The following is a 269,543-nucleotide window of genomic DNA, read 5'->3' as shown; positions in this document are numbered from 1 at the left end:
TCACCGGGGGAGCCAGGAACACAGATGCTTCTCGTGGCGGCAGCATGGCAGGCGCAGCAAACTGCCGTGCCAACCCTAAGTATTTTTATTTTGAACCTCTTCACCCTTGAGGTATGAAGTGAGGATTAGAGAATTTGTTGCATATTGGTTTTCAGGATTTATGAGTATGAACAAAAGGGAATTCACACTCTGATCCTTATGCAAAAATAAAAATTAAAAAAAGGCAGACATTCTTTCATTTGGGGGGAACATAAAGGAGTATTCAAAAAAATGTTTGAATAAAGCCCTTTGTAGCTTTCTGTGGCATGCATGAATATTTATAGCATTTAGGAGGTAGACGAGCAATGGATTAGAGGGTAATGTGCTGGCCGGCTGCCACTATCCCAGGCGGCATAAAGCATGCTGATAGCCACAGTTGCTACTGTATTAGGAGGTTGGTTCTATTTCAGACGTACCCATATTTAGGTGTATTTATTTATGAATGTTATTTTAAGGTAGTCATTTTATTTGGAATGAGAGGCATAGGGCAAACTTCTGTACTTCTGGAAACATTAACAGAAGCTAATTCATGAAGGAAGAGAAATGTTTTGAATCCTTTTATTTTTGTATTGTGGGAGAAGGGAAAATGACCCCTTCCCGTCTTGATGCTTATGGCTGGTGGAATAATTAAAATGACATAAGGCAGATTAACAGGAAAAAATCGAATTTAAGATATACATATGGGGAATTCAAATAAGCATGAAGAATTCCAAAGACAGTAAAGCAAAATGAGGTATATATCATCCTGGACTAAGGAGAGGGAGGTAAGGATCTGGGATTTCAAAGGGAAATAAGCAATTCACAGGGAGGTAACAAGAGTTAATGTCTAGTAAACACATGTTTGCTGGGACATCTAGAGACAGTGGGACAGAGAGGACTTTGATCAAATGGACCTTGTGAGGTTCCTCCCTGTATATCATGCCTCGTTCAGATTCAACTGTACAGTTGATGCTTGAACAACATGGGTTTGATCTGCGCTGATCCACTTATATGTGGATGTTTTGTCAATAAACATACAGTCTGCCCTTCATATCCCCAGGTTTCCATCAACGGATTCAACAAACCATGGGTTAAGAAAGTATTTTGGATCCCCAGTTGGGAATCTGTGGCTGTAGAGGGTCCACGGTACACATTGTCCTACATCATTTTATATAAGGGACTTGAGCATCCTCGGATTTTGGTATCGGTGAGGGTCCTGGAACCAAACCCTGTGGATACTACCGGATGACTATAGTTTAGTTTTGGGGGAGTCAAAAGTTATACCCAGATTTTCAACTGCACAGGGGTCAACATCACTAACCCCCACGTGTTCAAGGGTCAGCTATTGTTAACTCTGGTGATAGCTACTTCCTGGAACAGGCTTTCCATCTTAAATTCTTTCAGGCAGTTAGGGAGAAAGTCAGAGGTTCTTCCCGAACCTTCTGGGCCTTAAAAATAACCAGCATAAGCCTGGCTGGGTTTGGTCAGTGGTTGAGCATTGACCCATGAACCACAAGGTCACTGGTTTGATTCCCAGTCAGGGCACATGCCTGGGTTTCGGGCTTTATCCCCAGTAGGGAGGTGCAGGAGGCAGCCTATGGATGATTCTCATCATTGATGTTTCTCTCTATATATCCCTCTGACTTCCTCTCTCTCTCTAAAGATCAGCGAAAACATATTTTTTTTAAATAACCAGCTTAAAATAATTAACATCCTAAAGAATCATATTTTTGGGTGGCAAACTCTGTTCTCCTTCATGCCATTATGTAATTAGCAGCAATCTGTTTTCTGCCACCAATAATGCTATTACAGGTTCCTGGAGAGAGCACTGGGCTAACATCTGAAAGAATCTCCAACTGTAAATGTAGATGTTCAAATCCACCTGATTCCCAGACCTTCCCCGCACACTAGAAATCTATACGAGGACTTTGAAAGTTTACTTCCTATAGCATTTGCAGACGGCTAAGTGCAGATTTTCCAAGGGGCATGTTTCAAAGCAATCAATATGTGTACAGTGTCCAGGCAAAGGATTTTGCTAGGAAGCATAAGAAATCCCAAAAGTAGTCCTCAATCTCTAGGGGATCATATACAGTTGAAATGATAAAACATAAACACATGAAATGTTAAAAGTCACCAAAAAGTATAAAAACTAGTTCACAATAATAACGAAAGATGTCAAAAAAGCAAAATGCAAAGAAATGTAACTTTATGCAGCCGTATCAGAAGAAAACAAAACCATATTAAATACAACAACATAATGTAATCAAATCCAGATTGTTCTTCTGAGCATCCATCCAGCCTCATCTCACACTTCATCTTGACTGTGCTCAGTCCAAGTTGGCACAACCAGCCTTCTTTCTTTACTTTCCTACCCCAGGGCCTTTGCACTAGCTGTTAACCTTTGTCTGAAATTGCCTTCCCTTGGTCTTCACCTGTCTGGCTCCTTCTCATCATTCCAGTCTCAGCTCATGTGTCCCCTCCTCTGAGGGGTCTTCCCTGACCACCCTTCAGGTATTCTTCTATCCTCCACACCTTGTCTTCATAGCTTATTTCACAATCTGAGATTATGTTTACTTGCCTCTTCATTATTTGTCTCCCCACTAGAATGTGAATGACCTAGACCAGGTATCTTATCTGCTCTGTTCACTAATATTCCTCAGCACCCAAAAAGGTGTTTTCACATCATAAGTATGCAAAAAGTATTTGTTGAGTAAAAGAATAACACCAATCATATTCCAGTGTTGGACTTAGTGAGATAGGACCATACACTAAAACATTTTTAAAGGATTTATGTAACAAAGATTTAATCCTAAATTCTCTTCTATTTTATTAGGAAATTTGAACAGAATGCACCAAGCATTTTTGCATTACTGATACTTTAGGCAAGAGGATTCCCTTAGCCATCTGTTCCTAACTGGACGTTATTCTGTCTGCCCTCTTCCCTGTGGTGCTAGGATGTCTGTCCTTCAGTGTCCTTCCCCGAGTGCAGACATGCACAGCCCTCCGCATGTGCCTGCACGGCCATGATCCATGGCCATCATATGTACAATATGCCCTCATGCAAGTTACACATGTGTATCTGTATGTCACACACCTCTTGGACATTAAAGACCCAGAGCTAGGGGACAGGGCGCAGGGCCCTTCCTCAGTGATGCATGTAGTGAAGGCTGGCTCAGCACCGGCCTTATTATCTTTTATCTCTGGTCCTTATAGTGCACTTAATTCTATTGGGTGGCTATCATGGGCACAATCTTTGTAGCTGAGAGACTATATATTTTTAGGTCTTGGTGGGGGGAAAAATTATTGTCCCCAATATATGAGGGTCTGAGTAAAATAATCAGATACATTGGGGCCTTGACTTACGAGTGTCCTGACTAACGAGTTTTTTGAGATACCAGCTGTCTCTTGGCCGACTTTTTGCATTGAGTTGACAGAGTAATTTGAGTTAACGAGCTCCTTAATGAGCTCGGTCTCGGATCGAATTAAACTCATAAGTCAAGGCCCCACTGTAGTGTAAATGTAGAATCATTGACAGATTCTATTTTTGAAGGGCATATAGACCGGGCACATCAGTAGGGGCAGAAATAAGAAAAGAGGGCAGGAGTTAAGAACAAGGATGGCCAAGAACTCAAGGGGCAGAAGGAAAGACAAACTGTGGAGGGCAGGCACTTAGAGAGGTCTGAGCCCGGGGCAGCTCCCTGAGGGACTGCGGGAGGCTGTGCTGGCGGCTGTCTGTGAGGGGGAGGTAGGGAGAGTCACCGTGCAGGTGGCATTGCTTGGAGGGCCTGCCGGTCTGAACTTGAAAAGACTGTGGACTGTTTTCTTGGGGAGAATCCTTCAGGGCAGTGCGATGAGCAGACCCTAAGGTGGTGATTCTGACCGGGAGGGGGTATATCAGAATCGGTTCAGGTGTGGAGAGACGGTCCACCTGCACTGACTCAGAGCGCTTCCTACGGAGCCCGCCAGTTCTCCTCGCAGTTAGCCCTGAGTTACAAATCGCTGTTCTAATAAGCCCGGCGCTACTGGGAGTGCGTCAGAAACCTTGGGTTTGCTGAGAGAGGAAAGCCAGACGAGAAGGCCTGCCTTGGAGCAGTCAGGTACTTTCCCACTGGCCCTACAGGAAAGCTGCCTGGCTGCTCCAGGCCGGCCAGCCTGCCCCGGCAGGACCGGTAAGCCAGGGTCTAATTTTTGGCTCCATCCCTGCTGTGTCAGTTGGATAATGAAGCCTGGGTCTCCTCAACCTCAGTTTCTGCCAAGCTGCACTGGGCGCACCAGTGAATTGCTCGGGGGCGTCAGTCTGCAGAAGGATAGAAAGACTAACTAGATGGCTTTCAGTGGAGATCGATGCAAGATCCTTTACTGTGGCCCAGGAAGTAAACTGCACATCTCCAGAGAAGCTGAGTCCCAACAGCAGCTCAGTGCCACAGGAGGAGAGATTCGATTCACTGTGAGTTCACCAATGTCAGCAATGAGACTCCTTAAAAATTGTGGACTTCGATGTGTAGCTTCGTCTAGAGCAGGGGTGAGGAACCTTTTTTCTGGCAAGCGGCATTTGGGTATTTATAATATCATTTGAGGGTCATACAAAAATTATCAACTTAAAAATCAGCCTGCTATGTTTGGTCAAACATTTAATTAACTCACCCCGAATGCCTTGGCAGGGCCAGACCAGATGACATCGAGGGCCTTCTATGGCCCGTGGGCGGGACGTTCCCCACCCCGGTCTAGATCAAGGAAGGAAATAACTCTTCTGCACTCCGTGATCTGCTCAGTCTGAGGAGACCCACTGACACTGTCCAGGAGAAACCGGAAACTTCCTTATAAAAAGTCGTGGGAGAAATTGAGCCTATTTAGTCTGACCAGAAAAGATGTGAGGGTGGGGAGATGGCGGTGATAGCTGCCTTCAAGTATTTGAACAAGTATCCCGTTCAAAATGAGCTAAACCTGTTGTTGTTTGTTGTGGCTTCGGAGCTCAGAACTAATGGATGGAAAGCAAAGGGAGAAAAACTTTGACTCAATAAAGAAATTTCTAATAGGAAAGTGTAAGACGTAAAAGGGACTTTCCTCAGAGGGCAGTGAGTTCCTCGTTGCTGGTTGCATTTAAACAGTGGGAAGCCCCTAGTAGTGGGCAAGTTATAAACCTCATTGCAAAACCAGATTTAGATTTCCTAATGAAACTGAAGTTACCTTTGAGTGCAATTATAAAGGATGTGTCAAAATTAAAACCATTGTTAAAATTAATCAAAGATTTAGAAAGGTAGAATGAACTCCAGAGCTGGAAATTACTGATTTAAACAATTGTTCTCACATTTTAAACTACATAATAAGCTAAAAATTACGAAGCTTCAGAGTATAGCTATAAAGAGTCGTCTCAAACTAAAGTCAGAATGAAATGTTTTAGCTTTCAAAACGAAAAAGCAGAACAATTACTCCCTACCGAATGGTATAGGAAGAGGTTTCTGACCCCAGCTAATTGTTTTATTTTTCCTCAGAGGGGCACCCTGGCAGCATCTCCCAGGGTTTTCAGTAATTACACTCCATTCAGTATCTGAAGAATTACAATAATTCTACATGGGATATACTGGTGCCCTTCAGATGCAAAGTCTTTAGAGAAGCGAAAAAACAACTTAAAGTAAATTAGCAGGAAAATTATCCGAGTTACTGTTTATTTCAGGGCTCCATATATCAGAGGCTAATTATACATTGTATGCTACAGTTTCTTGGAGGTATCTGTCATGTATTTATCATGCTGATCAACAGACGTGCTGGTTTTTAGGCTCCTTTAGAAAAGTGATGTCTGAACTTTTCCGATCGCCTCTTTATTCAACTCAGATACATGTCACTGAATGCTTGCCAGTCCTTGAAGCTGGAGTGTTCAATGAAGTATAATGATTGTTCACATACGTATTTCTAAAGCTTTGACTCTGCCCTAACCAATTTTGCTCAGTGGGTAGAACATTGGCCCGAGGACGAAGGGTCCAGGGTTCGATTCCAGTCAAGGGCAGGTACCTTGGTTGCAGGTTCCCCAGCCCTGATCGGGGTGCGTGCAAGAGGCAGCCAATTGATGTGTCTCTCTCATAGATGTTTCTCTCTGTCTCTCCCTCTCCCTTCCACTCGCTCTAAAAATCACTGAAAAAAATATCCTCAGGTGAGGATTAACAAAAATAAAATAAAATAAAATAAAATAAAACTTTGACTCTTCTAGGAGTTTTTGTTCTGCCAAATAAGTTGCTTTAAAAACAAACAAACAAACAAAAAACAACACTACATAAGCTTCCTCAAAGTCATTTTCTATACATTGGCAAGCCAAGGGTACATGAGACAAAACAGCAAGGAATGGCATTATACAGCCACTCAGGGATTAGAAAGTTTCATTTCTGGGCTGGAGCCTATCTTTACCCATTTTCTGCTAGTGTTAGAACACACCCGCCATCTCTGCAGGACCCCCGTTGGAGTCTGAGCAGCAAAGATGTTCTGAGACGGCACACAGAAACTGGGGATCCCAGCTGCTATGAAAATACCATGAGCAACAAATGTATAGCCGGGCTCAGAAATGGTGCTTAGGTCTCACTGATGTTTTCCCTCATGTTTCTGTCCCTGCATTCTTTCTTTCTTCTCTTGTTTTTAACTAAGTTTAGTAAAGTACAAGAGATTTCCTACTAAGTCTTTTTTTAAAATATATTTTTATTCATTTCAGAGAGCAAGGGAGAGGGAGAGATAGAAACATCAACGATGAGAGAGAATCAATGATGGGCTGCCTCCTGCACACCCCACACTGGAAACTGAGCCTGCAACTGGGGCATGTGCCCTAATCGGGAATCAAACCATGACCTCCTAGTTCAGTGATGGTGAACCTATGACACGCATGTCAGAGGTGACACGCGAATTCATTTTTTTGGTTGATTTTTCTCTGTTAAATGGCATTTAAATATATAAAATAAATATCAAAAATATAAATCTTTGTTTTACTATGGTTGCAAAGATCAAAAAATTTCTATATGTGACACGGCACCAGAGTTGGGGTTTTTCAAAATGCTGACACGCCGTGCTCAAAAGGTTCACCATCACTGTCCTAGTTCATCGGTTGGTGCTCAACCACTGAGCCATGCCGGCTGGGCCCTAATAAGTCTTTATGGCAACAAAATTTTACAAAGAAATTAAGGTTACTTAATGACAAGATTAACATAGGTTAAATAAATTATGATCCATCCATATGATTGAATACCTACTTATTTTAAAAATGTTTTAAAATGCAACCAGTATCGAAAATAGTCACAGTGCCATGTGAAAAAATTCAAATTAAAAATACGTATGACTTCAATTTTTTTTAAAAAAATATGCTGTTATATATGTAGTTTTAAAGTATTAGAAACAAATATACCAAAATATTAATGAAGTTCCTCTGTGATGTGATCTTCTGAGTGGTTTTTACTTTGCTCTTAACATTTTCTGTATTTTTTTATTCTTTTAAATGTGCATATGTTAGTGTTATAGTCAGAGAGGAAGGAGGGAGGGAGATTAACATTAAAACACACACTTTTGCTGGAAATTAGAAAGGTCAGTAACATATAGGGTATAGAAAACTGTACCGGTAGAACGTTCTGACTATGACTGTTCAGTTAGTATGATCTAATGCCGCATTACTGAGTCCTCTTTACTTTGAGGAACTTGACAGGCTACCCCTTCTCCACATCTAGGACAGTTACAAATTCTCCCACAAATTCAGAGTGACCACCCGAAGGTGAGAGTGAGTCCTCAGGAGTAAGAGTCTCTGGAACCACAGATTGCATTTTGTGTCCTGAGGAACAGGCAAGCGATCGAATGGAATCACACCACTGGTGTCCCTCACTTGAAAAATGCCTTGTACGCATGAGTGTAGGTGCTTAAACAGGTTCTACATCAGCCAGTTGCCGCCAGACGGTCAGCATCTCAGAACAGGCTGTTTCTCATGGGCCCAGGTATTGCTGAAATAAATAATGGTTTGTTTTCCTTTCTGGATTAGACACTAAGCTTACTTGCATTTCAGTCTTTTTTCTTTTTTCTTTTTAGCGCATGATTGCAAATACTGCCCGGACAGTGAGATACTGCAGAAGCCAACCTTTCAGTAAGTCCACTGTTGCGATATGGATCGATGGTGGTTGAGTCCTTTTTCCGTGAGCCTACGGAGACATCCGAGAAAAGTCTGGACAATATCTGATTGTCAGAGACACTTTGGAGCATGAAGTCCACGAGATAGGAGGCTGAGTTTAAGGATTTTCTAGTTGTTAAACCAGAAGATAACCATAGGGATATTATTTTATGAATGAGCTTAAAGAGAATTAACTTGCTCTTTCCAGTGTGGCTGGAGACAACTAAGGCATGATTGCCAGTGAATCCTGCCTCAGACCAACTCTCTTCATGACTCCTCCCTGCTTGATGGTGAGAAACTCCCATCAAGTCCTGATGACTCAGTTCCGTCGTTTCTCAGCTGGGAGAGATAATGTTTATTATTTCTTGCGGTGTTGCAAGAATGCATTCATGCAGATAGCACATTCGTAAAAGGTTCCATTGCAGGAATTCATGTTATATTTCTAGCATTCCCAGGGGAACATAGGGCACTCTTCTTAGGTCTGAAGATGTAGCACAATACCTAGTATAACACAGTGCTTTCCTATAAAGCTATTAGTAATAACAAATAGCCATTTGAAACTGGAGTTAAGTTGCATCATAGCACAGGCTCAGCATGCCAGACCAGTGCTACTGTTTCCTCTGGGCTGGGACTTGGGGTGCGGGGTGGGGCATTGGCTCCCTAAGTGGCTGGGAGTGAGAAGGTGGCCCCTGTCAAGGTTTTGCTAGCTTCATCTATGAGTCACTTGAAGTCACTTGGCTCATTAAGTCAACACGATAACTTGACATAAACTGAGGCTACCAGTACCTTCCCCTCCAATTAACCTATGGCTAAGAGACGAAAACGTCCTTGTTTTATTCCTCAGCGCTATCTTTGCTCTTAGCACAAGACTGGCCAAAGCAAGGGCTTGCTGACATGGGATGCCAGAATTGCTAAATTTTTCAATGTACAGCAGAAATAATCTAGGAAAAATCATCTCGACTTGGAGAGCAAGTAGGCCTTTAAAAAATTGATTCAAATGCTTGTGCCTTCTCATCCTTCCTAAGTGAGAATAGTCTTGCACATCAGTCACTCCTATGTGAATTCTGCGAGTTAGTGTCTCACAGCTCTTCATCTAGTAACTTGCTCTATGTATAAAGACATGGTCATAAAGCAGTTATACAAGTGAATATGAGAATATATATAAGTGATGCCAATCTACAACAATGGTTTATAATCTAGAATCTGTGGCCCTTCTGGGGTCCAGGAAATTCCTGAAATTGTAAATATTCATAAAATTTTGTGTGGCTGAGAAGGCTCATAGCCTTGAAAAGTTCTCAATGTGGTCTAAGAACCAAAGAACCATGATAAAATATGTTTTGTTCCATAAGCCTCTTGGGAAGTAAATCCCCATCTGCCTACATTTTCTCCTAGAGCTCTGGGGGAAATATATATATATATATCTCCAGTGCATTTGTTAAAGTTATCAGTAACTGATGGTAAACAACAGCTGCTCAGCTCTGAAGTCAACAATCTATAGATAAAGTATAGGAATAGATTCATAAACATTATGGGAATATGTACAATGTAATTACAGTATATTGTACATGTGGAGTACACTGCCAATGAGAAGCGAGAAAACGAAACACTGGTATTATTTATATGTGATAATTATACTGATGAGTTTCTTCTTAGAGCGAGTGGGGGCCTTTGTATCTTCTCTCTGCTTTTCTGTTCAGACCTGCAGCACTCCCCTGCGCCCCTCAGGCAGATGGCCTTCTAACTGTCTTTGGGAGTGGCATGAGCATCTGAGAAGAATACATGAACTGCAGAAGGCGGGCACTGTGGCAGAGAGTACACTAGTCTGAAGTCCAGACTCTGACTTGGCCACTTCTGGTGTCCCACTACTAGATAGGAGCCCCACACCAGTGATCTATGGGACAGAGGTGGCCCAAGGACCACAGCAGAACTGTTGGGTCTAAACCAAGCATTTTTTAACCTTTTATTTTAAAACTAGAGGCCCAGTGCATGAAATTCATGCACAGAAGCGGGGGGCGGGGGAAGTCCCTCAGCCCAGCCTGAACCCTCTCACAGTCCGGGACCCCTCAGGGGCTGTCTGACTGCCAGCTTAGGCCTGATCCCCGGCAGTCAGACATCCCTCTCACAGTGCAGGGCTCTCGCAGTCTAGGACCCCTTGCTTCTTACCACCGGCTTGCAGCCAAGGAAGGAGAGGCTCTGGCCACTGCAGCTGCGCTTGCCAGCCATGAGCCCGGCTTCTGGCAGAGCGGCGTTCCCCCTGTGGGAGAGCACTGACCACCAGGGGGCAGCTCCTGTGTTGAGTGTCTGCCCTGTGGTGGTCAGTGCACATCACAGTGATGAGTCGTTCTGCCAGTCATTGCACCATTCGGTCGATTTGCATATTAGGGTTTTATTTTATGGGATAATGTCACAGTTTAATAAGTGGGAGAATTCCCAGGGAAGACATTCAGATTTCTCATGTCTCTAGAAAAATAGGAAGATCTGGCAACTCAGGGTGCAGATGCAGAAGATGGGTCTGGAGGGGCCTGTGTCTCTAGTTCACCACTGTCCAAGTCAGCCTTCCTCACTCGTGTCTATGCCCTGCATAGAGTGGGGAGCATTGGATCCTTCTTTCAGCTGGGTTTAGGGAAACCAGCCAATCACATAGCTCTGTTGCTCACATATTTGGGGAAGTGAATGAGAATAGAACAGTAACTGAGATTTCAGAAGTTGCATCAGAGGATCAAAGGTCTAGCAGAAGGCATGACATCATCCCATGAGTTGTTTTTTCTGGATATGAAGAACTCTAAGAACAGTCAACCTGTGCAGTTATGTTGTATACTAGAGGCCCGGTGCATGAAAATTAGTGCACTCGGGGGGTCCCAGCCTGTGCCCTCTCGCAGTCCGGAACCCCTCGGGGGATGTCCACCTGCTGGTTTAGGCCTGCTCCCTAGGGGATTGGGCCTAAGCTGGCAGTCAGACATCCCTCTGGCAGCCCGGAGCCCTCAGGGGATGTCTGACGGCTTAGGCCTGCACCCCAGGGGGAGCAGGCCTAAGCCACAGTCGGACATCCTTACCACTGCCAAGGAGGTGGGAGAGGCTCCTGCCACTGCCGCTGGGCTTGCAGCCATCAGCACAGTGGGAGCCCACTGACCACCAGGGGGCAGCTCCTGTATTGAGCATCTGCCCCCTGGTGGTCAGTGCTTGTCATAGCAACTGATTGTTCCCTGTCGTTCAGCCATTAGGGTCAATTTGCATATTACCCTTTTATTGTATAGGATTGTATGTAAGTAACAAAGAGAACTGGTGATAGTAATCTCACTTGGCTTGCTTCAGATCAGCCTGAGTTTTAAGTGCTTTTGTTAGAAGCTAATGAAAACTGCCTTTTGTCATTAGTCAGCCTGATTCAGAAGGGCCAGAGATCAGAGTCTGAAACAAAGGCAAGATGGTTTGGAGAAACAATTTTAATAAATAACCAGGGACTCTCAGGTGCTGCTTTCACTTATTTTTTAGTGCCTTTTTTTTTTTTTAACAACATGAGATGCAAAGGAAAATGATCAAAATATGTGATTCCAGGGAAGAAAAGGGTGAGAGGGAGGAGAGGGACCATCCAAATGGAAACATTTCAATGAATATGGCATTGTTGAAAGGTCTTGATGGAACCCAGCAATGTAAGATGAATGTAATAAGTAGCTGGAGAAAATAAAGTGTATCTTACATGCATACATTGTGCAATTCCAATTCTCTTTCCAACAGATCTTGATGCAGCTCAAGCTAATAAGAACCATCAGGATGTCCGGAGTTATGTACGGCAATTAAATGTGATTGACAACCAGAGAACTTTATCACAGATGTCACACCGGTTAGAGCCTCGTCGACCGTAGACATTTAAAGTGCCCAGAACAATGGTTTGCCTCCAGTCCACAGTCTTTCAAAAATGGCATTTATGCTACTACTGACTGTATTGTCACTAGAGAATGCTACAAAGCAAGCAAAAACACATCCTGAGACCTCTCAGGGCTGCATTCAGCTTACCAGCGTCATGACAAGAGAAGAAGTTATTTGCATCAAGCTTGCACTCTCTAGCATAGGGATCCCCAGTTTGTAGTCACCCGATCTCATTTCCAATCATGCCATCTTCTTTGCTGAAGCATAGAATAAGACCTACATGAAGAGTTTGGTAGAAATACTACTGTCAAGAGAAATATCAAGTCTGACATTTTTTCTAAGAATGTTTGCAGGGTGAGATGTGCTACAAATGAGGTTTATTTGGATACATCAGTGATCGTATAGTTTCATATTTTTTAACTCAACTTCTTGATTTGAAGCATGAGGATTTTGGAAGGTGTTGAGCAATTAATATAAATCCAAATTATTGTTTGTATTCTGCCATCTTCATAGTCTTACCTCTGAAGGAATTGAACCTGACCACATTCCTATAAAACATTATGACTCTTTATATAATTTAGGGAGGACCAGTCTGTAATTTCTGAATGATATAGAATAATATTTATGTTTACAATGTAACTTTTTTAAACTTTCAAATCAGGATTACATACATAAAAATTCCACTAAGAAACTCCAAGGTTCTTAAAATTTCCAGTGTTTAGATTTAAAAAAATAATAATACCATTTCAGAAGAGCACAATATGCACAAAAAGTTTTCAAAATTAAAATATTTTCCTGGGCATTAAAAAATCTTTACTATTGGCTAATTATTGTTACTGATAAAAATACATATTTTCTGGATTTAAATGTTATTACAAATACCTTAATTTTCAGCAATTGTTTTGCACTTTCAAATAGATTGTATATAGTTCATTCAATTGATGGTATAGAGTTATTTATTTGCTACATGATAGATATTGTGCCAAATAATTACTTTTTATTTATTTTATTTAGTATGTAATTTTGGGTACATTTCTTCCTGTTTTCACAATTAAGCTACATTTTATGTGTAGGAATTGTATGTATGTATATCTTCTGTAAATAACTGCTAGTGGCTTCATTAAATACAATTGTTGACAAGAAATGGTTCTGTTCTCAATTCCTATAATATGGGAGGGGCAATTATTTGGTATAGTGGGGTCCTGAATATTAAAATTCAAATAAAATTCACATACTATAAAAGTCACTCTTTTAATGAGTACAATTCAGTGGTGTTTGGTATATTCACAGGATTGTTCAACCATCATCCCATTATAACTCCAAAACATTCTCTTTATTCCTAAAAGAAACACATACCCATTAGTGGTCACTCCTTATTCTCCTCTCTTCCCAGTCTCTGGAAACCACTAATTTGTTTTTTGTCTATATGGATTTACCTATTTTGGACATTTTTTTAAATAAATGGAATCATATGTGTAGCGTTTTGTGCCTGATTTCTTTTACTAAGCATAACGTTTTCAAGTTCACACATGTTATTGCATGTATAAGTACTTCATTATTTTTTATGGCTGAATAATATTCTATTGTATTGATATACCACATGCTATTTGTCCATTAGTCAGTGGACACTTGGGCTGTTTCCACTTTGGGGCTATTAGGAATACTGCTGGTATGAAGGGGCACTGAGTTTTAGAAATGCCTCTTAAAGAGCCTCCTACCATTTCTCAGTGGTTTAAGCACTTAATAAATATTTGATTAAGAAATTTTCCAAAATTCTCTAAATTCCAGATGTCTCTATTTTTTAATATCAACATTTGCCAGAGTATGTTCCAAGCTATACTAATTTCACAAGTTCACATGCTTTTTTTTCTTTTTTAAAGAAGAGTGAAAGGGCATGTTTAATTTTTTATTTAGTTTTTTTAAAAATATATATATTTTATTGATTTTTACAGAGAGGAAGGGAGAGGGATAGAGAGTTAGAAACATCGATGAGAGAGAAACATCGATCAGCTACCTCCTATACACCCACCACTGCGGATGTGCCCACAACCAAGGTACGTGCCCTTGACCGGAATCGAACCTGGGACCCTTCAGTCTGCAGGCCAACACTCTATCCCCTGAGCCAAACCAGTTAGGGCTCACATGCTTTTTTTAAATCCAAAACAGACACACAACTGCAAAACAAAAAGCATAACCAAATGGTATCTTCAAATCAACGTGGGAACCACTGTTTAATATACCCCATTCTTAGAAATGATTCTTAATATTCATTAACATAGAAAAGGCTCTGAGAAGTCCTGTTGTAATCCTTTTTACCAGCCCACAGTCAAGCCCACTTTGAGAAATGCTACAACAGGCAAATGCCTTTCTGTGTCAATCACATAGCAGTTCAAGGGAGGTTCTTTGGGGAGGGATTTTGTTGCGTGCAGTGTTATGCATCGTATCAGAGTGGTGCACAATGCTTGGAATTTACTAGAGAAAAAATGAAAGTCATTGAGTAAATTTTCTTGAAGTCATTATTGTTCAGCATTTCACTGTCTCACAGACCTCAAAACCAGCTGTAAGGTTTCCACTTACTTTTTTTTCCCTTTTCTAGATTATTTTTAAAGATGACAAATAATGCCAAAAGCCAATCCCTTGGGCATCCTTACTCTTGTTTTGTTCTCAGTTACTCCTACCATGCTTAAAACTGATATCCAATGTCTGACAACTCCTTTCCTCCAATTCCATGGTGACTGACCCCTTATGGGCTTATTTTAATTTAGTTTCCACATTGTCCAAAATTAATACATATTCTTCCACGTATAGTCCCCTGGGTCTTCAAATGAGAATAACTATTGCCATACTTAAAAAAAGTAGGAGATTTTTAATTATGTCTCACTTCTTTGAAAATGTATTAAACTCTATTATTCAGGGTAATGATGGCTAAGCAAAAGCATTCACATTCTAAAAACAGAGTAGTAGCCAAGCAACCCTTCCGGAAGCAGGAGCTACAGTTAATATTTTCAACCTTGCAAACAAGCCAAAAGAAAATGAGGTGCCCACAGGGTCACCAGAAGGATAATGAGGTTTGCAGAAGACATAGAAAAGAAGAAAGCATGTTTTTACCAAAAGCGCCCATAGGAAATTATACATTTAAGCGTTTAACACACCTGCTTAGCGAGGTCACTGGTACAGAGCACAGGAGTTAAGCTGTTCCAGCAATTTTTGAATACCGTGCAGGTTAAATAGACTTCTTCTGAATTCAATGGCATTTCCTCTGAAATATGAATGCAGATCAATGACTAACAGTGTGAGAAAATTCAAAGAAGTGTCATTCTGGTTTCAAATTGTGCTTATAATTTCCTAAAATCAGCTTAGAATATGCAGTATGTAAAAAATGAACTCTTACCTTCAATAGCTTTTTATTTTTTTTACTACTAATCTAAAAATGTTTTTTCTTTTCAGAATAATCTTAATTTTCTCTATGTGTCCTACACATAGAGTGTGCTGTTAGATGAGCCTGTCACAGCATCCCCTGCCTTATAAAGGAGAAGAACCTTTAACTTAATTATTGTTTGTTATCTTTCTGTTCATTCATTCATTCATTCATTCATTCATTCGCAAACACTGGTTAAGGAGCTTATTGAATGCCAGACCCTCTTTGAGCTCAGGATTCAATGGTGAGAAAAACTAGAGGGTCCCTGTTCTTCTGGAGCTTATCATCCTGTGGAAGAGACAGAAGATGAATCAAATAATCAAACAAAAAAATATAAAACCTTTTCCAAGGAAGGATACGGTGTTGCGACAATATGTAACCAGGGAATTGAACCTGATCTGCGGTGAGGAAATGTTTCCTGTGGAAGTGACATTTGACCTGAACTCTGAAGGATGAAAATGCTAACTCAGCAGAGGGAGGAGGAGAAGGTGTTCTAAGAGGAAATAACCTTGGCGGTGTGAGGTTCACGGTGGCAGGGCAGAGCGAGCTGGGTGAGCGTGCTCCAAGCTGTGCCGGACCGAACGCTGGCTCAGACAGGCAACACCTCGCAGTCCTTTGTAAAGAGCTTCCTCTTTTCCCCAAGAGCTGCGCTGGGGGCAGGGGTTGCATTTATAATGGTGGCCCTTGGAGGGCAAGGTCATTGCTTTATTTTTGTTTTGTTTTTCTGCTTTTTTTAAATGGTGCATTTAAAAAATGTTTACTTTTAATTATAGTTGCCATACAATATTTTATTAGTTTCAGGGCTACACCGTAGTGATTCAGCATTTTTATATACCTGACAAAGTGATCATCACAATAAGTCTAGTAGCCCTCTGTCACCGTCCGTAGTTAATAAGATACAGCTGGCTCTGTTCCCCACGCTGCACCATGCATCCCACGAAGGCCACTGCTTCATGACACCACCCGGCAGATGACTCATGGTGTCATCCCTAACTCCTTAATTCCTTTATTATGCAGGCTAAAAGGTCGGACAGAGAAAACTGTGGATAGTGGCGACTATTAAAAAACATACTAAAATACTCAAAGTGGTGGATCCAGATACATAGAATCAAACACCATCTCTCCTCCCGACTTGGTCCATGCTGTGCCACTTTAAAATGTTTTGTTATAGTAAAATATGCTTGACTTAATAGTGACCATTTTAACCATTCTTTGAGTGTATAATCCAGTGGCATAAAGTGTAATCACACCGTTGTGCAACCGTCACCACTCTCCCTTTCCACAATTTTTCATCTTCAACTTTCTGTTACACAGTGTCTCCCACTTCTGCTTCCCCCAGCCCCGCGGAACCACAATTCCACTTTCTATCTCTAGAATTTAGAGGTTACCTCATATAAGTGATATCTTACAATCTTTGTCCCTTTGTTTCACTTTGTTTGGTGTGTGTTTTTTAATCCTCATCTGAAGATTATTTTCTATTGATTTCTAGAGAGAATGGAAGGGAGGGAGGAAGGGGGATAGAGAGAGGAACATCAACATGAGAGAGACACATCATTGGTTGCCTCCTGCACACGCCCCAACTGGGGCTGAGGAACTTACAATGGAGATAGGTGCCCATGAATGGGAATTGAATCTGTGACCTGTTGGTCCCGGCAGTGATGGCGAACCTTTTGAGCTCGGCGTGTCAGCATTTTCAAAAACCCTAACTTAACTCTGGTGCCGTGTCACATATAGAAATTTTTTGATATTTGCAACCATAGTAAAACAAAGACATATTTTTGATATTTATTTTATATATTTAAATGCCATTTAACAAAGAAAAATCAACCAAAAAAATGAATTCGCGTGTCACCTCTGACACGCATGTCATAGGTTCGCCATCACTGACATAGACCATGCTTACCTATCTCCTTGGAGACAGGGTGCCAATGTATGGCATGGCTGCTGGGGAAGGCAGCAACTAGGGGCCCAGGCTCAGTGAGTAGACGTCCAACCATGGAGCAGAAAGTTTTCTTTTGTCACTGTGCCCTCTTGTAAGTCATGATAGCTCACCAGACAGTCACAGCCCCAGAATCTTGGTCTGTCCTGGCTGCTCTGTGGGTATCAAACTCCTGTTGCCTGCTGCCGGAGACTTACGGATGGGAGCCCCGGAGGAAATGTTACTAATCCCAAGAGAACGGTGGCGTGGGAATGGCAAAGTGCCTGCCTTGCCTTGCTCCGGCTCCTTTGCCTGTGCTTATCCAGCAGTTAGGGAAGGTCAAGGATGATGCAACAGGAAGCCAGAATCTTTTGTTCTTGAGCAATTTAAATTTGGAAAGATTGGGGCCAAAGCTGTGCTATAAAGGGAAGTGAGCACAGGCTCGTGGCTGCTGACCTGGGAGCACCTACAGACTTGAGGACTAAAGAGAGACTGGGGCCAGGATATCTGAGAGGCGCCCAATTCTCAATAGTCTCCTTCCGCCAGCACCTGCAGGAAGGGCTCACACCCTCCCTAGGCAGGGAGAGTCAAGAGGAGTGGGATTCCGCAATAGGAGGACCAACACGAGAGAATAATTGGAGCAAAAGTTGGCATAAAAGCCTTTAAAACAGGTTTGTGCCGCCCCTGAGAATAAAGGTGGCTTGGGAGATCCTCCTGAGGTGCCCATCCACTTACCTGGAGGCATGTGGCAGGTGTCTGGTGTGATAACAGCATGGACCTGGCAGGAATGGAGGAGAATGGATGGTTCCCGCGCGAGTCCTAAACTTCAAAGGCAGAGGGACAGATCCTAATGGTTCTGTCTCCCCAGTGAGGAGAAGGGCTCAAGGTGAGTAGACACAGCAGCGCTGGGGATAGACAGGCCCGGCACCTGCCCAGGAGCAGCAGCTTGAGAAGGATGCAGAAAGATGGTTGGATAAACCATACCAGTGAGCGTGTCGGTGGCTGTGTGTGGTAGACAGCACGATAGAATATATATGTGTTATTTATAGGGGCTGAAAGGCCCCAAATCTGCAGTGGAGACCAGTAGGTTGGAGACACAGGAAAGTGGATGGTGCAGATGACGTCCAAATATGTCTGCTGGAGAAGCCCCTTCTGCTTGAGGAAGTCCGCCTTTTTGTTCTATTCAAGTCCTCAACTGATTTGATGAGGCCCTCCCAATACCTTAGAGCCGTGGTTGGCAAACTGCGGCTCGCAAGCCACATGCGGCTCTTTGGCCCCTTGAGTGTGGCTCTTCCTAAGCCTTAGGAGTACCCTAATTAAATTAATAACAATGTACCTACCTATATAGTTTAAGTTTAAAAAATTTGGCTCTCAAAAGAAATTTCAATCGTTGTACTGTTGATATTTGGCTCTGTTGACTAATGAGTTTGCCTACCACTGACCTAGGGCAATCTGCTCACTCAAACTTCACCAATTTAAATGTTAGTCCCATCCAAAAACACCCTCCAAGTCAGCACAGAAAATGATGCCGATAACGGGGCCAGCCTTGGTGGATCAGGGCTGGGCTCAGCCGTGCATCTGCGATCAGCGGGGAGAGGGTGGAATGGTCCATCTCTGCTCCACATGTCTTTCATCTCCCAGCAGCTAGCATGGGCTTTCTCACTTGTGAGCTGTGAAGGTTTCACAGGGAGCGAGCCCTTGAGGCCCAGGCTCAGAGCAGATGTGCCATCGCTCCGGCAGCACTCTGCTGGCCAAAGTGGGTCAAGAGGCCAGCCAAGATTCAAAGGGTGGAGAAATCATTGTGTCTCTTGATGTGCAGAGCTTCAGCGTCACGTGACCAAGACTATGTATTCAGGGAAAGGAAAAGTACTGCCACGTTTGCAAACAGCCTAGGAGTGACAGTAGCACAGAACGTGAGTGACTGTAAGGTACGCTGCTCTTGTTTGGGGCGAGTTGGGGGTCCCTGGTATTACCAGGTGTTTGAAATGCTTCTCCAGGGTGAATCGAGTAGCACTTGAGGAAGTAACATGGATTGGCAGAAAGATAATGAGCTTTAAGTTCAGACAGATCTAGGTAGGACTTGGTCAGGGACACCCCAGTCTGTGCAGCACCTTCATGTGTGTTAGGAAAAAGGCAACCCTTCCCTCCAGCTGGCACTGCCCCCCTGGAGGGCTCCCCCTCAACCAGGCTTCCTCGTGTGTGTACACAGTGGTTGGTACACAACCTGCACCAATGTGTGGTAGCCCTCAGCTGTCAACACTGGCCAGTGTACTTCACCTCTGAGTTTCCATGAACACTTCTGCTGATGGGAATCACAGTACCTCCGTCCCAAAGGCTGTGTGAGGGTTCAGTAAGTTAAGGTGCCGAGCATACTCAGTGCTTGGTGAGCCAGATATATCAATATCTTCTATGAGAGGCCACAGTGAAGAGTACCTTAGAACATTCAAGGATGCCCGAGAGTCTCCGGCCAAAAAAACTATGAAAGGATGGAGAAGGAAAGAAACATATGGTGGATTTGAATCACTGAAATTTATTTGGAATGAAGGAGCCGTTCAAGAGGCCTGTCCTTTACCCTCATCCTTTCCACCCCAAATTTACACCAATTTTGCAAAGTGTTTGCTGCAATAACTGAAACAGGATACCATTATCTTGTTGAGACCCAATTTAAAAGTTATTTACAGTGAAATAGAAAACATTTCAAGTTACTGAATGAAGAGAGAGGAGAAGTAAAAATAGAATAAAAGAGTCATGCTTCTTACCAACAAATAAAATGTTCACATATGAAAGAGTAGATCAGAAATTAAACCAAAGTGTAACACAAGTCACACATCCACGGGTCTCACTAGAAGTTGAGTTTTCACTTACCCTGGGTGTTCATTTGCACGTGCAGTCGGTAGAGCCTAACAAGTAAGCACTGTTGTGAGATGCCTCTTCGTTACTAGCTCTAATCTCCTCTCACCTGATGCTCACAGGCCATTATAAAATCCATTTTGCTTCTGGCTTCAGAAATTAAAATGAAGGTATGAGTCAAAGTGTCTATTACATTAGGGATTATTGCCGGTGGCACTCCACGTGAACCAGGTGACGCTGGGCCATTTTAATTAAGAATTCGTTTTCAATAACAACACAAGCAAATGAATAACGCTAAGTCAACATTGAAACAGTTGCAGGTGGGGGAGTATGGGAATAACTGAGATATGCAGTTGTACTATAGGCTTAATGTGCGGAGTTCACTTATGCATTAGAAGAAAATCTTTGAAGCAACAGAATAAAGACGTTAACACAGGGCATGGAAATCTTTTGAGCATAAAGAGAAGGTGACTGCTGGTGGTGGGGGAAGAGGAAATGTTGTACTTCTATTTAAAATTGGAAGAAAAGCAAGGTCACTAAAGAATACAGTGTTTTAAATACAAAGTTTTCTGAATGTTGACTTAGGAAGAGAATTTTCTGGGATATTTTGGTTTAATCATCAATGCTTTTCACCTACCATTTATTGAACACCTACTATGTATCCAATACAAATATACAGTATTTATTCTAAATACCTAAGAGATGAATAGTTTCACTATTTACTGATGAGGAAACAACTGGAGAAATTATGTTGCTCAAGGTCACATGCTTAGATTGTAGTAGAGTTGGGGTTCCAACCTGAGTACATCTAATTCTAAAACATGTTGTTAATTATGAGGCTACACTTGTCTGTCTCTCTTTCTGTCCCCAGGAGCACTGATTAATCAAGCTTTTGATGTCACAACTAAACATAACAGAAAAAAGTTCAGGAACCAAAGTTTTAGATTAATTTCACCACAATATTCTAAGTGATGTTTAGATAAGAGATTTGGGTGTATTTTCAAAGTTCTGTTTTTAAAACACAGGTGGAGCGTGTGTGTATCCCTTCATGAATATTCTCTATATCATACATATGCCATGGGAAGTCTTCATTATTACAGGACATAACATTGTTCTGCATTCATCACACAGAAACCACTCATATTCAGGAAGGGTTCCCATTGTATTTAAAATGCTTCATCTCTTAAACTGGGTGGTTGGTTTCATGTTATTCTCTATGCCTTGTTTCATTTAAAATTGATTCCACTAAAATCAGAGCGTTATTGAATTATGTAGATGTACTCAACATTTTGTAGAAATGATGACTAAGGGGTGTTCATTATGGAACCTCACGTACTCCTTTAGAAAACCCTCATTGGACATAACTTGTTTTCCAAATCTCTCTTCTTTGCTGCCAATCATACGGTCTCTTTTTTCTATTCCCAATTCTCCCCATCTCTCCACTTTACAGATCACACTTGAGGGTTTCTTATTTTCTTGTTTATCCAAATCAGCTTAATTTTTTTCATAGCTCTACCTCCCAACTTGAAAATCTCCAGTCTGCCTGTGGCTGAAGATATTGTTTGTCCTGAGCAAACAGAAGACCATCCTGTTACCAGGATCATTCCCTTTAGTAGGGGAGTATAAATGACCAAAAAAATAAAATAAAAATTGTTATGGCAGAACATAGGAAACATAGTCTTATTTGAAACCAAATTTGGCTACAGCTCCTTCTGCCTCCTATGGGTGGGGTGGGTACATAAGTCACATCAGGGAAAGTAAATCTCTCTCTTACTTTTTGCTTCAGAGACTAGTGAGGAAAGAAAGAAGAAAAGACTGACCAGTCAAAGGCTTCCTCAATTCTGCTGTGGCTGAGCACACTTTCAGCATGGGGGTGCATTTGCGGAAATAGGAGCCTAACCCAGCCATCACCTTTCCATGTGCAGATGAATTCCCAGAGCACACACTGACATCACTCTTCCTTTCTCTTAATCCCCACAGTCACAGAAAATTTAGGGGAGAGTCTTTCCCCTGCTATTATGGACAACTCCTCAGAGGCTATAGTGATATTTTTAATGCTCTTCATAATGTCAAAGGACTTCTACCAGTTCCTAATTGGTTCCTGATCTTTACCTTTTTTGCTAACTGGTCTCCCAAGTTGTAGCAAACTTTAACTTAACTATCCCGTGGGCTACTCTTCCTGAGTACATTTTTGGGTCACTTCCTGCATTATCGCTCATATTTCATTAGCCATCTAAGGTTATAACTTCCAAAAAAGAAAAAGTCCAAAGCACAAGGGCACTAATTCTACTGTGATGGCCAAGTCAACCATAAAAATATGTATTTAAGCTAACTGCATCCTAAAGCAAGCCTGCCAGTCAGCTTGTCTCCCATGTACTTAAGGTTCCTATTGGGTCTTCCTATTCAAGGAAGTGTCCTATAGGAGAAAGATCTACTTCCCAACAGCAGAGAAATTCCATGCCAGCCAATCAAAACAGTCAGCATAATTCTTCATTCTTAAATCTAAACAATAACTATTGCTCACCAGAAATATCTGAGAAAACTAGTACCATGAGGAAAATAAGGAGAAAAACTGACTCCAGAGGAAACAGAACTAATTCAGTTAACTGAATAATAATAATAATAGCAAATATTTAGCATATGAAATATGACCAATAATAACAATAATAATATGTAGCAGTACTGAACACTGACTCTGAGCCAGGTCCGGATTTAAACACTATACATTAACTTATTTGATACAAACAAAAATTCTATTATGATCTCCATTTTACAGATGAAGAAACTGAGGCTCAGAGAAGCTGAGTAAAATACCCAAGGTCACACAGCTCATAAGCACCAGGTCTATCTACATCCAAAGCTCATGTTCTTAGTCCCTATGCTATATTGCATTGAAAGCGTTAATCTTTGAGTTTTAGACATTTTAAAGTCTTCATTAGCATTTGACCCTAGGGACCCATCAACTTAACAAGTGACTTGCTTGGGAAAGGGTGAGAGCTTGAGTTGGTTGCCATCTTCATACACATTGGGAGATAAGACTGGTATCTCAGGCCTAAAACTTCAAGAACACCTACAAGCTCCATTCTATAACAGGATAGCAACACTAAAACTTGTTGCATCCAGATCTTTCAAGACCAGAAAAATCTGGAAGACATCTATTTAGAGAAATATCATATGCAGCTTCCTCAGAGGTTGGGGATGTTGGGCATAGATATCAAGCTGTGTAATCTAACCCACTGAAACTTGTTAGAGAGGTTTATGCAATTAACTTGCAGGGCAAAATGATCCAGATAAACTGGTTATCTAGACAGGCCAAGGTTGGCTAAGTAAGGTCGAATTTTTATTATTCAACTGAAATAATTCAGTAGGATTTTGCAAATCTGACTTACAACTATTTTAAAATATAGGCCACAAAAATTTGGCAAGGTTTGCTTTATATTAATGAATTGAAACACTAAGACCATTATCTAGCTATTTCAACTCTTCTACTTTTTCCTGATATCTGGTGGTGAGGGTAATTTTGATAAAGACATTTAAATAATTGAGCAAAAATGAGTTTGTATTGCATGTGTGTCTGGGCGGATGGGATTATAACTCTGGTAGAGCATTTCTTCCTTTGAAGTACTTCTGTATTTGTCAGTTCAGGCTGCCATAACAAAATAGCATAGACCGGTTGGCTTAACAACATAAACGTATTTTCTCACAGTTCCAGAGGCTGGAAGTCTGAGAGAAGGACTAATGCTATAAGAGAAGAACCCCACCCTATGACCTAATTTAATCTTAATTACCTCCTCAAAGCCCTACCTCCACATACAGTCACATTGGGCTTATAGAGCCAATGAATTTAGGGGGCCATGACTCAGTTCATAGCAACTTTCCACAATGTACTATGTGTATATCACTATAATAGTACACTCCTTCCATTGAAATACTTCCTCTCATGCACCTACGAGTGTTTGATTTTTCAGTCTCCAAGGGGAGAAAAACCCCCCACTATATCATTTTTGGAGATTAAGACCATTTCTAAAGAAAAAGGTCAAAGTAGGGGAAGGATATAGAGATGTATCATTAAGCATGATTGGTAATGAAAAGAATGGAATGCCAGGAGGATGAAGTAGTGAGAAGAGGAACCAGTAAAGTGTCCTCTTCAAGAATCAGCTCTCATAGAATTTCCAAAAATTTACATAAGACCAGTTGCCCTGGATGAAAAAATAAATAAATAAATAACCCAATTGATGTTTTTGGGCAAAGTTCAGCTCTTTAAAACTTCAAAAGAAAAAAGAATGAAAAAGAGTTTCCCATAAAAAAATGAATATTACTTGTTTGGTGTGGTTTTTTTTCTTATCTTTTTTAACTCCGAGGTCTACTGTGGAGTTATTTATGAATATAGGATATGAAGTTGTTTGTTGTTTAGTTAGAGAAATTCTAAAATGCAGATATTTTCAAATTTTAGATATAGCACTCAAATGCATTGGAAGCCAATTCTGAAAGGATAGCATGTCTTTTGCCATAAAAATGGACATTTACTGAAAGTTCAACATAGAAAAATATTCTGGAAATACAGGATTTATATCTCAATGAAAACAATATTCTGTATTTGCCTTTACTATGTTTCAATAAAAACAATAAGTTATTTGCTTTTATATCACTTATAAAACACTTTTACACAAATTATCTCACTTGAAGTCGACCACAAACCTCTGAGATTGATAGGTAAGTTATGAGGGACAACTCACAGATTAGGAAACTGAGATTTAGAGGTTAAATTAATTTTTCAATGTGGAAAAGAAAAGATTATCATGGGCTTATCCTCAGTTAACAATTTAGGGGGGAAAGAAGCGAGAGGTATTATTGGTGAGGGGAAAGAAAATAGTTCCAGGAAATGTTACGTAGAAACATGAAGACTAACCTCATGCATAATGATTTAAAATTGCAATATGGGAACATAAGCACTGGAATGAGGCGTGTAAGGAGCCTCATTTCACTAAAACTGACAACTGGCTCAATAGAGGCCCAACAAGTAGGATGATGTGTGACATTAAGTGAAGCAAAGGCTTAATGAGCCTCACTCTCTGACTTGAGGGTGGCATGTACAAGTCTATTATTAAAAACAATGTCACCTCAGATTCTCTAGGAGGCAGGGAGTCCATGAGCAGATTTTTATTAGAGAAGAAAATACATACACACCCCTAAGATATATATATTATATATAATATTTATTTAACATAATATTAAAAAGATCTATTTCTATTTAAAACATTGAGGCCATGCACAGAAAAATAAAATATTTTATTACAAAATAATTTTTAATGTAGAATATTTCTTATGTCAGTGCAAGAATATCCACTGAGAAAAAAGGACTTAATTTCATTTTATAAATAGCTATGGATTAGAATATTACAATAGTTCTAACTCTGCTATTGCTGTGCGTTTAAAGCCAAGATGATGACTGTATTGAAAAAGAGGGAAGGGAAAATCAATAGATTATTGCTTCAATGAAGCTCACAACAGCGCTGATTGGAGAACACAGACAGATGGCATGATAGGAAAGTAACTGTAAACTGGGTACGGATTCAAGCCGAGGTTAAGACCATTCTTACCTGCATTGTATCTTTAGAAAACACGCATTGAACTTACAACAGCAAATTAAATCTATTCGACCACAAAATTTCATACATAAGAAATAGCATTTATTAATGATCTGGAAGAGGGAGTAAATAGCGTGTTAATGAAATTTGCAAATGTTACTAAATTGGAAGGTGTTACAAAAAAAACAGACAGGGGTTTAATACAAAGGAACCTAAAAGTTGGGGAAAAACCAATGGTGGCCCCCCCCCCCCAAAAAAAGAAGCAAATAAAAACTTCTAAAAATATTCGTTGGAAAAAGTTCAACTTGAGAAAAAAATAATACAGGAGAAGTATGGCTGCAAAAGTGACTCTAGCATTTGATCAGGGTTTTCTGATTATAATAGACTAGTTAATTCACACTTGAGAGGGCCCGGGCCCGCTGCTGGGAAGTAGTCATTGCTTTGCTCTGCTATCCTCTCTCCAGGCAGGCCAGAGGAACCACATTGCTTAGTTGTAGACCTTTTGGAGGCAAGCAAAATTAAGAAACACAGAGACCAGGCACATCAGTTAACAGAAGAAAACAAAAAAACTTCATTGAAGCAAAAAGAATGACTAGTGAAGACACAACGATATGTTTGGGTGTTATCTAATGGAGTGTTTACAATGAAGAGCAGCTACGAGTGTAAAACTCTTAGCTCAGTGCACGGCATATGAGAAGTTAGTAAATATTAGCAATCACAATTATTATTCTTATCATTATTATTATTACTACTGCTACTAGTATTAGTACAGCCGTGAGACAATTCCTTCCTGGCAATGTCTTTACTCAGATACTGAAGGAATTTATTCCTTGAACTTGTTCAATGCTCTTGGGCCTTTGTACTGGTTGTTCTTGTTATAGTACCTTTCCCTCCTTTTTGTCCAGCAGATTTTCTTCATTCCTCTTGTAGGGACTTAGCAATTCTTTGTCTTGGAAGCCTTCATGGACCTCCCAAAACGGTCAGGTGCCCTGGTGTGAGCACCCCTTGTTGCCTCTTTAAGAGCACATCGCAGCATAATGGCTTGTGTCTTTTCTGGCTCTTCCATTTCACTCTGAAAACTCTGTGATAATAGGGACCACACCTGAGTCACTGTTATAATCACAAAGCTCAGCCAGCGTGCCTGCCATTCAGTAAATGTTTGTTGAATACAATTCGCCGGAAGTCCCCAATTTCTCTTCTTGCCCTGCTGCTCCTTTCATACCTTAGATCACCTAAGTAAATTTGGTACCCGACATATTCTTGTGCATTCTCTGAGTCCTCAGGTTAGATGTGCAAACTAAGCTCAAACAATGACCTGATCTTCATTTGCGATTTTAAGGAAATGGCTACCTATCATAAAAGACGTTTGAGTGTGTGCCTAATTTCCCAGGGACTCAGACTGTAGCGGGAGATAAAGCACCACACCTTGTATGAACAGTCGTCAATGCTTAGCTATGATCCAGACACAGACTACCCATAATCTAAGGTGGAGAACAGAGATGGCCAGGGAGAACGCCCCTGGGTACCAGCTCTCATCACAGCTCTTATCACGGGAAGGGGAGGAAAGGCCACACAGGACACTTTCCTTTTAAGTTACCTTTCCTTCTTTCCTTAATAGAATTTATGTCTGCACTTCGCTGATCTACTGATAGCTGGTGGCACTTCCAGAATTTCTATTTAAGAGGAACTCATGGACAACAATCTCATTGGATGAAAGGAGGCTAAGAGACTTTCTCTTTAAGGTAAATTTGCATAGCAAATACACTGTTTTTAGTGTCATTGCATGTTTATTTTGGAGGGTGTTCTTGGGTACAAGTGGGTGCTAAGGACTCCCGATCCACCCCACTCCTGAGAGTACATCTATTTTTAGTATAGAGACTAAAATAAAGAAAAAGGAAGGCTTGATAAGAGACTATTTTGCGATTTACGTTTATAAACCTGTAAGGGTGAAAACTAACCATTATGCTTCCAAAAAGATTTGAAAGTTTGAAAAAGTCAGCCATAGGAATAAGCACTAGACTACAGTTATTAGGTTCTTTTGCCTAAAGAGATCAGTATAGTCATAAGGAAACAGGCAACTTGACCAAAGAAGAGTCATACTAGAGGCAATCAGTTCATCACACAATTACGTATATACTCCAGCTATGGACACAAACAATAAAATATAAGTTATGATCTCAAGATGCTGGCAACATAATTGGGAATATAAGAGAATGTCTACCAGATGATCATTTAGGCATGTCTGTGAGACTCCTCCTTACTGTTCACTGTTCCTGCTGGTTATTCTCTTAGCCAGTTATAAGGGGGGGGGGGGGGGTTGCGGGGGGGTGTGTGTGAATAGAATGAAGAAAAAATGGATAGGAGGGAAGGGTCATGTGGCTAAACATATTGACTCCTAAGGCATGTGCTCCGAATTTAAAGCAATACATTATACATTCATAGTTTTAAAGCTGGAACCTGTAGCTAACATCTAATTGGGCCTTCTTGTTGTGCAGAGGAGAAAACTGAGGCCTGCCTAGCAAAGTATCCAGCAGGTAAGTGCCAGGATTAAGACCAAGGAGCCAGGTTCTCTGATCCCCAATCGAATGTCCTCTCCACCGCAATGTAGTTAGTGCCTCTGAAGATCAGGTAAAATGACTGCCTTATGCCTGGGCCTATGCTAAAGAGCCTTAGTTTTCTCTTACTGTTGAGATGGTTTTTAGAATTATTTGATTAGGAATTATTTTTTCGGAATGACAATTTTCATCGAGCCTAATTTCTCAGTTACCGAAGTAGAATCCATCCATGCTATAAATTTCTCGTCAAAGGGGAAATCCACTGAATCTGAATAACAGACTAGGAAGCTGTTTTTTGACCTGTATTTACCCATCCCTCCACTTTCATATCTAACTAAATGAATGATTTACAATATTTCCCTCCTGACCTCTTTTCTGTATCTCAGCTTCCTATTTCAACTGCTGCATCTCTACCTGTTTTTCGTCCCATGACCTCAGCTCAGCAGGGAGTCAGCTTCTCCTCCACCATCCCTATTTCTGTCAATGACACCATCGTGTGCCCATCACCCGGGTCTGAAATCCTGGCTTCATCTCTGACTCTTCCCTTCCCCTCTTCTACATCTAGTCGGTCACCAACTTCTGTGGCCTCTTCCTGAAGCATGTCTCTCGATTCCACTGTTTCTTTTCTAATTCCATTTTGCACACTCTTACTCAAGCCCTCGGAGTCCCATTCCCAGGGAGGGACAATACTTACCGCTCACGCTGCTTCCCATTTTGCCCTGACAACTCATCCTACAACCCCATGGACTGCTCTTTCTCTAAATCACCATGAAAATAAAAAGACAGAGACCTATTCGACCCCTTTGATGCTCCCTTTCCACATCCCCCAGTGTCCATAGATGATAAACTCCAAAACACGCCCGCCCCACCCCCCCAACATGTTGCCATACTTTTGCAACATCGTCTCACTTTTCCTCCACAGAAGCATCCTTCCCAATCCACAGTTACTTTCCCTCCCCGGTATCTATTTCCTCCTGCTGACACCTGGCAGGGGCGCGCATGTCCTCATCTGAACTCAGCTTTGTTCAAGTCACCAACCTGGGCACAGAGCATGCCCCCTCCTCAAACTTCGGCAGGCATCTACTACAGTTCCCCTGAGGCAGCCTGCAGCCCCAACTCCTGTAAATATCTCTGCAGGCCTGTCCCCTTCCTAACTAGATCAGGAAGATCTGCAGGGATGGAAGCAACCCCCCAACTGTGTACTGTTTGTGGATAAGGACTGACTTGACAGGACAGATGGTGGTAACTTGTTAAAAAAGACGTGAAGGTACAAACGGAAGAAGAGGCACCGCCCCGGCGACAGGGCAGGTGGCAGGTGCCCCCGCCGAGCGCCCCCGGGTCCCAGGGCGCTGGGGCGGAGGGCGCCCCTGGGGATGCAGGCGGGCACCCGGAGCGCCGCCCCACGCCCGGGCCCCGGGGGCGAGTCTGAGCTGCCGGCGGGGCGGCCGGGCTGGCGGCGGCGCTGGGAGGCCCGGCCGTTCCGCGCTCGGAGGTAGGTGGTGCTGTTGCCGGGACTGTCCGTCTCATTGGCGCGGGGAGCAGAGGCGGAATGTTCAACTCCTGACTCCGGCGGAAGCGTGGGAGCCGCGCGGGCCGCCGTCCTCTCCACCCCCGGTCGCCGCCCCTGCCCTCGGCTCGCGGGGCCCCGGCGCCCCGGCTGCTGCTCGCGTCCGGCCGGGAGCCAGGTGAGGACCGGGCGGAGGCCAGGGAGGGCGACGGTGCGAGGGAGGCCCGCGCGCTCGCGAGTCGTCCCGACGCTCCGGGCCGCGGCCCAGCCGGGAGCCTGGCCGGCGTGCGGGGTTCCCCCCAACCCCCCCGACCGGGAGCTCGCCCGGGCGGCGGCCGCGGGAGCCAGCGCCCCGGCTCCCGTGGGCTCGGCGCCGGACCCCGGCCGCGGCCCGGTCGGAGCGGCTCGGGAAGTTCGGGCGCGTCCCACGCAGAAGTTGGCGCGGGGGAGAGCGGGGCGCAGCCCGGGCCGTGGCCCTCCGCACCGATCGGGTGGCGCCGGCGCGCAGGCCTCGGGGGGTGCGCCGGGCACCTCTCCTCTCGGGAAGCGAAACTCGAGTCTCCCGAATCCGGGCCGGGTGCCGCCGCGCTCCCGCGGAGCCTGCGCGGGCGCGGGGAGACCGCGAACCGGGGCTTCTCCGCCGGGCGGGGCGCGAGGTCTCCCACTCGGGGCGGCCGCTTCCTTCCCTGCGGGAGCCTGCGCCCACCCGCACCCTCCAGCGCCCTCTTCTCCTTCCAGGGGAGCTGAGGGTCACCCGGTGGCGTCCCGGGTTCGTGGGCTCTGGGCACAGCGCCGAGGCCCCGCCACGCCTGGCTGGCCCCTGACCTGACGGCTTGCAGAGCAACTTTAATACAGAACTGGCCGGGGGACACCGGGCTGCCCAAGGAAAAAGGGCGATCGTTGTCAGAGTGCTGGAAACCTGTGTTTCTCATGCTCCTCGAGATCTTGCTTAAGCACTATTTATGGAGAACTTAATTACTATTTTTGTTAGTTTCTTTAATAATGAAAGCAACACACTTTAGTGGCATATTCAGCGATAATGGTGTGTTAAAATCAACTTACAGGATTAATTCGAAGACACCGGAGCTAAGGTGGCTGTAAAGTATATTCTTATTTTACCCCTAAAACCTTTTTGCTTTTCTGAGCTCAGTTGGGTTGAACAGCCAGGATTCCGTGGATCCAAATCTACCAACCCATTTAAAGACAAAAATAGAAAAAGTGTTTCAAGACAGTTAACGTCTTCTTTGGTAGTAGGACCCTCTCCACAGTGAAATTTCATGGTTTTGATTTTCAAAAAAAATATGTGACGGCTGCATTTTGATTATGGTTTTGGTCATGTGTAGGGCCTTTGTTTTCAATTCCTACTACAATAGGGAGAGATTTGGGAGATTGTAAATGAATATGAATTTGTTTTGTTTGGAAAGAGGGAATTAAGATAAAGAAAAATGGTCTTTTGAGCAATGTGCACTGTTTATTTTAATCTTAAACAATTTAGTTCCTATGATAACTTGTTTTGGAATTGTTTTGGGAGGTGTTTTCTTTTTACTGGAAGATATTGTTTAAATCAAAAGTTTTAGTGCTAATAATTCCAGAGTAAATGACCATAATCTGACACTTTGGGGGTGGCGGTAGGGGGTCCAGAAAAACAAATAGGTGGTTGATCTTTTTTCCTTATCCTTTCAGGGAACACATAAGAGCACATTGGAGGAGAGATAGATAGAGTGAGAGAGGGAGAGAATGAGAGAGAGAGAGACAGGGAAATAACCAAATATTAAGCATGATGATTTGGATCTAAAAATGGATGGTCAAAGATCTTGGGAACTAAGGGACCTTCTTGCCAAATAAGGACACTTGGCAGGCTGCACTGTGTATTTTAAGTTAGCACAAGAGTGAGTGTTATTGGCAATATATTGGCTGAGTGCCTATCTGGATCGAGTAGTGTGAATCTGACTCTGATAGGGCTACGCAATTATAAACAGAGTTATGAGGGGCGTGGAGTGAATAATCTAGTCATCAGAGAAAACACTGGCCAGATCGCAATGGTGTTTTGTGAAAAGAGGTTAGATGTAGAGTGAAGCTATTAGTGTGGAGTGAAAGAGAAAAATGGACAGTTGATTTTAGAAATTGATAGATTCAGAGAAAAGAGAGGAGAAAATCAATAATTTGAAAAAGGTATTTGTGGTGATATAGTACTTCTTAGAATAAGACAGCCTTATGCCTGTATCCAGAGATGTTGGCAATAAAAATCAATTTGGCCCTAAACGGTTTGGCTCAGTGGATAGAGCATCAGCCTGCAGACTGAAAGGTCCCGGGTTCGATTCTAGTCAAGGGCACATGCCTGGATTGCCGGCTCCATCCCCAGTGGGGTGTGTGTAGGAGGCAGCCAATCAATGATCCACTTTCATCATTGATGTTTCTCTCTCTCTCTCGCTCCCCACTTCCTTTCTCTTCCTCTCTGAAATCAATAAAAATATATTTTAAAAAATCACTCTGGATCATTTGTTTTCCATTTTATTTTACCCAGGACAGATTGATAGGGAGGGTGTCGTTTACTACTGCAGGGAAGATTAGGCTGCATCTTTTGTGGCTATTAACCTTGCCCTGCTGCACACAAATAAGCAGAGTTCCAGCTGTGAACAGAGATGTGCACCTGTTAAGGAAGGAGAGCTGTAAATACTAGAGCTTAGATTGGGTTGACTGATACAGGGTGCTTTTGTGTCAGACCCTCCCACAGACAGCTCAAGCATCGATTATGCCCTAATAGCAGTTAAATAATCCCAGCACAGTAGACAATCCTGTGAGGACAAAGCAGCCACACATTTGACACCCTAACCCCAGCATCACAATTGCTAATAGGAAGTGAAAGCCTCAGATTGAACTGTACGTGGATGGTAAGCAATCCAGTAATTACTGTAATAAGAAAAGGATTTGTTTAAAGTGTGTGTGGTGGTGGGGGGCGGGGGGGGAGGGCAAATTAGAAGGAGGAAGAAAAATATAGTGGAAAAAGACATATGGTATGGTGGGGGAAATGGTATTACTTTGGAGTCAGACTTGAGTTTGAATTCCAGTTGTGTCAGCTTTAAGTTAGGTAGTTGGCTGGGGCAACTTTCATACCCTTGACAATCAGTTTCCCCACATGTAAGCTGGGGACAGTGATGCCTTGCTTTATGCGACAGCGCATGGAAATGCTTGGACCAGTGCCTGAAACTTCAGCTGCCATAACTGAATAATAGAGAAGGGTGCTTTTTCACATTCTCAAGTTATACCCAGAGAAAGCGGCCTGTCTCACCCATCCCCAACCAAGGCTTGCCTTGGGAGCCTGCTCTGTTCCCAGATCATGGTTACATGTGTCTTAGGGCTAGATGGTTTTCATAGCTGCTCTCCTGCTTTTAGTATAAGGATTTCTAAAGCAGCTTTGTGCACCTCTGTGTTTATATACAGTTTTGTAATGCTTTCAGGGAGAATTGGAAAATTCATGCATTTAAATATCTATATGAGAAGCTTGAAGAATTTGGGGGGTTGCATGAAGAGGGGAAGGTTATGACCTGGAGACCAAAACCAAAATCATTTTATAGCTGATTTTGAGCACAGTTTATCTCCAGGGACCAACATCCTTCTTCCTGGACTTATCTCCGGACTTCCATCCGGGAAAACCAAAGAGAGGAGGCAAGAATTGCTGTCTAAAGATCATGGAGTAATATTTCTCATTAAAGTGTCCTACTGTGGGGAAGAATGCGTTCCTTCAGGATTTGTAATTGTAGGCATAAATACCCCAATGGAAGCAAGCGCTTTCTTTAAAATCGTGTATTTAATCATGAAAATGCACGTAACTTTTGCTTTCTCCTCTGTGTTGTTTGACTTTATTGTACAAGACAACACAAACAGATACTAAGCATGTTTGTTCCCCCAGATCGTAAAGTAAAATCGATGCTGTCGATGTGTGTTTATTCATACACCGTTTGCTCAGTGCTGGGCACCCACCTGTGGGAATACCCACATTTGAGGAGTGCGGGCCCGGTTCTGATCATTGGTGCTGCGCCACCAAGCTCCACAGCTCAGCCCAATGCCTGGGGTAATGCAAATCCATTTTGCTAAGAAAAGGATAGGGTGGATCATCGTCCAAAGAGTTCCTTTTTCTGTGGCTTTCAAGGAGAAAGAGCTCTTTGCCTTGAGGGTGGAGGGGAGCGGGGAGAGGACAGTTGTAGGATAGAAACCTGGCAGGAGGCTCTCACCTTCCCGGCCAGTTTGGGAGGAGACATGTAGGAGGATAACCCAGTCATCTCCATTGTTTCCATCACTGGCGCTGATCACTGTGGTTCATGACTATCCCTGAGAAGAGGAGGGAGACCACTCATACTGTATAGTAGGTTAATTAGCCATTGCTTACTCTGAGCGTTGGAGTAGGCCTTAAAAAACCATTCATTCTGCTAACTGGCTCAGTGGTTAGAGCGCTGGCCTCCAGACTGAAGGGTCCCAGGTTCGATTCCGGTCAAGGGCATGTACCTTGGTTGCGGGCACATCCCCAGTAGGGGGCGTGCAGGAGGCAGCTGATCGATGTTTCTCGCTTCGATGTTTCTAACTCCCTATCCCTCTCGCTTCTTCTCTGTAAAATCAATAAAATATATATATATTTAAAAAAAAAACACCATTCATCCTGCTCTCGGAGCTGATGTGGGGAGTCTCCTACTGTACATGCCCACCTCCCACTGAACACTGTCAGTGATGGGGAACTCACTACTTAACAGGGGGCATCTTTTCTTGGTAGGCGGCTCTAATAACCAGCAATTCTTTCTGTAACCTTTTCAACATATAACTTTTCCTCTGGATCGGTGATGCATAATTTAGGGTCTTTCTTTGGTCTTCTCTAGTTTTAACACCCCCATTTCCTTTCATTTTATATCAAGGTCACTGGGTTTTAACCCTCATATTGACCCTTCTCATGGAACATTCATTCTAGGCTATTAGTCCAAAAATTATAACTCTGTTAGCAGTAGCCAGGATGGTCAGATGCTTTCTATTTGACAGAAAACCAGGTTCAAGGGTAGAAACAAAAGCTGAGTAGCAGCAGGGAAGTGTGGGCCTGATGACTGAGGAGCAACTGCTTTCACACCCACCCCACCCCCAAACACCCAGAAATTCCTCTTCTAGCCAACCCGTAGGAAAGTGCCCTGTTAGTGCTCCTGTGTTTCATTCAGATTCCGAATTCCTGTTCCTCCTGCCTCCAGCCATTGAACACAGGCAGCCCTGCCGTGCCCACGTCGTGCCTTGTGCCCATTTCTCGTGTCCTTGTTGGGCCCCTTGAGCACAGACACTTTGCCACGCAGCGTTTCTGTGGCACAAGTGCACCTACCCCTCACCTGCCTCTCCCTCCTATATTCTGCCTCTGGTCAACATTTAAGGAAGTGTGTCATGGAAGCCTGTTTTTCATTCATTGAAACAGTCAAGTGTAAATCAGACTGTTTCTTTTAGCTAACTCATTTTTATTTTAACCTTTGCTCTAACTAGAGAGTTATGTTATGTATATAGTAAAACATAGAAGAAAGAAAAGAAACAATAGCTGTTGTATTTTTAAGATTCTGAACGTGGAATTCCCTGAGATATCTATGACTGAAGATCCTATTCACTGCCCGGCCGGCGTGGCTCAGTGGTTGAGCGTCAACCTATGAACCAGGAGGTCAGGGTTCGATTCCCAGTCAGGGCACATGCCCGGGTTGCAGGCTCAATCCTCAGCGTGGGATGTGCAGGAGGCAGCCGATCAATGATTCTCATCATGATGTTTCTAGCTCTATCTTCCTCTCTGATATCAATAAAAATATATTTTAAAAAAGAGATCCTATTCACGGAACCTGACCTATTCTATATAAGATATACTGTTTTTCTCCTGTGGCAGCCAGGGAGGAAGGAAAGAGTATCTGTGGTAGACACAGTACTAGTTAGTACTAGTCACATACCTAGTCTCCTCTTGCTAGTATAGATCTTAACTTTTTTTAGTGACTAAAAAAACAGAAACATAGAACAGCAGTCCTGTTCAGGAATAGAATACTTACATCTTCAACTGTGGTGTTATGAACCCCAGACCAGAGCTTTCCCCATGTTCTGGAAGCTAAGACTCTTAGGAGAAAAGAACAAACACTGCAGAACCATTATCCAAGTGGTGTTGCTTTTATACACATGATGATAAAGCACAGTTTTATTAGCTTATTCATTAATTTATGTTTAGGAGGCTGAAATAATACTAAGTATTAGGGCAACAAACATGGCAAAAGAATTTGTCGAGGGCTGGTTTCCAAAGTCTTTTTTGTCATATTCAGGACATAATAAAATTAGTTTTTTCTATATTGCTTTAAAAATAAACTTGTCACTTTTGTGAAGAAGAGAAAAAGGAAAGTATAAATTAGGGATAGAAGAATACGAAGGATCTGAATTCAGAAATAGGCCCTAAACCTAAAAGATAGAAAACTTCAGAAAAAGTCCAAAGACCTATATTCTAGTAAAGTTGGTCCTTTTATAAAGTGGATTTAATTTTTTGACATTATGCTTTGTAGGTACTTACTGAAGCTGGTTGCCGTTTCCTGGGTCTCTTTGATATGCAGTAGATAAGATCTGAAAGAAAACAGTGGCCACCACTGAAAGCAGGTGCATTCTAGATCCCTACCAAAGCCAGTGCTATAATTGAATGAATAGGCGCTAGAAACTCTAGTATCTTTAAAAAAAAAGTATTGACTTTTAATAACTTAAATATTCTCCTTATGAAAAAAAATTTTAATGAAAATTATAATTACTTACTAATAAGATAGATGTGGCAAAAACGGCCAAACGTTAAAAGCGGCAAACAGAGGAAAGAGAAAAATACACAAAGAACCACAGATAAAAAGGATTTAGGGATCATTAGTACATTCATCTACTAATAATTGCTCAGCAAAACTAATGGAGTTATAATATAAAGCAGCTCTGAACATGAGAGAGGAAAACTGTTGAGGAAAGCATACCGACTACAAAGGCTAAAGAAGTAGATGGCCACGTGTGATATCAAGGCTTATTAAAATAATTAGACAGTCATCATTTCCATTTACTGAGCATGTGTGGGACACTGTGCAAGGTCCTTTCACAGTGTCTCCCTCTTCCCAGCAACTGTACAGAGTGGGCGGTGCTATTGCCAGTGAGAAAACCGAGGTCCGAGAGGCACCGTGCCTGTCCGAGGTCGGCCAGCTGGTGAGGGCAGGCTTGCTCTTCCATCTGGAAGATTTATCGAAGAAATCGAATCATACTGTGCAGACTGGATAACTTTTGGGCGATCAGTGAATGTTGAGGCATTCAATAACAGAATGGAAAAGATTCATAATTTTTTTTACTTATTGGTTCTGGAAATGCCATGATCCGAGAAAAAGTGGTTGTTAAAGGTTACTGAGAGGTACAGAGTTCAAACTCACATCTACCGAATTCTAAACCTTGTTGCTGCCCTGTTAGCACTTAGGCGGGGTCTTTCTGTTCTGTTTTTGTTGTTTTGAATTCAGGGCAGAAGTCCATTTTTTTGGATTAAAGGCTAAAAACTAAAAGGTAAAATAATCCTCCCTTTAAGGGTTTCCACCTTAATATGGTTTCACGTTTGATAATAGCCAATGGTGCTGTGGGTGTGTGCTTTCAGTAATTAATAGTTAAATTTTTTAAAATTTTAATTTAAGAAAATTTTTAAAAATGAAAAAATATTGTCTTACTACAGCACTCAGATGATTGGGTTTACCACCAAGTTAGTGATTTTCACCGTTTTCAGAGTTGTGATGCCCTATTAGGCTTTAATTTTGGTGATATCTCTGCTCTAACTCACCCTTCAGTGCTGTGTGGTAGATACTTATTAATATTTAAAGCAGTTTTGAGCATTTATGAAACAAAAGTTAGAATGCTACAAAATTAGGACCGGGAATTGTTGCATGGAGAAAAGTTGCCTTTTGTGTGTAAAAGCAATTATTTTAACATGGTGGGATGAAAACATAGGACTGGGTATACTGTGTAAATACATTTACATAGATGACACTTATTAAATTCTGGTGTATTCCCTGGAGAATACATCGGAAAAATAAGAACACAATTTGATTAGGTAGCAGTCTTCCCCAAGATGCTGTATGATTAATCAGCAGCTCAGGTTTTTCATTCTTCTGGTCATAAGTTGATCCTCTTAGAATAATGATTTTTAAAATTAAAGGAGAGAAAGTTCAAAGGGAAAAACAAATATATGTGGTCTGACACTCACATAGATGGCAGTGGGAATCTCAGTTGGGCTTCACAGGTAAGTCCATGATGCTTTGCCCAGCTCATGGGAGTGAAAACCTGTACCCGTCCCCTCCAGAATTGTTAGTCTCTTTGTTAATCAGATGGGACTTAATTTTGTATGGTCTCAATAAAACATTCACATAATGACATAGTTCCTTAATACATAGCTGGTTTCCAAATGGCGGGATGTATCACAAAGTGAGTAATAGTGATTCTGGGAAGAACATGACTAGTTGCCTCATCTCCGGGGGTAAAGATTGTGGAGATCTGTGCTGTTCAAAGACCCGCCTTCCTCTGACACCCTTAGGCCAGTTTACAGTGTGCCTGATCTACCAGAGTGCATCCAGCTTCCCTGGGCCTGCTTGCTCTGCACCGGAGGGTGTAGAATTAATCATACTGCTCTCACCTTTGGTTCAGATCTCTGTTTATTTTTTAAAAGGATTTCCCTTCCTCTCTCCCTCTTTTCCAACTTCTCCTTTGGACTCAGAGACATCCAATTCTGGAGGTCCCAAACATACGCTCTTCAGCCTCCCAAGAGGCTAGGCAGCTCTTTCCAAATCAGGATTTGCTTAGAGTCCTCCAGGGTGGATGGGAGAAGAACTTGTGAGGTTTTAGATTGTACTTAGTCCGGTTGGGATCTTTTCAGTTGCAAAAGGCATAATCGAAGAATAGCCAGAAACTGTTTATTTATGTATTTGTTCATGCAACAAATATTTTTGAATGGAGAAGTTACAGTGTGCCTGGCTGTGTACTTGGTGCTGAAGATCCAGCAGTAAATAGAAATGGCTTTTGCCTTTGGGGAACTTACAGCCTGGTGGGAACTAAGTGGGAAAGATGAATGAGTAAAGAAAGGAGTTATGACACAGAAGAAGGAAAATTTAACTCTGTTCATGAGGGTCAAAGGAGGTGGTTGTGGACAGGAGTTTGTTTTAGAAAAACGAGTTTTTTAATATTTAAAGACACAAGCCTGTGCAAAGGTGTGGAGATAGGAGAGAGCAGCCTGATTGGAACTGCATGTGGCTCCTCGTGTGTATGTGGGGAACGGGAAGACAAGGAGTAAATGTGGCTGTCGGGGGTAAAGGAAGAGCACCAGACAATGTCCCGGAGTTAAAAGACATGACGTACAGACAGAGTTCACTCAGTCCCTATCAATGACTGCAAAGACTCAGTCCTAAGCGTACGCGATTAATTTCAGGATTCCAGGGATGAATACAAGATCCTAAAAGCTTTCAGAAAGGAAAAGATATGTAAAGAGGATTAGTAACCAGAGCAGCATCAGACTGCTCTACAGCCACATTAGAAACTAGACTATGAAGTAATGCTTCCGAAATTATTTCCTACCTAAAATTACATACCCAGCTGGGCCTCCAATCAAGACATTTTGAGACACACTGATTCTCAAAAAAATTACATAGGGTACTCTATTCAGGTAGCTAACGGGAGATGTGCACTGTCAACCGAGAAAGTAAACTGAGAAAGAGAAGCCAGGAGAAACAAGGACAGGTGTTCACAGAGGAAAATGTGAAGGAAATTCTTAGGATGATGGTAAAGGGAAGGGAAGTTACAGTTCACGTCAGGCCTCCAGAGCAACCATTCTAGCCAGGTTGAATCAGGGTGAAGGGTAAGGAGGAATGTCTCCAAGGAAAGAACAGAATAAAAAAATTACCTGATGTTTTTACTTTATTGAGAGTAATTTTGCAGTTCTTGGAAGAATTTGATGAGGTTAATAAGTGTTAGGTATATAAGAAGCTAAGCAAACAACAACAAAGCAACTAATAACTCTAGGAGACTCAAAAAGTTATCCAAGAAAGGAAAAGTTATTCAATTCTACATAGCACTCCTGGGAATAATATTTACTTTGTCAGACTACTGTAAACCCTGAATATTGACTAGAGTAGTCACTAGACTAAATGTTACCATATAGTTGGAAGCTGGGAGGATTAGGCAAGTGTGGCATATTGTGTGCAAAGAGATTAAGGGTAGTATATGAGGACTAAAGCCTTATCTTCCACTGACAGAAATTAATAGATAATATCTAAAATGGAACAACCAAGAAATTGCAATATAAACACATTTTTTTAGAAATACAGAGGTAAATACCAGAAGAAAATGCTAAAGGAGTTGAAATTAGTTCCCTCTGGAGAGAGAATCCAGTGAGGAGAGGGGTGGGCATAGGAGTTCTAATTTTATTGTAAGCTTTGTAGTTCTATTTTCTTTTTTGTATTTTTATAAAAATGATCAATAAAAATATAGGACTAGCATCTGTAACACTGAGGGAATCTTGCCATGGTGTTTTGCATTCTGTTGAACAAACTGTTTAGCTTCCGTGTACCTATCTTTACCACATTCCTAAATTTTACCCACATTTATTTCTTTTATCTGATTAACTAAATATGAATTGAAGTGAAAGTTGGTAAGATAAATTATTGGCTCAAATATGTGTATGGACTGCCCCTGGGTGCTCGGTATTTTCTGCCTCTAATTTTTACATAGATGCTAAGTTACCTTTTCAACGTTAGAGGATAAACAGTCTCCCCTCTTACCTTCTCCCCAAAGTAGAACAGAGCTTGACTTCACATAAGAAATCACCATTCTTCAGTGACCTGCTCTCCTAAAATGGGATTGCTAGTCAGCTGCACAGTAAGATCTCTGAGCCGCCTGCTTACATCACTCGGCAAAGCTGCAAGCTGTTTATAAAGAAATGCTGTCAATTTGAGTAGATAGAAACTGCCCCCTCCACCTTTTTATTTTGAAAATAATCAACTCCCACAGAAAGATGACCAGAGTAGTAAAACGCCCATGCACTTTCATCTAGATTTGCTAGTTCTTAACATTTTGCCACGTTTGCTTCCCCTCTCTCTATACCCATTTTTTTGAGGGAGGGGGAGTTGAATAATTTTAAATTAAGCTGTAGGTAGCATGCTTTAATATGTCTACCAGCATATCTCCCAACAAGGACATCCTCAAACTAAACGAAAATACCGTTATTTGCCATAGACAATTTAATATTATCTAATATATAGTACATACTCAGATTTTCCTAAAACCCCAGTGATACTTTCTGTAGATAGTTTTGGTCCCAAATCCAGTGATCACGCAGTGCATTTAGTCATTATGTTTCTTTAAGTCCTCCTTATTCTAGAAGTTTCCCTGCTTAAAAAAAAAAAAGAATCTTTCATGACATTGACAGTTAGGAGGAGGCCAGGCCAGTTGTTTTGTAGAGTGTCCTGTCCACGTGTTGCCTTTTTGCTCCCTCATTATAAGATTCTGGTTTACAGTGTTGGCGAGCGTATGTACACAAGCTTTCTCACCCACCTGCTTTTTATGCACGTTCAGAATTACAGTGTTCTGCTTTCTTGTTTGTATGTTTTTGTTTCGTGTTTCCTGCTAATCTGTGGTTTGGCCTGGGGTGCGGAGGGTGAACACTTACCTGGTGCGTCGCAAAAACACCTGAGGCTGCAGAAAATGTCACTCTAATAATCTCGGGGAGGGGACATCCGTTCCTCTGGAAACAAGCATAATATTTTTGTTCAACATTCTTGGCAGAGGTCGTTGGATGACTTAATATACTGTAATCAGGGCAAGTTTTCTCCTCTTTAATTAAGTTTCTGCTTCAGTGTACAGTCCAGGGAGCCACTTGGAAAAACACTTGGCCAGCTTCCCTGTCATCCCTAACCTGAACGCTTTTGCTTTCGGACCCTAAACGCTGACTGTGTTCAGTGTGCAGCGTTTGGCTCCCCTCGCGCCAGGATGCCCAGTGGCTTAGGTTATGTGTATTTTGCGTGAAGTGAGCACAACGTGGAGAGATGGCGTGCCTCACATGCCAGGGGAGCTAGGCCAGCTCGCTGCGGAGGGCACGCTTCCCGGCCGCCCGGCTTCCTGATAGGAGACCTGGTGACACAGTAGCCTTTAGGCAGAGCTCGGGATGTGCGGGAAGGGCGGCTACACGTTTTGTCGGGGGGGAATCTGAGCCATTTCTCTGCGGACAGCTGTGTGGCAGAGTCTGGGCAAGTTGCTGCTGAATTTTGCACGGGCTGCCAGGGTAAGTGTTCTCCTTTTGATTTGTTTATAGTCCTGGTTTTCCTTCTCCTGAGTCATCAAGCTTCTTTCTGGAAGTTTCACGGGACTTATTGTACGTGACCTGAAGTGGGATTCAGAGGATTCATTCTGATAGACTTGTAATCCAACTTTTCTTTCTCTTTCTCTCTGCAGAGTTTGTGGAAGTATAATACTTTGTCATTATGCGATGTCGTCTCTCGGTACCTCCTTTGTGCAAATTAAATTTGATGACTTGCAGTTTTTTGAAAACTGCGGCGGAGGAAGTTTCGGGAGTGTTTATCGAGCCAAATGGATATCACAGGACAAGGAGGTGGCTGTGAAGAAGCTACTCAAAATAGAGAAAGAGGTAAGGTCCTTTCCTGCTCTCACAAGTGGTCACACTGGCGCTTATGTAAGTTTTTCAAGCTCGAGGCAGAGGTCACAGGCTGCCAGGGACCTAGCGAGGCCGTTTCCCAACCTCCATTCCGGGAGCCCCATAAATAGAAAGTGTTGCCGCGTGTGCTTAGGGCTGATTTCTACTCGGCTCATCTGAACTGAGAGGATTTCTTTCCATGGCATGAAATAGACCGAATGTTCTCTGAGCTCTCCTGGAGAGGAGGTAAGATTTCAGACCTTTTCTTTTCCCTCATCAGCCAAGAGGGGTCAGTAAAGAGTAGTGTGTCCAGCTTTCATCCCCCTTCCATTTTCTGTCCCTGAATTTGTGCTCATCAAGAGTTGTCTTTTCAAAAACAAAAAGCACTTCCTACTGAAGTATAAGCAATGCCAGCTTTTTGGATTTCACCTCTGCTTGAGGCCAAAAGTGATGGACCTTGTTTAATAAAGAATTAACAGGTGCCCGACAGAGCTGCCCTGCTTATAAAACCAGAAACGGCTTTCAGAGTCTGGGATACGTGCTGGTCCTAGTCAGGCTCAAAGCTCATGGGCCCTTCATCTTTCTCAGGAACGTGGTACCGTGTCCCCCAAATTCAGTGTGGTGCCTTGAAGAGTGGGGCTGATGTGGAGCTGACCTGCAGGGGCTCAGTGCCATTGATAATTTTTAGTAGCTACCCTCGGGAGCTTGTCTTGGTCATTTCTATTTTCCTATTTATATTTCTACTAGTCCTGCTTTGGCTAGCAATTGTTCTCTTCAGTATCTTTAAGAGTGAACTTTTCCATAAATATCCTTTAATCTCCCTGAATGGGTTTTTTTTTGTTTTTTTCATTAATTGCTGTCAGTGCAACCGTAGCAACTGATGAAGGAAGGAAACCCAAAAGGCAGCACTGTGCGGCCTTCCCCCAGCCCTGCTGTGTGACTGTGATCACCAGCAGTGTTTCCAGTTGCTGGAGCGGGGTCAGAGGGCTCACCTCTGCCAAGGGGTATCTCGAGGCTGTGGAAAGCTTAGATGTGAAAGCTTTTAGAGCCAAGTACGCGAAACAGAAGGGTACTATGCGGAACAAGTTTCCTCCTCCTCATTTCTTGATCAGCACAGTTTTAAATAGTAGCCAGGTAATAAGACCATTCCTTACTCTGGACTGAACCTAGCTTTTTTAATCTAGTGAAGTCTTTATAGGAAGCATTGTCATGCACCCTTTTTATCGTAGGAAATAGAGCTTTGAGAAATGTGTGGAGCCTCCTCAGAGGGACAAGTGAGATCCAGAAGATCAGATCCCCTATTTTTTTTGTTGTTGTTGTTGTTCTTTTCAACTCTGAAACCTCTAGTTGACCAGGTTAAGGGTAGAAAATAAAACAATTCCATCACATTTTAGTCAAAGAAGTATGGAAGTGTGCTAATATTTTTATACATTAGGTCATGCACCTTCAGTACAACGAACATACTATCTTTATGTGATTGTTGGATGTGAGACTTCATGAGACACAAAACAGATGTTGATAGGAAAACAATAATTGCAACACATTCCCTCCACCCCCCACCCATGCTTAATACCTTTTTCGCTACCTTTGATAGAGCCAGGTAAATGACACAGGAAAGCACAAGGGGTGTGGCAGGAGCTGGAAACTGCCAGGTGCTGCTCTGGTGTAAGCTTTTAACCTGCGTGGTGTCATTTGGAAATTGAGTTGGAGCATCCTATATAATAAAAGGCTAATATGCAAATCAACTGAACTGGAGAACAACCGGTCTCTATGACGCGCACTGACCACCAGGGGGCAGACGCTCAATGCAGGGGCTGCTTCCTGGTGGTCAGTGCACTCCCACAGGGGGAGCGCAGCTCAGCCAGAAGCTGGGCTCATGGCTGGCGAGTGCAGCGGTGGTGACGGGAGCCTCTCCTGCCTCCACGGCAGCACTAAGGATGTCTGACTGACGGCTTAGGCCTGCTCTGGGGGTGGGGGGGAGCCATCAGTCGTACATCCCCCGAGGGCTCCCGCACTGTGAGAGGGCGCAGGCCAGGCTGAGGGACCCCCACCCCCTGAGTGCATGAATTTTGTGCACCAGGCCTCTAGTAACTCATAACTTGTAAGTAGAGAAAACAAATTCTATTTCAGCTTTGGGGCTTGGTTTAGTCAGTGATTATCAGTGATAAAGAGATATGGTAAATTATTGCAGAGCAATATTGCATGCCACACCTACTGAATCAACAAGACTGTAAGATGCAGAAAATTTTTGCTTAGGGGATGGCAGTTATTGGAAAGGAAATATGCATTTCTTATGCAAATATTTGTTATACTTTATGAGGTAGGTATTGGCTTGCTGGCTAGGTGTTTTCTAAGTGGTAAGATAAAGGTAATTAGCTCTGGATTTTCTTTTACAGATTCAGTTTCATGTCACTTGGTCATTTTTGCCAATGAGTTTTAGAAGCAATGGAATATTTAATAATGTGTACTTGGCTCACACATGTAATTCTTTAATTAAATATATGTTATGAACTTAGTAAAAGATGGAGAAAATATAGACCAAACTCTTCAATGTTGCTTATGTGAGAGGATAGAGAAAGACTATTGATTTTCACTTTATTTGTAGACCTCTAGTTTAGTGAGTATATATTGCTCTCCTCTGCTTTAGTGCATACATCTGGATTGCTGCAATCAATGATATGCTCCTGTTAGAAATGTAATTTGGCAAACTTTTAGAGAAGAGTTTAGCAAAATCTATTTAAAAATCTTAAAATATTTCCTTTGAGACAGAAATTTTACTTCTGGGACTTTATCCTTGGAAATAGGAAATAATCAGAGATGTGCAGAAAGATGGATATAACAGGCTGTTGTTCATCCAACATGTAGTAGAATGGTGAAGAATTAGAAACCCAAGTATCCTATAACAAAATATCTTTTAAATTATGGTACATCTCATGTGAAGGGTGTGCCAGTGAACTCAGTATATGTATATTAAATTCATTGTTTTGTTCATTTTAAATATGTTACAATTTTATTCATCAATTATACCTCAGTAAAGCTGAAAAAATGATGCTACATTTGTACAGTGGAATTCCATTGCATTTGGAAGAATATTTAAAGAGTTAGGAAAATGCATATAATACACTGCTAACTGGTTAACAAGTTATAAAACATTTTAATATGATCCCAATTGTCTGCTTGGTGTCTATTTCTTTTTTCTGATACTTTCTTTTGTTTTCCATATTTTTCTGTGATGATCTCATGTCCCCCCCTCCCAACATTTTATTATGAAAATTTTTAAAATAAAGAAAAGTTTAAAAAGTTTTATAGTGTACACCTGTGTATCTACCATCCAGGGCCTGTCATTAACATCAATATTTGCTTTATCTCATATATACCCAGCTATGTATCCTTCCATTCATCAATCCACTTTGATGGCATTTCAAAGTAAGCTACAGGCATCAATACATTTCCCCTTAAGTTCCTGTAAAGCATGGCTATTATTACCAGAGTTCAGTATGTGTTTGCAGTTTTGTTTTCTTTTGAGATAAAATTTACATACAATGAAATGCATGTATCACTCGGTTTTGACAAATGTGAGCCCATGTGACCCATATATTTACTTGTATAATTAAATTAAATATTTAATTATAAAATACTAGGGGCCCGGTGCACGAAATTCGTGCACTGGGTGTGTGGGGGGGGGTGAGTGTCCCTCAGCCCAGCCTGCCCCCTCTCACATACTGGGAGCCCTCAGGCGTTGACCCCCATCACCCTCCAATCGCAGGATCGGCCCCTTGCCCAGGCCTGACGCCTCTGGCCTAGGCGTCCGGCCCAAGCAGCAGGAACCTGCAGGGGGAGCGGGGGGCGCCGCGATCGAGCGGGCTCCGCCCCTGCTCCTTCAGGATGCCTCTGACTGAGGCGTCGGCCTGGGCAGCGGGGACCCACAGCTGCAGCGGCCCCGCGATCGTGGGCTCCGCTTTAGGCCCAGGCAAGGGGCCCCTAACTCCTGGGACTGCCAGCTTCAACCGTGCCCAGCTCCCATCACTGGCTCCACCCCTACTTCCTGCTATCACTGGCCAGGGCGGAAAAGGCACCTGATTCTCCGATCATGGCTGGGGGGCAGGGCAAAGGCGGCCCTGCCCCCCAGCTCTTAGCTCCCCGTGCTGGGTTTCCGATCACTGTCAGTGGCAGGGGGCTTCTTCCTGCTTTCCCTTTCGCCTCCCTGCATTGTGCCTACATATGCAAATTAACCGCCATCTTGTTGGCAGTTAACTGCCAATCTTAGTTGGCAGTTGATTTGCATATAGCCCTGATTAGCCAATGAAAAGGGTATCGCCGTACGCCAATTACCATTTTTCTCTTTTATTAGTGTTGATAATTATATTTTAATATAATTAGAAAAACACAATTTTAAATAGTGTAGCTCTGACAATCTATGGCACTCTCTAAGGTTGTTCCAGGGAATTGAGTTTTATAAACCTCTTTAGTATGTCACAAATTACTGATTTTTCAGTCTCAATATGTTCCTCTAAAATGCTTAATCTGTACTTTTCCAGAACAGTGCTACAGGATCTGCAGTGGTGATTTAGCTTGTTTATGTTAGTTACAGGTTTACCTATAGTGCACTATTTATTTTTGTTTTTTAAAAGTCTACAACAGGAAAAAATGATCTGAAGAATATATACCAAAGGTAAGAGAAGAAACCATTATTGTATCTTTTTGGAAAATTTCAGTTGAGCTGAGATCAAACCAAATTGCTGAGGCTGAAATGGAAGCAAGGAGTGGAGAGGGCAAAGAAGGCCACTGTGGATCAGTGTCCCCTCCCAATGACTGCTGGCCCAGGGAACAGTCCCACATCACACGTGTTCATCAGCCTCACAGCGGGGGCTTTAGAGCGGTTCATTTTACCCGTGCTGTACATTTGATGACATGTAGAACCAGACCTGTCTGTACATGGTATCTTTTTTTCCATCTGAGAGATGGAAACCTGCAAGCATTTGCATTAACTTGGGATTTGATATTCAACTGATAGTAGAAACCAGATTTAAGTATGAGATGTGAACGAAACACGATTGCTTTTCATTTTCCCAAAAGAATTGAAAGGAAGTTCAATCCTCAAGAGATAAAATATGAGGCTTTTTCTGCATTTGCCTTGCTTTTTGCAAGGCACCACTTCCTTTATTTAAAAAAACATTTTTTCCTTCCATATCTGACTGTTGTGGAAATGTTGAAAGCCATATAAGTTTAAATTTCAAAACTGTCCCACATTGTAAATATTTATAAAGAGAGCTCAAAAATGTCAAAAACTGATTATAAGAACAGGAGCTACCAGTAACTTTTTATATAAAAGGGGAATATACATGTGAAATAGAAAACACAATCTTAATATTGACACAAAACTAGGAAAGAATGAGAAATAAAAGCTTTTGTTATACAAATTCTATCAACATGACAGCATTTAGTGCTTCATAAAAACCTAGTTAATGTTGTTACTACTTTGTTAGTTCATAGGAGAGAGACCCTCTTTTCTTTGTAGTTCTGTCGCTGGCTTTTTATTAATGAATTATTTGCATTTGCTTCAGTTGTAGAAATGCTGTTGTAATGTTTTCCCCTGTCCCTGAACACAATAAAGAGAATTACACATTTGCCTTCTTTGTAAATCCTCGCCTGCCTTGCCTGGCTCACAGTAACGTACTTGTTCCTTGCTGCTTGGCATCATGTCACTGTAGACTCTCCTTTCATTCTTGTTCAGGAAAGCTGTCCTGTATTTCAGCGCCCACATTTCCTTCATTTACTTTGTGGAGCCGTGAAAAGGCTAGAACACGACCGTCCTCACTGTATCACTGGTTGTGACTTGCGTGCAGCTATGTAGTAACAGAACATCTTGCTCTACCTGATGTTTGATTTTTATAAATGCGCTTGCTTTTGTACCCCTTAGAGTGGCATGCCATTTCCACTTACGGGATTTTAAACATTTCCCTCTGCCATGTTTTGACTCTGTGCTACATATATAAACCATCACTTGAACTAGAGAATAAGAAAGCTAATGAGTTATTTTATTTGCCAATTAATGTAGGCATCATCCAGAAGTCTATATTGAACAGCTGTCTGTCACTCAGCTCTTCTTGATGAGATATTTCTGTTACTGGGAGCTTATAATCTATGGCACTCCAATGTGAACTGCTATAAGGAGATATAGAAAATTAGTGGTTACAAAATAGTCACAGAGAGGTAAAGTACAGCATAGGGATTATAATCAGTAATATTCTAATAACTATGCATGGTGCCAGGTGGGTACTAGAATCATCAGGGGAATCACTCCGTAAATTACATAATTGTCTAATCACTATACCTGAAACTAATATAAAATCATATTGAATGTCAACTGTAATTGAAAAAATATAAAAACAATAATAAAGTTAAAAAAAAGTAAAGAGACATGGAAAATTGGACACATGTTGAACAAATATGTAAATTACATGAGTAAGCATGTGTTACTGATACTTCTGAAGGTAGCACAAACCTTTTGGGAGAGGTAACTTTACAGTGAGGAAAAGCTACAGGAGTGGTTTCTTCTGGGACCGAGGAGCGTCCAGAAAACTACCTGAGTTGTAAATAAAGTTCTTACCATGTTATGTGGAGTGCAGTTACAGTAAGACAGACATCACTCTACGATGTTTTTCAGATTGTTGATGTCACCATAAAAATCTTTCATTTGCAAGAGAAAGCCCCTGTACTTACTTTTGCTCCTTAGTCATTTAACATTTTTTACATCCTTTCAAAACTTTGTTAGATTACTTGTTTACTTGCATGTGGAGGTTATTTTGGGCTTGTCATGTGAGGAACTTTATTGCAACTGTTATTTCATCTGTCATTAAAGAAGCATTATTCTTGGTTTATTAAGCAATAAACATTTCGACTACTTAATGTTTATTCTCCAGCCATACACTAAATACTGTGCTGAATTCAATCAAACCAATGCATGCATTTCAATAAAAATGTTATGTCTTGATTAACTGGTGTTATACAAAGCCAGGCTCTTGCTGCTGGAAGAAAAATAGTAGGAAGCACGAATTGCATTTCTGAGATACTCAAAGTCTAATAGGCAGACAATTGAAAAAATGGAGGAGAGGAAGAGCCACCCGTGAATACTCCTGATAGTTTCAAAATAGATAGGATTTGCTCTCAGTCTTCAGAATAGAATTACCTCACTTGTGTATTAAAAAGGTGCCAAGAATTTTCTTATCTACTTTCTGGTGTAGACAGGAAGTCACTGACATGACATTACCTAAGATAGGGACCTTCTTATCAACTTGTTCTCATTCACGGTTGAGCCCTTCTCCTGGTTAGGACACCCAGTTTCTGTTTGAACACTGTCATGGATAACATGTGAGGTGCAGGCTGTTCAATTTTGGAGCAGTTTCACTCTGAGGAAGTTCTTTACAATGTAACTTTCAGCCACTGATACTGGTTTCCTCTTCAGGGCCACACCAGGACAAATCTTAAGCAATAATAAACAGGGATCACCTTAGCTTTCTCTTCTTTTGTGAGATTTGCGTAAGGTTTTTGCTCTCCTGAGTTACAGAAGACAGTTTGCCGTTCCTAGTCCACTTGGGAGCCTTTTCTTCTCCATGTGTACCTGGAGATCTTAATAAATTAGTTTGTCTTTGAGTGAAAGGTTCTGTTCCATAGCGGCTGGGAAGGATTTTCCTGGCCGTGTTTCTCAATCTGTTTTTTTTTCAGACCTGTTTCCAAAAAAGGAATCTAAGATGCTTTTCCTTAGCTCTGTGAATGTCAGATGTTCACTGATTCATGACCTGAGAAAAATTAAGGTGTCCTAAATGAAATGAGACTGCCGGAATTTTAATGACTTGAAAATATAACTCCTAGCCCTGATACTGTTCTTCAGGAAAACAGCGCTCGGTAAAATTAGCTACATTAGAGCAGCTACACTGATAAGGATGAAAATGTCTGGGCAGTGTTTATGCGAGCTCTGTTTAAGGAGGGTACTGTACGGCCGCTCTGCTTTTGAAGAGAGATTATATTAAGCAATCAGCGTACAGAATCGGTTTAACTCACTACATTTTAAAAACAAGCAGAGAGCAGTGCTTTCTCTAGCGGGAAACTGAATTTGTTATTGGAACTAGGAGCGTAGAGTCTACTTTGGGGGGGGGGGGTTAATCAGGGGAAAAGGAGACATGTAAAACTTGAGACAATAAAAAATAAGTACTCAGATAAAAGAAAAAAGCAATATGTGTACATTTTTATTTTAATCATTGGGTGGGAGTTTTAAAATATAATGCATAGTTTACTTAGCATCTCAACTAACTGCTCCAAAAGGATTTAGCTGCTGAGCACATTTTTAAAATTCCAGGATAGTTTCTTAAGCCTATGTTCTTCCTTGAGACAAACTTTATTCTCAGAGTAATGAAGAGATTTTAGGAAGAGATCAAGAAATTAACATTAACCAAATTTGTGGTATGGAGTGTTAAAATTTTATGTTCTGCCTGGTTTTAAAAATAATTTCAGATTGTTAGTAGGTAAGATGAGTATATTTTTGAGGTTCCCGGTAAAATCCTCTGTACCTCCCCCAAATCTCTCACCTGAATGTAGAGTAAGGATATAAAAGAAACGAACATGTCTTGAGTTCCTGTTATTTATAGCCACTACCCTGAGCACTTTACATGTATTCTCTATGTAATTCTATTGCTAATGCCTCAAATTTTAGCATTGTGATTTCAGTCTTTAAGATGGTTTCCCTAATAAAACAGCAGCTGCCACTGAGAAAGGTAACTCCACATGTAAGTGATATCACTGAGTAAATGACATACGTGTTTTTTCCCCTGAGCACATGCTTTTCAGGTGGGGAGATGAATAATTGATGCTGCAGGACTCTGTGACTGGAACAGATTACAAGGCAGCCTCCTTTTCTGTGTTCTGCCATCCAACGAATATTGAGTATTTGTTCCATGCTCGGCACTATTCTAGATAATTGGAGCCACATCAGTAACTAAAATAGACAAATATTCATGCCCTCTTCAAGCTTACCTACAAATGTGGAAAATATGGTCTGTTAAAACATGATAAAGACCCTTACCCCTCTTAACTATGGGCTGAACTTAGTTACCAACCTACGAAGATTAGAGTACAGAAAAGAAGGAATTAGTAACGTTACAATGGACAAAACTGGCAGCCACCACCTTAGCCCAGTGAGCAGGGTTCACATCACCAGTGATAATTTATGTCGATGGCATGTGTATCAGTATGAGGTGATGAGAAGAGTGCTTCATCTTGGTGGTCTTCTTCCCCAAACCTATAGCCCCAGCCTAGTCATGAGGAAACGTCAGATGCCCCAAACCGATGGACATTCTACAGAGTACCTGGCCAGTAGCCCCCAGACTGTTCTGGTCTTGAGAAACTGTCATAGTCCAGAAGAGTTTAAGGAGGCATGACCATCAAACACAATTCAGTATCCTGAATTGGATTCTAGAACAGAAAAAAAAGGACATTGGTGGGAAAATGGTGAATCCAAATGAAGTCTGGAGTTTAGTTAACAGTAATGTAGGAATGAGGGTTTCTTTATTTTGACAAATCTACCCTGATGGTGCAACATGTTAACATTAGGGGAAATAGGATGAGAGTAACCATCTGCATGATCTCCTCAACTTTCCTGTAAATCTAAAGTTATTCCAAAGTAAAAGGTTTATATAAAAATGTAAGGAAAAACATAGAGCAGTATAAAGGAGATAAGGAATGCCGAAGTTGCAAATTTAAATAGGTTAGTCAGTTATAGAGAAGGTGATATTTGAGTAAAAAGTTTAAGGAAGGCCCTGACCGGTTTGGCTCAGTGGATAGAGCATCGGTCTGCGGACTGGAGGGTCTTGGGTTCGATTCCGGTCAGGGGCATGTGCCTTGGTTGTGGGCACATGCCCGGTAGGGGGTGTGCAGGAGGCAGCTGATCGATGTTTCTCTATCATCGATGTTTCTGGCTCTCTATCCCTCTCCCTTCCTCTCTGTAAAAAAATCAATAAAATATATTTTTTTAAAAAAAGTTTAAAGAAGGCCCTAGCCAGTTTGGTTCAGTGGGTAGACCATCGACCTGTGGACCAAAGGGTCCCAGGTTCAATTCCGGTTGAGGGCACGTCCCTTGGTTGCAGGCTCCTCCTCGGCTCAGGCCCTGGTCAGGGCTCGTGCAGGAGGCAACCAATTGGTGTGTTTCTTTTCATATTGATGTTTCTCTCATCTTTCCCTCTCTCTTCCACTTTCACTAAAAATCAATGGAAAAATATCAAAAAAATATTTTTTTAAAAAAAGAGAAAAGTTGAAGGAAGGAAGAGAGGGAGCAACATGAATATATGAAGGTAAAGCATTCCAGGCAGAGGCAAGTGCCAGGTGGGAGCATGTCTGATGTGTTGGGGAAACAGCAAGGAAGCCACTGTGTCTGGAGTGGAGTACGTGAGGGGAGGAGAAACAGAACATGGCACCAGAGGGTAACAAGACCAAATGGTATAGGGCCATGTAAGACACTGTAAAAGCTTCTGATTTAAATTGGGAGGAAATGCTGAGCAATCAAATACTTTGGAGTAGAGAAGTGAAATAATTTGACTTATGTTTTAACATGACCCCTCTAGGTACTCTGTTGAGAAAAGACGACATGGGGCAGAGGTACGGGCAGAAAGGACCAGCTAGGAATATAACCCAGATGAGAGATGTCTGTGGCTGGGGCCAGGAAGGCAGAAGGAAGTGATTGAATTTGGGGTGTATTTTAAAGGCAGAGCTAACTAGATTCGCTCACTGATTGGACATGCTCTGTGAAGGTAATCAAGGAAGTTTCACAGGGCTTGCCCCGAGGAGAGGGAAGGACACACTTGCCATCATGTGAGACGGAGAGAACATGGGCGGAGCAGGTTTGTAAGAGCAATTAAGAGTCTATTTTTTTAAGAGTCTATTTTTTTTATACAAACAATGAACAATTGGAATTCACCATTTAAAAAATACCATTTACAGTGCAACAAAAATATGAACTAGTTGGAAACAACCCAAATGTCCATCAGCAGATGGTTGGATAGACAAAATAAGATATATGCTTATAATGGAATAACATTCATTCCTGATGAATTTCTTTTTTTTTTTTTCCTGATGAATTTCTGATACATGCTACAGCATGGACAGATCTTGAAAACAGTATGCTAAGTGACAGAAGCAAAACACAAAAGGATAAATACAGTATGATGTTAGCTATATGAGGTACCTAGAGTAGGCAAATTCAGATACAGGAAGTTAAGTAGTGGTTACCAGGGACTAGGGGGAATGGGCAGTTATTGTTTAATAGGTACAGAGTTTCTGTTTGCAGTGATGAACAAATCCTAGAAATAGTGGTGATGATTGCACAACGGTTTGAATGTACTTAACCCATTACACTTAAAATGGTTAAAATGGTAAATTTTATATGTACTACAAGTAAAATACAAAGTTTTATTTTAAAAAGAGGAATACTAAGGGTTAAATTTAACAACTGAAATGTGCAAAACCTTTGCATTGGCATTGCTGAGCGAAATTAAAGAGGGCATTAATAACTGGAGGGTTACACTGTGTTCCTGGGTCGGAATACATGCTATTAAGATGCCAGTTCTCCTGAGCTTGATTTGTTGATTCAATGCAATCCCAATCACAGCACCAGCCAATTTTGGTGAAGAGATTTATAAGCAGATTGTAAAAGCAGATATGGAGTTACAATGAACCTAGAAGAGCTAAAATAACTTTGAAAAAGAAGAGCAATGTTGGAGGATTTCTACTGCTACTTTATTTCATTACTTACTATAGAGTTATCAAGATTGTATGGTATTCATGTACAGATAGATGAGTTGTCCTGAGTACAGTGAAGTAAAAGCAGAACCAAAGAGTTGAGGATGGATGCAAGGGAAGGAGTCTGTTGGTTGCCATGGAATTTAAGCTAGGTGAAGAGGGAAGGGAAGACAGGGAAGGGAGTGGCACTGAAAGGATACAGAAACGGTTGATTGTAGGTCAAGGAATTGTTCGAATTTAGGCACTAGAAGAAGGGGGCTGGAAACAGGAATTGGTGGTTAGCAAGTGGGGTGAATGGACTAGTATCATTGAGGGGTGCAGCTGTTGGTAATGCAGGGTCTAGGGCAGCTGTGGGCAAACTATGGCCCACGGGCCGGATCCGGCCCGTTTGAAATGAATAAAACTAAAAAAAAAAAAAAAAAGACTGTACCCTTTTATGTAATGATGTTTACTTTGAATTTATATTAGTTCACACAAACACTCCATCCATGCTTTTGTTCCGGCCCTCCGGTCCAGTTTAAGAACCCATTGTGGCCCTCGAGTCAAAAAGTTTGCCCACCCCTGGTCTAGGGTGTGACCAAAGGAATGTGCAACCAAGGTGTGGTGAAGACTTACATCCTTACAGGGGAGTTCAAAGACATTAGAGGACAAGTGTCAGGCTCATTCATGTGCATGTAAACATCCCCACACTATGATACAGGAATAGTAATTGGAGAAAATGACAGCTAGGAGCTGAAATAATCAATAAATGAGGGGGGGACTGTCTGGAATTGGTATATGTTGGCAGTAATGGAGGTTAATGGATGATGCAGTCTTATGGCGTAAGATTTAGGGAGGACCTGGGAAGAGCTCTCTGAAATGGCCACCTTGCTCACCTTGCGCCCTGCCCAATGGAGCAAGTGCGGAAAGAGATGGGCTGGCTGCCATTGAGATGCGTGCAGAAGAGAGCACGGCTCCCATCAGAGAGGATGAGCAGAAGTTTAGAGAAGAGTTCAGGATGGCGGGGTCCAGCTGATGAGGGAATGTGAGGGCACTAGAAGGGTCTCAGGAGTTGGGGGTGGGGTGGGAACTCAGGTCTAACTGGAATATGTGCAGTCATAAAGGGAGCAGCATGTGAGGGATGAGGGAGGGGCAGCCTGGGGCCTGGGCTGTTTTGTGGTGATGACATCAGCAGGGACGGTGGGCACAGAGAGACTCGCTCCAGAGTTCTCGAGGCAGATAGCTGCAGCCAGGCTGTGGGGGTGGGAAGGGCTAGGTTTTGGCCTTCCTGGCCTCAGAGTTGGACAGAAGAGACACGTGGAGAGGAACACATTGACTATGGAAATCTGTTTAACAAGAGGAGAGATTTTCCTTGACTTCGGGTTGTGTGATTTGTGTGGTCTGGAATTTGTCAGACACAGAGCAGATAACTGGCTGAGAACAAGGCCATTCTAGAGAAACTAGGAAACTGAAAATGAGGAGAATCTTCTTGCCAGCATGTCCTTAAAGGGGAATCCATCTACTGGCGAAGATCGCAGTCAAAATATTTATGATGAATTTCATTTGGCGGTTTTACACCAAGTCTTCTGTCTTGCGTTGGAAATGGAGGCGTTCATCCCTGGGAAGCAGCGTGGCTTAGCGTTGGAGAGCTGGCACTCCAAAGTCAGACAGTGGAGACTGAAGTCCTGGCTCCACGACTCATCCGCTGTATGAGCAAGTTACTTCACCAGGTCCTAGTTTCCTCTTCTATAAAATGGAGATAATCATAGGGCCTGCTTCCTAAGGATGTTGTGAGGGCCAAATGAGGCTCTCCATGTAAGTGCACTTAACATGCTTCCTGGCACCCAGTCAGCTTTCAGTATTTGTGACCGTTGTTATTACTGTTATTTCAGCAACTTATAATCAGAACACACCCAATATTTATACTCTCCTCTGTGACTTGTTAGCACATATTTCAGCATAGCTTTCTCTTTTTAAGACTTGTAGACTTTGTTGGGGCAATGGGCCACAATGCACTGTGTGGGTGATGTTTTGTTGAGTTGTACACTTGAAACCTGTATGGTTTTGTGAAACAATGTCACCCCAATAAAAAACAAAATAAAGAATATTTCAATAAAAAATAAAAGTTTTAAAGAGGCTTGTAGATAACTAGCTACTTATATCATTCATGTAGGATAATGTTTCCGGTCTTCTAAAACCATGTTTTCTGTGATGCTTTCTTTTTTAATATTTTTATTGATTTCAGAGAGGAAGGAAGATGGGGAGAGAGATAGAAACATCAATGATGAGAGAGAATCATTGACCAGCTTCCTCTTGCACGCTCCACACTGGGGATAGAGGCTGCAACCAGGGCATGTGCCCTGAGCAGGAATTGAACCGTGACCTCCTGGTTCAGAGGTCGATGCTCAACCACTGAGCCATGCCGGCTGGGCTGTGATGTATTCTTACGATATATTTTATTTCCTCACCAGCAACAATATTTGGTCATGAATTTACTGTATTTTGTGTTATGAAGTAGGATATTTTAACCTTTCTTTATACATGTTCTTTCCCCTTTCCCTGTCCTCTGGAAAGTGATATCTTCTCCTTATTCGAGAATCACTGTCCTGTAGGATCCTTGTGATTGCATACTAGAATAGTATGGAGACATTTTTCACAGATGAGATTGGTGGAGTGAAAAGGAGTGACATCTTAGTGCTGGCGAGAGGATGGAATAATGGGCTCGCGTCTTTCGTATATGCTGGCAATGGTGAGGGGTAATGAATAGTGTGCCCTAATGACATGTGACTCGGTAGTTAAGGAGGGGCATGGAGAGCTGTGTGGAAGTGGAAATGAGAAACAAGGAGGACAGTATGCTTACCTCCAGGCCCAGTGTGGCAAGTGCTGAAAGAGTTCCCCCCGCTGCTATTGAGAGGCTGCAGAGAAGAAGGAAACTTCAGGGAAGTTTAGATTTTCATTGAAAATCTAAGATGGCATAGCCTTCTGGAGGCAGTTTACGGAATTGACAAGATTAAAATGAAATACCATTTGCCTGGCCAGTGTTGCTCAGTGGTTGAACATCAACCTATGAAACAGGAGGTCACTGTTTGATTTCCTGTCAGGACACATGCCCAGGTTGCGGGCTTGATCCCCATTGTGGGATGTTCAGGAGACAGCCGATCCACGATTCTCTCTCATCATTGATGTTTCTATCTTTCCTTCTCCCTTTCTCTCTGAAATAAATTTTAAAAATATATTTTAAAATAATAATAAAACGAAATGCCATTTGACCCATCACCCTCACTTTTAAGAGTTTTTTTTCTACTAAAAAAATAATTAGAAAAATGAACATTCATATGTATTAAGAGTTGTGTATGGCCATGAAAATTGGAAACAGTGAGCACATGCTACTTTTATAATCAGAAGAAAAATTCAAAGCTAACCAAATGCATGGGATCTACTTATAGCAGATAGATGGGAAAAACATCTTTACAGTCTGTCTGTTTTGTATACAGAGGCAGTTTATCCTCTGTTTAGTTTTGAATCATGCAAAGTTGTTTGAAAGTATATTCATATACTTTTGATATTTTTTGCTTCAACTCTCCCAGAATATCATTGATGGCCCATAATTTTAATCTTATTTATCTTATTTACCGCCCCCCCCCAACTTCTTTGCTGCCATGAAGCTCTGCATACATGTGGTCTAAAGCAAACACATATTCTACTTTACGGCTTTTCCAGGTCTTAGTTGTTAGCGAAAGAAACATTGCAGGCATTTTAAGTTAAATGTACTTTGCATTTATCTGGGCGTGGGCACCTTCTTTTAGTATTCTTTAGGAATATAAATAGCTCATTTGGTTACTAGCCAATAAGGCTTTAGAATTTTGCCTTTGTTTGTAGCTTGCTCCAGATCTGGTAATTATAAGGGAGATGAATCTGCATTTGCTCTGTAGGTAAAAACCTATAAAGAACACCTAACCCAGTACTCGAGTGGTAATTGAAATTATGTATTTTCCTTAATTTTGTTGGATTGTTTGTTTCTTTTTGTTTTAGCAAGCCCGTAAAGGCTCTGGAATGCTTACCCACAGCCATTTGTCAGGATGAGTGGGGTATTTTCCTTTTAAGATCTGTATATAAACAGAGGAAAACATTTCACACCTGTTTATCTTAGCAGGGCCTGCAGAGCGGGGGAGGTAGAATCTCCATGAACTCTTCCACGTAGAGAGGCGTTTAGAAAAGAGCATCTGCGACTGTGTCAGCTTTGGGTAAGAGCACTCAGAGCCAGACGGAAGGCCCACAGTTCAGACAAAACCCTTTCCTACATCTCTCATTTCTCCATTTGAGTCCGTCTCTGCAGGTGTTTCAGCTCACCTCGCTGAATTGTCTGTGCTCACAACACACTCTTATGACACATTTTCAGAAACACTTTAGGGTTTAGAATTTTTTTCTTTAATGAAACCGCCTTCAGGTTTGGTTCCCATTTGAGATAGTAAATGTCTCTCTCATCCTAGTATATTGGGAAATCTAGTCAGTGTGGGGCATCGTGGATCTGTTTCCTCCAAAGGGATATTCGATGAGCTACCTTTTTTTTAATATATATTTTTATTGAGCCAAACCAGCTAGGGCTGATGTCCTACCTTTTAAGATATTATTAATTCAGATCAGTAATAAGTTAGATGACACGAGTAAAATTAATGTCTTTTTGACTTTAGAAAGAAACAAAGTCCTTTTTTATACAACTTCTAAATCATAAAAAGTGATGTCCTCTTTGACTGAATCAGTTCCTAAGTTATATAAGAAACTTGGTCTGTTTTTCGTTTGCCACCACCCCTCATCACCGATTTTCATCCCACTTAACCATTGGCTGCAGCCTCATATCTTCACCTTGCAGACATTCCCACCTTCCCTGATTTCAGTACCTGCCTCAGTTGTGGTCGCCATCCTGTCTTTGACCATCATCATCCTGAGTGAATTTGGTGTCCACCTGAAGGACCTCTGAGCTGATGCAGACTCGTGTCACTACCGCTTCTATGACTGTCAGCTCCACTTTCCTTCAGCCACTTCTGGGTAAAACCTTCGACATCTCATAGCTTAGGGCCGTCCTGCCTTAGAGGAGCATCCCTCTCTGCCCATCATTTATCTTCCCCAGTCTTCCAACAGCTCTGTCGTTCTTCAACCTTACCCTGGCATCTAGGTTTTATTCTCCAAACTCAGCACTCACATTTGGGTTCACTTGTCTCCAAGCCTAGAGATTTCCCACCAGACACTCATTTCAGTGCTCACCTCTTAATCCTGTTAAATTCCTTTCTTTCTTAAAAAAATTAAATCTTTATTGCTGAAAGTATTACATATGTCCCCCTTTTCCCCCTAGTAACGCCTTCTAGCCCCCTATTCCCCCAAGGCCTTCACCACCCTATTGTCTGTGTCCATGGGTTATGCATATATGCATACCAGTTCTTTGGTTGATCACTTCCCACCCACCTTCCCTCCCCCTTTCTTGTCTCCTTGATCTTCTAGTCCTTGAAGACAAAACACAGTGGATTTGTACATCAGTGCATCACCTGGCTCAGGGTTCATTGTCTTCTTACTGGGCAAGTGATGTCAACATATGTATTCATAGGTTTAGATTTAATAATTTTTGGCTGTGTCAAAAATTGACCCTACCATCAGAGGACAAACGTTTACAACACTGAGAAACCCAACTAATGGAATTACAGGGTCTGCAATTTTAACTCTGGGCTACAAACTTCAGAGTCTGCATATAGTAAGTAATCTGAGGAAGGAAAGCCAGCCTGGTGTCGCACAGTGGGAAGTGGTGGAAACTGTGGGGAGTGGAGAGAGCAGCCTGCACTGGGCATAGCTGTGTGCTGGTCCAGCAGGGCAGTCACTGTTTAACACTAGACCCAGGCTGGCAGCTCATGCATGCATCTCTCCTGCAGATATGTTCTGTTTGGTCCACACAGTATTTTCATTTTTAAAAATGTATCGTCAACATTTAAAACTTAGATGATTTTGCATGAAAATCCAGATTTCTAGCTCCCGTGAAAAAGAAACACTCTGGATCCCTGTTGCTGAGTGTAACATTGGCGACTTCAGTGATGAGGGCAAGGCGCACTTGGAAATATTAGTTTTAAAAGATTTAGTAAATGCCCGGCCAGCACAGGTCAGTGGTTGAGCGTGGGCCTATGAACTGGGAGGTCATGGTTCGACTCCTGGTCAGGGCATGGTTGCCGACTTGATCCCCAGTGGGGTGTGCAGGAGGCAGGCAATCAATGATTCTCTGTCATCATTGATGTTTCTCTCTCTCTCTCCCCCTTCCTCTCTGAAATCTATAAAAAATATATTTTTAAAAAGAAATAAAATAAGTTAACACTTAATGCATATTAGAGTGCTTTATTAGCAGACATTTCTATTCCATTTAAAGGCTTCTCCCACCCCCACCTCTTTTGAAGGTTTTCCCCAAATTATAAGGAGTATTAAGTACATTGGTATATTTAATTTTCTTTGTCTATTGAAGACCGAATTTTTTTAAATGATGAGGTTTGTAACAATACAAAGATAAAATTTTATATGAGTTAACTCCTCAATGATTTACTCATAAATGAAAATAATAATAAGGCTCTTACATACCTCATCTGTTTTGCTGTTTATTTTCTTACTAAAATTCCACTTTTTAGATTGTAACCTAAATATCCTTGATTGCACAAGTAGAATTGGTTCATAATTTCCAAGATTGCACAACGCAGACTAGAACAAATGTTAAGATTCTGTAGAGGAGTGCTCATCTAGAAAATGCGGCTGAATGAGTCAAAGAGACATAAATAACTTCTGGCTACAGAAATTTTTGTTACTATCTTCTGGCACCTAATACCAGAGACACTTTCCTCTTTCCTCCTAAGGTGTATTCGAAAAAATGCTGAAGTTATATAAAGGCCTTCTCTGTTCAGTTAGAGTGATGTACCTGCCATTTGTCAAGGTAGGGAGGGGAGGAAGAGGCGGCAGGTGCTTGGGGCAGTGGTAAGCTGAGAGATGTGACAAGAGCACAGTTTCTAAATCTCTGGGACGGCAGGAGACATGGCCCATGGGGTTTTCTGTTCTTTCCACAATTATCACCACAACAGTTTGGACCTGAAAACATTTTATCTCAGGTCAGCTGTTTTTGCTTCCATTGTTTTTCAAATGGAGCAATCTAGCCATTTAGAAGACCTTAAGATTATGTTTCCTCTCTTTCTATTTGTAATTCCATTTTCCTCCAATCAGAATATTTCTTAGTTTATTGTGTTGTTTACATTTAAGGAGATAAAATAATTTTTTAAATAGATGTGCTTGTAAGAATGAGATGTGAAATTAGTAAAATGAATGAGTCTCGTTGCGGGAGCGAGAACTAACCACAGAGTTGTATGGACCTGTCAATTTTTAAAAATTATTTCCAGATTCTTATTTCTGTGTTACTGGTCTGTGATGGGGGAACAATTTAGAAAAGCAGCAGGTAAAAAAAATGCAGATGTGACTATTTTATGTGTTTGTTACTTAGATTTACTGGGGGTCTAATTTTGATTCCTTTGGACATGAACACGCAGGAGCCACAAGCATACACATGTATATACACCACACCCACACACTTCCCTCCGTAGGCTTTCACTGGACTCCCCCCCCCCCCCCCGGGTTCCTGGAAGGTGCAAGAGTCCTGAATGGCAAGCTTGACGTAGAAGTGAGTAGTAATTTTGTCAGTTTTTGCATCTACATCATCATGGTATATTGGACTTAATTTCAGACTGACATTTCATTCAAGAAATCACAACTTTTTCCTATTATTTACTTAAAATGTTATCATAATAATGATTTTAGAGGTAGCTGCCACTGAGTTTGAAAGGTAAACAGTTTGTCCAGCTAGTTAATCCTGTTCAGGGGGCGGTAATTCACTATGAAACCGTAGGTTATGGTATCAGCCAGGTTCCATTCAGGAGACAAACCATGCCAGTGATTTGAAAAGGGAAAATTCAATATAACATTTATTAACTAGCAAAAGGTCAACTACCATTAGCTAGTAAGAACCCCTAAGGAATATAGGAATAGCAAATGTGGGGGCAGCTCCCACCTCTAGAGCTTAGGGAGGAACAGACTTGGGACCACCCCCACCCCCAGGCTGAAATTGAGACCTCACTGGAGAGCATGTGGCTGCAGCCTTCTGGATGATGGGTTTGCTGTGGTGTCAGACTGGACCTGGCCCATAAGAAGCCATCTGCTGGGGTTCCAGTGGAGTTCTCAGGGTGCCATGGGCTGGGGCTGGTGTGCAGGAAGCTACCTGCTGGGTGATGGCAGACTGAAGCTGGTCCACAGGAATCTTCCCATTGAGGTCCCAGTAGAACACGTGAGGGTGAGTGACACGGGGTCTCACTCATGCTCCAGCAGCCACAGCCACGGGGGGGAATCACACAGGAAACCGACAGAGAAGTCTCTCCTCTGCTGTGCCTTGCAGTGTCCCTCCCAGGCCCTGTGTTGACACAGCCTGCCACTGTGCCAGCTGGCAAAGGAGAACTGTTTATAATGTCTAGCTCCAGTTCACAAGGCAGGGCAAACACAATAGACGGGGTGCTGGAGGCAACAACGTGTTCACTGGCACGGTCCACCCCTTTGGCCCCTCGGCATCTGTGTACCCCGTCTACAGTGTGAACTTCCATGTAATGAACAACTCTGTGCTTTCACCAGTCGACACCAGCTGCCCCTCGTACAAGTGCAGAAGTTCTCACTCTTCCCCTAAAATAAGGAGACACACAACCCCAGCAATCATCGTGTCCATTGCTGGCTTTGTTAATTCCCCTTCACATTCTATCACAGCCCCAGTAAATATTCTGTTACCTAAAGACTAAATTATAAAGTTAACTCCTAACAACTTGTATATAAAACCTGGGGAAAATAGCCATTTTTTCCAAAGGAGATACGCAAATGGCCTCGTCATTAGTTTATGTATTTTGTGGAAGATGTGTATGTTCAATCTGCCTTTAAATATTTCTCTTGTAGGATCTCATGCACATTTCCGCCTGAAAGAAAGCGCGTTCTCAGTGCAATAAGTTGTTGTTCATGTAGTTCTGTCTTCAGATCATTAATATATCTATGTGTCCTGGGAGAGCAGCTAAAGAGCATACATTGTTTCATGGCATTTTGTCATGGTGGGAGCCCTCATCACAGCAAAGCAAGAGGCTCACATTGCCTTTAGAGCAGCCTCACTCACTTGTGTTTCTCAGCTTAGAGCAGGGGTCCTCAAACTTTTTAAACAGGGGGCCAGTTCACTGTCCCTCAGACGTTGGTGGGCTGGACTATAGTTTAAAAAAAAAACTATGAACAAATTCCTATGCACACAGCAGCGGCAAAAATACCCGGCGGGCCGGATAAATGTTTTCAGCGGGCCGCATGTGGCCAGCGGGCCGTAGTTTGAGGACCCCTGGCTTAGAGCCTCTACCTCGTAGTTTGGAAAAGAAAACAAAGTTAAATTTTTGATATGGTCATTGAAAACAGAATCTTACATTATTGAATAGAATAGTAGTATTTTTTTGTCTAACACTGAAAATGTCAATAGACTGGGGAGTGTAAGAGAAGGTGCATTTCATACCAGAGAGTTTTCTCAAAAAAATTTTTACCCTTTATTTCCTTTTAATTTCCTAAATTGAGGGATGTATACTTTGTGTACTTTTCCAATTCTGTTTGTCAGAAATCTGTATATTATAAGTGAACAGAAAATTGTACCACTAGAATGATTAAAAACACATGCATTGCAGCAATATAACTAAATTTCTTTATGGAACTTCAGTAGGTTTAATCCAAAGAGTGAGGTATTGTCTCTCTGTGTGTGTATGTATGTATGAATGGATGGATGGGCGGATATCGATAGAAATACTTACATATGGATTAGAGTGGGTATAGAATTTGGGGTTCTACCTTGTAGTTGAGGCAGAGGAAAGAATGACCTGCATAGGACAAAGAGAGAATGCTACAGTGTTCCAGTGGTGAGACGGGGAGAGGGTGGTGTCTAAAGTAATAAAGCGTGCTTCTTTACAAAGAGAACACCCACCTCTTATTTTTATTGTCAGTCCATAGAGAAGGGGCAGGAGAGCTGCTCGAATTGCAGAATGCTCTTGCAGACCATCCTGGGCAGTAAGGTTGTTGTAGAAAGGCAGGGCCAGCATTCAGCTGGGCAGCATCCACACGTTTAACCCTGAGGCTGCAGCCAGTAAGCGGTGTGTGTTTTCTGGATTGTAGGAAATGAAAGGGAGCCTGCAAATAGTGTTAACTTGTGTGACAGCCGCGTGGTTTTAGAATGGACACTTAGTTTCTCGCCAAACCACAATCCTGTTGGGGTTGGTTTTGTGGTTTTCTTTGAGCATGCAACAGGAAGAAGGGACTAACATGGGACTACTCCGTGCACATCAGGTTTTCCGTTCACAAATGAATAAAACAAGGAACAAGAAAACCAATTTCCATTGCAGAGGACAACCCAGTGGTCAATCCCCTCTCATTATCTCAGTGAGTTTAAGAAAAACAAAAAGATGGATGGATGTACACTGATTATAAATGGGGGTTCCCATTCCCCCATTCCATCTCCTACCTCATTTAAACCTCTGTTAATATTTAAATAATTTAAATAACCTTTTACTATATACTTTCTCACCCCTTTTCTTAAAATGTGCCCTGCTATTCATACTGGGGAAATAGATGAAAAATACTTTTATAAATAATTTTCTTAGAAACAGCAATTTTGCTTTTTTGAAGACTCTGTTTTAAAGGGTGACTGTTAGAATTTGCAGCATCTTTCCAATTTAGGGTCCCAACTAAATACAAACATGTTTACATTTTGAGGAGTTCTTGATGGAGAAGGCAGATGACGGGAGCTGACTGGCATGAGACAGGAGAAAAAGCTAAGATGTACTTTTAGTAAACAAAGCTTCCCCTTTCTTGGGGAAGCTTTTTTTAGAAAAATGCCTAATTCCTAAATGAGATGGGCATGGGGTGCTAACCTCTGGAATGTATATGTTGGTTTGGAATATAATGTTAGTAAAATTTATCTTAAATTAGTGCCAAAGAAGAGATGACGTCAGCAGCCCTATAATTTACACATGTCAACTAATAATGCCTGCCTTCCTTTACCCAACTCTTCCCGTGTGCCAGTGTTCTGTGTCATAGGTAACACCCCGTGAGTTAGGTATTGTTACCAATATACAGGAGAAAAAGATGAAGAGAGCTAACTTGTATGCCTAAGGGCACATAGTAAGTGGTGGATCTAGAATTTGAATCCATACCTTCCTGGCTCCTGTGTATACTTCTTTCAACTGCACCTCTGTTAATTGAAACGGACTTAGTCGAAGCCTTCCCAATGCCTAGGTATACATTTCTTTTTTATTCTAGCAAGAGCAATAAGTGAAGTAACTTTGAAATGAAACATTTATGAAAGTTATTAAAATACGAAGAGAAAGTTATTTGTTCTCTGGCAATGGGTTTGTCTCACACTCCTCCCCGCCACTGTTTCTCATGGTCGTTTTCTAATTGCAGTTCCCACGAAGCTGCGTTAGTTTGGGTTTGTGCATCTGCAAAAGACCCTGTGACAGAGCAGCAGATGGAAAACATTACGGTTACATTGATTTTAATTAGAAGTTTCCATACTGTTCTTTGCATTGTTTCCCCCATAGCTATATGGAGACTTTGCTTAAGATCACGATTTAGAAGGTTTTTGAGCTGATATTTTCCGGAAAGTATAAAATAATAGACCACTTCCTGTTCAAATAGAATTTCCTTTAAATTCCATTAAACAAGAACCTGTCTGTTGTTTTTTTTAATCCTCACCTGAGAATATGCTCATTGAGAGGGCAGGAGAGAGAGAGGGGCAGGGAGGGAGGGAGAGAGAGAGAGAAATATCGATGTAAGATAGAGCATCAATTGGTCATCTTCCATTTGTGCCCCGACCAGGGATCAAATCCACAACCTTTTGGTGTACAGGAAGATGCTCCAACCAACTGAACCACACCAGCCAGAGCCAATAACCTGTTTCCCCCCCATTGTCAAAAAATATTTTTATTAGTTTCCTTTATTACAGTTATTGGATCATTACTCGCAGTGTATCTGTATATGTAGGTGTGTATGTTCAAATTTTATAAAAGAAAACAAAAGGGCAATTGCCATTTAATTTTTCAGCTATTCACAATTTGACAGTTCACCCAGAAGTTCCTAGTTTGGCTTGTGTGGGGAGGGGGTGCTTTCTTCATTTCCATACCTCTCTTTTGGTTCGGAGAATTGTTTCAGCAGACTGCAGAGCATTTCCACTGGACACTTGGTGCATGGGCTGGTCCAGAGCTTTGCTGGGGAGAGGGTCTTTCTTCATCACTTTCTTCATTTCTCTTACTTGTTCTACCGGCGAGCCCAAGGGCTATGCGTTTCTGTTCTTGGCAGACTAGCTGGTGAGTGAAATGAGATTAGCAGTGAGGGAGAGGGGAAGCCAGGCTGGTGATTTGTTATTGCACCTAGAGTGTCATCGTGTCTGCACCAAACAGAAACTTTAATTGCACCAGGATTCAGAGTTTGACGGGATTTTAGAACCTACCAAAATTCTACTGAAACACGTGGCTATGACTAAAGCAAGATGCTTTCCAAAGCAGATTTCGACTTGTCTAGGAGAACCTTTGAGCACAATGTGCATGTGAGTTCTTAGGTATTATGTGACTTTACATAGGAGTGCCATTTGTGCAGAGTTTTTGTCTGCCTGGACAGAACGCTTGGCTCTGTCTCCTGAGTTGTGAAAATAGCAGAAGCAGCAGCCCGAAGGTCCTCAGTCATCCTTGGCGTCGTCACTCATTTTGTTTTTCTGCTCAGGCTTTACCCACTAGAGGGGATAATGCGTTATCCTCAGGGAATTCAGAGACTATCCCGTGTGCCTTATAGAATATAAGCTAGCTTAGTAATACACATCCGTATAAAGTTACATGTATAGTAATTGACGTGAGGTGCTCCATTAAACAGTGCAATGCCACAGTGTACCAGTTCTGCGGATATGTTGCCATGGATACCCAGTGTGATGGAGATGGGGAAAGAGTTGCTTAGGAACTCAGCAATTTCATTGGGAGGTACGGTGGAAAATACACTGTCCAGAAATAGCTACCATTGATCCAGTCATGTATGCAAATAGTTGTTTTCAAAATTGTCAATTAAAAGGAAAACGTTTCAAAATGAGTATGAATTAATGAAAGTTCGTTTATATTGTCTGTTGTTTTGTAAGCCAAAAAGCTGGGCAGAATTCTTCATTTGAGCTGGGAAATTATGTGGCATACAGATATCCTTAAGAGAAACATGTTTTCGCCAAAGATGAATAAAGCAAGTACAGAAATGCCGAAGGACGGCGACAGGACGGTGGGGGTGAGTCCTCTGAGGGTCTGCTCATGGGCCGCAGAGTTGGGAACCCTAGGAATCCTTTGGATTGATTTCGAAGCACAGATTTGGAAAAAGAGCAAGTTTTAAGAAATAATAAGATGTGATAAAAGCAAATGGGTGTTCATCTCGCTGGATTCTCAACTGTATAAATTTGGTTGGCAATAGAAAGATGTTGTAGAATTGGTTCTCCCTTGTCGCCATCTCTGCTTCTTGTCATTCAAGTCATTATTATCTCTCCTTCCACTGCCTGGCTATTTCCCCTTCCTGATCCATCTGCCAAATGGACACCAACTGGAAAAAAAGCAAAGCAAAGCAGATCAGATCATGTCATTTCTACACCAGAACTTTTGAGGGTTTTCCGTTACCTATAGAATAATTTCTAACCTCTCATAATATATTAGACCCTTTAAACGAGTTTAGCTCAACAATGCTTTCAACCTCTTCTCCCGCTACCTTTCCCTCATGAGAAGACAGAATTTTTTCCAAATGGGCAGTGCGCTTTCCTGCCTCCAGCTGGAATGCATGTCTACAGCTAGCTCCCACAGGTCAGAGGGCTGTTGTCCTTAAAATTTCCTTCCTTAGTGCTGGCTGGTATGCCTCAGTTAGCTGGGCATCATCCTGTGCACTGGAATGTCTTGGGTTCAAGTCCAGTCAGGCTACCTTCCCAAGTTGCATTCAATTCCCCAGTTGGAGCACATACAACAACCGATCAATGTTTCTCTCTCTCTCTCTCTCTCTCTCTCTCTCTCTCTCTCTCTCTCTCTCTCTCTCTCTCTCTTTCTCTCCCTTCTTCCCTCTCTAGTATCAATATTAATTTAGTTTAATTTTAAAATGCCCCTCCTTAAAAGCTCTTCCTGCCCTCGGTCCCTTCCCCCCGTCAGAGTTGCAGTTCCTCTGTGTTTTCATGGACGCTGCTTATACCTCTACCCAGCATGTGTCCTAGCTGGTTTTGTGTAGTGTGGTGGTGAGAAGTACATGCTCAGCCTAGTGTAGCACAGTGCCTCCCACATTGTAAGCGTCAAATAAATGTTAGAAATACATACTGAGTATATCCTGTCATCTCGTCCACTTCCCAGCGCCCAACAATGCTATACACATAGTAGGTACTCAAAAATATTTATTGATTAAAAACTAGCTCATTTCCGTAGAGTCCTCAATAAGTATTTCTCTACTGAAGCCGGTAATGGGGGTAAATAAAATTTAGGGAGAAATATTTTTAAAAATATGTTTTTATTATTTTTAGAGAGGAACAGAGAGATTAAAACATTCATGAGAAACATCAATCAAAGGACTGCCTCCTGCTCGCCCCCTACTAGGGATCGAGCCCACAACCCGGGTATGTGCCCTGACCAGGAATCGAATTAGAGACCTCTTGGTTCATGGGCTGACATTCAACTCTGAGCCACACCGACCGGGCTAGGGGAGCAATATTTTTAAATGATTTATCTAAATGTTTGTGTATTTTAAGAGGGGCAGTATGGTGAAGAAACACTTTCTATGCAACTCCTGAATTTTCGAAGACAGTATAGTAGCAAAGCAGGGTACACTTGGAAGAGTCCTTTACCCATAGAGCTGATGTCATTGTTTTTAACCATGGTAATAAAAGTGGATGTTATCTGAAAACAGATTGGGTAACACGGGGAGAAATGACGCACAATTTGGAAACGAATTTCCTGGAAGAAGCTTTCACAATAGCTAACAGAAAGGACACAGGCCAGAGTTTGATGTAGGGAGTGAGAGTCATTCAGGGACTATAGCATCTATAGTACTTCAGAATTTTAAACACAGTCATGTAATGAAGGGACAACTGAGAGCATACCTTCATAAAACTACAGAAATATAAAGCTGAAAAGGACCAACCTCTAGTTTTTCTAATTTTAGCTGCACATCAGAATAACTTGGTTTGTTAAAATATACATAGTTGGCCCTACTTCTAAAGATTCTAATTTAATAGTTCCAGAATAGAGTCTAGCACGTGTGTGTGCATGGACATGTGTATTGTTTTTTAACATCCCTGATACAGCAGGTCAGTGGTCTGGCATTTAGGTACCCAACCAGAGATTCTTATGTGGGATTATTTCCTACATCATATGATTATCTGGACACTTTAATACCTCTGGTAATAGGAGCCTTATATTAAGACACATACACACACACCCTTTTATTTTTTTGGGGGGTGGCCTCTTTTAAAGGCCTTAATTGGCTTTAGTTTGAATTTGCTACCCATTGGTTCTAGTATGGTCCATTGGAACCACATAAATTGGGTCTGGTACTTCCTCCACCCGGCAGCCTTCAGATACTTGGAGATAGCTGTGATGCCCTTTAAACCTTCTTTTATTTAGGCTGTAGAGCCTTCCCTCTGTATTGTGCTGTGGTTTCTTAATTCAGAAGCCATTTATTAAGTACTTAATATATGCCAGAACTGTGCTGGGTGGAACTTGGAGGACCCACAGGATCTAATAGTTCAACTGAGAGAAACAAACTTGCAAACATATACCTTCAGTACAGAGGCAGTGGTTTAAAGTGTGGTTGTGGGGTCAGACCTGTGTTGGAATCCCTACCTTGACCAGCTTAGTCTTCAGGCAAGCTCTTTGTGCCCTAACTCCTCATTTCTAGGGGAAGGGTACTGATACGCCCTACCTTGTATTTTTCTTATTGTGAGTTAAAATGCGATACACTGCCAGAAAAGCTAATGTGAAATTCAAACTGTGGTAAGGGAAACTTAGGATCCTGGACCAGGGAGATCATGTCCTCTTCATCTGTGTAAAGTTCTGTCTGCTCCTACTTTGCTTTTTACTCAATGGGATGTTAGACAAAACAGTTAACCTCTCTGGAACTTCGTTTCTTCCCCTATAAAATGGAGATAATTCCTGCCTAGCTGTGTTTCCATTTTGAAATGTAAAGAGCAAATGTAATGAATGCAAATGATGTTGTCACTTTAGAGAATTTTGTCATATTTTATTCATGTGGTTCAAAACCCTTTTTCCTTGATATGACTGACATTACTATACAGAATTTTAATTAACTAAAATTTAAATTTACTAAAATCTTAGAGATTGTAGCATATTCATTATTTTTTGGCTTTCCTTATATTCAGGAAAATGTGGGCATCGAAGTGGTTGACAAATGGTAAATTACTTTTGTTTGCATATTCATTTTCAGGTTTTTTTTTTAATTTTTTTTAAAATATATTTTATTGATTATTTTACAGAGAAGAAGGGAGAGGGAAGGGAGAGGGATAGAGAGTTAGAAACATCGATGAGAGAGAAACATCGATCAGCTGCCTCCTGCACACTCCCCACTGGGGATGTGCCTGCAACCAAGGTACATGCCCTTGACCGGAATCGAACCCGGACCCTTCAGTCCGCAGGCCGACGCTCTATCCACTGAGCCAAACAGGTTAGGGCCATTTTCAGTTTTGATATTCACTGGCAAATCTGTGTGCTAAACTGACCAAGGTATTTTAGAAAAAGTTGCACTGAATACCCTAACAGTATGAATGCCAGACTAGCGGTGGCAAAAGCAGCATGGACCACCTCATCCAATGAGCCTGCTTCCACTTTTAGGGGGAAAGGATACCCCAGGAATACAGCTAAAGGACAAGGTGGTAGTTTCTTTGACACTATAAGCTGGTCGCTGGTGTTTTTTTTTGGGGAGCGGGGAGAAGTCTCCTTTTCCCAGGCCTGTTTGTCTCTGTCTGTCTCTTGCTTGTTCAACTGTTCAAACGACAAACATGCATAATGTGCAGATCAGGATGCTGCAGATTACAGTTCTTTCTAAATATGTTTTAAACGCAAACATGAACATTAGAATCCTTTACACACAGTACGACAGTTTTCCATCACCCTTCAATTGGCATTTTGGATTGTGTTCTCTGTATTCACCGAAGAGGCTCCATAGAGAAGGAAAGAGGCAGAGGGCGAGGAAGAAAGGAAGATTCTAAACGACAGTCTCTTATCTAGTGGAAGTTCAATCCCTAAAACAAAAAGCGAAGTCGCTTTTTCCCCTAAATAATGTGCTCTCCAGCCTCACCTCTCATCCTGAGAAACATGAAAGGGAAAGTAAAAGAGGTGACCCAAATCACAGAGCGCCTTTGATAGGAGGAATTCAGCTGTTTTGAACACTTACAATCAAAGGAAGTGGTTTCCCTAATTACACGAACTCTGTGAAATCTCTCAGAATAGCTCTTCCACCCCAGGATTCCTTGCACTTTAGAAGTTTGCATAAAAGCTCACATGGAGAATCAGATGCAAAGTGTTTGATTCAGATTGTATTAGGCAGAACAGTGCCAACATCCATCCTGCAGTCTGCCAGTTGCTTAGGTAGGACCACCGTACCTGGTTTTGATGTGGGTATCTTTCAGACCTGCAACATTAAGATCTTTGTTCTATCCCTTTCTTGCAAGAGGCACCCGTTTTCAGGAGCAGTAGCTGTGAAAATATTCAGATGGGTCTTCCCGATTTCCCTCTCAATCTAAAAGGGATCCCTGGCTGTGTTTGTGGACTTTGCATGGGAAAACATGGTTTCCTGTGTTTGTGTTAGATTCTTATTAAGCGCTTCATTATATATTTTTTATATTTTAAATATGATAATGATTTACCATAAAATTTACTTGCAGAGTTTCCCATTTACTATCAGAATCTAGATTGGGAATCTGCCAAAACACGTGGCCTAAAGAATAATAGTGATTATGGCTGAATTAAGTCTTTTGTGCTTTGATAGTCATCTTGTTACTGAGGCATATAGTGCAGGGCAGGTGTGTGTAAAGAAGAGAATTATAAATATCTAAGTTCTCTGGGGAGGCAGGCGTCAGGATGAAGGCACAAGAGAAGACAGAAGCATCAATTTTAATTAAAATGTCATCGTGAAATGGTTTTTTTCAGGACAAGTAATTTTATGTGTAAGAGAGGCTGTCTAGTAATCATATATAACAGTAAAAAAGAAGTGTGTTTTCTTTTGTCTCTCACCCCCCCACCCCCCGCTTTCTTTCAGTGAATAAGTATCTTGTTACTACTGTATTTTATATTCTATAGAGCAGCGGTCACCAACCGGTGGGCCACAGACCACTGGTGGTCTGTGAGGTCTGAAAGGTTGGTGACTGCTGCTATAGAGGCCCGGTGCATGGATTCATGCACCGGTGGGGTCCCTCGGCATAACCTGTGGGGATTGGGTGGAAACCGGCAGTCTGATGCCACCTGCAGCTCCTGCCTGCCACTCCTGCTCATCCCGGCCCCACTGTGCCTGCTGCTGTAGCCCAGTAGGCTCGCTGTCGCTCTGCTGTGGTCTCCGGACTGTGGCAGCCAGCCGTGAGCTCTGCGTCTGGTGCTCATCAGTCAGCTGAGCGGTGCTCCTGCTGTGGGAGCACACTGACCACCAGGGGGCAGCTCCTGTGTTGAGCGTCTGCCCCCTGGTGGTCAGTGCACATCATAGTGACCAGTCGACCAGTCATTCAGTGACTCGGTAGCTTAGGCTTTTATATATATAGGTGGAAATTTTGGGGTCCTAAGAAAGAAATGGGAGTCCGGGAGCAGAGGAGATTTTATTTTGTCTAGTGTTTAAAGTACTGACTTAAATTGTAACCCACATAAAATTTCCTAATGCCAGGACTGTTGGCCTTTGGACAGCAAGATTTAAGTAAAAGAAAATAATAGTAGTCTTCCACCAACCAACCTACAAAAATCTATTTAAACAATTATTTAGCAATTTTTTTATACTTTAGAAATCCTTATTTATTCCTGATAAATAGCTTATTGGAAAAGATACATAGATTAATAAATACTTGTGCCCTAGCCAGTGTTGCTGAGTTGGATGGAGCATCGTCCTGTGCACCGAAGGATTGAGGGTTTGATCCCCAGTCGAGGCGCATATTGGAGGCAACAGATCAATGTTTCACTCTCTCCTTCTCACTTCCTCTCTCTCTAAAAATCAATAATAGTATATCTTTGGGTGAGAATTTTAAAAAATACTTGTAATTTTAGAAAGAACATTTAAAATATGTAAGTGTTCATGATTATGAACTATGGGACTACGTTGTGAACTCCTAATTATGGATGGGTCAAGATTTGGTTATTTTATACATAGTCACCTCAATATAATAAGAGAAAGGAGCTTTGAAAGGTGATAAAGAATTGATACTGTGGCAGGTGATTTGCTTCATGGATAGGTTTGCACATAATTATAAAAGGTCTGTTATTCTAGAAATCTCATACAATACTCAAACTGCAATTTTAATAGCTATTTTAATCCAACAATTCCAACCCCCCCATTAATAAAAATCAGTAACTTGAAGTTCAGAACAGCTATGTTGGGTAGCAATAAACTCCAGTGCACAGCCCATGTCTTGGGTTCGCCAGTCTCAAGCTCTTGTCAAGAGCACACTATTAAGTTCCTACTGTGTATGTTATTTTTAAATGATATTCACTGCCTACCCTATGCTTGTTACAAGAGAGGTTAAATATCTCAAATGATAGGCATCTGATAACGTTTAACATTAACAATAAAAGGTCCTTTTGCTTTTCTTCTTCATAGCATTTCTAGCAACTAGTGAATAAAGTATCACATAATTCACTATTCAGCTTCTTGATCTAGATCAACATCATATCTGAATCATCACTGAGAATTACTTATCTCTTGTCCAGATTCCATAGCCTCTTGGAAAAACGGCTACTTTAATCCTTACCATTCAGAAATCTGCTTTATAAATAAGTAGGCTGAAATAAATCCTGTTAAGGTTTTAACCCGGTATCCTTTGCATTATCCTCAAATTACAATAAATAATATTCAGATAATGTATTTACCACTTATAAAATACTGTTACTTATCTTCTTTACAAATGAAATAGGTTTAGTATGATTCCCAAAATATAATCCTCGAGAACTAGAGCTTCATCATAGGTTTTCTGTCTCTGGATCCAGTGCTCCTTACCTTTAATAAGCTCAGCTCTGGAAAAGACCCTAAGGCAGTGGTTCTCAACCTTCTGGCCCTTTAAATACAGTTCCTCATGTTGTGACCCAACCATAAAATTATTTTCGTTGCTACTTCATAACTGTAATGTTGCTACTGTTATGAATCGTAATGTAAATATCTGATATGCAGGATGGTCTTAGGCAACCCCTGTGAAAGGGTCGTTCGGCCACCAAAGGGGTCGTGACCCACAGATTGAGAACCACTGTGCCTAAGGGACCACATTTGTGCTGCCTGAATCTTCTCTGCAGCATCCCTGCCACAAACAGGCAGTTAACTTTTGTTTGAATTCTGATGATTGATGTTTGTTGAAGCACAAGCATTTTTAATTTTGATATCATTCAATTTATCTGTTTTTCTTCTGTTCCCTATACTTTTGGTGTCATATCTAAGGCGGCTTTGCTATCCCAAGGTCAATAAGATTTACTCCTATATTTCCTTCTCAGACTTTTATAGTTTCAGCTCATTTATGTTCGACCCATTTTCAGTTAATTTTTGTGTATGGTGTGAGGAAGGGGTCAAACGTGAGTGTGTGTTGTTTTTTTGTATGCGAATAATAACTATTTTTATCTTAATAGCCAGAATTGTGTCATATGGCCACAAGGTAGCGCAAGAGGGGTAGAAGATGAAAGTTTGGTTGGGCTCATTGCTACCCTAAACAACTGCCAGAACACATACAGTTTTTGCTTTTGACTCAAAACAGTGTATCAACAAACTTCATGAAGAATCATCCTAACTGCTCGGAACTATGAATTTGATCAAGAAGCATTCTATAACTGGCTTCAAAAAAAGATTTCTGGATTTTTATTTGTTAGTATGGTTTTTCTAAAGATAATGCTAAAAGTTGAAAGGGTTTGCCATTTATTACAATTAAAGAATTTATTTCACTCTTTCTTATGCCTCCACTAAGCTATTTGCTCCTCATCACACACACACATTGTACTTTTTATCAGCTAATGTTACACTATATTTAATGGGTTTGAAAAACATACCCTTAAGTGGACATGTTGGCTTCTCTATGAAAAAACAACTCGGTATTCTCCCAGTTCTTGGGTCATAAAACCTTGTGAACACTTAGTAAATTGTTATGCTATTATCAGCAGGATGTTTAGTGACTTTCAGAACAGGGTCAGCTCCAGAGCTTTTCCTCCATTTTATTCTTCTAAAGCAGCGGTTCTCAACCTGTGGGTGGCCACCCCTTTGGGGGTCGAACGACCCTTTCACAGGGGTCGCCTAAGACCATCGGAAAACACATATATGATTACATATTGTTTTTGTGATTAATCACTATGCTTTAATTATGTTCAATTTGTAACAATGAAAATACATCCTGCATATCAGATATTTACATTACGATTCTTAACAGTAGCAAAATTACAGTTATGAAGTAACAACGAAAATAATTTTATGGTTGGGGGTCACCACAACATGAGGAACTGTATTAATGGGTTGCGGCATTAGGAAGGTTCAGAACCTCTGTTCTAAAGCAACTTGGAATGTATGCACTATTTCCTGATCTCTGTAGGATGAGTTGTGAGAGTATATGGATCCTGGTTGAGCTTTCTCCCTGGCAAGTTAACAAGCTCAGTGAACTGAGGGATAAAGAAAAGCATCACGTTGCTGCCTCCCATCACCATAAGCTGTGTGCAGATCACTTAACAGGAAATGTATAGATACTGGTTACTTTCTGATGTCTATGGAATATTCCCTCTTGTATGTCATGGCGTCTTTGCCTGTGTAGCTCTGACACACATTGTTTGATGATGAAGTGAAACGTTGGTGGCTTCTGAGGTTCCGTTAATGCCTTTGTCTTCTTATCTTTCTTGATCTCCTAGATTGAGCTGCTTTGCTAACTCAGTTGGTTAAAGCAAGGTGCTTTTCCAAGATTTGGTCAAGGGCTATAACTCTATAAAGCTGACTACAGAGAAAATAAAGTCCGTAGTCATAAAGGAATTCTGAACCCCAAGCAATAGTTGAAGACATAGGTCAGAATGTAGGAAAGGCATAAGTACTTATGATAATGTGAATAACCAACATTTTGAATTTAATGCATTCCAGGCAGTTTTGGGGTGCTTTACATGCATGTACTCCTTTAATGTATAACAATAGTAAATTATATTCTAATACTCCTATTTATTTTATAAAAGTGTTTTCACATTTGTTTGATTCTTATCAAAATCCTGAGGCCAAAGGAGACTAAGGAGACATGACGACTAAATGTGATGTGGTATTTGGAGTGGATGTTAGAACACAAAGAGGACATTATGGAGGAACTAGTGAAAGGTGCAAACAGTCTGGCATTAGTGAATAGTGATGCACTATAGTAGCATAATAAGGTATTAACTGGGTGAGGGCTGTAAGGACTCTTTTACTTTGAATCTAAATGTAATCTAAAACACAGCTTTTTTCTGAGTCTAAAAATTATTCCAATATAAACATTTTATTTTTTAAGTTTATTTAATAGTTTTTATTGCTCCCAATTCTACCAGTTTTTAAAAAATATATTTTTATTTATTTCAGAGAGGAAGGGAGAGGGGAAGAGAGAGAGAGATAGAAACATCAGTGATGAGAGAAAATCATTGATCGGCTGACTCCTGCATGCCCCCCACTGGGGATCAAGCCTGCAACCCGGGCGTGCGCCCTTGACCGGCTTTGAACCCGGGACCCTCCAATCCGCAGGCCGACACTCTATCCATTGAGCCAAACCAGCGAGGGCCCACCAGTTTTTAAATTCTTGGCAGGCTAAGAACTTGCTGCATGGCATAGAGGAGAGGTGGGGAAAACCCACAACCCAAACTCTAGTCTTTGCACTCCTAGTTCAGTGCCCATGTTCAGTGCTGTTCACTAAGCATGCTTGCTCTCTGCATCATCCTCCAGTAGCCTTTTGAGATTTGGGAGATAATATCCTCCATTTTACAGATAATAGATCATTGTGTTCCAAGTTCACTACTCAAAAATATTTTTCCCCTGACTGTGGATCTGTAGTCCTTTTGTATTTGCATCGGCTCATACCTGGGGGCTCATTTGATGTAACCAGTACAACAATACAGCAGAAACTTCATTATGATAAATGATAGCCAAGGCCAAAGAGAGTTGTTTTGAAAAACAACGATAGTGTCGTGTGGTCTTCTGTGACCTCTGACACAAAAATATAAGAATGGGTAGAAAATAGAAACACAAGAACTGCCCCATCGAATTCAGATTCCCCATCCAATGCAGTAATGGTGAGGCTAATGATGGTAAGCCAGCTTCCTTACCCTGTAAGTGGAAAGCGAAGTGAGGTTCACTTTTTTTTCAGCTTGGCTTAGGTTTTTAAAATACTACGGCACCTTATGAGGTTTATGGAGAAGTTTGAAGAATCGGGCTTAACAGCTTGTGATCATCTTGGTATATTTTGGTCTTTGAATTTAGCGATTTCCCCCGGCCGTGTACCCCCTGAGTATGCAGGATGGTGCGATGCTGCATTCCCTAGCCTCACTCTGGTCTGCGGTCAGTGTCCTGTCCAGACTTGTGTTTTGGCCTCTTCTCATCTTTGTACGTTTCACTGTGCTCTTGCTATCAGCCTGTGAATATGTTTTCCAGCCATTCATAGTTCTAGCTGATGTTCTGTATATCTAAATTCAGTTCTTTGTATTTTTTAAAAAACATTTTCTTGAACATTTATTTTCTAGGTACAACTACTAGCAGCTAACATTTATTGAGGAAAACCCTGTGCCTAGCATGTACTTTTCATGTAAAACTAGTCTTGACAGCTGTTTTAAGTAGATACTGGTTTTCTTATTTTATAGATGAAATAGAGGGAGCAGGCTCAGGTACATTGATACTTGCAAGGGCCATACGGCTCATGTATGACAGAGCTGAAACAGCCCCAGGGTTTTATGACTCCAAAGTAAGTAGGCTACAGTGTAGCTTGCCAACAATCGCCCTACCCACGGTCGGCAAACTGTGGCTCGCGAGCCACATGCGGCTCTTTGGCCCCTTGAGTGTGGTTCTTCCTAAGCCTTAGGAGTACCCTACTTAAGTTAATAACAATGTACCTACCTATATAGTTTAAGTTTAAAAAATTTGGCTCTCAAAAAAAATTTCAATCGTTGTACTGTTGATATTTGGCTCTGTTGACTAATGAGTTTGCCGACCACTGCCCTAGGCCAGTGGAGCTGATTCCTGGCTGCACATTATATTCACTTGGAAGCTTCTAATACGCACCTGTGCCTGGGCCCCACTCCGTACCAATTAAATCAGATTTAAGGCAGAATGTTAGAGTTGAAGAGACTTTTTAGATCATTCATTCTTTCCCTTTTACCTCCACATTTTGACATTTATCAGTACGTAGCTGAGGCCCCAAATCACATAGCCATCCAGTGTCAGAATCAAGACTAGGTCTCTTGATTTTGATTCTAGAGTTCTTTCCATACTGAGATCAAATAAATGTTAGAATATTTACTGTGTACAAAGTCCTAGGCATATGTATAGTCATAGGTGAGTTCATCTGTATGCAATATGTAGAAATGTGTGTGCATGTACATCTGTGTACATGTATGTACATGTATGCCTATGTGATTTTAAAAATAGATACTCATTTGTGAGGCAATATTCCGTCATGGTTGAAATCATAGGATTGCAGGCCAGACTTCCTGGTTTGAATCTTCACTTCACTACTTCTTAGCTGTCTGATCATAGGCAAGTTACGTCACCATTCTGTTCTTTAGTTTCTTAGAGATAAATTGGGGATGATAATAGTGCTGACTTCATAGATTAAATGAGTGAATATGTGTAGTGATGAAACAGTGTTGATACACAGGAAGCTCTCATAAGTATTAGCTAATGTATAAGTAAGGTTATACTCAGCTCACAAGTTCTGAAACTCAAAAGAATGATAAGAGTGATATTTATATGATCTGGTTCATCTGTATCAAATCCCTTTCTCCCAGCCTGAAAGAAATTTGTGTGCCTTTCGGTAGGCCCTTAATAGGTCTACACAGTCATGCTTCATAGCCCACAATTTATCCATCTCCTCGAAAGCACGCTGACGTTCTGATTTACTTTCTTCATCTCTGAGCTCACTATTGGATCTCATTATTTAGTGAGAACCTTATTTCTGCGCTCACTGTTACCTTTCAGCATTCAGCAGTGACTTCCTGTGTGCGTTGTTAATAAATGTGTGGGGTGCCAGAAGTGTTACTGTGATGCAGGTTGGTAGGTGGCATCAGTCATGCCAAGTATGTATATGTGTGTGTGTATATACATATATACATGTATACACACACACACACACACACACACACACACACATACTAGAGTCCCAGTGCACGAAATTCATGCATGGGTAGGGTCACTAGGCCTGGCAGGTGATCAGGGCCAATCAGGTTCCCCGCCGCCTCCTTCCCTCACTGCCTGCGCACCACCACCGCTCAGTTCCTGCCACCTCCTTCCCTCACTCCCTCAGTGCCCCACCCCTGCCACTGGTCACCCACCATGTTCTGCGCCACCCCCTGGTGGGCGATCATAGGGAGCGATCGAACTCCCAGTGTCCCGGTCGAACTCCTGAGGGGACACTTTGCATATTAGCCTTTTATATATATAGATATATTTTATGTGCAAAATGATTCTTGTCTCTTGAGGGTCCTAGGCAGTTGATAAATTAGTATTATAGAGAAATCTTGAAATATTTTCTCTGGGACTTTTAGTAATGATGAGAATCTGTTGCGTGAAAAGAGTTCCACCTAGAGAACTCAAAATAGAAACCAAGGCCTGTCTCTGATCTCTCCAGGGTTCTAAGCATTGTTGCATGAAATAAAAGAAATCTGCTACACAAACACTAATCCAGTCACCAGGCATGAAGGATGTCCAGTATTGTTAAGTACCATTTAGCAAATGCCTTTAAAGGAGCTTTTTAAAAATTTCTTTCTGTTTATAAGTATTAAAGTATTAAGAAGAGTTACAGTCAAATTAAGGACACCCACTGACCCTTCAAGCAAAGAGAAAAATCAGAATTTGGGGTAAGACAGTATGTGGAAATGAGAGAAAAATCTGAGCTGAAATGGGTATAGCAAGCAAGATCGAATCAGGAACACAGGAAGTTACCTAGGTCACTATAGTAATTTGAGACAATAGAATAAGCTGTCTTGAAAAATAGTTTGCCACTATAGGAGACCTGAGACTCCCAAGGACATAGTGAAGACGCCGCCTGGGAAAAGCTGCTGGCTGCCCAAATGGGTCCCTGGTATGGTAGCTTCTGCTTTCTGTGTTCGTAAATTTTATCGTAAGAGTTCAGAGTTGAGCGAACTCAGGATACTAAATCATACTAGCATATTTCACTTGAGACTGAAGAATAAAATCAATTTGCTAATTATTAAATTTTTGATTTGTAGGTGAGGTATATGGAAAACAAACTTAGAGATTGCTTCATGAGTGTAGATTCAGAACAAAAGGTGTTAGTGATGGGATTTTAATATGTTCTTATACTATATTCTGCTGATAATCTGATTAATCTACCCTTCACCAGGAGGACCCACTGGGGAGTTTATGATGCCTTAAAACACCCATCCCACCTCTTTTCCCTGCCAGTCCTTATTATCTCTTTAACTTTTACTCTACCAGCGGTTCTCAACCTGTGGGTCGCGACCATTGGAAAACACATAAGAGCATATCGGATATTTACATTACAATTCATAACAGTAGCAAAATTACAGTTATGAAGTAGCAACAGAAATAATTTTATGGTTGGGGGTCACCACCACATGAGGAACTGTATTAAAGGGTCGCGGCATTAGGAAGGTTGAGAACCACTGCTTCTAGGCCATTATGGCTGACCATCCCTAACTACCACTAAACATACATATGCATGTGCACAAATACACACACACACACTCAGAGCTTTATTAAATATGCTCATACTTTTGATCAAGTCATCTCCCTCCACATTACTTTTACTGTGTATTTGTTAGGATTTGCTACTTCTTTTTAAATCAGTAGTCTGGCAGGTGTCACACACATGCCTTTGTCATTAGTTATTGATTGAGTGTGCTAGCAGAACCCAGAAATAGTAAAATCATTAATTCAGTTTAAGAATCCAGGTATTCAAGATACCCTCTAATTGGAGTTTATAAGACGTTAAAGGACTTTGCAGACTATTTGAAAATTAAATTTGCCTGAATTCTTCTAAATGAATTTGCAGATTTCCATAATCAATTTGGCAAACATTTCTCTTTTGGGATGTAAATAATCAAACTCTGTTGCACTGTAGAGTAATATTATAAAGCACTTAGCTAATCAGATTGTGAGAGTCGCTCTAAATTCCTAACCATGTAATTTTTGCATAGAGAGAGGGTGCCTCATGCTGTGCAATTACCTGGTTTTATTAGCTATAAATTTGGTTGCTGCAAGCTGGCCTGATGGCCTAGTGCCTGTGGAGAGTGAGATCATGGTGCTTAGCTCGATCCTGTGCAGTTGAGTGTTCGGAAGGCATGGCAACCTGACCAGTACGGCGGGGCCAGCGGCTGAGGCCCTACGAGGGAGCTGATGAGGAATTGTTTCTGATGCTCCTGTAACTAACTAAAGAGAGCTTGGAATTTTCTAGGCATGCTGTAATTTTAGGGTGTTCTATAAACTAGCCTTCCATTTTGTATTCAAATTTGGTTTGTAAAGAACAGTGGGGTGGTTTAGTGATTATAAGAAGGGCTTAGAAATCACCTATGTGTGTTAAAAACCTGGCTTTGCCATTTACTCTGCTCTTGGGCAGGTTTTTAAATTTCTCTGTGCCTAGATAGTAGTAGGCCCAAGTTCATGGTTTGCTGTGAGGATTTAAAGGTTTAATCTTTGTAAAGTTCTTTGCCTACCTCATAGTAGGCACTCAGTAAATGTTAGGTGTTATTATAGAGGAGTCTGTAAATTAGAATCTCTTGGAGCAAGAGCAGCTTTTAATAAATAAAAAGTGTAGATGAAAGGACTCATATTTTTATTGGGCTTTTCCTTTAAAGAGAGAGGGGAGAAATATATAAAAAGAGTCAGAGGTAGGAAACCTAGATTTATATTTTATTACTGACGTTTACTAAGCTGGAAAGTGAGCTTGAACAAATCCAATCAAAAGCCTAGTTTTTTAAAATATAAATATGATAAAATAACTTCTTTGTGAGAGTCAGCTAAGTGCTTTGGAATGTTAAAGTGCTATGTTGAGGTAAAAACATAGGTAAACATGGAAGGTCGGGTATAATAAATACACAAAGCTAATTAAAATGAAGGTGGAATCCACTGTTAGGAGAGATCTGGATTTGCCCATAAGCTTGACCTCACTGCAAATGATAAACTGACTATAAAGGAAAGGTAAGGTGTCAGAGAAAGGAATTAGCATGAGTTGAGCACCTGGCATCTGCTGGGCACTGGGCTAGGATTACTGTCCCCACTTTACAAATGAGGAGACTGAGGCCCACAGAGGTTAAAGAACTTCCTCAAAGTCACCTCGCTTGTGTGAATGACAGAGCCAAGACTCATGCTCAAGCCTGTTTGACTCTAGAGAATGTCCTAATACATCATGATTAATTATCTCAGTTCAGCTTATCAAATATTTATTGAGTACCCACTCTGTGAAAAGAACTGTTAGTAATACTTTTTTTATTTTACAGGAATGCATAGAAACTTAAAGCATAAAGGAATCTGGAAAATAATTTGTCCAACCAAGTCATTTACTAGGAAAACAAGGTCCAGGGTGACCAGGTGGCTTTTAGGGCCATCTATTTTGGAACTAGAATTTAAATTTCCACTCATGTAGTCAGTATTTAATTAAATTATATTGCTATTCAGTTTTTTAGAAGCTTAATCCTTCATTAGTTCATACTTCGGGACTGATTTATAGGCTCCCTTTAGGGAGGTTTTCCATGTAATTTTAGCATCAAGTTATTTCTTTGACCAAATTACCTAGGTTGTTAAGTGGAAATCTGGGGTTTGGTATATGCTTCTGTCATCCAAACTAAATACAAGTTGTTTACAATATATTTGACTTTTTCCTATCATCACAGTGACATTCTGTTGTGGGCACGAAGACTGTAAAATCTCTTAGTCTTTTGATGATTTGGAAATAGCTCTCCAATCCCCGTTCTTAAATCTTTGCTATTTGTTTCATTCTGTTTGAGCCACCCTCCCATCCTGCCAGGTGAGTCTGCCCTGAATTGGGTGTGTGCTTAACTAGGCAGCAGCCTGGCTGCTGGAGGGGAGTCCCGCCTGCTCTCCGAGCGGCCACATGCGGCGAGGCTGCTGCAGCCCCCAGGAACGCACTGAGCAGTGGGCGTCCCAGCAGTGGGGATGTTCGTAATAAATCCCACCGGGCTCTGCTCAGCCGTTCCCCAGAGTGCACAGAGTGACTGGCTTATTTTTTTCTTAGTATTTCTAGCCATTTTCCTTCCAGAGAAAAGTTTTCATGACATGAAACATCATTAGGAATATAGGCCGTTTCAAATTATGGAACCTGAATTCGATTCATTTGTCCTTCTTTATCTCCCTGAATACCTACAGGGCAGCTTTTGAAAGAGAACCTACAGAACTGTGAGGTTTGCTGCTTGTCATGTGACTGAGTTAGTGAATGGGTCTCATTAAGCCTAACGTGACTCAAAGAGCATGACCTGTGCATGACACTCTGGTGATTAAATACAGGATTGAAAGTCAAGCCTACTTTTTAAGTTGTTCCTGTACGCTGCATTTTTAGGAGGAGAGGGCCTGATTTTCCATCTTGCCATACGTGTAAGAATCCAGTTTTTCTGTTAGGAAAATGCCCCTACCATGATACGCTTGGGATGAAAACGCAATTAATTCAACAGCATTGTGTTGTATTTGATCCTGGTTTGTGTGACCTGGTGCATATAAATCTTTTAATTCCTCATATTGAGCATTCTGCCTCAGTTATCTTTATAATCAGTGCCTGAAACAGAAAGGAGGGGAAGTCCTACCCACATCTTGGCCTGTAAGAGCTAGATGTTTTGGTCTTATAGACTTGAAACACTGTTTTAGGAGTCCTTAAATCAAGAAGTTCCCTTGTCCCTGATATCCTGCTGCTAAGTGCAATGGCTCGGGGCTCTGTGGTGACGAAGATAAGAGGCATGCTGTCCTGAGGAGTACAGTGGCGTTGTCTTTTCGAACCCGTTCTGTTCATGAGAGGCCTAGTTCGGTAGCTGTGGACTTTTATGCCGGCCTAGTCCTATGAAGAGGACTGTCTTAGTCCATTTGGACTGTTCAAACAGAAGACTGAAGACAGGGAGGCAGGTAGACAACAAACATTACTCCTCACAGTTCTGGAGGCTGGGAAGTCTGCGATCAAGGCATTAGCAGATTGGGTGTCTGATCAGAACCTGCTTCCTGGCTCACAGATGGCTGTCTTTTTGCTGTTTCCTTGTGTGGTGGAAGAGGTGAGAGAACAATCCTCGGCCTTTTGTATAAGGGCACTGATCCCATTCATAGGGGCTCCACACTCATGGCGCCCACCTCCCAAAGACCTGGTCACATTGGGGGTTAGGTTTCAACATATCAATTTTAGAGGAACACGTTCAGTCTGTAGCAGGGAACCTGCTTGAAATGCAGCCCCACTCCTGAGAATTGGGGCTCCCTTCTCAGTGTGTGGGAGAGGAGCACCAGCCACTGTGGGTAGGGAAACAGTGGACTTGACAAAAGGCTGGCTTACCTGCAGAGGTGGTTTTGGAAATAAATGATCAAATGTATTGGGTAGAAAACTGGAAATGGAAGGGTTAAGCCTAAGCAATCTCTGCATTCTGAATCTGAAAAAGTACAATGCCAAGGCAAGGGCATGCTTGGAGAATAACCAAAACAAGACAAGCCTGTCAAGAAACTGCTCATTTAATTGCCATGAACTGCAGACCCTGCAACAGGCAAAGTCTTCATTCTGAAAGTTTAAATCAGCAGCGAGCTGGTAAATACAAATTTCAAATGTAGCTTCTGTGGTTATATAATTGATCGACTGTCATTCTTTTTTTAAAAATATATTTTTATTGATTTCAGAAGAATCAAGGAAGTGGGAGAGAGAGAGAGAAACATCCATGATGAGAGAGAATCATGAATCGGCTGCCTCCTGCACACCCCCTACTGGGGATCGAGCCCGCAACCCAAGCATGTGCCCTGACTGGGAATTGAACCCAGGACATCTTGGTCCATGGGACGACGCTCAATCCACTGAACCACCACACCCAGACTAAACTAGTTTTTATATGCGTAGTGGAGTCCTGTGAATATAAGGCAAGAGTTTTGATTCTTCCTAATTCTCTCCTAGGAAAATCAGAATTTCCGTGCAAATAAATATTTTTATATTTATATGTTCTAGTCATACATAGTACTTGTAATAATCATGTGTTACTTGTTCTGATTTAAAAAATATATAGGCTTATTATAAAGAATTTGGGAATATACAAACCTTTAATATCAGGTAGGATCTTTCTGCTTACCTAGTGATATCCACAATTAATACTTTGTTTAATTTCTTCCCGATCTCCCTTCTATATGTATAATTTTTATTTTTGTAAAATATGGGATCATCTCAGAGCTTCTTGAATTTGGGGGAAATAGACTGACCCTGGATCATATTGATATTTTAGAGATCCTCTTTGGAGAGAGCTTTTGACCTTGAATGCAATGCAGTAAGGAGACTGCTTCCTCTGAATGATTGGATGAGCCGCTTTTCTGTCTTTTGCTATCATATTCTCATGGAATCATGGAACCTTGGAATCAGTGAGGACATCAGAGCTCAGGGTCCATGGAGTAGTGTTTTTTAAATGCCACACACACCAGATATAAATTTACTATCTCTTTTTTTTCCACTTCAGAAATTAAGTTTAATAAATATAATTTTTTTACCATGTCACTCCACAGTACAGTTTTCTAGTGTTTAATACATTTTAAAGTATAAAATATGGCTTCCCTATCAAGTCAGAGCTGTAAGTGAATAATCCACCTTTCTAGCCTTTATATAGTACCTTTTGCATACAGTAGGAGAGAAATAACATTTTTAGTGAATGATTAGATAAATAATATAAATAGATATTACTTGAATCTGTTCCATTAATAGTTAAAAACCTCTACCTAACTTTTATCATGACTATTCATCCAACTGGTAGAACTTCAGTCTTGCTGCAGCCTCTGAGAGGAGACATTATGCAGAAGAAATATATTTGACCATTAGGAAGAGGACTTTCACTTCAAATAAATATGGTACCTCCCTCGTTAGTCATCTTCCTTCATCATCAGTTGTACTGGCTTGCTAGTCGTCTCCTCTCTTGTTGCCACTTCAACCCCATTTCAGTTTTAAATTTTCAGAAAGGTTCAATAGAAATTCTTAACCTTTCAAGAATGCTGCTAACACAAGAGTTTTATCAGCATCATATACTTATACTTACTTATCTTGTAAATGTATATAAAAAAATAAGTAGGGAACCTATTTCATTAGACTTTTATAAATGTGAAATTTTATTTTTTTATTTTTATACAGGCAGAAATACTCAGTGTCCTCAGTCACAGAAACATCATCCAGTTTTATGGAGTAGTTCTTGAACCTCCCAACTATGGAATCGTCACAGGTAGGAACTCATTATTTGATTTTCTTTCCCCAATTATCTAGCTTTAGATTCCTTAATATGCTAAAATGTTTAATATTAGGTTTAGTCATGAATTGTGTGCTACTATCAGATGTCACCTTTGTTGCTATAAAGCATTAATAAAACTGATTATATCAATATAATTAAGAATGGTGTTTCCACTTCTACCCATGTTTAATTGTGCTAATTATATCTGCGTAAATGCTATTTAAATGCACTTGCAGCTGCAATACCAATATTTAAAGGTGCCGTTTAACTAAAATTTCATTTAATTAGTTGAAATGAGCGATGTTTTTTGTAACTGTGACCTTTTACAAATTAAGATTTCTTGAGCTATTCATGTTATAATTCTTTGCAAGACGTTTTAATCCCATTAGAGTATTCTTTCTTCAAGGTCTCTGACATGAGAACAGTATTTTTCAGGTTTGGTCATCTGGGTTGGTAATGACCTTGATCTAACTTACTACATAATTTGGAACAGCAGTTTATAACTGATGGAACTGTCCTTTCCAAAAAGGAGCACACAGAAAATTTTGCCATAAAAAAACACACATATTTTTTAGATACTTTACCAGCGGTTCTCAACCTGTGGGTCGTGACCCCTTTGGGGGTCGAATGACCCTTTCACAGGGGTCGCCTAAGACCATCGGAAAACACATAATTACATATTGTTTTTGTGATTAGTCACTATTCTTTAATTATGTTCAATTTGTAACAATGAAAATACATCCTGCATATCAGATATTTAGGATTCATAGCAGTAGCAAAATTACAATTATGAAGTAGCAACGAAAATAATTTTATAGTTGGGGTCACCACAACATGAGGAACTGTATTAAAGGGTTGCGGCATTAGGAAGGTTGAGAACCACTGCTTTATACTCATGCTTGTACAATCCAATCAGCAGCTTTAGGTATATAGTAAGTATAATGTTCAATTTTACAGTAAATAACTTTGATCAGGCCATTTATCATGGCAGTCCTTTGCCTTAAAAGATTAGCCCTATCTTCTACTCTAGTGGTAAGAACTTAACAACTAAACACACTCAATGAAATGGATTGGATTCGATATTTTCTTATCAATTATTTCATCTAATACTTACAATAACCCTATGAGATGGGTAAATTAATTTTCGTTTTACAAATAAGAGCCTAAAATTTTAACTTTAGTAACTTTGCCAAGGTCACCGTTAGTGGTAGAATCAGAGTGGTAGCAATTTCTCAGGTTGATCTTGTACAGAAGTTCCTCTTCTTGTGTGCAAGCTGTGATTACACTGGTTCTTAAACTCAAAGGGGAAGGCTGCTGTTATTTCCATCTTCTGATAGCAGGCATTTTAACATGCTTTTACTCTGATAAGTGGTATTTTTACCTTAAGTAGTGGGTATTTTATCCCCAATTAGCTATCTTTAGATCTGTGCCTAAAATGAGGTATGTGGCAGTTTTTATCTTGAGCTTATATTTTTTCTATTAACTTGAATACCGAATAAAGGGTTATATTGTTAGTGTCTTAGCCATGCTTAACCTTGTAGACCAGACTTCTAATTTAAAATTAAACCCTGTGTCTGACCCAGTTCCCATATTGCTCTTTGTTTCCTAGTCTATTGTATTTACAGGTTGTGTTTACCTTATAAATCTGAACCCAGTTTTCTGATCCTCGTATGTAGCTTAAATTATTCTTATCTAGTAGATGATAGCATGATGCTCCAAAGAGGTTAGAAACTCTGCTTTTGTCTTGTGCCCTTCATGCTTAATGCTTTTGAGGATGAGATTTTTAACTTTAACTCACTCAGTGGACTATTCAGGACGTTTCCTAGTTTCATTTGAGATGAGGATGAAGAGTAGAACAAAAAGACTTGGGTCATGATGTGAATCCTTTTTCCAAGAGTTTACTCTCAGTCCCTAGGAGGATATGGAACAGTCATTTTTAGCTAGCATGTTCAAACTGTCTTATCCAAAAGAGGGAGAAAGAATCCAAGTAATTGGATGAGTATGTTTGATTATATTTAGTGGTTTTTTAAAAAAAATAGACTAGCCAGTCCTTTATTTCATGAATCCTTCTAATATTCTCTACTCATACCTATTTGTACCCAAAATCTTTGGTTATCAGTGACTAGTTCTTTTTTAGATCTATACCTGTTTACCTGTAAGGCCAGTAAGTAATATTAAATATTGACAATAATCATTTCTTTAAAACAATATAAGTTTCAAAATTGTGAGATAATTGTAAGTTGTGTATTTATAGCTCTTTTATTGACCTATGAGGTTGATTATCTTAGCCAAATTTTGATGTTAAAATGTGTTAATTTGTCTTTGTTTCTACAGGTGCTAGATTAAATTATTTGTTCACAAGTATCTACCAAAAAAATATGTGAACTTTTCAACCAACCTTCTGCAGGATTAGGATCTAGCCATATTCTGTGCCTGGGTAGTAGTACTTAACTGAGCAAAGTTTGAGAAACTAGATGGGTTGGGAGATGATAGCACTAACCTTGCCTCTTTAAATTAACACATTGGATTCAATAATACCAAAATATCAAAGCATCAATGTTCAGAGAACTAGAAGAGACTTTAAAGAATTAAAGGAAAGTGTGAAAAGAATGAATCAACCAATAGGGAATCTCATCAAATAGAAATTTTTTTTAAGAGGACTCAGTGAAAATTTTGGAGTTTAAAAAGACAATAATTGAAATTCTAAATTCACTAGAATTGACTTAGCATAATTGAGATAGGAGGAAAAAATCAGTGAACTTTAAACTAGGTCAATAGAAATTATTTAATCTGAAAAATAAAAATGTTGAAGAAAAACTAACAGAAACTTAAAGACCTATGGGACAACATCAGGTATACCAATTAATGTATAAAGCAAAGAAATAAGAGAAGAATGGTATAAAAATAAAAAATAGAAAACTACTTGATGAAATAATGGCCAAAAAAACTTCCCGAATTTGATAAAATGCATTTTTCTACATACTTGAAGAGCTTAATGAACTCTAAGTAGGATAAAGGCAAAAGAACACACTAGACACATCATAGTCAAACTGTTGATAGAATGCAAGTGAAAATTCTTGAAAGTAGCAAGAAAAAATGTCTCATGTACAAGGGAATGACAATATGATTAATGACTGACTTCTCATCTACAACAATAGAGGCCAAAAGGGAGTAAACATTTAAAGTGCTAAAAGAAAAAAAATGTATCCATAAAAATTATGTTTTGAAAATGAAATCAAAATAAAGACATTCTTGGATAAAAAATGAAAGAATCTATTGCTAGCAATCCTGACTTACAAGAAAAGTTAAACTTACTATATGACCCAGAATTCCATTGCTAGGAATCTATCCAAGAGAAATGAAAATATATTTCCACACAAATACATTTATGAAAATTATCATAGCAGCATTATTCATAATAGCCAAAAGCTGGAAACAATCCAAATACCTATCAAGTGGTAATGAATAAACCAAATGTAAATCCATACAATGGAATATTATTCAGCAATAAAAAGGAACAAAGTGCTGATATGTGCTACAGTATGAATGAACTTTGTAAACATTATGTGAAGAGAAAGAACACAGAGAAAGACACAAAGACCTTATAGTGTAGATTCCATTATATGAAATATCTAGAAAAGGCACAGAGAAAGCAGAAAGTAGATAATGAGAGTGGTAAATAACTGTAAATGGACAGAGGGAACAGTTTAGGATGATGGAAAGGTTCTAAAAATTGGATTGTGGTTGTGATTTCTCAACTGTATAAATTTACTAAAAATCATCAAATTGTACTTAGAGTGAGTGGATTTTATGGTATGTACTTTACACCTCAAAGCCATTTTTAAAGGCATTGTCTCACTTTCTTGGCCATTTGTGCTAAATTTTAAGGGCTGTTCTAAATTCTGGCGCAGTAAGGTTGATTTATTTACATTGTCATATAAACTCTGACTTGTATTTAGTCTTATCTATCTTATAAGGATAACCATTTTCAAAGAAATACCTATTTACATGTCTGCCTTTGCTTCTAGTACATTCTTCCAATACACTTTTGTGTTTCTGAGTTCCATTTAAGTGACTTTTGATTTTGTCCTTGGCTGAAGATTATTCATTCTGGTAGTGCTTGTCTTGGACAGTTTTCTTTCCAGGATAAGACTAAGTTTTAGAAACCACTTTTAGAAAAGTATATTTTTATACTTTTAGAAAACACTTTTAGAAAAGTATATTTTTATATACTTTTGATGTCTTTTGTTAAGTTTTTAATACATCTCCCCAATGAAAATATCAAGGTTTATTTATGAGATGCCCCTTATTTTTAATTAAATGCTTATCTTTCCATTAAAAATAGAATATGCTTCCCTGGGATCACTGTATGATTACATTAACAGCAACAGAAGTGAAGAGATGGACATGGAACACATTATGACCTGGGCCACCGATGTAGCCAAAGGTAACACTAATCCTTCGTGAATTCTTGCAGAATTGGTGGATGTCCCATCCTGATATGGCGACTTAAGTCAGAAGATTTGTTATTCTATGTCTTTTATAAGTTCTTTTTTTAGACCAAAAGTAGCAAGAATTCTGCAACTTACTGTATAGATAATATTTTAGGTCATTGCCTTTCCATTCACGCATTCCTTTTCTCTCTTTCCATCTTTTACTTTATTTCTTTCCCTAAAGCCAAGTCCCCACAAAATCAGTGTCTCCAGAACAGCCATTTTTACCACATTTTTTTACCAATGTAATCGATGAGCTTGCTTGACACATTAAGTGGAAAGATCATAATCCTGTTATTGTTCTGCAAGTAGAGATTTAGACTCAGTATCCAGAAAACATGATTTATTATAGGATTAGTTCTACTCATTTTGTATACATAGTAATATACTAAAAATAGTAACCACTTGCAAAAAAATTGTGATTTGTGCTGCCTTGTACAAGCAATTCAGATTTTATTTTATATTTAATGTAAACTTGGAAGTCACCCTTGGAAATTATATATTTTTAATGCACAAAATCCCTAAACAAGGTGCCCAGTTCTTTTTCCCTCATAAATTCTTGCATACACTAATGCTTTCTGAAGCAATTTAAATTCCATTTATTTTTATCTTTTTTTCCATTTTCCCAACTGAACATTTCTGAGTTTTATTTATAACTGTCAAAGTTGCTTTGGAAACAACATAATCTAAATAATGAACACTGATAGTTATATTTGTATTCTAGCAACCTCTAGAAAGCCTGTTACTCGGGCAGTTAACTCCTTTGAGTTTTGTTACTCCAGATTCTATAAGCTGGGAAGTCATACAGTGACTTCCAAAAGTAATAATAGTCTTTCCTTTGGGGAAATATCTTGTCTGTTTTAAGTTTCATCACCACCTGCCAAATTCTTCAAATAAAGAAAGTGAAGAAAATTTTAAAGTTTCATGCTAAATGCTGCTGCTAAATGATATTTCATTATATTATAATAACAGTAAGCTTTATGTTTAGGATGGTGTACTTAAGACTTTGGCTGTGTTAATTAACCTAATTGTGTATTCATGCATCAGGCATCTCAGATCACATTCTTCAAGACATTTTCATGTAACATCACAGTCACTTCTCTGCATGTCAGTAGTACACAGGGACTGCCTGTTTGTAAGCAGGGTTATTTATTACTGGGAACTGCCTGAAGCACTGTGGAAATACACTGGCATGAATGTAGTACATATACAAGCAGTCCTTGACTTAAAGCAGTTCACCTTACAGACATTTGCATTTAGGGGTAAGCTCAGCCTGTAACACCTATATTATTACTTAATGGCACTTAGGATGGACAGCCAGCCAACAAACCAGCTGACATCAGTCACTCTGGTTCCTGCTGTGCACACTGTATTTAAGCTCGCTTGGCCCCCAGCCTGTAAACCTCATCCCTCCTGGCCCCTTCCCCTGCATAGTCCCTGACTGAGGGGTGGTCCCTCAGCTCCAGATCACCTGTCATCCCTGGGGTTTCTCCAGACCACCGGCACTCTACGTCAGGGGACAAAGAGAAGAAACAGGACTAAGTAGCAAACTGGAACCGAAGGCAAAGAACAGGGATGTAGAGAACGGGAGTGGACCATGGGACAGTGTCCAAAACTACGAAGTAATAAGATCATGTTTTTGTGGCCGGTGAATTGATGCAAAAGGCGAGTTCTAATGTGCTTGGCCAGTGCTCAGTAGAGTGAGGCAGAGAAGATACTTGTTTGTTTACAGCTACAAGTCATACTTCCTATTTAAGATGGGCTATAAAAGGAAGAAGACGTCAGTGCTATTGGAATGACTTCAAAGCTCTCCGATAAAGCTATATGTAGAAGTTGGAGATTAAATAGGAAGGCTTGATTTTCATTTATTCTGTGACAAATTCAGCTTGTCAAATTTCAGTTTGACCAAGATTAAAGGCACTATAGTAACAAGATGCTGAGAAATCAAAGAATGAATAATTCATTTTAAGGAAGAGTTGGTTCATGCATTTTGACATAGGCACTGCAGCATCACTACAGGGAGAATGCCTCTCAAAACCAAAAAGATTCTCTTCTTTTGGGGTGGAAAGAGGGGTGGAGAGAGGAGTGGAGGAGGGCAAGCCAGCAAGTATATCTGAAACTTTTGCAAGTCAATGAGCATTGTGTAAGAGAATAATTAAAGCAGATAAACCTACATCCAGACTCAAAATGGTCATCATTGATTCCAAATCTCTCCCAAATGACACCAGTCAAATCTTTTTTAGGAAACCCTGGATCTTAAAAACCAATGAAGGTATTTTCAGCCTTCTTAATTGTTTACAATAAAAATAAGGCAGAATTACAGATGGCACTGTAAAAACAAATTAAATAGAATTTTATATGATTGTGATTACTACCATGTTTATGAACACTAAATATTCTGTAAGTGTGTGCTGTGTATTATACACAATAATTTATGCTACTTCTTTTCATAATATCTGCCATGAGGAGAAAAGTGCCAATATTTAAAGCTTTTGTACTTGAGTGTTGTTTTTGAAATCCTTACTTGTCACAAGTGTAGAAACTGTCTAGCTATATTTCTAATAGTAATTAAACCAGTTCTACCTGAAAACAGTAATTCAGGAATTTGATTCTTAAAGCAAGAGAGAGAGAACTATGAAATGCAGTCATAAAAATTACTAAAAGTTACCCAAGATGTAGCTATTGAATTTTCACAGTTTGTAGTATGCAGAACTTATTAGATTTCCTTTATTCCAATTACATTGTGTTTAGCATCATTTAAATTAGTACTACTTTTTTGTTAACTCTTTTCAGGAATATCTTTATATGACAGGAGTTTAAATTCTCTTATATTCTTTGTTCTTTCATAATTCTTCAATATGTAATAATCAGATTAGTAGAAATATGATAGATTATTTTTACAATTAACCTTTATAAAATTAAACTTCTCTGTGTACTTAAAAAAGAACCAAAACCTATTATGTTTAACGGATAATTTATTTCAAAAAGGAGCCTGTCTGATTTGGAAAGGGGAGGGGCTATTTCTTCTATTACTTAGAAAAGACAGAGTGAGAAATAAAAAGAGGGGAAATTTTCCGTAGAAAATGTTCTTTATCTTTATTCTAATGGGGTAGACAATACATAAGTACAAAAAAAAAAAGAGTCAAATACTACTAAAGGGGTAAGTGTGAAATATGTCTTTCAAAGTATAATTTTTATTCAAAATAATAAAACTCTATTTAATTTCTGTGGATCCAATTTACTGAAGTAACTTGATTTATATTCTAAACATGTTGAAGAAAAATTTGGAGTGCCTATAAATATAGATTATCTCAAAGATTTATTCTTGTAAGAAGGATAAAATATTTTGTAACTACTATATATTTTTTTCTATCTGAGGATCATAAAATCCTTTAGCAATCACAGCTAAGGAATCTAGCCAGTTCTCTCTCTCTCTCTCTCTCTCTCTCTCTCTCTCTCTCTCTCTCTCACACACACACACACACACACACACACACACACACACACACAGCCCCACCTCCCCTCCCAGGGTCTCACTGGAATGAGCACTGGGAAAATACGCCAAGCTGCAACTAACTGGGTGACTGGAGACATCCAAACGAAAACAGAACACCTCGGTCAGAACTTACCGATTTAGAAGGCAGTGGTAGTGGAATACCTTAGTCATTGGAACAATTCTTCCAGTTGTAACTGTGCTATTTTCGTGCAGACTCCAGAAAATAAGGTGTCCTTATTAGGTATTGTAAGAAGCTAGCTTTACCCACAATCAAATTCCAACTTCCAAGAGATCAAAGCACATACATCTTCCTTAGCATATGAATTTTCCTTATGTAGACACATCTTGTCTCTATTTTATCAGGCCTCATGTAGACACGTCTTCCCTCTATTTTATTGAATCCTTTGCAAAATGTGAATGTTACTGCTGATGTTTAAAATAGAAAGGTAATATTGATACAGAGTTGAAAACCAGTATTAATGGGCCTTTCTTCCCTCTGCATAAAAAGGAATGCACTATTTACATATGGAAGCTCCTGTCAAGGTGATTCACAGAGATCTCAAATCAAGAAACGGTAAATGTTTTTATTTTGCCTATTTTATTTCAAAATACGTGCACTTATGTATAAAAATAAGCATCATACTTTTCATATCTTTTTCAACCTGCTGCTTTGACTAACCACTGATACCATGAAAATCTTTCCACTCTTAATAAATATCAGGCTTCTCCATGTTATTTGAAGAGGCTACATAGTGTCTCGCTGTATGAATAGTGCACTGTACTAGTAGATATGTGGGTTGTTTACATTGTTTTCTCTGACAAAAAATGTTGAGCTTAATACTTTTCATCAAAATTTTTCAACACATTCTTAATTATTTTTTTAGAATCGTTTTCTGAAAGAGCTATTGCTGAATCAAAGCTCAAAGTCGTGTATTTCTAGTCTCCTATTTTTGGACGGTTCTCTGTACTAGTGGTTTTGAGTTTTGTCCTTGTTGCTTCTGAATTATTTGGTGTAAATCTTTTATGGCAGTCATGTTACCTGGAGTAGTGCCCAAAAGTGATCAGCACAGTTAGGAGTTTAGAAATTAAAGCCTTACTCTTTCTTTCTTCTCTCCTTCAGAACTTTCTAAAGTTTATGTATGGTCCTGTAATATGGAGAGAGAGCGTTTTAAAATGACTTGCAGGGTCAGACGTAAGTTACCTTCAAGTAGGAGTGGAACAGAATGCTTCTTCCATCACGTCACTTGAAAGTTAATGGAAAAAGGCAGTGGGATTATGTGGCTAGCCAGCACTAGCTGAAGTAGGCATCAGAGTTTGCTACTTATAAAAAGCACCTTGCTATCAATTCAGTTACATGCTTTAATTGAATCATTTACATGCTTTCTACGTGATTCTTCTAAGTAAGGAGCAAGAGAACTGTTTATTTTTAGGAAAATTTTAAATCACTGCAGTTAAAATGGGTGTATACTAATAGTGCCATCCTTAGGATGGGTAGTTATGGTAAGTGGAGGGAGAAGAGAAGGGAATTGACCAGCCACCCTTGCTCCTATTCCAGGACTGTGAGGTTCTGGGGGTGGAGAAAGGGATGTTGTTGGCAACTGCCACTCATCAGGCTGTCCCACCAGGTTGGCCCTTCCAGTCGACTGTGGCTCATTGTTTTGCCCTTCTTCTAGGTTATCACTTATCCTTTGGCTCTTCTTAGACCTAAACTTTAGGCACTAAACACTTTTAATATATAGTTGGCTAACAGGAAGTCATTAAAAATAATCTAGAATCTTGGAGGAGCTATTAGAGTTTTATGACTTTAAAATTTTTAGTTCTCAGAATTTCTCTCTAAGCAAGTTATTTGATTTCTCTCTTTTTAATCTGCTTTAGCTCTATATCCTGAATATCTCATGAGAAGAGAATGATTAAATTGTGGGTGTGTTTTTTCATGCTGTCACAGTGAAAACTAAATAACAATGGAGATTGTCCCCATTTCTTAAAACTACAATTTGTATAGTTATTTGATGGGAAAATACATACGCATTGAAACAATATAGACCTATTTTTTTTCTGGAAGAGGGAATAACAAGACTTTTATTTTCTGTATTATATGTTTTTATAATCTTAGATATTTAAAAATGAGTACTTTTAATATAATAAGAAAAAAGTAATGGATTTTAAAATAACAATATAGTATTATCAATATTTACATTTTTATCTGAAATAGCTTATAGCTTATATATAGTATTACATTTACCCTTAGCCTATTTCTATATATAAGATCATGCAAAGATTATCCCTCCCACCCCCAGTCATCAAGGTCATTAGTAACAGCCAACAAGTACCTGTCATTTACCATGTTCAAGACACTGCATGGCTTACAAAAAAAATGCCCAAAACAGTTCATTTTTCAGGGTCCTGGTCCTCTCCCTCTTTAAAAAAGTATATATATATATTTTTATTGATTTCAGAGAGGATGCGAGAGGGAGAGATAGAAACATCAGTGATGGGAGAAAATTTTTGATCGCTGCCTCCTGCATGACCCACACTGGGGATTGAACCTGCAACCTGGGCATGTGCCCTGATTGGGAATTGAACCATGACCTCCTGGTCGATGCTCAGCCACTGAGCCATGCTGGCCGGACTCCTCTCCCTCTTTATGTTTTTATTCTCTCTCTCTCTTATAAAATCCCCATATGCATATTAACATTCCCAAACAGACCCCAACTTCAAAACTATATATCTATCTGCTTATTGGATGTGGCCACATTTGATGTGACCCTAAAATGTATTTAGTGCAAAGTATTGATCTTTTCATCTTCTCTCTATACCCTAAAAAATTATTCCTGCCTTCTCTTTCTCGGGAAGTGGCAATACCAGCTGCCTACACCAGGAATTAGATGAAAAGGAATTACAGCTTGATTCCAGAGCTCCTGTTCAACCATTATGCTCTATTGCCTCCTTATCTGATTGCATCCTTGAGTTCTTCTCCCCCAGATCCAGTTGTCCAGGCCCAGTTGGCTCTGCCTCCTACATGTTTTTGGACTTTGGTCCACATCTGCCCTTTCCCCCAGCCTCACTACAGGCATCCTCATCCCTCTCTTGGACTACACCTGGCACACACAGCGATCTCCTTGCCTCCAGTTCTGTTTTCCTCCAATATACTCTCCCCTCTGCACATTTGACCACTCATTCCTTCACGAAAAAACATTCACTGGCTTTCCATTTCTCTCAGAGGCAATTCTGGAGCTGGCCCCTGTCTTCCAAAATCACGTCTTTTACTCTGCTAACCTTTTGTAAGGCTCTTTCTTGTGCCTAGAAAACTGCTTTTCTCCCCCAGCTCTCTAGTCTCTGGTTAATCCCAGTTTGTTCTTCCAGTCTTAGCAGACGCATCATTTCTTCCAGGAAGCTTCCTCTGACCTCCTTACAATTAGCTACCCCTGCTTGTTAGTTACATGGCAATCTCTCCTCTCAGCGTGGAATTTCTCCCACTTTATTATAGACTAGAGGCCCAGTGCATGGATTCGTGCACCGGTGGGGTCCCTTGGACTGGCCTGCGGGGATTGGGTAAAACTGGCAGTCTGACATCCCCCGAGGGATCCCGGATTGTGAGAGGGCGGTTCTCTGGTGATGCACCCTAGAATTGGGCTCCCCCCTCTCTGGTTCCGGTGAGAACCACAGCTGCCAAGTCACCACGACTCAGAAGCTCCTGTGTTGAGCATCTACCCCCTGGTGGTCAGTGCGCATCATAGCTACTAGTCGAAGCGTCTGTCCTCTGATGGTCATTGCACGTCATAGCTACCACTCAGACGGTCAAATGGTTGCTTAGGCTTTTATATATATATAGATGTATTTTTTATCGTCTCACCCATTAGACTGTAAGCTCCATAAGAGCAGAGACAATGATAGTGTTGTTTACCTTTTTCTTCCAGAATGGAGCACATGGCTTTGCTCAGCAAATATTTGTTAAATGAATGAATGTATGAATAACTGAATGAATGAATATTGTCCCTGCCTTCAAGAAAATTACTCTTCACTTGTGAGGAAAAAAACATATATACCGTGAAGTAATAATGCTACTGACTTCCTCAATACCTTGTTGGCGGCCTAGCGGCAGAACCCAAGTAAAATTTTGGTTCTCCGGACTACTACTAATCTATGTTTTTTGTTTGTTGTTTGCCGGACAGAACTACATTTGGTTTAACTAAATGTCTTAGGAGCCGTTTTAAGTACCTCATGGAATTCTTGTTTTGATTTTGTTTTCATGTCAGCTCCTTCTTTCAAAATCTTTCAAAGTACAGTAACCACTTTAATTTTACCCATCGTGATGCCATATGAAGATAGAAATAGAACTTTATGGTTTTTCAGTATAAGATTAACAAAGTAGATGATTGTCATAATTTTTCTTTTTTTCTTTTTTTTAGTTGTAATAGCTGCTGATGGGGTATTGAAGGTAGGACTATTTCTTTTAATTTTAAAAAATTGTGAATTTCAGAGGTGGTTGTTTATGACTGTGTTTTTTATTAGTCATGACATAGAAAGTTGATACTTATTTCTCTTTTCTCAGATCTGCGATTTCGGTGCCTCTCGGTTCCATAACCATACAACACACATGTCCTTGGTTGGGACTTTCCCGTGGATGGCTCCAGAAGTTATCCAAAGTCTTCCTGTTTCTGAAACATGTGACACGTATTCCTATGGTGTGGTGAGTTCATTTCTCATTTCTTGTTGCTAAAGGAAATACAAAAGGCAAACGAACTACAGACGTGGGCTGCCACAGTTTAACTCAGTGTTAAGACAGTGATGTTCCTTGTGGAATGCCTGGCGCAGTGTAATTACTAGAATGCTTACTTCGATCACTTTTATGCATCTGAGCTATTTTGTCCTATGCTGAGGGGAAACCAGTGCCACTTCTAAGAGGCAACTCAGATGGACCCTAAGCTGGTGTTGGGCCTGAGGCACCCTGTGGTGAGTGCTGCCCTGGGTCAACATGACTGTGGAGCATCTAAGTCAGTGCTAAGTGGGTTATTTGGAACAGGACTTCACTGTAGTGGAGCAGGAGCCAGCAAACTTTGTCTATAAAAAAAACACGATAGTAAATATTTTAGACTTTGAGGGCCATTCATAGTCGTTATTGCATTTTGCGTGTGTGTTGGGTGTTCTTTTTAAACCCTTTATGGTTAGCACCGGTCTGCGTTCCTCAGCAGGCCACACTTTGCAGACCCCTCTGTGGAGCAAGAGGGATGGAAGATGGGCAGCATGGCTGAAGAACAGTTCAGAGTGACTCAAAAAAGACCACACTTCTCACTGCCTTCACTTGCTCATGCATATAAATATACATCCGCATAGTTGGGTGATTATAGTTTTTAAATTATTTTGCACATTTACATGAGTTAAGACTTGAGGCTCATTTTAGCACCCCACAGTCCTCATACAGGGCTTTTATTTTCACAGTGCTCCCCACATTGTGGAATTTCCTGACCTCAGAAGTTTTACGCCTGAAAGACACGGCTATGAGTTATGCATAGAGTGAGCTTTTGGTTTTAGTATTATTTCATTTATGAAAACAAACTTCACACATTGCCTTCTTCTGAAGGCTTACAGTGGCCGGGACTTTGGTGTGAAATGGGCCGGCCTGCTTTCCTTTAGCTGAAGTAGAATCTTAGTTGCAGTAGCCAAGGAAAACAAATCCCTTTTCACACGTAAACCATAAAAGATGCCGAGAGGTGACTTCTGTTGGCAGAGCTCAGGATTTCTTCCTGTACCACTTAAAATCCCTTTCACTCATTCCCACAGACCCCTCATGCTAAACACAGTGTGAACCACCTTTCCGAAGCTGCAAATGTTCAGTCTGGTTTGTTTACAAGCTTTCCTTGTAGTGACTGTGCAATGCCTGTCAGTAGTCGGGCCTGGGCATTTCTCTTCGGGAATTAGGTTTCCTACTTGTTTACTGACCCTACCTTTGTTTTGTTTTGAGGGATTTAACAAATTCTTAATAAATGGTTCTGTCAAGTAATTTAACTAATTTCAGCACATGCTTCTGAATATCAGTTTACATTCATGTTAGGGTGGTCTTTTAATGGGTGAAAACAGAAATGCCTTTTCAGTGAATCTGTTTGTTTTAAAACAGCTTCTGTTTTACTGTATTGAAGAGAGTGCTGGTTATTCTTACCCCATAGCTATATAGGCAGAATTCCATTCAGAAAAGTGCATATATCGTAATTTAATAATAAATGGAAATTGGGATTTTATTTAATTCTGACCCCTTCCCGCATGCTGTTCTAGATAAACACCATTAGTGAAAGAAAAAGTACCAGGCCTGCTTTCCAGAGCCTTTGTGTTTAAACAATCAATTAAAAAAAACAACAAAAAACAAACAAAAAAGGTATTCCATGTGCCATGTAGGTGTTACCTAAAAGCAGGAGAGGACAGTGGTTAGGGAGGGGCCAGGTTGGTTTCAGAAGTTTGCAATGTATAAATTTTGAGAGTGACACCAAGCTAGGAAAGCAATGTGGTTATTTAGAATTTTCGATGTCCTTTCCAAACTAGGTGAGTAGCCAGGACTCATTTCTCAGAAGGAGCATCTCTTTGCATAAATGATCCCATAATATATTAGAACTCTGTTCTGTTCTTTGAGCCCCACACACGCAACAGTCACAGGCAGATGAATAAGACCATTTTAAAAAGTTGTCCTTTTTGGAAACCCACCCCCAAGCTCCCAATATATTTTTGCTCTTTTTTTTTTTTTAGACTTGCTGTAGGAATGTAGCCTCTAACATTATTAAAGTCCCTAGCCCTCCCCAGCTTGCTAATCCTGTTGCTTCTCAACACAGGGCAAGACTAACCAGCCCTAAAATAAATGGGCTGCGAATGCCAGGAATGGGTCTTGTGATCCTTCCTTCCAAGCTGGTACACTTTGCTAGGCAGGCAGTTGTTTCTCTCTCCCTTTGAGAAGAGATCTTTCTACCCGCTTCTGATGACGGCTCTTGAAGGACCAAACCAGGAGTATTTAATAGGTTACCCACACACTCCAGGAAAGCAATCATCATTGCAGAAGCAGCCTCTGAGAACACAGGCCAGGCACTCTCTGAAAACAAAGCTTTCCTGATGACAATGCAGAAAGCATTGCCTTTTGAGAAGCTGCTCGGCCAAATCAGGTTTGAACATAGTGGCTGAGAGAGAGCGCGCACGCGTCACCGCCGGTCTGGTCTGTGAGCCCAGCTCCAGCGCGGGCAGCTCAGGTAACGGCTTCCCATTATTTGTAAAAGCCAAGGCAGGAAAAGCACGCTGCCCTGGTCCAAGTTTCTCTTCTGTAAACTGAAAATAGAAAATTTCCTTGTGAGCAGTTTAAACGGGAGGACGTCTCGATATAAAACAAGTTGGAAAATATGTTCAGGGTGAAAGGTCACAATGTTTGGCCTGCATCCCCAGAACTGATATTTTCAGGCAGAGTTGAATATATTTTTAGGCCTCCAGATGACTTCCTCAACAAAGTTGCCTTTTTGTGTGCCAAATGTCATTGTGTTCAGTGTAGGAAAAGCTGTTGTCCTGTCTCAGACCTCCTACTCTCTGATACATTCCTGGATCTGGTGAGTTAATTATAGGAAGTCAGGGGATGTGCTGATACTGGAATTAGACTACAGACCTCATTTGGGCTTCAGAACTGAGCGGTTAATGACGCCATTCCCGATAGGTTTACCTCCGTCAAGTGGCTCCCGCAGTAGACTAGCTCTTTAGAGACACAGAGAGGGAGGACAGTGAACTGTCTTGTTTTCCCAGAGTTAGAACTCTGAGAGAAGTATTAACTACGATCTTATTGGATCTTGGACATTTTCCAACTGCATGCTTTGGAACCAAGAATGACATAAATCTTTTTCTGCTGTTATTCCCCAAGCTCTTGGTTCTGCATTTTCCCTTACAAAACCCGGTCTGTCTTCATGTCTGGACGTGCACAATATATTGTGTGTGCGGGCCGGACTCCGACAGGGGGGCGCGAGGCTGCTCATCTGAACGTTTTGGATCTGGTGCATTTGATTTATTTGAGCCTGATTCCCATTCTCCTTAGGAATGTCAAGTCCATTAATTTACTTGTGCTTCATATCCCTTCCCCTCCCCAAACCCAACACCAGGGGAGCTGTAAATGCAAGGAAGTGAGGAGCTTCATTTCCTGCTCAGCCCTCTCCATGCCCCCGCCCCTCCCCTGTGCAGGCCGTCTGTCAGGTGTGATTGCATACCTGCCTCGACCTTCCTTTGCTTACAGTCTTCCCTAGAATTGTCTCCTTCTGGGATGCCCCTTATCTTTTCCTAATCTCTTCTGTTCCTCAAATAGAATTATTCAGTAGCTCCTCAAAAGAAGTGTCTTACACATTTGATTAAAAGCCCAAAGAGGCTTCAGTGAACTTTTTTTTCTCCTGCGTGAGCAGCATCTGCCAATTTCCCTGATTTTCCTGCTAATTATCTTCATGTCATCCAGAATTCATTGGAAATGTTATGGCTCAAATAACATGTATGGCTCACATAGCATCGACTGAGGAAATAGTGGACATACTAGTGGAGCTAAAGGTTTATAGGAGTTGCTGGAGTACAGTATGTATCTTCAGTCTATATTCTTACTTAGAAATTTTGTTTGTTTTTAGAGCCAGAGAAATAGAAATCAAAACTGCTGAGTGTGTTTCTGCCATGGCCCCACCCCTGACATATGGCATGTCACCTCTCCCTGTGCTTCAGCTTCTCCTTCTGTAGAGTGACATGGGGTGGAGAGTTTGACCTTCAGGGTGAGGCAGCAGGTTCCTGTTCTAGCTCTGCTACTTGATGACTGAGTGTCTCGGGCAAGTTTATTTAACTTTCTTTAAGCCTTAGTTTCCTCATCTATAAAATGAGGATAATATCTCTCCAGTGGGTCAATATTAATCTTGATAACATATCTTGTTATCTTGATAACAAAGGGTTTAACAGTGCCTGGAACATAATCAATCAATCAATGATAGAGGTTGTTAGGATTATTATTGATAAAATCATAATTACTTTTCTTTTTGCACTTCACAAAGTATTGGTAGACTCAAATTTTGATTCTCATCTGTATAAATAGAGAAAGTAATTGGGTGTAAAAATCTCCATTACTTAGTGTTTAAAATGAAACCAAAATCATTGGCTGCTCTCAGCCTTCCCAGAGTCAGTTTGCTTTCTTTGGGCCCGCCAGTGCCAGTTTATTAATTATGCTGATCACAAGTCTGCGGACAGATGGACACACACATTGATTCTCTCTCTCATACACACATACATTCTCAGTCTATATATGTACATAAAGTTTTTATTACATTTTAGAATATAGTATTAACAAATTATGTTATTACATTTTAGAATATAGCATTAACAAATTATGGATAAAAATTAATCCCTTAGACCAGTGGTCAGCAAACTGCGGCTCGCGAGCCACGTGCGGCTCTTTGGCCCCTTGAGTGTGGCTCTTCCACAAAATACCACGTGTGGGCGCACATGTACAGAACGATTGAAACTTCGTGACCCATGCGCAGAAGTCGGTATTCTGTGGAAGAGCCACACTCAAGGGGCCAAAGAGCCGCATGTGGCTCACGAGCTGCAGTTTGCTGACCACTGCACACATTTTGAGATATTTCTCCAAAACACAAAATCTAAATGTTACAATTTTGCAAGTACCTACTATTATGGGATAAGTGGTTTAGCCAGTGACTTAGATTTGGGGCTTGATTGTTTTTTATGATGTGACCATATTGGACCTTTAAAAATGTTTTAATTCCTAGTTATTATTTATTTTATAGTGAACTGTATCAGAGATTGAAGGTGGGAAGAGTTTTAACTAACAAAATATAAAATTTAATATATGGGTATACATGAGAATTCTAATCACTTACAAGATAAAGTTAAATCACTTAAGCCCATTGTTCTCATAAAAATTGAAGTCTGGCTCTAGATGTTCTAATTTCTAAATCAGAATTTTTTTATTTAAAAAATGTATATAATATATGGAAGGAGTCCTATGCATGAATATATACATTTTGCCCAAGTTTCTACAGATGGGATTGGTTGTGTCTGGTAATTGGATACAGTTAAGTGTTACATAAAGTTTCAGTAATATGCCAAAATATAAAGTACAAGAATAAAAATTCCATTTTCTTTTTGTTCCAGGTTCTCTGGGAGATGCTAACAAGGGAGGTCCCCTTTAAAGGTTTGGAAGGATTACAAGTAGCTTGGCTTGTAGTGGAAAAAAACGAGGTAAGACTACGATTCTCCATTCAGGTACATAGATCAGAAAACAGTATTGGGGTTTTGCAAAAGACTTTTTCATCTTCTTCAAATTGAAAGTAAGTTCACGCTTATGGAAAGATTAGCAGTAGGAGCTAACACAAAGGGTCAAAGTGATGTTATTCCTCATGAATGGACCCTTTACATCTAATTGTTGCAGCTTCACGTCGTGATGCTGTAGATCAAAAATTGTACAAGTACTGTACTAGTTTCTCAGTCTCAATTGTAAAACCTAGGGGTTTGTTCTTAGTGATGAAAGAAGCCATTGCGTCCAAGGTAGGGGAACAGTTTAACTCCATCTCCTGCGTTTAGGACATCTTTTTTACTGGCTGGGAGTTGATATATCTGTAAGAGACCTTCAGCTACTTCAACTTACCTCTCCCAGCAGGAGTCACTATAGTACAAGAAACTGTCGCTTAGATGAGAATTTCAAAAATAAAAGAAGAAAAAATAGTTTCAAAAAAGGGAAAAATTACAGTTTTGCCACCTACGTTGAGCACTACATTGAAGATGAGCTCCTCGCTGGAATTGCCGAGGCAGTGGCATAGCTGTGCGCTTCTTCATGCAGAGCCTTTCCATTTCAAAAGAACTTCAGTGGCGTAAACACCGTTTGTGCTGTGTCCCCAGCCTCGCTTTTCTTCTTCCCACAAATTGAGGCTTTCAGTTAGTTGGACCTATGAGCCTACATCAGAGAACATGGTACATTCATATCAAAGAGAGCAACTACGTTTTGAAAGGTTTAAAATTGTGACTGAAACGCACAGCCATGGAAATTTTCAGCATACGGATGAAGCATCCAGTGTCAGGGTATTATGAGAACTTAGATCATGTCATGGAAGCACGCGGTTGTCTTTGCAATGCAAAACAACTTCATTGCACAGAACTTCTTCATTTCCAAACCTGGTCTGTGCCCCCTACAAAGGGTAGAGTGTAACCTGAGGATAAAATATTTTGCAAAAGATGAATATATATATAGAGAGAGAGTCCCCTTTTAATGTACTTTTAAAAGAATTAGATAGATCTACTCCCCATGTGAGTGCAGGGACAAACTAGATTAATCAAATAGCTGCTATTGACTAAGAGAAACCAGGTTTCCATATTTTAGATCACATAATCCAGAGTTATTAATTTGTCTTCCTGAGCCATTGAGAATGGATGAAATGTTTGTGATAACCGAACTTGATAGGAGAGTGCTGCCAATTTAAGAAAAATTAAAAGGAGTTACGTTCAAGAATGTGTCTTACTCATTGTTTCACAGGAACTGCTCTGTTTTAATTAAATGTGGGAGTAATTCCTGGTGTGCAATTAAATCAGGCCTTGCATACAGGAGAACTGATATTTTCATGATATGAAAACCCACTTGTTCTGTTTCTTTTGCCAGTGAGATGATTAGATATTTGGTTCTGGGTTTACAAATGAGAATGAAGAAAATTATTGACCTTCTGTTGACTTTGGAGCAGAGCACTCAATGTCATTTTTTCCTCTCTACCTTGTTTCAAGATAAACTCTTTTTAAAGCTAACCGGACCCTCAAAATATGTATAAGGACAGAATAATTACTCTTTTAAGTAACATTTCATCTTATAGGTATAAATCTAAAGTACTTTCAAAACATTGGAGTGCCCATCAAGGAATTTTAAAGCTGGAGAGAAAAATGAATTTAGAAGGTGCCTTTGGATAGTTGACTTGAGGGTTGGGAATCATCCATAACCTTCGGAACCTCCTCAACATGTATACAAGGAGGCCAGCCCCTTCTCCCCAGGAACCCCCTAAAGTAGACTACTGTTTCATCCATGGTGTGATCTTACGATCAGCTAATAACTGAGGGATGCTGCTCAAATACCTCCCGTATTGTAGTTATCACATGTAATAGTAAGTTGAAAAAACCCATATGGTGAAATAAGTTTTCTCAATTTTCTAATGAACTTCAGGAAAACTGGGCATTACAAATATATTTCTTTATCTGTCTGTTCTTACTGTGCACAATATTTATTTGTCAAAAATATGGAATTAAGCATAAATGTAGTTTCCATTGCCATTGAAGAAGGTGTCTTGGGTTATTGAGTTGAGGAGACAAAGCTGTGTTTTATTAAAAATAAGCCTCATGAAAATAAAGAATGGTATGTTTAAATTTCCAGGGAGATATTTAAAATGTGAACTAGTCACCCTAGAATGTACCTATATCCAAATATTAGGGTATCTTTTCGTATTAACATTTTATTCTAAAGAAATGGTAGAGTCACAGGAAGTTGAAAAATATCAAGAATTTCTAGGTACTCTTCCCCTAGCTTCCCCCACTGGTGACACGTAGGTATAGTATCTCAAAACCTGGAAATGGACATTGATACATTTCTCTTTACAAGACTGTAGACCTTATTTAGTTTCACCATTTAAGGTTGCTTTTTGCATCTATAGGAAGATCAGTACTGTCTAAAAATTATATCTGAAGGTCTTTGCTTCTAAACCCTAAATAATGAAATAAAATCTTTAAACAATAGTTTTTCCTAATATTAAATCCTATTAAAACCAGATACATAAAGCACTGTTAAACTTTACAAAGCAAACAACGAACCCTTATAGAAGGCAACGAACCCTTATAGAAGACAGCATTAATAATAAATATCTTAAATGTGACAGATATGGCCCAGCCAGCTTGGCTCAGTGGTTGAGTGTTGACCTGTGAACCAGGAAGTCATGGTTCAATTCCCAGTCAGGGCACATGTCCAGGTTGCAGGCTCAATCCCCAGTAGGGGGCGTGCAGGAGGCAGCCCATCAATGATTCTCTCTCATGGATGTTTCTATCTCGCTTCCTCTCTCTTCTATGAAATAAATAAAAACACATATTTTTTAAAAGCCTGAATCTAGATTTAAGTGACCTTGTCAGATCATTTAAAATAATTATGTCTCCTTGTACAGTATCCCAGACAGGGCATCTAAAAAGTTTGTTAGTAAGGAAAGACAATAGAAATGATCAGTATCCATATTCATTCTGTTCACATTTCAGTTCTTAGAAAAAAAATGTTGAGGTAAAGTTGTATTGCAAATGTTATCCTTTATGAAAAATTATTTTTCGTTACACATGAGGCACATTCAGTTGCATAATTGCAATTACTGTCTGTTTTATTAGTTGCCACCCCAACCATCTTATTTTTAAGAAAAGTAAACACCTGATTTTCCTTTTGACCTTCATCAAAAGGTCCCAGTCCACATTACAGTTTATTACCAGTACATTGTATGCTAGTCTATGAAATCACTAGGCTGGAAGTTAAAAGATGTTTAGCATAGCCTCCAACTCAGAGAGGGTTTTTAATTTTATTTTTTATTTTGTTTTATTTTGATTTTAAGATTATCTGTAATTCCAAATATAGATAGTCTGTTTTCTTGCCAAGGCAACAATTTTTCTAATTTACGCATAGCCTCTCCCCAATCCAACCAACTCAGTTCAGTTTTAAGTTTCCTATTTGCAAAACTTTCTTTGTCGAACAATACTGTGGAATAAATGTCCCCAGTACTTCTTAGTACAGCAGTTCTCAACTCCAGCACCCCCAGGGCTCTTTTTATAACTGTGTGTTAACGCCCACCTCTACTTCCATTAAATGAAATTCAGAGGTAATACAACCTACCTACACACATTAGATTTTAAGTCAATATAATGTTCTAATGGAATATAAAGAAGAAATTAATGGAATGTGTATTGCACTTGCAATGTGTGAATGTTCAGGCATGACCACAGTGAGGTCATGGAGCAATTTTAGGTGTTGGCACCTATGGCTAAATAGACTTCAACAGCTACAAATGCAGATAGAGTTGGGTTAATGACTCCAGTACCATGCATGAGCAACACTGTTGTCTGTGACATTTTCCAAAAATTTTAGTTAGTGCAAAACTCACTCAGCCCTTGATTTGTTTCATTTGGTAATTGCGTTCTTAGAACATTCAGTGCACTTAAAAGCTATTCAAAAAATACTTTGTGTTTATTTGTAAGTCAGGGTTAGATTCTAGGCTCAGACAACTGTAAACCTCATTGTTTGCTTGTTTTCCTGACATGAATGCACATGGGGCATTTGAAGCTTGATGGAATATAAGTGATTCTTAATCAAGTAGAACTTCCCTGTATATTGAAGGATGGCTTGCATTCTTGACCTGCTTCAGGGGCAACCCAGCAGTTTCTAAAACAAACAGAAATGCTCCCATGGATTTCTACACAGCCTCCAGGAGCATGATATGTTCTGTGAGAACCACCGCTGTGGAATGTTAGAACGGCACCGATCCTCACATTGTCATCTTTGTTGTGCCAGGTCCTTACCGTTTATGAGTTTGAGTAAAACGGAGCCGTAATGAACCATGCATTCAGAACGTCCTATTTACCAATGGCAGAGTGCGCGCTTCATTAAAACCGGCTCTGTGGTTGTCTGTAGTGAAGATGTTTTCACGGTTGTCCGTCTACTGCCAAAACGGAACTGGTTTCCGAGTTGCCCGGCCTGTTTGCATATTTCACAGTTGCCTATAAAAGTGCAGTAATAGATTTGTGGTTTTAGATTTTGTATTTAAGTTCAGACTTGCCCCTCTCCTTCTGTAGTTTCTTTTAGACTTCATGTTTTGTTTAAAGCCTTTGTTGTGCTGAACCTCATTCTCCATCCATTGCGATTATTTTTTAGAGGAAAAGTACAAGTGTCTTCAGAGATTAGGTATTATGACTATAAACATAAACTCTCACCTGTCACATATTAATCAGTGGAAGATTTAAATGCAATACCTTGTTCATGCTCTTAATTCTTTTATGACCCTTCAGTTAGTATTTTCTTTCCTTAGTGAGCAAATCCTTATGTTTTATTTTGCTTTTCCTCTCTGTGGCAGAGATTAACCATTCCGAGCAGCTGCCCCAGAAGCTTTGCTGAACTGTTACATCAGTGTTGGGAAGCCGATGCCAAGGTATGTATATGCTTTTTGTTGCTGTTCAGAACTCTGGGATTTCACTTGTTTGGCTTTGAATTGGGGGCGAGGGGTAATAAAATCTATTACAAAGCAAAGCTGGGCTGCTGTTCCCCAGATCAACTGTGAAGGCTTTTTGTTCACATCTGCTTATCTTGACCCCTAGAAACTCAATAAAATGGGTCTTTCTTACAGCACTCTGACATTCTTGACTCAATAAAGAGAAATTTGTTCCTTTCTTTTTCATCTTTAATGGTAACTATTGCACCTTCATGTTTTAAAGATGGCTAGCACACAGTGCTTATTATATGTCAGGCACTGTTCCAAATACTTTATGTATATTAAGTCATTCCTCACAATAGCTCTATAAAATAGGCACCATCATTATCCTCATTTTATAGATGAAGAATCAAGGCACACAGAGGTAGAGTAATGAGCTCAAGGCCACACTGCTGATACGTGGTGGGGCTGCACATGAACCCAGGCAGTCTGACAGGAGTCCCTGCTCTTATCCACTACACCCTATTGCCCTTTAACCAAAGACCAGAAGTAGCCCTTGGAGAGAACCTTGGTACCTACTTCCTGTCCAGTTTCAGTGATGTTTTTTAGACAATCACAATGGAGTTGGAGAAATTCCAAACTTCGGCTTTCATGTGGTTATCACATTTAAGCATGAATGGCCCATTTCCTTTCCCTACAAAGATCATTTTAAAAGACTCTCACATACATACGGAAATATTTATAGATAAAATGATAGGCTAGTCTTGGATTTGCTTCAAAATAAAGTGAAAGGAAATGGTTGATGGTATAAATGAAATAAGATTAGCTATAATTTTTGAAGCTGAGTGATAGGTATATGGAGGTTCATTATATTATTCTATCATTGTGTATGTTCGGAATTTTCCATAATAAGAAGTTAAAAATAAAGAGTCTCACAGATTAAACATTGCCTATAGTAAGAGAGTTATACTCAAGAAAGGAACTGAAATTTTATATTTTCAATGTGTCCAGTTATTCATGGAAATATATCTATTGCAACCTGACCTTTTAAATAGAGATCTAAAAATAAAAACTTAAGAATCGAATTTCTTCCGTAATTTAAACCCAGTTCCAGCCTGGCCCTCAAGAGGAATGAATGATAACATATAGGCTGTTCTACATGTTTCTCTAGTGGGAATAACTCATAAATAATTGGTGAGGATGGGAATTGTGTTAGTATATAACTCAGGATTCCCGTGAATCATATGTGAAGTTTCCCAGCACATTTTTCCGCCCCATCAGGTGAGAACAGCTGAACATCAGGCACAGCAGCGTAGCCAGCAGTGCAGCAGGGCCCTTCGACCTGCCTGCCGCTGCTGCTGGGCTGCCCGCGCTTTGTCTTAGAAGGGTTTGCTGCGGCTCTCCCCTCCTCCCCGCTTGACCATTTGCCTTTCCTCTCATTACCAACAGCCTCCACCTTTGCTTTTACTCCTGTTCATCAAACTGCCTTTGTCTTAATTTTTAAGCATTAAAATAAAGGCCTGCACTTTGTAACTAATCCAGTAGAAATTATAAGTGACTACTTGCAAGCTTGCTGTAGAACAGTTATTTTGTACCGTTGAAATAGTATCATACTACCCTTTTCATACTCTTTCTCCCAGTTATATATCCATTGTGGCATATACAGTAATTCTGTCAGTATTTTCCTCTCTGACATTTAAATAGAAATTTCACCTGAAATTATTTGCATTGAATTAGATTAGTGCAACTAGATCTCTATAATTGTAATTATATTTCAGTATGCAAAGCAGGTTGTGAATTTCTTAATCAGAAACTCTGTACTACCTTAATTAAAATTCTGAGAGTGTACAGTTATGGTGCATTAATGAAATGGTAGTATAAACACCTATCAGCACAGACCATTAGTCCCCATGTTGGTGCCGTGAAGTTGGATGCCTTTAAGATGTGCTAAGCTCAACTTCCTTAGGACCAAAGGAATCTTGTGTTCTAGCCATGTGAAGTATAAAGAAAGTTTGATCGGTTTTTATTTCCTAAATTCATGACATTTTATTTTGATAAAACTAAGACATGGTGCCTGTTCTTGACCCGATTATATGCCCAGCCGCAGCCCACCTTCCCAGCTCCATCGCTGAGCTCCTCCAGACACGCCTCCCACCTTTATTCCCAAACATGCTCTCCCTTCTTGTCTTTTCTCCCCTCATCACTTCATCATCAAGCTTCCCTGGTTACTCTGTTTACTCTGGCCTATAATTAGTGTTTCTTTTCCCAACCCACAATCTGGGCTAGTGCCTTACCTTGTACTGTTGTATTTTTCAAAAATATTTTTCTTCCTAACTTGATCGCAGGATATATAAAGGAAAAGAGCTAGTTTTAATATGTGTTTCCTTATAGCACCTTACATAAGTTGAGTAAATAGATGCCCAATTTGTGGTTGACTGAAGCAGCCAACCCAGGCGTGTTTCAGTTCTCCAGCTGGAAGTACATAGCATTTCAACCAGAAGTTGGTGCCAGACCTGTGCACATATAATAGTCGGTTAAAATATTTTTTTCCAGTCCTCGGGCTTTAGAATATTAACACATAGATTAAAATATTCAGCTATAAAAATGTGTTCTTTTGCAATGAGGAGGAGGAAATGTGTACCAGAGCAAGCTGGTTGTGGGTTAATGCCCCGTCATTCCAGTGGCTTACCCCCGGAGCTCAAAATATTTCATTGAAGAAAAGAAGGAAGTGTAGGTAGGTATTGGTTCAAGTTCTAAAGTGACATTTCCAAATAAGAAGAAAGGTAACAGTTAAAGCCCTGAATTTGAAAGGAAGTCCTGTTTTACCCGCATGTGGTAAAGCGTTCTGCAGGCTTACCTGCGAGGCCCCTGGTGCTGTGGCCTATTTCCTGTGTGATGCTGGGCGGTTGATTCTCTGAGACTGATTTTCCTTATCTACGAAAGGAAGATAACTAAAGAAATGCTGTGTGCAGATGCTTAATAAAGGGCCTCGTTGTGATTTTTAAGTAAGGAAAGCTGCATAATTCCTGAAAGGAAATTAAGTTCCTTCAGAGGAACTTACCTAAGACCTTAGCCCAAATCTTGCCTTCTGCAGTCAGAGGATTCATAAACTATCATTACCACAAAAGTCTGCATTGGTGTTGCTTGGTTAAATGTTCACTTTGATAATTTCTCTTTGAGAGCATATTCTATGGATAAAATTAAGATTTTTTTCCTAGGGGTACTTGTCATCCAGTTACAAAAGATTTTCACCTTAATGCAAGAATGATTATGTAGGAATATACTATTTAAAACTTCATTAGTTCTTCTGCCTTTTTAATGCAAAATGAAAATCCTATATTTATTATATAATTTGTTCCTATACAAATAATTAAAATTTTGTAACCTTACACATAGTGGTAGAAATTAAAATGGGAACAAAGTCAAAAGAAGACAATATTTTTCAAATTTCCTATTTACAGCATTTTTCTTTTTTGCTTATTAGAAGGCTTGATATATATTAGTGACATTTTGCTACTTTTGCCCTCTCTTAATCACACACACACACACACACACACACACACACACACACACACTCTTTCTCTCTCTCTCTTAAAAGAACTCAGGGAAAAAAAAAGAATTCAGAATAAATCTCTCCATTTTATATTCCTGAGAAACGGGAAAATTGCCTTTCTTAATGTAGGAAGCACTCAAGTCCTGAGAGCAAGCACCTCAACATTGTTCCTTCTTGTTTTTGTGCTCCTAAATTAAAATGCATGTTTTAATTGCCGCAACTGTAATTTATTCAGAAATGCTATAATTATGAAGCATGATGAAGAGAGAATATGCATCATACTTTTATTATCTTTCTCCATTTTTGGTTTAACCTTTTCTCTCAACCTTGGCTCCAGTCTAAAGAGATAGACTACTGTAGTTACTGTAAGCTAAAGAAATACACCTAACCACTCCCTTTTCAATTTCTGCTAAACAGTATCCTAGTGTTTTCCAGCACCAAAGTTAGTTACAATGTGGAATAAATATTGAGAACAATTAAGTTATGATGGCTTTTAAATTGGGGAAATTTTCTGAGCAAGTGGTTTAGGAAGTTTTGTTGGTTCTGATAAGTTTATAAGTATATTTTCTCCAAAAAAATTATTATACACATTTTCGAACATCCAGAAAAGTTGAAAGAATTTTACAATGAATACTGCTATACCTATCCCCTAGCCTAGACTCTACTATTAACGTTTACATGCTTGCTTTATCACATAGAGTTTTAAAGGATTTAACTTTTGCCTTTTACTAGTAGGAGTCCTTAATCATACCCAGGTCAAAGAGAGAAATTAGTACTTTCCTTACCTGAAGAAAAACTGAAATTATTCCAAACGGAGGCCACAGATTAAAAAAAAAAAAAAAGGCACGAGTCTATCCTTATGAATAATTGATTGAAAATAAGGAACAGTTCCCTAAACCTGAGTGGTCTGGTGGTTGTAAACTGACTAAATTAGGACTTTACATCCTATTTTATTTTGTCATGATAAGTTGAACTTCTTATTGTGCTTATAGATTTTCTCTTGAAGATCTATCTGAATTTCTAACAAGTGGTTATTTATTTTTTCTTCTTCAGAAACGGCCGTCTTTCAAGCAAATCATTTCAATTCTGGAGTCCATGTCAAATGACACTAACCTTCCCGACCAGTGTAACTCATTCCTGCACAACAAGGCGGAGTGGAGGTAGGTAGGCCTGCTCAGCAGGCACCTCCCCTGGCTTCAAGGACCAGGACTAACTGACATGAAGGAGAGAACCAGAAAACTAGATGACAATCCTGATATCTAAGAATAGCTTAGAAATTGCGGCTTTTTATTTTGCTTTTAATATTTTTATTGATTTCAGAGAGAGAGGGAGAGAGAGATAGAAACATCAATGATGAGAGAGAATCATTGTTCTGTTGCCTGCTGCACCCCCCCCCCCCCAAACTAGGAATCAAGCCCACAACCTGGACAGGTGCCCTGCCGAGAATCGAACCGCGACCTCCTGGTTCATAGGTTGATGCTCAATCACTTGAGCCACACTGACTAGGCTTGTTTTCTTTTTGTGTTAAAAATTTCTGGAGATCTAATAAGTCTTCCATTTCATATGTAAGCAAAAATGAGAGTTCCCCTCTGAGCTTGTTGTATGAGTATGTGGAAAGACTATTGAAATCACATCTTCTGAGACACAGGACAGTTAGTTGCCATCTCTCTGTGTACACTCTGTGTTGGAAGCTTTGGCCTCTGTCCAGTGAGAAATAAAAATACTGTTTGCCTGGAAATTTGCAGAGAGCACTCTATGTTGATGGAGAAGGTAGGGAGACTATAAAAACACTTTTGAAAGAAAACTTTAGATGTTATAAATCCTATTAAATTGTGTCAAGTGTAAAACAAGTTCAGTAATGAGAAAATGGTATTGTGTGAGTGGAAGAAGTAAGCCTGGGGTGAGACATTTGAGCCAGGTCACATGATGCTCGAATATAAATAGCATGTTTGGGAGCTGACATTCCTCCCTGACTCAGCAGAGACTTAAGTAACTGCCTCTCTGCTCCTGAGAGCCCAGGCCGTAATGAGATGCCTTGCGCCACCTGCTGATGCCAAATGAATACTGCATGTGTTTTGAAAACGATGAAGTTGTTTTCTGTTCCTAGACATGTTTTTGGGCTGTTTGGTTGGTATTTTACAATAACTTTATTTATTTTTATTCTTTTGAAATCTTTATCAAAGGCCAGCGAGTTAAATGAATTTTTATTTAGGGACACAAAAGGAATACTGTCCGTTCTAGTCTAGGCACAAAGGATTTGGTTCTGGGCTGAAATAATTAGCAAAACATGTAAAATTAATATTTTTTTCCTACAATAAAAGTTCAGCACAAAATACTAAATAGTAAGTCCATATAAAAGGGTGCCCAGTATTCTAGGACAGAAGCCAAAATACTTAGTAAGACTCATGAGACTCACTTTACTCTGGCCCCAGAGCCTCATCTGAAGAGCGTCGGTCTGTCCTTTATTTCTGGCTTTCAGTCCTTCAGGAGGTGCATGGTTCTTCCTCCCTCAGAGATCTTGCAAAATATAGTTTGTGTTGTTTAAAATTCATCCCTGTTTATAACATTCACAGTATATCAAGTAGATAATAATATTTTACCTATCAAACTGGCGAAGGTTAATTAAAAGCACTGCTATTCCTCCACGTATATGGACTGTGAGGCAGGCACTCTCACACATGGTTGGCAGGATTGTAAACTGATACAGCCTTCCCAGAAATCAGTTAGGATCAGGAACCTTTAAATTTTTCATACCATTTGTCAGAGAAATTCCATCTCTAGGAATCTATTCTAAGGAAGTAGAGATGTGGACAAAGACATATGCCCAAAGGGTTTTACAGTTAAAAATAAAAAGCATCTTCAAGCCACACTAGTGTGGCTCAGTGGTTGGGCGTGGACCCATGAACCAGGATGTCACAGTTCGCTTCCCAGTCAGTGAACACGTCTGGGGTTGTGGGCTTGATCCCCTGTAGGGGACATGCAGGAAGCAGCCAGTTGATGATTCTCTTTCATTATTGATGTTTCTATCTCTCTCTCCCTCTCCCTTCCTCTCTAAAATCAATAAAAACATTTTTTAAAAAAAAGGCATCTCAGCCCTAGCCAGTTTGGCTCAATGGATGGAGCATGGCCTGTGGACTGAAGAGTCCTGAGTTTGATTCCGGTCAAGAGCACATGCCTGGTTGCAGGCTCGATCCCCAGTAGGGGGCATGCAGGAGGCAGCCAATCAATTATTCATTGATGTTTCTCTCTCTCTCTCTCTCTCTCTCTCTCTCTCTCTCTCTCTCTCTCTCCCCCCCCTTCCTCTCTGAAAACAATAAAAATATATTTTAAAAAATAATCTATAATAATAAAAGCATAATATGCTAATTAGACCAGATGTCCTTCTGGATGACCTCCCAGATGAAGCTGGGGTTGTGAGGGAAGCCCAGGTCCCAGGTGCCAGAGGGAAGCCGGTGAGGGCAGCCAGGGGAAGGAAGGCCTACTCTTGCATGAATTTCATGCCTCGGGCCTCTACTAAATAAATAAAAAGGCATCTTCAAGGTCCAGCATTAGAAAAATAGGGAATGGTTACAGAAAATACTGTCTATCCATAGGCTGTTGTAAAGTCACCTTTAGGGTGTGGGTGGTGGCTGGCAGGGGCATAAAGAGCTTCTGAGAGCTGATGATATTCTATTTCTTCATCTGGGTGCTGGTTATACAGGTGTGTTCACTTTGTGAGAATTTATTTTGTTGTATTTTTCTGATATGTACACTTTTCTGTATGTATATTGTACTTCATTAAAAATGTAACTTAAACCCGGCTGGTATGGCTCAGTGGTTGAGCATCGACCTATGAACTAAGAGGTAAGGGTTTGATTCCCAGTCAGGGCACATGGCCGGGTTGCAGGCTCAATCCCCAGTAGGGGGCGTGCAACCTAATCTAGCTGGTCAATGATTCTCTCTCATCATTGATGTTTCTCTCCCTCTCCCTTCCTCTCTGAAATCAATAAAAATATTTTTAAAAATTTTTAACTTAAAAATATAAAAATAAATAAAGCTCATCCCTGTTTAAAACATCAACTCTAATGACAGAGAGCAGCTAAAATAACATGACTTTCAAGAAGTATTTCCTGGCCCCAGACCACATGAGGCTCCACTTTCTGTGCTCAGAGAACATCTCCTTCATAGCCCATGACTGCTATTGTAATTAACAAGTAATTTACAGTTTATTTAATGTGTGTGTGTGTCACTGGCTAAAGTGGATCAGGTTTATCACTGTACCTACAGCATCTAGAACAGGGGTGGGCAAACTTTTTGACTCAAGGGCCACAATGGGTTCTTAAACTGGACCGGAGGGCCGGAACAAAAGCATGGATGGAGTGTTTGTGTGAACTCATATAAATTCAAAGTAAACATCATTACATAAAAGGGTACGGTCTTTTTTTTTTTAGTTTTATTCATTTCAAACGGGCCGGATCCGGCCCACGGGCCGTAGTTTGCCCACGGCTGATCTAAAAGGTACCTTGACCATAGCAGTTGCTCAATAACTATTTGGAGAAGAGAATGCAATGGTGCTAATAATATAAAAAGACAGTATGGTATTGCACAAGAGAATATAAATATGCAAGTTAATTTGTTTGCCATGACAAATATGTTCTTACATGCATTCACTCAAATATTTGTTGAACTTTGGCTGAGGCAAGGTGCCCTTCTAGGTATTGGGTTTGGTGATGAACAGATCAGTCCCAATGCACATGGAATGCCCAGTGTTGAACTATGAAGTATAAGTATACAAATAATTATTACTATTTTGAGAATAGTATCATACTATTTACTATCATACTAAAGGACACAAAAAGGCAGTTCCCCCAAAAAAGAAACCCAATGGCCAAGAAACATATGAAATATATTCAACCTCATTTAGCAGTCAAGTAAATAAACCTAAGGGAACATAATTCGCTTCTCAGATTAGCAAAAATTTATATCATGAAAATACCCAATGTTATGAATTTTCTCATGCATTGCTGGTGACAAAAATACTACCTTTCCAAAGAAGGTATTCCTAAAAAAAAATGAATGAGAAGATTATGCAAGAATGTAGGACACCTCTATCCTTAGAATCATAAAACTGAAAATGGCATAAAGTGCAATAAAAAGGAGATTCATTTTGCTTTTATTGTTTATTTGTGGTTTTTAAAAGTTACAATATCTCCATTCACAGAATAGTATGGAGAAATTCATGGTAACAGAGATCTGATAAAATTATTTTAAAATAGAGGCTACAATCCAGTATGTTTAGAGTGATTCCATTTTTTGTAAAATAAACATATGTTTATATGTATATTTGTGTGTACATAGAAAAAAATATCAAAAGGTCATTGTTATCATTGGGTAATAAGATTATGGAAGAATGTTTTCTATTTGTTTATCTTTAATGTTTTCTATGATAAACCTGGATTAGCTGAGTAATAAATTTAATGTTTTAAATGCTTCAAAATGAAAAGATGAGGGGAATAAAATTGGTAAAACATTATTGTATTTTAGTAAAAGGTGAATACAGTAGTTGCCTAGAGGGCTGCCTCATTGGCTATCTTTTAGGAATGAGTTAATCCCGAGAGCTGAGAGAGTATAGATCGTTACCTGGACCACTAAACCGCTATCTGAGACACAGCAGAGCTGTTTTATCTGAACTTGGGCATTGGTTAAAAACATGGAGAGTAATATATTAAGTAGAATAACAATAATAAGCACAGCTGTCATGTATTACATTCTTACTAGATAGTTATACTTTTTTCAGATTATCTTTTTTAATCCACATAGCAACCCTGACATCACAGATGCAAAAACCGAGGCCTGGACAGTTTGGGTAACCTGCCCAAATCACGTCGTATAAGATGGATCCAGTAGAGCAGCAGTTCTCAACCTGTGGGTCGCGACCCCTTTGGCGGTCGAACGACCCTTTCACAGGGGTTGCCTGAGACCATCCTGCATACCAGATATTTACATTATGAGTCATAACAGTAGCAACGCTACAGTTATGAAGTAACAACGAAAATAATGTTATGGTTGGGTCACAACATGAGGAACTGTATTTAAAGGGCCAGAAGGTTGAGAACCACCGCAGTGGAGGCACCCAGGTGGTCTGACCCCAGGCCTGCAGTAGCACACACGTGCAATACTGTTCTGGGACGGTGGCCACTGTCACACCATCCACTTACTAGCGTGCAGTGTTCCCTTGACCAGGCTCCTTTTTAGAGAAGAGAAATATGACAGGGCATGATTGGTTTGAATAACGTAAAACAACTATTTCACTCAATATACCAAGTGGTGAAAAGAATTAAATGTTTTGGCATCATCTGGGTCAGTGATCAGCAAACTGCGGCTCGCGAGCCACATGCGGCTCTTTGGCCTCTTGAGTGTGGCTCTTCCACAAAATACCACGTGCGGGCGCGCACGTACAGCGCGATCGAAACTTCGTGGCCCATGCGCAGCAGTCGGTATTTTGTGGAAGAGCCACACTCAAGGGGCCGAAGAGCCGCATGTGGCTTGCGAGCCGCAGTTTGCCGTCCACTGATCTGGGTGTTTCAGAAGACAACACATCAGACCCCTCCTCTCTCCCCCCCCACCTCCCGCCCCCACTGGGTCTGGTGTCTGAAACCATGAGGCTGTTGTCCAAAGCCTGTATTGAAAATCAGAGTCACAGTGAAGTCAGACTCCAGTCCTTTCTGGTGTTTCTGGCAAATGCTTGTTTTCTGGTTGAGCTTCCGCTACCCAGAGACCAGATGGAAGACCTATCCAGTTTTAGAAAGTTAAATGACTATGCTGGAATTCTTTTTAAAATGAGGTTATTAAAAACCACCTTGACTATGTTCTTTCCTTTGACCTAATGAATGACAGGAAAGAAATCTTGTCTGCGGCTCTTGCTCATCACACCTTCAGCTTGTTTCTCCTCGGTTGACTTGCTAGCAGTAGTGGCAGTGAGCATAGGAACAGAAACTATGTCGTCCTGTCTCGGTTTTCATTGCCCCGTGGGGCCTCTGCGGCCTGTGGGAGTGTGTGCTCCCTGAGCCGGGTGGTGTGTAAGGGAGCACTCGGATCTCTGTGTCGGCAAAGCACTCTGGGTTGTGGTCTGACTTGTGATCAAATACTCTCCCTGGGTCATGGCCTCTTAATAACAAAGATCAAAGAAATGTAATCTTTGCTCTTTGGGTATTAGCACACATCATTTAATACATAAGAACAAATATAATCTACACATTATATACTTATGTAATATATATACAATAAAGCTGTTTTTTACTCATTGACCTTTTATTTCAAAGGAAGTTTCTGTCTAATAAAGAAGATAATTATACTTCATCGCCTGTTTTTAGCATATGGAAAATTCACAGTAGGGGCAGTCAGCCTTCGTTAGGTTTTGTTTAAGAGTAAAGCTGTAATTTTCATCAGTTAAAACATGTAAACCGTATTTTTTACAACAGGAAAGTTATATAAATGCATTAAGAGATGCATTTGGGTGCAAAACAACGCATCACCAAAAGCAAGGACAGCAAGGGGCACAGGCTGTTTTACTCTCTTTCCCTCTCATTGACTGAAGATGGCTCTTTCTTTGTTATAAAAGTTGAACCACATTGATTTTCCTCCTCAGTCTTCTATTTTAGAAATAAAAACAAACTTTTATTTATGAATGGGTATAATATTTATGTCTGATAGCATACTTGGGGACTATAGTGTGACTTTACTATATTGGTTTTTAATTTTCAGATGGCACCAAGGAAGTAGTCAGACCCAAATCTAGACCCATCTCAATAGCTGTTCCCTGAGTTGGGATTTGCCCATAATTGTTTTGTCTGCATTCGTTTAGTTCTCATCTATGAGGACATTGGAGTAAGCTGTCCACTTATTCTGATTTTCCCTAGAAATAAAATAAAAGGCAGATTTTGGTCGCATATATTCATTAACTTAGATCTGGGGGCTTCTACTTTCCACAGACATGGTCTCAGCCAGAATTCCTGAGTCTGCCATGCAGGTTTGTCTTAATGGCACCTGGAAACGAGGTTGGCAGCACTCAACAGCTGCTCTACACATCACCTCTTTCCAGCCTCTTTCTTCTCTGTGTGTGCCTTCTCCAGCCTTTCGTCCCTAGGGTTCTCCCTCCCTCGCTACATCTCTCTCTCTCTCTCTCTCTCTCTCTCTCTCTCTCTCTCTCTCTCTCTCCTCCCCCTCACTCCCTCCCTCTTTCTTTCTCTATTTTTTTTTTCATTACTGTTACTTTTCTCATGGGCTCTTCAGAAACTCAAGGGAAAGAACACCCAGCTCTCAAAGGATAAGTTTAGACTTAAACATGGTAGTCCTGAAAAAGGAAAAAAAAAATGCATTGAGCCATCTTACCAGGTTCAGTTTCTATGAAGTGGTGAGGTTGGTCGATCTATACAGACTCAGGAGGGGGCTTTCTTTTAAAATTATTAGAGTGAAAAAGGACCTTGGAGTACATATGGCCCAGAATTTCCTACACTTGCCTGATGGTAAAAACTATCTGGATCTTTTATTAAATAATATAAATTCCTGGGCCCCACCCAACTCTACTGAATCATGAGCTCTAAGGAAGGATCCTAGTTTGGTTGTATGGGTTTGTTTGTTTGTTTTAAGCTGCTGCACAGGTAATTATTAGGATCAGGCAAGTTAGGAATCCCTGATGTCAGATAACCACCACCCCTTACAACTCAGGAAACAGAGTCAGCTTAATCAATTGATTACTTGACTTAGCCAGTGAATAAGCTAACGTGACTTTACTAATGGTGTGATATTGATCACCTATCTTGAGGATCATTTTCCCATCTCTCTCTCTAAGATTAGCATCTGTTTCTTGGGACTGTTGTGAGAATAAGATGAGATAATATAAATTGTCCTTTGTAAATTGTAAAGAGCTAGACTAGAGGAATGTGAGCATTTATTAAATGGCTAACCTAGAACACCAGTGCCATGGCTTTGGCTCCTCAATGCTTTGTTAAAGTATTTGAGCTTATTTTTCCAAACTAGAAACTACCCATTGACTTTGAAGGCCATGAAAGATGTGTTATTCTCTGAGAGTTTGCTGTTTGGTTTAAAAGCATGAGTTTTAGCTTTTTACCTTGATTACGAGTAAGCATTCTACTGGACCATTTAATCACTCTTAAGCAAAGTTGAGACTTAAACCAGTTATCCCTGTGCAGGTGTGAAATTGAAGCAACTCTTGAGAGGCTGAAGAAACTAGAACGTGACCTCAGCTTTAAAGAGCAGGAGCTCAAAGAACGAGAAAGACGTCTAAAGATGTGGGAGCAAAAACTAACGGAGCAGTCCAACACCCCGGTGAGTGTTCCCCATAGGGATAACCTAACCGCATCCCCGCCCCCCCCCACCCCACCCCCAACATAGATGACACGCTGAGCATGGCGCATGGCAACTCTTCCCCTCCCTCCCACTGCCACCTCCTCACTTCCTGCCTAACACTTATATATTATAAGGCCCACACTTATACTCAAGTAGCACTCATATCTCATTTCAGTTACAAAATCCCAAAAATGTAGAAGAAAAGCTTACTCTATTTCTGGCTCTTTCCCTAAGAACTATTATTCTGTCAGGGTGTTCATATATTAGAATTACAAAAATAAAATCCAATGTATTTTCACACCATCTGCTAGCTGCCCAGAACATGTGCCTTAATGCTGCTTAACTCTTTAAAGTTCATCAGTTAATAAATGAAATACAGTCTAAGAAAGTCTTTGATGTGTCAGAACCTCACCAGGTTTTTCTTCTAAAGAGAGATAATTTAATGACTTATAAATGACAAGCATTAATGTTCCTTACTCAATTTGGCATTATGATCATGGGCTGTAAAAGACCTCCAGTATTTAATACACCTAGGAAATATCTCGGTTTACTCCAAGCCTTATAATTCAAGGATAATAAAAATTATTTTTATGAGTTTTGCTATTTATACACTTACCTTGAGCTTATATGTTGATATGTTATATCAGTGGTTCTCAACCTTGGCTGCACATTAGAATCACCTGGGAATGTTTTTAAAATCCTGATTTCTGGGCCTCATCCTCTGGAAATTATGTTTCTTTGTTACTAATGTTGTGGCCCCACCCCGTAACAAAGAAACAGAATTTCTGGAGGATGAGGCCCAGAAATCAGAATTTTAAAAAGATTCCCAGGTGATTCTAATGTGCAGCCAAGGTTGAGAACCACTGTGTTATATTAAAGTCTAATCAAATTTCAGCATTCTTTTCTATTTTAAATGATTTATCATTTTGGAAACGAAGTGTAAATTTATCATTGGTTTTTCCAGGTTTTTTAATGGGTCATATTTGTCCACTAGTAAGGGTAAGATTAAAAGTACATTTGTTATAAATTTTACATTTATTCTTGATAGTTGCTATGGCAGTTATACCAAAAGAAATACATAAATGCCCTTCACTTCATGATCTTAAAAAGCTTTCCTATTTTTAAAAGTCTTAATCTCCCTTAAGCAGTCAATGCTCAATTGCAAAGTATTTTCCAGTGTCTAAAGAATAAAATAGTTTGCCTCCTTTTCCCATTTATGTGGAAAAGCAACCTGATATCCAAAAAAGGGAAAATACAGTGAAGGTAAATGTTTCTTATCGGATTTTACTTTTTTAGAAAAGTAAAATTCAGGGAATCCCAAAGTAAAACCTGAATTGCTATCCGTTCAGACTATCGTGGACATTAAAAAGGTACCACATTTTATAGGTTCAGTGAATTTAACTCGGCTCCCGAGAAAGAAGTCAGGGAAGTTTCCTGTTCTGGTTGAACTGATGCCAACAGGCAGCTCAGAAAGCGTTGCCCTAGGACCTGTAAGGAGCTCTGCTCTTCCCAGAGCGGGTGAGAGGCAGAAACCCGGCCATCTTCCTGAGTTGTTTGTATTTTCCCAGTACATTGAAATCTTCAGCTATAAAGCATTGCATGGCTTGACTGTAAACGTAGCGTTGTAAGAGCAAACTTTAAACCACCTCTTAGAGTACGCTTTAGAACCTTTCTTTGGTTTGTTGGCATTCGTTTTGCTAAGAAATCATGGGCTGCCTTGCACACGTTCTTGCTATTATTAGTAACGTAGTTGTGTAATAAAGAATGAAACACTGGGAGTGCTCAGTAGGTTGTATGCTGCATTTTAACCGCAGAAAACTTCCTGTAAAGGAGCTGCTCTGAGGGCTGCCATCTAATAATGGCCAGCATGAAGCACCGTCTCAGCGAGATTCTCTTCCCTTTTCTTACTTGTGAGCGCTAAGTTTTCTTTCTTTACATACTTGCCTTTAATGTCTCTTCTGCTCGGAGCTGGTGTCTCTGAAGGAAAGAAAGTTTGTGCTCAGGTACTTTATAAGTAGGTATTTTCTTTAATCCTCACACCAGTGTCTAGATGAGTGTAAATGAGGTTTCTGAGAGAAGGATAAAATAAAGCTTTTAAAAAGGAAGTGGCTGGAGATTTAAGTTTCCTGTAGGTAGTCTCATCTTAATTATAGAAGTTTAAAATGGACATACCTTCTTTAAAATTGTATTATTGGATTTATTTTGAGGAAGGACACTATTTTCTTCCCTGAAATTAAAATATTACTTAAAGATATTTGGGAAGATGAATTCTCCATACATATATATATATATGAACAGTGTTTATTTTATAATTATTATATTATTATAGCTTGATGTAAAAAACTTTATTTCTTTTAAGAGTAAAAGCTTATTTGAGAGACATTTATTAAGATCTTAATATAATGTGAGGAAGGACCCATAAGATAATAACAAAACAAGGAACAAAGAATTTCCCAAGAGCATCTAACAACTGAAAACAAATTTGCGAAGCTGGGAAATTTGACTACAAGGAAAATAATATCCTGTTTCCAGTGTTAAAGGATCTAAAGCCATTATTTTCTATAGAAGAATTAGATGAAATTCTTTTTGAACTAACAACCTCAGAAGTCTTTTCTTCATAGAGTAGGATTTTTGAAAAACTCAGCTCCAATTTTAATTTAAAAGTTAGAAAATTGGCCCCCAAATGCATATTTATACCCAGAAAGTAAAGGTCACCCCACAGTGATATATTTGTACATTATCATAAATTTACCCATGTTTAAACATCACCAAAAATATAAGCCTTAATTTGCTTATTTCTCAAGAAAAGAGGCAGTAACACTTTTCAGAGCCAAACAGTTTTACTCCCAAAATGAATCTGACCAACATTTATGGAAATAGGTTGGCTGTTCAACATAATTACATAAGGTAGAAAAATAAATGTCTGTATCCACTGTGAAAAGAAGAATTCCTAAAAATAAAATCATACAAAAGAAGAAATTCTTAGTATTCTCTATTCTTACATAGTAGAGAATAGAGAAAAAAAGTAACAATCTAAATTAGCAGTAATTCCCTTTCCTCCCAATTTTCACATGGACTTATGTACTTGTTTATAACATAACTATTAGAGACAGAATCTAGAATTTGTTCACAAGTAAATTGTTTCATAAATCAGATAACTAGTATTATATCTTATCTAGCTGTAATAAATAATAAATGGAAACAAGTGAATTCTGGCCTCATTTTTTGGTTTAGATTCAGATCCTAATTTAGCTAAAAGGGTAATTAATGAAAAAAAAGGGTAATCAATGACCCACTTTTTTTTAGAATTATATTGACTGCTGAGCTGTTTCCATGCTTCCGCTAAGCTTTTCTTCTTTGGTTCAAGGTTTCTTGATTTTTTTTACTTGAGATTTCATCTCCATTTAATTTCTTTTTTAATATACTAGTTAACTAATGTTTCTCCGATGAAAGTGAAATTGGGAAAAATTAAGAGAAATCCTAAAAACTATTTTGTTTTAAGCAAAATGAAGGCTTAAAATGTGCAACTTTCTTCCCATTTGAAATTTGGCTTCCGACAGTGCTTTGCAAACTTTGGGTTGTGATTGATTCTGTCATTTATAAATTATGGCAAATCTCCTGCAGCCAAACATGCCAATAAATAAATTCTCCCATAATTCCCTGGATTCATTTACTTCCCTAATCATGTACCTTCTGCGCAGTGCCCGCTAATTTTGTGGTATCTGTTTTCCTTTGTTTAAATTGATCCTAATTTCTCTTTTTACTTCTGTCCTCTCTTCCCTTGTGATAGCTTCTCTTGCCTCTTGCTGCAAGAATGTCTGAGGAGTCTTACTTTGAATCTAAGACAGAGGAGTCAAACAGTGCAGAGATGTCATGTCAGATCACAGCAACAAGTAACGGGGAGGGCCATGGCATGAACCCAAGCCTGCAGGCCATGATGCTGATGGGCTTTGGGGACATCTTCTCAATGAACAAAGCAGGAGCTGTGCTGCATTCTGGGATGCAGATAAACATGCAAGCCAAGCAGAATTCTTCCAAAACCACATCTAAGAGAAAGGGGAAGAAGGTCAACATGGCCCTGGGGTTCAGTGAGTTTGACTTGTCAGAAGGTGACGATGATGATGATGACGGTGATGAGGAGGATAATGACATGGATAATAGTGAATGAAAGCAGAAAGCGAAGTAATAAAATTGAAAATGTTTGGAAAAAGAAAATAAACTTGTTATCTCAGTCTGTACAAAAGCCAGGAAGGAGGTAGAAAACCAAGAATTTGTAGGCCAATTGCATTTCTATAACAGTCATTTCTTTATTGATTTTACTTTTGATTTGTTTTTGCTTATAGAAACATGGGGGTGGGGGAAATCAAGCCAAAAAGGCATATGAATCAGCAAATGTGGTGCCTGATTATAGAAACTTGTGATTCCATATACAATATAGGATTTTTAACTAATGACATTCTGGCTTTTTTTAATTTAATGAATACTTTACAGCTTGTATTTTATTTTATTTTATTTCGTTTATTCAGTTGCCTAGGAAAACTTACATTTTGAACAAGCACTCTTAACTCCTAATCTTTTTTGACACTTCATTTCTTGTAACATACTACTTTTTTTTTTTCTTAAGGCGATACACTGTCCTGTCAGAAATAATTGGCAGTGACTACAAAAATCCAACAATAAAAAAATTGAAAGGTTTAACAAATACTTCCTCAGAAATATCTATATGCCGAGAACTTTCAATACTTAATAGCACAACTAGTCCAAGTGAGACCTGAGAGATGTTCTCCATAGTACATTCGAAGGAGAAATACTCTCTTCTGAAAACAGCAGATGTCACAGGCTTTCAAACCAGTGCTAGCCCTGGAAGCTTCTGAACAACTGTCATCTAAGGCTCACCTCCTGTGTGCGGACAGGGATATGGTCTTAGAGGGACCCTTGCAGGCAGTGTGTTGACACAGGCCTGCCCTGCACTGCTGGTAAGGGCGTATGCGTGTTTGTTTTCCAGAGGGGCCTGATAATCTTGGATCCTAAATATATGTATAGATTTTTTAAAGAAGGAAATAAATATTATAAAAGGAATGGCAAAGATATGTCCTCACTACTTTGGCAAAAGTGCAAAAGGAAGGGTTCTTCTTAATATCAGATGGAGCCTTCCGGGGCTGTCTGTTTTAAACCCTAAGTGATGCTGAAGTTAAAGAGAAGTAGATGCAGGCGCAGCTGTAAAAACCTGGAGATCGTCTCTGAATGTTACCACCTATTTGTTAAAGCTTTTTTAAACTATAAAACACTGGGTTTTTTTTAAAAAAACAACAAAAAAAAACTACAGAACATTTATAGTTATATTTTTTTTTTAAAGGCAAAAGAACAAAGACTTTTTTTCCAGCCTAAATTAGAGAGCAGAGCTGTTCATTTGACTATTAAATCAAAGCACTTTTGGTGATTCTTTTTATGGAAGACTTAAGAAAGGATATCATCATAGATACTATCTAATCCTATTTCCAAGTATATTTGATCATAAAAAGCCTCTTGGAATTTGAAGCATGGCGTGCTTCTAATCCCCATTAAAAGCTGAAAAATACCACAAAATGATCAGTACACTATTCCAGCTTTGTTTGGAGAAAAATAACGAATAAAATGTTCTGCGTGCAAGATGTAGAACAGCCTATATAAGTAGAGTGATAAAGAGAGGGATATGAAGTCAGGTCATGATTCAAAGCCCTGCGTCCACTTGCTGTACAATCTTGGGCAAATTATTTAACCTCTGTGTGTCTGTTTGCTCATCTCTAACATGGGAATGATAATAGGATCTATTTTAAAGAATTTTTGTGAGGATTGTTATTATTATTATTATTATTATTATTATTATTAAATAATACATGTAAAGCACTTAAGTAACCAGGCCCATGGTAAATGGACAGTTAATGTTAGCTGCTGTAATTATTCCAGTGAAAAGACAATAAAAAATAAAAGGTTTCACTAACCTTCTGGAAAACTATCGACTTTAAGTGATATTTATTTAGTATGAAATGAAATTAAATATTGATTGCTTTCCGGAAAGAGTGTGAGCTACAGATTAATCCTGTTGCTCTTTGAAGCTACCACCCACAGACCAGGTAAATACAGAAAGAATAGGTAAGCTTTCACCTGGAAAGGGGGTTCCCACATACCCGTTCTGATACACGCACACCACAATAGAGTGCTGGTGACTAATGGGCACACACTTCCACAAGCATCCGGTCTGCTCCCTGACTCAAGCCAAGCCGCTCGAGCAGAAAGTCTTGGAGTGGGGCAGAAGGGACGGTTTTCAACTCTTGACTTCCCAGCATGCCCTCGGACACTGTGGCTTAGCAACCTGAAGGAGAGAGCCAAAGACGGTAGTTTAAAAGCCTCTTGCACGTTTTACCAGGCAAAGATAGTCATTCATCCACAGATACTCACTGAGCCCCTTCTCTGCGCCAGGTGCTGTTCTAGGGAGCAGCTAGACAAAAAATCTTTGCACGTGTGGAGCCTACGTGCTAGAGAGCAGAGAGCAGCAATAAACAACACTAAAACACCGTATAGAATGGGAATGTTTGGTAAGTGCGTGCTGCAAAATGAACAGGGAATGAAGATAAGGCCCATGGGGAGTGTTGAGGTTTTTTCATGTCTGGTCAGGAAAGGCCTCGCTGACAAGGGACTCTCGATGGGCTAAATTTGGGATCTGTGCACTTGATGGAAGAATGTAAACCTTGCCCCTTATTTAGGAAAAATCAGCAATAAATTTAGAACATACGACCTTAATGAAACTGACTTTTTGGGCTTTACATGTAAATCTATTATGATTACACACAAAGTTTTGCTGCATTAGTAAAAACAGCCAAGTGGGGCCAAACGAGAAGGTAATAGGACTCTGTACCAGACCCCGATTTACCGTTAATTAGGTAATATCCGTTACTCTTTCACCTGCTGCCATTTCCCACCAATATTCCAAAGATGGTCATAACTCAGTCCTCTGCCATCAAGAAACGGCAAGGACTCGGGATCCAGCAGGTTGAACCCCTCAGGATCAAGCTTGAAACTGTTCTCCCCCGAGAATTAGGCTGCAGGTAGTGACCATATGGCACTGGCTGTTCTACATTCTGTCCCAAAGCAACATCTTCCTAGGGTTTCCAACATTCCGGAAACCCCAATCATATAAGCGGGATTTTAAAGTAGTCTCACTCTGTGAAGATGAGAAGACTTTAGACTCTATTATTCGTTTCATTAATTTTATAAAGTTATTAGCCATATGGAGAAAACCTAATCTAATGTTAATTGTGCAGCTTCTAATTAATACACTTTTCAGATCAGTTTTTGAAATGGCAAGTTATTGGTGTTTGCTCTATTTCCAATTATTTGACTTACAAAAATGTACATTTGTAAGAGAAAGAAACATAAATTTGAAGATTCAAAATGAGAATTGAAACTCTGAATTGTAGTAATAATTGTTGGAGCCATACAACTGAGAGCATATTACTCTTTCATCTTTTTCCCTTTACTCATAAAGTTGATCCTGTAGAATTTGATGGCACCTACTAGTGGTTCTCAGCCGAGGTAGTGCTGTCACCTGAGGGTGATTGGGAGTGCTGGGTGTCATGTAACTGAGGGCATATATAGTGCCCAGTGCCACAAATGGTAACATCCCGAATGCCAGGGACAGTTACACCCAGTAGATAATTCCATCGTCCCTTCCTCCACTGAGAAACTTGCTAAACCTGGCAGTTTTAGAGTTCCATGTCTAATCGTTTTACCCCAAACAAAATCACCTGAGTCAAACGATGCATTTTTCAGAATTGCAGCTACACAATCTGAATTTTGTAGGTTTGTGGCATTAACTTCAACCTCCACTTGTGGGAATGGGTTCTTTCCCCATAAGAATGCTGGTGGAAACTTTATGAAACAGCTAGGTTTACTCTCCTGTTACCCCAACGCCACTATAACTAGAGGAAAACATCACTAAGGTAGCTACAGTTCTGCAAAGTGGCCGGCTTCATTTCAAAGGGCCCTTTTCCCTCCAGTCACAGTGTCATATTTTACGTAAGTAACCAATGGCAAGAGGTTGCAGGCGCGTGGCCCTCTTGTTTTCGAAGCTGTCGAACTGTTGAAGGCTGGGTTTGGCCAGCGATCTTTAACAGGCAGCAGATTAGTTAGACTTTAACACCAGCTGAAGCATGCCATCTTGAACCCCATTAAAATCAAGGAATTGCGGGTGGGAGAAGGCTGGGAGAGATCCAGAAGGACTTCTGGAGCACTAGGATTACTTTCTGAGTTTTCATTGGAGTGGTAGGAATTTCGTGAAAGGTCACTTTAAAACTTATTCTCAGTTAAATACTGATACTGTCAATTGTTGTGATACACTAACCTTGCTGCAGCCTTTTGAAATTAGCAGTCTCACCAAACCACGTATGTAACAGAGCAGACATGTTTCTATAATCAGGTGCCTTTTACTGATTTTGAGTAAGACTGGTTTCCTGCTTAGATGTTCAGTGCTTTGACTGGGGCATAGCCTGGCGGCTCTAGATGCAGCATTTCTGTGATGACAATGAGTGTCTACCAGGAAATCTGAAGGACTAGCCATGTTTCCTCTGATTCCAACTTATTTGCATTCTATTGCCTGTGAGGAGCTTTCTGGCATGTGATTATTTACTTCAAAGTAGAGTTTCAAGCACCTACATTAATTATTTTACATCGTGTGCAGAATAATATATCGTTTCATGTCAGATACAATACACTGCACATATTGCTTTTACACTGTTTTAAAATTTTGTACTAAATAATAGAAAATATTTATATTCTTTGAGTGTGAGCTTTGAATAGATGGCATTATCACTTTACTGTTTGGGGGGTTTGTTTTTGTTTGTTTTTTTAACAATTTTTTTCTCAATTATTCTACTGCAATGTTATTCTGAGGAAGTCCTATGCCAAAATCTTATGTAATGTTTGTATGGAAGATTAAATTTTACTCTTGTGTGGTAAGACTACTCAGTTATTGACTTCATCGTTGGAATTTGATATTCCGGCACAAAGTCCACAATGTATTCAGAAATCCAGGCTGGTGTCGTAAATTTCATTTTGATGTGAACTCTGCTTTCCTTTGTTCTAAGACTCCATTTTACAATAAACGTTTTGACAGTAAACCCTTTGTTCCGTGTTACTGTGTGTATCACGTCTTAGACTGCCGGTGTCCTTTGAAGTCACACGCATGCACGTGAGCGTGAGCTTTTCTCTCCTGAATTCGGGTGGAGTGATGAATTTGTAAAGGGACGGGGTCCAGTCACAGGTGGGGGATTTTTTCTTATCCCCCAAGAGCGACAGGAAGGCTTGGAACGCACCCTCAGCACCTACACTGACATGTTAACAAGGTACAGAACACATAAAGGAGACAGGACGCCGCTGCGTGGCTGGAGGTCATTCACCTCCTCCCCTGTCCTGCCAACGCCAAGCCGTCCTGCAGCAGCGCCTCCTCTGGCTGGTCTGTGCCAGCACCTGCAGGAGCCTCGCCAGAGCGGGTGCCACACTGAGCCCAGGCCTTTCCCCGGCATCACATCACCTGCAGGAGCCACCCTCAGAGCGCCCGAAACTCTTCTCTCCTTTTGACATTAAAACCGAAGGTGTTGGTTTTGATAAGTTATTTCTTTTACAGCCTTCATTCCAATCAAGAAATACTTACGGATCCATTTGTTTAGCACAACATTTGGGAATGGTGTAAAAATCAACACACTGCACATCCCTCTCCTCCCTCGAAAAGCCAGCCCTGATGCAGGGAAATATTTTTGTAACTTCGTCTGTTGTTTCTTGAACTAATCAGGAAAGTTCCCTACTTCACATTGGTTTCCGTTATGGGAAAAGGAAATGGCTTGTTTCTGCAGCTGCATCCAGCTGCCCTGCGAAGAAATAAACCTTGTCATGTATTTTCTTTGGTGAAGTTCAGTTTAGAGCAGCGGTTCTCAACCTGTGGGTCACGACCCCTTTGGGGGTCGAACGACCCTTTCACAGGGGTCGCCTAAGACCATCCTGCATATCAGATATTTACATGACGATTCATAACAGTAGCAACATTACAGTTATGAACTAGCAACGAAAAATAATTTTATGGTTGGGTCACAACATGAGGAACTGTATTTAAAGGGCCAGAAGGTTGAGAACCACTGGATTAGAGCCTATTCCTCCCGTCGTTTTCCTTTCCGCATTGTTACAGCAGGTGAGTGTCTGTGGCACCGATTCCGCCACACACCGGGCATTTCAGAGGAGGGGAGGGGCAATCCCCAGGGGAGAGGTACATGGGGGCAGCAGAGTCTACAGAGAGCAGTAGGGATGGTGCCCTTGCAGCGTATCTATAATACTCAGACTCCACACATTCATAGTCACTGTAACCAGTGGGGCTTTTTAAATTCTGCCTGGCCCCCAGAGTCGGCCTTATTTCTCTTTATTCTTAGACACACACTGCCTCTGGTGCCCTGGTTAGGCAAATGTGCCCTGCCCATCCTTCCTCTTCCACCCCCACCCCACTGCCGGTGTTTTGCCCTGTTGCTTCTCCTCGCCTCCCTTCTCCTTGCCCTGCAGTGCCCAGCTCAAGCCACTATGCCTTCCATTTCCCCATCTTAGTCAATGAAAGCCTCCCTTTTCCCTGGCATACCCATTGACACTGAACTCTATACCGGAGAACTTAGCATTTTAGTAAATACAGCCTTCAGTGTTATTCACTCAACAAATTGTTCAACAAAAATTTACCAGGTACTGTATGCCAGACACCGGGCTAGGCACTGAGTAACCCAAGAGGAGGGTGTCCTTGATCCTCCATGTGTAATTCATACCTGTTTTACCCCCGCCCCCCATTTCAGTGAAAAGCTCCTTGCAGTCAGAGCCATGCCATTCCGAGCAGGGTCTGAACCTGTGAGTTCAAAATACCTGCAGGTTAAAATATTAACTCACCCACCCTCTGACTTTTAACACTAATATTAAAAATAACCAAATTCGTCTTTTTCCCAGCTCACCCACACAAAAAATATTTGTAACAGAGGTTAAAAAGCACCTTGCTACAATTATATCTCATGAGCAGTTCAACCATTTTAACTAGTTAAGTTAGTTAAAGTTGGCGGCTCTATCAAACTCTAATTCAAGTCACAGGAGACCCAGGTGTTTTTCAGGTTATATAGGATGTCTTACTATGGCCACGGGGCACTTACTGAAGGGAGTAGCCTTTTGGCTCTGAAATGGTGCCAACTGAGGTCCTCTTGCGAAGTGACCTCTCCTGTTTGCGTGCCGGACAGGGAGGGAGTTTTGTTTGTTTCAGTTAGAGCCGCTCTGCAGCCTGGGCTGCTTAGAGCAGTTCCAGTTTCGCTTGTCCTTCTTCATCCCTGTCTCCTCATATTTGTTTTTTTTAAAATATAATGCAAGCAAGACATTGAGTTAAACACTTAGACATTCTCCTGTAAGAATAAGCATGGGTCGTCTGGTTACCAAATGGTCGCTTTGGAATTTTCATTAATAATCAAGCGATCCTCATGTTGACTGAGAATTCCGAAGAACGCCCTGGCATCTGACAAATGCCAGACATTCCTTGACTGCCAAGCCCTATTGTGGGATGTGAAAGGACTCGGTGTGCCAAGTACAAACAGAGAAAAATCTCAAGATGTACTGAGTCCGGCCCCAGCAGCTCACAGAGAGCAGTGAATGGTTACAGAGAGGTGGCTGCACCTGGTTGGCTTCTATGGGCAAAATCCATGGAGCCCTGAAAACTCCTCTTACGGTCAGGAGACTTGTTTTCCGTTCAACCTCACTGGCAGGAAGAACCAACCAGAGCAGCAGCCGAGAGCTGAGACAGACAAGGGGCTAACCCAAAGGGACAATGATAATATGCTTGTTCTATTTCATTCCTGTTTCCCCTGCAGCTGCTGCCTTCCTTTGAGATTGGCGCATGGACCGAGGATGACGTGGTAAGCTGCTTCTGCTAACATGGCAGACGACCTGGGCGGGTGTTCAATCAGTGTGTCCGCAAGTTGCAAACGCCTCAGGAACTAGAAGTGGACAGATTCCATGCTTGTCTGTTTTTAATGCAGCAATGTTTAAAATAAGGCCTCAAGAGCAAAGCAAGTATGGCTCCACATCTCACCACAGCATCCCACCTCCCTATTTGCCCTGAAAGGTGTCCCAGAATAAAATAATGAATCCCAATAACAAAAGGAAAGGGCTGGTCTGGGATACCGAATGAACACACTTTAAAAAAAAAAATGATCTTAAGTTTTCCTAAAATTACCAGGGATGGACTTGAACCACAGCCGAGAAAGATCTGGTAACAGCAGCACTGCGATCCTCCTAACTGGGTTTCCTTCCCGCCTTAGGCCAGTTCAAAAGTGACAGGTTCCATTTTGCCATCTTTACTCTGACCTCCCCAAGGAGGAATGGGCATGAGCTCTCACACATTCTCTGCAGCTGGAGCCAGAGGAGCCGCAGGTTTTTGAGAGAAGTGGGCAGACTCAGCCAAGGAAGTCCTGCACCCACCCTCGGGGAGAGACCCTGAGGGAAAGTCCTACTTAGCCCTTTGAATCTCTGTATCTGTTTCCTGAGTGGAAAACGGTCTGAGAATTCTGGATCAGAGACCTCAGGCCCTTATGCTCAAGGTCTCATTAAATGAGAAAGAAGGGGGGAAAAACTGTCCTGCCAGCCTTAGCAGGCCCCGCCCCAGGAAATGGGCCAGGTGCCACAGGTACAAACTCACCACCAGAAACTCCCGGGAAGGTCTGTTTACCTAACTCAGCCTGGTTTCTGGGCCAAGGCATTTCCCTCCCACCTTCGTGTTTGGGGAAGTAAAGGTGCTTTCAACATCAGCTGGCCTCTGGCTCCTACAGGGAAAGGAAACTTGGTACCGGTTGCATCTATTTCGTCCCATTCGCTCAGCCCTGGTGATTCTAAGGTTCCTGCTTAACAGGGAAAGAGGTCATAGGATCTCCTTTATTCAGAGCATGGATAGAATCCCTTTGTCCCCAGTGGCAGCGTTGGTGCATTGAATTTGAGAAGTTTTTTAAAGGCTATTTTTAGTCTTTGTCCTGGGGTTCAGTGGTTTTCAAACCATTTAAATAAAATATCAGGATCAAGCCCCCCGCTCCCCCTCCAGAGACTTGGTGGGACTGGGTCTGGCCTCCCTTCTATCTCCCTTGACCAGGGTTATGTGAGAAGCTACCAGTGAACATGTGCCAAGTGAACTCCAAGCACTGGGTGCAAACGCATCCTCCATAAGAAGCTCCATGCGTTAGCTTGTCTGGGCCACATACCTCCTTCGTGACCAGGCCCAGAGCGGGGGACAAAGTCTCCCCATTTCCTGTCCACTGCTGTGTGGTCCCTGTTACTCATACAATTTCTGGCTAAACCAGTGCCCCTCAACAGCCCCGGGGACACAGATGGAAAACCATTATGAGAACCTTCTTGAAAGGATTTTAAAATATTTTTCCCTCCCAGATAAGGAGGAAAACCAACATCCGTCAAGTGTCCAAGACCCCCAAAGAGAAAGAGAGAGAGAAGGAGCTCCAATGTGAAAGCTTGAAGTTTTAAAATCATAAAAAGAAAATTTTCTGTTTTACCTTGTGGTTGAGTCAAAATTAAAGCTATTTTAACCTCTTGAGAACTATGGATTTTACTGCTAAGTCTGGCTGTGGATCATGTATGAATCTTGAAAACTCTGTATGTCCTCTCTTTCACAGTATTTGTGGGTTCAGCAGCTCGTCAGAAAAGGCAAGTGGACTAATTTACCTTCTTCATTCATGGAGTTAACTTTGCTGTGGACACGATGTCATCTAATTTTATTCTGCCTTCTACTCCCTCCCTCAGGTGACTCTTCAGCAGAGATGAGCGTGTACGCGAGCTTGTTTAAGGAGAACAACATCACGGGAAAGCGGCTGCTGCTCCTGGAGGAAGAGGACTTGAAGGACATGGGCATTGTCTCCAAGGGGCACATCATTCATTTAAAGGTACCTCGGAAAGGGAGGGCAGTCAACCGTCTTCACTGAGCGCCTGCTCTGTAGCCGAGCACGTGGTCTGTGGGCGGCTGAGGACAGACACACAGCTGCGCTGGTTGTACTGAACCACGTCCACACCAGCTGATTATTAGCGGCAGCCCCCGGGGGACCCTACTTCCTCCTCAAAAGCCAGCATCAGAAGGGTTAGTACCTGACACCGCAGAGGTCACCTGGATACTCCTATGCTCACCCAGGTCCTCAGGAAGTCTCTAGTCTAGTGGAGAAGATAGGTGTTCAGCATGCAACATTGGTAACATGACAGATGTGAGCAATGCCACAAAGAAGAGGTGAGGGTGAGATGAGGAGGGGCTTCTGTGAAGAAGCTAAGAGCTGAAGAACAAGTAGGTGTTAACCAGGTGAAGGGGAAAGGAAGAGGCGTTCTGGGGGGAGAGTGTGCCTGTGGAAAGGCCCGGGTGGGAGAAAGCTTGGTGTGCAGAGGACCCGGAAATAAGGCAGCGGGTGCCTGCAGAACCGGCGTCCCACCCAGAACACAGGATGTAACTTCGTAAAGGCCAGAGAGGCTAGGTGTCCACTAGGAATGCCTAAGGGTGACGGAACTTGTCCATGGATTGGGAAGAACCTCAGCACTGCAGCACCTCAAATGACAGGAGTGTGTGTATTCAATTTGTAATCTTCACAATTTTGACTTGCAATAGACACACCATCCATGTACTTTAAACCCTCATTTTCTCAGGAATTCTAACATTGACCCCAAAACTTCAGTCTTGAGCCGTTTCAAAGCTAAACCTCTATTTTTACTGTTCCTTTCTTATAGTTTAGCAACCAGATCTGTTTGTTTGTTTTAGTTACTGAAACCAAATAAGAATTTCTGGCATCTTTGCAGCATTGCTATTAATCAGAGGTCAATATTGAGCAAGATCTTAGGATAAAATCAAGTTTGCTCCCCAAATTTCCTCAGCCCCAGTGTGGGTGGATGGAGGGGTGGGCACAGGTTAGAAAGAAGAGAAATAGAATAAAGGAGGGAATGTAGAAAAGCAGCTTCCATCCAAATCCACATCTTCGCAAAGCCTCAACCAGCATGCCAACTATTTTTCCCGTTGCCTCAATTAGAGCCCCTGACACTAGCCTTTCTAGGGACATCCCCTGTGGTCCAAAGAGAACCATCTACTTGCATTTTATGTGGGCTCTGGATCCATGGAAGGGACATCCTTATAGCCCTCAGCAGCCCTTAAGTCAGCGGTTCTCAACCTGTGGGTCGCCAACCTGTGGGTCGTGACCCCTTTGGGGGTCGAACAACCCTTTCATAGGGGTCGCCTAAGACCATCGGAAGACACATATATAATTACATATTGTTTTTGTGGTTAATCACCATGCTTTAATTATGTTCAATTTGTAACAATGAAAATATATCCTGCATATCAGATATTTACATTACGATTCATAACAGTAGCAAAATTACAGGTATGAAGTAGCAACGAAAATAATTTTATGGTTGGGGGTCACCACAACATGAACTATATTAAAGGGTTGCGGCATTAGGAAGGTTGAGAACCACTGCCTTAAGTGATGGCTTAGCTTCAACCTTAATGTCTTTTCCCTCTCAGTAGATGGGCAGGAAACCTCATGCATATGCATACACCTCAAAGGCTGGCAAATATTAATTTAATCTCGACCTCTGGGTGTGGATAAGTCCATCCCCAAAAGCTATGCTGGCTTTGATGGGCTATAGTAGGAAAAATTATTTTTCTAGTACAGAGAAATGCCAGGGTTCCAGGAGAGAAACCTGGTAAAGTTTATGTTATTTGACAGCTGCCCAATAAGATGCTCCCACCTCCCCTTCCCCTCTGCCGGCTTTGAAAGGGGACCACACTCCTTAAGGAGCAGTCAGGAAGAAAGGGGGGCAAGCTGTGACACCTCACCGAAGCCCATGGTGATGGAAATATTCCCAGACTTGGCCTAGGACAGACGAAGTGCCCTCTGCATGCCAAGTTGGTATCATGAAGGCAAGCAGTGTCCAAACCTATTGGCTGTTGTCCAACAAAGTCAGCGAATGCCTACTCATTGCAAGACTGGGCCTGAGAAAACACAAAGGAGAACTCTTCCCCAAAGGAATTTATGTCCTGGAGAAGACATAAAGCATGTACATACATACACCCTCTCACAGTACAGGGTCTTGGCAGCTTGGAGGAAAGTTACTACTGCATTACCTCCTCTTGGGAGGGGCAGTGGGGGACAGGGAGCGGAAGCACCAGGGGCTGGGTGCCCGTGAGCTGGATCTTGAGGGAAAGACAAAATTTGGAATGTAGATGGGAGTGGGAAAGGAAAGAACATTGGTCGAGATAGAATAAGGAGTTAAGGGAGAAGAAGAGCAGCAGAAGAGACTATAAAGGAACAGGGTGTGTCTCTGTCTGAAGGAGGCCCAGGTGCAGGGATCTCGGGATACACAAAGCAGGAGGGACGTGGACAGCGTATGACTTCAGGCCTGGGATCTGGGATGGGACCTGGGGTCTGTGGGGAGTATCGGAAATTTTGAGAATTGACATGTTTAAAACTTTGCTTCTGGAAGTTATCAAGTGGATTAGAAAGGAAAGGCTGGATTTTGAAAGACCAGCTCAGAGGCTGTGGTATAGAGAATGATAAGGCCAGGCTAGGGTAGGAACGTGTGAATGGAGAGAAGGAAGGACAGCACAGGTAAGAGAGCTGTGGGAAGTAGCACAGGGAGCAGAGAACAGTGTCACTGAAGCCAGAGGTTGAAAGTTTTATAGAAATGGTCCGTGCTGCGGAGAAGCCCAGAAACACAGGCTTTGAGAAACACAGGCGTGGAGAAACAACACGTGGGAAGCTGCCAGGTGGGGTGGGGGCAGCAGTGTCCTTTGCTCCAAAAGAGGGTGTGGCCACCCTGAAGACTCCCCTCAAGCTCCCAGGTGCGTCTGCATGTGGTTCTCAGAGCGGTGGACGCTCCGCCTGACTGCCAGAGCCAGGCTGTCTTAGAGGGCCACATAGTGGGGCTCAGCCAACAGGCGACACTCTGTGAAACTCAGCCACATGGTGGGTAATTCTGACAAATAAGCTTATATATGAGAGGGAAAACTAAGGAAAAAGAGTCATGGAAACTTGCTCCAGGAGGGAACTGCATATACTTGGGGTACTGAGGATGCACAATGCTTCAAGCTGGGCCTTTTGGGATGGGGTACTGGATGGGTACCTCCAGACTAGAGGAGCCCTCGTGGTACTTGTCAGAACTGTTTCACACACACACACACACACACACACACACACACACACACACACACACACACACTGATGGGGAGATTGGGCCCTTCATTCTCTGCTCTTTCACTAATGCAGGCACAGGCATTGCTGTACCTTCTCTAAGAGTCCCAGCCCTCGAACAGGAGGTCATTGGAGTGGTCTCCTACCCTTCCGCAGCTCAGTGGTCCCTTGGAGCCTGTCTTGGCTCCCTCATGTGGAGGGGCCGCGTACAAGGGATAGGGCTGAACATCCAATAAGTGTTCACTACATTGTCAAGTGTCAACAGCTTTCATTTCACTTTATAAAATGCATCTAATTTTTCTCACATTGGCACTTTTTTACTCTCTACATGATATGTTCAGTTCACAGAAAAGCTGGATTACACCTGATGAGTATAAGAAAGAAAAGTACCATAATTTAAATTGTCCTCCTGTCCTTTAAGAGTTCTTTGTGCTTCATTGGGGGAGGGAGTGTTGGATACATACCCATAGAAAAGCCCTCATAAAGCAGCGAACCCTTCAGCGCGATTTCAGCCTTAATGAAGGTCTCTGGTGACATATTCATGTTCTTTGTTGTTTTTCCCAGTTACGCAGGGTGACAACTGCATTCTATGCACTGGAACATCAACTTGTCACTATTATACCGGTGTTTGAAGAATGGCTGTATTTATTGTTTAGTCTGAGAATTAAATTCTTAAATATCTTCCTGTTCCATTAAATAATTACGAACTGCATATAATACTGTGAACAGTCAGGTTTATTCTCCATAGATGTTGGATATTAACATCCCCAAGATATTTTATGAACTACATAAATAAAGAATGCCTTTATATGTGCACAATAATTTTAATCCTCTCGGCATTATCGGACCATTAATACAGCCATGTGATTTTTTTTTTTTACAGTCAGCCATTGAGAAATTAACCCATGATTATCTAAACTTGTTTCACTTCCCACCACTAATTAAGGTAAGTAAGGTTTTTTTCTTACTGAGAATATGCTTTGATCGACATATGCACCTGCCGCCTCCACACCTAAATTTGCCGATGTCGGGAACTGTTGTTTGAAGTGAAATTTAATCCTGTCTGTCCAACAAGAGGCCCTTTGATTGAAGCACAGGATGTGTTTAAACTGGACACCCTTACTCCCTGCAAGTTGAAACATTAACAATACATTCATGATAAGAGCCACACATGTCACCTCAGTGGCTAGAGGATGGAAGTGCCAGCCTCTGCCCTCCCACCTGGCTCTGGAGACCTTTGCCTGACTCATAAGTCACTGAAGGAATCCACAGACCTGAGCTCAGGATGGTCACTTGCATTTGAACAACGTATCAGTATATGTGACATATTCTTTTGAATATAGCCTAAAGGTACATGGTTTACTGTGTTATTAAATAAGTAGATACTTGCTCATTTTTTAGATTTTTAAATTTTTTATTTTAAGAAAATACAAAGCTGGGATCATTTTACTTCTACTGTGGTTGATATAACAGATGTTTGAAAACCTAAATAAGCTTACCGACTGCTGAAGCTTTCACATTTAAGTAACTGTGCTTAATCTGCGCATTACCAGTTGTTTTTATGGCTTATATTCTCACCGAACCAGCTTTTAACATCGTTTAAATGACTAAAAGACAAAGGTCTCCAATATCTATGAAATAAGTAAATGCACATTAATAAGAATTAGAACGCTTACTCTCCTCAAGAAAAAACATTAGTGACTTGTTCCTGAATTGTCTATGCATCACTTAAGAAAATTCACTTGGAATTTTTGTTTCAATTTTGATAGCAAATATCATACGACTTAGAAGCCATTCACCAGTCTTAAACCTTAAACTCACATCCCATATCTTAACCTCCAGATACTTGCTCTTAATACACAGAAACCTTCTCATTCATTAACAAGTATGGTTCTCCATCTCTCAGCCCTAGAAGGCTCATTTGTTCCTCTGCTTGGTCCTCCATCCCCATATGCTAATTCCTCGTTGGGAAGAGTTTGTAAATATTTTGAGTGCTGTGAAACGCTCAAGGTAAAGTCTCTCAGTGCATCTCTAGTGCTCAGGGCATTTCTGGGGTAAAATTACACAATGCAAGAAGCACTGTGACAAATGTACGCCTGTGACATTCAACCTGGAGCGGGCGAGATTAATCACTCGGCAAAGTTCTCAAAAACTTAAGATGTCATTCCTTTGCTTTAAGTAATTGTCACTTGAAGCTTATTCCAAAAATAACCAAAAGTTAAAACATATATTAGAATGGAAAAGCTGGTGCTGAGAAAGCATCTTTTTTCCATGAGAAGTAAGAGGAAAAACTCTATCTAGAATAAGTGGTGTTTGGTTTTCTGTTTTAGGACTCAGTAGGCGAACCCGAAGAAAATGAGGAAAAAATAGTGAACCTTGAACTTGTTTTTGGTTTTCACTTGAAGCCAGAAACAGGCCCACAGGTAAATCGCATTTTAAGTTGTTTTGGATACATTTCAACCTAATTTATTCTTTTTCTCTCCTGGTATTCTGTGGTTTTATACACCCACCCCCCTCCCAGCTGGTGACTGGACTCTGAGTAAATTTCTAGGCTTTATAAAATAGACTTCAGTTGAAACTGCCCACTGCCTCTGTAATCCCATCTAGGAGTCTTACTCTCTTGCCACCCAAACCCTCAGGGAACAGTAAAGCGTGGACGTGGACGGGGAGGGGTGAATACGGACGGACGGAGTGTTTATGCTGCTTTGCATCACAGCTGCTCCTTTCCTGTTTCTTAAGGGGAAGCAATTTTTAATGTCAAGAGTAAAACAACGCTGAGAATGGAACAGTAGGCAACATGGAAACTCAAATTATCAGCTCTAACCAGGGCTGTAGGACATTTGACCAAGATTCATTCAGGCAGGCTTTCACTCTACGTTATATTTAAAGTCTGGGAAACTTCTTTGGCCCGGGCAGCGTACGAATTGGAATCATAATAGGATTGTGTTACTTTGGATTCCCACAGGTAACTAGCAATAATGACACCTTCTAATTGAGCACATATGACGTTCCAGGTATGCAGTACTGAGGTGTTGATGTTGTTTTCACCCATTTACAAATGGGGAAACTGAGGCTCTGAAAGATAAAATAACTTGTCCAAGGGTTACATGGCTAGCAAGTAGCAGAATAAGGATTTGAATGCAGGCCTCTCAGACCCCAGAACCAAGCTTTTAACTACTGCACGATTTGTTCCTTTCCTTGGAGACAGCCAGAGACCTTGTCAATGCAGCTCCTCCAAGCATGTCAAACTCGCAGTCCGCGGGCCACAAACGATGCATGTGGCCCAGCTGTGAGTTTGACATGCTTGCTAGCCAGTTGCTCTGATAGGGCTGGTGTCAGCCCACTGGCTCTTCACTAACTCAAGGAGGCTGACCCAGGCCATTCCTGGAACCAGTGCTTGGGAATGAATCGAAATGGTTGCGAAGGGTTGAATTTTCACCAGGGGCTTCCAAAGATGCTCTTTCTAGACACCTGACAGAGTGTCTTTCCTGCACTGCAGCTGAATTGATGCTTTTGCTGAAGGGAAATATTTACTTCCCTTGTTTTAGCCACATAACTTGGTTGAGTGAGAGCTGCTCTCTCTCCAGGTGTCCTGTCTATGAATATTTTTCTTTCCCCTCTGCAAATGGGTCATTGTCTACTCATGCCTGTTGTTAGAAGCAGCCACAGAAAGGGGGAAGGACAGTAAGTTCCTCTCTCTCCAACAGCAAGCACAGGCCCTTCTAACCCTGAGAATCAGTAGCGGTGAGCACCTTTGAGCCCATCTCATGTTAAACAAGTTGCACATTTTAATTTGCCTTCTTTAGTATCCTTGGCCTCATGGCACTTAATTGGTGAGTACTCTGTGTTTAAATTGCTTGTAGTTGATAAAAGAAGAGGAAAGTATTTTTCTTAAAACAGATTTAGTCAAGGGTAGTCTCAACCAAGAAAATAATTTTCAACTAACAAAGAAATGATTCGTTAATGTGGAAAATTAAAAAGTAATTGTTTAGTAAATATTAGAAGCTATAAATGCTATCAACGACATTTGATACCAAATATAGCAGTCTGTTTTTGACCATAATTGAGTCATTGGTTATTCACAAGGCCTAAAATCACCGTAACCTTTGATAGTCTGCTGATCCCTGGCCACCTTGTGGAGGAATTTCCCCCATTCATTCAGCACACATTTACTGAGGACTTCCAGTGTGCCTGGCTCTAGGCTAAATACTCCATAATACAAAGTCAAAAAGTACAGACGGCTTGCAAGGAGCTCATAGCTTATCAAGCTGTGGCAGTGCAGTGCCAGGGGTTCAAGGACACTCTGAGACGGGCCTGAACAGACTTTGTCACTAGCTGGAGATGGGGGAGGAGAAGGGAGGAGCCAGGATGGTACCAAAGATTCTAGTGCGGCAGCAGGACAGGTGATGTTATAGTGTAGTAGGTCAAAAAGTGAAAAGTACAATGTGGACGTCATGCCAAGGTGCTAACAGTGTAAAGAAACAACTGAAATGGGTGCGTTTAACCAGGAAAGGCTTTTTTGGAAGGGAAGAATTTTGAAACGGGCTTGAAGGGGTTGTTTGCAAATAATTCCCTGAGTATAGTGTTTAAAGCTTATGCTTAGAGAGTACTTCTTTCTAAAGAGTGAAGGTGACTTCATAAATGTCATCTCACTTATCCCCCTGGCATGTCTGTGAGATGCATAAGGCACAGTATTGTCATCACTTGTTAGAAAACTGATAGAAAGCGAGTGTAAGCTGAGGCGAGGACAGAGCTGAGTCCAGAAATTACATCTTTATTATCACCTCTATATTAAACATGTGCTCTCTCTCATACCTGACCCAAGGTTTTTGAGCCATTTGTAAACTTTCATAAACTAATACTACAATAAATTACTCACCAGTTCTAAACTAGATGGCTATGCCAGCCTATACCCTTACATTATGAAATATTTTCTCACAAAAGCACTTTAAATTGAAATTCCAATTCCCCACATGAAAATTTTGTTACTTTGACCCTTAAAGGTGGACCTGAAAAAAGACATCCTCAAAATATAGTCCTAGAAGTGGGATTACTGAGTCAAATGGGAGTTCCATCTTTAACTTTTTGAGGAAACTCCACACTGCCTTCCACAGTGGCTGCACCAGTCTGCATTCCCACCAGCAGTGCACGGGGGTTCCTTTTTCTCCACATCCTCACCAGCACTTGTCGTTTGTTGATTTGTTGATGATAGCCAGTCTGACAGGTGTGAGATGGTACCTCATTGTTGTTTTGATTTGCATCTCTCGGATGATTAGTGACGTTGAGCATGTTTTCATATGTCTCTTGGCCTTCTGTATGTCCTCTTTAGAAAAGTATCTATTTAGGTCCGTTTGGATCATTTATCTTCCTTTTGTTAAGTTGTATGAGTTTTCTCTGTAAATTTTGGAGATTACATCCTTACCTGAAATATCATTGGCAAATGTGTTCTCCCATGCAGTGGGCTTTCTTGTTGTTTTGTTGATGGTTTATTTGCTGTACACAAGCTTTTTTTTATTTTATGTAGTCCCATTTGTTTATTTTCTCCTTAGTCTGCATTGCCCTAGGTAGGAGCTGTGTCAGTAAAGACATTGCTACAACATATGTCTTCTATTTTGCTGCCTATGGAGCCTTGTAGGATTTTTATGGTTTTCTGTCTTACATTTAAGTTCTTTAGCCATTTTGAGTTTGTTTTTGTGTATGGTGTAAGTTGGTGATCTAGTTTCATTTTTTTTGCATGGATCTGACCAAATTTCCCAACACTATTTATTGAAGAGACTGTCTTGACTCCATTGTATGCTCTTGCCTCCTTTGTCAAGTATTAATTGAGCATAATGGCTTGGGTCGATTTCTGGGTTCTCTGTTCTGTTCCATTGGTCTATATGTCTGTTCTTGTGCCAGTACCAGGCAGTTTTGAGAAACATAGCTTGGTAATATAGCTTGATGTCTGGTATTGTGATCCCTCCAACTTTGTTCTTTCTCAGGATTGCTGTGGCCATTTGGGGCCTTTTTTTATTTTAGATGAATTTTTGGAGAGTTTGTTCTAGATCTTTGAAGTATGCCATTGGATTTTAATGGGGATTGCATTGAATCTGTAGATTGCTTTGGGTAGTATGGACATTTTAATGATGTTGATTCTACCAATCCATGAACATGGTATGTTCTTCCATTTGTTTATGTCTTCCATACTAACTTTTTTTAAGCCTTATTTATAGACAGATGAATTATGACACCAAAGTGAGGTTGGTTTGTCCAACTGAGCAAAGCCAGTCACATGTGAGAGCTTATGCCTGCTACTGTGGTCAAGAGCCACTGTGCTTGCCTAGATCTTAGTCCTTGCTGACATACCCCTCTGGAGAATGAGGCCCTCACCAGACCCTAGCACCATCTACACTTCAAGATTCTTCCACAAATAAAATAGCCATTTCCTTTCCTTTTTTGAGGCAATCTGGCAGAGAAAATGATTGGGCCAAAGGCTTCACTCACTGAAATTTTAAATTAAATTAATAATTAGTGAGAATGCATTTTACCTATTTACCTGACCTATTTCTAAAGAGTACAATTAATTATTAACTGAAAAAGCATTGTATGTTGAGGCAGCCTTGAAGTTATGACCATGGAATTAGCAGAAATTGGGTCTTTCTCAGCTCAAGTTTCCTGTGCTAGGGGCTTGAAATGCCTATGATAATTATTATTATTTTATACCTCTGGCAGACACTGTGGCAACTACTTTGCAAACATTTTTCTCATGTAATTTTTACAATCCACCATCACAGGGAGCATTATCCCTGTATCATCCCTGGGAGGGAACTGAAGGAGGGAGAGGTCAAGTTTTTCATCCAGAGTCTCCACCTGGTAAGGGGTAGATTCAGTGCAAGGGTGGAACCATATTGTTATACTTCCTCTTTTTGGAAGTATCATCATCCCCCAAGTATATTAGTAATAAAAAAGCAAAAATTGTTGGTCAGTTAATACTAAATTGCCATTTTGTTTTGTGTAGAAAGTGCCTTGTGTTTTGTAATCTAAGGCCTTTTAAAAATATATATATGTGTTTTTACTGATTTCAGAGAGTTAGAAATAGCAATGTTAAGGAAGAATCATTGACTGGCTACATCCTGCACACCCCTACTGGGGATCAAGCCCGTAACCCTGGCATGTGCCCTGACCGGGAATTGAACCGTGACCTCCTAGTTCATGAGTGGACACTCAACCACTGGGCCACACCAGCCGGGTTTGATCTAAGGCCTTTGACTTGGCACAAAGGAAAGGGGCTCCTAGAATCTCAGGCAGCTTCATGCACTCCTGAGGCTGGCAACCACCCTTTTTCATTGAAATATTCTGCTGCATAGAGTTTATTATTATATCTGTAAGAAACTCACCAGTCAGAAATATTGATTCTCAAATTGCCAAGGAATAAACTATCAAATCACCCAGCAGTTTTCTCACTAAGATCTTTCTGAGACTTCGTGCCATAAAAAATTCAAAAGCAGAGTTACAAAGGAACTATCTGGGAGGCCATTCATTCCTTGTTGGCTGTCATACACTTTGTTCTTCCCTATCCTGATGTCCTCCTTTTCCCAGTGAGGCGAGGAAACCTGACTGCGGCTGGGCTCCTGTGGGTCCACGTTGATTACCCGCCACAGAGAAGAGACTGGGGTTGGAAAAGCTTCAAAAACAGCAACGTCTCCCCCAACACCCAGCTTCAGAGGCCCTTACACAGAGATAGGCTTCCCCACCCCAGTCCGTCCCACCAGATGACCATCTCTTCTGGTTTCTTTTGAGCCGTATTTTGAAGGGGCTGTTTAGAAGGGAGGGAAGCAGCACTAACTGCCCATCAGAGTGAAGGCTTTTCCTGTCCTCTCCCACATCCTCTTTCCACACCGTCGTTGTCCCCTTCTCCCACTCCCACTCTCCGGTTCTTTCATCTATAGGTTAAAAAGCTGCTTTTTACAAATACTTCCCACTTACTATTGTGCTTTTAGGTCTTTATTAGATTGCTTTATAAAATGTTGCATTTAATAAACTTAATTGAATCTCCAGGCCCTTTCTCATAGCACTATGAATATCAAAAACGGTCAAATAGGGCTTTTTATCCCTATTGTGTAATTTTTATAAATGGATAAACATGAATAAAATAACAGGGCACAAAGAAAAGGATTTTGTAAGGAAGTAAAAAGCCAACACCTTTTGTAAATTTCAAAACAGTTAAAACCAGCACTTTCTTTACTCTTATATATCTTGCATTTATTAAAAATTCAGTGTAGGGAAATTTATTTCCCATGTTCAGCTATTTTGAGGGGGAAATATACATACACGCATGTGTTTGTGTTACTAAGTACATAAGCTTGCAGTGGTAGGGTTCTATAGGAAATCAAATTTTAATTGACAGCGAAGGAACAAATTCAGTTCGGAATTTGACTACACAACATGCTGCTGATTTCTAATTAGAGCGTGGAGGTAGACTTCAAATGGGTTGGTCGGTGGCCTATACAACTAAGCGGACCTGAGAGGTGCTCAGTACGTACTTGCCAGTGAGGTGTAGAAATGGCATGCCAGAAAATGTCTAACAACTGGAAAAAGCAGCCCTCACTTGTAGTGTTTGCAGATTTCCATGGTTTAAATAAATACTCCCACCACAGCCAAGTTCAAGTTACCAATCTGACATCACTGAACTTGGAGTCAGGGAGAGCTGGCTCCAGCACACCATTGGATCACTCTTGGTCTTCTTAGTCAAGATTCTGAATTCCTTTTAAAATAGCTCATAGCAAGGATCTCATGAAAAGACTTTGGTCTGAACAAATTGCAAATACATGTTGCTGGTTTCCAGCTGGAATTATATGCAGAGTTAGTTCAAAGAGAGCTCGAGCCTCCCAATGACTCCATTGTTGGCTTAGGACACCTTGAATCGCACTGGCTCATACAGGTGCACTAACCATATTGTATGAATCAAAGATTAGGATTTGAGTTTGTACTCAAATACTTATGGAAATAGATAAACAAAATTTTAATCTGTGATTGTTTCTTAAGATGTTGGAACAGTTGTAGTTGTTGATGCCATGATGTTGGTAATAGTAGAGGAGATTCTGCTTTTACATACAGGTTTCCCAAAGCCTCTGGGGCTCATTGAAAGTTCGGCAGAGAGAAGACTTCAGTAACTCACAGTGACCTGTGTTTTCTGAACCAACAATTAGGTCTTAAAAATAGTCAGCAATAAGAGGGAGAGATCGTTTGAAATGAAATTAAAAGCAGCATATTGTAAAAGCAAAGATGTATGACGACCTTGTCAATCATGGACATTAGGATTTGGACTGAGAATAGCTCAACTGGTAAACAATGCCTATTAACTAGGCTAGTGGTTCTTTAAAAGTATATTTCTTGCCCTAGCTGGTTTGGCTCAGTGGCCTGCAGACTGAAGGGTCCCGGGTTCTATTCTGCTGCAGGAGGCAGCCGATCAGTGATTCTCTCCTCATCATTGATGTTTCTCTCTCTCCCTCTCCCTTCCTCTCTGAAATCAATAAAAATATATTAGAAAAAAAATCATATTTCTTGAAGTCATGGAAGGTGGGAGGAGAATTTAATATGTAAAAGAGCTGTTTTTATATTTTGAGGGTCCTGGGTAAAAGTTCTTTTGCAGCCCATTTCTCAGTATTAAAAAAAATTTAAGCAGTAATTAGGTAATCCAGATCACCTTCTATATTCACTGAGAAATTCAGTCTGAGATAGAATAGATTCTTAATTATTCAAAAATCAATAACAAGATTTACTATTCTTTTTCTCCAAGATGAATACCTAGCACCTTTCACTTTCAAATACAGTTTTTAAAAAATAAAAAAGCCCTTTTCAAACATGTCAACTAACATCCACACCATTTCAGGTAGTCAAGTGTCTAATACATCATATGAAAGTATGTCTCACTCGATTTCACTTTATTTTACCATCATCTGCAAAGCCCCTTTTTCATACATAACTCAAATAACAATCCCCCCAAATGCAATATAACAACCTTATCTCCACTGGTGTCTAGTTGGCACCAATCTGCCCTGACCTTAGACACAAGCCATTGTTAAGGGTGTAACACATTTACATATTTTGCAATAAAACATCAGTTATTTGCATTACTGTGTCAAGTTTTATTTGATTCTTTCACCTAAAAATGACTCATTTTCCTTTCTTGTATTTTAAAAACCAACTACTCTAAGCTTGTTTGAGAATAATCAAAAATTGCCCATTTAGCTAGAAGTCATTTTCTTTTCAAAAGGCAAATGTTATTTAATCTTTCAGCTGTGCATTGTGCCATCATAAATACTTTCTTTTCAGCACAGTTGTGGGGACTGAAATGAGCCCACTAATTGCCTCCCATTTCGACTGACATGTGGTGGTTTAGTGGAAAGAGAACACAGCAGGGAGAAGGAAATAGGAGGCTGAGAAAATGAGAGCTAATTATTTTCACTGCCTCATGTCAGGCTCTGTGTCAGCCTTGTTTTTACAAACTGGAAGGTTTAGCACTAAATAAAACAAACTGGCGTCATGTTTTTATATACTGGCAGTGTCATGGAAGCAGCTGCACATCTCAAAGACAATATAATGCCTGCGTTCGCATGGACACCATCTGACAGACACTGTGAGCCACCGCTAATGAGGACATCACAGTGGTGCCAAGTGAAAGGTGCTGAATTATGTATGATTCTTCATCAGTACAGCAATAGTCCTGTACATCATTATGAGACATTGTTTTGCTGAAGAGATTAAAACATTCTTAGTTCCAGACCCGGCAACCTATACGCGCTGAAAGAGGTTATTAATGGAATTTTTAGGGAGAGTTTCTTGTGCATTTCTTTTTGGTGGAAAAACAAATCTCGTGGGACAAAGCCGTGATGGGTCACGACACTGTACAGCTAAAGAAGAGGAGCAAATTAACCATACTTGCATTATCTCCCTTTTAAAGGCAGCATCATAAAACCGAGTGTAGCGGGGTGATACATAATGATAAATAACCCAGGTGCTAGTGCGGGATGCTCCCCTCTCCTGCCTTTAAAACAGCAGGTTCTGGCAGCTGAGCTAGATAATAGCAACGCATGTGAAGACGCCTTCGGAGGCCTAAATCATCAACATCTTACTACTTTTAATACCAGCATGACCAACATCTCTATCGTATTTTTATTTCATCTTGCGTTTCTCGCCTGCTATGAGATTGTTTCCCTTTCTTCCCCCCTCTTGAATCTTAAAAAGTTTATTCCGACCTCTGTGTTTTATATATTTTAAAGTGTTTCCTCGGTACAGGCCTTTGTCAGGCGGAGGGGCATCTTCGCTAGAATTCTGAGCGATCTCTGATGATTTTACTTTTCCTCTGTTCGTGGGGGACAGATGGGGGGCTGATGGGGACTTTAAACAGCAGCGTGTCTACCATTAGACGGGGCATGCCCAGCGCTTAAGCTCCAATTCTAGCGCAGCTAAGTGAATTTTCTGCAAATCTACATTTTCTGAGCCTCAGTCTGCTCATCTATAAAATGGTATCTATGAGAGGGTAAATCTGTGAAGATTAAGTAGCATGGCTAACTTCAAACACCCATGTGGAAACAGCTGGGTATATACAGTGCAGTCTGTCAATTCCAGCTCTGTGACGTTCTAGAGCAGGCAAAATTAATTGATGGTGAAGAAATTGGAACAGTGGCAGTGCCTCTGGTTGTGCAGGAAAAATCGGCTGGGAAAGGGCATGAGGGCACTTTCTAGGGAAGTAAAAATAATTTGCTTGTTTGTGTGGTTACATTGGTATATACATCAGTCACCATTTATTAAACAATGCATTTAAGATATTGCACTTTATTGTATGCAAATTATGCCTCAATAAAAAAAATACATTAAAAAAAATGTTGTCTGCAACCTTCAGGTAAAGGTGATCTGTAGGAACCTAAAAGCCTGATATGGGGTCTGTTTCCTTCTGAAATGTCCTGAAAAATCTTGGCCTTAGATGTTTAAAGATTAATCTGTAGTGTTCATATTTGCAATAAAGTGTTGATAGGAAAAAATTACAGAGAGATTATATTCCCTGAGTTGCCCAGAATTTAATATTTAAAGTTTAATTTTTGTACTTCCTTCAATTCCTTTTCCCATTTGGAAAATGTGTTGCTATCTTGATTTGTGTGTGTGTGTGTGTGTGTGTGTGTGTGTGTGGCGGGGGGGCGGAGAGCAGGGATATCTATGTTTGGCATTGCTTATACTCCAAAGGATTTTAAACAGCTTGCAAAGAACATAAAAATGATTTCTCAGTAAGACATACTTTAGCATAACTGAGTGTTGTTTAGAATTTTGTCTTTACAGGGTTAATAGTTGCTCTTTTACTCGGCCAATAATCTTAAATCAGAAAAAATTTTCATAAAGTTGGCAATGCTGAAGCCGTTCAAAGGGAATGAATGCTTGCTTGTCCTCCACCTACCAGGCACTTGCTCTTTAAATTATCCAGGTATTTCAGCAGCTGCCCAGATAAATGGTACCCAGCAGAATTGTCACTTTTTCATCAGTTTCAAATGCAAAAATTCCCCTCTCCTCAACAAAATTCCATATATTTCTTTAGATTCGCATTGGGAGGCAGATTATCTCGCTGGTAGAAAGGTGTGGATAACTCTCTTTTTGCTATTCAACACCCTAACAAAGAGCTTCCCAGTGCCCGGCTCTGTGTCTTTTCCCTCTTGAATAGTAATCAGCGTCCCCTCGAAATGTGCGTCAAGGTGCAGATATGAGCAGTGGGAATGTCTTCTCATGTGGGAATCCAGTTAGGAGGTTAAAATCCACGGTGGCCAGGGCCTGTCCCATGCTCTGTTTGTGTAACTGGACGGGACGGGGTTGTTGCTGGTTTGGGAAGTGGAAGTCATGCCTCACCACAAAGCCCTTGACGCCAGGGCTGCAGGGAAGTGTTCGTGATTCCAGGCATTGGCCAGATCAGTCAAGAAGGAGCATACAGGCCGTGGATGGCACCATATGCACTTTTAACAATGATCTTTTTCAACAATGGAGGGGGAAATCGGCCATGTTGGACTTGTTAGAGACTCAGTGTTCCAATCTCTGCCATGGAGCCCTAAAAAGGAATTCATTGAGATAATTTGCACTGTTTATTGACTTTGGAAGATAAAAGTCCTCTGTACTGTAATTCTTACTTTTGTTAACCCATAACACGGATTGTTCAGGATTCAGAAAAGACTGAGGGAAAACCTGCTCTCATATAGTACACCACCTTGATTGAGTTCTGAGCTCTACAACTTGCTGTCTTGGTCGAATACCTCATCTTTAGTTTCCTCATCTGAGGTAAAGCTCTCTGGCTGTCAATCACTTTTCATAGCCATTGTACCTCCAGATGATGTTCCTATTGGTAGGGCCGCATCAGGATTCATTGACGCAGGAAAGGGAAGAACTGGTGTTATTTCATTTATCTATGTAAGAAGATACACGCTTGCTCCTTCTTTGATTTCTTTCATAAAATCAGTCAGTGTTATATTGCCACCTGGCTGCACCTTCTTCTTTTTCCCAACCTTGGACATTCCCTGGCGTTAGAGTTATTTAGTGTTCTCTGGATCCCCAAATTCATGCCCAAGTAAGATGCTCTGGCCCAGCCTGTCTGTTCTGGCCAGATCCCAAATCTAGGCACTCTTCGTACCTTCCTGCCAGTGAACACTCATTACCTCTGGCCCATTCCCTTAGGTTGCTGCTAGATGATGGTCCACCCAGTCCAATAACAAGCTCTGTTGGTGCCAGTATTGGTAACAATAATAATTACTCCTCTTTGAGCTCCTTTTCTGGCTCTGACACTGTGCTGGGAACTTAATTTACGTTATCTCATTTAAACCTCAGAGAGCACAACTAGTTGTTTGTAATTAAAGGACACGAAGGCTCCGACAGGACATATAACTTGGCTAAGGTTGGGAGAGAAGAAAGTTGGGGTGGGGGGGGGATTCAAACCCATGTTGTTGGACTTTAGACTTGTGGTCTTTTATCTCCCCCTCCTGCTTCTCCCTTAGTAAATGGCTTAATGTATCATTCTTTCCTATATTGTTTCCGTTTTTAAAAGAAATCCTCAAAATCTTCAACCTAATGAGTGAATAACAGGGCTATTTCAGACCACCATGGGTAAAATGCTTTTGGAAAGGGAGTTCTTTGAGGCCCCACAGGCTCTCTCAAAATACAGAGTGGCCTGCTTTTGATTTCTGCTTGTCAGAATTGAGAGTCATTCTCACACGTCCAAAGTGACTTTAGAATGTTTCCGATTAAAAAATCAATACCCACCTTTCTGTCACTCACATCCAGCCAAAATCAATAGTTCACCCTGGTTAAACTGAATGGTTTTTAAAACAGAGCCCTCACTCCCATGACCTGGTCCCTATCACTACCAAGGAACTGAAAAGGTAGCAATTGTGCATGTAAAAATCTATATTGGGCTTGTAAGTATGTGGAATTGTTACTTTTAGTGATATTACTGATGATTCAATTCATCTTATTTGTATGAAAACCTTTTCAGTGATCAATTGTGTAAGAACTCATTCCATGGCATTCCATCTGGAGTTGAATTCCTGTGGAATTCAATAACTTGTTTAAATCCTAGGAGTTGTGGAGAATGCTCATTGACACGTATGACTCACTGGGTAACAAAAATACCAGGAATACTTTAGGGTAATTTGAAATTGAGAAAAAGTTAAAGAATTTCATTACTTTGTGGATTACTTTTCTTAAGTAGACAACAATTGAATCATAGAGGCCCTGAAAATACCTAAGAGTAATAGCAGGGCATTGACAGATTGAGTTAATAATTCAAGTAAACAATGCATATTCTCTTTCCTTCTTACCCAGCTTTGTAAGAAGAAGTACCTGCTTTTTAATGAATTGAGAATGCCACCCTTGTCTTATAACCGCCTTGATTATACTTTTATTGCTTCTGCAGCTATTTTCCTTTATGGCTCAGGTGAAAGGCTTTCTTTCAGATAAGAGAAAAGGGGAATTTAGAAAGTAGAAGGCCTGTAAGGGCTATTATGTAGATCTTTGTTTCTCCAACTTAGACTTTGAGAAACAAAGAAGCAGTTGCCCAGGGCAGGACCGACGGCCACTTGATGTTTTGGTTGTATTAGCAAAATATTCTCTGGTCCTTCTCCCTCCTGTCTGTCCATAGCCGGCCCCATTGTGAAGCTCCTCAAACCACCCAGTGAGTCCATCCTGCCACCCTTCCCAACTGTCCTCCCCCATTGGCATCTCCTCCAACTTCGGAGCCAGGCCTCCTTGTGCTGTTATCATCACACCTCCACAGCTCATTGGCTAGGAAACTCTTGGAAAAGTCCTTAATCTGCCTGAGGCCCATTTTCCTCTCTTACCTATTTTTAAGGATATCGACTAAGTAAGTTGATATTAACTGCATACATACCCAGCAACATGCCTAGAGCACAGTAAGCATTCCACAGTTGTGAGTCCCTTCCTGTCAGCCCCGTCTCACCGCAGAGTTTCTCTGAGCATGTGCACTTTGGGGAATGAGGTCACAGAGTACTTGGGTTGTGAGATGGGAGAGCCAAGCAGAGGGAATCGGACATTTGCACACAGTTCAAGGTCTTTTGACTGTGCTTTGACTAACTTAATTCCAAAACTTGACAGGTAAGAGAAACAGAACTACATAAACTCGGCTTGTTGAAGGCTTTTTATTCCAGCCGCTGCCTTGAGTCTGTTTCAGAGAAAAGCAATGGAGACTCCAAAGAGTCATTATCCTGCCCAGTCATCTCTGGGCCCAAGTTGTCACGGAAGCAGTGCTTCCAAAACAAAGAAATACTGAGAGATTTGTCAATTCTGAGTGACTAACTTGACTTATGTTAGCCAAGAGCTAGATTTTCGTATTTTTAATAGACCTTTTCCATCACTAATTGTCTCTCCTTCTTGTGCCTGTGACTGGGGAAAGCGGGTGACTCCCCTCAGGCCTGGGCTCCTCTTGGCTCTGCAATTCTTCTGCAAGTTTTCCTAAGACATCAGGCTCCCCCAGCTTCCTTGTGAAGCCAACAGGTTGTCAACAGCCTTCCTGTTAGTGCTCTTTCATAATCATTTTGTCTGGGCTTGCTAAGGAAGCATTCCAGGGCTAGTGCTACAAGAGCATTTTCTAGTTTCAGCACGTAAGGCGCTCAGTACATTAGTCTCAATCTCTCAGAATCCTTCAAAGAATATAAGAAAGGAGGTGAATTTATAGTCCAGGGGTCAAATCTGATGCAAAGACATGAGTTTATTTTTCCTTTTAATTGTACACACAGTATTTATCCCACAACACATTATATTGTTCATACAGCAAGGTTGAAAAAATTTTATAGTGAACCCTCATATACCCACCTCCACGATTCAACCATTAACATTTTACTCTACTTGCTTTATCACATATCTGTCCACCTATCAGTCCCTATTTTTGTGCATTTCAAAGTACTTCACAGACATCAGTACACTTTCTCCTAAATATTTCTGTATGCTAGAGTTCAATGAGAAATGTACACATCTCAATATGCATTTGCTCACTTAATGCATATACCTATATAACCCAAACCCCCATCAGTAGAGCATTACCACTCCCAGAAAGTTCCTCACGCCCCTTCCCATTCAATCCCATCTGCAGAAGCAACCACTCTTGTGAATTTTTCCCATGATAGATTAGTTTTGTCTGTTCCAGAAAGTCATATAAATGGAATTCTTAGTATGTTCTTTTTGTATAAGACTTTCACTCACGGTAATGTTTGTGTGATAGATCCACGTCATTACGTGCATCAGTAATAGTTCCTTTGTATTGCCGAGTAATATTCCATTCTATGAATATACAACAGTCTATCCCTCTGTTGATGAACACTTGGCCTGCTTCCAGCTCTTGGGCTCTCATGAGAAAGCTAATCAGAGCAATGCTGTGGAACTCTTTTTTCATTTCTCTGGGGTAAATACCTAGGAGAAGACTTTGTGGGTCATAGAAGAATAGGTGTATGTTTAGTTTTATAATAAATTGCCAAGACTTGTTTCCAAAATAATTATACCATTTACACTCCTACTGGTAATCCAGTAGCTCCAAATTCTGGCCACCATTAGCTCTTATCAGTCTTCGCCATCTGGTAGTTGTATAGTGTATCGAATTGTGGTTTTAATTTAAAGTCCCCTGGTGACTAATGGTGTAGTAAAGCACTGTATCATTACATGATACAGTTCTTTTCCTGAAAATGTAACATGCCATCATTTAAAAAACCAAGAGTTTTCTTTTTTTTTTTTAATATATTTTATTGCTTTTTTACAGAGAGGAAGGGAGAGGGATTGAGAGTTAGAAACATCGATGAGAGAGAAGCATCGATCAGCTGCCTCCCGCACATCCCCTACTGGGGCTGTGCCTGCAACCAAGGTACATGCCCTTGACCGGAATCGAACCTGGGACCCTTCAGTCTCCAGGCCGACACTCTATCCAGTGAGCCAAACCGGCTAGGGCAAAAGCAAGAGTTTTCATGTAAGAATCCAGATATCCAGTTTTTCATGAAACATGAAAGGACTTAGCAACACTGGGCTTGTATTCCCACATGGGGACAATCAACAGAAGCTGAGTGGTGGCTGTTGTTCCTTTAAAACAGTTGCCCTTTTGTTCCCTAGAGTCCCTTCCCCTTCCCATAACTCCCCAATACTTGGTTAGGCCAATTGTCATACATCATCACATTTGTGATATTGTCTTCCTTCCTGTTAAAAGGAAAGTGAGTTCTTCCTTGACATTATCAATACTGGAAAAGGAAAAGATAGATCAAGAGGGCTTTATATTAAAAAAAAAAAAAAAAGTGGAAAGACTACATCCCTTTGTGTCAATGAAAAAAATATTCCTACGTTTATATGGAAATTAAATGGGTCAATTTTGAAAGATTATAATTTAAGGCTCCTTAATGAAACTGCCTGGCTTTACTCATTTTTATTATCTGCCTGGCCCCTTTAGGATTTGGAGTTTGCAACCCCTATAATACAACACTTACATTGATAAATTATGTCTCAAGGCCGAAACCGGTTTGGCTCAGTGGATAGAGCGTCGGCCTGCGGACTGAAGGGTCCCAGGTTCGATTCCGGTCAAGGGCATGTACCTGGGTTGCAGGTACATTCCCAGTAGGAGATGTGCAGGAGGCAGCTGATCGATGTTTCTCTCTCATCGATGTTTCTAACTCTCTATCTCTCTCCCTTCCTCTCTGTAAAAAATCAATAAAATATATATATAAAAAAATTATGTCTCAAGATTGCCCTCACTGGGGGTTATTTAGCTATGTAGAGAGATTTCATTTCATGTCTTTTATTGAAATGGGGGAGGAAAGAAAAGAAACACTCCAATAATACTTTATTTAAAACTAGAGGCCCGGTGCACGACATTCATGCACTGGGGTGGGGAAGGGTCCCTCAGCCTAGCCTGCACCCTCTCCCAGTCCGGGACCCCTTGGGGGACCCCACCACCACTACAGAAGCCAGCTGTGAGCCCAGCTTCTGGCTGAGTGGTTCTTCCCCTGTGGGAATGCACTGACCACCAGGGGGCAGCTCCTGCATTGATCATCTGCCCCATGACGGTCAGTGCGCATCATAGCGACTGGTCATTCCGCCATTCGGTCGATTTGCATATTAGGGTTTTATTATATAGTATACTTCATGTGTTATAAAACATTGAGACTAAAAAAATATTTTTTCACTTTCTCAAATTCTGTAATTTTTGTTTTTAATTCCAGGACTGTAAGTGGAAAATGTATATGGAGATAGATGGGGATGAAATTGCAATAACCTACATCAAAGATGTGACATTCAACACCAACCTACCTGATGCAGAGATTTTAAAGATGACAAAGGTAGGGTTCTATTTACGGCTTAAAAGCTTTTGTGAATTCACAGATATCAAACAAAGGCATTAAAATACCCCAGCAGTGTGCTTTTGTGCTGCTGATGCTCACATCAGCCAAGCCTCAAGCTGGCAGTTGAAAGGCACATTTTATTTAGCAGATTGAGATCATAATAGTTTTTTGTTAAAATTCCACTTATGCTGTGTGAGCTAAAAAGTATTACAGAAGGTATCATTTAATTTTTTTCTACATTTCTTTATACTCATTCTGTCATTTACTAAAGGAAAGAAAATGCTAAAGATGAAAATATTTACCTCAAATTTTGGCTCATTTTAAACTTTGGAAAACTTGTAAGGAGGAAGGTTTTCTTGGTTGTGCTCAGTTTCTTGAAGGGCAGTGACGAGGCTAGTCATGAGGCACGTGTTGAAGTCTTTACAGCTTCTTGAAGTTCACACCTATGAATCCCTGGCGAGGCCAGAGAGCATGTTCCTGCTTTAGGGTCACTGGTAGAAGCCTGCCCATTAAAACACTGAAGAAAGACTTAAAGAAATGCTTAGCTTCTCCTAAAAATAAAATAAAATAAAATAAAATAAAGACTGTCGAATTTCAGAGGGAAGGCAAGTGTGGGTGGGTGGGAAGAGATTAACCAAAGAACTTGTATGCATATATGCATAACCCATGGACACAGACAATAGGGTGGTGAAGGCCTGGGGGTGGGGGGTAGGGCATGCTAGAAGGGGTCAATGGGGGAAAAAGAGACAACTGTAGTACTTTCAACAATAAAGGTTTTTTAAAAAACTCAATAAAGAAAGAACTTGGGGGAAAAAAATTTCAACTCTGTACCAATCACACTGAAAATATATATATGAGGCTTAAATCGCAGAAGGTCAACAACAGCTATGGTATCAATAGGACTGTCACCCTGAACTTCACATGTGCCATTAACTCTTATACACTCTTAAGTGTGTGTTTGGTGTTAGTGAAGGAAATGGGATTGGTAGCAAAGAAAAACCAGGGTTCACCCACATGGGAAGTGAAAAGAGTCTTCAAAGCCACATCATTAGACTTGCAAATGTGTTCCCTTCCCAGGCATCACATTGCTAAACTCCCAAATCCTTTCCATTTAAAATTGCTAAACTCCCAAGTTCATCAAGTAGATTGATTTGACATTCATTGTTGGATTTCCCTGAGCAATGGAGTTGTTTCAATGGTGTTATTTACCTGTAAAGGTTATGATCTGGTTGCAACTTTCCTTTATTTTGGGGGACATATTGCTGTGACATCTTGAAGACTGGACAGGTACTTCTTTCCTCCCTACCTGTGCCGGCTCTGGTTGCAGCAGTTGTTCTTTGCTTCAGTGTCATTCAGGATCCAAGCCATTGCCTGCTAAGGGAAGGAAGGTGTTCAGGGCAGAAAGACCAGGGCGGAGGCGTTAAATCAAATACAAGTGTTTCTGCTGTAATGCCATATATGCATTCCTGACGCATCGTCTGCAAAAATCACACGCCAACATTAATAGGGCTTTTAGGGAAAATAGAATTGGGGCAGACCACTCAAAATAAGTAGAATTTTTTAACACCATCAGAAGCAATAACAATTCTAGTCAAAACAACAGCAAGAAGAACAAACAAAAAAACCTACTAGCCCAGTTAAATCTCAGCCGAATTTGCTTTGTACCCAGTTCACAGACACCTGGGATGAAGTGGGGTCGGGGGGAGGAGCAGAGAGATTCATTTCTAATAATGACCATTTTCGTCAAAATTAAAATAGGATCCAAGGCGTACACTTCTTCACTGATCCTTTGTTTTAATATAGTGGGGAAATGTCTCCACAGTCTCATTTGCACGCAGAGCTTTGCCAATAGCCTGATACAGGGGAGGGCAGAGTGGTTGCTGAAGCCACTGGCCCAGCCGCTGCTTGAGGAAGGTACTTCTCAGTCTTACATTGTTAAGGCTTTCTCTTCATTGTGAGAAGGTTTTCTGCTGATGCTTCAAAATATTAGCATGAATTAATGACCTAATGATAGGATTGGGTGATATATCAGGAAAGAGGAGATTGTGGGAGGCCAGAACTGGATGTGTGTAAATATATGAAAGGATGTCTTATAAAAACCAAAACCCCATACACTGGCACGCTATGAGTAATCACACACGACTTCCACGCTAACCTGACATTATGCCCCTATTTGCCAATTGTGTCTGGTGCAGCCGGCCTCAGGGAAACATGCTGTAGCAGAACAGGCTGTACCATTGCCCTACACCAGCCTAACTTTTGTTTTTCAGCCCCCATTTGTAATGGAGAAGTGGATTGTGGGAATAACAGGAAATCAGACTGTAGAATGTACTGTCACATATGAGGTAAGCTTGGGATGGGGGGGGGTGGGGATGGAAGGGTGGAGGGGCTGGTGGCTTTCTCAGTAGGAATTTATTTGGACGAGAAACCATTGAACCAATGTGAATATGGGAAGATCAATGTAATTACTCTAACAAAGTGTTGGGAAGGAAAGAAAATAGGATACACTTACCTAGATAGAGACTGAGGTAGTAATTCATTCATTCATCAGTTAATGTCTGAGCACGTCCTACGTGCCACATAATGTGTTATGTATTGGGGATGCCAGTGAAAAAACAGAGTGCTTAAAGTTGAGGGGTAAGAGTAGATCAGTGATTCTTCACAAGGATAGATTCAACTTCAACTACCTTCCAGAGGTAAGGGGGATCTATTATCAAAAGCATATTCCATAGATTTTATATACAGAAAATTACAAAAGCTTACACTAAAAAATATACTATTAAAATTAAAATTCATCTATTTAGCAAATGCCTACTGACAAATAATTGTTCTGTGATTAGGATAGACCAAATCTGTACTCTGTTGAGTCTTATATTCCAGTGAGGGAGGGCGGAGATAGAAAATAAATAGGTAACAAATAAATAAGTGATGTCAGGGAGTGATGAGTGCTAACCAGAAAATAGTGAGACTCGGGCAGGAGATTGTGTGACCAGGGAAGGCCGCTCCTCTGAGGGGGAAGAAGAAGCAAGAAACAGCAGAGCAAAGGCAAGTGCGAGTTCCTGAGGCACAGAGGGCAATGGCAAAGCTAGAGAGGTGGGCGTGGCTGGCGCATGCAGGCTCATGGCCAAAGTGAGGAGTTTGGATTTACTCTAAGCATGGTGGGGAAGCCAAATGCTTAAAATACCCTAATTATGTCCCTAACCGGTTTGGCTCAATGGATAGAGCGTCGGCCTGCGGACTCAAGGGTCCCGGGTTCGATTCTGTCAAGGGCATGTACCTTGGTTTCGGGCACTTCCCCAGTGGGGGGTGTGCAGGAGGCAGCTGATCGGTGTTTCTCTCTCATTGATGTTTCTAACTCTCTATCCCTCTCTCTTCCTCTCTGTAAAAAATCAATAAAATATATTTTAAAAAAATAACCTAATTATATTTTGAAAATTAGGAAGACTTTATGTCTGATGGGACATACAAAGTAGAGAAACCCTGGGGGACGGGGTTAGAGGGGACCAGGTATAGCCCCGAGTCTCGGCACACATGGAGATACTGGTATGCATCTACCATCAATATGATGTGCATTTCATTCATTCATTCAAGTGTTCATTCAAGGAACATTCAGGAAGGATTTACTATGACCTAGGCACTGTAAGAGGAGTTTACAGGTTTTATCTAATCGATCTTGTGTAAATACGGAAAGATAGGTAGCATTGTCTTCACTTGGCAGCTAGGGAAAATAGGCTGGAGAGATGAATGGTAGCCCAGAGGTTTGGAGTTGTCAGTGTCATTGTGGGTGGAGTCTCACCAGGTCCTCTGACTGTAAACACAGCCTCCAATTGGACTCCATGCACTAGCACATTATGATGGTCTTCTGAGCCGCCCAGGTCTGGCTTTTCAACATTAGAATCCAAACCCTGGCCAGTTCACTGCCCCAGGGTGGCCCAGTGCTGGAAGCCAATAGTGTTATAGCAGCTATTTATCCTCATCAGCCAAGGTGCACAGCGTCACCTGAGAAATAGCATTAATTGTCAAAGTGTTGCTTGCAGGACACAAAACCTAAAAACAGAGGTTGACTGGTCTTGAGGAACTTGGAATCTAGACTATTCTGGAGCCTGTTGACCATTCCCCACCCCACCACCAAGGAAAACCCTCTTTTTACTATTGTAGACAGTGATAATAGCTAGACTTCCTCTCTGCCTTCCTTAGTCAGTAAGGAGACATACTACATGGAATTCTTCTCTTCTCCATTTCTCTCCCCTTCCTCTTCCTCCTCCTCCTTCTTCTCAGGCTCCATCCATCTGTAACTGTCACTTCAGGGCTCTTTAAACATGTATTGGTAACCTTATTGAACACTGAGAGGCTCTTGAATCCTGCTTTGTGACACCTGGTGAGTAGGGAAGTTTGGGAACAAGAAAGTGCTGTGTCTTGATCTGGTGTCCTCTTCTTTTTCAAATTCTTGGTATTGACTCTATCCTCTCTCCCTTTTGAATCTGTTACCTGTACCTCCCGTGGGGTAATTAGCCGCACCAAATGACCCACACTTGCCCAGTTACCCTGCTGATCAGAGGCAGTCAGGCAAAATGGTGGTCAGATTTTTATTTATTCAACAAGATGTCAGCTTTCAAATACTATAAACAGAAGAAATTGTTTTTCATTTCTTATTTTAAAAGAAGTAAGTTGAGATTGGCCAAATATAATACATTCTGAGAGAAGATAGCCACATTTTTAATGACTATAATCCACTAAGGAATAAAGTGCTTTCATCTGGAATAAAGTGGATAAAATGTGTCTCTTAATCAAATTACCATATTTAGGCAAACTATAAATATGTCACCTAATGCATTTATTATAGTGTTCTAAGAAGTTAAATTGAAGTGATATGATAACCTGATTTTCTTTCCTACCTATTTTATTAACATGTGTATATTTGGTTGTGGGTTTCACTAATTTTTTTTCTTTTTACAGAGTGATGTTAGAACTCCCAAAAGCACTAAACATGTTCATTCGATTCAGTGGAATAGAACGAAACCTCAGGATGAAGTGAAAGCCATCCAACTTGCCATTCAGCCACTATTCCCCAACTCAGAGGGCAACCCTGGAAGCAGGTCTAACTCAAGTAAGTTAGACGTGCTCTAGACTAGACTCCAAACCCTTAGGTACCAAATTCTCATGCCAGGGACAAGCACCACTCTGTGAATAGATATAGCTTTCTAATATAATACTTCCTTCTTCTATTTTCTTTAATATATTTTTATTAATTTATAGAGAGGAAAGGGAGAGAGAGGGAGGGGGAGAGGGGGAGGGGGAGAGAGAGAGAGAGAGAGAGAGAGAGAGAGAGAGAGAGAGAGAGAAACATCAATGATGAGAGAGAATCATTGATTGGCTGCCTCCTGCACAATCCCCACTGGGAATCGAGCCCACAACTCAGGCATGTGCTCTTGACTGGAATCAAACCTGGGACCCTTCAGTCCACAGGCTGACACCCTATCCACTGAGCCAAACCAGCTAGGGCCCTTCTTCTATTTTTTCAATATTTGTTTTAAATAGTATTTATGGACTTATAGATATGAGCATATTATAATAAATTTCAGTATTTGGTTAGCTGTGATAAAACATGAAAATTAATGATTATGTTATATTGCTAAATAAAATTATATATATATTTAGTTTTCAAAATTGTAGGTAAAGATATGAATTTTCTATGTCCAACAAACATTCTTATGAAGCTACTGCTATCACTGGGGCAACTTCCTGAGTCCTGAATACCATACATACATCAAAGCATAGGAATGTCATGAGGAAGGAAGGAAGGAGAGACGGTGGGAGGAAGGGAGAAAGGAAAGTAGGGAGGGGGAAAATAAAGGTAAGAGAGGATAGAGAAAGAGAAAACATGATATGCATATAATGGATAGTGGTGATGGTAGTTATAGATAATACTAGAGGCCCAGTGCACAAAATTCATGCATGAGGGGGGTTGTCCCTCAGCCCAGCATGCAACCTCTCCAATCTGGGACCCCTTTGGGGATGTCCAACTGCCCACAGGGATCAAGCCTAAACCGGCAGTCAGACATCGCTCTCACAATCTGGGACTGCTGGCTCCTAACCACTCGCCTGTCTGCCTGCCTGCCTGATCGCCCCCTAATCGCTCCCCTGCTGGTCTGATTGATGCCTAACTGCTCCCCTGCCGGCCCAATCGCCCCAACTGCCCTCCCCTGCCAGCCCAATCACCCCCAAATGCCCTCCCCCGAAGGCCTGGTCGCCCCTAACAGCCCTCCCCTGCAGGCCTGGTCACACCCAACTGCCCTCCCCTACAGGCCGGGTCACTCCCAACTGCTGTCCCCTGCCAGCCTGGTCGCCCCTAACTGCCCTCCCCTGCCAGCCTGGTTCCCTCCAATTGCCCTCCCCTGCCAGCCTGGTTGCTCCCAACTGCCCTCCACTGTTAATCTGGTCACACCAACTGCCCTCCCCTGCTGGCCTGATTGCTCACAACTGCCCTCCCCTGCCAGCCATCTGTGACAGCCATCTTGGAACAACGTCGCATGACGCCACCTAGGCTTTTATTATATAGGATAAAGAAAAAATTTAGAAATAACATGGAGGCAGGCCAGCTGACTTGATGGTAAATTAGTCATCATTTGGTAGATTCGGGGAAGAGGTTCTGACTGTCACCTTTATGAGTCCAGAAACTCAAATACAACCCAAAGTTATGTTCTGCAGGACTGTGACAAGCTAAAAAACACATGGGGATGGATGCATAAACCCCATGCAATTCAGTTTTTATCATGAAAAATATACCTGCGAACAAACCAGAAATACATGTTTTCTGATCAGTGCATTTTTCCCTAGTAAGAAAATCTACCTGAGAAGCCATATCAGAAGGTTTTTTGTTGGCATGGAGACAAAGGACCCTAATGGCTAGTGTCACTGAGTTATGAGGGCCTGGCTACATGTCTTCTACTATAAGGACTAGCTTGTCAACCAGCCCAGATATTTTTACATATGCACCAGCCCGGAGGCCCAGATCCTGGACAGTAAGCCAAACTCTCCAACACATACTTTAATAGCATGCTGGACCTGCCTTCCTCTGTCAACACAGTTGATTGGGTTATTTTCTTTCACAATTGATCACAAGAAGATATTCTGACCATCATGACTGGGCTTGAGTTTTTACCCACCTTCTCAGCCACAAATGCATCTTCAAGCATCTCTTAGGGCATGCTATCTCTACACATGACTAACCCCATATTGTAGGTGTTGATCCTCACTAGCTTCTCTACAGGAGGAACTCTAAGTTCTTTGATTTGCTAATTCAACAATCTTGTGTTGCATGCAAATACTATCAAGCCTTAAGGACTTCTTACTACAACAATTTTCCCCTCCAAAATAATATTTTAATGCACATTTTACTTCTGTAGGCTGTCATAGTCATGATCCCACTTGATGCATGCAACACCTTTGATCCATACAACACTCCACCCTTGAAATCTGTAGGAGTCTTCTCTCTCCACATCTGCTGTAGCTTTCTCTTTTCTTTCCTTCTTTTTTTTTTAATATATTTTTGTTGATTTCAGAGAGGAAGGAAGAGGGCTAGAGAGATAGAAACATCAATGATGAGAGAGAATCATTGATCGGCTGTCTCCTGCACACCCCCTACTGGGGATCTAGCCCACAACCTGGGCATGTGCCCTTGGCCAGAATCGAACCCAGAACTCTTCAAAGGGAGGCTACTTGCTGGCAGAGAGAAGTGAACATCCTCTGTTCTTGTCAGAAGTTTCATCAGGAGCTCAGGGAGGACCAGCAGGGAACTCAAGAATGTAGGCAACGTAGTGTGGGGCCCTGGAGAAGACGGGAGAGATCCAGGTGTGAGAACCTTGCTTATTTACTAAAATATAGCGTACAAAATGGTTCTTGCTAATTGACCATTTTCTTTTACCTTAACCTTTTCCTGTTTGCTTCATTTCCATGGGAAAAAAAAAAATTTTTTTTTCTTATTCCTGAACCTCAGGAATCTCTCCTCTGGAGATATGAACTGTCTTTCTTCCAAACAATCTCTAGCTGTCTCCTGTTGGAATCCAATTTCTTTTACCTGCAGAGTTCTTGAGGACTTAAAAGTGCTCGCTGAGAAAAAGCTTTTTGTTTTCTGAATGTGCCCCTGCCATCCAAACACACTCACACAGCGTTTTCACAAGTGAGAATATGGCTAAGTGGGAAGAAGATGGGATTTAGATGCAGATGGGCCCAGCATTATTAGCTAAGTGGCCTTGGGCCAGTTACTTATTTCCCAAACTTGCTCCTCCTTTATGGAATAAGATTATTAGTATTTATTTACCTGAAAAGAATAGCGAGATGATTAAATGAAATAATATAAATAAAGCCTATGGAATCATGACAAGCATATAAGTATAAATATACAGTGTAAAGGCCTTTATTTTTTTAAATGTATCTATACTAATAAAAGGGTAATATGCTAATTAGACCAGACGTCTGCCAGACGACCTTCCAGACAAAGCCATGGTGGTGGGGCCGAGGCAGAGGTGGTTAGAGGCGATCAGGCCAGCAGGGGAGAGCAGTTAGGAGGATCAGGCCAGCAGGCAGGTGAGCTGTTAGGAGCCAGTGATCCCGGATTGTGAGAGGGAGGTCCAACTGCCGGATCTATAGGATCGGGCCTAAACCAGCAGTCAGACATCCCCCAAGGGATCCTGGATTGGAGAGGGTGCAGGCTGGGCTGAGGAACCTCATCCCCCCCCCCCACACACACAAATTTCATGCACCGGACCTCTAGTCTTATATAATAAAAGCCTAATTAATATGCTAAGTGACCAGTTGGCCAGTCAGCTATTCAACCAATCAAAGCATAATATGCTAATGATGTGCTAAGGCCACTCAACACTCACTATAATGTGCACTGACCACGAGGGGGCAGATGCTCCAACTGGTACGTTAGCTTGCTGCTGGGGTCCGGACTGAGCAAGAAGAGCCAAACATGGCCTGGAGTCCTCCCATGATCCCTCCCCGGCTGGCCAACCTCTCGCATCCCTCCCCAGCCCCAATTGTGCACCTGTGGGGTCCCTCGGCTTGGCCTGCACCCTCTTGCAATCCGGGACCCCTTGGGGGATGTTGGAGAGCCGGTTTCGATCTGATACCACAGGCCAGGCTGGGGGACCCCACTGGTGCACAAATTCATGCACCAGGCCTCTAGTTTATAATAATAAAGGAAATGTCCTTATACCCAGCCTAGAATTTCTATGAATGGTAAAGCTTAGAGCATCCCAAACAGGCTTGCATTATCCAGAGACAGGCTGATGAATTAGGCAGTGCAGCTTTGCTGTGGCTTAAGAGATGCTCACTCCCATTTCTTCTGCAGATGCTGATTGCCAGTGGTTGGACACCCTGCGCATGCGGCAGATTGCCTCCAACACTGGTTTGCAACGCTCCCAGAGCAACCCCATCCTGGGGTCACCCTTCTACCCCTACTTCAACGACCAGGATTCCTACGCCGCTGCTGTGAGGCGGACCCAGGTGCCCATTAAGTATCAACAGATTACACCCATAAACCAGTCCAGGAGCTCCTCCCCCACCCAGTACGGGCTCTCCAGGAACTTAACTTCTCTGCATCTCAACTCCAAGGACAGTGGCTTTGCCAGTCTCACGTCCGACAACTCTTCGGAGAGGGCCCAGTACTCAGGCAGAAGTCGGAACAAATACGACCGCGGATGTGTGTCGCTCAGCTCGTCTCCTCGGGGAAGGTACAGCGGGAAGAATTCGCACTCCACGCCTTCAAGAGAGAGATACTCTGGGAAGTTCTACCGAGTTCATCAGTCTGCGCTCAATGCGCATCAGTCGCCTGACTTCAAGCGAAGCCCAAATGACCGCCACCAACGCCGGACCATCCCAGGGATGCCTTTGAACCCCGAGACTGACTCGGGAGCCGGCGAAGAGGAGAACAAAGTCAGCGAAGGAGGGTGGACGAAGGTGGAATATCGGAAGAAGCCCCACAGAGCATCTCCTGCCAAGACGAACAGAGAAAGGGCCCGAGGAAGCTACCGCGGGAGGAGAACCTTTTGATGAATTGAACTAGATGAGTTTTCTTTCCTAAGCAAGCTGTAAAAAAAAATAATTTAAAAAAATGAATGGGTTTTCATAAGATGATGCCTTCAGATAGAATTGACAAGAAGACAACTTTTCCATTTTTTTGGATTTGGGAAAAACGTTCTAATTGCAACTACTGCCAAACCAGACCCTAAATTATGGATGCTGGTGGACCAATGATAGTAACTAGACTTGATCACAGTGTACTTACTTTCCCCCCGGAATTAACATGTTCAGAGGAGGGGATATGCCATCGTATGACCCTAACCATTGCTGGTCTGGTTAGCAAGGGCCTGGACTGGCATGAGGTTAAGTGGGGGCACTCGTCTTAGGTGCAAAATTTAAGGGAGCACCCAAAAGCTCAATAGTCAAGAGAAATAAGATGCTAATGCAATACTTAAATAAATGAAAGTTAATGCCAAAAATATGCGATAAAAAAATCAAAATCCTAGATAAAGACAGAATCAATATTAATGATTTTTCTTTTTGCCTAAGGCTCCAATATGGCTTGACAAGGTGCTGTTACTGATCTTGTCTTTATTTAAAATTTTGATATTTTGTTCCACATGATTTTTTGGCATTAATTTTCTGTTTTAAAAATATAATTTTTCTTGATTATTGAGGTGTTCCGTTTTGAGGGGTTTTTGTTGTTGTTTAATGTCCCCTTAAATTTTGTGCCCAAGGCAAGTGCCTCACTTGCCTCATCCTAGTCTCAACACTACTGGTTAGTATTTATTTTAGTGAGATGTTTGGGTTTTTATTATGGTTGGAGCTGAACTGATTTAGGTTGTCATTTTTAGGCAATAAAAAATGTTACTGAACTTAATGCTGATTACGATGCATATCTCATTCATTAAGACTCATCAGAAACCAAAGATCTAGATTTGTGGTTATTTTCCTAAGCAACTGGGGGCTTTTGAATATTTTTTTCAACATTTTACCGAAGGAGGAGTAAAGAGGGAAACCTGGCATGTCAGAAATCTAAAATCTGTAAGGAAACTGACACAGAGCAGGATAATAATGTCACAAGCTTAGAGCCAGAGAAACTTAAAATTACCAACATCCTTGTTCCAGCAAGACAGTAAATACTATCTTTGCAGCAAGGAAGTGCTAAGCAGCTGGGGGCAAAGAGGTAATGGGTGCAGGTGTGAGAAAACTGTCTGCCATTTAGGATGGGAATTGTGGATCCAACTTGTGAAATTCCTCATATTTTGCAAACCAAAAAGACTGGGAGGGGGGCCAGGAGGGAGGGGGGGGAGGAGGTGTGCAACAAACGTATTATGTGTCAAATAAGTTAATGTGACTTTCAATATATTCTGAGATTCTCTTCAACATTCACTCACCCTAAATATCAAGTGTCCCTTGCCATGCCCAGGATTCGCCATGCCCTGTAGAAAACCTGATGACACCCTGGTAATTTCGTGGGGTTCAATCCTCTTTTAATAGAAATCAGCCATCAAGTACATGCATACATTATTCCCAGAGTGGCTGCCCTGCTCTAACTCAGTGCTTGGGCCTGGTGGGGAAAACTGTATTTGGGTAGCATTAAAGTCAAGGTTATAGGAAATGACCTTTATTTATGAGGGAAGCTGTGATCTAAACGTTGCTTCAACAACTTGATTTTATAAGTCACATTGCTTGCCATCTGCCTTTACAAGCAAAAGCCATGGGAAACGGTGAAATCCAATAGCAAGGCACTCCTTTCCATCCTGGATACCTTCTCTAAGGTGTTAAGCTCCGTTTGGACCCTTTCTCACTAAGCTTATATCAACCACAGTTTTTAGTTATGTTTCCCCTTGTTCGTGTTTAAAGTTAAAGAAAGATGGACTAATACAAAGTATGCTATCTCAATGGTATGCTACATTCAGATGCAGTAAAATATTTTCTTTGACTAGAATTTTTGGGTAAGTAGCTGAACACAGGGTCTTAACGGAGCCACTCTGAAAGGAACACAAAATATGGTTTTAACTACTAAACAAAAATGTGAATTCTGGAGGATGATTTAAAACTGGTTTAAAAGGCACTGTAAATGATTGCTCTTTTTCCCTTCTTGCTTTCGGGCCATGGGTTAGAGAGTCCAAGCTGGTGGTAAAATAACTTAATGACCTCAGCCCTATTTAGTATCGCAGCTGGTCACAGAGAGGTTATTCCAACAGTCCACACAACTGGCCATTTTGTAATATCTCATGGGAAAATACTTGTCAGCATCAATGCTCTCGGTCAAAACCAAAATAAGAACATCTAGAGTCTGCTTATTGGTTGTAAAAATAATAATAAGGTTTGGATGTTCTGCCCTGGCCCATGGTGCCCAATGGTTAGGATGTTGGCCCAGTCAAGAGCACATACCAGGGTTGCAGGTTCAACCCCAGCTCCAGTTGATGTCTCTCACATGGGTGTTTCTCTCTATCTCTCTTTCTCCATCTCTCTCTCTCTCTTTCTAAAACTCAATAAATAATAAATAAGAACTAACCTGAAAAAAAAAAAGAACTAATCCGAATAATTACATAATCCTAAATATGTAAAGGAAAACATTTTATCAAGGGTTATTTATCAAGGATTACTTCAGATATAAATATAAACTGACAATTGTTTTCAACCAATTCATGAATTTAGTTCATAAAAGTAATAAAATTAAGCTGTAATGTTTAAAACTATGCATAGTAAAATTTAGAACAGGAAAAGCTGACCTGTGAATAATCAGATTAAAAAACAATGGGCACACACAAAACCTCTTACTGGCACAAATGATAATTTGTATGAACAAAAGAAAATTTGATATATAAAAATCTTCATTGTAAAATTGAAATTGAAAAGAACTGACCTCATGGGAAGAAAATTAGTACAATAAAAAAATTTAATATGAAAATGAGAAACTATTATGTTGGGTGGAGAATCGGGAAATTAAATTGACATAATGGTATTCACTCCAAGAAATTCTTTCTTGACAAAAATAGTTATAGAGTTCTGCTTTAAAAAAATTTTCCCATAGATATAGAGTCAAAATTTTTCCCATGGATGTAGGTCAAAGCAGCAAGATCAGAACATCCAGTAGTTCAAAATGACAGGGTCAGAACATTTTGGCTACAGCTCAGGGCATTCTGACTTAACTGCAACTGTTTCTGTTCAGAAATGCCAAATATTTTATGTCTTCTAAGTGCCTTCTTTGTAACTTACCATTTCACCTCAACAAGTTGGTACAGCTATGGCATGTATCTGGCACACTGGCTCTCAGAAACTACTCAGTTATAAGATGCCATGATTTAGATTGTGCCAACTTGTTCATTGAAATTTTGAATTGTAGACACTGCATTCAGGAGGCTTATAAAAAATCTTTTGCCATCATTGGATTTGAGAAGCTACAATTAAGCCAAGATGCCTTGAGGAAGTCAGAGCATAAGACCTGGACCCAGTTCTATCTTCTTTTACCAGAACTGGTTTATGAGATTGCAGAGGTAGAATAAGTGCCAAGTTCAAAATTGTCAAGACGTTAGTATTGCAGGGACCAGTGACTTCTTACTCAATTGCCCTTTCCCTTTGAGTAATCAGCTGGCCAAATACTACATGGCCAAAGCAAGAGAGTTAAAAAATGAAAGCAATTTATGACCTCATAGTTCATTCAAAACTAAAATCAGGGTGTCCTCTTCAGAACCAATGTTCTGTTTACTCAGCGTTCCCAAAGAATTTCCTTCCCTATATCCTAGATGAATGTCACTCAGCTCTCAGGGTGCAGCTGACATCTGCTTCCCCGAAGGCCTCCCCACATAGTTCCGGCCACTTTCTCCATTCTGTACTCCTCTTGGGGACCTTTTGTCACACACTCCCTTGCACCATTACTTAACCCTTGCCATCCCCCTCCTCTGCAAGTTGTGAGAACAGTTCAGTGATGCCCACAAAATTGACAATAGGAAAATAAGACTAAGTCCAGAGAATTAATTGATGGAATGGCCACAACACTGCAATACCTCTCAGGCCTGAAAAACATATTTGTAAATCAGATGGGAGCTATGAAGCAATCCAAAGAGAGCCTGAATCTTTTAGAGGCAGTGGCAGGGTTGCAGATGGGTTTGGGGACAGCCAGGAGTGTCAGCCTTAGAAGCCCAGAATAAGGTTATCCACAAAGGAAAAGGTTAGCGGTACTGTCCATACCAGGTCTTCATGGAGGGCATAGTCATGGAGGCCCATGCAAAGGACAGTCCTGTCCAGTAGAGCTCCTCCCAAACTGAGTTGAGAATCTACCCAGTCGCAGAGAGATAAGCCTGTTGTGGAAGTGGTCATATCATCCAGCGCCTGTTACCATTTCTGCATCTCCATTTGCCTCTCCCCATAGCAATCAAACACCACAAGGTTGCCCCACTAAATTTGCTACCATGCTTTCTCTTGTCTCCAAAACTTTTACTCCCTCCATCAAGCTTCCCCCACATTGTCTGGCTAAGTCATTCTTCAACTCTCTGCTAAGATATCACTACCTCCAGGAAACCTTCCCTGTTCCCCACCCAGCTCTGGGGCGGGCCCTTCCTGACGTGTTCAAACAGAACCTTCTGTTTCAATCATATGTCTCCCCCTTTGTTATCATTGTCACAAAATTTGCTTATCTGTATGCCTCACTTGACTGTCAGCTCTATGAAGGCAGGGACTATGCCTGTCTTGATCACCAGTGTATCTCAAACACGTATTTGGTACTCAATCTATATGTTGAATGAAAGCATTAATTGATTAGCTCATTAACCAGCCTAACAAACCATTAAATCATCTAAATTCTTGTTCTAATCTCATGCTCATTAAGGGACCTTAACAACCATCTCTGATCAACGTTAGAGGTATATTTCTAGTGTTCAAATAATTGCCATTTTTATTTTACACATCAGTCTTTTGTGAGTTTTGCCAATGGGAGTTGGCCATTAAGCACAGCTCTGAAACAGAGATTATGTTTTTGGACTTATTGCTGAGAGCAGATTCTGGGTATACCAAAGGCTCCCAACAGAAAGGTCTGTCTGTTTATCCCAAGAAGCAGCCCCTTACAGCATAGTGAACTCATTTCCACTTTGAACTTTACCTAGTGTGGTACTATCAAAGCAGGCTTTCAATAAACACTTGTCGCAGGAATAAAAGACAATAGAAACACTATGTATGCTCAAGAAATTCACACACAGACACTGTCTTTTTGGACATTTATAGAATTTCATTATATCACTTTTCACTTCATGGCCCCATAGTTCTGTTTGTTGTTGTTGTTGTTTTAATTAATATGTGGGGGAGGAAAAATAGTTTTCCCTCTATACTTCCAGGATCTTGGCTGAAACCCTCTCCACCCCCATAATAAAAGATAGATTAAAAGGAGGAAAACAAATAGAAATGTGATAACATGTCTAACTCCTGTATACGAGGGAGATACCCAGGAAAAAGGAGTAACTCCCCAAAATGGCCCACACCATCACCTTAAATACCATCTCAATCTAAAGGCAAAAGCAGATGTTGGTGAGAAGGGGAGGGAGCCAGGTATGGGGCTGACCAGGAAAAGCACAGTAAACAGAGTAAGGTTGCTAGACAGGTTTAAGTCATTGCCTTGTCCATCGATTAGAGTTTCTAGAGATTTGGTCATCCGTCTCTTTCTTTACAAATGAAGCCCTTATATCTTTTACAAACAGGTAACTTTACTTGCTTTCAGAGCTTCTGTGTCTTCAGTTTCTTAAAAATAATCAGCCTAAAATAATCCTTATGACAAAGAGGCATATTTTAGGGCAACAAATTCTGGTGCCCTTCTGATATCAATTGTTCCTAATCCTAGTGGGTTCTACAGTCCTGCTTGGGCTGCTTCTGCAGCTTCACTGAAAGCCTGACCTGGCTGTTTCCCCTTTTTGTACCGAGAACACCAGGCACACACACTCCTGATACCAGATGATGCCTGTTCTGGCTGAGACTGCGGGAGACTTAGTGTTGGTTCAGGGACAATTCAAGATTTGTCAGCTGGCTGTGACTGATTATAAAGATGTCCAAACTGCCTCCTTTGCTATGTGTAAGCAATTTAATTTTGTGCCTAATTTTAATCTGCAGTGTACTGTATGTTTGCATCTGCTGTGTTAAAGCATTCATTAGCATTTAAAGGGGAGCTGATGGTATTGATCACTCTTATTAAAACCAAAAACAATCATGTGGCATTCTCTTCAACCACTGAAGCCACAGCCAAAGTTTATGTACTCAAAACACCCGCAGGAAGAGAAGATGCGATATGAAAGCAGGGATTTTAAAGTGGCATCTGTTACAAGCATTTATGGTTTGGCACCGCTCTCTCCACCCCCAGCTTCTCAGATTTTGAGCTTCTTGAAGATAGGAGACTTATTTTTTTCCCCGGAATTTCTACCACCTGGCACAGTGTCTGGCACGAATAAGTTTTCAATAAATTTTCTGATGAGTGAATAAATTAAAGAGTAAAGATGAAACAACCAGTGCATGTTGTAAAAACGTTTATTTATTTATTTTTAAATAGCCATTCTAACAGCTACATATTGTTATGCAAGAAAACTCAGTGACTTAAAATGAGCATAAACATTTGTTATCTCACGCAGTGTCTGTGGCTCAGGAATTCGGGGTTGGTCAGGTGACTGATCCTGGCTTGGGTTTCTGAGGAAGTCAGTCCAGGTGTTCACTGGAGCTGCATTCCTCTCAAGGCTTGACTGGCACCCGAGGGTCTGCTTCCAAGACAGTTCTCTCCATGGTTGTTGGCAGGAGTCTTTAGTCCCGTCTCATGTGGACCTTTCTACCTGCTCAAGTGTCCCCAGGACATGGTGTCCAGATGCCCCCAGATTGATCTAAGAGCATAAAGTGAAAGCCACCATGTCTTTTATGACTTAGCCTCAGAAGGCACACTCAGCCACTTCTGTAAACCCCACTGTCTACGCAGGTCAGCCCTATTCAATATGGGAGGGGACCACACAAAGGTATGAAGATCAGGAGGCAAGAATCACTGGAGGGTCACCTACCGCAGACACTGTTAAAAATCCCTGGACTCCCCAATTGTAATTTGCCGTCTTCTTTCCTGAACTTTGCATTATCTGCTTATTTTACATTTCCCACAATCTAAATTTTGAACTTGAGCATACTTTAATTTAGTGTTTGAGCCAGAAGGCATCTTAAAGACTATCTCCAGAAGATTAATGTCTTCATTTTACAGCTGGAAAAAAAAAATCTGCAGGGGTAAAGCACCTGTCTGGTCACCCAGTGGGTTACAGGCAAAGGCAGAGCTCAAGGCCAGCCAGCTCCTCCTACACTGCTCTGGAAGCCCAATGCTTTGTGAAATGTCTAGTCACGTGGGAAATTGGTGTTCATGAGGTCTGGCAGCTCTAAGTTAACACTTATTTTATGTTGGTGTAGTGGAGTCTTCTTGAGTCTCCATGGAGATTGGGAAAGTCTTGGTGGGTTAGTAGGTGTGACTAAATGCTTCTAAAAACAAAACATGCTTCTATGTTGGTTTCCTCTGGATTCTGTGGTGCTTTCAAGAGACCCGTTGTTTTATGGAATAAGTATTTCTAACAAAGTTGTCTGTAAAGTACATTTTATTGTTCAGTTCAGGCAAGCAAACATTTGCTGAGCTCCTTCCGTGTGTTAGGCACTGGCCCTGCATTCCCTCTGATTTCCATTGTTAATTCAGAAACAAGTCTCAGAGGTAGGAGGAATTATTTTCCTATAGACTAAATTAGAACATTAGAAAGAAAGAGGTGGAAAAAGAAAAATCATTTGTTTTATGGGACAGAAATAATTTATTCCCTACTCTTTAGCCAGTTCTTTGGCCCCCTCTGTATACCATCCCATTCCATTCCTTTCCTTTAACTGTGTGCATTTCATTCTTACCTGGGGGACCTGTGGCTCTGAATTTCTCAGAACTTAACTTACCCACTTATTCTTTCTCTTTGTCTAAGAAATGAAAAAATCTCACTAGTCCCTGTATTTAATATAACACACTCAATAGTGATGTTTCCTTAAATTTGAACCATTACAGCAACTCATTGTCTTAATTTATCAGAGGTCAAAATGAATTCACTAAAAATGAGAGATCCAATTCTATATGACCACTTCTCCAAAGCCCATACTTCTTACCAGCACAGATGAAGAACCAAGGAGACGCAAAGGAAAATTACAACACCTACTTGTTTTACAGAAGTTTCATTATAAGAAACAGAGTCCCATTGTAGCTAGTTCAAAAACAGGTAAATTGATTGTGTTAACGTAAAAAAAAAAAACATTGAAACCTGTAAAGAATTTTTGTGAGTTTATTTGAGCCAAACTGTAGACATATGCCGGGAAGCATAACCTCAATGAACTGAGATAATGCTCCGGAGAATGGCGGGTTACGTCTGTATTTATACATTGCAATCAAAGGAAAGGAACATAGGTGGGTTGCATGAAATCCATTGGTGATAGATTAAGGAGGTGGGATAAAGCAAAGGGGGGGGGGGACCTCTGGGATTGGATAAAAAGTGAAATGATGGACATATGCTTCTTTTACATAGATGGATAGAGGATAGTTTAACACAACTAACAGTTGATAACAATAACAGTGAGAGAATGTCCTGGTGCCATTTGTTGTGCCCCGAGGGGCCTAGAATAAAAGGGAAGTTACAACTTACCCAGACATTTCGCAGATACACAGATACGTTATCTTAGAGGCAAAAAGACAAATGGGCTCAGTCAGTGGTTCTAAACCTGTGGGTTGCGACCCCTGAAAATACATCCTGCATATCAGATATTTACATTACGATTCATAACAGTAACAAAATTACAGTTATGAAGTAGCAACGAAAATAATTTTATGGTTGGGGGTCACCACAACGTGAGGAACTGTATTAAAGGGTCGCAGCATTAGGAAGGTTGAGAACCACTGAAGTTGATCTTCATCAGGGAAAATACTGGCCTAGGACATGACAACCCACTATGACCTGTTTGTAGTTAAATGCTTAATTTTAAGACCATCTTTTGTGGTTATTTTAGGTCTCTGAGTTTGCAAGACTGCCATGCAGGCCTCCCCTGAGCTTGTCAGGTTATCATGTGGCCCCTTTCGTCCACAATTGTAACATAAAATATATCATGGAAGAAATAACTATGGTTAAGAGTTAACATTAATTCAGTGATCACTATATGCCAAGCCCAGTTCTAAGCCCTTCCCTCACTTATTTTCCACAATCAACCCCATAGGTAGATTCTGTTATTACCTCCATTTTACAGTTAAGAAAACCGAGGCATAGAGAGCATGGCTATTTGCCCAAAGTAATTCAAGGAGTCACTGTCGCAGGATAGAGCCTCACAAAGACTGCTGCTGGAGGGCTGCTCAGATCTCAAGGAGGGTCTAAAGGCCTGGGTAAGGTTGCTAGCTACTTGCCCCCAAGCTCTACCATTAATGTAACTCAGCCATGCCCACATGGCTGCTGCTTCCCATGTCACCAGGGTCTGATGTTTGCTGCCCCCACTTAACTGCCTGAAAGATTATAGATAGAGAGCCTTTCTAGGAAGAAAAGCTATCACCAGAGATGACTACAAAAATAGGGGCTAGTTGAGATGGGGGCGCTCAGCAGGGCTTGCAGGCCCAAGTCTTCTCAGTGTCCCATTGTCTCTGCATGGCCCAGAAAACATTTGTTTACCAAACACATGCTTTTCCACCTTCCTGTGAATTGCCTTCCTCCCCTTTGAAGTCCCACACTCAAACCCCTTCTCCTTGGTTCAGAATAGCATATACGTCCAAATTGCCTGACTGCTTGTGGGCTCCCATATTCTTATGGAGCCCCTGGATGTCTGAAATTAAATTTATCTTTTTTCTGCTGTTAATCTGTCTTATATCAGTTTATTTCTTAGACCAGCTAGAAGAACCTAGAAGGGTAGAGGAGAAATGTTTCCTCCACAACAGTTGGTGTCGTTAGAGAATCAACTTTAATGGCCAGACCCCCCCCATCCCCCCCCGCCCCCCACCCCCACACACACACACGCACACACACACACACACACACACTTCTCCTCAAGGCGGCTGCAGCTGAGAGATCTTGGGACCTCTGACCATGTCAGCATCCTGGATCTCTGTTTGCAGGCCTGGTGGAAACAAAACTGGTGAATTCTTTTCCTCTCTTTCTAAATTCAGATTAACAGGAGAAAATAGTTATGGAACTATTTCCTTGGGCTTTGTAAAATTTTATTTTCTCCTGTTAATGTGTCCTGAATCAATTTAATTCTTAGACCAGCTGGAAGAACTTCTAAGTCAGTGGTTCTCAACCTTCCTAACGCCGCAACCCTTTAATAGAGTTCCTCATGTTGTGGTGACCCCCAATTTCATTGTTACAAATTGAACATAATTAAAGCATAGTGATAAATCACAAAAACAATATGTAATTATATATGTGTTTTCCGATGGTCTTAGGCGACCCCTGTAAAAGGTTGATAATCACTGTTCTAAGGAGAGAGGACAATTTTTTTTTTCCTCCCCAACAACAAAAACTGCATTTATGACAAGACTCACTGGATGCAATGGTTTGGTTTCCCAGTAGTTTGAACAGAGAAAAATGATGACAGAATTGAGTACGGGGAGGCACTATATTCATGATGAAAACAGAAACTTTACTTCAAAAAACATTATTCTTTGTCTCTAATTAATGTTTTTGTTTGATTTTTTAAATATTTAATTTAAAAATTTGCTTCAGTTATATCATTGAATGACAACTATAAGGTAAGGGGTTTATGCTTCTTTAGGTGGTGATACTTATTTTAAAGAAACATTATAAACAAAGTAAGTTAATAATGCTGGCAGAACGTAGCAATTCTTTTCCTTTAAAAGGATACCATACATCACTCAAGTTTGAGGAATGCTGATTTAGGTCATTTTCAAATGGTAGATAGGAGACCCTGAAATATAAAGCAACTTCTGAGCTACTTAGAGGAGCTGTGACTTATTCATTCCCAGTGCCCGGAACCTAGATCCTCAGTTCACTGTTGTTGAACTCAAGTGCCCAGGACCACAGCAAGATGGTAACAGAGCCCAGACTAGCTGTTATACTTGCCTTCTTTCCTAAACCCCACACTGGCAGGCTTGTCAGTCCTTGCCTATCTGAATCACTGATTCCTTTCCTTTTTTTTTTTTTTAGTTGAAGTATAGTTGACATATTTCAGATGTCCAACATGTTGGTTTGACACATTTGTATATTATGATTGCATTGTAGTGATAATTAGTGCCTTTATCATGTCACATAATTATAATTTCTTTTTAAAGGTTGGGATAATTAAAATCCATGGTTTCCCAATTTTCCCCTGCCTATTCTTTTGTTGTTGATTGTTGTTAAATCCTCACCTGAGGATATTTTTTTCCATTGATTTTCACAGAGAGTGGACGGGAGGGAGAGAGAGAGAGAGAGAGAGAGAGAGAGAGAGAGAGAAACATTGATGTGAGAGAGACACATCAACTGGTTGCCTCCCACCCGTGCCCCAACTGAGGGCAGGGAGCCAACCCAAAACCCAGGTATTTGACCAGAAATGAACCTGAGACCTTTGGGTGCTGGGGCCAACGCTCTAACCACTGATAAACACTGGCCAGCGTCTCTCTCCTAGTCTTAGTAGCAGAAATAAATATAACAACAATTTAACTACAGCTTACTATGTGACCAGTGCTTTATCGACATCTTATTTAATGTTGAATTAAATTCCTCAAATCTTGAGTTGTCCAGTTTGTTTTGTTTCCCATTCTTCGTCTTATTGAAGAAGTCTCTTTAGTGAGGCAGCTCTTCAAGATGAATGGCTCCCGAGTGGTCCTGAGGGGTGTCTTTCAACCTGAACCAGGCTATCACATCTATTTGCTGGGATGAGGAATTAATGATACTTGTCCAGTCATTATCTTGAGAGCTTTTTGTAGTCCTTAAAGAGAGACAGTTCATTGACTGTGGTTTGGTTCTCAATAAAAGACCGTTTACATGCTAGTGGAAACCTTTGTATTTTTGAGTGCTCTGCTGTGAACTACTTCTCCTTAGCCAAGTTCCTTGAAAAAAAAACAAAACAAAACAAAACACCGTTCCTCTTTTCTCCATCGATCATTTTTATGTAGGCCAGTTTCTCAAACACAGACAGGAAAAGTGTCAAAGGTAACAAAGCTCTTCCTTTTTGCAGTGCTTAAACTCCAAGCCACAAATGCCGCAGCCCATAACCAGCCCCATAAACCCCTTGTCACTGCGTGGATGCCCTTATCTCTATTTTGCAGAGGTGAAAAGATTTCCCTGGAGGTATCGGAAACATCTAGAGTGCTGTCCAAGTTGGAAAGCAGAAGAACTTAAATTTAGCCCTTAATTCAGATCATTGTGGCCCCATGCACAATACTGTCATTGCAAGACTGATTCCAAGCGTAGCAACAGAGAAAAACAACAACATTGTAGTGGGCGGAAAAGTTTTCCTTGACCCTCTTAGTTTCCCTGGCTGGGTCTGAAAATTAAACTGACAAAGACAGATTAATAGGAGAAAAGCATACATGTATAATAATGGAAAAAACTTCCCTCTTTAATTTTATGCATATCTTAAAAGAGAATTTCTCAGAAGAAATTCCTGTTGCTAATCGCTTCTATTAAATGGGATAGATATCTCAAATTTTGTTATTTACTACAGAAATGTCTAGGCATATCTAAAGGATATATTTATTCTGCAGCTCCCTAGCACAGATGTTATATCAAGATTGAAAAAAGTGCCCTAGCTGGTTTGGCTCAGTGGATAGAGCGTTGGCCTGCGGACTGAAAGGTCCCTGGTTTGATTTCAGTCAAGGGCACATGCCTGGGTTGATCCCCAGTAGGGGGCGTGCAGGAAGCACCCAATCAATGATTCTCTCTCATCACTGATGTTTCTATATCTCTCTCTCCCTTCCTCTCTGAAATCAATAAAAATATTTTTTTAAAAAAATAACATTGATTCTAGTTTAAAACAAATAATTAAGAACACAAAAACATAAATATAAAGCAATGGTCATTAACCACACTGTCCCGTTCAAATCCTCATTCCTGAGTTTGCTGATTCCAGCATTTGAAAACCAAACATTAAAACATTACTACTAACGGGCAAGGCCAGGAAAAGAAATCCCATCACTGCAACGCTCCGGGGTTCAACCTTTAGCTTTGGGCAAACCTGTACATTTGCCAAAGGCGAGCTGGGTCCAGAGTAAGGAGCGCCCCCTTAGCACAGCGTCTTGTTGGACCCACTGAAAGTTCTGGCTCACTTACCAAAGTAAACAGAACCAAGAACTAAAACCAAACAAAATAAAGAAGTTTAATTTTTTAAAGGTCATTTTGGGGATAATTTTCCGTCTCCTAACTGAAGGGTAGCTGAAAGTGCTGCCCCAAAATACGGCTCTTTGGTACAAGGATTTATTTTGAGCTAATTATTTTTAAGAAACTGTTGATGCAGAAGCTCTGAAAACAGAATAAAAATCACTCTTTTGTAAGGGAAATCTACATTTAGAAAAGAAATTTACATTAGAAAGAGGGCCTAAACCAGGAAGCGAGCAGTTCCCAGGTAATTGTTTCGCCTGAGGGGCTTACCTGCAACCTTTGTTTACCAAGCATTCCTCTTCTCACCTGCCTCTGAATTGCTTCCCGCTGTGAAGTCCCAGCTCCTATCCTGGTCCTGAGCTCAGAACGGTATTTAAATCTCAATCCTCTGGCCATCCTTTGGGTCTCATTTTTGAGTGGGGTATGATGTAATTAAACGGCTTTATTTTTCTCCTGTTCATCTGAGATTACTCCAAAAATAAAAATGAGATGTATGTAAACTACTCAGTTTCGAGCTGGTTCCTGCCATGGGACCAATAAATTATAACTTTTCTCTTTGTTGCTATTAGTATTTTATTAGATCAAACTCACATGGCCAGGCCTGAGACAGATGGTAAAGCTCTCCTCTGATTTTGACCAGGTAAGCGCCTACATGCTTGTTCCGTCCTTTTTATTTAAATCATTCCTCTCAGTGAAATAGGAATTTTGGGGGGTGAAAAAGACAGGTTTTAGGAAATTTTAGAAATTCAGGGGACCATGGAGGAAGCACAGGGCTGCAGAGCAGCAGAAGGTATATTTCCATAGAATAGGGAAGCTGGAAAGCTGCAGTAGGTACATTTCTATAGAATGAGGGTGCTAGGAACAGCAAAAGGTCTATATTTACAAAATAAAGAGAAGGAAGCCCTTCATCCATAAGGAGAAGAGGAAAGTCCAGGGGGAATAGGAAAACAATAAGGAAGGAGGGCAGCGGAGAACCTCATGTGTCCCCTGTGAGGTTCAACATGTAAGGTTCAACCTTTGAGCCCAGGAGTTGCTATGGTAACCAGCCCAAGGGAGTAGTGGCCAGTCAGAGGGGATGTCAGGGCACTGGGATCTGCAGGCTTTATAAGCCCTGGGGAAAAGGATCTCAGTGGGACCCTTTCCCCCTCCCCACCTGGGAGCCCATTCTGTGGGGCTCTTTCCCTCTCCCCATGGGGGAGTCTGTACTTGTTCTTCAATAAATCTCCACCTTTGTTATACCACTTTCTGTCTGTGGATTCATTCTTTGATTCCGGCGGACAAAGAATCCGGGTTCCAGTCCAAAAATTCTGTTTCATCAGCCCTTTTTTGTTGTTTAGTTTTGTTTTTATAGTGCTTTAAGGATACTCTGTTAGTAGTGGATCGGTTTTTTAATAACTTAAAATTTCATCATCTAGTCAGCTAGATACAACCCCGCTGCCCCAGGGACTTGGTTGTATAAGTTTGTATTTTCTTAAACACTAAATAAGTGGCTTGGTAAACTGAATAAAATTCTGTACATTTTTAATGGATCCCCAAGATTCCAATCTAATATTCTGATATTATTACATGAAAAAGTCAAGTTATAAAAACCAGTGTGTGTGTGTATGTGTGTGTGTGTGTGTGTGTATTGACAATAAAGTTTGGAAAGATATGCAGTAAAATATTATCTTTGTTTATCTCTGGGTGGTGGGATAGCAGGTGCTTTGCATTTTCTCCTGGTTCTGCTATTTTGTTTTAATACTTCAAAAACGAAGGTGAGTTATTTGTATCTTTTTTCAGTTAACTTAAAATGTACTTATATAAATATTATAATCTAAAATCTTCAGATAAACCGACTGAGAGAGCTTTCTATCTCTGCAGCCCAGTGAATTCATTTTGTATCTCACTAGGGCCTGAAGGAATCACACCAGTTATTCACAATGTGCCCAGTTTGCTGTCTGCCCCCCCAATTCCTGCCAGGCATTTTCAAGGGGTAACCAACAAACCTTAGCACAAAGAGATACCACTGCCACTGAAAAGGCCCTCTGTGCTCTTATCAGATGTGAACTGACAATTTCACCTTTGGGACTGAGACAGCCCTAAATGTCAATCCCTCACTGAGGGTATCGTTAGACACACATCCCCCATCTACAAAATGGGTACAAGAACCCTGACTTCACAGGAGAGTTGTATTGGGGATGAGTGTAACACTCCAGGAGCCAACATTCAACGAATGGAAGCCATTCTTGTAATTCCTCTCTGTAGGTAAAAGAGCCCTTTGCGTACCTCATAAGTGTGAACATCTTTGAAAGGAAGGGCCTCCTCACACTGCCTTGCCAGTGACCGGGAACTGCCGGGAGCCGGTCCATCCTTGCTGTTTCAAGGGACCTGGCATATATGGCATACTGTTCTTAATATGTTTGCTCACCTTCTTGGCACTATGTGTTTTAACCAAGGTCACCTCTCTGAGAAAGGCTGTTTCCCCAGGTAGGGATTTTCCCCTGAAGTTAGGGAGGGAATAAAACCCCTTAACTAAATGCCAGGCGGGTAATTAATCACTTTAACTACGAACAATCATGCTTAAGCTACATAATCTTTACTCCCTGGAATGGAGATAAGAAACGCCCTAACCTTTGGAATAGAGATTGATAGGATTGGAATCAACTGGTATAAATACAGATGTAACAAGACAACAGGACACAGAACCTAGACACAGAACCTACACAGAACCTAGAGACAGAAGAACTTCGCTGGAGAGAACATGGCAAAAGATCCTGGACAGAAACTGGCCACAGAACCTAGAGACAGAACCTAGAGACAGAACCTGGCTACAGAACCTGGATAGAACATGGCAAGAAACCTGACTAGAACCTGGTGACTGAACCTGGCTGGAGAACCTAGCGAGGGAACATGGCTACAGAACCTGGCTGGAGAACCTGGCTGGAGAACCTAGCAAGAGAACATGGACACAGAACCTGGCTGGAGATCCTAACCAGAACTTCGCTGGAGATCCTAAACAGAACTTGGCTGGAGATCCTGGCTAGAGATCCTGGCTAGGCTGCTGATCAACTGAACGCTGTCTCCGTGTCATTCCTTCTTTGCCGACTCCGTCCACACCTTTGGGGGCCCCTGGACCTGCTGGGGTTGGACCCCAACAGGGAACCAGTTGCACTTCTTTGGTGTTGCAATGATGAAGGTGCATTGCCTCTTCAGATAATACTATTTATATATATCTATATTTTTACATACATCTAAAGTCTGTACTTAGTTCAGCCTCTTAGAGTGGTTTAGCAGCTGACAAAATGACTACCAAATCAGAAATGTTATTTATTGTTAATCCCTGAATAATTTAGTGTTTGTCTTGCTTACCCATCCAACTTATTAAACTCCTGTATTCTTAAAGAGCTTCTCCCTTTCTAAGTAATTACGTTGATAAAATACTTCTTTAGCAGTGTTCATTTCAGATTTCTCAAGACCTCTGAATCTGTGTTGTTGTTGTTTTTTTAAATTAAAAAAAACACAATTACCTTCTAAGTCTTTATCTCTGAAACTCTTAGGCTTCAGCTAGAGGCTTCTCAAATCAGACTGCCTTAGCTCAAATCCAGGGTACTATTTCAAACTGTGTGACAAGTTACTTAACCCCACTGTGTTTCTGTTTCCTCAACAGCATAGTATGTATCCTGTATAACAGGTAAAGTGCTTAGAATGGTGAGAGCCTGGCATATAAGCAGCTGCTATTATATGTGAAGTAGACTTCAGGAACATTGGCAACTCCATCCGTCCATCAGAATGGCAAACTGCCTACATGCATGATTGTGTTTCAAAAGATAACCATTGTCAGAAAAGCATTAATGTGCATACAATTGTCATCGTGAAGAAAACACAGCAGACATAGACAGCCTCAAGTAATTTCTGTGACGGATGTTCCTGGAAGTTGAGTGGCAGAACGTGAATCTCTCTCGTGGAGAAACTTGGTGAGGTGGTTTCCAAGAAACTACAGTCATAACTAGCTGGCTTTGCCTCCAGTCAATTTCAGTCATCTTGGATGTGTATGAATGCTGAGTCCCTGATTATTTGTTTAATCCTGGTCTTGCTCTCCTTCCAGCCGCCCCCCACAGCAGATGTCCCCACAAATGTGGATGTACTTGAGGAAGACTAGCAGAAGCTGTCCCCTGACCAGTAGCTGGAAGTTGCTGAGCTGATTGAAGGGCACAGCGTTTCTTCAGTAGCCTTGGTTCCTCCCTCCCCTCTGAGCTGTCACTCATAACCAGGATGTCTGTGCGCCAGCACCAGGGATGCCCCTGTTACCAGGCGTGAGCCATGCTGCTGAGGACCAGACTTTGGCCTCCTAAGCCTGTTTTCCACGAACCCAGCTCCAAGGGTGCTGAGGATGTACCTCAAAGATCCTCATGTGAATTTTGAGTTCCATAGTGAAATGCCCTCTGACCTAATTACTCTTACTACCCTGGGCTACAAAAAACAAGTTGCTTTATTTGGTAATTGACAGGGAAAAAAACCTGAGCCAGAAAGACCTCTTGACATTTCATATCAATAAATTGGAAGAAAGAAAACCATGCTCTTCTGGAAAATAAAATAGAGATCAGCATAGCTATTTAGTGATGGCTCCAGGCAACAGGGAAGCCTTTTGGTCTGGTTTTTCATTCTTGTAAACTTCCAGAGCTCCGGAATCACATCATTGGCTGTAACAGGTTGGAGGTTATGTAGGAGGAGTTTTCTATGTCTAAAGTTAGTAACGGTCTGTGGAGATTATATTTAACCACGTGTAAAAGCTGGTGTGGAAAAACAAAAAAGGCTCAATGTTAGACCCCGCTGGAAAGTACCAGCATGGTTAGCTGAATACGCCAGGGGCAGCCCAACGTCCAGCTGTCCCTTCTGCAGATCTCCAGGGTGTGTGACTTCTCCCAGTGACTCTCTGGCCTTCCCTAAGTATCCAGACTCTCAGAGAGTTTGAGTTTCCTTTCTCAAAATTCCTATACTGCTTATGGCCTGATGTGTACAGTCTCACTGTTGATTTTAATACAGAATATGTAAATAAAGTTAAAATGGTCTTTCTATAGGTTGATCTTTTCTCACTACACAATAGCTTTCTCTTCATCACAGTGATTGATGATATCCTTTGAATATCCAATAATTTCACAAAAGTCATAGGCACAGAGAAGCTGACACTGACAATGAATTCAAATAATGACACCAGTGTTCAGACGTCAGACCAGGCAGCCTACTTTTTCTTATCACATATCAAAAGGCAAACAAAACATATCTTTTTATAAGACAAAATGCACTTAAATGTTTAGATATTATTCTGGTATGGTAACCTGGTGACCTGGTTATATTCCAGTTCTGCAAATTCTCTGTGTGACCTTGGGCAAATCAATGTCTCTGTGTTATAGTCTTAATTCAATGAACCCGTCATTTAACAAATCTTTCATTATTTGATGTGCACAGAACATGGTGATAGAAAGGTAAATAAGGTTTCCTCAAATCTATTTTCCAACAGATATAATTGAAGTTTTTATTTCTGTGATTTTATTTTGAAAAGCTTTCCTTTTGTTATTATTTGAATGTTAATCCCTTCTTTTTTTAATCCTCACCCAAGGATATGTTTTCATTGATTTGAGAAACAGAGCATGGGAGAGAGAGAAACATCAATCAGTTGCCTCCCTGAGGCACCCCTGGGATCTAACCTGAAACATTTTCCGTGTAGGGGTTGATGCTCCAGCTAATGGACTCACCCAGCCAGGGCTATTCATTCCTTCTTCACAGCACTCTGTTCTTGTTTAATATCTTCTCATCTCTCTGGGATTGTTAATGCCATTACTTTTAATATTTACTTTTTCCCCTGTAGAATCTGTTTTCACCAAGTTGCTTTTTCTCTATTTTTTGTTTTATTTTCTGTCTCTCTCACATCAATGTTTCTCTCTCTCTCTTCCTCCCTTCCACTCTCTCTAAAAAAAGAAAGAAAATTCAAAGGCTTAAGACCTTCAGTCCACTGCCATTGTTAGAATCACATTTTATAACTAGAAGTAAATTTGTTGAGAATACAACTTTTGAGAATTCTAAGAGGTTCTATCTTTGGTTCCCTGAGATGTTTTTATCCTTATAGATTGTCAAATTTTGTAAAAGTCAATATAACATGTTCAATTCCACTTCTGATCTATGTTTTTTATTTGATTTTTGCTTTCTATTTCAAACCATTGTGAAGGTAGCTTTAAAACACCTCTATAAATTCATTTGTTTGAATGTCTCTGATGAAACTTCAATTTCAGGAATATCTGTATAAAAGAATACCTTTCTTTTTTTCTGCATTGATCTTGATCCTGAGGAGAGTTATAAATTTTTCTTTTAAGTCATCTGACTCTAGTCCTGGATCAGGTCAATATGACCTGAACAGTAACACTTTTGTTATCCGAAGAATATAAAGAAAATAAACCCCGAGGGAGGCAGCCTTGACTAGAGATGAGAGGAAGGGGCTGTCAGGATGATAATCCAATTAATCAGCTCCCCTTTTTCTAAACTCTGCTACCAGTCCTTTCTTCCCTGGCTTTTCAATGGTTGGTATGACAATGTGGTGCAAATACTTATTTATATAGTGAAGGCAAAATTTTACTTTCTTAAGTAACTAGGTTTCAGTCAGTCCACTGTGGTATAACTGGTTATTTGATCTATTTTGAAGGATGGGACTGAAGAAAAAATTCCTGATAATTCTGTTAAAAGCCTGGTTTTATGAACATAGGTCCTTGCTGTCTTTTTTGGTATGCTAACATTGAATTACACTAAAACACAGATTTTGGAATACTTAAATAAATGCTTTTTTTTTTTTTTAAATTAAATCTTTATTGTTCAGATTATTACATTTGTTCCTCTTTTTTCCCCCCATAACTCCCCTCCTCCCAGTTCCCGCCCCACCCTCCGCCCTCACTCCCCACCCACTGTCCTCATCCATAGGTGCACGATTTTTGTCCAGTCTCTTCCCGAATCTCCCACACCCCTTTCCCCCGCCAAGAATAGTCAGTCCATTCCCTTTCTATGTCCCTGATTCTATTATAATCAACAGTTCATTCTGTTCATCAGATTATTTATTCACTTGATTCTTAGATTCACTTGTTGATAGATGCATATTTGTTGTTCATAATTTGTATCTTTACCTTTTTCTTCCTCTTCCTCTTCTTAAAGGATACCTTTCAGCATTTCATATAATCCTGGTTTGGTGGTGATGAACTCCTTTAGCTTTTCCTTATCTGTGAAGCTCTTTATCTGACCTTCAATTCTGAATGATAGCTTTGCTGGATAAAGTAATCTTGGTTGTAGGTTCTTGGTATTCATCACTTTGAATATTTCTTGCCATTCCCTTCTGGCCTGCAAAGTTTCTGTTGAGAAATCAGCTGACAGTCGTATGGGTATTCCCTTGTAGGTAACTGGGTTTCTTCCTCTTGCTGCTTTTAAGATTCTCTCTTTGTCTTTTGCTCTTGGCATTTTAATTATGATGTGTCTTGGTGTGGTCCTCTTTGGATTCCTTTTGTTTGGGGTTCTCCGCGCTTCTTGGACCTGTAAGTCCATTTCTTTCACCAGGTGGGGGAAGTTTTCTGTCATTATTTCTTCAAATAGGTTTTCAATATCTTGCTCTCTCTCATCTTCTGGCACCCCTATAATTCTGATGTTGGTACGCTTGAAGCTGTCCCAGAGGCTCCTTACACTATCCTCGCATTTTTGGATTCTTTTTTCATTTTGCTTTTCCCATTGGGTGTTTTTTGCTTCCTCGCATTTCAAATCATTGACTTGATTCTTGCGCTCCTCTGGTCTGCTGTCGGGAGTCTGTATAATATTCGTTATTTCAGTCCGTGCATGCTTAATTTCTAGTTGGTTCCCCAATATAACATCGAGGGTCTCATTAGATTTCTTGAGGATCTCACAACATTTATCGGCGGTCTCACCAGTCTTTTCGAGGGCCTTACTAAGTTTATCGGCAGCTTCTAGACAGTTCTTAAGAGACCTTAAAAGTGTGGTTCTGAACTCAATATCCTCCATTGACAGTTTTGTCCTGTTTCTTTGTCTCCGCATTTTTTATGCTTTCTTGGTACACCCCCTAGTGGTCTTTGTGTGCAGTCTTGTTGCCTTTAAGCCTTGATTGATGTCGGCAATACCGGGGGTGAGTTGACCTCCAGGCTAACTGGCTATGAGAGTCCGCTGGGTCTGCAGTGGGAGGGCTTCTGTGCTGGATCTCTAAGGCGGTGCTAATCTAGCCTTTGCCTGAGGCTATCCGGCAAATGGTTCTGCGCAGGGCTTGGGCGGGGCGGGTCCCAGGGGATCTAGAGGGCGGGCCAGAGCGAGCAGTTATGGCTGCTCTCAGTTCCTTCCCCAGGGGCTCTGCCTCTCAGAGTCCCAGCAATGGCTGCAAACCTCGGAGAGAAAGCTGCCTTTGAGTTCCGACCGAAGCCAGACAGTCCCGCTTCTCCCGTTTGAGTCTTGCTCCCCAGAGACTCGCCTGGATCTGGAGCTCAGAGTCTGAAACTCCCTCCCGATTGAAAACAACAACCGCGCCCTCCGCCGCCAGCCCGCTCCGCGCGTGCACTCTGCACCTGAGTATTTCACTTCAGCACTGCGCCTCCTCTGAGTCTGGGTATGATATTCTCTTTCCTCCTTGTTGTAGAATTTCCACTCAGCCAGCCTTCCTGTGGTTTTGGATGATGTCCGTTCTGTCCTTTAGTTATATCTCTGAAGTGGTTGTTCGAGGCAGCGACCTCCTGCGTTAACCTACGCCGCCATCTTGGTTTTTCCCCAATAAATGCTTTTGAAGAGAAGTCAATGGGCATTTGTCTTGTATTCTTCTGTATAATGTATGTTTTAAAATTGTTTTTAAAATTTTTCTGTTCATCTTTGGTCTTAAGAAAATTTACTAAGGATATCACAGATGTAGTTTTTTTCATATTTATCCTGTGTGGGGTTTGCTGAGTTTCTTGAACTCATTAACTTGGGAAATTTTCTCCCTACTTTCCTCTAGAACTCCAATTACCCAAAGGTTGGAATTTTTTATATTGCCCTATAGGTCAGTAAACCCCTGTTCTAATCTTTTCCTTTTTCTTCCCAATCTTTTTCCTCTCTATTCTTCAGAATGAATAAATTCTAACCATTATCTTTATGTTCATTATTCTTATATCATCTGTAGCCCATCCATTAGATATTATATTTAGGTTATTTTATTTTTCAGCTCTCGAATTTCCATTTATTTTTGTTTTTTATGTACTTTTGATGTCTCTACGATCTCTTATTTGCTTGTTAATTATAAGATATTATCCTTTGTGTCTGTGAGCATAGTTATAATAGCTGTTTTGCAATCTTTGTTTGCTAACTTCAACATTTGGGGAATCTTGAGGTCAGTCTGCATTGATTGCCCATGAACCATGTTTTCTTTTGTTCCCCTATGTCTAGTGATTTTGGATTTTATAAATAAAATAAATTATTTATAAATAATCATTTTAGAGATTCTGGATTCTGTTCTATTGTTCCAAAGAGCCTTGCTTGTTTATTTTAATACAAAGTTAACTAGGCATGCTTCAAACTTTAAATTCAGACTCCCCTGCTATTGGCAGCAGCTGAAATCTCTGCTTAGTTCTTGTAGCCATGGAAGAAATTCTTGGAACTGTCCTGTAGCAGCTTTATTTTTTAATTATTTTTTTTTAATTTTTGAGACAAATATAGATTCACATGCAGTTATAAAAAATAATAGAGACCCCATGTACCCTTTAATGAGTTTCTCCCAATAGTAACTTCTTACAAAACTATAGTACAATATCTCAATCAGATACTGACATTGATACAGAACATTTCCTCCTGGCCAGTGTGGCTCAAATGGTTGAGCATTGTCTTGTGCACTGAAAGATGCTGGGTTTGATTCTCAGTCAGGGCACCTACTCAGGTTGTGGGTTCAATCCCTGGTCAGGGCGTATGCAGGAGGCAATTGATCAATGTTTCTCACATCAATGTTTCTCTTTCTCTTTCCCTCTCCCTCCTTCTCTCTCTAAAAAACTCAATAAAAAATAATTTTAAATATATACACAAAAAGATACAGAATATTTCCATCACCATAATGATTCCTTATATTCACACCTACTTCCCTTCTGCCCTCATCTCCTCCTTAACCTCTGGTCACCACTATCCTGTTCTCCAATTCTATGATTTTGTCATTTCAAAAATAAATGGAATTACACAGCATGTAACCTTTTGAGATTGGCTTTTTTTCACTCAGCACTGGGGGGGATAGGGCTTACGCTGGCAGGCAGACATCCCCTGAGGGGTCCTGGACTGCAAGAGGGTGCAGGCCAGACTGAGGGACACACACACACACACACACACACACACACACCCTCCAGTGCACGAATTTCGTGCACCGGGCCTCTAGCGGCACATAATCTCTACAGCCACAAACACGTACTCACTTCATGGGCCATCAGAAATTAATAAAAAGAAATCCAGAATTGCCATCTGGCCCAAGGGGACACAGATCCAGCCTTGGAAGATCTTGCATTGCTGTCCCTTGGTAAGTGTCACCCAATGTGAAAGCAAATGACTCTGAAGGATGCTCAGGCTGGGATAGGAATCTCCTAGAACACTTGTGAAGTTTGGGCCCAAAGGGATGTTGTGGAGTGGGGCACAATGATTCCACTCAAATGGTCTCCAATGGGCCTGGTGAAACTTGTCTCTCCTGAGCTATAACTCAGCATAGGCTACGCCCTTTGTGATTTAATGACACCATTGTAAAGATGGGGGTGGGGGAGAGGCTTTTCCTACCTCAGCAAGACCAGCATCTGCAGCTACAAGTGTCACCGAGCATCTGCATTAGTGACTGAGGAGATGATGAGGTGTTGTGAGCAGAAATGGCAAGGTGCTTTGCTGACTAGGACCACAGAGTAGGGGAGCAGAAAAGAGGCACTGGCACGTGCAACAGGAATGATGTGATGGAAACAGAGGGGATCACATGAGCTTCTTCTGCTAGAATTTGAAAGGCCTAAGGAGTTTGTGTTGTATCCTAAAGGTGATAGGGTTTTGAGCAAAGGAACATTATTATAAAATTTGCATTTTAGAAACATTCTGGCAGCAGCCGAAGATTGTGCAGGAAGGGAGCAAGAAAGCTGGATCTGGGAAAAGAGTTTGGAAGCTATTCCAGTTGAGAAATGATGAGGGTCTAAATTCATGTCATTCAAGTAGGATTAGAGGACGGGGGAGCATAAAACTGGATATAAGAGAGATTTAGGAAGTCAGAGAGAGCAAGCATAAAACCAGTGGGAGAGGAGTATAAAATAATAGGATTGAAAAAGAGACTTAGAATGCAGTCATTACAAGGAAGAGAATCTCATTGGTTTCCTCAAAAACAAGCCAAAGAGCTACATTCACAATGCTGTAAAAGTTTGGATATGTACTATATGTGTGTGCCATGATAGTGAAAAGTACTGTTATTTTGGTTTATTAAGTTGTAATTATTAAACACTGTTATAGCAAAAAAGAAGCTGTGAATTATGATAACTTTATGGGCTATTAATAGTTCTATCACATTTCCAACTAAAAACTGTAACCCCAATAATCAAAAGAAGCTAGAAGTAAAAGTACAGCATTGGTCTCCAATTGAAATTATATAATTATTAGGGTGATAACAATGTATAACAAAGACCTCACATTAGTGTAATTGCTCTGTCTGTAGATATTCACTATGTGCCCAGTGCTATACCAACATATATGAACCGAAGGCAGGAAAATGGGAATCTGTTTTTTTGGGAACAAGGCACATAGTAGGCTGAGCTCATCCTACAATTAATTTGATCCTCAGAAATTTACTTTTAAATTGTCTCATTTAATAGACACATATACTTAATATACATAAATATTTTAATACTTTCATATACTTTAATATGTGTAGTAATAAATATTTTAAAAGTACTGTAGCAGCAATGTTGATGGAGGTTAAAGGTACCACTTATTCTATAGGTTATAGAATGGCAAAATCAGGTTGTAGCAGAACTAGAGATGGGATGGATAGGAGGCTGTGAACTCTAAGACTGAGAAGCACCTTTAATATTGCCCCATGACATCATCTCTATATACAGTAGCTGGATATAATTTTAGGAGCTTTTAAAAAATGTACAATTGGGAATAGAAATGTGAGTTTATGGTTAGAAAAGTGATATTTGAATCATGTTAGCCTAGCCCTAGGGCATCTTTGGAACAGCAGAATGAGAAACATTATGTGCTTATCAGGCTCAATAACAGTTTAAACTTGTGAAAAACACCAGTTGATTTTGATAGGTTAAGTATGATAATGTGATACCTAGAGCAAACACTAATAAAAATCTACAAAGAGATACACTAAAAGTATTATAAGTAAATCAAAATTGAATTTAAGAATGTTTACGTAATCCACAGGAAGGCAGAAAAATAAAACAAACAAAAAACTAAGAGAAAAAAAGCCCCAAAATTAAATGGCATAAATGGTAGATTAAAGCCCTAATAAATAGCTCAGATGTATTGAGCACTTACTCTATGCCAGATGTACTCATTTAATCCTCACACCAACCCAGACTTGGATTATTATCTCCATTATACAGATAAGAAAATAAAACTGAGATAGAAATTAACATGCCTGATGTCATAAAACACGTGGTGGATGGCCGAGATACTATTAGAACCTGGGTAGAACCGAAACTCTTTACCATCAAACCCAGGCCCTTCTGTTTAAGCACCACATTTGATACCATGTGATAATGTTCCCCTGCTCCCTACCACCACAGATTGGACCCCTGACATAGGGTCTGCTGACCCACAATACCTTAGGGACCCCATATACGCATCCCCAAGATGCACTTACGCCAATCATTTTCTTTCTCTTGGTTTAGCCTAGTTAACACCAAGAGATAATGCTGGTCAGTGGTAAGATTGAAGGTGAAAGGATGCTCTGAATCCATGACACATCACAGCTTGCTGTGAGTCAGTGTTATGAGGAAGAAGAAGAGGCCAAATGACTAGTAAGAAAGCTGGGTTGCTTTGAACAGTTAAGGAGAATTATCCAAAAGTTGGAATAAGTAGAAACTGTCAAGACTGGCTGTTCAGTTTTACAGTCACAGCAGCTGCTCAGGCTACTATAAGGAATATATCATAGACTGGGTGGCTTAAACAACTAACATTCATTTCTCATAGTTCTGGAGGCTGGGACGTGCATGATCAAGGTGCCGGTAGATCTGGTGTCTGGTGAGAGCCTGCTTCCTGGTTTGCAGATGGCTGTCCTTTCCTTGTACCCTCACCTGTGCAGAGCGGAGAGAGAGGAAGCAAGCTCTCTCATGTCTCTTATGATAAGGGCACTCATCCCATTCATGAGGGCTCTCACTTTCGTGACCTAATCGCCTCCAAAGGCTCCACTTCCAAATACCATCTTGTTGGGGTTTAGACATTGACATGTGAATTGGGGGGCACACAAACATCCACTCCATTGCACTGGCTCCGTAAATCATGAATACTTTGGAAATTGGTAAAGCCTAGTTATTCAAGTTATTCTCTTTCAGAGTAAAGGTCTGAAAGATCTAGTTTTCACTAGAGCTGTAATGGCAACCCCACGTCTAGGTAAGGGCCTGGTGGAGCTGGTGCTGTCTGGACTCCTCTTTTTTATACTCGAGGCTTGGAAGCCTCTGGCATAGTAGTGTCCTGTGGCTGCCATAAAAAATTACCACACAGTTAGTGGCTTAAAAGAATAGAAACTTATTCCCTCACAGTTCTGGTGAGCATATGTCTGAAATCAAGCTGTTGGCAGGACTGTGCTCCCCGCAGAAGCTCTCGGTCAGATTTCTTGCTGGCCTCTTCCAGCTTCTGATGGCTATCTTCATTCCTTGGCTTGTGGCTGCTCGCTCCAATCTCTGCCTTCATCTTCACATGACTTCTCTGTGTCTCTTATAAGGACACTGGTCACTGGATTAGGTCTCCTTGAGTAATGCCTGATGGTCTCACCTCAAAGCCCTTAATTATATCTGCGATGACCTTTGTTTCCAAATAAGGTAGCGTTATTGGTGGGGGTGCCCTCTGTGTCCCCATCTGTTACCGGTGGTGGAAGTGGAGTTCTTATGATATTGCAAGGAAAGGAATTTCCGGAAACTCACACAGGAGGATGAATTAAACCCACGGGTTTCCAGGGTCCCATGTCGCTCCGCCCTGCCATGGAAAAAGTCCTATCATGTCTTCAGTAGGGCGAGAATTAAGGCCACTGCCCAGAGTTCCTGTTCCATATTAAAGTTCAGTCCAGCATCTGGGTAGCTTAGCTCGTGTTCTCAGCTGCAGTCCATTGCATGTGTGGTCCACATGGCCATGGGCTATGCAGCTGATAAGGGCGCATAGCAGCCGAGCACACGGCAAGTACGGGTCAGAGAACAGGAGACCGCCACAGCAAACAAGGGGGAGACAGAACTCTTTGTCTGGGGATTATAATCAGGAGCTTAACCAATTAACCCTTCAAGATTTCGCACACTTGCAGTGGCTTCACCCCCTTAGCCAATTATCCTTCTCCCAGGTTAGACCGACAGGCAAGTATCTCCCCTATGCCGCCCTGACTTCACCGCGAATGCACCCATCTCTCCCTCTGTTCGATCCCTTCCCCCAGTGACCTGCGGGGAATGGACTGGTGGTTCCCTGGGGAGCATGAAGCTATAGCTACCTGGTGAAGCTGCCCAGATGACCATGCCTCACAGTGTCTGGCCTCACCTTTGCTCTCTTCCTAAGATTAATAGTTTTTAAAATATAGTTTTCTTGATTTCAGAGAGGAAAGGAGAAGGAGAGAGATAGAAACATCAATGAGAGAGAATCATTGATTGGTTGCCTCCTGCATGGCCCACACTGGGGATCGATCCCACAACCCTGGCATGTGCTCTGACCAGGAATTGAACCTCCACCTCCTGTTTTATAGGTCGATGCTCAGCCACTGGGTTACTCTGGCTGGGCTTCCTGTGATTAATATTAATAAGCTATCTAATTGGGACAATAACAGCATTTATAGAGTTTGGCAATTAGAACAAGGGTGTATATTTTGGAGGGCCACCATTCAACCCACCACGGGTGCTCTGGGTGTGGTACCAGCTGTTTTTCTGAAAGCCTAAGGAACGGTAAGGTAGAGTAATAAGCTTTTCGGTTTTGTCAGTGTTTCTTTTCTTTAATGAGGTCTGTGGGTTGGGATACGTGAAATTCCAGAATGACTGGTAGAGCTACCTGTATGACTGAGAAGCACTTCACAGCGGGTTGCCCCCGCCCCCCTCCACAACAGGCTCTCACTTTCCCTGACTCCATCTTCCCCTCTGGCTCCCTCATCCACCTACCCCCCCTAATCCTTCATCCTCTGAAAGTCACCCTAACTTGCTTCTGTGTCTCGCCCTTTACATTGTTTGTTTTTGTGTTTTTAAGGACAGGGAGCCATTCTTTTGTATTTTCTTCCTGAGTCTCAAAATCATCTGTGCTCATTCTGAAGAATTTGGAAAGAACAGAAAGGGAAAAGAAACAAACAAAAAGTCACCTATAGCTCCCCCCATCCTAGAAGAAATCTCTGCTAATATTTGGCCATGTATCTTTCTTTCTGGTCTTTTTTTTCCTCCTTGTATATTTTTTTCCATTGCTTTTCAGAGAGAGTGAAGAGTGGAAGGGAGAGAGGGAGGGGGACAGAGAGAGAAACATCGATGTGAGAGAGACACATCAGCTGGTTGCCTCCCACATGTGCCCTGACAGGGCTGGGGAGCAAACCCACAACCCAGGAACGTGCCCTTGCAAGGGAGTCAAAACTAAGACTCTTCAGTGTGAGGGCCGACACTCTAACCATTGAGCACACTTAAAAAGTTATCATTACAAAGCTATCATCAAAAAGACAAGAGATAAGTGTTGGTGACAGTGTGGAAAAAGAGGACCCCTTGTACACTGCTGGTGGGAATATAAATTGGTGTAGTCATTATAAAAACATATTAAAGCTTCTAAAAAATTAAAAATAGAACTACCATATGATCCAGCAATCCCACCTCTGGGTATTTATCCAAAGGAAAGGAAATGACTATCTGGAAGAGATATTTGCACCCCAATAAAAAATCTTGTCAGGTGCAAATTAAAACTAAAATATTATGGAAGGAGAAGAAGTTAAAGGGGGATTTTGGGTGGTAAAATGTCGGTAGAGTTAGGTTATAATGATCATTTAGCTCCCATAATGTTGGAACTGGCTGATTCAATGATCAAAACTGGACGTTATCTCATCCAGTGTTCATAATGCTTTCGTACTAACAGTTGAATATTTCACAATGAACATTGCTGATCCCGGAAAAAACACGTATTTCTTCTTGGTCAAAATGGCCACCTTTGCGTTCATGTTTCCATACGTCTTTCTCTAACCAAGGATCTGATGTCCGCAGAATGACCTACTTGAAAGAGTGTTGACAGATGGTCGAAAGCAAACATGCCATGTAGTTTGGAGGGGCTGGTTTCTGCACTTGCCCTAGACCGACCCAGGGTGGTAGGGGCTGGGCCCTCCCGCAGAGGGGCTGGGTAACTCTAGGCCTTTTAGGTTTCTTGCCTTTGTGCATCCTGAAAGCCGTCGCTGGGGAGGTAAAGCTATAATTAGAGGTTATTTAAAACAGAGATTTGTGACCTGACAGACTGCAACCTGTCTGTATCCATACATAGTGAAAACTCTTTCCAGCCCTTTGTCTGGGGGTGTGCATGGTCTATTGAAGGTTCCAGAGCTGCTTGGGCTCAAGTTACATTGTCTGCGAGAAGGAAGGGTGTGTGGGACTTAATCTACTGGGTATAGGAATAGCAACTAAAAATGATACATCTTATTAGTTGTTTCATTCTTTATGCTAAAAGCAATCATCTTGAGTTCAAGTTTGACTTCAGCTCCCCGCTTTAAACCAGTGCCGAGTGCTCAGAACCTCAGGGTCAAGCTTCAAACTTAGTAAGAGGAAAGAGAATTCTTTGTGCAAGGTGAATAAAAGCTACAGGACAATACACAATAATCCTTAACGTTCATAACAGTCCGAGGAATTCAAAGCTCCTGAACAGGAGACTAGTATTTTAAAATGTTTTACAGATTTCAAATTCCATCGCAAGCATTCTAATTGGTAAGTATTTACCGAGTACTGGTGTATTTACAGCCCTCATATCAAATGCTGCCTGTATATGTCAGGTAGGTGCTTATGAAATGTCATTCCTTATGAGCTGTTGCTGTGTCCTGGGCCCCCATCTCTCTCTGCACATTGCATTTCCATTCATTTTGTGTCTTTCCTTAAAAATAAACAAATTTACCAGCCTATGATTAAACACAGAGACATAAAACCTTTATGAGGTACCTAAAATGGCAAGGCAAACTTGCATTCCCATTTATAGAATCCTATTAAGAGACTATGTATTTAAACACTACAAATATACAGGATGTCCCCAAAATGTATATACACTTTGAATAATTATAAAGGCTGTGTTTATTAAAATACATTTCATTTTCAACATGTAATAGAATCAGCTGTTAAACTGTATATACATTTTTTTTTAGGACACCCTTGTATATATCTTGAATGACAGGACAAAATTTAAAAAGGTTTTAATATAACAGCTATGTTTTACTATGCTACAGATACAAAAAAACAAAACATGGAGAGTAAAAATATAAAAAACACTCATGTATCCCACCACTCACACTTAACACTTTGCCATATTGCTTCATGCCATTTATTTGTTTAAAAAAGCATTAATAGTAGAGTTTAAAACCTTACCCTCCCCTCTTTCCTCCATCTTTCCTTCATCAGCGCTTACCTTTACTCTACTGTGCTTGTCCATATTTTTATAATTTCACAACTCATGTAGGTTTTGTGCTTTTAAAATTTGCATAAGGGAAATACCTTACAGAAACGTTTGCAATTTGCTCTTTCATTCAACCTTGTTAAGATTTATCTACACACTCTTTTCCTCCCTGGCATCTTCAAGATCGGCTACCATCATGACGACACAGTAACTATCCAGATCAGGAAGTTCATGACCAACACAGGACTTTAGCAGAAATAGGTGGTCATTGACATCCATCACTCTGGGAAGGCATCAGTACCAAAGACAGAAATTTGGGGAAAACTAGTCAAAATGTACAAGATGTCATCTTGGGTTTTGGATTCAGAACCCATTTTGGTGGTGGTAAGATGATTGGCTTTGGCATGGTTTAGGATTCCTTGGATTACACAAACAAAAATAAACCCAAACCAATTCGCACGACATGGCCTGTATGAGAAGAAGATGACCTCAAGAAACAGTAAAAGGAACACGAGAACAGAATGAAGAAAGTCGGGGGACTGCAAAGGCCGAGGTTGGGCTGGCAAAAAGAAGTAAAGGTTCTTCAGTGACTTTATCTGTGGCGATTGTGAGGCTTTTCCATGAGGCTTAGTAAACTAAGAACTTGGAAAAGAGAGATTTATCTACACTGATGCAAGTAAGCTATGCCATCCTTTTGAATTAGTGTTCAAATCCCATTGCATGAATATACCACTGTTCATGTATCATTTCCCTTCTGAGGGGCATTTAGATTGTTTGCAATATTTTACTGATATACAATGTTACTATGAATGAACCATCCTTCCCCCCCTCTGATTATCTCTATCTTCAGAACAATATATCTTGAACTGACCACTTTAACTTATTCCACAAGTGCCCCCGTCCAAGCCATCACTTTCTCCTTCAGGGACTCCTAAGTCTCTCTGGCTTCCACTTTTGCACCCCTTCCATTTATATGTAGTTCACACAGCTCATGGGGTCAGATTAGATCTTTCCTTCAACAAAATCCTCCCCATCCTAGCTGGGATAAAGTCTAAAACTCTTCCCATGGCCAGGAAGACCCCACGTCATCTGGTCCCTCTCCCTCTCTTCCCCTTGCTCTCGATGGTCTAGCATACTGGGTTTCTGGTCACTCCTGGAATCGAACCCAAGATCCTTCAGTCTGCAGGCCCACGTTCTAACCACTTAGCAAACTGACCAGGGCTTATTTTTTATTTTATTTCAAAAACAAAGATAGAAGAAAATATGCTAGGTGCAACAACTAAGTTGAACCTGCAGTGTGAAAAACTTTGTTTTAGGGGATATATCTGCAAGTGGTTTTTGTTGGGTTTTACTAATCACCCTTGAATTGCTCTCTACTAACATCATTGCAGGAATTTCCTCATCTCTTTAGCCAACACCTGGTCTTATCAGGCTTTTAAATTTTTTCCAGTCTGAGTGAAACCGTATCTCCTTGTTTTAATTTGCATTTGCCTGATTACTAAAAAGACTGTCAGAGATCTGATCCTTTAAAATGTATGTAAACCAAAATTATTTTCTAGTGCCTCCGGAGGGCTAAGAATTTTCCTTTCAGAACCTTTCATAGGCAAAGGGACTTAATCTTCTACCTTATGCATTTCACAATTTCAAATTCTCATATATTTAATTTTAATGGCCCACGATTGCATGGCCAAGGACACAGCACTAACAATTTTAGTTCATTCACCATTCATATAGTTGCTTATTTGCTCAACAAATATTTATTGAGGGCCCGTGCTACCGCAGGAATTTCACCAGGCAGACCAGAAGCCTCTTCAGGCGCCTGCCTTGAGACAGTGAGCTCTTTGTCCCCTGCACTGTGGCACTGCGGCCCTGGGTAGGCGTTTTTTTAGAAAGGTGGGAAGACCTGGTGACCAAGTTCCTTCCAACTCTTCCAATCCATTGTTCTCGTGCATTATTACTTGCTCACAAACGTTTGCATTAATTGCATTGGAAGAGGAAAGGAATGTGTTTACGCATGCTCTCTTACTACAAAGGAATTATTCCAGAGAGAAAAAGTTTTGAAGGGGGAACATGGAGTGTTTATTTCAAGCACTTGTTTTAAATGTAAGATTATAATTAGGGTCTTTTAAAACAACCCAGATTATTTTGCTTTTTCTTCTAAAAGCAATTCTCCCCCCTCCCACCCTCCGCTCTTTACAAAATTTGTCTCTTCATTTCGTCGTAGTGTCAGATTTGAGTAAAAGAGCAATGAAAAATAGCTCACGTTCATTCTGATTTTGCTGATTCTAATTAGGTGACGAGTGAAAAGATCTCCAAACCCTGTTAGTACCGTGCTTCTATCCACTCTAATAGAGAAGTCTTAGCAATGCCTTTTTTTTTTTTTTTCTAATTTAGAAACTTCAACTCTTAGGTAAGACAACTCGGTTTCCTCTGCTTGTAAGAGAGATCAGGATTTAACACATTTTGTTGCTTTAGAATAGATAATGGCGTGGCTACCAGATAAGAAGTGCAAACAAGGAGTGGAGTTCGTGCTTGATTCTTTGATTTTTAATAATGCAAACTGCAGGCCGAATTGGAAATGCTCAGGGCAGAGACCCTCAGGACCCTCGCGGGTTCCCCATAGCCCTCATCTTCACTTCTTCTCCCAGCCCGGAATTCATGCAAATCATCTTGCTAACCCCCCCAGCAATACAAACCACTTTCGCGCCGTTCGCTCAGGACCGTGCAGCAACATAAAGAGAGAAGTCCTGGAGCCCTCAAAACACCACTTTTTCAAGGCGGATTTTAGGGAACCCCAAGGAATTCACTTGAGTTCAGAATATTTAGTGAGCCTCTTTTATTTCTGGGCTGAGCGGGTCGGGCGCTCGGGCGGGCCGATACCACAGCTTGCAGGACCTGCGCTCCACCGCGGGAAAGCCGGTCCGAGCCCCGCCCTTCGGGGCCCGGGTCTGTGCGCCCCGCCCGCCTGCGGCGGCTGCTCGCTGGGACCGCGGCGCGCTCGGTTACTCGGCTCTCTCTTCTCCAAACGCCGGCCTGGGCCCCGGCTACCACCATGGATGCTCGCCGCGTGCTGGTGAGGGCTTGGTGGGCAAACCTGCGGGGCGGGCACGGTGGGTGCGGGCCGACCCCCTCCAACTCCAAGGACTGAGTGCTACTCATCAGCGGGTGGCCGTCCTGGGCGGCGCCCCTTTAGGAAAGCCCCAGGTTTTGTGCAGTTTGGGGTGATTCGGGATCTGGGACAGTCCCCGCCGGGCGTGCGCAAGTGGTGCGCGGCGGTTCAGAGATTTGAGCGATTTGCAGGATGATTGGCAGCGGTGGGGAATCCAGGGCCACGTGGGGTCGAGGTGCACGTGCCGGACAGCGCACGGAGTTGGCCAGTCTCCCCATAGTGTCCGCGGGGCCCCCACTGTGTCCGCGGGCCCGACCCTGGCCGGGGGGATGCGCTCCCTGTGACTTTACCCTGCATGCCCTGCAGCGCCCCGGCCCTTTCCAGCTCCCCGCCCGCTTGTGCCACTTCTAACCGCTCAGGGTCGGTGGGTTGGACGTTTAAAGGTCTTGCACACACTTTGGTGGCGCACACGGGCGGGGGTGTTTCTAGTCCCAGGCGGTGATTAAGTACAATTGCAAGACTTGGAGGTCCAAACTATTTGCAGCCTTTCGTTTTTTTCCCATTCCTTTCCCCAGCCCCCAGGGCCCTTACTCTCAAGCTGCAGGATGTTGGCCCAGTGGAACGTTACTCTTTGCTCTTAACGGAAACCGGAACGTGGGGTCTGCCCCCGGGGAGGGTAGGAGGTGGGGGTAGGGTGAAAAGGAAGAATGTGACATGCTTAAAATAAATATCAGAGTTAGGTTCACAGTGGGGAGGCTGGGGGTGGGGGGAGCGGGTTGGGCACGTGGTTTCGGAGACATCCTAAGAACTAGGCTTTGGTTTTCAGGGTGAAGAAAGCCGTATGTAGCTGAGCTTGGAATCTGACATGCCTGGGTTCAAATTTAAGCAATCGCTCGACTTGAATAATCCATTTCACCTCTCTGAAGCTCAGTTTCCCCATTTGTTAAGTGGGAATAATGATACACCTTTGTTGCAAAGAATGAATTATAATGTGAAAGCATACTTAGTGCCTGGCACCGAAAACACCTACTAAGTGCTATTAGTCTATTACCTGTCTGTCAAAAAAGTTGATCTCAATCATAAGTATTTCCTTGTTTCTTCTATGTCGTTCCCTGCAAACATTTGCCTAGTAACAACTTTTGGCATGTGCTGACTTGTTAAAAGCCCAGCATATACTTCCCTGACTGCTTCCAATGGAATGCCTTCCTCGAATCTGTCTTGAGCCTGTGCTTGCCTTGGTTGATAAGTAAATGGTGATAATTCCTGCAGTAATGCAGGAATACTGCTGTTTTAGGAGATTGTAGGCTGAGTTCTCCTTCCAGCCCTATGATCTTGGACAATAAATTTCATCTTCCCGGAGCCTTGAATGTCCTCATCTGAAAAATGGGGTTCAGAGATCCTTTTAATATGTAGTAGCTCTACCTTTTATCATATTTTATTGCCTTTCTAAAAGGACAAAAGACAAAAACTTCCTAAGGTGGCTGAATGGAGTCTACTTTAGGAGCATAGGATGGTTGGGTACCATCATCATGAAAATAATTTTATTTGCAAGAGACTGTTTCTCTTGAAATTATCGTGTTTTCTTTGATTACGGTTAATTATGCGGGTTAACTGTCAATCGGTTAATAATGCAGATTAACTGTCTAACCCATTAATAATTCAGATGAACTGTCAACCGGTTAATAATGCGGATTAACTGTCAACTGGTTAATAATGCAGATTTTGTAATCCAAAGAAAACACGATAATTTCAAGAGAAACATCAAAAGTGCTTTCCTCAAAGAAATGTCCATCGCTAGCTATTTCCCCCATCTTTCCAGTAATTTGTGGATACCGTCCCAGTAGAACTTTTCCTGTTTTGAGGCAAACCAATTCAGAGACCCCGTTTTCCACTTCTTGGTATGTTTTGAAGTGCTGCTCAGAAAGTGCGTATGCCATCGATCAGAACAAGTGTTAATCTGAAGGAGCAAGGTCTGGTGAATACGGCGGGTGGGTTAATACTTCCCAGGCAAGAGCTTTGAACGTGTCTTTAACTGGTTTTGAAGTGTGTGGTGGTGTGTCATCATGAAGCAGAATCACTCTGCCGTGTCTTCTGGCCCATTCTGTTTGTGGTTCAAATTGATTATTTGTGGTCGGTAGCGATCAGTATTAATGGTTTCACCTGGTTTTAGAAGCTCATAATACACACCTTCCTGACCCCACCAAACGCATAGCATTGTCTTCTTTCCAAAGCCATTTGGCCTTGCAGTCGATGTTGATGGTTGACCTGGATCAACCCATGATTTTGTGCATTTGGGATTCTCAAAATAAATCCACTTTTCATCGCCAGTCACAATTCGATGCAAAAAAGACTTTCTTTCGTGCTGTTGAAGCAACATTTTATTGATGACTTTTCGGTTTTCCATTTGTCTTTCGTTCAGTTGATGTGGCGCCCATTTTCCTTCCTTTAAAATCTTTCCCATTGCTTATAAATGATCGGAAATTGTTTGCTGAGCAACGTTTAATCTTTCTGCAAGTTGTTTTTGAGTTTGACACACATCTTCATCCAATACTTGTAATTGTTGGTCTTCAAACTTTTTCGGTTGACCTGGACAGTCTTTGTCTTTCACATCAAAATCATCACATTTAAAGCGTTTAAACCGGCGTTCACAAGTATCTCGAAGTATACGATAACTTTCAGCAGCACTTTTCTTCAAAATAAAGTAATCAATTAAAACTTCCCGCAAATGCTCTTTTTTGGGGGCACAAAATTCGGCATTTTTAAGCACAAAAAATATCTATGATGTTAATACCTTCAGAAAATTTGACATGAAGCTTTGAAGCTTGTTGTCAATACAACAAAATAGCATACATATCAAATCGCATATATATGTGTAACTCCATCTATTGAAAAAAAAAATCCGCCTTATTAACCGGTACAGCTAGTATGAATGAAAGAAGCATTTTTATATCTACAAGTAATTTGTGCCTTATGAAAGGACTTCTTAAAACTTAAGACTTGTATAGCAGGGGGACTGTTAAGAGCTTGAAAGTCAGGCTAGGCTAGTAGAGCGCTGGGGTGGAATTGGCATACTCCCTGGGTTTGGAGTTCTGTTTGACCTTTAACTTGGCTCCTTGAACAATTATTTGCTCACTGTGTTGATATATTCTATTTGTAAGGACTTGTGCTGAAATCACTTTACCCGCCCTGATCGGAACAAGGCCTGTTTGAAAGCCTGCCATCTTGAAGTAGAAGTGCTGTGTCCAGTTTTGTAGTTTGGGGACTTAGTATCATAGTGCATAGCCCACGGCTTGCAGCAGAAGACCCGATTAGCTTGATTTTTAGCTGAGGGAGAGAGATCACTCCACCATTTTGCACTTTTGAAATACAGTTTACTTTTTTTTAAAGGGCGGATTCTGGGAGTTTGGCATTAAACTCATTGGGAGCTCAGTATAATGCTAAGATCTTGGTGGCTCTTCAGGTCGGTAGAGAGGTAGCTCTACAGATATTTATTTAAGTTGATAAATATCATTACAGTTTTCCTTCAGAGGGGATCCCTTTTTAGGATTTTAGTTAGTTTTGAAAAATTTTCTGTAGCATTTGCTAATTCTACCCTTTTCCTATACAGCGTTTAAAAAATGGATATGTCTGTGCTGTTTGAAGCTACTAAACTAAAAAATGATGTTTTAGTTAGCTGCTGTAGTGAGCATCCCACTTAATGGTACTGCCATTTCCATTTGCAGCAAAAGGATCACAGAGGAAAGAGGAACTTCAAGAAATTCAGCTATGTGAAGTTGATTTCCATGGAAACCTCGTCATCCTCTGATGACAGTTGTGACAGCTTTGCTTCTGATAATTTTGCAAACACAGTAAGTGCTGCCTGAGAATAAACAGAATTGAGTCTGCAGTGCTCAAAAGGCCCCAAGTGCTTTGTGCGTGATTAAAACGGCTTGCTTTTTGCCTACATTTCTATACAGCGGTTATGAAAATACAGTATGCACTGTAATTTCATTTCACTTTTTGCTGTGGTTCTAGGTAGTAATTGTTGGAGGCAGATTAGCTACTTATTCTATCCTTTTGAAATGTCGCCTAACCTAACATGCTTGATGATTTGCCATAACAACTCAGAAATCATTTGTAAACCTCTGAACCGTTTTTCTTTGTAACAAAAGCTATTCTCTTGTAGTGCACTTGTGAATGTGATTTGCTCTCTGCACGGTTTATGGGAAATTGGTTCTTGAAAGAGGGGGGAAGATGCACAACCACATTTATTTATTTATTTTACAGAAACCTAAATTCAGGTCAGATATCAGTGAAGAACTGGCAAATGTTTTTTATGAGGACTCTGATAATGAATCTTTCTGCGGCTTCTCAGAAAGTGAGGTGCAAGATGTGTTAGACCATTGTGGATTTTTACAGAAAACAAGGCCAGATGTCACTAACAAACTGGCCAGCATTTTTCACGCCGACTCTGACGATGAATCATTTTGCGGTTTCTCAGAGAGTGAGATTCAAGATGGAATGGTGAGTTGGAGAATTTCACCAATATCAAGAAGTAAGGTACATTTTGAGGCGTGATGTACTTGCTTTTAAAGAGCTTTTTTTTTTTTTCTTATAATTTTCATTTGAGTCATGCCAGAGATTCTGTTGACCGTTTTAAAATTTGAGAGTAGTTAGGTCTTAAAGCAGTTTACTGAAGTAGTCCTATGTGTAAAGCCTGGAACGTTTTGTAGGCTCGGAAAATCTTGGAAACTGCTAAGGTAAACTTGGCCAACCTCCAGATTTCCATTGCCACAGATATCCAGCCTAATCAGAGGAAGCACACCTGTGTCCTCAAGATTAGTTCCATTCACAGTTAGGTTCCCGTGCCCAGTCCAGTGCCTGGCATAGACCAGGCCTTGGGTAAATGTTCCCACAGTAGATCCATGCATTTGGAAAACCAGTGATGGTAACGCATACGCTAGGGCCCGAGTGCAGATAAAGACAATTAGGGCCCTTCCTGCTTCCACTTTCGCTCCTTTTCCTGCACACACTGCCTTACCTTTTTAACCTCTCCTCCTGCTCAGGCTGCTGCTGCTGCCGCTGCTGTTGCTGCTGCTGCTGCTGCTGCACCACCTGGGTTCCACTCTCCCTGAACATACTGTTCAGTTCTGCAGATGGTTTCTTGGTAGCAAGACTTTCTTGACAAAGGAAGCCGTGTGTTGATTTGCAGTCAGGTGCATGCTCTGCAGCTCAATGTGGTCTGACCGCCTGGAACCACACTTGAGTGACGCTGACATGAGTGAGAGGGCCTGACCAGGGAATGTTTTTATGGCTCTCATAGCTTCATGGCAGTGCAGTATTTCCTGTAATAAGTAATACTGGTCTAAATTCGTGCATATTGGCGTTATCGCCAGGGCAGCTCTGAAAATCTGGACGTGACCCAATCATAGTCTGCAGCCCAAATCACTTCTGGGTATTGTTTCAATTCTTTGTAGGTGCTGAGTGTTGTAATCAATAAAATGCCAATCAATTAAAAGTCTTCGGAACTCATGAAAGTTTTTTGTCATTTTATAGTCTCAATTTGCGTATCCGAAAAGTACATGAAGAGTAGTAAAAGCTGTGGGGATTTTAGAAAGTTTTGAATTTTGAAAGTGGGTCTTCACTTTCTGGGATTTTATGGGGGATTTTTTTTCTTGTTTTTTTTCTCAACCATCACAACAATCTATTTTGGGATAGTATTTTTATTACTCCAAAAGAAACCCAGTACCCATCAACGGTCACTTTGCATCCTTTCCCAACACACTCAGTCACTGGCAACCACCAGTCTGTTTTTTATCGTTATAGGTTTGCCTATTCTGGACTTTTCATAGAAATGGTACCATGTAATATATGGTACCATACAATATGTAGTCCTTTGTGACTGGCTTGTTTCACATAGATTCTTCCATGTTGTGACATAAGCCAATACTTAGCATCTTTTTATTACTGAATCACATTCCATTGTGTGAATATACCACACTTTATCAGTTCATCAGTTGATAGATGTTTTGGCTGTTTGTACCTTTTGGCTATTATGGTACAGACTGCTATGAGCACTGATGTACAAGCTTTTGTGTGGACATACACTTTTGAGTATCTACCTAGGAGTGTAACTGCTGAGTTATAGAGTAGCTGTTTAACCTTTTGAGGCTCTGACAGACTGTTCTCCGAAGTGGCTGCACCATCTTACATTCCAGCCAGCAATGTATGTGGGTGCGAAGTGGTATTTTGTGATCCTGATTTGCATTTCCCCAGTGGCCGATCTTAACACATATTTAATGATGGAAGCCTACATTATTTTAAAATAAGAATTTTCTCATTTTAGCCTTATGATAAGTGGATTAGAGAGGGATCTAGGGTAGTCAATTCATAGAGACAGGAAGCAGACTGGTGGTTACCAGGGGCTGCAGGGAGTTGTTTAAAGGGCACAGAGTTTCAGTTGGAGGTGATGAAAATGTTTTGGAGATGATGGTGGTGAAGGTTGCACACCAATCTGAATGTATTTGATAGCAGTGAACTCTACACTTAAAAATGGTTAAAATGGTAAATTTTATGTTAAGTATATTTTACTACAATTTTTTAAAAAGTAGATTAAAGCCTTGAGACATCATCAGTATAGTTTAATATTGCCATTCGCATTGAAATCATGTTTAGGGGAGAGCACATATTTGTTCCTGTAGGAATAATTTTGAAATACATAAAGATCTATTTTTAAATTAAAAAGAGAGTTGGGATTGTCACATTTAAAAAAAAAAAAAAAAAAGGCCCAGAACCACTGACCTAGGAGCTGTGAATATGGCTTATCACAATGTGTCCCAGATAGGCTGCCGGAGTTACCCTGCACTCAGATTGTTGTATGTATTGATCATTCCCGGTTTTGTTACCCAGAGCTGCCAATTAAAATTGACCATTCAAGTGGCCGGTTAAAATGTATTTGATGCAAGCATCTTTTGTTCAGAGGCAATGTAGCCTGTTCAGCAGACAAGTCACTGATAACTCAATTGTTCTGCTTAACCAGCGATTACAGTCAGACCGTGCCGGCTGCAGGACCCGCAGTCAGAGCAGACGGTCCGGGCCTCTCCGGGTGGCCATGAAGTTTCCAGCTCGAAATACCAGGGGCGCAGCCAGCAAAAGAGCAGCAGCTCCTGCACCCCCCGAGAAATCTGTGGCTGATTCCAACTCTGATTCAGAAGATGAAAATGGCATGAATTTTCTGGAGAAAAGGGCTTTAAATATAAAGCAAAACAAAGCAATGGTAGGTGTCTCACTTGGAATGTGTTAGAATGAGCTCTTCCAGCTTTTCTCTAAGCCACTTGTTGATTATCTGTGTCAAGAACTGTTTTCAGTGTAGCTATGAAGTCATTATTTTTACAGTGTGTGCTTTCAAATGTGTTTCTTTCCCTAAGCTCACTTTCCTTTTGTAAAAAATCTATTAGTCTTGGTAAATGTGTAGGAGAAATCAGAAACTCTGAGATATTCGACAGTAATTTCCATAAGTTGCTCATTTTCAGCAGTTATGCTAAACCAATAATTTCTGCTTCGTTTCCTTCCCTTTAGCTTGCAAAGCTAATGGCGGAATTAGAAAGTTTCCCTGGCTCATTCCCTGGACGGCATTCCCTCCCAGGCCCCCGATCAGTAAGTGCAACTCCTTGTTTGTTCAGTAGCATTTTGGGCAGGTCTGAGGTAGGTTTGTTAGGATATTTGTAAATCCAGTCTCCTTATTTTGTGTGATCTTATAGACAAAGAGGAAACCTTCTCATAGAGCGGTGTGGGGATGTGTGTAAGAGGGATTTTGTAGACAAAGAGGAAATAGAGGAAACCTAACACACCTCTGGGACTCTTCTTCCTGGGGAAGGTGTGGCCTCCCTATGCCAGGCTTGTGCAGTGCTCAGACCCCTTTTGATTGGTTATTTCTCTTTTTTTCTAACCAGACTAAACCCCTCAAGGGCACAGAATAAAGATAGGAAAATATTTTTCCTGTATTCCAGCATTTGCACATTTCTCTTTCATGGTAGATGCATAGTAATCAATGTTTTTAAAATCTGAGAAGGAAAAAGAAATGATTTCTTAACCAAGTCATGGCCTAATATATGTGAGTGTATTCTGAGAACTAAGCTGGTGTAACTCGGGGGAATTTGGTGTTGTCTGCTGTGGTACAAAAGAAAAGACTTTCCTTCCCTACCCCTCCTTGAGGAGAAAAGGAAGAAGCTAGCAAGGAATGGAAGAAGGAAAGCCACACATACATTCTCTTTTGTGTACTGTAGAAACAGTGAGTGTGTCAGGGCTTAAGAGATGTCGTAGAGCCTGGCCAGTGTGGCTCAGTGGTTGAGTGTCAACCTATGAACCAGGAGGTCACAGTTCGATTCCCAGTCAGGGCACATGCCCGGGTTTCGTGCTCCATTCCCTGCGTTGGGTGTGCAGGAGGCAGCCGATCAATGATTCTTTCTCTCTCATCATTGATGTTTCCATCTCTCTCTCTCCCTCTTCTTTCCTCTCTAAAATCAATAAAAAAATATATATTTTTTAAAAAGAGATGTAGAAAAGGTTGTTTTGGAAAATGAGATTTATTCTTACATCGTTATTATGTAGATGAATAAATAAATTACTTCTCAGTTGGAGAGAAACAGGACTTGGTGTTACAAAAGCAAAATTATAGCAGCTGTTTTTTGGGCTCATTTCCCATGCATTATAGAAAGAACAGAAAATCAGAAAATGGAGCTCTCCCTTTACTTAAACACATGCATAGGAGAAGGTACCACTTCCCTTCATTCTGGAATAAATGGGTCTGTCGTGTGTTTTGTTTAGCAACCAAAGACACCCCGGAGGCGCACGTTCCCAGGTGTTACGTCCCGGAGAAACCCCGATCGGAGAGCACGTCCTCTTACCAGGTCAAGGTCCCGGATCCTTGGGTCCCGTGGCGCTCTCCCCACGGAGGAGGAGGAGGCAGAGGAGGAGGATAAGTACGTGCTGGTGAGAAAGAGGAAGACCATGGACGGCTACTTGAACGTGAGTTCTCCACATTTGTGCTTGCGCTTCTGTTTCTCATCTTCTGTAGGCCTAACGCCAAATGATTCACATTAAATGTTCTTCTCAAACTGCTCAGAATTGTTAATGTCATACCAAGTTATTTGGTGATTTTTTTTAAGTCATCAATAACAGTGTAGACTTTTCAAGAAACTTCAAAGAACATTTTATAAACTGAAGATAATTAGACTTTCCACAGATTTTCTTGCTCCATTGACATACAGCATTCTCATGAGTTTTAAATAATTTTAACTTTTTTGTTGTTGTTAATCCTCACCTGAGGATATTTTTTTCATTGCTTTTCAGAGGATGGAAAGGCGGGGAGGGGGAAGGGGAGAGAGAGAGAGAGACATTGATGTGAGAGAGACACACTGATTGGTTGCCTCTCACACGTGCCCAGGGAGCGAACCTGCAATGCAGGTACATGCCCTTGACCAGGAATTAAATCCGAGACCCTTTGGTGAGCATTTGATGCTCTAGCCATTGACCCACACTGGCCAGGGCAATTTTAACTTTTCATTCTCTTGGAATTTAACATCTGACATTGGTTAACCTTCAAAAGTAATAGACTTGGTGCCCCTAGTGTGATTTTTTGTGTGTGTTCATTGAAAGAACTGATTAAACTTACATCTTCATTACATTTGTAATGTCTGTGTCCTGTGGGAATTCTTTGGTGTATCCAGGCCATTGCTAAAGGTCTTGAGACATGTGTATGGTTTCCATCTCATATGAATTCTGTCATGACTACAGAGTTGTGCATTTTTCATAAAGCTGGTTACACGCAGTACCTTCGTAAAGTTTCTCCCTGGTAAGAATTTTGTTATGTTCCACAAGGCTTACACTTTGGATAGGCCTTGCCATATATTTGTTTGGTTTCTCTCAAAAATGGTACAGTGGTTGGCAAAAGTAGGTTTACAGTTGTTTGTATGGAAAAATACAAGAATAAATTCTGTGTTTCATGTACTCCCACCCACACTTGTAAATTCTGGTATCAAGTGAGGTGTGAGCCCTGGTTACAGGCTTTTCCACATATATGAGTTTTATATGATTTCTCTCCACAGTGGAGTCTCTGACGTTGAGTAAGGCTTGAACACTTAACATAAGTTTTATCTCAGTCATATGTGTAAGGTTTCTTTCTACTTGAATTCTTTGATGATTCCCAAAGCTTGAGCTTTGAATAAAAGCATTGCTACATAAATTAGGTTTATAATGTTTCTGTTCAGTATTTTCTGATGCTCAGTAAGGCTTGCAAATGGGGTAAAAGCTTTGACACATAACACTACCCTTTGTAAGGTTTCTCTCTAGTGTGGATTTTCTTATGTTGAGTAAGATTTGAACTCTGTCTAAAGGTTTTACCACACTGACTACATTTTTAAGTTTTCTGTCCTATAAATGGATTCTCTTATGACTGCAAGTTGTGAATGTCTGGAATATTTGATGATTTTTGTTAGCGGGTGAAGGAGTCAAAGTTTTCTTCTTTGTCGGCTTTTCTTAGTTTTAGGAATCATTTCCATGATGGTGTCTTGTAAACTGAGGACTTGTCTCCTCTCCATAAGCCTTAAGAAAGATTTCCCAAGTTGAATTCTCTGTGAAAAAATGATAAATCAGGTGTCTGAGACTCGGGACTGAGGAGAGCCGGTCAGAACACTGTTCCCGTGCTTGCTGTTATGCAGGATGATGACATGCCCCGTGGTCGTCGTCCTGGATCCATGACCCTTCCACATGTCATCCGCTCAGTGGAAGAGATTACAGAGGAGGAGTTGGAGAACATTTGCAACAATTCTCGAGAGAAGATATACAGCCGCTCATTGGTAAAAGCCTCCACTTTCTGAATGAAAATGTAAACGTCTGTGAGAGGAAGGATAGCCTCTCTCCTTAGAGTTTTGCTGATGTTCTAAATGTCCAGGCATATGGGATGTGTGCCTGAGTCTTTCATATGAGAAAAGAGAGTTTTGTAGCATCCTTGGGATCTAGCCCTCCTCAGTCTTCAGTAGCGTTAAATCTTTTGTGTTAGTTTAGAAATTGGTTCATCCAGCACATATTTCCTGTGTATCTATTAGGCGTGTCTACATAGATGGGTGATGGGTAGATGGTGGTGTGCTAAAGATAAGAAAGGATTCTGGGCAAGTGTTCTTGCACGTTAAGACCTTTATTTGAAGGAAAGAAGTGTAGATACTATTGAATCTGCCAACCGAATGAAATCGCCATGCTTGAGATACTTTCCATGTCCTAGCACAGTGGTCGGCAAACTCATTAGTCAACAGAGACAAATATCAACAGTACAACGATTGAAATTTCTTCTGAGAGCCAAATTTTTTAAACTTAAACTATATAGGTAGGTACATTGTGATTAACTTAATTAGGGTACTCCTAAGCTGGCCTTTGCTAAAAACGTCCTCAATCTGATTGGGGTACGTTCGCTGAGGTCGGCCCCTTCCCACTCTCCCATCCACACTCGTCTGGTATACTTGTTTCGTCTATCTCCTTTCCGAAAACCAACATCTGGGCATGGGCCACGAAGTTTCAATTGCACTGTACGTGCGCGCCCGCACATGGTATTTTGTGGAAGAGCCACACTCAAGGGGCCAAAGAGCCGCATGTGGCTCGCGAGCTGCGGTTTGCCGACCACTGTCCTAGCACATACATGTGTATATAAGATAGGAAATAAGATTCAAAATGTCAGACCACCTATCAGGGAGGACATTCTTTAAATAAGCTGGTTTTCTCTACAGAAAGCAGTGTTGTTGTTGTTTTAACTTGCTTTTTATTGGTAGGGATCTACTTGTCATCAGTGCCGCCAGAAAACCATCGATACCAAAACAAACTGCAGAAACCCAGAGTGCTGGGGCGTTCGGGGCCAGTTCTGCGGCCCCTGCCTTCGGAACCGCTACGGTGAAGAGGTCAAGGACGCCCTGCTGGATCCAGTAGGTGCCCGGAAGGGTGGTTCTGTGGGCTTTGAAGGTCAGGCGCTAGCTGATGGGGCCAGAAAGATGGCATCGGAGAAAGGGTTTCTGTTGTGGGGCTTTCATTTCGGGAAAGGCAGGTGAATTCATAGTGCTGGTGCTGGGTGGGTGTCAGCCCTTTCCCGAGAGCTCGGGACCTGCCTGTTCAGGGGAATCTGATTCTCCGTTCATGTTCTCCCCTGGTCAATGCCGAATGACTTTCTGTGCTGAAATTCCTAAGGGAACATTAGGCGTGACTAGTGGATATTAACCATGTTAAGATTTTTTTTCTTTTAATAAAAAAATGAAAAGATTTAAAAGCGATTGATGATACTCACCTTAGAGGTTAAATAGGAGTAGATAAGTAAGGGGGAGAGAGGGAGTAGGTTTGATTTAATTGTGCCTTTTCACAATTCTTCAGAACTGGCATTGCCCGCCTTGTCGAAGAATCTGCAATTGCAGCTTCTGTCGTCAGCGAGATGGGCGGTGTGCGACTGGGGTCCTGGTGTACCTAGCCAAATACCATGGCTTTGGGAATGTGCACGCTTACTTGAAAAGGTAATGATTGTGTTTTTTCTCTCTTCCACACCCAAATATTATATTCATTTATGTCTTAATAAAAGGATGGTAGAAGTCAGAGTAGTGGTTATCTCAGGGGGTGGGGGTGCAGGTATTGACCGGAAAGGGGCACATTGAGAGTCTTTTGGAATGTTTAAAACATTTTATGTCACCTGGGCAGTGGAGATCTGTGTGTGGGTGCATGTGTGTGTATAAATTCAAGATGTGCACAACATATGTTAAAGCATGTATGTTATAACTCAATAAAAACATTTCTAAAAGAGTGAATTAGGCTTTCAGGAGAGAGTTCTTAGTTTGAAAACAATGCCCTGACATGTTTCCTTTTCTTCTTTCAGCCTGAAGCAGGAGTTTGAGATGCAGGCATAGTATTTGGAAGGTCCACTTCCTGCTTTCCACTGCGCCCGTCTTCCTTGTTAAAGTTTTCCATGGTGTCACGCGGCGGAATCCAGAGTTAAGAATTCTGATGATCAGTTTGTTTATAGGAAACTCAGATCAAGTTAATCTCATCGGCTGTGTTTCCCAGCCTCCCGGAGGCATGTTTCCAGCTGTGCTTTGTCCTCTTGCCATTTCTTTGCTTTCTCCTGCCCCTCATCGCACACCAACTCCCTCTATTTACAGTAGGTCTCTCTCACCCTCTCGTTTCTGAATTCTTTTAAAACGACAGTTTTATGAAAGCATGTTTGATTTAATCGGTGTTGAAATAGCCCTGGAATCCACCTATAAAACCGAGCACTTAGAAACGCAGTAGTGGTGTTAACTAATTACATCTATTGAGATCAGCCCTCTAACTTGTTGACACAAAAACAGTGGGCATGATGGTCACACTAGTTGACATTTCTTACAGAATCAAGGCCCGAAATTCTTAAAAAACGATGTGGAGGAATGAGGTAATTGTTGGAAAGTGGGGTATGTTACTTTGGATGCCTCTAATGAGAATATTCCATTATGGTGCTTATTATACAAGTAGTCATCACTGGGATTTAGTTGCTGATTTTTTCCACCATGAGGTTGGGTGGTACATCGGGCTCAAACTGGCACAATCCAAAGAATTGTGGACAGTGCTACATTCGCAGTCATTATAGAAAAGACATCCTAGGGCAGTGGTTGGCAAACTCATTAGTCAACAGAGCCAAATATCAACAGTACTTCTTCAAAATAGACTCGCCCAGGCCGAACACCGACTTCTGCGCATGGGCCATGAAGTTTCGATCGCACTGTACGTGCGCCCGCACGTGGTATTTTGTGGAAGAGCCACACTCAAGGGGCCAAAAAGCTGCATGTGGCTCGCGAGCCGCAGTTTGCTGACCACGGTCCTAGGGAATTAGTATGAAATAGGGTGGTTTGAATTCATGATGTAACCTTCAGTATAATGGTAGCTTGCCAACTTTATTTCATTTAATAAATGTAAGGCATTTCAAATTCTTGATCATTTTGCTTGGAAAATTGATACTAATATTAGCATACAATTTGCAGTTTTTGTTTTCTTGAAGAAATTTTTTGTTTTCAGACATAAGGTAGAGGCTTTTACCAATGAAAGCTAGGCACGAGGTTCGTGTTCAGTGTTCAGGTTTCAAGCACTTTTAGAGCAACGAGAAGTGCCTTTTTGGAGATGGGTGACTTTCCAGTTTGTTGACTTGACATCTCCGCCAGTTTAGTTTCTGGGCAGATTTCATGTGTCGACCCCCCCCCCCATTTTTTTCGCATTAATCACTTGGTAGAGGTGGGTCTGAGTGTGGTCCATTTCCCTTTGCCAGTGCAGCCTGTTGCTGTGTCCTTTCAGTGATGCATACATGGAACTTGAATCAATAAATGTAAATAGAGCTTTTGATCTGTAATGCTTTTATATAAAGTTTTTATTTTGATAATAAAACATTTTGTTCTAGCTTGTCTTTTTTTAAGTCTATAATGCTCAATCTTACTGCACTGAATTTTAATTTTTTCCCTCCTATTTAAACATCAGACTATTTCTGCCTTTTCTAATCTCCCTTGTGCATTAAGTTTCTGAATGTCTGATAGCTGGGATCAGAAAATCTACCAAGACAGACAGCTAGATGGCCAGATAGAAATAACATGTGCCCCTGAAGTTTTGCAGTGTTTCCCTTACCATTTGCCAACACAAGTACTAACAGCGATTTCACAATACTTAGCTTGCTTTTATCAACCATTCAAGTATTTATTTAAAGGCATGCTGTGCTTTGAAACTTGTTCTAGGACTGAGAATCCAGACAAAAAAGGGATGGTCTGAAAGCTCTTAACCCAATTCTGTAGACCAGGGTTGGCAAGCTGCAGCCCATGCTCCAGATCCTGCTGCAGCCTTATGTTCATATGGCACAGGAACTATATTTCTGTGTTGTTGTTTTTTTACGTTTTTGGAGGGTTGTGAAAACTGTGACAGGCAATATGGCCTATTTGGGTTGAAGTTTTATAACATATGTAGATCCAAAGGAAATGGATATCTTCATAAACTGGAATCTTAAGAACCCAAATTATAATCTAAAATTTTTAGGTATATGATTAGGAAGCTTACATTTTTAGAGTTATTCAAATTGGTGGTGGTTTGGAACATTGTGGTGTTGTCATGTTTTACTACTATGAACTGATAGTGGTTTTCATTAGAAATATTGACTAGTAACAGTTGAGTCCCAAGGCCTTAACTCTTAAAGGATTTACAATGTAGTGGAGAAACTAAGACACAAACCTATAACCTGATTAGGAATGAAGAGAGGAAAATTGGCATTTTCTCATTACCAAGCATTTCTTACCTAACAGTGGTTAGGCTCATGGATTCTGTAATGACTCCCATCTGACAAGGAAACCTTAGGTCAGTTGCTCAGTCCCAGCCTTGGTAGTGAGGACCCCATGCTTCCTTCCACACACTCCACTGGAAGCTCCACACACCATCCTTAGAGTTGAGAGAACTCAAAATTTTGATGATCAGATGTAGAGAAGTAGCGTTATGACAGTCCTGCCCCAAATGAGCAAGAATTGCCTGTATATTTGTCTTTCCAACCTGATTATCCAAGGTTGAGATGGTACCTACCTTTATCGCCATTACTAGGGTTGAGAACGAAATCTAAACTATAATGGACTAAAGTAACTTCCTAATGAAGAGGGCAAAGGCAGTAGAGGGGGCTGTAGGAGGGCTTTATTTGTGCTTTATTTTTAGAACGAAGGAGTGAGGGAACTGATGGCTCAAGGTCAGGTAGAAAATTGGGTTATTTGCGGTTAAGAGTTGAGTGCTTTGGAGCCAGGCTGGAGAGGATTCCACTTTGAGAGGAGAGTCACAGCAAATTCTGAGGGAAATAAAAGGTGAGCAAGTGTTATGTTAATGTTTACCACACATTTATGGGGTAATATCTCAAAGATGAAGTAAATCCAGAGGAGGTGACAAAACTGTCCGATGTCACACAGTGGCAGAGCTAGACTGGTGTGTTAGGGTTTTGTTACATTTATTTTTTAAAACTAACCTGAGCTTGCCTGCCTTAGGACTCAGAAAAGCAGGGGAGGGGGCTACTCAGGTTCTGTCGGTGAGAATAAAGGTGTCTTGGGTATGGAAGCCTGGCTGAATGGCTTCTGCAGAAACCCTGTTGAGCAGGGAGACAGGCCAGGCTGGGTGGGGGCCTAGGGCTGTGCCGTCAGGAGGGGCTGGGAGTGGGGTAGTAGGGAACCAGGGTACTGGATCATTCAGCATAGATATTTGAAACCATTCAGCCTTTTAACTGGGGGCATTAAACTCCAGTAGGTAGAAGACTCCTTAGATTAACTACAACATTGGGGAAGAAGAATGCTAAGAGGAGAGCAAGAACCTCAAAAGTGTTGCTGTGAGCCAATGGAGGATGGACTAAAGCTTAGGAAGGCAGTAGGCAGCTGGGGATCTTTGCTTGGGAATGTGTAAGGAATGGATTGATTGCAGAGAAATTGACATGTTCCAGGTAGAGGGCCTTTTCCAAGATAATATCCAGATGACGCAAGACTTGTTTGAAGGAAAGAGCAAGAAATAAAGGAAACATTTAAGGTTAAAAGTTACTAACATTTGAGTTTCGTCAATCTCCCCTGCATTTTGTTTTATAAGGTTGCATTTATGTTTTATGTACAACTTCTTTAGCATGAAGAATGTCAAAACACTTCAAATGGCTATACAGTATTTGTGTGTGTGTGTGTGTGTGTGTGTGTGTGTGTGTGTGTGTGTGTGTATACATAGTTTACTGGGATATCTGGATTATTAACAATCGCTATTATGAGTAATGCTGTAATTAACATTGTTGTGCCTGAATCTTGGGTTAAAATAAATTTCTAGAAAGTGCAGTAACTCAATTACCGGGATGAAGGAAGGTAGGAGATTGGGATTTTTCAGAGTGTGGGGCTGATCTATAGACCTGAGCTGCTCAGGTGAAACTGGGTGTAGTCCAAGGGTGGAGGGAGAGGAGGTGAGCTGCTTAACTGGAAACCAAAATGGAGGCATGGCTCTCTGCAGGTGGGCTCAGCCTGTGAGATTGCCAATCTGCATAGCTGGCCAAATGAACATTTTTATGTAATCCCCGGACTTGAATTTGTTGCAAGTGTTCATTGTCAGATGAAAGTACCTGCTGATAATGCATGATTGCAGCAGTGCTCAATCCAACATTATGACTATCTGCCAAAGGAGGCAAACAAGAGTCAGCTGGGCACCTCCTAGGCACCAGGCTCAGTGCTCAGTGCTCAGTGCAGTATGTAAGTTCTTCATAGCAGGCACTTTAGAGATGAGGTGACTCAACAAGGCTGAGTAATTTCTGAAGACTCAAGAGCCCACGCATGCTCTCCTAACCCAAGAAGAGAGGTATTAGCACCAAACACCCTTGGGAGGATTTCTGATAGATCTGGCTACATACCTAGATCATGGCACATAATACCTGCCACCCATAGTTCATTTAACTTATTTCCCTCTGTAGACCATCTTTGATCCAAATACCCTTATCATGTAGTAGACACTCAACAAATATTTATTAAATATTTATCAAAAGACAAGTTGAGTGTCCTGGGTAGGAAAATTCCTGAGATTTTGGTAGAGAGAACTAACATGATGGAATCCCAACATTGGAAGCATTATTTCCTGAGCTGTAACCTTTCTTTGATACGTTGTTAGGTTCATTTGTTTTATTTTGCATTTGATTTTAAAGGCTCCTTTTTTTAAAAAAAAATTAGAATTTAATTTTATTTTATACTAGGGGCCCGGTGCACGAAATTTGTGCACTGGGTGTGGGGGGGGGGGGAGTGTCCCTCAGCCCAGCCTGCCCCCTCTCACATACTGGGAGCCCTCAGGCGTTGACCCCCATCACCCTCCAATCGCAGGATCGGCCCCTTGCCCAGGCCTGACGCCTCCGCCAGAGGTATCAGGCTTGGACAGGGGACTCCCATCTCCCCCCATCACTGGCTCTGAGCCCCGCCCAGGCCTGATGCCTCGGCCAGAGGAGTTGACCCTCATCACCCTCCAATCACCAATCACCGGATCGGCCCCTTGACCAGGCCTGAGGCCTCCGGCAGAGGTGTCAGGCCTGGGCAGGGGACCCCTAGCTCCCTGTGGTTGCAGGCTCCGCCCCTGCCCAGGCCTAACGCCTCTGGCTGAGGCGTCCGGCTCGGGCAGCGGGGACCCACAGCTGCAGCGGCCCCACAATCGTGGGCTCCACTTTAGGCCCAGGCAAGGGACCCCTAGCTCCCGGGACTGCCAGCTTCCACCGTGCCCAGCTCCCATCGCTGGCTCCACCCCTACTTCCTGCTATCACTGGCCAGGGCGGCAAAGGCGCCTGATTCTCCGATCATGGCTGGGGGGCAGGGCAAAGGCGGCCCCAGGGCCGCCTTTGCCCTGCCCCCCAGCTCTTAGCTCCCTCCTGGGTTTCCGATCACTGTCAGTGGCAGGGGGCTTCTTCCTGCTTTCCCTTTCGCCTCCCTGCATTGTGCCTACATATGCAAATTAACCGCCATCTTGTTGGCAGTTAACTGCCAATCTTAGTTGGCAGTTAACTGTCAATCATAGTTGGCAGTTAATTTGCATATAGCCCTGATTAGCCAATGAAAAGGGTATCGTCGTACGCCAATTACCATTTTTCTCTTTTATTAGTGTAGATTGATGTAAAACAGTTACATGTTTCTGTTTCTGTGGATTTGCCTATTCTGGACATTTGGGAACATACAATATGTGGCTTTTTGTGTCTGGTTTCTTTCACTTAGCACGATGTTTTCAAAGTCAAGCTTACAGATAAGATGTTTTTAGAGAAGCCTGGATGATATCTCCGTCCTTCCACCCTGATCCTTCTCCCCTCTATAGGTAAACATTTAAAAGGTTTTATGACGTATACTCTGATTTTCAAAACTATAAGCAAATATGAATATATATTTGTACCCTCCTCTTGCCTTCTCAGATAAATGGCAGCATCACTACATATTGCATACTTCTCTCTATTAGGCCTTTTTTAAAAAAAACACACACAAACAAAACAACTATATACAGTATATGGGAGAGATATACATAGTTAAATGATCATACCAAGAATGATGAAATAGACTCACATATATGAACGTGGAGCTAAGCTGTAACATTTCAGAGGAAAAGATATTGTGGAGAGTGGTTTTCTCTCCTACTCAAATACCCAAGGACAGACTGTTCTGTGAGCTTGTGCTAAGGAAGCCGAAATCTCATATGAGCGGGAACCAGTATTTCAGTTTTCTCTTATTTTTATTTGATTACACGTTCTTTTATAGGCTGATCCTCAAGTTTGTCTCCTAAATTAAATAGCTGTAAATGTTTCTCACTTCTTGGAGACCATCCAGTATGGCTTTTTAAAAAGCAATCATTACCACTGGAGCTAGCCTGCATTTCTAAGACATGACCATTTTCAGTATCTATAGAGCTGAAGGAGGAAAAATATGTAAATAAAATTCCTTTATGCACATGCTTCCTGCAACTCTTGTTGCCAGCCAAATTCTTGTAAATCATCATAAACAGATGCTACTGAAATAAATGACTACGGAAAATTATGGAGATAGATTCTGTTTATCTTATTTTTCAGCATTGGGGAGGGAGTAAAGGATATTAACTAAATTTTATCTGTCTGCATGATGATTAGGGCCGACACCAGGAACTCTATTAATTGATGTCAGTAAGGCAAGATGTGGGACTTGAGAACTAGAGAGCTGCTCCCGGTAAGGCAGAGTTTCTATGGCAACTTGGTTTGCTTTACCAAAGAGCTGGGTTTTGAAAATAACCCAATGTCAGGTTTGCTGGGTCTTTGCCAACTGTTTAGCTTTTTGTTACTTTGTTTAACCTAAAAAAATTGAAGTAAAATTCATATAACATAAAATTTACCATATGTACAATCCGGTGGTTTCCAGTACATTCACCAACTTGTGTAACTACTGCCAGCCAGTACGTAGCTCCAGAACATTTTCAGCACCCCCAAAAGAAACTGGGTACTCCACTCTCTCTCCTCCTCAGCCCTGGGAAACTCATCTGCTTTCTGTTTCTGTGGATTTGCCTATTCTGGACACTTGGGAACATACAATATGTGGCTTTTTGTGTCTGATTTCTTTCACTTAGCATAATGTTTTCAAGGTTTATCCTTGTAGTAGGTATCAGTACTTCATTTCTTTTTATGGCCAGATAATATTTGTTTATGGATATACCACCATTTACCCATCATCAGTTGATGGATATTTTGGTTGTTTTCCCCTCGGCTATTATGCATAATGCTGCTATGAACATTTGTTTACAAGTCTTTGTTTGAATACCTGGTTTTAATTCTGTTATGTTATACCTAGGAGTGGAATTGCTGGGTCATGTAGTAACTTTTTCATTGTTTGGGTAACTGCCAGACTGTCTTTTCACTAGCTTGATCCTCTTCTTTGATACCCAAAAGTTTATTTTAATAGAGACTAATTTATCTATTTTGTTGTTGTTGTTGCTTTTGGTGTCATATCCAAGAATCCATGAAGATTTATGCCTATGTTTTTCTTCTAAGATTATTATAGTTTTAACTGTTACAGTTAGGTCAGTGGTTCATTTTTAGTTATTTTTTGTATACGGTGTAAGGGTAAGGATCCAGCCTCATTCATGTGTATAGAATATCCAATTGTCCCAGCACCATTTGTCGCAAAGACTCTCTTTTCCCCGTTGAATGATCCTGGCAACCTTATTGAAAATCCGTTAACCATAACGTGTGGGTGTACTTGTGGACTCTCGATTCTGTTCCATTGATCGTTATGTCTATCCTTATGACAATACAATCACTGTTTCGATTATTACACTGTTTTGTAATAAATTGTGAAATTGGGAAGTGTGATCCCTCCAACTTTCTTCTTTTTCAAGATTATTTTGACTATTCAGTGCCCTTTGAAATTCCACATGAATTTTAGGATCAGCTTATCCATTTCTGCAAAAATGGAAGTTGGAATTTTGATAAGAATTGCAATGAATATGTACTTCAATTTGGGAAGTATTGACATATTAACAATATTGTCTTTTAATCCATGAATATGGGATGTCTTTCCATTTACTTAGGTTTTTAATCCCTTTTAATAATGTTTTATAGTTTTTAGTGTACAAATCTTACATCTCCCTGGTTAAATTTATCCTTCCCAAATTATTTTTTTTAACATATTTTTATTATTTCAGGGAGGAATGGAGAGGGAGAGAGAGATAGAAACATCAATGATGAGAGAGAATCATTGATCACCTGCCTCCTGCATGCCCCCTACTAGGGATCAAGCCCACAACCTGGGCATGTGCCCTGACCTGGAATTGAACCATGACCTCCTGGTTCATAGGTTGATGCTCAACCACTGAGCTATACTGGCTGGGCTCTCCCCCTGCCCCCAAATTATTTTTTATGATCTTGTAACTGAAATGATTTTAATTTATTTTTCAGATTGTTTGTTGCTTATATATGGAAATACAACTCATTTTTGTATATTAAAGTTACCATTATTTTTAAGGAAACTGTTTTCCTTTCAGTGAATCCTTGAGAACTAGTTCTAATTCTTTGGGTTTAACAGTCACTTTCTGATCCCCAGTCTTTCCAAATGCAGCTAACGGATATTACCACCCTCCAGCGTCTCACCCTAAACATTTCAACACTTCCTTATTAAGAAGAAGTTCCTACTCTTAAATTAAACATAGTTAATAATCCATCTGAAAATGCTGACTGAATTTAATTAAAAAATTTAAAAATAATAAAAAAGAAATAATAAAAAAATGATGACTGAAATGTTGGGGAGAAGACTGAAGAGAGATGGGAAATAAGCTTACATTCATTATTTTAAAATATATTCTGATGTATTTTATTTATTTTTTTGATATAGTTTGATGATTATAAAATATCTTTTGCTTTCTAATTAGATAAAAGTGCAATTTCATAATTAAAATCACTCATAATCCTTCCACTCATAGGTAACCACAGTTAAGAACTGGGTTACTCCTTAATGCTAAACATGAGTATTGTTAATATTGCTAAGCCCATACTTTCCATATAACTTTAATCTTTCTTTTTTAAAATATCTAAATGATAATGATTCATTTTTACAAAACATCAATTTAAATACACTACAAAAATAAGAAATAATAGTAATTTCTTTACATTTATTTGGGACAGCCACCTTTGGCATGTCTTTTTTAAAAAAATATTTTTATTGATTTTAAAGAGAGAGGAAGAGAGAAGGAGAGAGAGAGAGAGAAATATCAACGTGAGAGAGAAACATGGATCAGCAGCCTCCATCCTCCACTCATCCCCACCGGGGATTGAACCTGGAACCTGGGTGGTGACCTTTCGGTGCATGGGACGATGATACTCAACCAACTAGCCACACTGACCACGGCTGGCATGTCTTTTCTTTTTAAAAATTAAAGTAACATGTGCATTTCGTTAAAACAATCAATTAGTTCTGAAGGATTCATAATCAAAGCAACAATGCCTTTCCCCACTTCTCCAGGGGACAACCCCTTTAACTCAAGTTTTTATAACTTTTGAGGGATAATTTCTATATCTCAAATAATTTCTTTCCTGACATTTCTTGATATATTAACTTTATTTATTAACACTATCCTTTGACCTCCTGACCTCTTCCTCATCATCCCTCCAGGCCTGACCAGAATAAGCACATTGGCCTCAGGTATTAAGAGCAACTAGAATTTCCTCAGCACTTGCTGTGTGCCAGGCACTCTGCTCTGAAGTTGCCATTTTAATCCTTGTAACAACCACATGAGTCAGTTTGCATTACTCTAATTTGCCAATGAGGAAACAGGTTCAAAGAGGTTAAGAAACTTGTCCAAATCAAGCATTTCCTTTGCCACAACACTATTTCTGGCCCCACTCACTCTTCCAGAACACTGCCATTCCCCCAGGCGTGGGGTTTAGTTCCTTTTCCCTGGAACCAGGGAAGCCTCTGTGCCTGCCTCGGCGAATAGAATGCTGTGGCAATACTGTCGCTGCATCACTCACAAGGCTGGGTTTCCAAAGGTGGAACAGCTTCTTACTGTGGCTTCTTGCCCTCAGAATCCAGCCCCCTGTTGTGAGGAAGCCCAGGCTCCATGAAGCGGCCACATGTAAATTTTCTGGCTAATGGTGCCAACTTAGGTCCCAGACAATCGCTGGTATCAATCACCAGACGTGTGGAAACAAGCCGCCAGGTGATTCTAGATTCCAGCTATAGAGCCAGTCATTCTTCCCGTCTCCCAGCTGAGGCCCAGACAGTTTAGAACAGAGACAAATTGCCTCCATTGTGCCCTGTCCAAGTTCCTGACCCCAGAATCCATGAATGTAATAGAGTTGTTTTATGCCCCTACGTTTTAAGGTAATTTGATACACAGTGGTATATCACCAGAACATCAAGGCACATACAGGGGTGGGCAAATGTAGGTTTGCAGTTTCATTTAGCTCAGTGAATAGAGCATTGACCCATGGACTGAAGGGTTCTGGGTTTAATTCCAGTCAAGGGCACGCACCTCAGTGGCAGGCTGATCCCTGCCCGCCGCCCTCCCTCCCGCCCCCCCCGCCCCTCCGTTGGGTTGCGTGTGTGGGAGGTAACCAATCAATGTGTCTCTCTCACATGGATGTTTCTCTTTCTCCCTTCCACTCTCTCTAAAAATCAATTTAAAAGTATCCTAGGGTGAGAATTAAAAAAAAACCCACACATGCAGGTGATGATTATTACAATAGCTTTATTAACTCTGTGTTTTGCATACTCATAACAGTAAGCCTACTTTTGCTCACCCCTGTGCACCTGGTAAGTGACAGACTTTGGGCTTGAACTTAGCTCTGTCTACCTCCAGAATCTCTGCTTTTAGCCATTAGGTTCCAGTCTGTCCAGAAGACACTGTGTTAGTTTGCTAGGGCTGCCATAACGAAGTACCACAGACTGGGTGGTTTAGACAACAGAAATGTATTTCCTCACAATTCTGGAAACTAGAAGTCTGACATCAAAGAGTTGTCAGGGCTGATTTCTTCTGAGGCCTCTGACCTTGACTTGTAGATGGCTGTCTTCTCACTGTGTCTTCACCTGGTCTTCCCGTTGGGCCTCTCTGTGTCCTAATCTCTCTCTCTCTCTCTCTCTCTCTCTCTCTCTCTCTCTCTCTCGTGTTAATCCTCGTCTGAGGATATTTTCTCCATTACTTTTCAGAGAGAGTGGAAAGAAGGGAGAGAGGTAGGAAGGAGGAAGAGGAGAAGGAGGAGGAGAGAGATGAGAGAGACAGATCCACTGGTTGCCTCCCGAACACTCCCTGACCAGGGGTGGGGAGCGAACCTGAAACCCAGGTAGGTGCCCTTATAGGGAATTCAGTGCGTGGGTTGATGCTCTACCACTGAACCACACTGGCCAGGGCCTTAATCTCCTCTTCTAATAAGGACACCAGTCATATTGGGTTACAGCCTAGTCGTATGACCTCATTTTACCTTAATTATTTCTTGAAAGAACCTATTTCCAAATACAGTCATATTCTGAGGTACCGGTGTTAGGACTTAAACATGAATTTTCAGAGGACAATTCAGCCCACAACAACTCTCCGCAGGGCACTCTGGTGGTCTTGGGCCTGGCGCTCTGGCTCCTATTTCACTTACCTCTCTCCTGACTGCGTGTACTTACCTCCAGGGCAGTGGGTTTAAACCTGGGCAGCACATGAGAATCATCTGGTGAGTTCAGAAAAGAACGGTGATGGCTGAGCCGCACCCCAGATCAACTTAATCAGAGTCTGTGGGGTGGGGCCAAGGCACCAGCAAGCGTGTTTTATAAATTCCTGCGGGATTCTGATATGCAGCCAGGTGGAGGATGACTGCTCTGGGGCGGAGGAGAGGTCTGAGGAGAGATGAGCCAGGAGAAGTGAGGGTCACCTGAGGCAGCAAATTAGAGGAAGAGAAAGAAACATCACTGAGCCCCCCTTCACGTTGCACAGTAGCTTAGGTATGAGGAGGATGGAGTAAGTGGAATAAAAATCAGAAGATGTAGGGAAATATCCACCCTACTAGTGAAGGGGTGAAAGTCCATGACTCGACATTAGAAATCCCCAAAGAGGGGAAAAGCAGGAAAGCACAAAATATTTAGTGAAGAAACACACGCGAATAACGCGCGTTTGGGCGTTATAGTCTAATTTTCATCTTTTACTTTGGAGATTTGTAACTGAGCCGAAGTTAGCGACCCTCTTTTACAAAATGCAAACAAAATCCACTGCCAACGTTGCTGTTCTGCCTGGGAGTCACTACCCACAAGCCTGGAGTCGCAGGTTCCATCTCCACTCACAATGGGAAGTCTGAGCAGCACCAGCCGGCCCCCCCTTGCCTCCCCTGGTCACAAACACTCCGCAGACCTTTATTCCGGACAGCTTTTTCCTGTCCTTCCGACCCCCAGCCTTCCCCTTTGGCTGTCTCTGGAGCTGTATGCTGCTTGCGAATTGCCACGGGGGATATTGTCTATTCCCGAAGCCAGTTAGATGGGTATTACTACAGTAAATTCTTTACGAAATAGAAATCGATAGTCACCAACATCCTGAGTAGTGAGGAAAATAATTGTTTATGGCACTCAGCTTAAGCTGTTCTGGTAATCACGTTGAAAAATACAATATTTATTCATTAGATCAAATTTAATGAGGCCTCCTGGCAGTAATTATAAAAATTACTGTAGCAGTAAATTACTAATGAGTTGTGATGTGCTTCCTACCTGGGAAGAAGGACTGGGGGTTGAAAGCCTGCTACCCAGATGAGGATGGAGGGAGGGAGCCCCACGGGCCCGCGAGCTCTCACCCAGGCAGGAAGGGACCAGGGCGCCCAGACCACAGATCAAACAAGAGAAAAGACCAAGGACAAGCAACCAGGGGGGGATTCTAGCAGCCATCAGAGCAGGATCAAGATTAAAGCACTCTTTTCCCCAAAGGTGAGCATCATCCTAGCGCCTTGGAGTTTCCGGCGCGGGCGGGGGCCACGGGGGAGCACTAATCCGCTGCCTGGGAAGGACAGGGCTTCTTATTAAGGCTGGGAAATGATTCCAGACACGCGCCGCCCTGCCAGTCTGAGCGCTCGGCTCTGCTCTGACCGCGGAGGTGCAGGTTGGGCTCGCGCTTTGAAAACCAGCCGCGGAGCGCAGTGCCTGCTCTAATGCCAGCAGCACCGGGCACCGTTTCCGGGCGCCCGGGGGCTTCCTCCTCCGCGGAAGGCTCGGAACCCGCTGCAATTTTTGCTCTTCTGTTTATAGCATGGAGCTAAGTTATTTTTTAGAAGGATGCGGGTAATTAATTTTGATTGAGAGCCTCTGTGTAAAAAAAATATACTGATCTGAGGGCAGGCAGAGTTTTTAAAAAAATACATCCATGGAGTGCAATGGTAACATGACACCTTGACAAGCTGTGACTGGACACGGCTTTAGACGGCAGGTTTCTGGGTTAATGTCATTGACGGTGGGTCTGAGCCTCACGCAGTTCCCCAGGCAGCCTTTGTTCCCCAGATGGAACCAGGGCCTGCCGAGGAGGGACCAGCCACCCACCAGCACTGGAAGCTGGTCGCCAGCAGGAACACAGCCAAAGCTTAGCATACACCCCCCCCCCCCCCACCAAAGAGAGGTGTCTGAGCAGCAGGCGGGCTGTCGTCTGGAGTGACAGCTATCTATGCAGGTAGTGCCTGCTATTGTCTTCTCACTTGTAACACCAAGAGGATTTTTGTTTCACTTTAAGAATTCTGACAGCATCGCAGAATGTGTATTCCAAGTGGGTTCGACCCCTCCTGTCGTGGGGAGGGCCCGGTGACATTACAGTATACATTTTTCCCCCTTTAAATTGGAGATGGCGTAAAATGAGATTGTCAGGTTTGTTGGCTTGTCAGACTAAAGTATCAAGATTGTCACAGTGTATTGTATCACTATAATACGATCATTGTACACGAAACTAATGAGTAATATTGTACCTCGTGGCGGGACTGAGGCACAGGAACGTTAAAAATGGTGAGCAGCCTTGCCTTTTAGCAGGAGAACCTAGGAAAGGAGGTGGGGCAGGGCTTTCATCACCCAGGGAAGGGCAAGAGGCCTCTGGGGAGGCAGGTGGCGGTGGCCAGCGAGGGCCGCGCTGGGGAGCCCTGGCAGAAGGGAGGCAGGGCTCCTCAGGGAGGCTGATTGAAGCACCGATACCTGCTCAGAAAAATGGTTTTTGAAGGAAGGAGCAAATGATAATTGAGGTGTTTTTTTCCCTACACTGAAAATCACGTGTGGCTAAACTAGAAGCAATTTGAAGAGGATGCAATGAAGCTCAGTGTTATTTTCAGTATCCGTCTCGCTGAAGCCTTCCCTGGCCAGTCCCTCATTCCTTCATTCCTTCGTTCATTCATCATATGTTAGTATGCCCGACTGCGTCCTGGGCACGTGCCAGGCACCAGGCCCCCAATATGAGTGCAGACTTTGAATAAGTACAGCTGCAAAGGAACACCCAGTGTCTGTGTAGGATAAGAGCTGGGGAGGGAGAGACCTAACTTATTCTGAGGAAGTGAAATGGAGCTGAAAACTCAAAGGATAAGGAAGAGTTAGGATGGAAAAATGGGGGGGGGGGGGCGGGGGAGAGGTGGAGGAGTGTTGAGGGAGCATTTGAGGCACAGAAAACTGCATTCCGGGGTGGGAAAGTGCAACCAGGAAGGTCTCACGGACTGGAGGGAAGCAGTGCCCCCCACAATCACTGTATAAAAGAATGTGGCCTCTGGGCTCAGACACACCTGAGCTTGAACTTGGGCCAGTCCATCTCTCTGAGTTGTAAGGGACTAAAGCATATCATCTGTACAGCACAGGCCCTGGCATGTCGTGCACGTGGTAGAAAATTCAGTGCGTGGAAACAATCATCGCCGTTACCGAGGGGCAGCTGGTGAGCTGTGTGGCAGGGTGAACGTGCCCAGTGCTCATCCCATGATAGGTGGACTTTCGGGGCATCGGATAGACATAGGTAGAGGCAGGTGAAGGCAGGCACTGCCATCATACCTGGGCTTGCATGCAGAAGCGACCAGAAGAGCAAGTACTTGCACTGATTCAAAATAACAATATCCCAGAGCAAACATTCATCTTTGTTCGCATCAAGCAACACCTCCATGTATGATAGATTAGCTGGCACGTCACAGTTTATTTGTTCAGTACACAAGCTGCACAACCGTACTCAGAAGGCTTGAGTCCCGCGCACCAGTCTTTGAATGCTGGCAAAGTGGTAAATGTGAAGTCTGTATTTTTCCCATTGGAGACTACTCCTGTGTCTACTAATACAGAGAGTCTGTTTCCTAAAACTGATAGGATTTACAGGGCTTAAGTTTTCTAAAAGATGCAGGCGCATTTCCCTCACTAATGGCATTGCAAACTCCACGCATATTTGAAGAAGGACATTTTCCCACAAGAACCGCAAGAGAAGTTTAAAAAATGTGTACCCAGAGCCCTCCCCAAAGTCAAAGATATCGATGTTTAGAGTATGTGGAGCTGGCTATTCTCCACCCAAAACTCAGGAGCAGCGTGTAGTGCAATGCGGTACAGGGCTTCCTCACCCTCCTGCCCCAGCAGCACCCGAAAAGCTGGCTGGGGTTCATTCGTGCAGGTGGGTTGTGAACACAGTGATGAAAGATTAACCTGGGCCTGGTATTCCAGGAAAATGATTTGGTTAAATGCATATTTTATCCCATTTATCTTTTTTTTCGCCAATATTTTCCCCTAGCTATTCTTTAAAAAATATTTTTATTGATTTCAGAGAGGAAAGAAGAGGGAGAGAGGGATAGAAACATCATGAGAAAGAATCACGGATAGGCTGCTTCCTGCAGGCCCCACACCGGAGATCAAGCCCGCAACCTGGGAGTGTGCCTTGACCAGGAACCGAACAGTGACCTCCTGGTTCATAGGTCGATGCTCAACCACTGAGCCACACTGGCCAGGCCCCCCCTAGTTATTCTTGATATTTAGTCACGGTCACTGAGAGCATCGTGTACATCATTACTATTCCTGCTTGGTAAGATGCAGCTTTTTCCAACCTTTCTTTCCAGAAGACTACAAAGCTCTTATTTTCTGAGAATGTGTGTCTAGAGGAAAAGCACTCGCTGATGGGTTGACTGAGCTTTGTAACCCAAATGGCTGAATCAATGAGATGTGGGAATTCTAAACTGGTTTATCACTTCAAAATGCATAAGCCAGGGAGTTCCGGGCGGGGAGGATGAGGAAGAAGCAGGAGGAGAGCAGAAGCAGGCTGGAGACTCTCCAGTCCTGCCAGGCATGGCTTTGTTTGGCCTGGCCTGTCCATGGTACCCGAGGGCACACGCACATCCTCACGCAGCTCCGCTCTCCCTTGCCTGCAAGCCTGCTGCCCTGAACCTTTGGAGAGTGCCAGGCCTGAGTGCGGCTGAAAGAGCCATCCGCAGAGCTGCTGCGTGCACATGGTCAGCTCTTTGTGGAAGCTGCTTATTGGGGGTACGTTAGAACTCAGCCTCTTTGTCCCGCAAACAGCACACTTCTATTGGTTTTTCCCCCTAAATTGAACCACTCCTGTCCCTAATTGTGTCACTCCTGCTGTCACCTCCTAGCCATCAGAGCCCGTGGCATGGTTCTGATTGTGTTGCAATGCGTCCTTGAAGCATTCTTTTTGTTGTGTTCAATGGCTCTCCTTCAGCTCACAACACAGTGGTCGCAATGGTTTCCTAGGGTCACCCATTCTCCACTAAGGACCAGCCCAGAAAAGCTCAGTCGTAATGAACGGGGCTTCAGACGGACAGACACACGGGAGCTTGAGAGCCCTCCTGGCTTCGGCCACTCTAACAAGATTTTGTCATTTGTGGCTTTTGCACGTTGGAAAAACTTTCATCTCTGAGTTTCTATGGGCTATAAATACTTGGTAGGTTAAAAAGGAATCATTCAGAACATGAAATAAACATAACCTGGCACGTACACAGCAACATACCTCAACAGAGCCCTTCAACTTGTGGGCCCGAGCTGTGGGAAGCTGGGATGCGCTTCCTTCATCTCCTCTCTCATTCACTTCCCTCCCAGGCTGGACACGGCTCTGGTGGCTGACCTCTTTTGGTTGGATATTTTCCTAATGAGGCAGGAGGATTAGGTCTCCATGTTACTTACACCTTTTAACCAGGAAGTGAAACTTGATTTAGTTGGGATTGAGGACAATTTGTACAATGTATGGAAAACATTATTTGGATAATACATGTCTACCGCAAATCAAGAAATGTGTCTGGCACAGGGACACTCTGTCTTGATTCTGAAAAATCACTACAGTCCTGGTCTTTATGGCTTTATTTGTTTTCTAAGGAACTGCTTTATGGCGGGTTGTTTTCAGATTGCAAAATAAATATGTGATTGCTATCTAAAGTTTAATAAAGATAGACTAAGCAAAATACAAATCACCATATCTTCCAAAGATAGCATCATTAATATCTTGGTTCTATGCTTGTCTTGTTATTTTACGTTGAAGTATAAAATACATATAGAAAAATGCACAGATCATAAGTGCACATCTAAACATTAAAATTAAAAAAAAATAGTGTACATCTATATCCCCCCCCACCCAAACCAAAACATTTTTGTACCGCAATAACTGTTGTTCCCCCTCCTAGTCAATACCCTCCCCAAGGTCTCTCCCCCAGCATATTAATACACATAGCACAGTTTTATACTTTGTTCTCTCCATATTACATCTTTTACACGTTGTTTTATGTATTTCAGATATTTTTACAAAAATGGATTGACCTCTTTATAGAATATTGCATCTAATCTCACCTTATATAATAAAATAAAATGCAAATTTTATTACTTAATATTTATATGACAAATATTTATATAATATTACTTTATATAACATCAACATCTCACATTTATATTATACACAAATATGTAATTATATAGTTATCACTTTATATAGTACTAGTGGCCTGGTGCACAAAATTTGTGCATGGGGAGGGGTGTCCCTCAACCCGGCCTGCACCCTCTCCAACATGGGAGCCCTCGGGGGATGTCTTACTGCCAGAAACCGGCAGTAGGACATCCCTCTCGCAATCCGGGACTGCTGGCTCCTAACCCCTCACCTGCCTGCCTGCCTGGTTGCTCCAAACCACTCTGCCTGCCGGCCTGCTCGCCCCCAACTGCCAGCCTGCTTGCCCCCAATTAACCCCCCCCCACTAGCCTGATTACCCCCAATTGCCCCCCCTTGCTGGTCTGCTCACCCCCAACTGCCCACCCCACCAGCCTGCTTGCCCCCAACTGTCCCCCCCCACCAGCCTGATCACTCCCAACTGCCCCCCCTTTGCTGGTCTGCTCACCCCCAACTGTCCCCGCTGCCGTCCTGATCACCCCCCAACTGCACCCCCTGCTGGTCTGCTTGCCCCCAACTGCCCACCCTGCCAGCCTGCTTGCCCTCAACTGCCCTCCCCTCCTGGCCTGCTTGCCCCTAACAGTCTCTGCCTCAGCCCTGCCACCATGGATTTGTCTGGAAGGTCTCCGGGTCTAATTAGCATGTTACCCTTTTATTAGTATAGATCTTTCTATGTCAATAAATAAAAAACTATACCATCATTTGTAATGGCTGCATTCTATTACTATGTGTAGCATAGTTTGTAAACTACTTTCCTATGATGGACATTTAGCATAGTTCCCTTGTGACCATATTTAAGAACTGCCATCAGGGTAACATCTCTGAGCAAATTTATTCCTTTTGTAATCGTAATTTAACTGTCATTAAGTATGAGTATTCTTAAATGCTTCTACATTTTTAAATTTCCCATCTCTTTTCTTCTCAACATTTGTTCCTTCTCTAGCAGGTACCCATCTTTCAGCACATGCTGAAGGACAGTGTGCGTGTGCGTGTGCGTGCGTGCATGCGTGCATGCGTGCGTGTGTGTGTGTGTTCTATGTTATTGTTATGCTAGTAGTCCCAATCCAGCCCAGTCTTGGAGCAGGAAACAGAAAATATGTTTGGGTTCATACACCCTGTCATAAGGCTTTAAAAGTCATTCAGAAATGTTCATCAGATTTCATTTCATTTCTTCACAGATCATTCTATTCTTTCAATTCACAGGGCAAAACAGACAGACAAACAAAACACGCTGCGCCTGAGTCCTGTGCTCAGCTATCGGGATACAGGCGCGCTGTTGTGATGTCACCCCTTCCACTTGACTGGAAAGCCTCCAGGAATGTGCGCAGTGCAGTTCTGTCCGCTCTAATCCCTGAATATCACTGCCTTGCTGCTCAGCTCCACACCCCAGGATTTTTGTACGAGGCGCCATGGTTTTCATTAGGGGCGAGATTCTCCTGTAGGAAACTCCAGTGCTGTGGGTTGGCACGTCTGCTGAATTTTCAAATCAGGGGTTCATTTTTCAGGTCAGTTACTTCATTTCTTTTTTAAAGATATCTTATTTTCAGTCAAAAAGACATGTAAAAATAATCCTTGGAGATATGTATTTAAAGTAAAAGGGTTTTTTATTGGGATGTTTGTTTACAAGCCTACAGAATTCATTTTAGTCTGGAAACCACAGGTTTTTTATTTCTTTGTCATGGAATCCCTAGATCTTTGTGGGAGGCCTAGGAGAACCCATTCCTCTTCCATTTAAACAAATTCGACTCAATTCACTTGCTTTGGCAGAACACACCCAAATCTTAATTTTCTCAGCCAAAAAGAGCAAAGTCTGCATGGGAGTTTTTTAAACATAGATTTTTTTAAAAATTATCCTATTTTATTTTTATGTGTGTCTAGAAAACACCCAAAATACCTTCTCCAAAGCAATGGAGGCACATGACGTTTCTTTCCTAAAACCCTCCTGGCCAGGAAATTGTGTGAGTGAAGAAAGAAAATATTTCCTATTGGCATAGAAAAATAGGCAAGCAAATAAATCCTGATTTTAGAAAATTCAAACAAACATCTGAAAAGTAAAAACTGAAATTTTGCCCCTCATGTCTCATTACCTCAGGGTTAATCATTGTTAATAGCTGGTGTTGTCTATGAGAATATAACTGGACAATCGATGGGTCCGTGCTGCCTGTCACTAGTTGAGCCAGTTAAGCAAAGACAGGGTTGAATCATATATTCCAATCCTGCTGGCAGTATGGGAGAGTAGCAGGTTATCCACAAAAATCTGCTCTGCCCCTCACAATAAGCCAGCTGCTTATATTGGGTAGAAGGACAAAGATTACATGGGAAGTAGGCAAATGATGTGCCAAATGGGCAGTTGGCAGGTCTGGAGATTTGCAAAGGCCTGAGGTTTGCAAAGGCTGGGGATGTTCAAAGGGCTGGCATTCTGGTTTCTGCAAAAAGGTTGTTAATCTTTCCATGATAATAGGCAGCTCCCTGATGGGGAGGATGGGCTGCATTTCCAGGTGAGCTCCCAGGTCCCATGTATAACTGCAGCCAGGTTAGAATGTGCCTGCTTTAATCAGAACAAAACAATCACTGTTAACAGAGCATGATTAATATTTCTTACAATTATAGCTGGTCCCCAATATTTTATTTCTGCCTCTATCAAGAGGACTTCCAGTGGCCGGAAGGTTAGGATTAGTGATGCAACTTTGTATCAATTTCACACCAAACCCAGAATTCCTAATCCTAACAAGGTGCTCTTGAGTCAAAAGCATGGCATCTTGATTCTTCGCATGTGTGCCCCCTTCCACTGCTATAAAAAATAACAGAGTGTATCAATAAGCTGAAAACTGCACAAAGGCACAGCTTTCAGACTTGTATGTCAAAGGGCAGAGTTCTGTGTGTTGTGTTTGTACTGTCAGCCCATAAAAACAGACAAGATTCAGGAAAAAAGGAAGGCTATTTACTAGAGCAAAATACACGATAATTCGCATTACACATTTTCTTGATGGACACCAAGTGACATCCATACTGATTGACTGTCCATGCGCACCTCCGAGGAGCCAGGCTCTCTGATGGATCAGGCAAGTGCCAGGAAGATTATCAAAAGGAAGAGCTGTCTGCAGTTGTTCCCTTTCTGAAGAGATTGACAACTCACCCTAACAAAAGGAAACATTAGTGTGCTATTTGCGTCTCTCCGAAGAGACTGTGATAAGATGACGTGATAAATGGTGGGGCGGGGGTGGGAGGTTGCCATAAAAACACACAAGGTAGCTAAGTGGCCAAGTGCAAAGAAAACCTCAGCTGGCACAAATGGTTTATTTTAAGAAGGCGAGCTGCTTGGAACCACATGAGTGCCTACAGATATCTCAGATGACAGCGTCAGTTCCCTAACCCATGTGAACAGCTTCAAGAAAAATCTGAAATATTCCGTGCCTCCCCACCCGTTGGTTCCTTTTCCCTCGTTGCTTTACTGTGACCACTGTTAACTAGCCCAAGAAGACACAGTGTATAAGGGAGCAAACAGGAATTAGGAAAAATCTACTCCCCCGCATGAGATCCAGAGAGGGGCCTGGGTCTGGCAGAGCCCCAGGAACGGCTTTGTACGTTGGACTCACAGAGGGCGTTTATTATGATTCTGAAACGAACCGGATGAACTTGAGTGTATCCAAATAGGAAATTGTCCCCCAGAGAGGCTTTTCCCACAACTGCAGCCACGGTTACCCCTCATTAATTGTGGGGATGGCACCAATTTTGTATTTTCAGGTCATCGCTGCAGGCTTTCTTCCAGAGCTGATGTTGCAGGCGGCGGGAACAGCACCAGGTGCCTGACAGGTGGGGTCAGGCCAAACCTGGGTTCAGCAATCTCGGTGCTTGGGTTCTGGCCAGGAAGGAATTCAAAGTCCAGACCCAAACGGTAAGAGAACATTTCTTGGGTAGTTAACAGAGGTAGAAAAAGTAACTTCTAGAAGAAATGGGCTTAGGAGACACGTTCTAGAGGTAAAGAAAGGGCCCTTGGAGCTTGGGAGTGAGGAAGCTCATGGTAAGTGCCTGGGGAAGGGGAGAGGGGAGAGAAAGGGAAATGGAGAGGGAAGGGAAAAGGGAGGGAAAGGGAAGGGAAAAGCATGGGCGTGCTCCCTGCAGGGAGAGCACACTGGTTCTTCCATCCTAAGGGTGTTAAGGGCAGAGATTTTAAGGGAGGCCCCAGGGGAAGGTCTCAATAGACTATTCAGCAGTTTTCCAGGTGTGTCCAATCAGGGTTGTGGTCTCCACTGATTGATTGGCCAGCACCAGGGCAGGGGACTGGGGGTCATTATCCAATGCAGCTGGTCCTGACATCAGCCAGTCAGCCATGGCTGGTTTTGTTACGTATCTGGGCCTGCAGCTAAAATACAGCTGAGGCTTAGATGTTATCTCTAGGAACTGCAAGGTCAGGGAGTCCAAACCCCAGGGCCAGTGCTGTGCTAGAGGAGGCAAGGTCACCCTGAGGGCGAGGTCCCACCCTACAGTCGATTGTCCTTTGCTAGGCACCTGGGCTTTCCATCCTGGTGACCTCGGTTCCTGCCCATCATCTTTGCTCTGCTCATGTCTTTCTAACTGCCTACAGCACTGACATGTGGGGGTCCAGCGGTGAGCAGGTTGCATTTGGAGATGAAAAGGCTTTGACAGACAGCTAACATCCACACGGCACCTGCAGGGAGCCGCTATTTTTTCTCCTTGCTGACCCTGCATCGTCGCAGTGTTCTCAGCCCCCCAGAGTACCCCTGGAGAGTCCCCTGCCCAGGCAAACGGGACAATGTCTAGCAGGTGGGAAGGCTCCTCTGGCCTGGGCAGAGGCCGTTCTGGACAACCAAGGCCTGTTGCATTGACTGAGTCAGGGCCGGCTGTCTCCTCTGGCTGTCCCCGGGTCAGGGCCTGCAGTGGGTCCTCAGCAGACCCTTGCTGGACTCGGCTGAGCCCGAGGCGCTGAGGGCCTGGGGAGTTTTGTTCAGTGTGCATCTCAAGCAGAGGATTCTTACTGGGTCGGGGTCTCCACTCTCTGTGGCCCAGTCAAGCCCAGGATCTCTGCCACTGCTTCCCATGCACACAAGCTATCCCTTGGCCTTAGGAGGCGACCTAGTAAATCAACCAGGTTCTTACACGTGCAGCTAAGAGGCCAAGTTCTGGCAGGAGTGGAGAAGAAAGTCTGAGCTCTGTGCACTGGCAGCCATGCAAGCAGCGAGTAGGTGGGAAGTACCATTCTGTTGGTAGACAACACGGCCCGTATGAAATAACAAGTGATAACTATGGGGAAGAGGGCTGTCTGGTTTCTTGGAAAGTGTTTCTTCCTGCTCTGTGGGCGCTGGCCTCTATTATTACATCCTATCTGATGACCTACTTCACTATGTTTTTAAAATGCCGTACTTTCTCCTGAGACTTAAAGCAGTGGACTTGGTGTGATTAACCTTTAAGCCCTGTGTGGTTTCCATTTCATGCAAAGCGGTAATGTTAAGGGTGACTGATGGGAGGCCGCAATGACCCTCTCACTCACAGCGGTGGGCGGGGCCATCGTGAACAGTAAGACAAGCTCCATTGGTGTGTCTTTGCTGGTCAGTGGGAGTGACGTGATCAGTTAAGTAGTCACTAATCTGGTGCCTTCAAAGATGTTGGGAAGCCTTCGCCGGCCCACAGAGGAGGGCGGATATAGGTCTGGGTCGCCACATTTAGGTGACTTCTGGGATAAAAACTGACTCCCTCTCCCTGGGGCCAGTCTTTAAGCTTCCTGGCCAGGTCTGAGCCCCTAGAGAACCCACATCACAATAGTATCTTCTTGTCTTCTCTTGATCTTCTTCCTCTTGAAGACCGTGGACAGCCACATTCTTCAAATAAAATCCAACTCTGCCTTTTCTACCCCAGGCAGCATATGAGACCCTCTAGCCCTGGGAGTAGGGAGGCAAACCAGCAAATTTCCAGGAGGACCTATGTCTAAAGTGATTTAGATGTAGGTAGTTGAGGAAAATGGTGAATGAACAGAAAGTCTGAGAAGAAATCTCTTACAAGGATGGGGAGAAAAGGGAGGCAAGAAAGCAAGATAGGAAAAGAGAAACTGCATGTGTGTTACAGAGAGAGAAAGAGAGAGGGAAGAGAGAGAGAGAGAGAACAAGGCCAAGGGACGAAATCAAATCAAGAGTGGAAAAGCAAAAAAATGGCAACAATCAAAACGAAAAACATCCAATTTTGTAAGGTCAGCAGCACTCACGGTGATCTGACAGTGATAGCAGGTGGCCGCTGAGACCACACAGAGGAGTTAGCTTAAGTTACTTATTTTATCCTAAAGAGCTTTGCTTTATAAACCAGCCCTGAAATTGAAACAGAATTATAAGAAACCTAGCGATCAGATCATCCAACTTCCTCATTTTACACCTGAGGGCTCTGAGTCCTCAAAATTTCAAAACCGAACAACCACCAAACAAAAAACATAATCAAAAGTGCAGACACAGCACATCATTTTAACCAACTCTATGGGTTCAGCTTTTGTTGTTATTAATCTTTAAAAAAATTAAATAAAATCTACTTTTTGGTCAATAATGGGCAATTAATATAAAAACACAAATTATGATAATTTGGGCATTATATTTGATCAATTCAGTTGCATGCAGGAGATTACTGTATAATGTCAATCATGAGGAAATGTCATCATGAACATCTAAACAGTACCTTCTGACTTAAAACAGATTATTAAAGAGAAACTTGACTCGTATTGTTTTATATCTTGGAACGTTACAGAGAGCCATCTGCTATTCTAGAGGTAATAGCAGTGATAGACCACGTGCTGTGGGCAGTTTTTTAAGGAATACTATGCAGTAAAACCATCGAATGCAAGAGAAAACAGAGGAATTCTGAATATTTGTGGTGTTTTACATAGTAAGTTAGAAAGCACAGGTCTATTTGGCCTTTATGTCTGAATATGGCTTCATCTAAACCATACACCAGATGAAGCATTTGGATTTAAAAAAAAAAAAAAAAAAAGCCATGCTCAGTGTTATAATGTGAATCAGCAAATATTGGGCATACAGAATGTTACCCTGGACTTTTATAAAGCAATTTGACTCCTGAAAAAAAAAAAACAAAATATTTTTATAAGGAGAAAAATAAAGAAGTGAAAGTATTTGAGTATATTTACAACTGATATGGCATATTAAAATCTGGTTCTCTAACAAAATTTGTTACATGGCTAAGACTTAAAATTATTGAAAATAAAGGTAAAAATCTTTACGACTTCAAGAAGTAGTTTATATAGTTTGATTTGTATTATTGGTGATTTTTTAAAAATTATGAAACGGTTTCCTCCTTTTCTTTGGTCACATTAAAGGGAAAAAAATCAAATAAGAAAATAGCTATGTTAAGTGAAACCAATGACCATCATCAATGAACACACAAGCTTTGCCACTTTTGTGGACAATTTCCCACCTCTGCATGTTTGTACACCTTTTTCTCTGAGCATCTCTGTGTGTTTACTAACTGCCTACGATGTCCTCTCACCGACGATGGGCACCCAGGCTGTAGAACAGGCTACCCAATGCCACTGTCCGGAAGTCAATCTCTACCCGAGGGGACGGGGCATGCAGGGAAGGGTCCTCTGAGGTTGTCTTTCATCCGTGCAACTAGGTCAGTCATAGAAACCCCAACACAAAGCAGGGTGGGCAGGGCAAGACCCCATTTCCTGTCCAGCTCGCTTAGCAAAACCCCAGTTATTTTCATTATTGCTCGCAGTAGGTGCCTCGATTGGATGCACAAGCCAGGGATTCTGCTGCTGCAGTCGCGTAGATAATGACCCGACATTTATAAAGCATCCGTGCACGGCGAAACGAAGCCATAGCATTAAAACAATGTGCGCAATACTCAATTACGGGTTCTTCATTGACAAACATTCTAACTGGGCTGCTGCTGGTTGTCTGAACCGTCTCTTAGTGGAATTGTTATTAAGTGCACGGCCTTCTTAAAGAGGGGGCATATTTTCCCTTTCTAATTTTCAAAGCCCTGTCTCATGGCAAAACATTATTTTTTTTCTCCATTTGTCTCCAATCAAACAATTTAATATTTTAGAAAAATACTTTCCCTAATTTAAATGATAGCAAGTAATGTAGTTTGCAAAATAAAAGGCAGGTTTTCATCTTTAGACAAAACACAAACATTAACATTAAAAGAGAGAAAGAAAGACAGGTATTGTCTAGTTAACAATCAAAACACTCCAATAAAATAAAATAAAATTGTGGTATCATAATAATGAGTTCTCTTTCAGTGGTTTGCTCTGAACTAAATTGTGTTCTTTATGTAATAGAGCGACAAATGGTTTAATTCAGCAGCAAATATTCATGAGCTGCAAATGGGCTGCATCACCAGAACCTGCAACATCACAAACACTGCAGCTTGGCCGGGAATGGCAGCGAGCGAAGTGGAGGTCTGCATGGTTTCACCCTTCGGTCTGCATGGTTTCTGCTGGGTTGCAGGCTCGATCCCCAGTAGAGGGCATGCAGGAGGCGGCCAATCAATGATTCTCGCTACTGATGTTTCTATCTCTCTCTCCCTCTCCCGTCCTCTCTGAAATCAATAAAAAATATATTTTAAAAAAATGAGTAAGAGACCTTCCTGTCCTTGAGGAGTCCACAATCTCATTAGAAAAGAGGATCAGAGTGATTATTTCCATGCAATATGACTAGAACCATGACAGAGATAAGCACAGGATAGCACTGGGCCGCAGGGGAGGGTACCTCACACAGACAGGAAAGGTAATTAGAAAGACTCTCCTAGAGTACATGCCCTTGACCGGAATCGAACCTGGGACCCTTCAGTCCGCAGGCCGACGCTCTGTCCACTGAGCCAAACCAGTCAGGGCTGGCTCTTCTCCTCTCTTCTTTTTCCCTAGAAGAAGGAAAGGAGAAAGGCAGAGGGTTTTGAACCCGTACCAAAAGGAAGGAAAAAGAACTCTACTTGGACACAGAGCAGTCCACGTAAGACCCCAGAGGCTTGAAATAGAGTACAAGTTGGGGAATTGTGATGTGTTCCAACCATAAAGTGAAAGAAAGGATGGAAGGAGATGAGGTTGGAGAAAGGGGTCCCAGGCTGTCCTCACATGGAAGTCATGACAAAGCCTCTCTTTCCCACACTCCCTCCTCACTCTCTTTCTCCCTTTCTCCCTTTCACCAGGTTCATCTATTTGCTTTAAAATAACCCCTCAATTGAAAATTGAAAACAATTCTGTTTGAAGTTCTAAAGAGCTCTGGCTGGTTTTGCTCAGTGGATAGAGTGCCGGCCTATGGACTGAAGGGTCCCAGGTTTGGTTCTGGTCAAGGGCATGTATGAGGAGAGGGGAATCCTTTTTTCCTTTCAGGTTAGTGGCTAATTTAAAAATGAAGTGGATTCTGATCATTCAGATGAGAGCTCACCCTGCATATCACCCCCTGGGCCGTATTGTTTGCCCTTGATGTGGCAGGATTTCATGGGAAGTCAGGTCTGTGGAAATAATGGAAATTGCAACCAGGAAAACCAGCTCTATTCTGCAGGCTCCGAGAGACTTCTTAGACCACCCTGGAACAAATTGATTTATTTAGGATAACAGATTTCTTCTTTTCGCCGCAGCCAAGCGATCCCAATGCCACACAAGGCTCTCTCTCTCTGACAGGGTTTTGTGTCACACCAGTGGAGGGACCGCAGGCCACAGGGAAAGGGGAGTATACGCCAGGACAGTGTGCAGAGCCCCATGCCTCCCAGGGGCCAGGCTCCACCTAGAACTCAGAAAAGGTTGAGCACCGCCCAGTGTGCGGGGCCGGCTGCTGGAGGAGTTCTATTCCTGTCCGTGGAAGCAGTCATGAGAGTTGCCTAAGAAATCTCTGAGAACTCCACAAAATTGAAATCAACGCTCCCAAATGGCATGAAGAGTTTCCCTAACCATCTCCTGTTAGCTAAGCTCATTTGTTTTCCCTCCTGAGAGAAGAGCTCTTGCATCTAATCACACCTAATCTTTCTGCAAAGATGTTTTCCTAAAAAACCATGTAAATCAAGTTTTTGTAAACCTAATCATATGTTTTATGCATCAGGGGAACTTGGGAATGTAAAGGGACCCCACGGTGCAGCCTTCTGTAAAATGAAGATTTGCTCCCTTATTATTCATTTCTGTAAATCTGAATAATTATTCATTGAGTTGAAGGAGGTGCGCTTTATTTAGGCGTTTGCATTTGGTGTCTTTCCATTTCTTATTTTCAATGAGGCACCCCCCCCCCCCGCCTCCTGACGGGCACACATTCCACCTTTAGAGGAAGGAAACACAGCGGACATGCTCTCTGATTCTCGGGCTGTCATGCCTCCAAATGCTGTGCCAACAATGCGTCATCGTCTGATAAAAGAACAACACACACACACACACACACACACACACACACACATACACACACACAAACACCCCCAAACACAGCAGAAAACCATGCTCCTATCCCGCACCACAAAGCCAGATAGGCATTTCGGACTATCCCTTCCTCTCTTCCCTTCATTTGCCCCTTTGGGAAATAAAAAACAGCACAGAGTGTTAAATAGGATGGTGTCTATTAAAGCTCTATCTAGCGGGAATTCCCAGAATAGAGAAAGACGAAATTACTCAGCCACCAGGGAGCCTGGAGAGTCTGGTCTCTGAAGATGAAGTTGGAAATGAGGGAAGGTTTACTGTTTATTGCTGGGCAGAAACCACAGGATCCTATAGCAAGGAAAGGCTTAGCAATCAGGGCCGAGTGAAATCAGACTCCCAGCGTTTGTGCTGTAGACCTCAGCCAAAGGGAAACTTTCTGGAGGTATTTTTCCACCCTCCATCCCCTGGGTCCCAATTAAGAGAAACATTCTTTTTTTGGACAGTCTTTTCCCCATGATAGAAAAACAGGCCTTCCTTCCTTCCTTCCTTCCTTCCTTCCTTCCTTCCTTCCTTCCTTCCTTCCTTCCTTCCTTCCTTCCTTCCTTCCTTCCTTCCTTCCTTCCTTCCTTCCTTCCTTCCTTCCTTCCTCCCTCCCTCCCTCCCTCCCTCCCTCCCTCCCTTCCTTCCTTCCCTCCTTCCCTCCCTCCCTTCCTGCTTTCTTCCATCTAGGTAGGCAATTCAAAGGCTCTGGTGTTTGAGAAATGTAGTTTTATTACTGAGAAACTTGTTCTACAAGGACTCCCATGTTTTAATTTGGGAAATTGCCCAAACCTAAATTCCCAGCCAGGAGGAGTCCAATCCCATCGGGGGTGGGAACACGGGAGTGTCTTTCGGTAAAGGGGACATAGCCAAGGGATAGTCATGATAGCAGATGGCTGAACACTTCATGTCGGCTCAAGTGCTTGGAAAAAGCCCGCGTAGGAGAATAAAGCGGTTGACTGGCCGCTCAGTCACTCAGGGCTGGGCGCGCTCTCGCAGGGATGCAGTCATCCCCGGCAGGGCTACGAAGCGCTCCGGTTGCCAGCAGGAGGAGCTCTCGCTCCGGAAACCCGTCGGCGGTCCCCGAAAGCCGGTGACCGGGTCTAGACCGTTCCAAAGCGGTCGCAGCGGTCGGCACCAAGACCCGCAGGCCATGTCGCTGAGCCAGACACAGGGGTCTCCCCTCGCACGGTCCCTGGACCAGGAAAGCAGGAACGCCTTTTAGAAACAGGGGCCCCTGGCTGTATAAAAGAGGCATTTTAGGAGCGAGTGACCAGTCTTCCCCAAACAGGAAAAACAAAACAGCCGGTCTCCCTGCTCTCTTCTCTTCCTCCGCCCCCAGGCCCAGCTCTGCCTCCCCACCAGGGGCTGCGGTCTGCCAGGACACTGCAGCCAGCCCAGGCTGTACAGATGCCCGCGGTTGGGAGCACCCAGATTTCCCGATGTCACTGCCCCGTGCCTGCTGCTCTCACATTGGATTCCCAGGAAGGAGAAACAGAAAATCCTTAAGCAGCAACTATATCAGGGGCCAAGGCACGCCGCTCCCCATGTCTGCCGCTCGGTGCAGAAGAGAGGAAGGAAGCCCGGCAAAACGCAGACGTGTCCTAGCATAACCGTCCAGCCCGCGAGATACCCGAGAAGCAGCGTGGCTCGAGCAGCATGTCCCAGGCTGTGTCCCATGCAGCCTCGCTGTCCTTGGGGAACCCCCAGGTCTCGCAGGGGCAAGACGTTCTGTGGTCACAGAGTTTGAGAGAGTGTACACATTGTCCATGCATTCCTCCCTCCCTCACCTTTTTTTGGGCAAGAAAGCTTGTTACAAGTCTCAGGAGTTCTACAGCTCAAATGAACAAATGAAAATGAAAAACAAAAACACCCACTTAGTTTTTTTTAACCCGCATTTCCATAATTTATCTGACCAGGACGCATTTCCCCTTCCCCAGAGGGCACCTACACCCCAGCACATGTGTTCTTCGGAGCACACTTCGAGAAATGCTGAGCACAGACGAACGAGCCGAGTCCTGGGGGTGGAGAAACTTGCGCATTTCTGCGGATTGGCTTTGCATCTAACTACTGTTGCTATGGTTTTTGATGAGCCACTTAGTCTCTCTGGGCCTCAGTTTCCTCCTCGGTAAAGTGAAGATTCCTCCAGTTCTACACACACCCACGTGGCGCCTGGCTGGAACGTCAGACGTTCGGATACACTGAGTTCCTAAAACGTGTGCTTCTGAAGATGGAAATTGATGACACATTTATGTGGAAGGTAAGTTGTGGATTTCTGTCTACGAACAGACAAAATGGACAAAAATCATACGGTAAGAGGAGGCAGTGTTCCTCTCTTATTGCGTTTGGTTTATCAGCCACTGTAGTCCTGTGGTGACTTCTCTGTCTTCATCTGTCCCCGTTGCTTCATCTCTGGGATGGTTGCAGGTGTGCTTCTCTTTGCCATTCATGTGCACGACGTCAAGGGTTTTGTTCTAAGTCATGAAATACATGAACTTTAATGGCTGAGGACATTCACCCAACATACCAACAGGGGTTCCACAGCTTGCAAGGAAGGACTTACAGGCTCCTCTGAAAAACAGCGTGAACCAGAGCGCCTGCTGGTGGTCGTGAGGGACAACGTTAACGAACGGTGCACGTTGAAGGTTTGCTTCTCAGTAGCTCTAAGGCACAGTGGTTGGACTGAGCAGGCCTTTTGTGCTAGAAGGGCCTTTCTGCTTCTTCCCCAAATCCTGCCTCCGCTTCGGTGGGAATGGAAGTGGTATTACCTTGGCTGCCTTTGCTTGGGGATGATGACCAGGTGCAGCAGCAGAAAGATAAGGGAGGGCGGGGGGTGGGTTTTGCAGAATGACATTACTGGACACCCATCTGACTCACGGCCACCTGCATGCCCTTGTTCAAAAATATCAAAAAAGTACAGCCAAAAATTAACTGAGCACCTACTGTGTATATGCCAGACACTTGTTCTCATCAACTGGAACGTCCTCTCTCCCAAACTCTGGCTCAAGTTCCAACTCCTCTCTGGAGCCTTCCCAGATATCTGCTGAATGCGAAGCTCTTAGAGTGGGGGTCACACAATTTAGCACTCATTATATCCTGCTGGGGTCCCTACGAGTCCCTAACCAGGACGTACTCCTCACAAAAGCGGGGGTTACATCTTAACACTCTTTCCCTTGCATGAGGTGCCTTTATAAACATAATTCACCAAATCTCAGTAAATCACAGCAGAATGGGGGAACCCTTCAGGCAGCAGGTCTCCGACCTCAGAGTTGTAGGCTGTGTTTCTGAGCCAGCGGTGTGTGCTGCGTGCTCTGTGCTCACAGCTCTCTGTCATGTCTGCTCTGTCTCAGTCGGTTTCTGTCAGACTCAGAGTTAGAGTCTGATTTTGGGTTCACTTCACACTATTTGTTACTGATAATGTTGTGCAGTAAGATTTGTTGAACTCTGAAGAATTAAGTGCCTTTCTGGGTGGTCTGAATTCATTTCCAAAGGCAACTTCCACTGATGTGGTCTTTTTTCCTGGCTTTCTCTATTACTGGCTTGTGGCTAATTATGGGGGTTTCAGTCAGTTCCATGTAGCCACAGATGGCACCAACACCCCAGGTGGCCTGGGGAGGATTTGTGGGGCTGTGGGGCCCCGGCTCCTCCAGAGAGACCCGCAGGGAAATGAATGCTGTGGTCGTGGACGTTCGTGTCTGCCCCTCACACCTCTCCTGGCACCCTCCCCTTCCCCTGGAGCCTCTACCTCCAGCCATCCTGGAGTCCAGCTTAGGTGTTCCCTCCGAGAGGTTATTGCCTAAGTAAGGTGGGGGTTCATAAGGGCCACAGTGGGACCCCTCCCAAGGGTGTACTTGCATGAAAAACTGATCTCGAATATCCAAAAGTCCTTCACAAAGCCTAGCTTGGCTGGCCCTTCCCACTTCTCTCAAACCTTTGCACTGCATTTTGACAGTATATACAATGCTGTCGTGCACAGTGTTACCAGAGCCAGAAAACAACCAGGTGAAGTGGGGGTGTGGTGGTGGGGGTTAGCGGGCAGATGACTTGCACAAACAGTGTGTGCAGAAGTGGTGGTTCTTCTGACCCCCCTGCCCTGTGTCCCTCATCCTCATAAACTGTAATACAGTGTAGGGGGCAAGTATTCAGTCTGTACACCTGGGACCAAAACTAGGTCTGCCTCTTACAAGTGGTGGTGATAATGATGGCAACAGCGCCCGTATATTCAGTCCTTGCTATGTGTGAGGAATTGTACACATATCATCTCAGTGTCTTAGTCTGCTCAGGCTCCAATAACAAACTACCACAGCCTGGGGGGCTTATCAACAGCAGAAATGCACCCCTCACAGTTCTGGAGGCTGGGAAGTCCCAGATCAAGGCCCTGGCAGATTCCTTGCCTGGTGACAGGCTGCTTCCTGATTCATCGACAGACCTTCTCAGCTGTGTCCTCAGGAAGCATAAAGGGCAAGGGACCTCTCTGGTCTCTTCTGTAAGGGCACTAATCCCATTCATGAGGGCCCCACCCTCATGACCTAATCACCTCAAAGGTCCCACCTCCAAAGACCATCAATTTGGGGATTAAGTTTCAACATATGAATGTTGTGGGACAAACTCATTCAGGTAATAGCACCAATTTAATACAACAACTCCAGAGGCATCTGTTATTATCCCACTTTGCAATGGAGCTTAGAGCAAGGTTTTACAATCACTCACTGATGCTGCTTGGGGCAGAAGCCATGTTCTGTCTGTTTTTAGCCCACAGTTGCTCACAGTTTCTGCAGGGGCTGTTGAGAGGTTTAAATAAGAAAACGTAAAGCAATATCTTGCTGGGTGCCAGACGGACCCATGGTAAGCTCACAATACACACCAGGTCTTTCTCTCCCTTCCCTGAGTCCAGGGATCTAATCATGACCGCCCCCCCCCCCCCCCCCCAGGTGATTACCAATAGTATAAGTCAGCCTTCAATAATTGTTCACTGAGTTAAATGGAAATCAAAGTGGAGAGTGGGGAAATCAGTTTGCTTTCCTAAGCAGGGGAGGAAATAAAGGAAGACTCAGGCAGCCGTATTGCGAAGACTGCTGGCATCTAGGCTGGAACACGGTGAGACCAGAGTGCGACCTGGGGCCACGCCACTGTCTCCTGGCTCTCTGGCTGCCCTGCTCATTCTCCCTTGTGGGCTTCTCTGTCTCTTCCACCTTCACGTTCCTGTGTCTGAGGGCTCTGTCTACACTGAAAACTCACAAACCCCGTTCACAGCGCCGACTCCCTTCCTGCTGGCCCATTGACATTCCCAACACCAGCTCAGCGTGAAGCCCCGCTCCTCCTCGCACGCAGCACATCCTGCACTGACTGCACTATCCCCTCATCCCTCTTAGCTGCTTTTCGTTTTAAGCTCATTTGAACCATTTTCAGTAATGCTGGTATTATTGTAAGGATACATATGTGATCGAACTTGTTAAAGCTGGAAACACACACACACACACACACACACACACACACACACGCCCCAAAACCAAAGCCAGGCCTCAGGAGAAGAGAAACCATGGGGGTCAGGAAAAGTGGACTCCAGAACCGCTCTTGGGCCGTTAACCGCAGGCCTAGAGTGCTGTTAGCCGGTTGCCATTGCTAACCTCACCCAGCGATCCTCCAGGGTGTGCCCTGCTCTATTCTTGCTACTGAGCGGCTTCAGGAGGGGTGAAGGCATGCAGACACCATAACCCAAACTCTGGAATTCACCCTGACATCCCGCCTCTTTCACTTCAGTGGTTACCTCCTTCCCTGATTCCAACTATTAGTGCAGTAGTTGAGCCTCAGTATGAGTCAGGCGCCCCTCCTCTGTGCTCCAAAAGCATCTCTGATGTGAGCCAGGCACCATTTATTATTCCATATGATAATTGGTGCCCTGCTGGCAAGTCTCTGGGGGCCTTTCTCCTCCATCCCTAACATGCTGCCTGACGTTGTAGGCACCTAGGAAGGTTTCTTGCAGGGAAGGGATGGAAGGAGAGGGCGGATGGGAGGAAAAGACCAGTGATTGTCTCTCCCCATAACTGCGGCACGACTACTGCCTGCTCTTAAAAATCCTAATTACCTGAAATATACAGGCCAATGGAGAGAACAAACGAGGGATGGTTGGATCAGTACAGCTCTGTTTTTATCCACTGAAGAATCCCAACACAAGCGATATTGATACACGTTAGCTTTTTACTGTCATAGCAGATATTGGGGCGAACTTCCAAGGACTGTTTCTGGTTACTGTGATTAGAGCTGAGTGTCTGATGTGCCCTGTGATACGATGTGCTCCTTAGTGTAAGAGCAGACCCCGTGCTTAGCAACACAGTGCCGTTTCCGGTCGCGTCCCCTTTGTGCCAACCCCCTTGGCTGAAGGGGTTTGGGGCAGGGTGGGGAGGCAGGAGGGTGGAGAAGGAGAGAAAGAAAGAGGAATGGCCTTCTTCGAGAACAACGATTGATTTGAAATATAAAACATCGTATTGATAAAAGCAAAGCCTAGGCAGAAGGAAGCAGTTTGATACAGCACACTATTTGACAAAAATCATGCACATCTGTTTAGCACAATATACAACATAATGAAAGCAATCTTCCCTGTTTGTATCTATTCATCTGATTATACAGAGTAACAATTCTTTTAGTTACACATTTATTTACCCAGGGATTTTTTTTTTAATGGATAATAAGTTAGTAAATCAGATAGCATGTGTTCTGGATAATACTTTGGTAAACTGTCTACCACACAAGACAGTTGCCATTCACGTTTTATAGAATATCCGATGCTCCGTTAATCCCATAGCACAATGCGAGGCTATGAGCAGCTCTTCAAGAAGGACAAAGCAGATTTTAATGATTATTTAATACTGTTTGATCTAGACATATATTATGTTGAAAAGCTACAGATTGCAGTCCGGCAATGCACCACAGATGGAACGAGAAGTGCGCACTTATTTGAAATAGAATCCAGTGGCCTTTTGATGCAGTTGCCATGGCTGTTTGTGCTAAAGTTTCCTGTCTTTTGACCCAAGGATACAGTGTGAGCCTTTTCTAACTGGTGAAAATCCAAACTTGAACTCCAAAGTGTATATATCATTTCATGGCAAAATAATGAATATTAAGGAAGACAGGATAGTATTTAACTTAAGTCATTGAAATACGATGATGAAAACGTAAAGAATTCTCTCTTTCTGAAGTGAACACAGAAGTCAACAAAATTTTTGAACCTTTCCAGAATCCAGGAAATCTTACTGTTTTAAGACTTGAATAGAAGATGGAAAAAGAGCACTGCTAAGGAGAGGGCTGGTCACTTCTGCCCTCCACACACACCCCTGCGTCAGGCTGCCAGGAAAGAAAGGGCTGTTGTTGGAAGGCCCACAACATATGAGGACAACCTCTGACTTCTCCAGCCACGCCCACTTGCCACCCTTCACTTCCTCACGAAGCTCAAGAGCTTCTCAAGGTCATTAAGGTGAGATCTTTTGTGGTTTTTTAAGACCACATTATATACCTTATTTTATTTTATTTATTTATTTTATATATATTTTATTGATTTTTTACAGAGAGGAAGGGAGAGAGATAGAGAGTTAGAAACATCGATGAGAGAGAAACATCGATCAGCTGCCTCCTGCACATCTCCTACTGGGGATATGCCCGCAACCCAGGTACATGCCCTTGACCGGAATCGAACCTGGGACCTTTCAGTCCGCAGGCCGACGCTCTATCCACTGAGCCAAACCGGTTTCGGCTATATACCTTATTTTAAAGAAAACTTCTTGGGTCAGATTCCCATTGCACAACACATGTTAGCAAAATTAGATTTGTTTCAAAGTATTAACAAATTTGAAGGTATATAGGGAAGGAACCTTGCATTAACGACTATCTACTATTTAACAAGCATTTTCTGCATATTTTTTTAAATCTAATAGTTACAATGGCTTTCCAAAGTAGGTATTATTTCCTTTTCCAGACAAGGAAATTGGATTTATTTATTTTATTATTTATTTTATTGTAGTTAACATGCAATATTTTATTAGTTTCAGGTATACAGCATGATGATTTGATGTTTGTATTCTTTAGGTTGTGATCACCACAGTAAGTCTAGTGACCATCTGTTACCGTACAAAGTTATTATGATAATAATGACTATCTGTACCTCTTAATCCCCTTCACCTTTTTCACCATCCACCCACCTCGTTCCCCTTTGGCAACCATCAGTTTGTTCTCTACGTCTATGAGTCTGTTTCTGTTTTGTTTTTTTCCTGACTAATTTCACTTAGTGTAATACCCTCTAGGTCAGCGGTTCTCAACCTGTGGGGTCGCGACCCCTTTGGGGGTCGAACGACCCTTTCACAGGGGTCACCTAAGACCATCGGAAAACACATATATAATTACATATTGTTTTTGTGATTAATCACTATGCTTTAATTTTGTTCAACTTGTAACAATGAAATTGGGGGTCACCACAACATGAGGAACTGTATTAAAGGGTCACGGCATTAGGAAGGTTGAGAACCACTGCTCTAGGTCCACCCAAATGGAAAGAGTTCATTCTTTTTTATGGTTGAGTAATATTCCATTATGTATATGTATCACATCTTCTTTATCCATTTGTCTATCCAAGGGCACTTGGGTTGCTTCTATATCTTGGCTATTGTAAACATGCTGCCATGAACTTGGAGTGCATCTATCTTTTTGAATTTGTGGTTTTGTTTTCTATGAATAAATGCCCAGAAGTGAAATTGCTGGGTCATATGGAAGCTCTATTTTTAATTTTTTTAATATATATTTTATTGATTTTTTTTACATAGAGAAAGGGAGAGAGATAGAGAGTTAGAAACATCGATGAGAGAGAAACATCGATCAGCTGCCTCCTGCACACCCCCCACTGGGGATGTGCCCGCAACCCAGGTACATGCTCTTGACCAGAATCAAACCTGGGACCTTTTAGTCCGCAGGCCGACGCTCTATCCACTGAGCCAAACTGGTTTTGGCTATTTTTAATTTTTTAAGGAACCTTCATATCATTTGCCATTATGGCTAATGGCTGCATCAATGTACAATCCTACCAACAGTGCACAAGGATTCCTTTTTCTCCACATTGTTGCTAACACTTGTTATTTGTTGTCTTTTGGGGAATAGCCATTCTGACAGGTGTGAGGTGATATCTCATTGTGGTTTTGATTTGCATTTCCCTGATGATATGTGATGTTGAGCACCTTTTCATATGTCTGTTGGCCATCTGTATGTCTTCTTTGGGGAAACAAGATTTAAATTGCACAATTAATCAGGGGCAGGGCTAGTCTCTGAACCCAGCACCACCTGACTCCCAAGCCTGTGCAGTTTCTCTGTACCAGTGTGCCCCAAACCAGTAGTATGCCCTGGGAGTTAAAAACACACCACTTCCTTAGTAGTTTCATAGCCAGAGAATCTGAGGAATTTGGTCTGGGCAGAGGCCAGGGTGTCATCATTTTAAAGAAACCCACCTAGTGATTCTCCTAAGCAGCTAGGGTAAAGAACCATCAGGTTACGCCCACAGAACAACAATTCCACTGTAATTCACATACATTTAAATACATAAAAATTCACATACATATTTACTTGAACCACATAGGTCACAAGGAACAAATACCATGACATCTATAATGAGGAACATACTAGAAAAAGTAGCTGTCCCTAAACACAATTAATTATCAACCTTTTCTGTGAACTCCTCATGAGTTAGGCATTCCACAGGGAGATTTCAAACTGCACTGGCTTTTTAAAAAATTATATTTTATTTTTTATTTCAATTCAACAAGCATCTAAAGATGTTTTCAATGAGTTTACTGAGCTATATTCTGGTAATGTTTGAACCCATTCAAGGAACTCAAGAAAGGAAATGATCAAATGAAGCTATATCTTTGACCATGATGTCAAAAACTGGGTTAAAGTTAAAACTTAGATGTTTCCGATGGTTCATTTCTTTTGTTCCTTTTCATGATCTCAAAATCTTATTTGACTGGATTTTTGTTTTTTCAAAAACTACAATCTAGCTATTGCCTGGAAAGTTTTTCTAGTGTTGCAGAGGTCTATTCTGTAGATGAGAAATGTAAAACCTAGATGATACTAAATATGGACTTACACCTAAATCAGAACTAACTTCTTCATGAAACGTTCTGGTTTTTGGGTGCTGTGGGCACTTCCTTTTGACACTTTCCCCCAACCTATGGGGGCTATTTATTTATTTATTATTATTTTTAAGTATATTTTTAAATTGACTTCAGAGAGGAAGGGAGAGGGGGAGAGAGAGAGAAACATCAATGATAACAGAGATCGGCTGCCTCCTGCATGCCCCTTACTGGGGATCAAGCCCACAACCTGAGCATGTGCCATTGACTGGAATTGAACCTGGGACCCTTCAGTCAGCAGGCCAACGCTCTATCCATTGAACCAAACCAGCTAGGGCTGGGGGCTATTTATAAGACAGAAAAATCTTCAACTCCCCATAAAACAACAACAACCCACTTGTAACCTAAGAGTTAAATGACATAAGCAATATGGTTGTGGTTAGAACTATTAATGCTTTTGGAGGAAATACTCCAAAATGCCAATAATGGCAATCCTTGGTGAGTAGAGGTACACATAAAAATATCCAAACTGAACCCAAAAACTCTTTTAAAGTTTTTAAAAACTGTTTCTATCTGTGATCCTATTTATTTTCTTCTAATACAATGGCTCTGGGTCATTTTCAGGAGTCTCTTTCTTTTTAGCTTTTTAACATTTGCATCTTAGTTCAATGACTTGATCTAATAAAAGCCTTTTATTTTAAACATATGGGAGTAGAGATTAAAAACACTAGCATTTTTGGTAAGAATCTTTTAAAATGAACGAATATGCTTCCAGAACTTTCTCCAACTTGAATTTCTTTGAAAACTACTCTGTATGTGTGTGTGTATGTATGTGTGCATGCGTGTGTGTATGTGTGTGTGTGTATTTATTTATTTTTTACCTGATTCTGATTCTAGATTTCACTGAAATACAAGCTGAAGTATTATGTGGTGTTTTAAAAGGAAGAAGATAAGTGAAAAAAAGGCGGTTTAATTCCAGCAAAAAGCTTCCAACATCACCCAGTGTCAGGATTCCAGACCCCGCAGCCAGAATGCCCAAGCTGATCCTGGTCATGTGACTTGACTAGTCGCTTCACCTCAATTTCTTCATCTGCAAAATGGAACTAATATTTGTTAACTTCCTGATAGAGTGCTGTGAAGATGAAATAAGGCGTATATGTAAAGTGCTTAGGACACTACCTGGCACGTGGACCACATTTTGAATGCTCAATATGTAACAGCTGTTGTTGTTGTTGTTATTGATGGAATAGATACTTAGATCAACGGCAAAATTGTAAAATTGTGCAAAGTCTAAGTGGATAGCCTATGTTTTGAAAGATATTTCCTCTCTTTTTATGGAGTTTTTCTAAGCCAGAAGGAAGCTGAAGGGAGAGGGAGTGGGGAGCAGAGAGGGGCCATTTCCTTTCCTTGCTTCAGTGCTGGATGCTGCTCTGGGAACGTCAACACAGACTGAAGCCACTTTCAGAATTATATCCTGGAGACCAGTTCACTCTCCTGGCCAGGGCCATAACCCAGGATTTTAGCGAGAAACCATATCTGAGGCTGGGCTTAGAAAATACAAAAGTATTTTTTTAAAAAATATATTTTATTGATTTTTTACAGGGAGGAAGGGAGAGAGATAGAGAGTCAGAAACATCGATGAGAGAGAAACATCAATCAGCTGCCTCCTGCACATCTCCTACTGGGGATGTGCCCGCAACCCAGGTACATGCCTTTGACCAGAATCGAACCTGGGACCCTTCAGTCCACAGGCCAACGCTCTATCCACTGAGCCAAACCGGTTTCGGCAAATACAAAAGTTTTTACACCAGGGAGAAGGGTTGCAGTACATTATCTTCCCTCCCTGCCTCCCCCTCCCACCCCCCTCCTCTTCTCTCCATTCCTGCTTTTATTTTCCATCCTTTCCCTTTCCTTTCTTTTTTTTTCTCATTCTCTTCCTTTTAAAAAATTATCAATTATAAAAAAGAAATCCCTTTATATAAACTTACCTGTTTGCCAACTGATCAATGAAAAACATTGCATAAGAAGAGAACAAGTTACTAGAAAGTTATGTTGTTATTATAGCGAACAGCACATACTACAGAATTGGTGGTCTGCTACCTGATACTGATTGCTATTGTGGGCCTCCCTGTAAGACGTACCCCCCAAAACACGCATGAAGTTTACTTCCCCAGTTTCCTTCTCTTCCTCCTAGTCCTCAGGGAGCAATCCTTCAGGGAACTGCAGTGTGTGTGTGTGTGTGTGTGTGTGTGTGTGTGTGTGTGTGAGAGAGAGAGAGAGAGAGAGAGAGAGAGAGAGAGAGATTGCTGCTGGCTCTTTCCCCTAGGTTTCTCCCAGCCCCCACCCCCCTGTCCCCAAGCTCAGAGATCTCTTGAGGCCCTAGCCTTTAAAGCAGTGATTCTCAACCTGTGGGTCGCGACCCCTTTGGGGGTCGAACGACCCTTTCACAGGGGTCGCCTAAGACCATCGGAAAACACATATATAATTACATATTGTTTTTGTGATTAATCACTATGCTTTAATTATGTTCAATTTGTAACAATGAAAATACATCCTGCATATCAGATATTTACATTACGATTCATAACAGTAGCAAAATTACAGTTATGAAGTAGCAACGAAAATAATTTTATGGTTGGGGGTCACCACAACATGAGGAACTGTGTTACAGGGTCGCGGCATTAGGAAGGTTGAGAACCATTGCTTTAAAGGAATGCATTTCTTACATTTCTATCAACTTTTACTTAACTACTGCATTAGATGACAACACTTTTTCTAGCAAAATGAAATAGTAGAATAAAAATTATTAAAAAAAATACTTCTCTTGTCTGCTCTTCTAACTTGGACCACATTTCCAGTGCGTGCAGTTAACTACAAGGCATTCTTTCTTTGGCTGCAAGTTCAGATGTCTTGTCTTCATTATAGAACAGCCCCATGCAAGCCCAAATTGCTCATATTTCACTTTTATGTCTTTTGATTCACTTAGTATATTATTCTTAAATCATTTATTCAAATTCTCTACTAAGTTTCCTTCAATTTTTGCCTCTACACCTTGGTGCCTCCTCTGTCCTAAAGCTAATACTCATTTTCTTCTTAAAGAAATGCAATCGGCCTAAGAGATTCTGCTTCTGCTTATGTTCCCCCATTATGGAATGTTTTTTTAATGACTCCCAGTCCTGGGCTTGCCACCCACCACAGGATAGAGAAACTTACATGTCATTGCCCACGTTTGATAAGTCACAATAAAGTCATCATACCAGAAACCAAGAAAAAGAGCTTAAAAATGTTGGATGAAGCCTTCTTTTACTAGGATACAGATTTTGTGGGTCTGGCTGTATCTAGAAATAAATTAGGTTTGTCTAGACATTTTCTAGATGAAGAAACCAAAGACCCAGAGGGTTACTTTTCTTGGTCAAGAGGCATCGGATCAGTTAGTGGTAAAATTACAACTAAAGTCTAAGCCTCCTGATACCTCCTCATGTAGCACTTTTCCTTTCTTCCTTTCTTCTTCTTTTTTCAAAAAAATATATTTTTATTGATTTCAGAGAAGGAGAGAGAGGTAGAAACATCAATGATGAGAAAGAAGCATTGATCGGCTGCCTCCTTCACACCCCCTACTGGGGATCAAACTGCAACCTGAGCATATGCCCTAGACTGGAGTCAAACCCAGGACCCTTCAGTCCGCAGGCTGACACTCTATCCACTGAGCCAAACTGCCTAGGGTCTTCCTTCCCTCCCTCCCTCCCTCCCTCCCTCCCTCCCTCCCTCCCTCCCTCCCTCCCTCCCTCCCTCCCTTCCTTCCTTCCTTCCTTCCTTCCTTCCTTCCTTCCTTCCTTCCTCTTTCCTCCTTCCTTCTTACGATATTTATTTGTGCCTACTATGTACTTGTTTCATAATAGACAAGGGACCAATAGAGTTTTATTTTTGGAATGAAAAACCTGGGCAACATATGGTCTGACAAGTAGGAGAGTACTAAATAGACATACAGAAACAGAATGTTTGAAATAGGAGCTACCCTGACCAATCCGATTTGTGTGGTCATTGTCACTACAGCACAGCTCTCAATGTAACACATGCCCCACCACTCCGGCTGGGAGCCCGCAGAATCCTGACCCAAGACAAGGCGAAAGAACCAAAGGACAACGGGAAAGGACACATACACCTCAAACCCACACACAGCGATGGAGCTGCCGCAGATGTAACTCAGCAGACAATTAGTACACTGATGTTTTGGCAAAATTTCCAGGCATTTCCATCAATCCCTCTTTAGATTCTTCTCCCTTCCAGCTCAGCTAGACAGTCACATTTTTCCGGGCTTCACACAAACAATAGTGTCCAAATGCTATTTAAGACCCCACCCCCCCCTCCACCCCCAAAGCAGGCTCAGCAGGGCTGGGAGAAAGGAAGGTCACCATATGCCCCGTGCTCTTTGTGCGCGACCTTGCTGCTGGCTTATTGCTGCCTGGGCCTCTTTATTTGCCTTTGGGAGACAAGAGCTTGCCTCAAACGCACAAAGGAGATTTAGGATTAAGCCCCATCTTCTAGCTCTCCAACCTGTAACATCTCTCATGCTAACAAAGGTGGGAGGAGCTGAAGAGAAAGACGGGGCTGGCCCTTGGAGGTGGGGAGGGAACCAGGCAGACAATGTGGGCGAGGGGAGAGGGCGATCTCTCTTCCACTTGCTGTCCTCTCACCCTCGTTTTTTTTTCTTCCTCATACAGAAGCACCATCTGTTCACAGACTTGGCGCGTTCGCATTTGTTTTCCATTCAGTAACAGCTTATGTAAGAAACAGCTTATGAAGTGAGCAAATATGTCACCCACTGGATCAGCGACTGTACTTTGTTCGTGCTCCTTAAAACTTTACAGAAGCAAGCTCTGCGCAGGTCCTGACCAGGCCCCGGCCCCGCCCTCGGCCTGGACTGGCACCACTGACTTTGACAAGCCCTTTTGCTAAAGTCTCTCAATGTTCATGTACTACATATATACTAGATTTTAAAGTACCCTTAAATGGTGTGTTTTTTAACTTTATTGAGAGAGAGAGAGAGAGAGAGAGAGAGAGAGAGAGAGAGAGAGAGAGAAGCAGGGGTAGAGGAAAACACTGATTTGTTGCTTCACTTATTTATGCATTCATTGGCTGCTTCCTAGATGTGCCCTGATGGAGGATCCATCCCTAACCCTTGGTGTATGAGGAGGATGTTCTAACCAACTGAACTACCCAGCCAAGGCCTAAAAGGTGTTTTCAACAATTTTTTTTTTCTAGTGTGCTAGCCTAATGAGATTTTAAGGGTTGTGGGTTCGATCCCTGGTTGGGGCACATGCAGAGTGCAACCACCGATCAATGTCCTCTTTCACATTGATGTTTTTCTCTCTCCTTTCCCCTCTCTCTCAAATCAATAAGCATATCCTTGGATGAGGATTGGGAAAAAAAGTCAGGGAAAGTAGAAAAACTCAGAGAAAGCCTCACAGGCACACCATGGAATCCATGTAGTTGGTCATTATCTCTGTAAATGCTATTTTGAAATGCTACTTATTACTAAAGGAGATAAGTAACTCATTCTAGGCTAAAAACTGTATGGGTAGTGGGCTTCAACCATAACGCCCTGTGTAAGCTTCTGAAATGTGAGACACCATTGCTATTCGCGTAGGGCCCTTGCTGGTGAGCCTGAGGCAGCCAATGTAATCAGAAGCTGATCACACATGTGCGGCCCCTGGGAGCTTCCAGAGCACAGCCATGCCAGGCAAGCCTGGGACTCAAAGTTCCGGTGCCTCGTTGACTCACAGCCCTACTCATCTCTACGTGAGGTTAAAATACAAATGCCCACACCTTCCCTTTCCCTAATTTTCTATTTTTGCTACTTGCATTTACCTTGTTCTTTTCTTTGACATCCTACAAGTTTGACATTAAAAAAAGGTGTTTTAGGCTCCAATTCTAATTGGTCCACAGAACTCCCTAGTGAGTAGCAAATTCTGAGTTAATAGTCAGTGTCCTGAATGTTAACACCACCATGAAGGCAGTTTGGTTTTGCTTTGGCATCGGCTAATTTTAAATTGTATTTACAGAGTTGCTTTTTTTTTTTCTGTAATGAGTCAGAATATCCAGTTCAGCTCGGTCAGCTACTTCACTACCATTCTTTACATAGGACAGTTAAATTGTAATGTTAATTTTAAAATCAAAGGATCCATAGAAAGTTTGTGTTTGGATAAGAGAATGATTTTCTACCAGAAGTGAGGATCTTCTGGGCCTTATGTTCTAGAATGTCTTCTTTAGTAACAAAAGAGCAAATCAATCTTTGGAACTATGGGAGGATGTCCTTCGTTTTAGTTTTTAAACTTGCTTATATAATGCCCTATTAATGGAAAGGAAGGGAGGACTGCCAATCGAAGTTGCAAAGATTGATCACAAAGTGTATAGCATACTATTGACTTTAAAGTGATTCTGAAAAATAAGGCCATGACACCTTATCAACACTGAAATAATAAAGGCAGTTATCTCCAAGTATATGTAGGGTTAAAAGACTGTCTTTTACACATTAATACTTTTCCTTGTCATTAATTCCTCCTTTGGAATTCTCCCAGCACACTCACTTTTTATATTATCATTTACCCACCCCTATGTATATTATCATCCTTGGTCATGATGAACAATCATGAACATTTCTATCAAGATGGTATTTGCATTAGAACCATGGCTAATTCCTTATTTGTAAAAAAATATATATGAACAATGTCCTGTATTGAACATGTATCCCACTCTCCCAGATTCATCCTCACACTGGTGTTCCTATCATAATCATCTAGGGCCCCCTTTTCAAACCATCTTCACACATTTCTCTGATCCTTTGTTGCCTAATCCAGTTGTCCAGCGCTGGGCCACTGCTCTGCTGTTCCCCCATTTTGTGCCAGTTTCCTGCTCTGCTGTGTTTCTCTGTCCTGTTTCAGCCTGAGTATGGACATAGACCTTTCCTGTAATTCCCCAGAGGAAGTTGAGAGCAGATTGTAACTTTGGAGGGTTTGGGATTATGGGAAGTCAGTTAAATCTAAGAGGCCAGGATGCAGACAGGATTACTATCAACATCCATCACCCCACCCATGGGGATACCCACCTGGGCATCTTTCTTTCTACACTCTGTCAGCAACCATGTTGCAGGACCTGCTATCTTTCTTAATATAGCATGTTTATGCTTCACTCACTGGAGTCCAGACTCAATCTTTTACAGATCAAGGAAAAGGTTCTTCCTTTAACTAGATTTACCTTCTCTTTCCTTGCATAAGGATTGTTCTCTTCCCAAGGTTATGGTTACTTGAGTACATTTATTTCTCTTAGGGGTAGCCCATCTCTGTGACCTTACCCTTCAATATATAAAGGACTTGAGAATTCAATGGTCTGATGTCATATATTCCCCAAAGTTTGGGTTAGTGGCTCAGATTAGGGGCTTTTGCAGAGGGGTCAAGGTTGAGTTCTGGTGATTCCAGTCTTGGGGGCAATTCCTAGAGCCTACACGAGTCTCTGTTGCCTAAATCCATATTTAGTAAGGATACATTTTTCTGAAAGGAAACCTAATCTGTAGAAGCATAGGTCCCATTAAAAGCCATGGACATAATTGAAAAAGACAGAGCTTCCAATCAGAATCATTTCCCAAGAATAGCAAGAGTACTTGCCTTACATCAGCACATCTCTGAGTGATGGTCTGCAAGCATGTGGAGGCAGTACTAGGAAAGAAAACTTATTGCCCACAACTCCATAGCAATGTTTCCACAAATGCAAACAGAAAAGGTCCTGTGAACCAAATAAGTGTGAGAAATACTGGGTAGAACAAAATTTTTTCAAATCAGGTATGTCTCAAGACTTTTAATTTGTTCTGTCCCTTATGCATCTCCCAGAGAAGGTATAACGTGTTTCTCAAACTTTTTGACCATTACTTCCCTTCTCCTCCCAACACATAGTTACTTTTTTAGAGTTCTAGTCAAGATTGGATGGATAGGTATAAGACCCTTTGCCTTCCTCCCTTAAGAACACACAGTTTACATCCCATCATTAGTATATGCTTAGAATTAAGTTTCCAGCCTGCCACAGGGGATAGAGAGAAATCCCAGAAATCATGTGTCAGCGTTAACAGCCAGAAACAATCTGTTCCACTCCAGATGGCTTTTGTCCAGTGAGTCTATATAGCATAGCAGACCCAAGCATCCAGGATCTCTGGTTTCCTACCTTGCGTTCTCTCTTTTCTCATCCTGAAAAGTTCAGGCACATACACTAGAAAAATTTCCCCCCTCTTACCTATCACTTCAGAACCCTTCTTGATGGCTCACTGCATTTTTTTAAAAAAAAGTGTATTTCAGACTTGAGAAGATTTGAATTTTTTAGTGAGACACAGATTATATAATGACTGTTTCCTGGTAACAATCACACACAGTAATTTATTGGTAGTCGATGATTTATTCATGCAAAATATTAAAATATGAGCATTGTCATACTTTAAATGTTAATATATAAAAGCTGTCTCAGGATTCCCTTAGCCATCCTTCATGTTTAGAAGATGAATCTTGCGTAGTGACCATAAACTCTTTCTGATTGAAAGGTAAAAATTTTATCATATAGGTCAAGTTAACGCCATGTCAAGAAGACATAGTACTCAAAGTGCTATTTCTAATCACAGATGCTTTACTTTAACCTTGTGTAGGCCTGTTGAATGACCTATTCTCAAGAAATATGAATGAAGGAATAATGTGAGGGAACATATCTATTGCTAATAAAAAAAGCTGGGATGTACCTTCCCAGTTTATTCTAATAAATATGGTCCAAATATGTACTCACATTCATCACAAGTATTTTAATTAAAGCTGTGGGAAAACAAGACACCTGCTGAGTAGAATATATTTGTCTCAGTAGACCACAATGCACAAAAATGAAAGTCAAATGGATCATTCATGAATCAGGTATTGATCTTCTCTGTGACAATGTTGAAGAGTCTCATCTACAGTCTTGTTTGGTAGTGGGATTAAAGAGGAAGAGCTGTGGTCGGGAAGAAAGAGAGAGAAAAGTTATAGGAAATGGCCTTCTTTGTCTCTTGTTATGGCCTTTGTTTTGAAGTCTATTTTGTCTGATATGAGCATTGCTACCCCATAGGGGTAGATTGAAATAAATGAAGACTTTCTAGAAGAGGGGATATTGCACCAGGGCCTTTGGGGATAAATGGGATTCCACAGAGCATAGACGGTTGGAAGGTGGAAGGGTGGTGGTGAGCTCTGAGGAGTAAGTTGCTGTGATCATGGAGTGCTCAGGTCCTTATTTCCCCATGGAATTCAGCCTTGTGCCCAGGTCTGTATGTTGACTACTCATACCATTGATTCAAGGAGTGTGATGCAAATAGTAGTGGGTGAAGGGGAGGGCTGATTCTACTTTGGAGTCTCCTCTCTCAAGAGAAGATTCTTCTGTTGAAGTTGTAATCTCTTTAACTTTTCCCTTGTCCTGCCAAACAAAGAGACGGGACAGTTAAAGTTCTCCATTTGGAACAGAAAGGTCAAACCTTCGAAAGAATCAGAAGTGGGGGAGGGACACCATTCCCTGCATTGTTCCTGATACACTTCTAACCTGTCGCCTTCACTTTATTGGCACGACAAGGCACAGAAGAAACCCTGTTCACACAAAGAGCTTTCCACTTGCAAGCTCCACTGCTCTCCATTCTATTCACAGTGGGCTGTAGAGTAGGAAGGGGCCCAGAGTCTGTTTGCATTTTAGAAAAAGTCCAAACAGTGCCAGACAAGGAAGTCTTCCAAATCCCCCTAAGTGCTAACCCACAAAAGACCTACTTGGTCTTCTTTATAAGCCTAATCCTTCTGTCAACAGCGGTTAGGGGTCTGAGTACACATTGCTTCAGAAGCACTGGATTGGGCCAGCCTGTTTTTTGAATTAGTTGATGAGCAACGACACAGCAAGTCCTTTAGAAAGCAAGGAGTATGACATCTGACCTTAGAGAAACCAAGTGACATAATCCTACTCTACACGACTCTATTTTGGGTTTGGCTAATGAAAAATCCCCTGTGGAGGGAGAAGAAGATCTTTAGTTTAGGATATCTGAGGACATACGAAGAGATTAACTCTGACAGTTTTGTTTTGACGTGAAGATATTGTAGCTTAAGAATATTTGTAATGCTTTAAAAAGTAGATTAAATGTGGGTTTTGGAGGAGTGTCTTGAGTTGAAGTAAATATTGAATGCTGTAACCTGCTAAGATGATGCCAAAGCTCCAACCCCCCATGTGCTTTATCTGGGCTTAAAGGAAGGAACGCCAAGTTCACCAGTAATAGTCCTCAGCCTCAGAGGTTATAGATGCCTGGCAATCTGGTGGGCAGGAGATTTCCTTGGAGACTAGAGAATCTCCAGCTCCAACTCTTCCTTCCACTACATGTCTGCACAAGGCGTGCTACACCCCGGTGCACCCAGTCACCGTCTGAGAAATTCAGCTGGTAAGGAAGCAGCAGGAAGACTGAGTAAACTGAGAGTCTGAAAATATTTCTTCCTCAAGAAAGTGAACAATATGTAAAAGATTTTCAAGTGGTAGGATAAGACTAAGTTTTGAATGGCATAAAACAAGATGTTATTTTCCCCACCAACCAGAAAGTGAGAGGTCAAACGAAGATCAGCAAGAAACAAAAGCATAAAACTATCCTCTCTGTACAGTGAGTTATCACATGAGTTACATTTATAAACAATTTCCCATTTTAACATTTTACATTAGTATGGTACATTTGTCACAACTAACGAACCAATATAGATTTATTATTATTATTATTATCTTGTTAATCCTCACCCAAGGATATTTTTCCAATGATTTTTAGGGGGAGTGGATGTGAGGGAGAGAGACAGAGAAAGAAGCATCAATGTGAGAGAGACACATCGGTTAGTTGCATCTCACATGAGCCCCAACCAGGGTCAGGTTTCAAGCCTGCAACTGAGGCACATGCGCTGGACCAGAATTAAATCTGGGACCCATTAGTCCAGTGGTTCTCAACCTGTGGGTCGCGACCCCTTTGGAGGTTGAACGACCCTTTCACAGGGGTCGCCTAAGACCATCCTGCATATCAGATATTTACATTACGATTCATAACAGTAGCAACATTACAGTTATGAAGTAGAAACGAAAATAATTTTATGGTTGGGTCACAACGTGAGGAACTGTATTTAAAGGGCCAGAAGGTTGAGAACCACTGCATTAGTCCAAGCCGATGCTCTATCCACTGAGCCAAACTGGCTAGGGCTAGAGATGTTATTATTAACTAAAGTCCATATTCTATTCAGAGTTCCTTAGTTTTTACTTAATGTCCTTTTTCGCTTCCAGGATCCCATCCAGGATAACATCCCATTTGGTCATCATGTCTGCAATGGACCAGGTGATGAGGTTCCCACCTTTTCTCACAGTGGGACCTTCATACAGTACTAGGGTTATTATTTATTGTCCTTTCTGATTATTTGACGATCTCTAATTAATAACAAACCGATGCTTGGTTCTCAATTTTTCAAGATCCAGCTGTAAGACTTGGGTCAAATCATTTCACCTTTTATACCCTTGGTTCCACATTGTCATACTGGGATGCTGTTACCTGTTTAACCAACTTGGTGTATCTTTGACAAATGTTTGTGTGTGATGCTCCCCCAACTCTGAAATTTAAAAAAATTTTCTAAAAACTGGAAGTTATTTCATAACTCTTGGCAGGAAAACATGGCATGATCTAATATGAGGCTCTTGATAGTTTTTATTTTTTTAATATTATTTTTTATTATTTTTTAAATTTTTTATTGATTAAGGTATTGCAAATGTGTCTTTATCCCCCCATTGTCCCCTCATCCCCCCAGTCTTGCCCTCACCCTCACCCCCTCTTGTTTGCATCCATCGCTTTTGCTTATATGCATGCATACAAGTCCTTTGGTTGATCTCTCCCCCTTACCCCTCCCCTCCCCTACCGTCCCTCTGAGGTTTGAGCATCTGATCGATGCTTCTCTGTCTCCAGATATGTTTTTGTTCATCGGTTTATGTTGTTCATTATAGTCCACAAATGAGTGAGATCAGATAGTTTTTATTTATCCCACTAAGTATAAACATTATACATTTAGCTGCAGAAATGGGAATGTGATTAATTATGGAGTAGTGCCCAGCCTCCTGTAGCAATATTATATAATATCTTGACATATATACTCAATTGCAACTCTAAGTTCCTGACATTTATGAATTCTGAAACACATATAATGCAAAGGGGTTCAGATAAGAGATTGCGAATCTCTCTGCCAAGTTATCATTATTATCTCCCTGCCATTAAGTAACAGTTCTTTCACCTTCCCAAACCACAGTGACTTGCTTCCTTTTCTTATATTGTAGAGAGTCACAGCCAACTCCCTTACTCATGTTTTCAATTCCGGCATAGTCTCAACATTCTTCAATATGGAAGCTAAAAGGTGTATGGGAAGTGTTGTTCTAGATTAGCAGATGGGTGCTTTCACACTAAGGGTGAAGTAGGGTCCAAAGCATGGACACAGAAGGTCACCCAGCAATAGAGAGGTGTCCAGATATGTCAAAAAGCCATCTGACCTGCACTCCCACATCCTACCTCCCCCAGTGCACAGCCTCCGTACATAGTTGGTAATTTATTCTCTATGATTAAATCCATTTGATGGTGCATTTTAAATCAGCTTTAATTGAACACTTACTGTATTTAAAAAATATCCTTCCTTATTATGCAGTTTTTTTCACCCCATCACTTTTTTAAAACAGAAGAATGTGTGTGTGAGAGAGAGAGAGAGAGAGAGAGAGAGAGAGAGAAAACAGCATGTGAGTAAGTTTTTGGCTGGCCCATTATTATCTGGAGACAAATGTTCTTCTCCAGTTGTTTGGTTAACTTCACCTGTTGACAGTCTAAGAAGCACTGTAAATATTTAAAAACCCTATATAAAGAGCTACCTTAATTAAGTGCAATGCATCCCTTAGAACTTAAATGAGGGATGAAATCAGCTCTTCACCTTCGAAGGCCCGATAGCTAATTTCACATGATATCCTAGCAACAGGCAGCCATAAACCTGAAAACAGAACAGACTCCTAGAAGCAGAAAGAGAAAAAGTTTTATGTTTCCTCTTCTTAAAACTTTCCATCTTAACTCTTCATTTCATATAGCAAACTGGGTATGATTTGACCTTTGAATGTACGCCTCTTGTTTTGTATTTCAGGTGGCTCTGGGTACCAATAACAGAAGCATGAAAGAGGCTGCCCTGATTAATAATTTGTGCTTTCTAGTGAACGTCTACATCAAAATGTGGGTGGAAATTTAAAGGCCACAGTAGACCTATTAGCGCTGTGTGTTCACAGGAGGAGGATTGATTGGAACTAACTCTATGAATTATGTGTAGAACATTATCCTTGAGTGGAGTTATATGTGGGTCCTAAATATTATACTTTGTTACAGTTTATTGGCCCTGATCTTACTTGAGAGAGCAGAGTAAATTGCTCTTTTTAAAGGGGGCATTAACTATCTCAATCTGCCCTGATGAATCATAAGGCAAGGAAATAAGCAGCACTGTATTTTTCTGGATTTTTTCAGACACATTAGTACCCACTTCTTGAGTCTCTAGGGGCCTTTATATATTCAGAAATTCTCAAATGACAAGGTAAACTCACACATAGGTGAGAGTCACCCATCGGTTCCAGACAATTCCTCAATCAACCCCATCTAGCTGGAAATTCATTCCTTCCCAATCAAGTATTTCCAGGTACGGTTTGAGGCAAGAGGAGAATCTTGCATTCAAACTTGGATGCCTCATCCCTCATATTTTGCAAGATCACTCCAATTTTTAACAGATCAAAAAAAACTTTTTTGACAAACTTAGGTATTCTAGCCAGAGATGGTTTGGAAAACATAATGTGTTGTCTGTCATCTAAAAAATGATGCTGGTGACCCTCTCTCGGGGGGGGGGGGGGGTGATGTGTCCACATATTCTCTTTCCATTGTCCTTGATCCTCAGGGAATCCTAGTGAAAACTGGGGGACACAAAATGACACTGTGACTCCTTAGGAAGGTTTTTGGGGTGGAGACTTGGGTGGCTTTTGAGAAATAACAGAATGTTCCAGAAAGAAAAATTCAGAAGAAACTGTGGTCAGTAAGAAACGCCAAATCATATTTAAAATCTTCAACTTCTTTCCTCATCCAGTATTGGAAATTATGGTACATGTTAAACCTACCCTCCTCCTTGATAAAATTAGGAGTTTTCTTTTTTGTCACTATGAAGAGCCCCTCTGCATTTTGCTAAAGGCACCCCCCATTTTGCTTCATTCATTCGTTACTCCTTTATACTGGGAAGTGGGGGGCGAGGGGTCACGAGTTGAGTCAGGAACTGGAGAAACCTGAGATGCCAACATGAGCACCACACGCTTTCTGTCTCTGAGCCCCTCACTCTCCCCTGCTGGCTTGCACTTAGGAGGATGTTATGTGCAAACCTATAAGCAGAACAAGATTG

At 41.6% G+C, this 269,543-nt stretch overlaps 3 protein-coding genes and 1 long non-coding RNA gene across 25 annotated transcripts in view; all 4 read left to right on the top strand.

The window, feature by feature from the left end:
- The window catches only part of RAPGEF4 (Rap guanine nucleotide exchange factor 4), a 259,224-nt gene extending 245,736 nt beyond the window's left edge, over positions 1-13,488 (top strand). For all 13 annotated transcript variants that reach the window (XM_059704059.1, XM_059704060.1, XM_059704063.1 and 10 more), the window contains 2 exons: positions 8,068-8,122; positions 11,879-13,488. In XM_059704059.1, the coding sequence (XP_059560042.1) occupies positions 8,068-8,122; positions 11,879-12,006 (183 nt within the window). In that variant the 3' untranslated portion in view covers positions 12,007-13,488. The remainder of the gene's footprint in view (positions 1-8,067; positions 8,123-11,878) is intronic.
- A 16,400-nt stretch (positions 13,489-29,888) lies between these two features.
- Positions 29,889-170,317, top strand: MAP3K20 (mitogen-activated protein kinase kinase kinase 20). Of its 6 annotated transcripts, none has more exons than XM_059704056.1 (20): positions 29,889-30,024; positions 42,327-42,519; positions 87,128-87,215; positions 91,567-91,668; positions 95,719-95,784; positions 99,620-99,648; positions 99,763-99,900; positions 105,360-105,446; positions 110,333-110,407; positions 115,014-115,120; positions 123,152-123,287; positions 135,218-135,262; positions 137,024-137,054; positions 137,151-137,290; positions 141,456-141,518; positions 142,903-142,995; positions 159,292-159,408; positions 161,682-161,756; positions 164,368-164,518; positions 168,767-170,317. In XM_059704056.1, exons 2-20 carry the CDS (start codon positions 42,361-42,363, stop codon positions 169,465-169,467), a joined length of 2,403 nt encoding a protein of 800 aa, XP_059560039.1. In that variant the 5' UTR covers positions 29,889-30,024; positions 42,327-42,360; the 3' UTR covers positions 169,468-170,317. The 6 variants fall into 6 exon arrangements, with proteins under 6 accessions (XP_059560039.1, XP_059560036.1, XP_059560035.1 ...); XM_059704053.1 differs by lacking the exon at positions 29,889-30,024 and adding an exon at positions 40,197-40,305; XM_059704052.1 differs by lacking the exon at positions 29,889-30,024 and adding an exon at positions 41,590-42,156.
- LOC132238526 (uncharacterized) lies at positions 50,876-72,792 on the top strand. Its single transcript, XR_009453818.1, has 3 exons — positions 50,876-63,506; positions 63,708-70,845; positions 71,100-72,792. It is a non-coding gene; the product is annotated as an uncharacterized LOC132238526 (long non-coding RNA).
- Positions 170,318-203,474: 33,157 nt separating the features above from the next.
- Positions 203,475-218,091, top strand: CDCA7 (cell division cycle associated 7). 5 transcript variants are annotated; one of them, XM_059704048.1, is made up of 10 exons: positions 203,475-203,628; positions 207,387-207,512; positions 207,931-208,167; positions 210,692-210,919; positions 211,222-211,299; positions 212,470-212,670; positions 214,362-214,499; positions 215,463-215,612; positions 216,052-216,188; positions 216,545-218,091. In XM_059704048.1, the coding sequence occupies exons 1-10, from the start codon at positions 203,608-203,610 to the stop codon at positions 216,573-216,575; spliced, it is 1,347 nt and encodes a 448-aa protein (XP_059560031.1). In that variant the 5' UTR covers positions 203,475-203,607; the 3' UTR covers positions 216,576-218,091. The 5 variants fall into 5 exon arrangements, with proteins under 5 accessions (XP_059560031.1, XP_059560030.1, XP_059560034.1 ...); XM_059704047.1 differs by having other exon boundaries at positions 210,683-210,919; XM_059704049.1 differs by having other exon boundaries at positions 203,514-203,628; positions 207,272-207,512; positions 210,683-210,919.
- Positions 218,092-269,543: the final 51,452 nt, after the last annotated feature.

This window comes from Myotis daubentonii, chromosome 7 (genome assembly GCF_963259705.1).
Source record: "Myotis daubentonii chromosome 7, mMyoDau2.1, whole genome shotgun sequence".
Classification (NCBI taxonomy): Eukaryota; Metazoa; Chordata; class Mammalia; order Chiroptera; family Vespertilionidae; genus Myotis; species Myotis daubentonii.
This window is presented reverse-complemented; position numbering and strand designations above follow the sequence as displayed.

Bases quoted from the DNA above. Each gene is read 5' to 3' on its own strand.
- MAP3K20 (XM_059704056.1), top strand. From the start codon at position 42,361: ATGTCGTCTCTCGGTACCTCCTTTGTGCAAATTAAATTTGATGACTTG. The intron at 91,669-95,718 runs GTAACACTAATC...CTGCATAAAAAG, and splicing joins GGCCACCGATGTAGCCAAAG to GAATGCACTATTTACATATG. The intron at 123,288-135,217 runs GTGAGTGTTCCC...TTTCCCCTGCAG, and splicing joins CGGAGCAGTCCAACACCCCG to CTGCTGCCTTCCTTTGAGAT.
- CDCA7 (XM_059704047.1), top strand. From the start codon at position 203,608: ATGGATGCTCGCCGCGTGCTG. The intron at 208,168-210,682 runs GTGAGTTGGAGA...CTGCTTAACCAG, and splicing joins GTGAGATTCAAGATGGAATG to CGATTACAGTCAGACCGTGC. The intron at 216,189-216,544 runs GTAATGATTGTG...TTCTTCTTTCAG, and splicing joins GTGCACGCTTACTTGAAAAG to CCTGAAGCAGGAGTTTGAGA.